This window comes from Sander vitreus, chromosome 11 (genome assembly GCF_031162955.1).
Source record: "Sander vitreus isolate 19-12246 chromosome 11, sanVit1, whole genome shotgun sequence".
NCBI lineage: Eukaryota > Metazoa > Chordata > Actinopteri > Perciformes > Percidae > Sander > Sander vitreus.
The window spans coordinates 6,096,632-6,369,410 of NC_135865.1; the positions used below are offsets into that span (position 1 = coordinate 6,096,632).

At 40.8% G+C, this 272,779-nt stretch overlaps 6 protein-coding genes and 2 non-coding genes across 10 annotated transcripts in view; all 8 read right to left on the reverse strand.

Annotated features, from left to right (window-relative positions):
• LOC144526049 (SPEG neighbor protein-like) overlaps positions 1 to 2,735 on the reverse strand; it is a 2,939-nt gene extending 204 nt beyond the window's left edge. Inside the window, exons 1-5 of the mRNA XM_078263222.1 lie at positions 2,452 to 2,735; positions 1,933 to 2,039; positions 1,533 to 1,840; positions 678 to 819; positions 1 to 48 (exon numbers count right to left, since the gene is read on the reverse strand). The exon at positions 1 to 48 is cut by the window's left edge and continues 204 nt beyond it. Coding sequence (XP_078119348.1) covers positions 1 to 48; positions 678 to 819; positions 1,533 to 1,840; positions 1,933 to 2,039 — 605 coding nt within the window. The 5' untranslated portion in view covers positions 2,452 to 2,735. The remainder of the gene's footprint in view (positions 49 to 677; positions 820 to 1,532; positions 1,841 to 1,932; positions 2,040 to 2,451) is intronic.
• A 60-nt stretch (positions 2,736 to 2,795) lies between these two features.
• Positions 2,796 to 47,564, reverse strand: spegb (striated muscle enriched protein kinase b). Its single transcript, XM_078262864.1, has 41 exons — positions 47,147 to 47,564; positions 33,809 to 33,892; positions 33,466 to 33,472; positions 31,479 to 33,022; positions 31,162 to 31,305; positions 30,815 to 30,997; positions 29,183 to 29,349; positions 28,808 to 28,896; positions 26,805 to 26,980; positions 26,274 to 26,534; positions 25,230 to 25,388; positions 24,605 to 24,794; positions 24,227 to 24,456; positions 23,292 to 23,411; positions 23,038 to 23,142; positions 22,689 to 22,895; positions 22,466 to 22,589; positions 21,749 to 21,921; positions 21,549 to 21,661; positions 21,171 to 21,339; positions 20,934 to 21,030; positions 20,519 to 20,719; positions 20,167 to 20,224; positions 19,952 to 20,029; positions 19,604 to 19,776; positions 19,495 to 19,521; positions 19,199 to 19,351; positions 18,060 to 18,102; positions 17,857 to 17,925; positions 14,988 to 17,733; positions 14,716 to 14,865; positions 14,032 to 14,148; positions 13,194 to 13,361; positions 12,912 to 13,034; positions 11,695 to 11,859; positions 10,514 to 11,360; positions 9,726 to 9,965; positions 9,336 to 9,559; positions 7,555 to 7,630; positions 6,685 to 6,834; positions 2,796 to 6,525 (listed from the first exon to the last, which is right to left on the reverse strand). Exons 1-41 carry the CDS (start codon positions 47,562 to 47,564, stop codon positions 6,270 to 6,272), a joined length of 10,824 nt encoding a protein of 3,607 aa, XP_078118990.1. The 3' UTR covers positions 2,796 to 6,269.
• A 2,617-nt stretch (positions 47,565 to 50,181) lies between these two features.
• Positions 50,182 to 52,709, reverse strand: LOC144526047 (C-X-C chemokine receptor type 2-like). Of its 2 annotated transcripts, none has more exons than XM_078263218.1 (2): positions 52,603 to 52,709; positions 50,182 to 52,231 (listed from the first exon to the last, which is right to left on the reverse strand). In XM_078263218.1, the coding sequence occupies exons 1-2, from the start codon at positions 52,607 to 52,609 to the stop codon at positions 51,156 to 51,158; spliced, it is 1,083 nt and encodes a 360-aa protein (XP_078119344.1). In that variant the 5' UTR covers positions 52,610 to 52,709; the 3' UTR covers positions 50,182 to 51,155. The 2 variants fall into 2 exon arrangements, with proteins under 2 accessions (XP_078119344.1, XP_078119345.1); XM_078263219.1 differs by having other exon boundaries at positions 50,182 to 52,204; positions 52,603 to 52,702.
• Positions 52,710 to 57,647: 4,938 nt separating this feature from the next.
• nabp1a (nucleic acid binding protein 1a) lies at positions 57,648 to 61,547 on the reverse strand. Its single transcript, XM_078263223.1, has 6 exons — positions 60,488 to 61,547; positions 60,126 to 60,264; positions 59,870 to 59,941; positions 59,139 to 59,223; positions 58,511 to 58,580; positions 57,648 to 58,010 (listed from the first exon to the last, which is right to left on the reverse strand). The coding sequence occupies exons 1-6, from the start codon at positions 60,579 to 60,581 to the stop codon at positions 57,808 to 57,810; spliced, it is 663 nt and encodes a 220-aa protein (XP_078119349.1). The 5' UTR covers positions 60,582 to 61,547; the 3' UTR covers positions 57,648 to 57,807.
• Positions 61,548 to 62,308: 761 nt separating this feature from the next.
• Positions 62,309 to 62,390, reverse strand: trnas-cga (transfer RNA serine (anticodon CGA)). The gene has a single exon. It is a non-coding gene; the product is annotated as a tRNA-Ser (tRNA).
• Positions 62,391 to 63,723: 1,333 nt separating this feature from the next.
• On the reverse strand, positions 63,724 to 81,863 carry cavin2a (caveolae associated protein 2a). Its single transcript, XM_078263224.1, has 2 exons — positions 81,108 to 81,863; positions 63,724 to 67,583 (listed from the first exon to the last, which is right to left on the reverse strand). The coding sequence occupies exons 1-2, from the start codon at positions 81,654 to 81,656 to the stop codon at positions 66,720 to 66,722; spliced, it is 1,413 nt and encodes a 470-aa protein (XP_078119350.1). The 5' UTR covers positions 81,657 to 81,863; the 3' UTR covers positions 63,724 to 66,719.
• Positions 81,864 to 92,137: 10,274 nt separating this feature from the next.
• On the reverse strand, positions 92,138 to 92,219 carry trnas-aga (transfer RNA serine (anticodon AGA)). The gene has a single exon. It is a non-coding gene; the product is annotated as a tRNA-Ser (tRNA).
• Positions 92,220 to 98,452: 6,233 nt separating this feature from the next.
• Positions 98,453 to 225,110, reverse strand: tmeff2a (transmembrane protein with EGF-like and two follistatin-like domains 2a). Of its 2 annotated transcripts, none has more exons than XM_078263226.1 (10): positions 224,355 to 225,110; positions 204,620 to 204,729; positions 169,956 to 170,085; positions 158,323 to 158,349; positions 123,167 to 123,263; positions 108,247 to 108,395; positions 106,182 to 106,229; positions 105,791 to 105,917; positions 101,411 to 101,569; positions 98,453 to 99,058 (listed from the first exon to the last, which is right to left on the reverse strand). In XM_078263226.1, exons 1-10 carry the CDS (start codon positions 224,542 to 224,544, stop codon positions 98,962 to 98,964), a joined length of 1,134 nt encoding a protein of 377 aa, XP_078119352.1. In that variant the 5' UTR covers positions 224,545 to 225,110; the 3' UTR covers positions 98,453 to 98,961. The 2 variants fall into 2 exon arrangements, with proteins under 2 accessions (XP_078119352.1, XP_078119351.1); XM_078263225.1 differs by having other exon boundaries at positions 105,791 to 105,920; positions 224,355 to 225,109.
• Positions 225,111 to 272,779: the final 47,669 nt, after the last annotated feature.

Consider the following 272,779-nt stretch of genomic DNA (forward strand, 5'->3'; position numbering starts at 1 on the left):
TTTTTGATGGTCAAGATCGTGTTGGTGTCTCCAATGTCAAAGAATACCCTGAAAGACAATTGTAGCATCTTTATTATCACTACTTGTTACATATGCTTTCCCTAGAATTCTAAATTACAATCACTTAATTTGCAATCTACAGTAACTGGATTGTGTGTGTGTGTGTGTGTGTGTGTGTGTGTGTGTGTGTGTGTGTGTGTGTGTGTGTGTGTGCGCGTGTTTGCTTGTTTAACTATATGTGTGGGGTCTAAAAACCAGGTGTCCAGTATACTTGTGGGGTCCCGACAGCTTTGTGGGGCCAAAATGCTGGACCCCACAAGTTTAAAGGGCTGTTTGAGGGTTAAGACTTGGATTTAGGATTAGGGATAGAATTAGGTTATGGTTAGGGTGAGGGTAAGGGTCTAGGGAATGCATTATGTCAATGACGGGTCCCCACAAGGATAGTGCCACAAACCTGTGTGTGTGTGTGTGTGTGTGTGTGTGTGTGTGTGTGTGTGTGTGTGTGTGTATGTGTGTCCTGATGGCATTAGCTCACACACAATGCCTTTTCTCTATGTACACACATCCTGAAAAAAACATTGTACACACACACACACACACACACACACACACACACACACACTATAGAAATACATTATTACAGCATTCCTCCTAATTTAATCTCTAAAACAGCCTACCTGTCATCTTCTTCAATGTCATCTCCATCTTTAAGCCATGCAACATCTGGAGGAGGCTCCCCACTTATTTCAGCCTTGAGCACCACTGTTGTCCCTCTTTTGGCCTGCTTGTTGTCTGGGCCTTTAGAAACCTTAGCAGGGACTGGGGATGCATGATGCAAATACTACGTCAGCCACATGATTAATTGACGATCACAAGTGCTAGAATTGCAATTGCCTCAAAGATAGAAGTCGTACAGGATGGCGAAGGAATGTCCTGCCCTACTCTGTCTCGGATTAGCTAGTACTCGTTGCCTTTGTTTTTTGGATTGGTTAGGTTTAGGCATGAGGAGTGAGATTAGTTAGGGTTAGGGTAAGAATACCAGGATAAGCCAATCAGAGGCAGAGTAGGGCGGGACATTCCTTTCGCCATCCTAGGAAACGCAAATTGGGACACAAGAGGCACTACTAATCACTAGAGGAATGAAGCCTTGGCTTCAGACAGGTCTCAGGACAGGAGCAAACATTAGCATTAAGTCATTTCTGTCCACAGGTACAACTCTTTCTTCAGTTAGTACTTTTCACTTCATCTAGGATGATTGTTTAGGAACGTTTTTATTCCATTGTTCAAGAAAATTAGGTGTTTAGAGCAACAATTTTATAGTAGACATTTTGGGAAATACTCTTATTCGCTTGCTTGCCAAAAGTTATATGAGATTATTGGCACCACTCTCATATCTTTCCTGTAAATAGTAATATAAGTCCACACCCAGCAGCTGGTTAGCTTAGCTTAGCATAAAGACCGGAAAAAGGAGGAAAGCGGTAGTTTCTATAAAGTATAGAAACAACAAATGCCAACAGATGATCTGTACCCACCTTCCACTAGAATACAGGCAGATCCGTACATCTGACCAAATGGATTTTTAATGGAAACTGTGTATTTTCCCAGATCAGCCAGAACCCCATCTCTAACCACGAGCGCCACAAAATCCGGGTCTTCAAAAACATAGCGGTACTTGGGACCATCCTTCAGCTCTTTGCCATCCTTGGACCAGATGATGAAAGGATCTGGAAAGGCGCTCACTCTGCACTCCAGCTTTGCAGCGCTGCCCTCAACAAGAACCACATCTTTGAGATCCTGCAGGATCTTGGGAGGGCCCTTCTCCCGCAACTCTTTACGCGACCTATGTGAGAAACACGGGAATATAAGAATTCCTTCATGCTCAAAAGGCACTGGAATGTCAATGATGCCGACAGACACTGGACAGTGTTGTACCTGTGGCCGCGATACGAGGCTTGGATTCGGACGGCAGCCTCCTGAACCTGAGGATCGCTGATGTTCAGAGTGCACCCAGGTGGGGGCGCAGGCTTCACTTTGGACATCTGCAGTGGTCAGAGCAGGTTAGCGTTAGGAGGAACCATTGAAATGAGTTAAAAACCTTATTTAAAATCCAATTTATCAGAGCAGACATTTTTGACTTGTCATAGCAGGACAAGCACAGATGGCTCTTTTCTATTCAAGTGTCCCAGTAAGCCATGACATTGTGACAGTGAGCCAGCATGAACAATACCAGGACCCTGAAACTGATGCAGCTAAATGGAATTCAGCCATCATTCATTTTATTCATTGCACTTCTGCTTTTTCTACTGTGACATGTTCAAATCTGTGAAAAGGGCCTGTATACTCTGACCACTGGAAAAGAAGAGTTAGGAGGATTTTTGTTTTTAAATGCATTAAAATGCATGACCTTAGCAAGCATTTCTTTCATTTATAACTTAATGTCACATCTCTTACCTTGCAGGTCCTCACGCAGCAGCTCTCTTCTCCAGATCCACTCCAGAGGCAGCAACCCAAAACACTTCATGCTTTATATCTAGAGGTCCTCAGGGAGAACAACTCATCACCTAGATGTTCCTTTTCCTTCTTTGGATATAAAAAAATACTCAGCATGACCAGACTGATTGAGGATGCGCAACAAATGTTGCAGCCATACTTGTCTGTCCTTATAAAGCCTTCATATGAAATACTCGTGAGAATTTGGAGCAGTTAATAGTTTTGTTTGTGGTTGAAATGTGAGTCGTCCCTGGTGAGAATACACACACAGACACGACTGTTGGTCGTCGGGGTCACGTGGAGGGAGTGGCCTCAGCCTGAACTGAGAACATTCTTTGATCATAAAGTATCATAAAATCTTGATTTTGATCTTTTATTAAAGTGCAAACACCTTTCAAGTCATCTCTTCAGCTACTAGCACCAGGGAGTACAATTTAAACCGTTTTAAAATATTGTTGTAAGTTTAAAAATGGTTTATAGTAAATTCAGAAAACTGCTTCCACTTTCACACACAGTTCCACTGTACAAACAAATAGCAAGAATACATATATTTGTCATATTCCCTTTATTGTTCATAGCCTTAACAGCTGTCATGCCTTTTCCATGCCAGATTGAGAAATGTCACAAAATAAACAGCAGCAGCTATAACAAATACAGTCACTCAATAAATAAACAAATTGCGAAACACACAAAGCAGTCACAGTCATATAATCAAAAATAATCATTCATTTAACAAACTGTTTTTTTTGTCTGTGGGTCTAATATCCATCACGAGGCACTGCAACACATTCAACAAAATACGGCATAGGATTTTAATACAAAATGTGGAGCGTTCAACATCTTTTTTTTTTTCAAAACTGTTGTCTGCTTACATAAATAGTTGTAGTTTCATTTTATATGATTATAGAACATAATATATTGCACAGACAGTTTAGAATTGCAGTCTCATGCTGATCTTGCATGTTTTCATTCAGGTTTAAAACAACTCCCTCTGCATAGGAAAATGACAGAGCTGCAGAAAAAAGGGCAGTATTTCTCTAGCAATAGCATTAGAATATATAGAGCTAGTAAAATCATTTCGTAGAATTACTAACAGTCAGTCAATACACAGATTAAAACTCTTGATTTTTTGCTGAATGTATGACGCAACTTTTTGTGATACTGCCGTAAAAGACTTATCAGTGTCTGATTGCAGTTCTCGATACTTTATGTATAATAAAATGAATCCAATCTGTCACAGAAATCTGTACTTGATATTAACACGCGTGACAACAAAGTGATTCACATGCTGGTCTTAAAACTGAATTTGCACTCACAAGGCAAAGCAATGTCAAAGAAACAATACAACATAGCCATTTCTTTACCAAGAAATAATGAGGAAAGATCAAATGATCAATGCATCACTGATAAATGATCAATGTATTGTTAAAGCAAAAGGTGCTGGTACTGACGCCTGAGGATAGACTTCCAAAACAAATATTTAGGATCAACCATATTTGAACAAAAAGGGATAATGTGTACTTTCTGTGAGGTGAGACGTACCAATATATTTGGAAACAGACATTAAAACACCAATATGCCACTGAGTCTTATTCTACTTTCAATCCAAGGGACAAAAGTTGGTACGTGCCCAATTGCAGGAAAAGTTAAGTGTTTTAAGGGACTAAAACCAGAGTGAAAACAGTTAGACACAATTTATGAATTATCCCATTCTGTAATGGTTTGCAAATCAACCAGGCATGCATCCTCTCATGTACATTCTCTTGACTCTTTTCTGTGGACTGCAGAAACAAAGAGCCATCGAGAACATCTTGGAAGCCGCTGAAAAGGCTTCCCTTTGGCTTTGGATTAAGAGGGCTGACTAGTGGGGCGAATTGAGCTACCTGGACACAAGCTGGGACCTGATCACCCCCGACACGGTCACCCGGGGAAGGGTGTCTGATGATAAGACCCGAAACAGCTGATGACCTCGGGTCTATCACTGATTGTGTTTTTGAATGTTATTTTACGTTTTTATTTAGAGGTACACACCTCAACATATCTCATATATAGAGCATGGAATAAGAAGTGTCTCTTACAAATTAATGAAATGTTTCCTAGAGCTGTAAGGATTGTCTAAGATTTTTTAACATTTCATGTTTTGTATAGTTTGCAGGGGCTGTAATATTGCATATTACTGTGTACAGTGTCTTACAAGCTTGTATGGGCTGGAAACCAAAAAAGGTGTATGCCACTTAATTAGGGGAATAAATAAATAATTTCTAATTTAATTCTAACCTGTTTAAATCTTACTTAACTTTATTTATTAAAGGTTCGGCATTTAAAAGCTATCATTTATAAAAACCTAATAAATCAAACTTTTTTTTTTCAAAACCGTAGCTTTTAGAAATGGAAAATTACAGCAAAAATAAGAATTAAGATTATCATCAATGTCCTTTCTCAATGGTTTGGAAAGGCTATTGTTTATGCTGACTAATGCTAACTGGTTAAGGGCACTTGGAGGCACCCCAGTATCACCAGTGGGTTTCTAAAGCGACTGAGTTTAGCACTAAAGCCCTGAATGATCTTACATTTAATAATGATCTCGTATCTCAGGCAAAGTGCTGTACGCACACTCCAAGAATACATTGACCGACTGACTGAGCAAACTTGTAAACGTCATTTTAGTAAACTCAGAGATGAGTGCAAATATCTCTGCGTGGCTAATCCCACTGGCTCCTTTACACTGGGCTGAGTGGAAGAGCTAAGCTGAACTGGAAGCCAATGCTCTGGTTGTTAGCTTACTTGTGGTGAAGGAACTAGTGACAGTTCTGCATGGAGCCACTTATGCTGTGCATAGCGTCACTTGGAGCAAAAATGATGATCTAATAACGAATTCCAAAGCAAAACTCAGATTTTGAGAATCATTACTATGTTCAGTAACATTAGGGAAGAAATGTGTGCTGATTATAAGAGTCCTTTTCTAAAAGCCCTTTAGACGTATACTAGAATCCTCCTTTGTATTCTCTGAACTCAATTTACACTTTAAAAACTCAGAACAACAAAGTAACTGGAACTGCTACAATCTTGACAATCAGTGAGATGCTACAGCATTGTAAAAACACAGGTACTGTAGCACGAATAACACTGCTTAAGTTAAAGTTGGATTAAGTTTATGGAGAGCAATACTTAGCCCAATTCCGGGCTGTCCTTTATCACGGACACAGAATTAGACATCATAGAATTGACTTCTGGTCAGGAAACATACTCCTTGTTTTGAAATTGTGCTAAGTATTTTTTATCATCATTTTTGGAATCTCGTCAATAACCTAAAGGAAACAATGTTTTTAACATCAAAACTCTAACTGCAGCAATTTTAGGCCTTCCGTGGTAGGTAACTGCAATGCGTTCCCTCTAATCATTGTAGAGTTGACAGTAAGAAAGGAAGTAATTTATCCAAAATGTATGCAAAGTTACAAACCTTGAGGTACTAACTTGAAGACAACATCCTGCCTTGCATGAACAAGGTCCACCATATAAAAAATTACAGTCAGGCTCTTGTAACTTTGAAAGAGTTCCGTTAAGTGTGAAAGCATTCTCTAGAGATTCTCTTTCAGAACCAGACAAGAAAAGTCTCTGTAGATCACAGCCACTGATTGTTTCTTGAGTTTTTTTTTTTTTTTTTCTTCCAACCAAGTTCAACAACTCAAACCTGAAGGGACCACCCCACCTCAGGGCCCAAAGTCTTGTCTGGCTCTGAGGATGTAAAATCATGACAACTGTTTTTTGGAAGCCTGTTTTCATTGGGTGAGAGGTGTGTGGGGTGAAATTGGCACATTTGGCGTGGCGGGGCTGGTGGGGGTTTGTGGCGAGCTCTGGTAGGACCGCAGGAGGACTTTGTGCTTGGTGGCCACCTCCTCTCGCCTGCGCTGCTGGTCGGCCAAGAATTCCTTGAGACGGGTAGTTGTAAAGGTGAGAGTCTGCCTGCGAAGGCGCATCAGGTAGGCATCCTGAAGCCAGGAGTTATTGAAGCAGTCCTTAATGGAGGGACGGGCCCTGTTGAAGATCAGACAGTGAGGATCCAAATGTTAAAAACAGAAAGGGCAGCATACAATGTATTGTAATAAAGTACTGTAAAGTTCTATAAAATTAGGTCTCAGCAAAAGGCAATGATAGAAATTCGGCAACTACAAAAAGGACTAATGTTCAGCTTACCAAGGGTAGCTACAGAGGATCTTTTTAAGAAACAGAGAGGCACTTTGGGACACATTCTGGTAGAGTTTAGAGAGGTCAAACTTTGCCGCCTGGATCCTGGCTTCAGTCTCCTGAGGATCATTTTCAATGAAAGGCGACTTGCCGCTTAGCCTGGAAAATCAGGGGGAAGTTTTTTTGACACCCTCAAAACATGTCAACAATGCACAATGAAATCTAAGATGGTTCCTTAGGTTAGTTGTGAATTAGTCTCGCATTGCCAGACCCTCCTCCACAGCGCTGTGCAGGAAGGTCTGGCTAGTCCACACAGCATTCTGGGATAGGAGAAAAATGTGCTCTGGTTTATCGGAATTTCTTTAAACCAATCACAATCGTCTTAGGCACCGCTGAGTGCCGAGCCGAGCCACGGTGCCACTGCAAAAAAGCCTCGGGAAGGAACTTGTTTTGGTGGAACGTGTACGTTCAAAGGTTGTTTTAGTCGTGCAACAGAAAACTCAGAATGGACAGATAGTCTAGCTAGCTGTCTGGATTTACCCTGCAGAGATCTGAGGAGCAGTTAACAATAGTTTAAAATTACAACACAAAGAAAGCGGAAGGAAACGAGACATCCGAAAACAGACATCCGAATGGAGTGACATCTGGCGGAATTCCCGGAAGAACGAGAGCAATCCCGGAAGTGGAACGTCGTGGATATAGACTAGTTGTGAATCAAATTAATATCACAAGAGCAACAAGATGTCCAGACCATGAAAATCACAGTATATAGAAAAGACCTGAGATCTGAAATCATAAGCCTCCTTTCACATAAAGAACACGATAACATGTCTATTTGAAGAGGGCCTGCTGGCTGGAGGCTATGAAAGCAGTACTCACATGATGAAAGTCAGTACACCCATGCTCCAGATGTCAGCTGGAGGACCCACAACATCCCCTTTCAACATCTCTGGAGCTGAAGAAAGGAAAAATGTTTAGCGTTCATTGTTTTACACAGAACTTTAATTACATCTGCAAATAGTCTTCATACTATGCAGTATGTATTTATTGATGTTGTCTGTGGTCTTTTTAAATGTCTGAACGCGTAGTTTTAGTTATTAGTTTATAATACTCCTGGGATTTTATAGCTAGTGCATGCCCACTGACAAAACAGTTAATGTAATTCTGAAGTTAATTCTACTCGTTTAATCCTCTAAGTGCCTTACCTTAATCGGCCTAACCACCATCAATCAGTCACTTAGTAAATCCATAGAACACATTTCTATTCAATGATTTCTCTCAATATGCACAGGGACATTCATTTCTCCTAGGGACTTATATTTCTGATTGTTTAAATGAGGGTCTGTGATAATTGCTTTGAGTCGACAAATCTTGTGTATGTACTTTGTCCTCATGTCCCGCTTGCAAAATAGATTATGATTTAAATTAGACTTACTGAGTAAATACAGTTTAAGTAAGTTACTATCAAACTAACTACATAATCAGTACAGGAATAATATTGACCTGAGCAATCCAATAAGAGCAATCATTGATTTTTGGCCACTTGAGGGCAGCGCAACAAGCTGTAAACACACTTTCATATTACCTTATAAGGTTGATTTTGCTGAAGTGTTAGCAAAGAGTTGCTTATTTACACATCCAGCAGACACAAAGTCCAATATTCACACTCCTTTAAAGGAACACGCCGACTTATTGGGACTTTAGCTTATTCACTGTAACCCCCAGAGTTAGATAAGTCCATACATACCCTTCTCATCTCCGTGCGTGTTGTAACTCTGTCTGACGCCCCCACCGCTAGCTTAGCCTAGCACAGATCCTGGAGGTGACCGGTTCCAACTAGCCGACTGCTCCGAATAAGTGACAAAATAATGCCAACATGTTCCTATTTACATGTTGTGATTTGTATAGTCACAGGGTGTACAAATAACAAGGTCATATGAGACACAGCCATCTTCTAACCGTATATAAACTGGGAACTATATTCTCAGAAAGGCGAAGCAGTGCTACTTCTGCTACTTGGGTGGAGTGATATGCTTTGCAGCACCTGAGAAGCTCCAAGCATATCAGCACTGCTTCGCCATTCTGAGAATATAGTTCCCAGTTTATATACGGTTAGAAGATGGCTGTGTCTCATGTGACCTTGTTATTTGTACACCCTGTGAATGTACAAATCACAACATGTAAACAGGAACATGTTGGCGTTATTTTGTCACTTATTCGGAGCAGTAGGCTAGTTGGAACCGGTCACCTCCAGGATCTGTGCTAGGCTAAGCTACCGGTGGTAGCAGTTGGACAGAGTTACAACACGCACGGAAAGGGAGAAGGGTATGTATCGACTTGTCTAACTCTGGGGGTTACAGTGAATAAGCTAAAGTCCCAATAAGTCGCCGTGTTCCTTTAAGCTCTGATTTGGTCTCTACCATCCTCTAAAGCAAATAGTGGTCGGTTTATTAGGGCTTTTTCTGTAAAAACAGCCACCTACTGCGTCTAGAAATGATGCTGATGAGAGCAGTGAGACTGAATCAAAACAGTAAAATGTTGTGGGCCACAAAACCAAAACAATGAGCAAGTAATGCTAATAAGTTTTCACACTAGCGATTAGCGAAGCTTTAATTTTACATTCCCTGTGGGAATGTAAAATGAACAAACAGGGCTCTTACACATATACTCAAGCGTTCCAATAGGAGGGTTGAACTGCTTGAGGAAAAGAGGGTTGTAAGTCTGAGCGCTGCCAAAGTCAATGATCTTGATGACGTTCATGTAGGTGATGATGATGTTCTCCGGCTTGATGTCCAGGTGGAGGATGCGTCGGGTATGGAGATAGTCCAGACCCTGGAGGATCTGCACAATATAGGTGACCACGTCATCCTCGGAGTAACGGAACCTGAAACGCACCAGAAATCAGCTTGGGAGAGGGAGACTATTTTGAGGCAGTTGCTCATTGATGCATTTCTAAAACAATTCTGTTCTTTCAGTTTAAATGGGAAACCAGGTAACGATTTCACATCAGACAAGCAACCAATTTAAAACACACAGCTGTTTGGCTTCACCTGTCTGTGAGGCTGAAGAGCAGCTCCTTCCCACTGCAGTACTCGGAGATCAGCACCAAGTAGCGCGGTGTGACGTACGCTTCGTGCAGGGCCATGATCCTGTCGTGATGAAGTGACTTGAGGATGTCGTATTCCTGCAGCACCGTCTGCTTGCTGTCTGCCTCATATGGAACAATCTTAGCCATAAAGAGGTTGCCTGTGGCGTTTTCCCGGCACTCACGGATCACACCAAACCGACCCCTTTGTGACAAAGAATAAGTCAATGGTCCCTCTTCCAGGTTATTTTTTTGTTGCTGAAAACAGCTGCCTGCTGTTGCTAAAAACAACAACAGATCAAACAGTAGGCCACAAAACCATGAGTTAGCGTTAAAGACGTTAAAGCAAGAGGTAGGGATTAGAGCAAGTGGATTATTTTTGAGTAACCCGGTCATGATTTCTGGAAAGACATTGCTGTTGAGGTTTTTTTTGCGCACCACAAGCCGAATGCCATCTAGTTAAATTATATTGGAGAAAAGGCAGACATCTCTATGGCCGTTATATCTCCAACACTGGGCAACTCACACCAAAATAATCTAGATTGATAAATAGCACTACAGATAAAAGAAAAAAATATGTATTTTGGGGTGAACTGTCTCTTTAATCTATTGTAAATATAATAATATTGATTATAGCAGCTTCAAAATCTCTTGTTTTCAAGGTACAGTTTAAAGTTGTCAGCCCACATTTGAGTTAGTTTTGCTTAAAATGGGTTGTTCACATTTAAGTCAGTTTCCATTAGTAGTGATTACCTTGCTTTTTCATCCATGAAGGTGTAAGGCTTCTGTGGAACTCCCTGGCGCAGAGATCCCTCTCCAGGCTTGCCCAAAGGCGTCCTGCGTCCCGAAGGTGTGGCCCTTCCAGATGGTGTGACCCGTCCAGATGGGGTACTCAGGCTGTCTCCTCCCTGCAGCAGTGGCGTCAAGCTCTGTACCATCACCACGGGCCGTGAGACAGCCACCGGTGGCGAGACAGTCATGGGTTGTGACACAGTCACAGGTGGTGACACAATCACTGGTGGTGACACAGTCACAGGAGTGACTGAATGGGTGTTAGTTGTCGGTGTGGAACTAGATTGCGAAGGTGGAGTAACCCGCGCAGCCGCAGCTGGCACATACATGGGAACAGATGAAATAGGTTTCCCGATGGCAGGTGCAGGTGGTGGTACAGGAGATGGAGATTTGTTTGGGGCTGCATTTACAGGACTCCGAGGTTTGGGTGGGACAAGAGGGGGAGGTGCCAATTTGGTTTGGGGTTTGCTCACACTAATGCTAATGGTGGTCTTGGCTTTGGCTGCCGTGGCTTGGACAGCTGTGGTGGTCTGAACAGGAGCTTGTTCAGAGGGAGCTGTACTTACGGGCGCAGTAACAGCAGGGCGGCTAGCTTCAACCTGCACAGTGGGTTTGATGGTTACTGGAGATTTAGCCACAGAGGGAGCAGGAGCAGGAGCTGAAGTTGAGGGAGGGACAGGTGTTACTATAGTGGATTTACTGGGAGCTGGTTTAATGGGAGGCACTTTCATTGATGACATCATCACCACAGGGGGAGTAGTTGCAGGGACAGTCTTGACCACCACAGTAGCACTGGATTTAGCTGGTTCTAATGAAAGACAAGGGGAGGGGCAATAAGAGGGAGGATACACCTCAAAGACTTGATTTGATATATGAACACATTGTCCAACAAGGTATGTAATGTACGCTGTCCCAGACAAATGATATTATCAACATACACATAAAAACCTAAAATGAGTTGAGAAAAACTAAAACTACACTTAAACACAAAAAAAGAATCTTGTATTGCAATCTGTTGCATCTGACTGTATTTGTTAAGCTAGGGACGTACGTAAAAGAGTGCATTGAAAGTGAATTAATGTTGGCCTTATCTAAAATAAATACAAAGGTCTCAAGGACTTTTTTTTGGAGATAATACATACCTGAAGCATCCAGGCTTACTACTTCTGAGAGGTTGCTATAAGGGCCCTGCCCAGCTTTATTGACACATGCCACCCTGAACCTGAAGGAGCCTCCTGCTGGCAAGTCAACCACATTGCAATAACAGTCTGCCACCCCTGTAGCCACGATCAACCAGTTGGTCTCACCTGGGGAGTAAAATTAAGATCAGTGTGCCCATTTTATTTCAAGAGACAATTTATAGTTATATTACATTACACTTGCAATATTTTAAATCAAATACACACAGACACCTTGTTTTGCAACGTATAAGTGAGTCTCATATCTCATGTGTGTTGACGCATTGATAAAGTACAAAAAACTTCCCTTTTGTTAAATAATGGTTCTTATGTTGCGAGGCTGCCACACTGTATTTACGTTTCAGGTTAGATTTCATCAGCCATAAACATATAGTTTGCTACTTCACCTTCACCATGATATGCCATATAGCACACAAGTTGCCATAACAACCTTAAAGGTATACATCACACGGGCACATACGGGTACTTCTCAAAATGTAAGGCTGTGTGACCCTTTTGGAGTGAATGAAGTAAATCAGAGGAATAAAACACTTTTTCTGATTGTTCTTATAGCGGTTATGTTCTAAAGCACAAATAAACACACCCAGACCTCTGCAGGAAGGTGCCACATTGCTGGATTATGAGTTAATGCAGAGATTCTGTTTCTGTGTCTGTGTCAGGTAAACTTGCGTGTCGGTATCACGCGCTGGAGTCAAGGCAGCGGTTGGGAAAGAGAATGGGCTGCACAACCTGCCCCAACCTGTTATTGGCTGGGGGTTACACACCTACATACACTTTGCTGATGCCCATAAAGATCCCACAAAAATAAGAAGAAAAGAGAAAATATAGGCAGAGGGCAGGGTCCCTGCAGATACAGACACCACCACACACTTACTAGGGGGTCATAAGTGATGATTGAGAGGGATTCATTTTGAATTAGTCTATATATTGTTTTTTAGGAAAATCCTACATATTATGCCTTTAACTTGTTTGATGAAAGTAGGTGTGTTACAAAAAACCTCAGTATTCTGGGCAACCCACAGTATATGGTTTGAAACTCCATTACTCTTGGATCTATGTAACCCTTTTAAAACCTACGGTAAAAAGAAAATATCAACCATCCATGGGGTTTAATCTAAAAAGGGGAATAAAACGTGAAATAATTGTCATTAAACACTGACCCTCTGCTTTCCTCTCCAGAGAGTATGTGCAGGGGGCTATTGTGTCTGAGGGCCTCCACAGTACCAGGGCTATGTTGTTGTACTTCTGAGGTATTTCAGGGGTCCCAGGACGATTGGGCAGACCTGTAAAAACAAATGTATCCTTATTATATACATATCACTTGGCCTCCAGTGTCTTTTCAGGCTCTCTGTTGTCTACCCAGTAGACTATAACAGCCTTTATTACTTTATTTATTTATTTATATAAAGTACTATAATAAAAATGTATCTCTCAGTTCTTACGAGCAAGAGATATTGTGCAAGAGCTGGACACTGTGGCCAGGGGGTTCGTAGCAACACATTCATAGATCCCTGCATCCTTTTTGGTGGTCTGCATGATCATCAGTAGCTGCCGGCCATCAGGGCAGGCGATCATGTTCATCCTGGCATCAATCTCCAGGGGCTTCTTATCTGAGGAAACATGCATAAAAATGAGCTTTTATAATGAGATATAATGATGAAGATTTAAGTTTAACATCATAAATTAAAATGACGAAGAGCGTTAACTAAGTTCATTTAAGATTAAAAAAAAATTTAAGAAATTATTAAAAACTTAAGGAATGTTACTTCTCATCTCCTGTACTATTTATTTGCATGTGTCTGCAACTTCTCTTATCATGGGACCATATGTTAGTATGTAGCGAGATGCAATGTAAAGTTTGGTTTATGGTTCTGTGTTAAATCTACCGGAGGTATGTACGTAGGTATGTACTGTACGGAGGTATGCGTAGATACAGACCCTACGCTGTACCCTATGCAGTAGCCTGACGTGCACCTCCTCTGAAATGTAATTACACGTTGCGGCGACAAATGTGATTGTCTGCTTGGCTGGGCTTGGTAGCATCGCATTTCCCTGTACTAATTTCCGGGTTCTCCTTCTCCGTAAACAACATGAAATCGAGGAGAGGGTTAACTTTTACTGCTACAGAATTCCCACCGTGGTCAGAAAGAACAGGGGAGACATTTTGGTTCTCCGTCTCTGCCGCACTCATACACCCAAGAATAATTGGGCAAGTGAAGTAATTCTGACCATCCATCTGTGAGACCATTACACTGCCTTGTTTGCATCAGAGATCCTTACCTTTCATCCAGGTGACGTGTGGGTGGGGGCTGCCTGCTGGCAGACAGCTGAGTGTGACTGGATCCCCCTCCAACAGGACGTGATCCCTCAGCTTGATGTGGAATACTGGATGGAAATCTGGGAGCAAAAGACATTGGACCACTTAAATAATGTCCAGATATTGATAAGTAAAATTAAAAGTTATGATTTGCTGTATCCAATGATGGTTAAGATCGACATCACTGGAACCACTGTACAACTTCTGACATAGGATCAGCTGGGAAGCTTTGTCTTTGTGTTCTTCCCCCAAAACCCTCTTCATTTTTGCTATTGCTATAAAGAGGTATATGTTTGAGCCATACAAAGGCATCACATGTACATTTATGAAGCAATCAAATTGTATTTGTTTACTGACGTTGACATAAATTTGTTTTTGGTTTGATTTTAAATTTGGTCGACCATTTAGCATGCAATGTTTAAGAAAGGAAACTTAAGTTCTTCTGCTAAGCTAAGCTGCTGCTACTGACTGACTAACTGCCCTATATTTAATGGAAAGATATGGGAGTGGTCTTCTTATCTAACTCTGGGGAAGAAAGCGATAAAGCTTATCTCCCCAAATGACAAATTATTGCTTTAAGCTCTTATTACCTTACCATTGACACAGTGCAATCAGAATCTCTTCATGCACATTCCTGTGTAACTTACCAGAAGCTAGTCTGGAATAATGGCGTGAACGCAAGGAACTATTTTCTCTGGAGATTGCTGTTGGTATGTCCGGCTGTGATACTGTCTTATCTCGCCTCCCTCTGGTCAGGCCCCATCTGTCCCAGCGGGATCTGCGCTCAGTCTCCACAACTGTACAAGAAAAAAAATATTGCCTCCATGAATCAACCATCATGCATTTAAGAAAGTACTTTCTTGATATGAGAACGTACAACTTTTCAAAGATATGACGTATGTGTATATACCATACATACCCTTAGGTGTTTCTGACTTTAGGCTGGACATGGAGTCTAGAGACTCTGATGAGGCACCATTACTGGCCTGAGATGCCAGCTGGTTCTGAGGAACACTGACATTCTTCATAGCACGGCTCTCTGACGTTGAACGACGAAGCAATGAAAGAATGGGTGTCCTCTTGGTTTCCTTGTCCTCTGATGCTTTCCTTTCCTCTGAGAAACTGCGAATTCTTGTGGAGATACCCGCCACTGTTGATTCAATCTTTCTGCGCATTGCCAAGACCGGCGATTCATTAGGTTTCTTTAGCTCCTTTTCATCTTGTTCCACCGACGCATTATCCCCACCATCCATGCGTGTCATCTCCACTTCCTTCTTCTCCTGTGACCCTCTTCGGCCGAGAGTCCAAGAAAGCCTACGTCTTGAAGCAATGGAATCCTCTTCTTTGGTCGTTTCGTCCTTGCGCTCAGTTGACGGAGTTCTCTTCAGGCGCATAGAGAGCCTTTTCATAAAGCCTTGGTCCTTTTGAGCTTCACGAAGGTCCAGGACTGACTTTGACTTCTCCTCAAGTCTTCTTGGTGCTAATTGCAATGGTGCACCGATTGGGCCCGGTCTGTATATCTCTTCACCTGACTCTGTGGAGTCTGGTGAAATCGCTTGTGATTTGTCCTCATTTTTTGACCGCGACAGAAATTTGAGACTTCTTGAGAGGGAAGATTCACGTTTTTTGAAGCGTGCCTCAAAGACCTCTTCAGAGGTAATGTCCTCGAAATCAACTCCTGCTGAGAGCTCTTGTTGGGATGAAGAATGTAAGGTAGTCTTCGGTGGACTGGGTTCTTTTGTCATCATTTCTGGTGATGCTACCCGGGAGTACACAGCAGCATGCTCAATGGTTGACATGATGGCTGGCTTTGGTGGACCAGGTAAAGCAGAGGACATGTTGGCAGGTGGAGATGTGGGTACCAATGTGTCAGTTGATACTGAGGATGATGAGGTGGCTGGAGCAACAATGGGTGTGGAAGGGCCTAAAGGTTGGTCATTGAGAGGCTGAACTGCAGGGACCATGATGGTCTGCATAATACTTGCATATGCTGACGTGCTTCCATCTGGAAGAACAACTCGAGCAGGAAGCGAGGGTGGTACATAAGTTGACACATTTGCTGATGGATGGGGATATTCCTGTGTTGGTCTCACCATAACTGAGCTTGTGGTTATGATCATATCCGAAGATTTTGCAGGCATAGTTACTTCGTTTACATTTTCTTCAGAGATGTCTACATTTCCTTTTGCATTCGATTCAGCAACACTGACAATTCTTTCCTCTTCCTCTTTCATAATCTCTCCTTTTTCTTCTTGCTCACTCTCTCCTTCTTCCTCCATTTTCTCTTCACGTTTCGAGCTTTGGGCCACAGGAGGTGGTGTAGGAATTCCCTGGCCCGTATACTCGGATTCAATCATTGGTTCTTCTGATATGCTCATGTCCTTCTCTGAGAAACCACTTGTGCTTGATCTCTCATCAAAATTACTATCTGTGGTCAGCCCATCCATCTTTTCGTTCATAGTGTCATCAGGCTTTATCTCTTTCTCCATTAATGACTCCTCGCTTTCTGTTTTGGTTGGACTTTCCTGCACAATAGACTCTGGTGTCTGCAGTTTTGGTGAAGGTTCCCTGGGAGTTACTGGACGGGAGTCTAGCTTGATTTGCTCAGTGAGCGATGACATAGATATAGCCTCCTTGAGTCTTCTCTCTTCTACCTGTGCCAAGGGTATCTCCAAAGGAGCTCCTAAACGGCGGTGTAAAGCTATGGGTTCTGAATCACCTTGACTGAAGGAAGCAGTTTTGCGCAAAACTTTGGGTTTGGGAACGTCCTCCGTTGCAGAGTCGCTGGATGCAGCTCTGATTAGTGGGGGTGGGCCCAAACGAGCAGTACGAGAGTAGCGATCTGAGGATATTGCACGTTTTTCATCTCCCATTCCTAATGTTTCCAACAGAGGTCCTCTTAGCCCACTCATCTTGTTGTCCACAGAGCCACCACGAAGCAGTCGCTGTCTCATCAGCTCCAGTTTAAGAGCATAGTCTTCTTGACTCATCTTGGCAGTTCCTGGGCTGGTGCTCCTCCTCGGTAGTTCCATAGAGACAGCTTTCTTGAGAACTCTCCTCCCATTCTCTTGGTTTCCTTCTCCAGCTCCTTCCTCCGGTGTAATCCGGAGCAGCAATGCACTGTCAGCTGAGCCTCCACGTCTTAGCTCTCCTCTTCGTGGTCCACCCTCTGGTTTGTCCGACTCCATGCTTGAACCCCTTCGCAGGGGTTTTCTAGTCAGCTGTGACTTTTGCGGCAATTCAGCGGGGGATTCTTCATCTGAGGAACCCTTGTCATTTTCTTGTGACGACCTTTTCCGCAGGCGGCCTTTACCTGATAATTCGACCCCTTCTTTATCTGTTTCTTTAGGGTCACACTCCATTGCCTTCTGGGCTTGAGCAGGAGACCCAGACAATATACTCGTTCCATCCTGCTTTCCTGTTTCCTGCTCATTGGTCTGGATGTCATTAAGTGATATCCTTGATCCAGAAAATTCCATATTAAGTGGCATTGGAATAAATGGCAGTTCACCAATGTCTTCATCAGAATCTGAAGATGATGATGGCAAAGGGGAACCTTCTTTAAGGTGCCTGGGAACGGCAATGGAGACATGGCTGGAGGAATCGTTTAGCAACTCAGGTATGGACCTCATGACCATTTTGGATTTATAACTGATTAGTGAACGCTGTGAAAGAGGAAATATGATACAGTTAAAAAAAATTTAAAAGATGTGACCATATAATTATGGATCGGCATTCTAATTGTAACCAATATAGAAAGCCAGAATAGGCAATAAAACATCCCCCACCTGCCATTTTCTGCGAGACACAAACTTCTTCAGGGCCTCTGTACTTATGGCCTTCCCCTTGCTCAGTATCTGTACAATAAGTAAACATTAAATGTAATAAAAAGAAATTAGAAGTAGCAAGGTATTGTCAAGGAGAAATGACTGCAGAAATTGGTTGTCGATGATTAACACTGTAGTGTGAAGTACCAATGGCCTAGTCTTACCTTGAACCAGGGGTGTCGGAGACATTCTTGAGTATTAGGTCTCCTAGAGGAAGATGATGGCATATTTCAGTCTTCCAGGTTTATGCATATTTGTTCCATTATCTAGCTTCTTTTTTTTTTTAAGAGTTTTTTTGGGCTTTATTCACTTTATTTCAGTGATAGTGGATAGACAGAAAGGTGGGAGAGAGATGGGAGATGACATGCAGCAAAGGGCCGCAGGTCGGACTCAAACCCAGGCCGCTGCAAGGGGCGCAAGCTCTTACTGGGTGAGCTAGAGGTCGCCCCTCCATTATCTAGCTTAATAAACTGGGTTGTCTTAGTTATCCTAAATCCCAAAAAGGTTAAAAGCACCAGAGGAATATGGTCATATAAGACCTGCAGACAAGGACTAGAGAAAAATGGAATATAAAAACCAAATGTGCATCTGATAAGCATATAACATTGAAACAAAAGCATTAACATGAGCAACTTCACTTATTATGGAACAATTTTCTCTATGCAGTAACAAATTGGCAGAGAGGAAACTGTGGTGACAGCTGTGACATATTCTAGAGTTATTTAAACAGCTTTGGAAAATTAATTATAATACTATTATTACTATTTACTATTAATTATTATATAAAAATGTAAGGAGATATCTATAACAGGTAACAAAGGAAATAAATATCAAATTAAATTCTAAAAATATCCATGAAAACCTTTCAATATTACATTAAAATGTAAAAGTATTTAATTAAATCTGAGAAGAGTGAATGAGACGGATATTGAATTTACAAACTGCACACTTTACATCATCATCTCATTGCAAAATCTGCTCTGTATTTGTGTGTTTTTACAAGTAATGCCAAATTTATTGATAGATGTTAAATAAGGACATTTTTATCAATCGGATTTCTCATTCTGATACAGTGTGTTTACCTAAAAGACTATACTGTATAGACTAAGATTGTATTTTGGATGGTTTCAGACATCAGGATTGACTGAAAATATGTCCTTATATATATATATCTCAATGCATTATTCAGTAGAACTCATCTGAACGGCTTGTTGCAATTATAAATGATATAAGTATAGATGTATTTTCACAATAATGTTACATAAAACAGATCTTGATAAAGAAATGCAGTAGAGTAACTCACAGCCTGTCTGCTACCAGCAGTTTTATGATGAACCCTTTAGCCTCTCGGCAAAGCTCAGCAAACATGCTCTCCTCAAAGGCCACATTGTAGTTCCGGATGTTCAGTGCGGAGCTGCGGTCATTTTCTCCAGCAAATGGAGAAACTCCCGTCACACTGATAAAAGAAGCAAATACTCACGTTTAATGACAGCCTACGGGTAGGCCTGAACAGGCAAACATGTCAAAAACTGACATTGACATTCAGAAATACATTTAATAATGAAGAAAATAAATACTTTTACTCAAAATTATACTTACCACAGGTATGCAATAACTCCAATTGACCTTGGAAAATAAAGAAGACAATTAGAAAAAGGCTGTGTGTTAACAGAAAACAAACAAACTCTAAGTTCAAGGGATAATTTACCAGATGTCTGTTGCTTTTGACACAGGGGTCTGATTGACAATTTCTGGTGCGACAAATTCTGGTGTGCCATATTTGCAGTATTGGGCCTCATCGGGTGTGAGCTGCACTGCGTTACCGAAGTCACAGATTCGGATCTGATCACCCAGGGAGTCTGCCATGAGGATGTTATCAGGCTGTAAAATAAAAGAATACTATTTTATCATGTTCTGCCATCAGTGTACATTTTGTATGATCATTTGCTAAATGTAAGAACAAAAACTCTTCCAGAATTCCATTTCTAATACACGTTTTTTATATCGAAAGGAAGACAATGAAAGAGTGGGAGAGCGAGGATCCATGAGTATCTACCTTAATGTCCAGATGTATGATGTTTAGATGGTGAAGGTAGTCCACGCCCTCAATCAGTTGTCTTATACACGAACGCACCTGATGGTTCCAAAACACAAACATACCAGTACAGTCGTAATTTATTTGATAAATAAATTACATACATTTGATCATGACGTTGAAATTGAAGTGTTTAGTGTAAGATTTGCTGTGCAGTCATAAAACACAGGACTTACATCAGACTCCATTACTGTAGATTTCCTTGTAAATCTGTCAAGCAGCTCCTCATGGCATCTTTAGAGATTCATTAAGGCTATTCCTTCTGGGACTTTAGACGCATTATACAAAAATTGCTAATTGTTTGTAATCATTTACAATATGTATGCATGTATACATGTTTATTTCACTCTTAACAAGCCAGACTTTTTCACAAAAAGCTTTTCAGAACAACACAATGCGTACAACTACATAAAGAAAAGTGAAAAAGCTCATTTCTTTTATTTATATCATATCATTTCACTTACTTTTCAAGGCTAAATGTGTACTCTGCATCAGTGTACTCGTGTTTTAACAGCATAATAAGGATACAATTCAGTGATGATGATGACTGCATTCTTTTTCTCAAAGGCATCCTGAAAGTAAAGGATTCTCTCGTGGTCCAGCTTGGAAAGCAGGTTCATCTCTCTCCGAGCAGACGCCTTCTTCTTGGCCCTTGTGGAGATAAACTTTGCAGCATACTCCATTTTGCCAACCTTCTGGGTTACACGTTTCACATAGGAAAATGCACCTCTGGAGGAAAAAATGTAGGAGGAAAACTCAGTTCATCACTACTCAAGTCCGGAATGATTCAAAATCTGTTCAAAATAGCAAGACGGAGGCATTGAGACATGAGGAAATACAGCATATGTTGGGGTATTTAATAAAAACTGGTTCTAATGCAGAAAACGGTTATTTTGCATTATATAAGTATGGGATTTCAAATGCTGCCTTTAAAATGCCTTACCTTCCAATTTCCTTGTGAATGTCATAGTTGTCAGTGAGTCTGCGCATTTTTCTTAGAATAGTCTCCTCATCGTCCATTGGATCCTCTTTACGTTTAGCTACAGTAATGAGCAAGTTTTTATTAATGAAGGGAACTCTGACTCCAAATAATGACAGTATTAGTTCCTTCACTTAGCTTGTTAGACATGCATTCAAGGAGTGTCAGATTTTTTATAGCTCTGATAAATTGACCTCTTACCTTCATGAATGGTGAGTTCAGCTTTACAGGACACAGATCCTGCCAAGTTCCTGGCAGTGCAGGTGTAAACCCCGGAGTCCTCTGGGCGAGCGTTTAGGACCACCAGGGAACATTCATTATCATCGTACACAAATGTGTAATGGCTGCTCTCCGACAGCAGGACATCATTCTGAAAGCAAATACTGTATGTTTTGGCAATGGTTCTTCGAAGATTTATAACAAAAAAATGATCGGTTTTGATAAATCTCCATTTACTGTAAACAAATAAAAATTCTAATTCAAATAAAAAACAGACCCTCCTGTATAGTTCAGTTTATCTTGGTATTCACTTACTGTATTACTGTAAATTAATGTTTGACTGCTAAAATGGATAAAAACCTTGAACCAGAGGATGTCAGGAATGGGTCTGCCCTCCACAACCACAGCAAAGCGAGGGGTCTCCCCAGCACAAACGTCCAGGTCCTCCATGATAGTTTCAAATGTTGGTGGAGCTGTGGACAGAGTTGCAAAGGTGAAATACCAAGTTACATTAACTAGACAGGCAGACAGACAGACAGATAGATCGATCGACTGCCTACCTGCCATCTCAACGTTGAAGGTACAGCTGTCGCTGCCATACTTGTTGGAGGCCACAAATTGCATCTCTCCGATGTCAGCACTCTTGACTTTAAGCAGCTTCAGCGTTTGCTGGTCATCATCTGGCATTGTCATTTCATACAGGCCTGGCTTGCTGGCGAGGACCGCTCCCCTCCTGTGGAGAAGTGTTTGTATTGTAACCCAGGATTAATAAGTTGTAGTTGGAGAGCAGAGCAGCGGACTCACTGGGCAGGTGTGGCGTGTTTTTTGGCTCATGCTTGAGGGCGATTCAGGGCACAATAAAAACAACTTTTTCACTGTTCTGTAATGTTTGATAATCACTTGGAAATCAACAGCTGCCTGTATGAATTGTCATACACCCTGACTATCCTGTAATACACTGGGGTCCAAAGGTGGCAACCTTTCCACCAGATACCACTTGACTTGGACTAGTGAACTAATCATGAACCAACAACAACACTACAAATACAACTGCAGTGTTGTTATAAACCTATGAATATGCCAGTTGGCACATTGTTTCTTTTCTTTGTTTGATGAGATTAAAATGAAATTAAAAATGAAAACAGTTAATGTATATAAGTATACTGTATATGTTGGAAAACGTATCACAGGAAAATACGAGTAAAGTGCATTCATTTAAAAAAAAAAATAAAGACAAAAGGTTATTAAAAGAAACTTGACAACAGAGACACAGATACCTCTTCCAGATGACTGCAGCGTTGACATGATTGAGGGTGACAGTGATGGTGACTGACTGGTTTTCCATCACATGGACAATATCTGGCTTATCAATAATCACTGGAGCCTCCTGAAGATAGGGACCTAGAAGTAAATCCCAAATGTACACACAGAGAATATTTAATAAACCGTTAGCACACAGTGACGGATGGATGGATGGATGCTCTGAAAGCCTGAATGTACCTCGGTCCAGAAGCTGCACTGGGTCGGTGGTAGGCGAGGGCTTGCTGAAGGCTTTGGAGGTGATGGTCAGGATCCTGAAAGCATAGCGCACACCTTTGGAGAGGGTGGTGATGGTGAAGGTGGTCTCCTTCAGGCCAGAAGCTATGATGATCCACTGGATGGAGCCCAGGGCTTGTTGTTGGATGGCATACATCAGGGAGCTGGCATCTGGAGCAAAAAAAGTGTTTCATGCAAAAATCTACACTACGATGTTGAAAGTACTTTTCCGGGGGTCGAAGTCGAAACCAGAACTCTACCGGTGAGCTAGAGGTCTCCCCACAAAACAATTTAAAATATCATTCTTACATACCAATGGAAGGGTCCAGCCTCCTTGGTTTCTTCCAGCTCAAGGTGATTGTTTTACCAGTGATGGATTCTATCACTGGAGTGCCATCGGGAGGGTCAGGGAGGATATCTGAAAGTGATGACAATGGAATTAGAAGTCCATAAATGTTTCTGATCTGCCTTTGCCCGAACAAATCTGCTAGTACGAGTGGTTCTTGTTTGAAGCCCATTGTGTTTTTGTTCATGGTTTATGCCAAAAGAAAAAGGAATGAAAATCACCCGTGACATAGAGATGAGAGTAGCAGGTGGCCTTGCCAACTTTGTTAGAGATGACACTCTTGTAGACACCACCATGGGCATGGCACACAGAGCGGATGACCAGGCTGTGGACGTCACGGACTACAGGAGAAAGCAGAGAAAAAAGGATATAAGGTATGCTGGTCTTATGCAACTCAGTGTTCTGTAACAATGTGAAATTAAACGCAATCCCTGCCTATTAAATGAGACTGTTTAGACCTGAAAAATCAATCAATGTTAAAATACTTTAAATCACTTCAAACGTCTGAAAAGCAAACTCTTGTAGTTGTGCGAGTATTAACTGTCCATTCTTGTCACCTACATCAACAGTTAACATAAGTTTTACCATGATCTTTCCCTAACCTTAACCAAGTAGTTGTAGATGCCTAAACCCAACCAGGCCTTAACTATACAGGTGGCAGATCGAGAAAAAAAAATGCTCATATGAATTGGTTATGTAACTGTCATATGGAAATCACTTACAAACAACATACTTTGTCATTTAGTCTCATATAACAAAATATATACATTATAAATTCAATAGAGTCCATACATATGTTTTACTAAATGATCATTTAGATCATCACAAAAGTGGCGTTTAATGAAACTCAGGGGATTCTTATTGTTCCTGAGATTATTTCTGTCTGAACATTACACATTACATACTGCAATAACTGGGGGTTCATTTAACGCAAAGGCAAACCCAAGTGATTTTAGAAAGTTTCCTTTTCTTTATGTAATTGCTAAGGTTTTTGTTCATTTTCATGTTGATAAAATATTCATTTTCATTTAACTTTCAATGAAAGAATTTTAAGAAGCTGAAATACATTGCCCAGAGTGTAACTGCTTTGTAAAGGCTTGAGTACTTTTATAGGCCTGAACATTGGCTGAATGTTAATCCTTTTTCAAACGCTTACACTGTGTCATCTTTCTGTCCTCGGTGCTCTCAATCCTTTTGCCGTTGTGGAACCAGACGATGGTGGGGTATGGCAAACCAGCAACTTTACATTTCAGCACAGCCTCTTTTCCCTCGATCACATCCAGGTCATAAAGGGGTTTGATGAAGTCAGGCATAGTGAAACGCTCCACCTCATTCTCTGGGACCTCTGGCTCCTCTGGGATCGATGGCATCTTCTCCAGTTTAGCCCTAAAAGGGAAGACATGGAACAGAAGGATGGAGAGAGTGGCACATAAGCAGAATATGTGAATTATAACATATTATAATTCATTATCTAGAAAGGTCCATGAAACGCACAAGAGCTCTATCCAACATCCAAAGAATAACTGGATCTTACATCTGTGAGGAGATGGCTGGCCGTGGCTCTTGTATGTAAAGTTCGGCGGAGCTCTCTGCCTCGCCGTGACTGTTACGGGCGGTGACAGTGTAAAATCCCTCATCCTCATTGGTCACATGAGAAATGAAAAGAGAGTGGCGGCCTCCTTCCTGAAGAATACGAATGTCTTCATTTTCTGTGAGCGGATGGTCTAAAAAGAAAAAAAAAAAGAGCAATACATCACTTTAGTTCTAAAGTGGGTTATAAATCACAAAATCAACAGCAAAACTCAGAGAGGGTAAGAAATAAAACGAAAAAGGTAAGAATCGATCATTTCACAGGCTTGGATGGACAGTTCACCCCAAAATCAAATATACATTTTTTTCCTCATACCTGTAGTGCTTTTTTTTTTATCAATCTAGATTATTTTTATTGTGAATTACCCAGTGTTGGAGATATCGGCTGTAGAGATGTCTGCCTTCTCTGGAATATAACAGAACTAGATGACGCTCGACTTGTGGAGCCATAAGATACATTTGAAAGGATTTGAGAAATATGTAGTTTGGATTTCGGGGTGAACTGTACCTTTAAGCTTAAGATGTTCTCTGAGACACCTGGGTGCAAGAACAATTAGGTACAATCCTACCAAAGTGGTTCCAGATGACCTTAGGAGATGGCGTCCCACTGACTTTGCAGTCAAATCGAGCGTTACGGCCCTCAATCACTTCTAGAACATCCAGCTTGCGAGTGAAGAGAGGCTCAATTGAAGGGATGACTTTGAGTTTGCCACATGAAGTCACTTCCTCTGAAGAGTAAACATTTCAGTTCAGAAGTAGCAGAAGAGACAAACAGGACAATAGATGAAGTCATTTTTAGGGGTGTAAATCACAACTTTTGTCACAGTACGATATTATATGATTCTTTGGACAACAATAAGATATTTGCTGATATCGTAAAGCCTGCCATGATACGATTCAATTCAATTCAGGGGCCTGTGATTGATACGATAATATGTCCATTTAACACTAGATATCAACTCACAAAAAGTTACGTAATATTTGACAATTTTATTCCTGAGCTCTTCCAGATGTTTAAATGAAAAACAAACTATTCCTTTTAATAAAAAGAAATATAAAGTTGGAAAAATCCACATCTTATAGAACAGTGGTTCCTAACCTTTTTTCCTTGGCGCCCCCCCTACTTATGTCTAAGAAAAGCTGAGCCCCCCTCCGAAACCGAAGTTGAGGTAACTCTCGAGATAGAGCCTTACTTAATTTAATTAGTTATGAGTTATCAGCGCTTTTACGTTTCTCCGCCATGTTTCATTCATAAAATAGCGATGCCGTGGCGGCAGGAAAAACGAGGATGATAGCAGCTAGCAGCTGACCTGATGACAGCAAGGGTCACAGGTTAAGAGGTCCCGGGGGTTTGGCCTACCAAGTAGCCTGCCTACAATTTTAAGCGAGAACAAAAATATATAGTTTTTATACAGACTTTTGTATACATTATATATGTCCCAGGTTGGGAACCACTGTTATAGAAGATATGTATCGATATTGTCACTTTGTATCAATAATATTGGCTCGTTGATGATGGAATCGATATATGGATCCAGATCGATGTTTCATTACACCCCTATTAATTTCCGTTTTATATCACACATATTGCGATTTGTATTCTTGAGACATGCCTTTAGCTGTGCTGAGCTTGCACATGTATGTGCCACTGTCATCCTCGTGTACGGAGTTGAGCAGCAGCCGGCACTTTCTCCCATCAAAGTGCATCTTACAGTTGAGCAACGCCGGCTGGATCAGTTTCCCATCTGCAAGCCAGTCCACATCAGTGTCCTTCGGTCCGATGACATGACACTCAAACAAAACGGTCTCTCCAGCCTTGGCTGTGATGTCCCTGACTGGGCGAATGACAGCCAGGCCTGGCTCCACTGGTGGCGCTGGGTGTAAATAAAGGAGATTTTCTGAAGAGTGCTGTTAAGTGATACCTGAACGTTGGTGTTGTGAACTAGTCACTGGTCACAGTGTATCAATATATATATGCTGATTAACAAGTACATTAGTGTGAGCAATGTAGTCACAATGTTGCAAGTAGTTAACCTGACAAAACTTTCAAAAACAGCTCCATTCATCAAACACAGAAAGGAAGTAAGATATGGATTTGTACATTCTTAAAGACAACAAACCTGTACATTAGAAAAGAAGCATACCTTTTACCTCCAGCTTTCCTTCACACTGCTTTGTCCCATACTCATTAATGATCTTACAGGTGTAAATCCCAGAGTCCGATCTCACTGCTGACTTGATGGTCATTTCAAAAGCGCCATCTTCTGTCTCACGTACAATGTGACGTGGGCCTGTTTTTACTGTAACTCTGTTCCTCAGCCTACATAAGAATAGAATTAAGAGAGATGAATCATGCATAAACCACACAGAGCTTTTTTAAACTTAATTTATGCAATGAGCGATGACCAAGCACACACTTTTCCCCAACTACAAGCTCTCTCCTGGCTGGTATAAAGGGGGAGGGGGGTGGGATACATTCTCCAGGACTGCCAATATTATGTTTATCACATTCTATTCTGCTATTGTCTCTCGAGAGTCATGACTAACTCCAGTGACAGAACTTGCCTGTATGATTCAGCCCATTCTTGTCTTCTATATTAAAGGATAAGGCTGGCTTTATTCTACATTACACTTATTGTCGACAAATCCAATGAAAAGACCAAAACCTACAATGTGTTAGTCCATCTGTCAATTCATTTTGTCTTACTTAGTAAGGCAGTTAGTTATAATATGAAATTCAAATTACCGTATTGAGTATTCGATCTGTAATGTTTCAAAATTCATAGTGTGGGATGCACGGTTCAGCTGACACAGTTCATGACATGGAATACATGCCCTGTTACAGATAAGGTAACTGGTGACAACAGTGGATGCTCTGTTGCCTTATCAGTAAAATACACTAGTGTTGTTCTCGTTCTTCTCTGCAAAACCGAGAAATTTAGCGAGCCATGCTGCATGGATAATTAGACTGACACCAGACCATCTGGGAAGTGTGAGAAATAATTCTTAATCTAACACCTAAGATGGTGCCCTTGTGAGTATTTACTGTAGAGCAAGAAGTAGGATTAACTCAAAATCCCTATGTTCCCATGCTTGTGGTAATAAAGGAACATCCTAGTTATTAAGATCACCCAGGTAACAGTGTAGCTCATTGATGTGTATTAAGTAGTTCCTTGACAACGGCCCTGTTCAGAGCTGGCATTAATATGTGTCTTGGATGATCCAATCACCAGTGAACAGCTCTAAGTACAGGTGTCAATGCACCGCAAGATGCATTGAGATCAGACCACATTCGGAGGTGGCCACATTCTTTTAGCAGCGTGTACGTAGATGTGTTCTGGGCCACATTGAAGGACCACCTACTTAACTGACGTCCTCTGCGTTAAGTACGTCCTCATTCGCGCACAAACAGCGTCATATTAAATATTGCACAACAACAAGGGAAGTGAGAAGATCCCATCACAAGTGGTCACTCAAGATGCATGTGGATTCACATTCTAATGCCAGGTGTGAATTTACGTACTAAGAGCTGTCCACTTGTGATCGGTTCACCCAAGACGCATGTTAATGCCAGGTCTGAGGGAGCCACCTACATAGCTTTATGGCACAGAGGAATCAGATATAGCAGGCTTTGGTTTTTTCATGGAACAAATATAGAATATTACCAGCTTCATATTGTGAAGCTGCTGTCCTAGCTAACAACGGCAATGAAGAACCACTGGCTCATAGAACGTATAAGGAAGTGTTCTACAAACACTAAAGGACCCTTTTAAGTGTAATCAGATGGGGGCTCTTTTTGGATGGCCTTAGCATCGCATGTGGATTGTAGATTGTTGTCTAAGAGCTCATTAGCTCAGCCAGACATTTGTGTTTCTGGGCACTGAGCAGCTCCATGGTAAACGGGGGAAGAACGCCATATTTCCCTTTACCCTATTAAGACTCATTCCGTCAGCCTGATGATTGTGAGGCAGTAAACATTCATCGTCCAGTCTTCCCCTTTAACTGATGCAATAAAGCAGCATGCCATAGAACAAACTATGCAGTCAAGCAAGCTTGCTCATGGTTTGTGTGATACAGAGACAGAGTATTTACCCTTACCCATGCAAGCAATGAATTTAAGTAGTTTGATGAAGTGGGGGGGACCTACCAATAGAGCATGGGTTTTGGTTGTCCACTTATTCGGACAGACATGGTAACTTCCTGTCCTTCAATGACAGCTTGATCACTCATTGTTACCTGTTTGAAATGTAATGTAAGTTAGAAGCTGAGAGATGCATTTTACCTGTAAGTTTCATTTGACAGATGTGTTGATGGGATGACCACACAGTCAGACAACACATTCATACGGTGAAATGAATATTGATAATATCAGGGACATCCAGTACATAAAACATTTTCATGCAATATTTTGCAACCAACCAGTCAGAAATGCAGTTGAGTAAGTTTCAATGCTAAACATACAAATGCCATAGTCTAAAAGTCAATTAAGTATCTACTCAGACCGAGCTCTGTGCAGTCTCACCAGGAATGCAGGGGGTTCCCTGAATCGTGTGTCAAAAGTTCGCTTGAGCTCTGGTCCTCCAAAATCCATGCCTTCCTCCAGGGGACTGAGATACTCCTCATCAGATGTAATAGGGCTGCTGATATCCCTACGCATGCCCAGGTTTCCCTTTGGCTCCTGTACAGACTCTGTAAAAGCAACAAGGTTATGTTATGTTTCATTTTGTAGTTTCAGACAATCCTGCTTACAAACAATTCCTATATATACCTCTGTAAACTTTATTTTTTGTTCCTGAGAGCACATCTCAATACGAGTTCAAGGAGTTTGTGTATTTAAAAAAAATCCCCCTCATCCCCCATGAGATAGAATCAGCGTCTGAGATGTCAAATGTTATATACAAACAATAGTGGATTCACAGTGGGTGGAGCCATTGAGCCTCAGTGGGCAATTTATAGGTTCAGTTTCGCCTCTGCGTTGCTATGGTAACTATAAGTGAGGTTGTTCAGCTGGAATATATGGCACAGGCATTTTGCTCAGTGAGATAATGACAAGGGAGGGAGAAAAATCAGCTGAAACACAATGCCCTGTTGGGAAGATGCTTTTATGCTTTTAAGCTGTAGAATAAGAGCTTTTTAAATTTTTGTTAGGTACAATGGCCTATTTTTTTTATATCTGGGGTATTCTTAAATTAATCTATTGGAATAAAACAAGTGTCCTTTTCCATTTTTGACTATAATAACAATTTTCAGTTTATAATAACAACTGACCTCCAAGTCAAATGGACATATATTTCAGTGTTGATGACAATAACAATAAACAACACGTCTGTCATGGTAGTCACAGCCGTAAGATGCTTTTCATGTTAATGTCCATAATCCTGTCTGGTTGAACTGCTCTAATTCAAAATAAACAACTGAGACATAGAACTTCCTTTGCATATTAATGCTAATCAAACTATTTCAGATTAGGTGTCACGTTTTGAAGAGTCAAGACTGAAGGCAAACCACCACAAAACAGCACTATACAGTCGCACTTATAAGTTTATGAACCCATGCTAAAGTTGACTAAAAAGAGGAATATAAAAAAATCTTTTGGAAATTGATCGTAATGCCTTAATCAAAAAAATGAGGAAAAATCCAATCTTTAAGGACACCAAGCCCTTCACCATACCTAGAGATTGGCATGGGGTACTTTACATAAAATCATCTCTCAATGCAAATCAAACCAGCTATTAGGCTAACTAAAATAAAACCATGCCATTCTCTAGGTATGGTGAAGGGGATGTGATGATGTGGGGCTATATTAATTCCAAAGACCAAGGGAACTTTATCAGGATGCATAGTATCCTGGATCCATGAAATAACTGGCCTTTAAAAATAAAAATCTGCCTGCCTCTATGGGAATTTAACATAGGGGTGTACTTACTTATGCCCCCTGTATTTTAAGGAAGGACATTTATTTATTTATGATACATTATTCATTCACAAAGAAAATTGGTGTCCTTAAAGATTGGATTTTTCCTCATTTTTTAATTAAGGCATTAAGATCAATTTCCAAAAGATGATTTTTTTATTCCTCTTTTTAGTCAACTTTAGCATGGATTCAGTGCCACTGTATATACTCATTTAAGTTTTATCTGAAGTCAAAACGTACCTGCTTTGACTGTAACGGTGGCACTGCTGGATGCTTTTCCCACCTGATTAACAGCAGTTACACAGTATTTTCCACCATCACTTATTCCAGCTGATTTGATGAGCAGGGTGTGTCGTTCACCCTCCACTTTGACTGAGTAACTTGCAATGCCGGTTATTTCCATATTTTCTTTTGTCCAGGTAACTTTAACAGAGGAGACAAAGAATGATTTGCTATTTGTATAATACTATATAGTATAGGTATTATATATTAATTATAATAGCTATTTGTGATTTGATTGCTTAAATATACAATTCAAAAATACCTGTGAGGTCTTTGATGTTAAAACACAAAGTACAACATGTTACCTTCAGGAAGGGGGGTGCCGGCAATGATGCATTTTAGTAGCACATCTGCGCCAGCAGATACTACAGTGTCCTGCAGGGGAAACTCAAATACAGGGGCCTCCATTGGGTCTTCTCCAGCAGACACATAAGAATCGTCTGAAGAATCTGCATAGTTTAACAAAAGACACGTCTGAAGTCATTTTTTCCCTGTGATCAAATTAGAGGAAACTCCCCTCTCGTAAGGAATGAGTAATTGGTTGATTAAACATGAAAAGCAAGCAGACTTGAACTTCACAATACTACAGAAAGCTAAATAAAAGAAGCACAACAAATCTAACCTAACTCTGGAGACATGGGTCGAGGGCGACGGTTCTTCCCTTTGGTCTTCAGCTGTCGTCCCTCTTTGGCACTAGCAGTATTCTGCTGAGGCTCACTTGACTTCACATGAACATCCTCTTCCATCTTTTCGTCTTCAACAATAATCGTGGGGATTCTCATGTTGAAGGCTGGTTTGGATGGATCCACTTCCATTCTCTCTTCCGTTGGAGTGACCGGTGACATCCTTGGGGGTTTTGGAGGAGGTTGAGGAGGAAGGTCTTGCACAATGGTGGCCCTTTTTTGTACCAATGGACTTTCAGGTCTGTTTTCAATTTTTCTTAATGCTACCTCTATTGGCGTCTTTCTCCCCGAAGTCTCATCCTTTTGTGATGTTTGCACAAGCGATTCTTGGATATGCGAGGATTCTTGCATTCGAGATACCCTCTGTACAAGCGGACTTGGTGGCCTTCTTTCAACCTTACGTAATGTCATCTCAGCAACATTTCTGCTTGGTGACTCTGCCCTTTGTTGATGATATAATGATGATGATGATGATCTCTGAATGATTTCCATTACTGGACTGACTCGACTTAATTCTCTCACTGATCGTTGTCCTGGTAAGTCAGATAACTGCATGGACTCTGGGGTGCCTGCAACTTCTCCAAATCTACTGATTGTTACAGTTGTTGCTGTCTTTTGGGGTTGGGACTTATTTTGTTCTTGCTGTGCTTGCTGTTGCTGTTGCATTGGTTGCTGACTATGTTCTTTTTCTCTCTGTTCCTTTGCCCACTGGGCACGTTCCCTTTCCTGGAGCTTTTGAAGGACTTGTGGTGGAATAGGTTCAATTTTCCTTAAAGGCTGACGCTGCCTGCTCTTTAGAGTGAGCTGTTCAGTTGAAAACGACTTTTTCAGGTGTGGTTTGCCAACAAGCTTCTTAATGCGCTGGAGCTCCTCAGTGAACTTGTTCTCAATGTCCTGCACTTTTTGGGAGTAGCGAGGTTTCTCCTCCAGCGAAGCAGCTCTCTGTTTAAACATAGATCTTCGTTCAGCAGCATCCTCTTTCAAAGCCTCCCTTAGATCTTCCCTTGAACTTTCTCTAGAGATGCCCAAGCGGCTTCCTCCATCATCTGAATCTACAGATCCAGCCCGATTGAACCCTGCCCAGGATCCTGCTGAGATGGAACCCTCTGGAATATCGAGGCTTCGTCTCCGCTCTTCTAAGCCACGAACCTTCTCAAAAACCTTTGAGCTTGCCCTGGTAAGCTTTGGGGATGGTCTGAGAGTAAATTCTTTCCGGGAGTAGTCGCTCAGTGGAGTCTGTGCTCGGTAGTCCTGGGTGTTACTTTGGGACACAGACTTAGGCTGCTTAACCTTTTCTTCAAACTCCGCAGGCACTGTGTCTTGGTAATCAGTTGGCACAACAATTTTCTTCCGCAAGCTGAGAGGTGTAGTTGAACCAGAGCGATTTGGCATTGGAGAGGTGGAGGGACGTTTGACGAGTCTCGGGGATGGGGGTGGGAGGGCTTGTGGGGGGGATTCTCTTGAAATATTCTCTGACTGGCTCCTGAAATAAAGGGTTTGAAGCAAAATCTGTTGGAATCAGTAGGTTGTTACTAATTCACATTGTGTTCTCATTGTATTTTAGTAGGGAATCTGAGTCCAATAATACAATCAGCAGCCTGAGTTGGTTTTTTTTAAACTGCTAGGGTTATTTGCATGTTTCTTTGCCTTGCCTGGTTGTGATAGAGTGATCCTCATATCCATGTGTTCTACTGTCATCTTCTGCACATGTGTCCATCACTGCATCTCATGTAAAGAGGAGATACGATATATGATACAGGTAAGCAATCAGGTTCTTGCATTGATCATCAAACAAGGTTTTCCAGCATGCAAACTCATCTCTCGTCAGCCTTGTTTTCAGCCAAAGCAGCCAGCTATTTTCACAGAAAAAGCTCTGTTTTACGAACTGTACATTACATATCCAGCACCAAACGGACACGGACTAACTTAGCGACTGGGTCACAACACAGTGGAGCAATAAGCAGCTAAAGAGCCAGTATTTCCAAAACAGGGCTAAAAGAGCAAATATTGAACTAACATTCATCATGTAGATGAATAAATGTGAAAGTTGCTGCTAAAACCTTCACCATAATAACGTTATCAAGTGACAATATGTCAATGTTGTGTTTTCAGCTCATTCCACTGCCCATTAGTGGCCAGTTTCAGATTTCTCATTAATGTCTATAAATGTTGCAATATTGTAGCATTGGTGGAAATCAGTAAAACAGAAATGTAACAAAATCCACATTTGTCTAAAGGAATAATTGCAAGCTGGAAACATGGTGGATACCTGTATGCACAGCCTGGTCCTCAACATCCCCACCATCTTCTTTGGTCTCAAATTGGTCACCTTCATCCTCTGTTGTTTCGGAATCTGAAAAGAAAAGACATAAAACAATGAGAAATGATTTCTCACTGAATTAGACTCAATAGAACTGGAGCAATATTTGAAGAACACCATTAGTTGAGACAAATAGTGTAAGATCTTTCAACACTAGTGGAAAACCATGTTTCCATAGTGAAGAATAAAATAGTGCACACTGTTACTATAGGAACCAATAGACTACATTATCTAATTTACTTTAATGGTGTTTGGTGAAAGGCAACTGAAAAATCCCAGGGCAAATTCATGTTGAAGGAGACATTTCAATTGTGCAATATATTTAGAACAGAATCCCAGCTGTGAAGAATAAACAGGTACACTAGTCTAATATATATATATATATATATATAGATCTATATATATATATAGATCTATATATATATAGATATAGATCTATATATATATAGATATAGATCTATATATATATAGATATAGATCTATATATCTATATATATATATATATATATATATATATATATATATATATATCTATATATATATATATATATATATATATGCATTTTAAAAAACAACATATCCAAGATTAAATTAATCTCCTTCAACTTCAGTTTTCCATTGCATTGGACCTCATCTCTATTAGATTATGACTGTCATTAGACTTGAAAAGTTTTCACCCTCGGGGTCTCATTAGCACAGCTAGGCTAAATGTACTACATTTGCTGCAGCTGAATAGTTGCTGAGTCCTTAACATTTCTCATTTTCTTATCAGCATCTTCAAGTTAATGTTAAGAAAGGGAATATAATACGTTGGATCAAAATAAATAGGTGTTTTAGTATTTTCAGGAAAAAAAACATTCTCTCCATTTTATCCATTTGAAGCTAAAAAGCTGTTCCAGCTGTACTATTTGAAAGATATGACTATTTTCCTCCGACTCAAAATAGAAAGCAGTATTGAGTCATTGGTATCCGAGCAGCTCTCATGAGGCGTTTGCTTCACAGTAGGTGGACTTACTTATAAAAAACAGAGGCTATCTGATGTTCCCTTGCAGTAAGAGAACACAATAGGGTTATGTTATTCATACTGAACGCGGTAGAGAAATACTGGGAATGTTGTATGAATTCAGTGGAAAGACAAAAACCGGTAAACTCTCAAAGTGTTTTGCATGTTGCGTGTGTGTCAAGCTCATGCTGTTACTTAAAACTATTAAATATACATAAGTTGCACATTCATGCAATATTTAAATCATATGACTACTTTGCAGATTTCTAAACAAAACTCCCTTGGACATTTTCAATGCAATCTTTTTCACAGAATAGCACCTAATGTTCTGATAAAGCAGTTACAAATGCAGATGTTTTATATATGAGCATGTCTTAAATGCCACCAGCAGAGTCTGTTGTACGCATTGTATATGAGAATTACATTGTATTTAGAAAATGTACAACGGTTTCGAAAAAGCACTCGTAAGCATCAGCAAACTTTGTCCAAATCTTAAATATCGAAGCAGTGTTCACAAACAAAAAGTACAATAATGCACATTACAGTAATCATTTCTATAGTCCGAAATAGTAATAGTAATAAAATGTCTATTGATTAAATAGCTGTTCTAATAGCTAGTCATGTGTCGAGTTGATAATCTAAACAATTCCATAAACCAAAAATGATAAGAGCTGTTAGCCATGATAAGCTTCTGTCGGTCTTTACGCTGACTTGATTAAAAATAAGAAAACAGACACATTGTACAAAGAGTGAGATGTTCCAGAACTACCAACAAAAAAAATGATGTTGCCGCAACATCTCCAAGAGGCCAGTCATTATATCTTATTTAGGCCATACTGCACATGCTGCATGAAAATGCCAAGTTTAGTAAGACTGGGGGCCAGATGTACTAACGCTTTTGTGCCCACTTCAGGCGTATTTGTTTCGCAATGTGCGCGAAAAGGATGGCGAGGTATGTACAAACAGGCCGCACTGAGGTAAAAGGGCAGACTGCCTGTCGCGGGAACTGAAAATGGCAAATTGCGCTTTTCCGTGTCATGCATATGCCGGTCCTTCCAGAAAAAGAGTTTTTTTGTGATTGTTGTGGGCATGTTTTCTTAAAAAATGCGATGGAATATGCGGGATATTGATGCAATATTGTGCGATGAAATTGCGGGTTCATCGTGGCTTCATCGCGGGGTTTGCAGCTTCTCGATGATGTTCACGTCGCGTAATTACGTCACTTCATAACGTTCCCATGGCAACAGGGGGAAATGTCTTGTGTGGGGGAAACGCAACATTTTTCAACTTTCTGCTAAGATATAGATGTGACAACGAAAATGCGGGGATTATGAAATCATGCAAGCCCCGCATATTTTGCGCGGAAATCTGCAATTTATGCGGCAAAAGTGCGGCGTATTTGAAAAAATGCATGCATAAATATGCAGACTTTGGCTGATTATGCATTGAATTATGCGATCGCATAATCGCGTTTTTCTGGAGGGACTGATATGCATTCATGGGGGGGTGAAGGGGAAAGTGGGAGTTTCCCATAAAGAGATGGGAGGGGAAGCGTAAAGTGCGCCTAATTATGTATTCCGCGGTATGTACAAAAACCGCCCGTGACAGCGCGCCCCTATTTTGTGGTGAAAATTCTCCGCCTCGTAAAAGCATGTGTAAACCTGGAAGCAGGTTTCCTTGCATCTGCCTCCTGGTAAAATGGTAGCAGTGCTCCGAGCAAGACGAAGACGTAGGCCAAGGAGACGAGCTGAAAACATTTTTGCCACAAGGATCACACTTTTTCCATTGAGTGAACACAAAATCATTAAGCGTTACAGATTAAGCAGCCATGCAATATTACAGTCACTGGAAGAAATCAAGGATGACATTGAATCTCCAACTCAGTGTTCACATTCCATTCCAGCAGTTGTTAAACTCCTCGCTACATTACAAATACTGGCATCAGGATCATTTCAAACAGTGATAGCATCAGCAGTGGGAATATGGCAGTCTGCACTCAGCCGTATCATAGCACCAGTACTTAACGCTTTGCTACAGTGCAATTTACGGTACAGTGGGCGGAGAAAGGCGCTGATTACCCGATGAACTGCAGGTTTGGTAAATACGACATTTTCTGCTTTCTGCGGGTTGGCCATGGCGCTGATAACGCCACATTTGCAAATGTACGTACATCTGGCCCTGAGTATACACAAGAGCATTTAATTAAAGGTGCATTCGTTTTTAATGCTGGTGGTGTGGCTCAAGGGATGGCCATGTCTGTCAGCCCACCACTTTGGTCCAGACTGAAATAGCTCATCAATAAACAAAAGTTTGAAAAAACAATTTGGTACAGACATTGATGGTTCCCAGCCCATCCATGTATTCTAACGACTATGGTACAGTTTGATTGACGTCTGATGGCGCAATTATTATAGCATTTCCAGTTAGTTTAAAACATATTCATGAAGTATTTTTTTTATTTTCAATATACTAACTGCAAAACAGTATACTTACTATATGTCGTAAACAGTGAAGTATGGAATTAGGCCACTGCATCAGAAAATTGACTGATCGACAACACTTTTCATCAGACAAACCCCAGGATTCGGGTATGGACATTGTTAGAGGAATAGTGAACAACATTTGATTATGATTAACTCCTTTGGATGAACTTTGGTTAAGAAAATTGCATTTGTAAATTACAGAGGTTTCATTGAATGATAGTGAAAACATCTATACATTACTTTAAAGAAAAACGGTTTAGATTCTTTCAACTCTGCCTTAAAGCACATCTTAAGTAGTAAGCAAGTTCCGACATAGGAGGCGTTTAGACATCACACAGCTTAATTAGTTTGGATTGACAGGGGTATGATGGCAGTGAGTGACTGCATGGGGTATTACTGTATAGATCCCACTATAATCCCAGGATAGTGTGGTTCATAAACCTGTCGCTGCAACCCTGCAGGAAACCACATAGCTCCAGTTGCATCCTCCAAAATGAGATTTATACATTAAGTACCACCTGAGTTTTGCCCTCTTTGTTGTTGTGACATTTGTAAGAGGAGAAAAAGAAAATAGGCTTTGTCTTTTAATCATCTTCTTGATTCTATTTTTATTTCTGCTATTTTAAGACTCACACTGTAACATTACCATATTTCAATAGTTTCACGATATCTATATCTAACGATAAAGAAACCTATGACCCCTTAAAAGAGGAATATCACAATATATCAGCGTTTTAGTGAAACTCACAATTCCTTGAAGTTAGTTCAAAGCTATGGCGGTGCCTTGAGCTTGGTGATTTCTAATCAGAGTTCTAATGCTAGTTTCTGTTGACCAACGTGATTATATTCCACAATAACACTGGTCTAATCTCTTTCCCTTTCGATTAAAAGTGCACAGAGTAGCTTCATATCCTTTAATCAGTGTCATTGCATCTGACACCGTCAGTTGAGAAAACATTGTGCGGCCAGTTGCTGAGCAGTAATGTTAATAAAAATGCTCCTGACAACATTCCACATGGAACGTTTTACAGTTTTGTGTGTTCTACATATAGTAAATGCTTGAATCAGTATATAATAAATAGAATAGAAGTATGATTGACAAAGATAACATGAAATAGCACTTGCCTGTTTTTTGTCTTTGGTCGGGATTTTTTTCATAGCCACTGCTGGTATGTCCTCGACAGGGATTTTTTGGCTTGGCTCACATTCAGCAGCAGGGTATTCCCCGAGATACGCTGGGGGTTCCGAGCCATTACTACACGCCTAAATCAGGACATTTTCTATAAAGACATCAGCTATTAATGTCTGACTTGGAGGTAAAAGATTCAACTTGACATATATTGTAAGTCTGCTAACATGCAGGTTAAAGCTTCTCAATCAAATGCAAAGAAAAATGGAAAGGACTTTGGTCCATTATATAACAAGTTGCACCTCAGAGTGTCAGCACTTCTTCTGAGAGAATCCGTTTCAGAGAAGCGTAGAGCGTAGACCGCTATCCGCAGGTGGAAATGTCTGTTGCATGCATATCATCCACTCTGAGGGAGCCCCCCTGTCCACACAATAGCCAGCGACAGTGTAAGCATCTTCCCCCGCTGTGTTCCACCTCACAGGCAGTGCACACTGATAGGCAGAAAAACCAGTGGGAGTGATCCAGCCCCCTTGAGATCACTGTTCCACAGCATTGGTAGACATTTTTCATTTTTTCCTTCCTCCCCATGTGTCTGTGGCTTATTCTGTGTCTGTGGCTTAACTGGTGTAACGAGCCGATGTTGTGTTGTCGGCAGAGACGGAGAGAATAACTGCAACAGCTAAAGGGACCTCCTCACTCCTCTGCATTACTGGAACACCGTTAGCTCTCACAGCAAACGTGTTACTGGCTGCTTAGACTCACTACACAAAGCAATCCTATTTCCAAAGGATGTGATGGGCTTAGTTGTCGTACTCACTGCTACACACAAAATATAATAGCTGATGTACGTAAACATTTTCAGCTGCTAATGTTTGATTTGTTTAGTGTAATAGTTCTTGGATATTCTCACATGCTTTATTTTGAAAGACTCAGTATCTAAGAATCCTTTACCCCGAGGGAAAGGAGTAGGCACTACTGCTTACACATTTCATTTCACCACCGAGTATAACTCAGTACACAGAAATAGCTACGCTTAGAAATGACATTTCAATTCATATAGCAGGGCACTGTGCTCAGGACAAAATAACACAGTGAGCATGCTCACACACCTAAGTAACATCACATTTTGAAATAAACCTACGCTTAAAAAGGCACTAACTTTACAGCGTTATACATGAAGGTACATCCATAATAACTCCTATTAAATATCTAATGGTTGCAGCCACAGAATATGGTTACCATGTTCATAACTGCAATTACCTACAGACTTAATTCCATAGTTTGTTTATTATGTAATATCAGTTTGCTAAGGAGCTGCACTTACTGTGTACCTTTTTCTGTTTCTTTTCATATATAAATTCATTTTACGAAGGGGAAATCTGACATCATCCTCTGTCTTGTGACAAAAATAACGCAATCATTTAGCGTTAGCTGCAGTACGATTTGGCGCTGGCCATGTACTGGAATAATACCCTGTAGCACAGTAATTGTGTTCTCAGTATAACTGTATACATATTAGTTAGTCTGAGTAATGTGTTATATTAAGGTGTTTTTTTTTTTTACAACATGCTATAAACTGCTGGTGTCACACAATGAATGCAGAGGCTGCCAGTCTATTCAGCTTTTGTTATGAGTTTTATGGTTACTATGACATACCCAGTGTTAGAATGACTTACTGATGCTAAAATGCTAATTATTGCACCCTCAATGTATTGGCATTTGTTTTTCTTAAAGCTTCACTAAAGAAATTGTTATATTATCATCAACAGATATAATTCCTACATGTCATGTGAGAGGAGTTGCTCATAGAGGTGAAATCAGAGAATTATTACCCAACTCTGCAGTCCCTGAAGCTTTTTAGCTCTTTGGTTTTAGTTTTGTTTTGACAGTCACATTTCTTTCTCTGCAAATTGTTTCTGATGAGCCATAGGAACTTTGCCAGGTGATTATGTGTTAGTGGGTTTTTTTAAGTACCAGTAGGCATGAAAATGTGTCATGCTACTACAGAGAAAATCAACTTGATTCAGGAATTTTCTTGAATAATTGAAAGTTAAAAGAGCTCATTTAAGAATCATAATTTTCCACCAATGGACTCCAGTAAAAACTAATCCGTTTTCCCAAAGCTGTAGTAGGCAATTTGTATTTGGAGTCGTCGAGCAAACTTTACATATTTCAGTAAAAAATTATTTCAGGTGGTCTGAGAGAAAACTAGAATTCTGCACCTCCCCTTGGCTCTCTTTTTAGGCTTCAGAAAATCCACACTGTGCATGATGGCTACTTATCTCAGAGGGGCTTAATAATTTCAGACCAGGGAGAGATTTCAGTAATTTGACCATGTTTACTCATTGCCATGCTGTTTTTGCATGAACCATATCGTCCCTCATATGCTCGAAAATTCAGATTGGAGTTACTGCGATTAAGACAAAACAGTCGTTACAGCTCTAATGAGCTCCATTAATTACCCTTCAGGATTTCTTGTCCATTAAAGTGCCCATATTATGTAAAAAAATACTTTTTCTGGGATTTGGGGTGTTCTCTGGTGCTTCCACACACATACAAACTTTGAAAAAAATCCATCTATGCTGTTTTGAGTGAGATACAGTTTCTGAATGTGTCTTGCCTTCAGTCTCCGGGTGAGCTGGTCAAAATCGGCACGGCTTCGGTGGTCACAAGCCGAAGAAGTGGCTGGCTAACCACAACTGTTAGCTCGTAGCATTAGCGTTAGTGTTAGCATGCTAACGCTAGCATGCTACCTCATTCTCAATAGCAAAGCACTGCTACAACACACACAAGTAATCTACAAAAAGAACTACTTCCATGTGCGCCCTCATTTAGAAGAAGTCTCCCAGCTAATCCTGCCTTGTAACTGACTGAAGTTGGAGAAACAGCCTTTCTTTTACTGTCTGGAGCTAGCTAGCTGACATGATCTACATCTGAGCTACTGCGCATGTGCAATCAAAGATAGTACAGAAGAAGAAGAAGAAGAAGAAGAAGAAGAAGAAGAAGAAGAAGAAGAAGAAGAAGAAGAAAAGAGGTCTCACTCTGTAGCTAAAACAGAGACCAGCTGAAAAGAGGCTCTGCAGCAGTGAGAGAGAGCGGTGCAGTACAACAACAATATGGTGTTTTCTGAAAATTAAACCATGTAAACCTATTCTGGTACAACCTTAAAATACAATTATGAACCTGAAAATGAGCATAATATGGGCACTTTAAACATTCATTTGTTGATCTACTAGTGTCTACTTATTAAAGCCACATGGTGATGTAGGGGATTTCCACAGTGTAACTGCAGCTCCACCTGTTCACTCACATTAAAGGCCCAGGTCAAAAGGAAGACAACATGGTGAGGAAACTACTGGAAAGAGGCCATGGTCATGCTCAGTGGTAACATCTAAAGTTCCCAGTAGTAGGTCTCTTCAAACCGTATATTACTCTGCAAGCTTTAAACAGGCAATATAGCTTTTTTTTCTTCTTTTTTTTCAAATATAATCACTATAATATTACATACATTACAGTTACTAAACTGATAGTAGTCACTCCCCTCTGCCATTCTCATCTGCTCTAAGCAGATTTTCACATCTTTCAGCTTAGTCTTTTGGTTTTACTGCCTGGAGCTTTCTGTTTGGTTCAGTCTCACCAATGCAAGGTAAGTTTATTTATATAGCACTTTTCTACAACGAGGCAATAAAAAGCTCTTTACATGAAACATTAAAGACCAATTTGCAGAGATAGAAATAAAAGCAAGCTAAAATAGAATGAGACAGGGTATAAAAATACAAGAATATATATAAAAAAAAAAACAAGAATAAAAGTTACAGTGCAGTGTGAGAAATAAACAATTACTTGATTTAATAGAAGGCAACGTCTAACAGAAAGGTCTTCAGCCTTGATTAAAAAGAACTTGAGAGTAGCAGTGGACCTGCAGTTTTCTGGAAGACATGTTTCAGATATGTAGTGCATATCAGAGAAGCTGTTGAGCTGTTGAAACGTACAACTTTTTCAATAATTTTATCTTGAAATAGAAGGTTTGATATGGGCCTATAATTGCTCATTAGTGACTGACGTGTTTAGATTGAGGAAGTTTTCAGGGCCTGTTGGAAGACACCTGATAGAAGAGACGAGGTAACAATCTGAGGCCAAACTATTTGAAACATTTTTGAAAAAGCCTGTTGGCAGAATATCAAGGCAGCAGGAAGGAGGATTTCAGATCAACTCAAAAGGTGCTAATATTTCAGTTTTGTGTTTACAGATATATTCCACTGGCCCAAGTGGTAAGTTGTTAATGCAGATTTAAAGCTGCACTAATCAATATTTTCTTATGAACAATGAGTCAAATGACTGTGTGTTATGATCAAGGTGTCACTTGGAGAGAGATCTACAGATAATGATCACCTAACTCTACAACCTCCTCTTTCATGTAATTGTTTCGGTTTTACGCCTGCCAACTTTACTGTTTTGGTTTCCTCTCACAGCTCTCATCATAGTTGTTTTCTGCTGCAGCAAGGACCTATTTTTCAACGAGAAACTCAAGATAAACCCACTGTACGCTATCCACAAATGACAGACAAAGTGAGCAACTAGCAGGTGAGCCTGGCGAAGCATTTCCCCTCTAAAGTGCCACGTGTTTTTCGGTGACCAAGACCAAGACAGAGGTGGCCAGGAAACAGATGCCCAATGCTAATATTTCTTGTTTCAGCAACTTGTTTTGCCAAGTAACCATATTAAATGCAGATTTATTTATCTGTTGCTTTACTGTTATTATTTGTACAGTTCAGGTACATTCAAACATATTTGACTGAATAATCCACTGACTGCACAATCAAATGCAAAAACTCCAAAAAGAGAGACATTGTTTAGTAAAAACAGTACGGATCATGAGAGATGCATGACATCACAACATATGGCAGACATTTATGCATCTGCATTTTCATTTAGTGGATTCAAAACTGTTCCTTTCCCAGATCGGTAGAGGGAGAAAAAAAAAGTCATACAGGGCCGGGCTACAATTAGCAGTGATGTCTTCCTGTGTAACAGGAGAGATGTTGGCCTGCTAACATCACAAAAATCTAAGGCCTGGCACATTCCAATGTATAAATAACTAGGGAGAGTTGGTAGACGAGGGGGGCGGTACAGAGAGACATTTTCAAAGAGGGAGAGAGAGAGAAAGGGTTCAGCCAGTATCATTGAGTGATGGGACAGCTGTAGACTACGCACATGGCAAAGCAGCAGAGAGTTGAATCAAACTGAAGGTTAAAATGGAGAGCCAAATAAAAACTTCTGAACCAAGAGCTGGTTTTCAAGCCTTGTTTGAAGAAAACTAATTGACTAATCATTACTGTGGAGCTACAACTGTTTCTGATATTCAGTATCTGCTTCACTTGTAATGCATAAAATCTCCCAATCTATCTAGATCATTTTGAGTGTACCACACACACAGAAGAGAGGATCCAGGAGCATATGGACGACTGCTTGCATAATCCTCATTGCCTGTCAATGCTAACAATGCTCTTGTCCAGCTGATAGATTGATCTCACTTAAAAACAGAACTATAAGAATCTGTGTGACTGTTGTGTTGCCTGCTTACATGAAAACACGTTTTTTGGTAATGCCCTCAAGTGAGCTGTTTGAGCACTAAGACTGCTATCATACAGTATTACAAGGGCGTGGGGAAACCCTCACCCTTTCATCTTGCTTCTCTATTTTTACTGTATTTCCACATAAAGTGGCTCGCCTGATGTGCCGCATGCAATACATTAGTGAGGTGACACAGTGAGAACGTGTGAACTGTGAAAATACATTCATTCTGCCATAGAATACATGAAGTTGTGATCAAATAAAGATTTGTCAAGCCCAAGCTTTATGCTGACCAATTAATGACTATGCACTGAAAAAAAAAAAAAAAAAGGTGTAATTACTGTAGTTAATATCGTAGGCTTGCTGTCTTCATTTTCTAATCTGGTGTTTTGCACCATTCAAAAGAAAGCCAGTCCTACTGATTTAAGTTGAAAACAAAAGAATTTTAGAAGAAAAGCTCAATGACTTTTCCAAGAATCACACCAAAATGGAGATGTTTTGTTATCAGCATCTCTTCCTGTTGTTAATTTTTCAAGTACTCACAGTTGATGGTGTTTCGTTTACGTGGACTATGTCCAAGCATCCCATATTTATACAGCTAAGGAAATGTAATACACTGTGGTTTATTGCTGCCCACACTAAAAAGAACCCTTGTCATCACGTTGCCCAGTCTGCAGACACCACCACTCTTTTAAGTACTCAATTTCAGTCCTGAGCTTGCACAAAGCATATTGTTGCTTGAACTCAGCGAGGATCGTTATGCAAGCACCCAGTCCTTTATTCTACATCATCAGAGAATGCTATCATTTGCCAAAACTTTACTCATATTGAACTGATTGAACTGTATTCAGCAGTGATGAGTCTTGACATATATTCTCAGCAAGAAAAGGCAGTTCTAAGTTGAAGAGTGAGTTTCCACTACACACTCATGCCGAGCACTGCGGAACAATGACAAAGTACTTGAGCTGATATATGAAAGGCATATTTGTGGAGCTGGTAATGCCATTTTTCAAAGCAGCTGAGGTGGCCAAAGCACTCAGATGAGCTGAATTTAGATCAGTGCTGGAGATCACAAGATGCATAATAAGAGGCTTCGCAATGGACAAACAGTGCTTTAACAGAGAAGAGCTACAGTGGCCTTCCAAGCATCCTTGGCTAGAAATTGAGGAATCTGACCGTAATACACTGTCACAAACTCGCTTTAGCCAAATTTTTTAAAAGCATGTTGTTTAAAGAACGAGTTATTTTCAGTGTCTCTGCATGCATGGTGGAAATCTAATCAACGTTCTCTTCAAATGCTAATCTCAAACAGCAATACAGACAATTCCTTGTTAAAACACTAAGATATATATTGCTTCAAATGTGGAACTCCAAGAGCATAACATAAAACTCTTTTTTTAACAACCTGAAAATAAATCAGACTTCACAGAGTACCTCTGTTTGCAAGATATCATCTGTGTCACCTACAGTGTAAAAGATAAACATTTTAGAAGGACATCTTTCAAAAATGCAGTGTCGCATCGAGTTACAACAACCCTCTCCCCCCCCTCTCTGCACAATAGAAGGACGAATGGGAATTTGTTTTGGATAAATATCTCTAACATACAGTACATACAATTTGAACTAATGCAACAATTCAATTTGTTCAGTATATGGTATCCATCTATCACACCTTATATGACACAAGTTAGTCAAAATAGTTCTTGTTGACACTGATGTCTTTGTACAGAACCAGTTTATTCCTATGCTTGTTGTGCCCCTTTCTAGATGCTTTGGGGAACTTTTTTTTGGAAAAATAACACAGCTCTTGCACAATCATTACACTTAATGTCCTCGTTATCAATCCGAACTTTAATACTGTTAAAGAAACCTGTGTTTGCCTATTAGACTTTCGTCTTCAAATTGTATCTAGAGGTGGGGGATACCACTAGTTGATGCTGTGATTTTGGCAAGTTGTCTACAATCACAAATTGTTGTAAACATAAATACTGCCGTGACCCCCGTGCGTAATGCTGCATGATGGCACTGCTGGCCCTGCAGGAGGACTACGCCAATGGAAGGATCAGGAGAGAAAGAGACTTCAGGGACCATGACGATGACTGGCTAATATGCCGAAAAGCTGAGCTCTTGGATCTATGTACTGAATTGGGTCCAGTAGAGAGGGCAACGCGCCGGAACCGTGCCATCCCGGTCCAAATACAGGTCCTCGCCACTCTGGGGGAAACCAATTCTTGTTCAATCTTATCATATATGGTATATCGAAGCTGTCCCCGAGTGCCGTAATGCCTGCCATTTTGGACGGTATTATTAATATACAGTAGGTAGTCTATAGATCAGGTTTCCCTACACTGTGAGAGAACAGGCCGAAATTATAATTCAATTTGCAGCAATTCCTGAGAAGTTTTTTGCTTTTCCCCCGCCAGTCATCATGATTTGGCGTAAAGAACAACTACCAGGGTCATTAACATACTGATCAGCATTCATGAGGTGCTTTGCATTGACTATTTATGGTAAGAAATGGCCGTGTACATGGCGGGATAAGAGGCTGATTCACGTACGCACATTTGGGTGTGGGTAATCTGTTTTATAAATCTGATTTTTTTTTTTGGCGTACGTCATTTTTGGCTTTTGGGCATACGTACATTTTTAGTAAAGATCCTACGCACAGTTTTATAAATGAGACCCCTCTGCCTTTTGGCATGCTGGGTAATCTTCATAATACTAGAATTAATTGGTTTGTAGTTAAAACCTCATTGTCAGCTTGATATGACATACTGATATTCTTAAACACGTAACGGTGCATTAGAAGACGGAATTATGTTGTGATATCAGATGGCTATCTAATTATTTTAAAAGGGGTTAAGAGGAACTATAGGTTTTGTAGTCAAATCCATTTCAGGCTACTTGCTAAGTGTTTTTATATAGTTTAGGTTCCTAAATACTTTAGGAGTATAATATTATGCTTTAGTAGTTCCTTGCACTATTTGATTTAGACACCACATAGAATGCTAACAAACCAATCTAGAAACATCTAAGTCTTCTCTACTTGAGGGCCAGTGTAGATAGTGTGAAGTTTTATATGTATTTAGGAGTATTACCTTCACCCAGATCCAAGACAGCCAGCACAGCGCTGCTCCGGGCCTCTCCCAGGTGATTATTGGCGATGCAGGTGTAGAGGCCAGCATCACTGGGTTTGCAATCCCTAATCCAGAGCCCGCCGTACTCCTGGTTCTCCATGTTGAGGAGGTCATCATTGTGGTACCAGTACAGGGAGGGCTGCGGGTCTCCAGCCACAGTCACCTTCAGACGGATGTCACAGCCTGTCCCCACAGCGGCGTTCCTCATTTTGCGTGTAAAAACAGGTGGCGTTGGGGTAGAATAGCCAGGTCCTCGAGGGTCCGGGACAGCTTGCTCTGGGCTTGCTTTGGACCGCTTTGGGGGGATGATGGGGCTCGGGGGTGCCGCTGCTTCATCTGCCCCTTTTTTCAGGGTCATTTGCACCTCAGCTTTTCTCATGGTTGAAACGATTTGGTGAATCCTACAATGGATTCTGTACCTGTGTATGAGGATTGTGTGGCTACAACACTGCCTGGGCCCTCTCTTAGTATTCTGAAGCAAAATCCAGCAAGGACATTAGAATCTATGAGCAGGCTTTACATATAAATTACTGTTAACAAAGTTCTCACATTGTTTTTATGTAAGATCGATAACTTTCTATAACTTGAAAAGCCAAACTATAATATTTCGATGCATATCTGCGGTGAATAAATTCCTCTCAAATCGCTGTTCTCTGACCTCAGCTTTTGTCCGAAGAAGAAAAATAAATGGTTGATTACCAAGTAATTAAGCAGATAGAGATAGCTGCCACTCTCCTGCCCAGAGGTATTTTTAGGGCAAGACACACTGGATCATGTTGCATTAACAGCTCCCTTGACTTGTCTCCTGGAAGTGGCGGCCTTGCTTTTCCTCTCCTTTTCCCGATGTCCTCTGACCTTTTAGTATTTTATAACAATTTCCCAGTGGTGTGTAACTTCTCTGCAGAGTAAGGCAAATCTTCAGCGTGTGTCCTCTTTATTCCCAGCAGCCTTGAGATATGCTCTTGCTTGGCTTCTGTTTGAATTCAAGCACCAAGTCCTGTCCAGCAAGTTGCACAGTGCCCCCCCCCTCCATATCCCATGAGCTAAACCACCCCACTCATGATCTCCCCCTGCCACTGCCAGCCTGTCTAAAGGGGGAAATGACAGTCAGAGCCCAGCAAGCCTTACAATGACAGCTGCATGGTGAGCTGTCTGCCCACTCACTGCGAGGCTCCCGCCCCCTTGTCATTTATAGCCAACCTGAGGTCAGTAGAACATGTGAAATAGTGAAACACTTGGCAAAAAGGAGGGGGTGGTCAGCATGGGACAGATATTTAATTTGTAGGTCAAATGTAGAGGCTGGCGTAAGTCTCCCAATTGTGTTGAGGTGGTCAGATATCATGAAACTGAAAACATCGCTGCATTAGCATTGCAAGATGGCAGCTGGGGCCCTATAATAGATATTTTAAGGACCTTCTACATGAACAACAAAGTTGAGGCAGTATCCTACCTATTCTGCAGAGTATCCGTTGGTGCTCAGTGAGTAAAACACCTGAAACACAAGAAACAAATAAAAAAAAAAGGTTAGCAGTAGTTCCTGTTCCTATTACTACTGTCTTAATAAATGGAAATATGTTATATATTTTAATCAAATTGAAGACAAGTGATTGTAATACTGCAGCTCACAAACATTTAAGTCAAATTGACTGCTGACTTAGCTCATTGCTATGCAACTCTACTGCTAGCATTATTGCTACAAATATAACACCACATTATCAATGACAAATCAAAACACGTGGTACCTCAACAGTAAAAGTTTAAATGCAACTGCAATTTATAACTTAACAGTACCTGTAGCTTAATAGCGTATTACTATGCATTTAGCTGATACTGCTAACTAGCATATTGCTAACGTTACATGCACCATGGAAGACCTGAATGAAGCAGTTTATGTTAAGGATATGCTTAACAATAGAACAGAACCCACTATGCAGACACTGGCAAGAGTTAACAATTTATTCACAAAAACAAAAACAAGGTAAATGTGCAAAAAGGTATAGCCTAACTGGTGAGCATGGCGCGGGCGGGAGAAGGGAGCCGGTGTCCAGGGGTAGTGAGCGGGGTTCCGAGTGAGGACAGAGTAAATTACGGGTCTGAGCGTGGCAGACGAGCAGGTGAGCCTGGCAGGGATTGAGGGAACAAAAAAATACAAAAAGGTGAGTCAAGCAGGCAAAACAGGCAATGAGCAAAAATTCTAACAAGCGGGATTCAAAAAGTGCTAGTCGGCCGGGTATTTACCACTGAGGCTGCAACAACGAACTGACGAGGAGTGAAGCAGGAGGAGATGGCAATCAGTGCTGAGGACTTGCAGGTGGTTGGTTGAACAGACAGCCAGGTGAGTGGAAGCAGATTGGCCACGCGCAGCCTCTCTCACCGGCAAGACAGAAAACAGAAGAGGGGCGATACATTGGTGGTGTGGGGGAATCCACAGGGAAGAGTCAAAGCTGCAGATCCTAACAGTTTCATGTTGTAAAACAAGACTTACCTTGTAAGAAAAGCAGGGGACTTGAAAATGTTCAAGGACATATGACAAGCAGGACATTAGTCAGGCACCATATAGCTTATTAATGTAAGTTTAGCAAGCAGTAGCCTACATTTTTGGCAGATTATGGCGAGCACAAAATGCTCTTAAACCCATATTATTGGACAGGATGTTTGGTAACTATATGTTAAAACGCTAAGTGATACATGTATTCCAGATCAAATTTACTATACATTACTTTAGTAGTAGTAGTAGTAGTAGTAGTATGCTTGTAGTATATGTTGTTGTAGAGTAGAAATTGTAGTACTTAGCCTATTAGTATAAAATATAATACTATTTTATTAATGTCAACTATTTTTCATTTGTAAATTTGTAAATTCTTTCTACCAGGAACAAGCTGTGGTTGTACACGTAAAAACATTACTAGTTTTATCTTCTATCAGCTGTTTATGTCAAACGTAAAAGCTTTTGTGACGTAATGCGGTGTTATATTAACCAGAAACAGATAGCAGTGTACATGTCTATAAAACTTTAATGATGATATACAACTATAGTTTACAAATTGTGTGGCATGTGAATGACCATCTGCTGTCTTTAGCTAAATATACATACAACTTTAAACAGACTTAATTACAAAAATGTAAATACATTACTATAAAAATGTATAAGAAGTCAACAAGTATTGTTTCTGCTTCACTTGCTGCAGTAGACATTGAGCTGGAAGTAAAATGCTCGTTAAAGTACATTGGTATTGATTTGGAAATTTGAATAATATAAAATCAATTGAATAATTCACATTCATATGCTATAGTTATAAAAGAAAAATGACCGGTCAGATGTTTCACTATTTAATGCTGAAGTGTCTTGATTCTACCTTTTTTTTTTCCCCAGAGATTTCAGCTGCATCTCAAGGTGTTCATCAGTGGATGTTTGTCTTAAAGTTGTGACGAAATACTATTGTTTTGAAAGATAGTCTCACATTGAGACTTGACAAACATGTTTGCAACAGTTTTCTCAGAACTAGACGTGACTGAGGTAACGGAGGGGATTTTTACTTGAAACAACATTGCAGACAGGGTTGAAACCAACGTTCAAATACCTCATTGTTGGAAGTAATTTTAGAATACCAAGTTGCAGAGAAGCAGTGGTGGGCAATCAAAAGTTTCGAACTTTGGCTCCCGCCAACAATGCTCATTTAAATAAGTAATAGAAAAATAAAAAACATGCAAGTAGAAATAGGTATCTAAGACATATAAATTGTAAACCAAGTTAAATATGATGAAAAAATAGAGAAAAGTATGAAAAAATATTTACAAATGTAGGTAAACTGTAGGCAAATGTCATTGTTTTGAAATGATTGAGTTTCCCACCAAATATGAGTTGCAATAAAAATGCAGTATCAAAAGTTATCCAGCATGTGAGATCCTTCAGTACATACGCTGATGTGGTTCATTTATGTGAGCAGTTCAAAGTGTCTCTTGGGTGTTCTCACAAGAATGTGGATGTGATTTCTGATGACAGTGAAGACCTGCTGCTTCTCGTCACAGATGTTCTCTCCACGACGCCGATCTTCCTCATGATCTGAAACAGATTCTTCCTGAACTTCTCTCCCACGAAAGCATACAGCACCGGGTTGATACAGCTGTGAAGCAGCCCCAGGCTCTGGGTGGCAAACATGGCCCGGTCCACTGCCATCCTTGCTGGGCACCGGTACGGCACTATCTTTGACCTGAAGAAAGTGTCTGCCATCACTGCGAGGTGGTACGGTGTCCAACAAAGCAGGAAGGCAACGACCACGAACACGATCACTCTCATGGCTCGCTGCCGCTGAAATCCCCCACGGATGTGAAGGAGGCGCTTGATGGTTACGCCGTAACAGGGCAGCATGATGGACAAGGGGATCAAAAACCCCAAAGTGTGGCGAAGAATTCTGGTGGCCAGCCGCCACCCGTCAGCACTGCTGGGATCGTACTGTTCAGAACACACTATCATATTGGAGCTTTGGGATTTAAAAGAATAATTGAAAAGCCCCGGCAGAGACAGGAGAACACCAACAGTCCAGACAGCAGCACAAACTCCCCAGCTGACTCGCTGTCTGTTAGCCCTGCGGGCCTCCATAGCTCTCACGATCACCATGTAACGGTCCATACTAATGCAGGTCAGGAAGAGAATGCTAGAGTAGAAGCTTAGCTCTTGGAGGATGGTCATGATTTTGCACATGGCACCTCCAAACACCCAACCCTTGGTAATAGAGGTGGCCCAGAATGGGAGCGTAATGGCCAGCAGGATGTCGGCAATGGCCAGGTGGAGGAGGTACAGGTCAGAGGGAGGCAGCGACTGCTTGCTCAGGCCAATCACCAGCCCCACTACCAGATTCCCAGGAATGGCCAGCAGAAAGATGAGGACGTAAAACACGCTGACAACAACGATCACTGCATATGGCATGTGGAATGTGTCGCAGGGCTGCGTCTCGGGGTTTAGGTTGAAGTCGGTGTCATTATAAGTAAAGTTGAGTTCGTCATAAATAGAGCCAAAGTCTAGAATAAAAGAAGACGTGTTTGGATCTGAGGACAGCAAACAATATGACATTTTAGTCATACAAAATGCATGTAATAAACACCTGTTAACATAAGCCTAAAGAAAATACTTAATGTACCTTTTAACAGATCAGACATTCAGCAGGCTATACTGTATGTACAAGGTCACTGTACAATAAAACACCATTGTTACAGTTGCCTACATCTCTTTAAGTCTTACACAGAATTTCCATCAGAATATTAAATTGTAAATGTCCCTTTGCCAAATTGCCCTTACTTATTTTAGTGAGGTATTTAATGGCTACACATTTAAAACTGCCTGTTTGCTATGAATACATGTATTTATTTAATATCAGTCAATATAAGTAAGTTGTTATTCTAAGGATGGAAATACTCACCAGTCATTGTGGCGTCTTCTTTGCAGGAGGCACAGAGTATGTCACAAAGAGACAGGGAACCAACACTGTATTTCTCTTCACCCCTCCCATTACACCCTAAGCATATCCCTATTCTCTCACACACACACACACACACACACACACACACACACACACACAGATTCTGATTCGCTCAAAAAAAACAAAAAGGAAGATATGACTTCACATCACATGAATTGTATCACGTTTAAAATATAGTTGGACGTTATTCTGTTTAAGGTCTTATATTTCTGTAGATGGCGTATACTTTTTAACACTTATTAGGATAGGAAAGACCTCTGTAATTTCTCTATTTTGTGTAGTTTATGTAGTTTGAAAACCTATTCTTGGACATTTTTCCTTATGCTTTTTTCATATCTATTTATTTTAATTCCCAGCTATTCTTTTCTACTTATGTGAAGTGTTTGTTGATACATCAGTCGTCAGACTATTTCCAATAGTCACTGTTTGGTTATCCCTTAACCAGGCATCCCCTAAACAAACCCATGCCGCATTATCTGAATCATCGGTGTCATGAGATGTGCTGTCACACTGTGTGCAAACTCGAAAGAGAAACCATTAGTTTATGAATTCAAAATAAACACTGGATGAACTATAAAGATATTCCAGAAATGTAGTATATCAACAAACAAACAAAAAATGTAATTTGCCTGGTTCTCTGCTTTTCCAACACACTCATATCCTTACTATTTGATGCCTTTGTTTATATAGAGAAAACATTTATATAGAAAGAAAAATATATAATAGGCTACTTTCCTGACAGCTGAGGAGGTCACAAGGTTGAAACCTCTATCAACATGTTGTGAAATTAAAAATACCATAGGCCACGTGATGTGACTACATTTTCGATTGACCACTGCTGTTGAGGAAGTTCCCTCCGCTCATGACATGCATCTGTGTTGACACATGAGCGCCGGGCATCACATTTCCTGCCACACTTCTCACATGTTTCAACTTCCAGTTGTCACAAGTGCTGCAATGTTGTCACAAGTGGAATTACATAAACATGTTTTGAACATAAGGGCAGGACAAACCATTGGGCTACTAAACATTAGGCAGTAATGGAAAGTTACTAAGTTCATTAACTCAAGTTCTGGTTGAGGAGTGCTGACCCCTGCCAATTCCCAAAATGTGGGACTCTCATCGGCATAATTTGTGGTAGTGGGGGACTGCGTCCGCGCTCTTTTCAATAGCATTCGTACAATCCATATTTTTCGCACTTTAGCTACTTTCTTACTCATATATACACACACACATAGTGTATATATGAGTAAGAAAGTAGCCAAAGTGCGAGAAATATGGATTGTACAAATGCTATTGAAAAGAGCGCGGATATATATATCTATATATACAGTACTGTGCAAAGGTTTTAGGCAGGTATGAAAAAATGCTGTAAACTGAGAATGCTTTCAAAAATGGAAGTGTAAATAGTTTATTTTCATCAATTAACAAAATGCAGTGAATGAACAGAAGAGAAATCTAAATCAAATCAATATTTGGTGTGACCACCCTTTGCCTTCAAGACAGCATCAATTCTTCTAGGTACACTTGCACAAAGGAACTCGGCTGGTAGGTTGTTCCAAACATCTTGGAGAACTAACCACAGATCTTCTGTGGATGGAGGCTTCCTCAAATCCTTCTGTCTCTTCATGTTATCCCAGACAGACTCGATGATGCTGAGATCAGGGCTCTGTGGGGGGCCATGCCATCACTTCCAGGACTTCTTGTTCTTCTTTACGCTGAAGGTAGTTCTTAATGGCCTTGGCTGTATGTTTGGGGTCGTCGTCCTGCTGCAGAATAAATGTGGGGCCAATCATACGCCTCCCTGATGGTATTGCATGATGGATAAGTATCTGCCTGTATTTCTCAGCATTGAGGACACCATTAATCCTGACCAAATCTACAACTCCATTTGCAGAAATGCAGCCCCAACCTTGCAAGGAACCTCCACCATGCTTCACTGTTGCCTGCAGACGCTCATTATTGTACCGTTCTCCAGCCCTTCGGTGAGCATCCTGCCTTCTGCTACAGCCAAATATTTCAGTTCCCCAGTCCCTATGTTTTCGTGCATAGTTGAGTCGCTTGGCCTTGCTTCTATGTCGGAGGTATGGCTTTTTGGCTGCAACTCTTCCATGAAGACCACTTCTGGCCAGACTCCTCCGGACAGTTATGGGCGTACCTGGGTCCCACTGGTTTCTGCCAGTTCTGAGCTGATGGCACTGCTGGATATCTTCCGATTTTGGGGGGAAATAAGCTTGATGTGTTTTTCATCTGCTGCACTAAGTTTCCTTGGCCGACCACTGCGTCTACGATCCTCAACGTTGCCCGTTTCTTTGTGCTTTTTCAAAAGAGTTTGAACAGCACATCTTGAAACACCAGTCTGCTTTGAGATATTTGTCTGGGAGAGACCTTGCTGATGCAGTATAACTACCTATATACTATAATTGGTTGATCATACGCCTGACTACAATCCTACAAAATCCCAGACTTTTTTGCAAGTACCTATAAGAATTGATGCTGGTTTGAAGGCAAAGGGTAGTAACACCAAATATTGATGTGATTTACATTTTTCTTTTGTTCGCTCACTTTGCATTTTGTAAATTGATAAAAATAAACAATCATTATTTATATTTTTGAAAGCATTCTTAGTTTACAGCATTTTTTCACACCTGCCTAGGACTTTTGCACAGTACTGTATATATATATATATATATATATATATATATATATATATATATATATATATATATCTTTTTTAACCTGCTGTGAGCAACTGTAATTTAACGGTTCTAAGCTTAAGTACAATTTTAAAGTGCTTCTACTTTGAGTATTTCCATTTCATGACACTTCATATTTCTACTCCACTACTTTTTTAAAGGCAAATATTGTACTTTTTAATCCACTACATGTATTTGACAACTTTAGATTTATTAGTACAAAATATCAACTGATAAATGACGTTATATTCCAGATTAAACTACCCAGCAGTATATAAAGTAATTCAAATTGGCTCTACCTTTACCAGCTGCAACTTTAAAGTGATGACATATGAATGAATCATAATTATTATCCAGTAATATAACATTAATATGAAATGGGCCATTTTCCATGAGTACTTTCACTTTTGGTACTTTAAATATAATTTGATGTTAATCCTTTGGCACTTTTACTTACTGTAGTACTTTTGTACAATTTTGAATGCAAAGCTTTTACTTGTAACAGTATTTCTACTTTGATGTAAGTAAATGGTCTGAGCACTTCATCCACCACTGACATTAGGACTGGGTTAGCTTGAGAAAGAAATTTCCCTACAGCCATATTTCAGTCTTGCAGTTTATGTAGATATAGTATAGTATTTTGTCCTACTTGGCCACTTTCATCTATTTGAAAAAATCAAGTTCCCCTTTTATGCTCAAAGATCAAATAGTGGTTTAAGCTTTTACTTGTAACAGTATTTCTACTTTGATGTAAGTAAATGGTCTGAGCACTTCATCCACCACTGACATTAGGACTGGGTTAGCTTTAGAAAGAAATTTCCCTACAGCCATATTTCAGTTTATGTAGATATAGTATTGTTTTTCATCCTACTTGGCCACTTTCATCTATTTGAAAAAATCAAGTTTCCCTTTTATGCTCAAAGATCAAACAGTGGCTTAGACCAAACAGACTCCATTGTGTCATTCGAAAGGTGTGTCACATGTGAACTAATCTCATTTAAATGGTATATGTACTGCTCTACCAGTTTGGACACACTAAACAAGAAGAAAGTGTGTCTAAAGTGAAATGGGGTAATAACAGCTGTAGGAAATATTTGTGCTTGGTGCAACAAAGGATACGAAGAAACAGGGGTTTGTTGTATGAAATCATTGCTTCAAAATGGAATACTTGATACAAAAGTTTGCCGTTAATAAAAGTATAAATGTGCTTGTGATTTTACCACAACCTGCTTAAAAACTCACTATAGTTGGCTATAGCACATAGTTTGAAACCTCTCCCAAACTAACAGTTTTGTAGTTACTAGATGGTGCGGTACAGAGCCATAGAGAGAGAGAAACCGCTCATGAAATTTGATGGGAGGCATATTTAAAATGTGTCAGTGACAGCATGGAGCGTTAAGGTGGCAGTGGCAGTTTAAACCATGGTATGTCTGTAGTGGACAGCTGGATACTGTTCTTGTGTAGGGGGGGGTTTGACTATGATCACTGTGTACATCTCCAGAAAAGGCTTGAACAAAGCCAAATAAAAATCTTTACTCAAGGTCCTTGCACGTCGACAGTCACAATTTGTTATAGCAATATTACTAAGACGTTTTATACCTTAAGTGCAGTAGAAGAAACTTGACATTAACAGTGACTTGTGTTTGACTGTCAAACAGACCACATGTGGCAGCAGAATTACTGTAAAATTTATTCTGTAATCGCTTTGCCAGTATTTAAGTGGTCCCACCTTGGTCAAGGTACAGTTGATGGCAAACAAAAATAACTTGTTCTATGAAAAAAAAAACTGTTCAGTATCAATCTACCTACCATTAAAAATTCTAAACTAACACCTTTCACAGAGTCACTTCGGATACAGTTCGGTTAAGAGAGAAAGAGATCTTCTGAAGAATTTTGCTTGTGCATTCAGTCCATTTTCACCAACTTAAGGCCTTTTCCACTAAAAAGCAGAAACAGATTTCCTGATTTAAATGGCAGCCAACTTTGCCCCCGACATAAATTAAGAGAAGAAAGTGCATCAAGTGTTCAAGTAGGGTGTATAGTTTGAAAGAACAACAGGGAAGGAAACACTGGCACAGAACTGGCAATTTGCAGTAAGATTTAGAAGACGGGGGTGTAGACAAGAGAAGGCTGACCACGACTCATCCACCGAGGCTCGACTATACAAGTCCCACTAGTGCATTAAGTGGTAGGTCACAATCACACTGCTTACTGAGAGTGCTACTTGCACTACACATGACAAAACGACAGACCATGTTAGCCTGTATATAAAAAAAAAAAAATAATGCAAGCAGTCCATAATTTAATTCAATATTTTGAAAGTCAATATAGGCTGTGATGGCAGGGGCAGAAATGTATTTATATAATATATATTTATAAAAAAGGGGAGGAGCAGGGGGAAATGGGGATGTCCATAGTATTCCCACATGATCCCCCCCAACTCCCAATTTCATCTTTTGGCCCGCCTTGGGTCCCTGCCGTTGCTAATGGTAACTGAAGACTTTGAGGCTGTTGGGGGTCCTGCAGCAGTAACTGGAGGTGCTCCATTGCCAGGTGACCGACCGTTGGGTCGCCCAATGCCCCCGAACGCAGCGTCACGGGGTGCCCCAGGTGGTGGGTTGTTGTTGGCAAACGGTGGCATGGAACCATTACCTTTGGGTTAACAAACACAGGTAAGTACTCAAGACATGTCAACACACACACACACACACACACACACACACACACACCATTTAGCCACTTTGGAATCAGGCTCGTAGCATTGTGCATGCTGAGTCACTGTCACAGCCTAGTGGGAGACTTGAAGAGAACAGCGCTATTATCCGTACTATTTGTGCTTATACTATGGCAAGTCAAAATGTCTGCTGTGAAAAAGGCCCATTGTCATAACAAATGCAAGAGATGAGATGTCTCATTTAGGTTTTATCAAACAAAAATAGAGCACCATATTACTTTTGTGATTTTTTTTTTCCACTTCAAATTTTTTTAGTCAAGAAATGTATGATCACAAAAGTTTACTTCTGTAGTACTGACACCCTACACCCACAGTCATTTTGAAATCACACCATCTAGAGGACATGCACAACTCTGCCGTTTCCTATGAGAGTAACTGGTAGAGCAATGATTATTTGCATGAAGAAAGAGATACTGACCTGGTGGGGCAGGTGTACCTGAATTCTGATTGGGCGGAGAGTTTCCCCTCTGATTCTGGTCTGGTTTACCCTGTTAGTGGAAGAGAACATCACCTTTATCAACCTACCACCACTGGTGTGAAGACTGGACTGAAGACTACACTATTTTACACACAAAGTTACCCAATTTAAATTCTGATAGGTCATCAAAAGAAAGATATGTTTAAAGGGGGGCTGGAATGGCCATTATTTGAACCGATTTTTTTTCTGTTTTGAAAATATCCCGATCTAGGGGTGAATATATTGACAGAGTACTCCCGTTATCGACCAGGGATTGATGCATAGACTGTATAAGTGAAGCCAAAACACCCCCCCATGGTTATTTGCTGCAGTATAGGGCATAAATCATAAAAAACGGGGGGGAAACGTCATGATTGACCTCTGATCGAAATGCGATCCGATACCACGGTCCGATCACTACTGTGCAGACACTGGCTCCATATTACAAGTTGGCTGTGCCCGTTTCCAGGATATTTTGGCTTCACTTTTGTACAGTGGGAGGAAGTGGAGACACACTGTCCATCTTTATATAGTCTGTTATGGGTAACTGAGCAATTTCAGGGGGAGGGGGGGTTGCATGGCTACTCACAGACTTGTTTTGCTGGTTGTTTTGGGTTTGCAGCTCTGGGTTTGGTTCACTAAAGTTGGGCACTTCTGAATACACCATGCAGAATCTGTGGAGACACATTTAAAGAGAACATTCAGAAATTGTGTTTGGCTGGAATGATAGTTTGAAATGGAAATTGTCTGACCGTTAGGCATACGTTTTCTTAAGATTTAGATATGAAGTCTTTTAAAAAAAGATTACAACTTATTCTCCAGGAGGCTACTCAATGGAAAATAAAAGCCAAAGTGAGACTAGTGTAAACGGGATATCTTGGGATTAAAAAGGTCATATACAGTATGTTAAGGTGTTTAGAGAAAATGCACAGCTGACAATGTGATTGCTCTTGAATTATACAACTCTGTCTAAAGGTTTATTATATAACTAGTGTGTATGTGGTGGTGGTGATGGCGCAGTGGATGTGACACATGCCTTTGGTGTGGGAGATCTGGGTTTGATTGAGAGCAAAGTGTCCCTGAGCAAGACACTTAAACCCTGGTTGCTCCGGAGGCGTGCAACCTCCGATATATAGCAACTGTAAGTCGCTTTGGATAAAAGCGTCAGCTAAATGACGTGTCATGTATTAATGTTTTAAAAGCAATTATTCAAAACCAACACGTTACCGACCAATTTCACAAAATGCCCCGGTCTTACACGAGAATTACAGGTCCAAGAACTTTACTGAAGTATGAATAGATTTGTGCCCAACTACTCACTCTCCAATCTTCTGTAGATCCCCTCCTCTTCCAGTGTACAGGGTCAGGCAGCCTTTCCATATGGATGCATAGCTAACACAGAAATCTCAAATTAAACTTCTGAATACAAAATAATTTCTCGCAGAATTTAAAACAAAAGTTGCTTAGGTATATAACCACCTGTCAAATGTAAGTATACATATGTGCATTGATGTGTCAACTGAGCAAGTAACGTAACTTGTCATCAGTTTGTTTCCATGCATGGGACCAAGCCTACCCTCTAGTCAACTTGATGATGTCCCCTGGCTGAATAAGGCTGCCGAGTTCGTCCCAAACAGAGATGGCAATGCTCCCGCTCTTGTCTGCCACCTTGCACGAGCGAACCTCATGACCGTCTTTCGTTTTGGTTACTCGTCCTAATAGAACAAAGCATTGTTAGGTTAGACAAAATGGCCAACCTACTCAAAACAACTCCAACCAGGGTTAAATTGCTAGCGTGTATGGATATAGTATGAGTTCATTAAACATCCCATTAACGGTAAATGTACAGTAATAGTTACCGCTGGCCCCTTTAATAAAAGAGACACGAGTTGATTGTATCGGGAGAGACGCTAAAGTGTCACGGTCCAACTAACTTACCTATTTCCAACACGATGAATACGATATTCAAATTTTTCGACCCAGGCTTCACATCCTTTAACAAAAACAGGGCCTCGCCTGTTGCGGTTGCCATTGTTGTCTTGAAGAAAAATAACTGTTCGTCCCCTTGCTGTCACTTAAACTCAGTGGTGGTGGCAGCAGCGGTGCTGCTGGCAGTCTGACGTTACCTTGTAATGGGTAACGTTAGCTACAGCTATACAGCGTTAGCTCAGCTAGCTAATTAGCCTGTTAGTCAATGCTAACTTATTCCTACTTCAAACACTAGCTAGCTAACGTTATCGTAACTGCTTATAGACACAAAAGGCATGTAAGGTAACTACTATACTCGACTATATTCAAGTCAAATACAATAAACACTGACACTGGAAGAAAGAACTGGAACGTTAACAGTTATCTGCCCTCTTCAAAACAGCAAATACAGTAGCTAGCACATTTGCTAGTGGAGTAGCTTTGCTAAGGAACACTTGACTAAACGTTAGCTAGCTAGCTTGTACTGCAGGCTAGTTTGCTAGCTGCCTTCTTTTAGTTTTAGGATAAAAGTCTATGTGCACTCTTTTTACGAGTAACGTTATTGCCATTACGGCAGCTCTTCACATAACGTCAGCCAACGCTCGCGAGTTAACGTTAGCTAGATGAAAGATGTGTCTGTGTTAGTTTTTAACAAAAGTATCTACTGCCTGCAGGTTACACCAGAGCTGGAGCTATAATGTTCTTATGTTACAAAGTAGTTGGAGATAAGTTATCTCCCTCGACCATTTAGTTTACGTTAATATTTTCAAATCGGCCGCATTTCCTTTGTGTGCCTCTTTCTGAGGAACAGTTAGCTTTGCTAGCGCGCAGTCTGGCCAAATTCTTTGTCACAAGACTGTGTCCACATCTAACTAAGGCGCCCTATAACGTTTAAGTTGTTCGAAAAGCCTTATGTAAAATGCCCTTGTTATATATGCCTTAACAGCACTTAGGCCCCAAAACGCTGTCTAAAATATGTACAAGCTGTTCACTAACAATTACACGCTTTCCCCTGCTTCAACAATGTCCCAAAAACTACGTCAGTGGGTGCCTGTCTAATTTATAAAACTCGGTTAGTTCCATTATCCTACGTAGGGAAGGGGTATACACATAGACATTTCCTTTTGTCTGCTCTTATACAATAAAGTTGACATATTTAGACAATTACTAGGCTTGTATTTCTAAATACACTGCTATCACAAATACAAGCAGACAATGTGCGGAGCTGTTTACAGAAAGGAAAGAAAGTAGTTGGATTGTACCAAATGAATTTGATTCACAAACAACGCGAGAATAAGAGAGCATATGTGAGAGTTCAATGTCAAGGCACGAAGCTACGTGCTACGTTATTCATTACGTTTGTTATTTGGGGTAATTGTTACCTTTATTATTAATTATCCAATTTAAGCTCGTTTTACACTCTTTATATACAGTCTAGGGTTGGACCAGACACACTCGGAGCGCAAAAAGCAAATAAACAACAGTTACACGTGTAAAACACGTTACACCCTTACCTTAGTTATAAATATAGGGTTTTATTTTGCCTTCTATTTTAAACGTTGTTTGGTCTTAACAGCCCCCAACGTCGTCTTCCAGGCAGCGCTGCCTGGAAGGCACTAGGATCTTAATACATCCTATGATTAGACAATGGTTAGGATTACAGTTAAGGTTAGGTTAGGTGCAGATTCCTTGAAGTCGACGGTCGCAGCGCTGCCTTAAAGTCGACGTTGGGGGCTTAAAACACCAACGAGTATCTTAAACACGTTTGAAAATAAAGCAAAAAAAAAGTAACGTCACGAACAGGATTCGAACCTGTGCGGGGAAACCCCATTGGATTTCGAGTCCAACGCCTTAACCTCTCGGCCACCGTGACTACAAAACGTGATTTCTGGTTTCAGAAAGATATTTGACAACAGAGACATCAATATAGGTGTATACATTGAGATACTTTAGAAAATGGCTCATGTGTTTAGGCTTGCTAATTGAAGTGTTGCCATCATGGCTGTATTAAAGCAATACTATGTAACTTGTCGGTCCCCCTACAGGTTGTCTCACTGGAACGACAGGACCGAAGAGGGAAAAGTTACATAGTGTTGTTTTAAGAGAATGCAATCGATAATAACGATAGAGACTGTTGTGGAGGAATCGCAGAGTGTTGGTTCGGACACAAGAGGGAGGCAAACACCACCAAAACACCTCGGCTTCCTCACAGTAGTTGTTGAAGGTAACTTTACTATAGATTGAAAAAGACAGCATATAGGTTACCAAAACACACATACGACACCTTATCACTGTTAATTTATATACTACACAAAGATTTAGGTTTTATTCTGTCGAAAGCAACACACACGGTCAGCCCAAAAAGCGTGTGCCCAAAAGTGCCCGGTATGCCAGATGGCCAGTCCGCCCTTGAGACAATTCCAATATTAAAGAGCCTGTTCGCCAAAATTACAAAATATATTTTCTTATTACGTGGTCTGTAAATCCAAATAATCTAATATTTCTGCAGCTGCCCAGTAATACAAAGGCGGTGGATGGAATTTAATGTATGGTGCTCATAGTAGGCTATTGAAAAATAAAAGTTAAATAATTCCACAGCAACATTCCCAGAACATGCTGTCAATAGAGTTTCATATGGACTATTTGTCTGGGGGGAAAAGTATACTTCAAATCAAAATAGTTTGCAGTGTGTTATTTAGAATATAGTAGTTATTGCTTTTTTTAAAATAGTATTTTTCAGAGTTTTGGCAACTGAAAGTAAGATTTCATCCTCACCTGGGGTGGAGGCAGTATAGCCTAATCTCAGACTAAACCTGTTCAAACAACACTGAAGCTGTTTGGATGGATAGGTAGGCCTAAAGGTTATTTTGTAATTTGGGTGAAGCGACCCTTGTGATTTGGACTCCATCACCCGTCTTGTCTTGATTTTTATATAGAGCACTCTAAATCCACAAACTGTGCTACAGTATGTAAATAGGGGTTGAGCAATTGAACCACTCCCATTCACTAAAATTAACCCTCCACTACCCTATTACCTACACTCAGGTTTACTAGATTAAAACGCTATGACCTAGTTATTATTTCCAAACTTGCAATGGCCTCAGCAACAGCGAGCTTAACTATACGTTTCCTTGGGCACTATAAGTCAAACATGCAAGTCAATAGGATCATGACATGGGCAACGTAAATAAAGACCACAAACAACATTTGGATGTTATAAAATCTTTATTGATGTATACAATACTAATTTCTGAAAGGAAATGCCTGCATGTTTACAAGATGCTTGAAACAGGAGGAGTTCATTTAAACACTCAAGTGGCAGGGAATCTTCTGCTGTGAAGGAAACGTCTTTGGTTTAAGTGGTTAACTAAAACGAACAGGCTATAAAAGGTAAGAACTCTGTATGAACAAATATGATGTTAAACATGATATCACTACCTGACAAATGCTGTAGATGGTGTTTGAACTTTCTAACAAAAACAGCTTTCGCATATGACCCAGATAAAACCGTCTGATTTTAGATCTAGATATTACATTTCCAACATTAACAGACAGAGCTATCACCAAAGTAACACACGTGCATGACTAAGCAGAAAATACCTCAAAGCCAGTCATATTTTAACCTCTACAGTACAAAGAATGTACACATAAGCCTAGTGTTTAATCCCTTTTCAGTAAGATGATTTATGCAAATTAGAGAGAAGAAATAAAATTATCTGTATGAGTAAGAACATTTAATAAACACAGGTAATAAGAGTTTTAAAATCATGTATATCTATTCATTTTCTCCTTACAGATCCCATTTTTGTAATGCATGATTTTTGCATAGTTAAATATCAATATATGTGAGACACCATATTTTGACTTTCAGAAGTTAGGAATCCATTGCTTATATAGAAGAAATATAATGGATGTAGTGGGGTCTAGGTAATGGAAACCTGCAGTGCCATAGATTGGTATGCATACCCCCTACAATGTACTTCAGTTCCAAAGGTCTTATGTATTTCAGACACATTTTTTACATACATATGCGTAACCCCAAGACAACTTTATCATCCTTTCCAACAACTGAAGTCCTTTCCCACACTTCCCAAGACAAACACATTTGTCCCTTTTCCACTTCCAAGCTCATGCCCAGGAGCCTTCACAGGGGCAGAACACCTGTGGCTCCAGAGAGCGTCTTCCTCTCTTTGCGCTGTCTCAACAAGGAGGCCAAGAGCATGAAAAATGGGCTGAACAGGAGTCATCCGTCAAAGCTAGGAATGCTGTCCTACACCTTTATCAACTCCTGTGACCTCTCTAGTATCTGGATCCTTGGCACCTGGTATCACTTGCTAAATTATTTTTAGGGAGTCATGGAATTAGACATCTGTAACTACAGCTGGCATAGCACTAGTGATGTGCAACAAGATGAAGGTCACATTTTGAAACTTTTTAGGCATAAATGACTTCCATACATGAAGTTGATTGTGAATGAACTTGTGCCTCCTTTAACTTTGAATTTTCTCAGCTTTTATGTAGTTGGTATCAACCCATGACTATGCCCCATAAAGTGATAGCTGCAAGGAATTCCTCAGAAGAAAACAAAAACAAACTTCAGGCGCATTTTACTATCACCCTTATCTACAAAAACATAGTAATGCATCCCTTCAGGACTGCAATTTCTCATACCAGCTTGTGGAAGGTAAAAGGCACTGTAGTGTGTGTGTGTGTGTGTGTGTGTGTGTGTGTGTGTGTGTAAAAGGAGGAGACTTAGTGATGGTGCCCTGGCAAAAGTACAATATAGTGTTTTTGTCTTCAACATATGAAAGATTTCACCATGCAATTTATGAATGCCTCAAAAGAAAGACAACTTACAAACACCCAAGTAGCATATAGTAACTCAAAACAAATTCACAGATACATTTACTGTATGAAGTACACACACTCAAGGGCAGTTATCATAGAGGTACTATTTCATGGTGTTTACGCTGTAAAATACCTAGGAGTAGTGTGCCTCACGTAGAAAGAAAAAAAAACAAATTAGAATTCCTGAACATGAACAAAGTTGCCCTGCAGAAACGACAAAGGGGCTGTAAAAGGGACATTTAGTATGTCAATATTGCAACCTGCAGGGTTCTTTGTGTCACTAATACATTTTTCTAGGCATTAGGAGTAGCTTCTATTCTGCATCAATGTCCTTCATTTGCATCAGTGTAATTTACCTGGCATTTGCAATAAAATGTATCTTTTACCTTTCTTAGACTATTGATTGGTGTTCGCAAGAACATTTAGGCTATTACAAATGCTATCTAATTTTCAACACCTGGGAGGTTACTTAATTGGCAATCATTAATTACTAAAATATTTTAAAAGTACCACACGCAACTCATGTGGTTTTCTAGGTAGGTCGGAGTCGGAAATGACGAATTGGATCTTCGAATTGGAAGAAACAAACAATTTGACGAGCGCAGGTGAAGGACAGGAAACAAGTACGCGCCACTTGGACTTCTTGAGTTTAGTCACCCGTTATTTAAGATCTGGCCTTTTTAAGCACAGGCCCAAAGAATTTAGTAAACTCCTCTAGTTCACCACAAAACACCCCAGGACCTTTTCACTGAAAACCCTGAAACTTCCCATTCCAACTCTTGAACAACCTGGCAACACCCTGCCTCAGGCTGTTGGCAGTACCACTGTTGCCAAAGATTTACTTTTTTTTTTTTCCACACACAAAAAAACAACACAAAGAATGAAGAGGCTATTTGTCAGTGAGGAAGAGAGCTCCAGTGGCAGACAAACACAGCAGGAGGGAGATAGTTGGCCCAGCGCCCTGGAGATGTGCTGCTGTTAAAAGAGGTGGGCACCAGCTGATGGGAGTGAGTTATGGTGTGTTGGTGCAATGGTACTTTCTTTGGACAACCTTGCTCCAGGGTTCAGGAAGCACTTGCACCAGATTCTGATCCACTTTGGGGTCTAGTTGTCAACCTAGTTGCTTATACAGTCTGTGTCAAGGTTTTTAGACCAAGATGGTAATAATCAAAGGTAGTGTTGCAGGAACAGTCCAAGGATGGACTACCTTAGGAAGCCGTGAGTATGTTTCTAGTCTATATGGAAGACTAGACAAGACATTTTACATTGGAGGGAAAATGTGTGCCTTATGGGTGCAGAAAAATTGAGCAAGAAAAGAAACTATAATTGATGCTTTCTAAATATTAAAATCATATTAAGACACTTGCTCTACAGCAATTGTTGCTGTGGGAATCTGGGCATCTGCTGCTGGCTCAACAGAGCTTTTGGGTTTCTCTTCTTCCTCCTCTTCTTCCTCCTCGTCAACATCTTCATCAAGCTCTGGAACTGCCAGGCCAGCAATACGATCGCCATTTATCTCGCCCTCGATGCTTGAGGCCTCTCCATTGATAGCCAGCTCTGCCTTCATGCTATCTGGGGTGGAGGGACTCAGCATCTCCCGAATCTGCTCCACAACGCCTTCTTGGGTATGCACCTCTGCCAAGGGAATCTCACCATCTAAGCTTTCCAGAGCAGGAATCTCCACATGGGCTTCTTCCCCAGGTGACCCCATGTCTTGCGTGGGGGTTTCCCCATCTCGGACTTTCTTGACATTGAAAGTCATGGGAGACACCTTGAAAGAGGAGGACTTGGCAGTCGGGCTCTTGGGGTGGTTAGGGGTGAGGCTCTTCCTGAGTTTCTCGCGCTTCTCCGGCGGCACAATCTTGGTGGTGATCTTGGTCATCTTCTTCTCGATGCTCTGACGCGAGAAGGCCTTCTTGAGGCTATCAACCTTCTTCAGGCTGTTGCGCTTGAACTTGTCAGCCCTTCTCTCAAATGTGTGGGAAGTGCCCGTTGCGGCCTCGCACTGAAACATCTCGTCCTCCTCAAGGTGTGCTGGAAGACCATCGTCGTCATCGGAGGACAGGCTAATGGTCTGAAGACCCTCAGGGGCATGGCTGTCATCAGCAGAGCAAGCAACAGACGGAGCAGGATGGATGGATTCTGCATCATACTGGCTTGGTTGTGGGGTCTTGAGGGAGTCCTTGACTAACACACTAGAGGGGATCTCATTGTCTTCCTATTGGGAAACAGAAGGACAAAAAACAGGAGGGTTAAGAGGGCGGCCTTTTGGATCAGTTACAAGTGAGCATACTTGCTTGAACCAGGCTTTAGTTTGATAAGGAATTACCTTGATGATATCTTTGTTGGAATTTATTCTAGTCAGGGTTAGCCTTTAGACAACTTTACAAGTTCCAATGACTTCAATGGAATTCTTGACCATGATGATCAAAGTCAAGATATTTCAGGTGTACTTCCAAACACACATCCCAAAAACATGTTTATATACATCTCTGGCCATGGTTCGGCCATTGTAAATGGCTGTCTGTGTTTAATAGCTTATACTCTAGACACTACACATATTGGTTGTCTGCATGCTGAGGACCGAGGAAATCAGTCTCTGCATGCCTCCCTGGTCTTCTCCTCAAGACATCTGAGGAATTCTACCTTTTCACTACAGGTTACACACTCCTTTTTTCTCTTTTATGTCTCTCTCTGCCTTTAACCTGCCATCCATCAACACATTGATGACTATAAACAGAGTGGAATGGAGAGCAGTAGGTTCAATATCCAGTTTCATTTTGTTTCTCCTCAGTCTCTTCTTCCTCCCCCTTACTATTGCCCATTCATCTGTGGACAATTACACAATCACACACATGCGGGCACACCCATACACATACTGTGTTACACTCCAATGGGGATTTATGAGCTAGAGTTCCACCTGCCCCCCCATCCTTTCACAATCAGGAGTGAGTGGAGAGTCAAGGTGCAGCTTCAGTGGTTCACATACTCGACTACACATTTGAAATGCTCATAGAGAAACCCTTCCAGTGACATCAGCTTTAAAGTACCACCGCTTGATACTTGGTTTTGAGTGCTAAACATGTTTCATAAAGTCTGATGGGGCTAAGGTTACAGTAGCACCACAATACGGGGAGTGCTTTGGGTGATTTAAGTAAGTGTTTAATTCTGAATATGACCTTTGTGGCTTTAACTTGGAATTTAAACTATATGCAGTCACAGGTCCAATAATGGAGTTACTCAATTATTTGAGAGGTTTAACCACAGAATAAGTCAATATCAAGCACCAGTGTTGGTGTCAGTCACTATTTTAACAATAGTTGTTTCTTTGCACCATGTGTGTAAGAAGGAGTCTGCATTATAGTATGAATGCATTTCCAAGAATGCATGGCAGCTCTTAAAACAATACAGGATTGCTTAAAGTTACAGCATGGCATGGGTTGCTGAAGGAGTGAGCAATGCATCTTGCTTGGGGTGTCATTAACACAAAGTTAAGGACTGGGCCAACAAGATAGTCTACAGGAGTCCTGCCTCCTGTCCATTCTTTATTCAACACTCAATGGTGTGTTCTTGCGGTATTGCACCGGCAATCTCTCCTATTCAAGCCAATTTTGACACGCTGCCATTTTCATGAAGTAGGTCAAATACAGTACGTGAGATAAGATGATAGAGAATCTGTGACAATTATATTCTAGTACAGGTGCTGGTCATATAATTAGAATATCATGAAAAAGTTGATTTATTTCAGTAATTCCATTCAAAAAGGGAAACTTGTATAATGTATACATTCATTCCACGCAGTTCGATATATTTCAAGTGTTTATTTCTTTTACTTTTGATGATTAGAACTGACAACTAATGAAAACCCCAAATTCAGTATCTCAGAAAATTAGAATATTGTGAAAAGGGTCAATATTGAAGACACCTGGTGCCACACTCTAATCAGCTAATTAACTCAAACGCCTGCGAAGGCCTTTAAATGGTCCCTCAGTCTAGTTCTGTAGGCTACACAATCATGGGGAAGACTGCTGACTTGACAGCTGTCCAAAAGACGACCATTGACACCTTGCACAAGGAGGGCAAGACACAAAAGGTCATTGCTAAAGAGGCTGGCTGTTCACAGAGCTCTGTGTCCAAGCACGTTAATAGAGAGGCGAAGGGAAGGAAAAGATGTGGTAGAAGAAAAGTGTACAAGCAATAGGGCTAACCACACCCTGGAGAGGATTGTGAAACAAAACCCATTCAAAAATGGGGAGTTTTCATTAGTTGTCAGTTATAATCATCAAAATTAAAAGAAATAAACACTTGAAATATATCAGTCTGTGTGGAATGAATGTATACATTATACAAGTATCACTTTTTGAATGGCATTACTGAAATAAATCAACTTTTTCATGATATTCTGATTATATGACCAGCACCTGTATATGAGACACATCACAACAGCGTATCAAATTGTGTTTAGTTCCTAAAACAACTTCTAGAACTTTTGCATGATATTATTTTCCTGATTGCATTAACTGTGGCGTGAGAGACCTGAGGCTATATTTGAGGCTTCAGGATTATGGCCTACCTTGATCTCATCCACGGCGTTTCACAGCGCTCCTTTTAGGTGCCTAAACAACTTCATAGTGTATGGAACGCTCCCAAGAGATGGAAAGCCATGTAGAAACTCTACTGTTTTTACCACTTTGCAGACACCTGACACCTCTTGCCTTGATCTCAAACATGCAGGCACACACCTGAACTGCAGTTCAGGTGTGTGCCTGCCAAGCATGTGTGGTATCTATCAGTTAATGTCAATAAATCTGTCAGCGTGTTCTTAAAGGCAACACGCAACAAGGCCACGTTTACAAGGGAAGAGAAAACAATAAAATATACAGTGCAATATATAGTACAGTACTAGTGATTACTTAGTTGAAAAATGACATCTTACTGGTATCAACTCTAAATGATCCTAAATATTTTTGTGATGCTCCTCCTTATAGGTAACACTTGTAAACCATCAAGGAACTGCTTCTCTGTATGTGTTCACAGTTTGTGAGTTTTTATTTACAACTACCAACCACTAGGGATATGTAATCATCCCCAAAAAGCTGGGAGTTGTGATGAACTGCTGGTTTGTAACTTGAATTCCAAGGTAGCACCTTGGCGAAAGATCTGGTTACCAATAACTATGGTAGACAGTATTTTACAGTGTTTTACACTTTTGTTCCCTGTGGCCACCCTCATAGCTGAACGAGCAGTATATTGATGCCCCATTGTGAAGCTATTATTGTAGCAGAACTGTTTGCAAATGTGTGTGGAGAGTATCTCAATCCGTGAGATCTATGTACGCGTTCACAGTCTACACATTTACAAATGGTAATACATATTCAGAGATATGTTTTTACGCATTTACAAATCTCATTATGCACACACATTTGAAGATTCCTGTAGACACTCACAAATGTCAGTTTGCATTTAGAGATTATTTTACACATTTAAAAATGTAATTACGCACACACAGATTGAGATACGACTCTACATACACAAATAGCTCCGCTACAATAATGGCTCCTTTACGCCATTTGACAGTTGGTCTGACACTGCACCACACCCACAGAGACTGTGTGGATCTCAACGTGTTCATGCAGAATCAAATCAGAAAGTCAGGAACTGTGTAGGTGACAGCTTTTGTACTGGACACATTAGATGTAACGGAGAACCAGAAAGCTTGCTTATTGGAAGATGATATTACTCCAGATTTTACGCTTATCTCCCTTTTCTGGTGTACATTTCAAGTCAGATGCAGTCAAATAGTTTTAATAAGCATGGCGTTTTTGAGAAAATCAGAGCCAATATGACCTTTCCTGACCCTCCTTGAAAAATTCCCTGATAAAAAAAAACACTAATCTTTTGTGATTGTTGAGTGGTGTTAAGATTTCTAAAAGATTCAATCGTGACTCCTCTGCTCCAGTTAGGGCATGCCGTAGACTTTCTGATTTGGCTCATACATGTTGTGATATAATCATTGTGGGTACTGGAGCGTGTGGGAGGCAGCAACTGAAACTCTTAACGCCCTCCAATGAAAACTGAGCTCTAATACTACATGCTGTACTAGACCTTCTGCAGTAATACGGTTGGTTTTATTGACTGATTCATGTGTCACTTTCCTCACTTATACATTTTAATTGATAAGTGCTTTTACTAATCACACAGCAAGAGTTTCCAGTGTTCATTGTCGCATCGTTTCCCCAGCATTGACTTCATCTTTTATTGGATTTGACTGATAAAATGCTGTTTCTGGGTTTAGCCGTCCAAGTAGTAAAATAGGGTGAAATTAGGGTGTCCTTAGTTTAACCCCCAACAGTCTTGGCAAGCAAGCTAGAACAAACAAAATCTTCCTAAATACCATTTGACCCAGGTCTGTCCTGTGTTTGCATGTGCATCTCACATTCTGGCACTTATCTCCTGGGAATTCCTTTAATTAATGCATCCTCTAAGCAAGCACTTACAGTATTAGCGACGGAGAATGTGCTATGTATATGTATGTATGTATGTGTGTGTGTGTGTGTGTGTGTGTGTGTGTGTGTGTGTGTGTGTGTGTGTGTGTGCACGCGCATGTTCTGAGTGTCTTTGTGCCAGTGTGTATTTGTGCAGCCATGTAGGAAATCAGCCATTGTTTAACAAAACTGTTAAGAGAGCAAAATGAAAGTAAGTTAAAATAAATTTGTAGCAAACCAAAAAACTAAATTAATTTTGTGTGACAGCAAGTTTACTGTGCGTTAATGGGGAGCACAGTTCAAAGATATTTTGAACGCTTGGATGTCATGTAATGGAGTTCAAGACCTCATTTAACAGTTGCATAGTAGAACTGCCATCCAATTGCAAGTCCTGCAAGGTGTTACTAAGCCAGAGCTTTTGTAAGTAAAGTCTCTGGAATTTTCTGCTCTATTCAAACAGAGAGAGAGAGAGATCAGGGCGGGGCGGGACGGAGTCGCCACTGATTCAGACAGCTCAGATGGGCTCATGTTACTCTCTGAGTGAGTGTCTCTGTTTATAACGATACCCTATACGATTTCTTTTGCATCTCTTCTCTTGCCTTTATTTATGTGTGTGCATCTGCAACTAATGACGATAATGTCCCACCATCTGCTGTACTCTGTGTTTGGTGCTAATTAACATACTTTAGCACACCATCACACTAAACTAAGATGGTGAACATGCTAAGCATTATACCGCCAAACAGCATGCTGCCTTTGTCAATGTGAGCATGTTAGCATGGTGATGTTAGCATTTAGCTTAAAGCACCACTGTGCTACATGCAGGAATTTCCTAAAAAACAATGTATAGAGTGACACTAAAGTAATCCCTCTCAATCATCACTTATGACCCACTACAAGTGTCTGTATCTGCAGGGAAGCCCTCCATGACCTCTGCCTTCATTTTCTCTTTTCTTCTTATTTTTCTGTGTGCGGGACGTTTAAGGGCGTCAGCAACAGGTGTGTATTCCTGGCCTTTCAGACGACGAACGGAGGTTTTCCAAATCCTAACAGGCGAGGTTAGTACAGGTGTGTTGGCAGAGTGAGTCAGGTGCCTCCGGGGGACTGCACCAATGAGAGGGTACACCAGCGCCACCGCACACACAGAAATGCGTGTGTGTGCACATTTGCTATTGCCAAGCCCCGGCCCTGCAATTATTTTGTTACAGAATGAGAAAGAAACGTTCTCTCTCTCTCTCTGAAATGAGCTGCGATTGGCCAAAGTCTCCCGGCACGAGCTCGGTTTTCTAAAGCTTGAAAAGTGAGCCAATAGGAGGTGCACAAGTCTAGTTGTCTCGCAGTCCACTTTAATTACAATATGCTGAAAAATTATTATGGACTTTTTGCCCAACAACTTAAAAAATAAATTGCAAACCACAGCTTTAATTTAGCCACACCCTCCCTTTATTCTCTAAATTTGTCAAACCTCCTTATCTTCATTCAAAATGTCCAAACAAAACACTATCCCTTAAACTGTAGTCCCTGCACTCTCTCACACACACATCCATTCAATGAACAACTGCAACACAGTGTCTGTCTGAAGCTCATGTGATTGTGCAGATGTGCGTTTATCTGCATGTTTTGATTACAACCTTCCCATTACAGTGCAGTCCGTTGTTTTAAAAAGGTCATCCCGACCCAGCTTGTTGCGCAACATCAAGCCCCTTCCATTCCCACCCCAATGTGCACGAGGAGCCATCTGTGGACGGAGGAAGGAAGGAGGAAAGGAAGGAAAGGAAATGGAATTCTGCCATTTGTCATGGGACTGGGTAACATGATGAACTCTCAATGTACTATGCACAGTGTATTGGACTCAATGCACTGCCTTGCACTAATGATTATATAAATATTATTTGCAACTCTACAGATCTTAGCACAACACCATACCACCCGACAAGTATGCTTAAATTGTGACAAACATTATGATTCCAAGCAACATCAATCAGCGACTTCATGCCAATTCTGAATTATGCCTCTTGGCCTCATACCCATGAAGCTTTGCATAAACAAGTTATGGCATTCTTTCCTATCTGCGCCGCTCCCACTTCTGCTTCACCAAAAGAAAACACGGCATGTTTACTCTCTTTGCAATCTTGCGTAATCACACAACACAATAACCAATTCAGGCGTGATGTCATGCTGACGTGCCGCCAGAATGGAGATCGTGGCAATCTAGAGAGGCGCCGATATTTCCTGATGACATAAATGATGATGTAGGGCGTCTGTTCACTCAGCCCATAATTTACAGGATGGCAATCCTTGCACTTCGGATGATCATTATGAATTTCATACATGGCATTCATTATATAAGAACCCCATAGTTTACTGGACCATTGCGCTCCTTGTCACTTACTGCACAGTCTCTACATCAGCCAGATCACACCGCTACACCCGCACTTTCCACTGCTTGTCTTGCACCATCCCCTCTGCATTTATGATAAATGAGGTAAAAATGTCTTCAGCAGTGTCACCGCAATACATTCCTGTACATTTACAGTTCTTGTTGCTGCAGTTTTCATCTTTAACCTCCTTCAGCTCTTTTGTTCAAATCTCCCAATATCCCCCTTCTACACATTGTTTCAGCACAATCACCAAACTGTGCGTATCACGACCATTGTTTGATAAGGGCTGTGTGGAGATACCATGAGCATTTTTGATAAGGCTATCCACCAATTGTCACAACGTTTCCCCCCCCGTAGAGAGGTCAAAGGGCACCAGTATCTGTAGAGAAGCCCGGAAGTCATCGTGTTATCTCGAGACGTGTTGCATTTTTATGTTTTATTTAAAAGCAGAGAAATAAGAACACTGTGAACCAGCATGGCTATTGTTTTCCCTTTTCCTGTCATGTATGTTGTGGACTGAATAGACATCAGGGTTTGAAAAGTCCAAAAAGAGCAGACAGAAGGAGCCAAAAGATAACTAGTTTGATTTTATTTTATTTTTTTTAATAAATAGGACCTAGAGTGTATTTGGCAGAATACCAGCTTAAAAAACTCCCAGCACTGTTCCTTTAACCATTTAGATAACTCGATCCCTTCAAGACGTCACCGCCTGCATCTAACAACGTCATATTGTGCGAGTGTGAAAGAGAAGAAAGTGTGCAAAAGAGCTTACTTACATTACCTTAACACCTGCGACATAATTATAAACCTGCTAAATATGTGCTCTTGGCCATTCTGAAGAAAAAGAAGTGCAGTGCATCATGGGATATGCTGGCAGGCTAAACTATCTTAGGAGCTGCCACCTTTATTTATCTTTGTATACACAGCTTTGTTGTATCGTCCCTATTACTTTGTATATTGTTTTATCAACTTTTAGTCCACAGCAAATGGAAATTACTTAAAAACAAACAACTTAGTAGCTAGCATACCTATCATAAATTCATCAGTCTGTGGTGGAGGCTCGCTCTGACTTTGAAACATTGTCAGCACGTTTCTGTGTCAGTCTGAAGCTGTTGCAACTAGTCTTTCACAGCAGGAATCTGCAGTTGCAAACTTGCCTTTGCCTCACAGACTCAAACTGTTGCGCAGACTTGTCAAACCTGTATGTCTTTCGCCCACACAGTTTGCAAACTTAAATATAATCTCTTATCCAAACTCACTCTTTTGGTATTCTCATTAGTGGACAAAAACAGACCTAATTTGTCATTTCCCCATTCTTTTTCCTCACGATATTGATCTCTCTTTCTGACTTCTCCGCTCTTTATTTTGTTTTTCTAAAACCCAGAGGATTATCTGAGGAATGATCCCCAAAGGGAAAACAAGAATGATGACAAAGCTAGAAACCACATTGTTCATTTAGAAAGCATGCCTTAAAGACTGCGCAGACATATTAGACTTATTACTGAGATCAGTTTTACTCCAATCCAACAGCACTCTTCCACAAAAACCTTATGCTTAAAATCTCTGTCACAACTTGTAGATTGTGAAGGACCCAATATATGAAAGTCACATACTGTACTCGTGGTCACTGGTAGGGCTAAAAATGATTTGTGGAAAAATATCTAATTGTGGTATTTTGCAATATTCTCTCTATTGAGAAAATGAGACATTAATTGAGTTTTAACAAGCAGCCAGATATGTTCAGGGAGGTACTGACTGACCATCAATAGCTTCAATAGCTAGCTGGGCCCCGTCCTCACAGTGAAACTGTAGAGGTCACACACCTTCCAGCTTTAAACAAAACCCACAATAGGCTTACCGAGTAAGCTAGTTGCTACTAGTGGCTCCCATTAGAGGGCACAACATGTAAATGAGACAGCTTTGGAGTGTCACTGGAATGCATTTCCCCCCCCCTCTTTTTGTGGAAGCTAGCCGCCTCCCAACACCTACCAACACCTCCAGCCCCTGCGCAAAGCTAACACTGTCTCTGCACTTATCACATAGACACAAAATTGACATCAACTGTCCCGTCTAACTCCTGGTCAGACAGCTAAAAAGCCAGTCCGTTGATTCAAAATGTCAAAGTAATGAAAGGTTACTGGGATTAGTTAGTGTAAAGGAATACATTAATCTGAAACTGTAATCCCTTACACTACTTTCTACTGAGAAAAACTAACCACATTGCTGTAATGCAGCCCTGCTTATTTATTGTTTCTAGACAGTGGCAATAGCTGTAAAGTTACAGTAACTAGCCTGCTACTTTGAGTCTACTACCCTATTAGTTTAAACTTCACCATGGGTAGAAGCTTGGTAGCATGTAGGCCCAGAATGTTTTAATGCAGTGACGCAGCCAGCACTGCTTTAGGCTATAAGTTGGTGCTATAGATCACCTGGTACACGTACACACACACACACACGTACACACACGTACACAGCTCTAGCCTACAGCCAGCGGCCTGCTCCAACCTGTGGAAATGGATAGGACTTTATGATGGAAGATTCTGCACTGAACACACAATATGTGCACTATGATTACACTCAAATGTCTAATCGCCCCGGAACATATTGTTTTTGGATGAGTTAAATAGGTGTTGAGTTTAACTCTCATCGTTGCTTCTTTAGGGGCCAGCTTAAAGGTTCTCTCTTGTAGGAAAGCTTGTATCACACATGATTTGTATGCACGAGATGGGACCAATATTGACCTGATAGCTGACGTATTTATTAAGCTACATTTCCCTTCAGAGTAATGAGCTTTGAGTCATTAAGCTAAAAAGGTAAGAGCATGGGGCGAGGCTGGGGGACGGAATTACAGTTTGACCTCCATGTGGAAAAACTGCTTTTACTTCCTGCTGCTTTAAGCTCACATGAAGTCCAACCTTTGGTCAAGTGTCGATGTACAAAAGCACTATGATGACAGGCAGCAAAGCAAACAAAATGACAATGACTGAAGTGTGGCCAATCACTCTTCACCTGTAAACCTCTTTAAACAGCTTCTGAGCTGAAGGATGAGTCAGGATGGGGTGATAGACGGACAGAGAAGTTTAACAATCGGAAGAGTTTACGATTCATTCATTTCAACTTCAATGAGTATCACTTAATACATGTACTGAATAATGAGAGACTAAAGAATCAGGAACCCACCATGACTCCTACAGCACGTGGTCTATCAACAAAAAGCACGTTGCAGTCATCGTGTTTAGTTTGGCTGGGGAGCATGTTTCTCTTTCCCTGCAATGTGATATGAATGTTATTTGATAATGTGTGTGAGAGCCCTGACTGCTGTCACTTCCTGGCTAGTCTGCGATTAGGGATCTCAAAAACGCACACAGACAGACGATCACCAAATATCCTCTTCCTCACCCCTCCGCCACTAGGGCCACACGACAACAACTCCTTTTCTCGCTGCTAAATAGCGAGCAAAACTCTCAACCAAGCCCATATGTGCAAAGCGGGAAGACAAATGCGATTCTCGCAGCGTTCAAATTCAGTTTGCCGTTGTGGTTGACTCGTTTGTTGTGATGAAATTCCACTGTGAAATAAAAACAGATGGGGAGATTAAGATATACTCAGAAACGAAGGTCTTCTTTTGCAGGAAAACGGAAATCCAAATATGCCGTACGTAACGTGCCATAGTGATGCAGTTAGCATAAGGTGTAAGATCTTTCCAGGGTGACTGTTAATAGAATATTTAAACACTCAGGCAATGGGCCTTTGAAATTAATCTGCGTGACAAATAATAGAAAATATCTGCAATCCAACGCAAAACATTTTACCTTTCCAAACAGTAATTACCAAAACAAATCTCTACACTGTACACACTGGAATCTCAGATGGCTGGGAATTGTGTGTGTGTGTGTGTGTGTGTGTGTGTGTGTGTGTGTGTGTGTGTGTGTGTGTAAGAAAAAAGACCCAGAGAGGGGAGGGCCATATGGGGACAGGAAAAAGCCCTGGTGCACAAAAAACAAACAAACAAGGATCAGGCATCGGTAATTAAGCCCTCATTACTCCCCGTTATGCACAGAGACGCAGCGGAGCGGGAGACAGCTCTGCCATTTCTGACTGACCGTGTCCACAGCCTGAGCGGCGATTAGACCCTTGCTCCCTGCAACAGTGGATGTTTACCCAGAAACCCTGTGTCTCTACCTCAGATGGCACGTACAGTGTGATGAGTGTTCTGGATCAATCTGAGGGGAGGAGGGCCTCTTGGTCAATAGCTACAGGGCTGGTATAGACAGTTTGGCTCTTTGGGTGTGCAGCAAATGTGCGTTATCAGAGAGAGTAGCGTGAGGCGTGCAGCATGTGCTTTCATGCAGTTTCAGGGAATCCGGACAGGTGGCTGGACCAAAGACAGAAAAAAAAAAAAGTGGTCACATCGTGCAAGTTGGAGTTTGTATAAAAGACAAAGAAACAGCCGGAGAGAGCAAAGTGAGAAGGGAAAAACAGTAGGACACTTACACATAAACCGAAAGATACAACAACAAGACAATTAAAACACAGCACCAGATGGAGAAAATCCAGAAAAAAAAGGACACAATACTGGAGGCAAAAATAAGAGATTAGGTGAGGCAGAAAGTGATGGACACAGAAAAGAGTCAACACAAGCTCAGGGAGGAGAAAACAAGGGCTGAACAGTTCTTTTATTTCCCTCTGCCCTCAGGCACGCCAAGTCTCATTTACCAGCTCTGTAACTGCATACACCTGACCCAACACATCAGCATAACATCCAATGGGCAAGTTGCACGCACACACATGCTGTACACGCATACCTGGCCCGCATCTACAAATGCTCCGCACTTAGTCTGACACGTATTTGGAGGGACAAAAAAAAAACAAAAAAAAAAAACCTCAACTCACAGAAGTCCAATCATCACTTTTAACTTTTAGCCTTTGAGCAACGCAACACTCCTGGTAGATAAAGAAAACTTTAAATTATACTATATCTATCTATCTATCTATCTATCTATCTATCTATCTATCTATCTATCTATACACACACACACTCCTACATGCTCTAATAATATTAACATAATAGATCAAGTACAAAACACTGGTTAGAAACATTAACACAATGCATAGAAGGGAGAAAAACAAAGAGATATATTTGCAGCCAGGAAAAGATAACATGAAAAATCCATAGGAAGTGTGGAATTTGACAATGAATTGAAAAGAAAGCAACCACTGTCCGCTCTCACTGTCTCTAAAGCAAAAGGACACTCCCCTGTAGCACATAAAAACTGACCGGGATTCAATCAAAATCGATCCACGGGACCTCGCCTACAGACACACAGAGCCACCTTGTACAGGGAAAGGTCTTGGCACCTGTTGCATTTGAACAACAGAGCCTCAGTAACTGGGAAACCAGATAACAACAGTGGTTAAGAGCTCTCTGTGGCTCTGGCTGTGTCAACAATGCCCCCCCCCTTTTGCTGCCTGGGCACACACTTGCACACACATGCTCAGACGCACACCCACACCCACACACACACACATACACATGCTTTCATCTTGCGTGGCAACCGCATGATAAATATGCATATCAACAATCCAGGTTGAAGTTGAGGCCTAGCCTCTCTTTTACATGTTGTGTTAGTAGTTTTGACCAAAAAGTTTCAACCATTTTTTTTTTTTTATGTGTCTTGAGATAACTGAGGGACGGGTTATGTAAGGATACTTTCCACTCCTAATTTCCTGGGGAAATTGGCAAGTTTAATCACTTTTTAGTGCCAGTTTAGAGTTTTACCCTCACAAGTGTGATATGGCAGTTGAAGCGATCTGTCTGTCTGAATTATGACTGTGGGGTGTAAACAGATCAGTCAGTGTCTGAGCCCTCCATTATCCTCAACAGCTCCATTCCCAGACACACCCTTCTTCTTCTCTCTCACACACACACACACACACACACACACACACACACACACACACGCACGCACAGAGGACATGAGAGGAAAGTGCTGTATATGCCCGTTTATAAAAATGGTTAAGATTTTAAGCAAATCATATTTCAGCATTTGTGTACAACGTACACTTCTATTAGTACTGGTGCGTTTGAAATATAACTATAATAATTTCAGAGTTGAAAACAGTAAACAGCCCACCGCATAATTGGTGAACTGAGCTCCACAGCCTTAGTCCTGTTCAACAAGTTTTAAAGTGTTGAAAATAAAATAGCGTTGTTCACCTACAGTGTATCACGTGTCCGTGCCAACCAGGCACACAAGAACACATCCTTACACACCCACTACTGCAGTCAAATGTGAATGCAAATCACACACACACACACACACACACACAGCAAATGTATCCTATGAAAAAAATACGCATAAAAAAAAAAAAAAGGTCAAAATTGAAATGGCAGAAGCCAAGATATTCTGACTCTAGTATGGATTAGGCTCCAAAAACACTGGATCATTTCCAAAATGCAACTTGAACACCTTTCATTAGGTGCTATCAAGTTGCCTCCTAAATGCTAACTTTGTTAAACCCCACACCTCACTTTAGCATGGACCGCAGGCTTCTATAGACCGAATATCTGTGACGTCACGCTAACAAACATGGCAGTTGATTTGATTTGTTCCGCGCCCCGTTTGCTCAGCGCCGTACTCGGCGGACGCAGGATTTTTCTACACCGGAAGTTATTGTAAACAAACATTGTGATTGGGTCCATTAGCTACAAACATTACCCCGCAAACACAACCCCGATGACATCACTATTACATCACCTGGGTTATTTTCCCTCCAGAGCCAGATAGGACAATATATTTTCATAGTTTCTGACACTAAAATGCAACGTTATTTTTTGGTCTGTTTGAAACACTGAGTGTTACTATGTTCCCTCACCTGGAATATAAGCACTTTAAAGTGGTTCCTCTTCAGCAGGTGGCTGTGGTTTGCCTCCAGCTTCTTCACCTGGACCGCCTGTTTATCCATGCGCTCCCTCACATCCTTCAGGTGCACACTGACTTTGCGGGAGCGCTCGAGCAGCTTGCTGACGCTGTTGGAGGTGCTGACGTGGGTTTTGGACAGGCGGGTCACGTCCCCCTGCACGACCCGCACAGCGCCCTCCAGGTCGGCCTGCCGCTGCTCCATCCGCTGCTGGTTCTCCTGCACCGACTCCAGCATGTTGACCAGCTTGTCCAGCAGCGCCACCACGGTAATTGCGCTCACCTGGCCGCGGTCGACCGGGCTGCCCGGCGCGACCGCGTTCGGGCTGCTCGGATTTTTCAAGCCCAGCCGGGAGAGGGTACCGGTCGGGGTCGGAGAGGACGGGGCAGACGACGGGCTGAAGCTCGGGATAAGGAGCTCCGTGTTTTCGGGCTGCTGCTGCGGGATGGTGTGGGTGCTGCCGGAGACGCTGTTGTGCTCGGCGTGGGACGCGTCTTCTTCCATGGTTCACAGGTGGTCAAATGTCCCGCTTTAATGGGGGTAATTCACCTAAAACGTAATGGCGTACGTAGTAACCTACCTAGTTTTACTCTCTCGTGTTGCTGCTGTCACTTGCTCCAGCTGAGAACTGAAGAGAGGGTGTTTTACTTCTCGGAGTTAATTCGGCATCCACGCCCCTTTCTATCCCCCTTACTTTTACACACACACACACACACACACACACACACACACTATAAACCTCTCCCGCAAGCCAAAGGGAGGGGCGTGGTTGCTATGGAAACCGTGCAGGCCTAGCCCTATTAACAGAATAGAGGTAGAGTTGATGTGTGTGTGTGTGTGTGTGTGTGTGTGTGTGTGTGTGTGTGTGTGTGTGTGTGTGTGTGTGTGTGTGTGTGTGTGTGTGTGTGTATTTCCTTGTATGCTAACTTGCTTGCTTTGTGTTTCCGTGTGACTGACAACCATTTCACTTTGTGCATGCCTGGCTGCATTTGCAAAATATGTGTGAAGGCTTTTGTTTACTGCACTCGCTGGTGTGTTTTTGGATCGTGGTCTACCAAATTGTAGGGTACTGGACTGCATTGTGATTGAGAAGCATGTGTGTGTGTGTGTGTGTGTGTGTTCTTTTGTATCCGACAAAATAGATAAAACTACAATCCAAATGAAAAGGCCGGTGTTTCTTGTGTTTCTAGAACCTAGTTTAATATGACATGCTGTAGATAAATCATGGGCCAAATTTTCTTGTCTGGTGTATGTAGGCCTATGTGTTTCATATGTTAGTGTATGACTGGGTGTGTGCCCTATAAGCGCCCCTTTCGCCCCCTCCCCCCTTTTGTTTTTGAGCTCTGTCTCGTGGCATTGGGGACACTGACATGGAAATGTGGAAATCCCTGTTTCAACAATGAGCTCATCTGTGCCCTGGCATGATGCCTGACCTTCCTCTCAGTCATTGTCTCTGTCACCATCACTGTAAATATTTCAGTCACAGTAACACAGTCACTCTTTCAATCAAAGTGTTGCAACAAAAGTGCCTGGGTGTCATAAATGGAAAGAAACGTGGGTGTTTACCTGTGTGATTAGTGCAGAAAAGCTACTGCACTAGCACTATGACAAGAATCTATTTAATCACTACAGATTATGGAAAGCATTCAAGCGCACACCTACGTTTTATTGGATTCTTCCTGATATGGTAAAGGCTTGGTCAGCCACCATCCCATCTAAGATCAATACATAAGTATTCACACCCTTAAACTGAGATTAGGCTTTCTGCAACAACTTGTATGCACACACAGAAAAGACACGCCTAACAGTATTACATATGTTGACAGAGTCCATAGTCTTCCTGAGTTTCAAATCACATAAAAAAAGCATCTATTTTCAAATGGTGTTGTTATTTCAGTGTTCACTGCTAACATGCGGTGTTGCAGCAACAATATATGTCTGCACATTTTAGGAAATACATTTATTTGTTCAGAGGTAGATGAGAAGATTTAATTTTAAATATTTTTTTTTATTTAGCCTTTATACAAGTAACCTCATTTAGACACAGGGTCCCATTCAAGATTGATGCCACTTTTATGTTTGTACCGTAAATATGAAGTTACATCCTGGACACAGTTAGCTTAGCTTAATTTAGCACAAAGACTAGGAACTGGGGGAAACAGCTAGCCTGGCCCTGACCCAAAGTGAAATAGATTTCTACCAGCATCTCTAACGATCGCTCATCAGCATGTTATATCTCGTTAATTTAATCTGTACAAAAACAACAGTTTGGGGTTTTATGGCGGGGGCTATGTGCCAAACTATTTCTTGGCCAGGTAATGTGACTCTTTTTTTTTTTTTTTTTTAAGATTTCTCCGGGGCATTTCAGACTTCAATGGAAAGAACATCAAGATATGAAAGGGGGGGGATGACCTGCAGGAAATCATCTCAGGTCAGACTCGAACCCTGGACCATGATATACACCTCCATATATGTGCGCCTGCTCTAACCACTGACCCAACCCAGCCACAGGTGACTCTTTTTTGTACAGATTAAACAAACATCTGGTGCCCCTACAGTTCAGAGTGCATTCCACTTGTACACCACGGTGGTAAATATGGACAGCTGTATACGTGCATTTGTTATGATTACATTACTTATGATCAAAAATTAGTGAGTCGACAACTTTGCTAACACAGCCAAACATCAAGCATGTGCAACAATACAAGACATAGCAATACACTCACCCAATACTTACTAGTCCAACAGCTATAGATTGCCCTGAAGCCTGTCATTTGACTACGCTCTTGTCAACGACTAAAAGCCAGTCCGAGATTTTCTCTTGCTCGGTTACCTTTTCTCTTGTTAGATTCCTCCATCAAGTCTCTTCACCTCTGCCATGATGTCCGTAGAGTCTGCTGAACCCGGTTCTGTTGCCCACTCGCCCTGCAACGTTGCTCTAGGTAGGGAGCTAAAATCTGTGCACGTTCACGTTGGCGGCAACCGCTTCATACTCTTACAGTCGTAGTCAAAACCGCGTCCCCTCTGCTGCCTTTCCCTCATTGAAATGACTGGAGGCAGCAATTTTCTGCGCGACAGTGTAAAAGCCCCTTAAGAGGCGCTGGAAGGTGGATATTCTTTGCTTCGGACAGCGCCAGGCTAGCTGTTTTCCCATTTTCAGTCTTTGTGCTAAGCTAAGCTAACATCATATTTGACTGACAGATATGAGAGTGACATCAATCTCTAACTCCTGCAAGAAAGCAAATAAGCGTATTTCCCAAAATGTCAAACTATTCCTTTGAAAAGACCTGGTACCTTGATTGACATGATAGCCATAGTTTGCCATTAAGGTGTCACAACTCAGTCTTTCCCCAGCTACACATGTGGTGCTCTTAACAGCTTCTCCCATGTCAACATCCAAGACTAGCGCCTCTTCTTGAGGATGCTCGCTCGACAAGCTTCAAAGCTGTCAGACTAGAGTGGAAGTGCGAGAAACACACTCGCCAAAACACATTTCCTTCTTCCTCTAACCCAAAACCCCAGTGTTTCTGACCCCTGTCTCTGTCGCTGCTTCTCCTTAGAGGCACACACTTTTGTCAACATAGAACCGTGACCTCCCATTCCTTCACCCCTTGGATAGAACGTAGGGAATGATGCTCACATCCTGTCATTCTTCCAACTCTCCCCCTCCTTTCCATTCCTTCCCCTTTTCTCCATCACTCCCTTTCCCCTTTATCCTCATCTCCCATATCTTCTGCTTTCCTGAATCCCTCCAGTGTTCCCAATGGTCTGGTATGTTTCACACGTTTCCACTCTTGTGTCAAGGAATGTCTTTCCCTAGCCTATTTTACAACAACACTTACTATTGATTTAAGGGTCCTTTTTGCTGTAAACCCTCATACAGTTACACATAATATAATGTACTACAAAACAATGATGTCATGCACACAAGCCTTTCGAGAATGGGTTAAATAAAAGATGGTGGATGGACATATTTACGTTAAATTAGCAAATGGATGTATTTGCCCTCTGGAGGATTAGAAATGCAAGTGCAGGATCTAATTCTGAAACTTCAGTGAGCATTAGACCTTAAAACAGGCAATATATAGCCAATAATACATATATTCTTACAACATTTTCAATCATAATTCATGCCTAAATATTCTTCTAGAGGTGACTATGATTGACTCGCAGCCTTACAGCCACAATTCAAGTGTGAGATTTTCTTATTTGGCCAAAGAACATTTCCATATAGTTAAATCTTCAACTGTAAAAATTCTCCCGAAACCAGTAATGGGTAAAGCTAGTACAGCAGTAACAGCAATCAGCATATTCCATCATTTCAACAAACATGCTGCTGCAGGTCGCATCGTCGAATAAATGAGCTTTGTATCCTGGGAAACCTTCCAGGAGTTGCTTCAAAGCCTTCAGCTGGGGGTGTGGCATTGCTGTAACCGTTGGCTGTTGGCAAACTACCAGGGCAGATGACTGGTTTCTTTAAATATGAAAGGCAATCTTATGCAGTGGAGGATTATTAGGAACCCCATTTCACAAAAATAAGATTTATTAGTTTATTTCGGGGCGGGAACAACTTCTCACGCCCTTAAACACACATACTAAATGCCCTGCACTGTAGTCGTTTTCTCAATCTTGTTTTCACCTTTACGTTCTACAGTCCTTGTCATTGATTTCTGCAACCATTGACTTAAGAAGATGGCGACATGGTCCCTGTCCTCCTCTGGGTTGCTACAGGCCACATGTTTGTGCCTGCTTTAAATACAAGAATGCAACTGAAACACCCTGAGGCAAACGTCATGGGGACTCTAATGATGGTTTCTCACACAGACGAAGACCTAATGCCATAATGTCGAGGAGGAAATATTCACATGGAAAGTGTACTGTCTGCATTTTGACTTACACTTGGTATGTGTGTTTACAGGTTACACATTGTAGGTCCTGAGGTAAAACACAAAACTAAAGAACAATACTAATAGGAAAAATAATAAACTTTATTTGCATAGACACTTTTAAAACAACTGTCACAGCTCATAAGAGATAAGGAGTTCACAAATGAAAGTTGGGGGCAGACCATTATAAAGGATTGACATTTTTTAAATTGATTTCTAAAAAACTAGCTCATGAGTGGAGGCTGACCATGAACCCCCACTGCAAAGTTATCATGCTCTTTCTATGGAACTCGCATAGACTGTAAAAAAATAATGGATAATAATGGAACTCTGTGTGTTTGTGTCTGGAGGGACTGGATGCAATTTGGTATTAGTCTTACCTTACTAAAATGAAGTGCTGCTTGGCAAAAAGTCACATAAGTTAAAAGTTTTTTTTCACACGTTTTCTAACGAGCAAGCTACTCCCAGAGGCATTGTCATGTGATTTGTTTGCATGCAGTGGTAACAGGTAACAGGAACTCCACCAATTTGACATCAAAGTCTGTTTTAGGTGTTGGGGAGTTCTGCTGCATATGTGAATAAAGGTGTATAAAGCCTTTTATTGGCTCAAGAAGGAGCTTTGTGAAATCTGTTAAATTGCCTCAAGTGATGTCACTTAAAGCAACACCAAAGCACTTTTCCTCTTCGGTCCCCCTACAGGTTGGAAGTGGAATTGTCCATTACCGCGGTCGAAAATAATTTAGCCTACCGCAGCCGCTACCCGACCTGGAAAACTTGCATAGTGCGGTTTTAGCCGATAGGAGGCCGCAAAGCGAATGCAGAAGTGTCGTTCACCCTGTTACGAGTTGATGAACCACTGAAACCATTTTGGAAACATTATTTTAAGGCACAACAGAATCTTTGGTGTTGCTTTAAGTCAGCCGTCTCTTAGGTCTGAAGGCTACAAGCTGGAAAATGACAACAACCTGTGTGGTGGAGTTAGCAGGGCGCTTACCAGACTTCTGGAGCCCGCTCCTCATCTCTGCTGCAGGCTAATGGCTTGAGGCCGCCACTAGCATAACACACCTGAATCTCTGGCCCAACTGTTGCACACAAATTGTTGCATTGTGGTTAGTGTAGGTTTTGACAAGGAAGAATAATGGCATGGAAAAAAGGGACGATATCTCTGGTTCTGCTGCATCGATTTTGATCTGATTCCAACAGTGGTATAGGATTACAATGCTAAATCGGGGGGAGTACTCTCCTCAGTGAGTACTCCCCCACTTTGAGTTGGTTGAGATCTTTGCTGCTGCATTTTGCATCAACTGCTGTCAAGAAAGAACTCAAACACGAATAAGTGAAATGACAGTAGTCCAATCAGGACAAGATAAAAGCATGAATAATTGTCTCCAGGTACGCAGAGGACAGAACATACCTAAAAATATAGTTTCTATATCACCAAGTGTGCAAACTGAGGCCAAGACAATGAAATACTGTGGGTGTATAAGTGTGAAGGATACAAAAACACAATACAGGAGAGTCTAATTTGTTTCTTCCTTTAAGGTTGTTCTTTTTAACTACTCATCCACCTGCTTCTTCATATTTCATAATCAGTTTTGCTCACTCACACACAGGTTATGTGATATGTGCAAGAGACACAACAAACAGGTGTTTAAATGGGATCCCTAATGCTTATGATTACCAATAACAGTGTCACACAGGTGGTCATAGTGTACCTATGATGATATGATGGATGGCCGGCAGTGTTTGATTTGTATGACCAGCTCAGAATGGATGTCTCTTTGCACAGTGGGAAAGGAAGGCAGCAATGGTACCCTTTTGTCGCTAAATCAAAGGCCCCCACAGAGGGGAAAATGGCATGCTGGGACCAAAACAGATGTCGATGGATCTTTAAATGACCCTTTTCCACAGACCAGCGTGTGTCTAACATACGGTCACTGTGTGTGTGTGTGTGTGTGTGTGTGTGTGTTTTCTGTGGTATGTGATTTCTGTGATGCTATCAATTCCGAAGCTAATGGACCAATTTCGAGGTGTAGAGCTTTACACACATAGAAAATACCTTGTGTAAGTGTGTTTGTGTGTGTGCTTGTTTGTTTGTTTGTTTGTTTGTGTGGGTGTAAATGTTTTTCGTGTGACCAACGCTATCAATTTTCAAACCAATGGGCCAATCCTTCTCTGCCAAAGGAGTTGAGGTGCAGTTTGTTGATTGTAAAATCAATGTGGAGGCTCTCCCCTGATGGTTCCCAAAGTGTGATTTCTAAAAAAACAGCCGCATGCCTCACGGCAAAACAGTTAGATTTTTTTGCTGTTATTCCTTTCATCACTGGTACTTCTCTCCACACCATCACACCGTCATTTCCCCAGATTAATCTATCAAGTAGAGGAAATTGTATTATTCAGGTATGTACATTATTCCCATTCGAATGCCTTGGAGAACAGGCCAGCATGTTCAAACATGCTGTGTGAAATGTTATGGAGCTAGTTGAGGAGTTATGCATTTCTAAGCTAGGTGTCAGATTCCAAAGCTGAGTAAGTAAGCCTATCTGTTAGGCTCTGTAGGCGTTGGGTAAGTATGGGGAATTATTTCCGAGTACACTGGTTGTTGTGCGTTGAAAACAGAACAAGAGTTTGGGTGTATTTGTCCTTTTAAAGGTGCTGTAGGTAGGATTGTGAAGATCCAGGACTTAGCCAAAGAATTTGAACATCGACAACTTCTCAGTCCCTCCCCCCTTTCTGCTAAAGCCCAAAACTGTCTCCTAAGCCCTTCCCCCCACGAGGGAAAACGAATGCATGTGCATGAGCAGTGATTGCCACGCAGTGATTAGATTTTTTTTTTTAAATTACCAGCTTCATGTAGTTCTACTGGAACATGGGGTCAGTTTCAGCAAATATGACAGAAAGTTAGGTTTATAAGTCTTACCTACTGCACATTTAAGGTTCTTTCCTGCAACAAATAAACCAAGGCTACCTGAGATTGATTGCATCAAGCCACACCTTTACGCCTCTTTATTTCACTTACAGTACAGTAAATCGCGACAGTACAGTAAATCGCGACACAGGCACGGTAAACACTCACAGCACACATAATCCTGTAAAAGGCACCTCTGTGCATACGTAATGGAGGACCTAAATGCAGTTTACCGGTCAGGCAGGTTGATGAAGAAGAAAGCAAGCTTTAAGAACAAAAGCTGAATCCGAAAAAGACAAGATACACTGGTAAAGTAAACACTGAAACAAGAGAACACACAAGGAAAGGAGGGTGGTAACGAGGGACAGGTGGAACACACCAGGGCGGGGCAAACAATCACAAAGGCGGGAAAACACACAAGGGAGGAAGTAAAACAAGACATGACATGTGAGAAGAGCCTACAAAATAAAACAGGAAACTGAACAAAACCCCGGACCATGACACCTTTGGCAGTAATATGGGGTTGGTGGCACCGCTACGACCTCACCTGAGTAAAAAGGGCCAGGGAGGACTTTACCATTGGACAAGGTGGGCGCCTCCCCCCCCCTCCCTCCCCCCTAACAGCTAAATATGTATTATGATGTTTAGATATAATACATATAACTCCCTACGATAACTTCTAACATGCTCTCAAATCACTTATTTTATAACCGTCAACGTGCCACCGCACGTGCACACTAGGGATGCCCCCCTGCCCCCGCTGGGTGCACCACACACTTGTTGCAAAGGAGGGGGTGAATCTCTGATGTTTAGTCCTCAGGGACAAAAGTGAAGGACAAATCACGTCAAACACTGAAACCGAGTTATCGTTCATATAATTGATATGACGACCTTTATCAAACTGTTGCTTATTTACATCATCGACGTGGAGTCAGTGAAATAGAAATCACGTCCCATGCTGTCTACATGTGACTGGAGTCTTCCTTCATGTCTGAAAACAAGGTGGGGTTTCCTATTTTTTTTGGCAGCTTGTGGCCTCAGCTCACTACGTATGAGTGTTTTTCATTTTTCATTTACCTGTGTTTCACATGTTGTTCAAACTTTTAACTAAGTAAGTAAAAGTGAGATCCACTGTGGGATGATCTTGCTGTCCACTAATGATAGCATTCACCACATTCCTCGCCCTCAGATGAGAGCAGATACTCAGACATCCACAGAAATGTCCTTCCTACTCCTCCCTGGCCTCGGGCCCACTGGATTTGAGCCGAAACAAGCAGGAGAAGACAGGAAACTGACAGGATCACACCGAGTGGGTCTGCGGGAACTGTGCAGACGCACAGATGTGTATACAGTTAGGGGTGTGCCCAGGGGTTGACCTGCAGGGTACGCAGCCAGGGAGGTGCCATTGGGGGTGGGAGGGTGGGGGGGGACAAACTAATGAAGCCTGCGCTCAGATGACTAATTTGTGCACAATAACTCCTGCTCTCGAAACTAGTAATTTTCTCAGAATTATTTGTGCGCACGTATTACTTAATTCATGCTCTTGATTCAATATGGTTTTTAGTGAAATTTTCAGATCATATGGCTTTTGATCTAGAAGCCGGCAGTGACGTTAACCTGAGGGGGAGAATAACAACACAGTGGAAACACACAGCTTTCCAGTGCTGCTGCTGGATAAATTGATCTCAAAGTTTAAGATGGACTTAAGTCACGGAACCGATTTTGGCCATACCACCATCGTCAGAAACGGGACACTTCCAAAAGTCCACGGCCAGCTGTGGCCTCTGAGGGACTTGAACACTGTAATAGTTTTTGCCCCACCCCTCAATTCCAAATAATAAAACTTAAGAGCTAAAAGATTTGATGGTATTGTCTGGGATTAGTTGTCTGACTTTCCATCTTATCGGGGAAATATCATGGAAAGGTCACTCTTTCAGTGCTTGTGTACATACATTTGGGTACCTGGAGTGCCTACCAACCCACAAACTGTGAAATGAGACAACCCAGTCCGTTTATTTGCGGGCTGCCTATTACAGAAACGCTGGGAACATTTTGAAGTCTGCCCGAATGACCGATGGGTGACCCTGAGCACAGGTCCACCTGAGAACCTCATATATTAACTATGATCTTTTCCCTAATTCGAATAATCTTGCAGTGTTTTGAATGGCAATATGACTTTGATGTTTTCAAAAGCAGGAAATCTTGAGGAATGCTGGTGGTATTTGTGCACTCATTCTGTGAATGAATTACTCTTAGGTGGCTTTATTAAAAGGTAAAAACATACATTAAAAAAATACTCATTATTGACATAATAAGTGTTATTGGTTTGCTTTTACTTTTGCAATATGTAAACAGCTCTGCAATGTTATAGCTGGTTAAAAACATATGGATGCATTTTAAACAATTTTATATAATGTTAAGTAGTTTATTACATTACAACACTTTTTTAAAGATTATTTTTCAGGCTTTTCCACCTTTATTTGACAGGACAGCTAGGTGAGAGAGAGGGGGAAGACATGCAGGAAATTGTCACAGGTCGGACTTGAACCCTCGATCTCTGAGCCGAGGCGCAAACCTCTCAGTACATGTGCGCCCTCTCCACCCACCGACCCGAACTGGCCACAAAACACAACACTTTTTGACTGTAAATGCAGAAGCTGCCAACTGGCTGTAAATCAAATAGTAGTGGAGTAAAAAGTACAATATTTCCATGTTGTGAAATAGAAGTATAAAGTAATATACAATGTAAATATCTATTTAAAGTAGTACTAAAGTACTAAAGTACAGTATTACTTACTTTCCACCACCACTAGACTGTTATTTTGAATATGTAATCTTAAATAGGATAGGAAGGAGGTATAGGAGGAAGTTAGGAAGAAATGTTGGATAGCCTAATAGTTTCCACGCTTACACAACACTGCTGTAGTTTGTCACTGATCAACTTTATTTATATCATAAGGTTTTTTCTATCCTCCTTTCTAATGGCTGACGGGTGTGCATTCAAGATCTTGAGTGAAGTATAAAAGCACATATCATAAAAAAACAACCAATGACAGCAAGACATTTCTGTTACAAGTACTTTTTGGGAGATATTTTTTATATTCTGTTGTTTATTCAGCTACTAAAACTACATATGCGGCCCTCCTTGTGAATGTTTCAAGTATTGCGTGACTCTCCGCCATGAAAACGAACGTTGTCGGCAGGATTCGAACCTGCGCGGGGAGACCCCAATGGATTTCTAGTCCATCGCCTTAACCACTCGGCCACGACAACCTCATGCCATATATATTGACACACATCCATCACAAAAGTAATAATTCTGGCAGCAATTCTCACTGAAGAACTTCCTCTAAAGTAGACACACTCATTCATAATCAATCCGCTCACTTTACCTCTGAAGCCGGAGGTAGGGAGGTGCCGCTTGGGTTCCATCCGTGTTGCGGTGAGCACAGCACCATCTAGTGGCGGTAGATACCTGTTGCTGAGTTAGGCCTACATTCATTGCCATTTCTCTTTGCACTTCAAAGTCACTGGAAAGTAAAAAATCGGCTAAAAACGGTACGACAGCGAGACATTAAAACAATATGTCAAAAGAAGGGCAATAGTAAATCACGACTGATTAAAAAAGTTCATGAATAAGATTTTTGATAAACATACGATCCTGTATGACCAGGAGCATATCGAACTAATAGACCTTTTTCACAGCAGACATGTTGACATGACATAGTAGGAAAAGCACAGATGTATTCAAAACCATTAATGATGGCTGCATTCCACTTAGGAGAGGCCCTGGTATTGTGCATGCTGACTCACTGAACTAGCTTACTGGGACACTTGATGGAATTGAGCCATCGTTAAAGCGTAACTCTCGCCAAAATGCAACCTAGGGTCTTTTTGTGAATGTACCCGAGTCAAACTTTTGTTTAAAAGCATATTTAGGACGGAAGCGCTACTTTTAAGATGTACCGTATTTTCATTTTTCGGTGAAATGGCCTTTTGAATGGGAGTAATAGGGGCACTTTTATGCTAACCTCAAAATAGCTATTTTTAAAACACTAAGAAGGCTCGACACAACATGAGACTTTGCTCCAAGTATCACCAGGGGCTCTACACATGAATTCCAGCGTTGAGACCATTGTTTGTGTACCCAGAGTTTACTAAAAAGAAAGGTTTTAACAACTCACCGTAGCTCTTGTTGTTTCCGGCTGCTACCACCTCGGCAGTCAAAACGGGTCGATATCAAAAAAAGTAGCCACAGATTTAGTATATCCCTTGTACACCGGTGTAGTTAAGGTATAGAGACCCCCGTGATACTTCGAGCAAAGTCTCATGTTGTGTCGAGCCTTCTTAGTGTTTTAAAAATAGCTATTTTGAGGCTAGCATAAAAGTGCCCCTATTACTCCCATTCAAAAGGCCATTTGACTGAAAAACGAAAATACGGTACATCTTAAAAGTGGCGCTTCCGCCCTAAATATGCTTTTAAACAAAAGTTTGACTCGGGTACATTCACAAAAAGACCCTAGGTTGCATTTTGGCGAGAGTTACGCTTTAAGTTTATCAATTTCAGCTGTGCTTTTCCTACTATGACAAGTCAAAATGTCTGCTGTGAAAAAGGTCCATATGTGTGGATTTAGAAACTGGGTTAAAAACATAATTTCAATGGATACAAAGTAAGTAAAAATACTCCATTAAAAGTAAAACTCCTGCATTAAACATGTTAAAGTTAAAGTACCTAAGGATTATTAGCTAAATGCAATTAATGTAGACCTATCGGAAGTAAAAGTACTCAATACAGAAATGGCTCATGTGAATGTCATTTCATTTTGAAATGAATTTTGCTGATGCATTAACGTGTGAGCATTCTACTGTTGTAGTTGGTCAAGGCGAAGACACATTTCTCTACTTATACTGTTGGCTAGTTTAATCTATACAAGCATCACATTCTGTGAGTTTTATCATCATATGTATTGTAATAAACAATGTTATTTTCAAAGCAACTAGTAACACAGCTGTCAAAGAAATGTAGTGGAGTAAAAGGATAAAGTGGCATGAAATGGAAATACTCCAGGCTGATGTCGGCGAGGATCTGCGGTCTGTCACCTCCATTATTGATCGCAGAGTTGCTAAAATGGAGCGTCATCTGGTGCCGTGTGTTGGTAAGAAGCATAACCAGGACATGTCGAGTGCAGTTGGAATCTCCAGCGCCAGTGTAGGCCTACTGGTTGGGGCTTCTTCTGTGGATTTCTCCGGCGGTGAGTTGTCTGCGGATGTAAGCACCCTTGGGTCTCCTGATATCGGATATTCCACTTTCGATGTCCCTGCTCCAGCATTGTCTACGGAGGCAGCTGGGGTAGGCAGCGCTGGGATGTGTGCGGAGGCTTACACTGCGAATGGAAGCTTTAAAGATACTGTTGCTTCTTCAAACTCGCCTAAATGGAGCCTTGTGGTGAAGCAAGCCCGACAACAGAGGGTCGAGAGCCTGTCTGCCCCGGTAAAGCAGCGCACTGACAAACCTGCGTGCAGGAGGCCAAAGCCTGTTATTGGCACCAGCGTGCAAACATAAAAGTGGTGCGAACAAAACAGGTTAGTGTCTTTGCTACAAAATTCTCACCAGATCTGCATGCAGAGGCACTGTGTACATATCTTAAAGGAAAACTCAGCCGGGATGTTCATTGTGATCGTATTGTAACTGTGAACACTCTGAAAGCTCTGTTGTGCGGCGATATTATGAGCCACGCACAGCGAGAGTTAAAGGGTCCAGCGAGACCATCTCTACACCTGTTGCAACAGTGCCCGTTGGAGCTGCGGGCCCACTATCTTAATCTTCAAACATGCGTGTTGCATCCTATAACTGTCGGGGGCTGCGCGTTGGCAATACTGCTGGAGATAGGGTTCGACGTATGGTTGTGGATAACCTGCTGCAAAAATGCGACATTGTATGTCTGCAAGAAACTTTTTTATCTAAGCAGAATCTAGGAAAATGTAACTTTTTTAATGACCTTACTATGGGTATAGTGAGAGGACGGATATAAAGGGGGTGTGGCTATCCTATGGCACAAGAAGCTGGACTCAGTGATAAATGTCATCAGGACTGGAGTTGACTGGTGCATTGCTGTACAATTGAAGTTTAAAAATAAAGAACTTATTATTCTCAATGTATATACACCTTATGAGTGAAGACATTTATTTAAATAGGCTTGCCTATATAAATTCCTTTATTCATGAGAATCATTACACAAGTGTTTGTGTTGTAGGGGATATGAACGCAGACCTTACAGACAGCCAGTCTCTGTTTGCCAGACATATATTACAGTTTTGTGAGGAGAATAACCTTATATTGTCCAGCCAATTGCTTCTACCAGCAGATAGCTATTCTTATATAAGTGAAGCCTGGCACACAACATCATGGCTTGACCACTGCATTAGTACTGCTGATGCCCATGCAATCTTGCAATCTATAGAAATTCTATATGGGACATCCGTGTGCCGTTTGCTATGAAGCTTGATGTGGAAAGTCTCCCTGAGTTGACCCAGGGGGTGAATGATAGCTGCAAGACTAAATTGGATTGGGCAAAACTCACAAATAACGATCTCTTGACATACTGTATGAAAACTGAGGTTCTTCTCGGGAATATCTGTATACCCAAAAATGCTATTATGTGCTTGGATGTGAACTATAATGATATCGCCCACTGTGAAACCCTCTGTGCCATGTATGACAGTATTGTGGGTGCAATGTGTGAGGCTAGTAGACCATACCTTATTCTACCTGTAAAAACAAACAACATTAAGCCTGGCTGGAACAAGCATGTTGAGGCACTTCATGCAGAAGCTAAGGTAGCATTTAAGGCATGGGCGCAGGCAGGCAGACCCAGAATTGGCCCTTTCCTTGAGTATAAAAAGCTTACCAGCACTAGACTCAAATATGCCATCCGTTACATTGGTAAACATGAACAGGCTATGAGAGCAAACTCTATGGCTGAGAAACTTCTGGGTAAGGATGTCATTGGCTTCTGGAAGGAGGTGAGAGATCTGAACAGGGGCAAAACATTGCTTCTGTGTGCCATAGAGGGGGTGTCTGGAGCTGAAAATATAGTTGAGCTGTGGAGGCAACATTACTCTGCCTTATTTAACTGTGTTAAAAGTGACTCCTACAAAGTGGCAAATATTGTCAACAGTAATCCAGAGATAATCACCTCCAGTGAAGTCTGCCAGGCAGTAGCACAGCTATCGGATAAGAAAAAGAGTGGGCCAGACCACATTACAGCAGAGCACCTTAAGTTTGCTAGCCCAAAGGTGGCAGTACTGCTTGCCATTTGCTTTTCTGGATTCATGACCCATGGCCTGCTACCTGAATCTATGTTGTCTGTTCCTCTTGTGCCTGTCATCAAGGGCAAAGCTGGCAAGGTTGGGAGTTTGGATAATTATAGGCTGATAGCCCTAGCCAGTGTGATATCTAGAGTACTGGAAGTACTGGAAAGAATTTTGCTTGATCATCTATGTCCTTATATTGGTACCACTGACAATCAATTTGGCTTCAAAGCTAAGCTTGGTACTGATTTGTGTATCTATGCCTTGAAGGAGGCAACACAGGGGTACATAAGGCAGAATTCATCTATGCTAGTTGATTTATTGATTCTTCCAAGGCCTTTGACAGAGTCAATCATCATAAGCTATTTGAAAAAATGAGCCAAAGGGGTGCCCCTGACAGCATTATAAGAATCCTGGTTTACTGGTATGCCAACCAGAGTATGCAGGTTAAATGGGGTAATACAGTCTCTGCCTCCTTTGGGGTAAGTAATGGGGTACGTCGGGGTGGGGTTTACTCTCACCAGCACTTTTCAACTTGTACATGGAGTTATCCAACCAACTGACAAGATGCAAAACTGGCTGTATGATTGTAACACCTTGGTTAACCATCTCATGTATGCTGATGATCTGGCCATTTTCTCTCCCAGCAGTGCTGGTTTTCAGCTGCTACTGAATATCTGCTCTGAATATGGGGTGAAATGTGATGTGTTGTATAATGGTAAAAAGAGAGCTGTCTTGATATGTAGGACAAAGATATTTGTTTTCCAGACTTTTTTCTATCAGGACAAGTGATGAGTGTCTGTAATAACATTAAATAACTGGGTCACTACATTACAGATCGGTTATCTGATGATGAGGATATATACAGGCAGCGTCGCATATTATATGCCCAAGCTAACAGGTTGGTAAGAAAATTCCACATGAGCACGGATGATGTCAAAATGAGTCTGTTTAAAGCATATTGCACTCCTTTGTATACTGGTCCCTTATGGACTAAGTTTAAAAAGGCAAGCATTCAGAAGCTCAAGGTTGCCTATAATGACTGTATGAGGATACTGCTCAACAAACCCAGGTGCTCTAGTGCAAGTGACCTGTTTTGTAATGCAGGGGTCAGCACCTTCCAGGCATTATTGAGGAATCTTATCACCAAATTCATTTGTCGCCTGAATGTCTCCCAGAACAGCATTGTTATGCTGTTAGTAAATCCTAAGTTTAGTGCCATACGATACCAATCATCAATACCAATCATCATTATCACCAAATTCATTTGTCGCCTGAATGTCTCCCAGAACAGCATTGTTATGCTGTTAGTAAATCCTAAGTTTAGTGCCATACAATACCAATCATCACTATGGAAACACTGGTATAAGTGTCTTCTATAGAAATGTAGTATTGGTGTTTCTTTTGTTTTTATTTCTTTGTATATGTTTCTCTTTCTGTTTTTAATGTATGTTGTATGTCATGTCTGTGTCTTCTGAATGGACTTTGAGTCTGGAATAAAAAGTTGATGATGATGACTCAAGTTACATACAATTACTTCAAAACTGTACTTTGGTAAGTGAAAGTACATTATTCAACCATAATGCAGGTGTTTTTCATTTAAGGAGTGACATTTACTGTGTATGATTGACATGACACAAATAAGACTAAAGCTACAGAATATCCCTTTTAAGACGATATATATATATATATATATATATATATATATATATATAGATATATATATCTATATATATATATATAGATATATATATATATATATATCTATATATATAGATATATATATATATATATATATATCTATATATATCATGGTATTTAGAACTTCTCTGTATGTTAGAGAACAACATGACTGTGCCAATAATTAATAGTAACTAGCCTCCATGTTATTTCTCAGTCATTGTAAAATAAGTTTGCTACACCACGAACAAAGAGCGACACGGCAAGTTACATTTCGTGATATAAATTATTTATTTACATTTACAGAAAAATGACCCCATCAAGACAATGTAGTAATAACTATTGGAAATAGAACCCAAGATACAGAAGCTGACGTCATCGTCACAACCGAACAGAGAGCTCTATAATAACATTGTGCCCTCTGTCAAAGGTCTCCTATAACACAAAGTGCAAGGCATCACGTGTAGCCCCGAACCCCCCCCCCCCCCACCCCCCCCCACCTCCCAGATCGAACAACACACACCTCATTTAAAGCCCGTTACCCTGCTTTGCACTACCCCGCTTTGCTTTAACCCCTCTAGAAACGACAGACGCCGGCTAGCCCGTCTCTACCAAAGCTCACACATCTAATACACATTCACACACACACACACACACACACACACACACACACACACACACACACACACACACACACACTCACATTCAGTGTCCTCAATGCCCCCCCCCCAACACCTCATGGTTAAGTTTTTCAGAAAAACTCCTGGGTAGAAGTGACAAGGTGCAGGGAGACACGTCTTCATCTGGCGGCAGTGGGGACTGATATCAACATTACCCCATGTGTGAGTCTCATCACTGCCGTACCACCATCCTCCCTGGGCATCCTTAAAGTTTATACTGGGAGAGAGGGGCGAGGAGTGAGGGGAAGCAGATCCTAATTTTTCGGGGTTGGCCAACAAGGGGGAACATCTGACGCCACAGCGCTCCGTAAAGTGGAAAGGGACACTGTCCGGGGTGTCTGGGCTCAGATAAGCCGAGTGGAGGCGCGCATGGTGTTCTCTGTACTGAAATGGACATTGTTCTGCTTCTGCCGGTTGATCCGGTTGGTCCGTGGGCACTTCCTGTGTGGGGAAGAAGAAGGTGAGGATTAATGTTGGGGTTAGCTCTGGCACACAGCTGTGAGAGCTCATTCTGATGCAATTCTGATATTTTAATGGACCTCGGTAAGGTTCTCCTGCAATTATTTCTCAAGGGATAAGGTTGTAAATATATTTATCGTCAACAAATCCTATGAAAATACCAAATCCAATAATAAATTGATTCTACTTTCACGTCTTGTCTGTATAGCCAAAGCCGGATAGATATTTTTTCTCTGTGCCATAAAGCTCCAGTGTCAATGAGCCACACCATTATCTCTGGGGGACATGTTGCTTCACTACAATGAGCACTGTTGTGTATTTTGGGTGCTGTAAATATTCACTAGTGCACCACATCTGTATTAGTCCACAGCTGAAAATAGTCCCCAAAAAACTGTCCAAAATGTACTCTTTTTCAAGCAGTGACATAGGTTTGTTTTCCGAAGTGGGGACAAACAATGAAGCCAGCTGTTCCCCAGCACACAAAAAAACCCATCAAATTATGAGGAAATTATTGGTTATTGTGCGTCCATAAAATAGAAATGATGTGTAATGTAAATCTTTGTATTGCTAATGCACTGGTCCTTTTTAATATCATGTTTAGTTTCCTTTGATAGTGACTTCATACTTTATAATAGATAATAGCATCTTGTATATATAAATATATAGATTAACTTTGTTTAAAAAAATAAAAAAATAGCACAGTTCCTAAGTCTGATGTATGCTTCTGCGGAGGCTCCACGCAGAGTTTTCGCTGTAGCCTACGATCTCTTTAAGAGAATAGCAGGGCCGGCGCGCGCGTGTGTGTGTGTGTGTGTGTGTGTGTGTGTGTGTGTGTGTGTGGGGAGTGTGTGGTAGAGCGAGTGACGGGGATTAGCTTCGGAGCGAGTACCGACTCTAGAGGTGAGAGAAACAAAGCGTCTCCCCTGTGCTTTCTGACCACGGTGGGAAAAGTTAACCCTCTCCTTGATTTCATGTTGTTTATGGAGAAGGAAAAATGAGTCGGGGGGGGGGGGAAATGGGACGCTACCAAGCCACGGCCGAGCGACGTGTGTCGCTGCAACATGTAGTTAAATATTTTGAGAGGTGCACGTCACGCTACGGCGTAGGGTCGGAATCTCCACCTACCTACGTTGATTTAACGCAGAAGCATACATCGGCCTTTATTTCTTGCAGTCTTCCTTTTACGCTCAACAACCTCCCCCAATAAGGAAGGTCAACCTGTATGTAGCCTGCGAGGCCGAACCCAGAACTCACTGCCACACTCACTCATGCAGCTAACTGCTTTGAAGACAAAGGAATCACTTAAGTTTTGAGAGACAAACTAAAGCACCGTTACTTTGGTCTACAGTAGGGAGAATACAGAATAGTGTGGTAACAACATGATATCTTGCATTGAGTTCCTTTGGAGCAGACCTTTTCCAACAGAATGACAATTATTATTATACACAGGTGGCAAAGCATAGAGATGACCTTTCCCATGCCTACCTGTTTGTCCTTTAAGTGACTGGCAAGTCTTTATAATACGTGGGAATTACAAAAAATATTCCAATAACATGAATTACACCTCAGTCTGCCCAACAGAGAAAGGACACTGAGGTGAGTGAGTCACCAGGCACTGAAATGTATTTGTGTATAAATTCAATCATTCATTTACACATTTGTTTATTCACTAGACTCCACGGTAACAAGTGGACTTTTACAAGGATGCGTATATTTATATTTTTTGCTTTAAATGCATGTTGCTGAGCAGCACGAAAAATTATTGGTAAGGTAACTGTATTTAGTGTTACAATTCTCTCTTTCCCTCTTTATCTTCTCCCCTCACCCTCTCATCCTGTCTCTTTACGACTGCTCCCTCTCTCATTTTGTCCTCCCTCCTTTTGCTCAGAGTAGAGTCTCGGTCAAAACTCTTTCAAAACCTTTTATTAAATGTCATAAATTGCTCAGGTCGGCCGAAGGCAGACAAGCCCCAGGCTATATGTGTGTGTGTGTGTGTGTGTGTGGGTATGAATACAAAATGTCTGTTCAAACACAAGTGTGTTTGCTTTCCTACACAGATATCTATGTGTATCTGTGCTAGTACGCATACGCTGAATATTTTCTGATGTGTGTGTGTGTCCACAGGGGATGCGACTGTACTTTCTCAAGGTGACATTTCAACTCACCTCCAGGTTCAGGAGCTCCACAGCCCCCATGTCTGACTCCCAAATACAGACAACATGGAAAATACTGCTGCCGGGTTCATTAGTAAGCTGTGTTTGAACGTATACGTGTGTGTGTGTGTGTGTGTGTGTGTGTGTGTGTGTGTGTGTGTGTGTGTAGGGCATGACTCACCTGGTAATGCAGAGCACCACCACGCAGATGATGACCACCTGGAGTGCTCCAATGATAGAGGCGATGAGGACATAGTGCAGTTTGCCAGAGCCTGGCACCACATAGAGCACGTTGTACTCTTTGATGTCACACTGGGGGCCTCTGAAACCCGAGTGACAGCTGAGAACGCACACACACACACACACACACACACACACACACACACACACACACACACACAAAGAGAGAAAGTCATTTCTTGGCACTGAGAGACAGGTTAATTACTCCTGTGTTTCTAATTGAGACGCCAGTACCTGTTTGGTAAAGACATTGTGGTGGAACAATGCATTTGTGTGACAGTGTAACGACTGTGCTTTTTCTTTGCTGTGACAGTTTAGTTGACATGACTGACTCGCAGTGAGCAGGGGAAGGAGGGAGAGAGAGTGCGAGTATGCTCACACTATGCATCTAAATTGTCTCTCTCTCACCTGCCTAGGGACTGCCCATGAAAAGTAGTTATTTTTTACTAATTCTGGCATATTTACATGGTGTTTTTTATACAACAATGTTCATAAATATGCATGGTCCCTATCAAATAAACCAATAAAATAAAAAATAAAAATTCATCATCATTTCTCTTTTTGGGCCTCTGTCTACACTAAAGCTGGAATTATAGTAGTGTGTTTGAATCAAGCGACACCCTCCGGAAGTGCCAAAACCTGCAGTTCATCGAACGGGGAGTCAATCCCCATTAGTATCCTTCGTGTTCCACTTCCGGGATTGCTCCGGTGCTGCAGGAAATTCTGCAGGATGCATGTACTGTCCGTTTCCTTCCGCTTTCTTTGTGTTGGAATTTTAAATTCGGTGGAGGACTATGGTTAACTGCTCCTCAGATCTCTGCAGGGTAAATCCAGACAGCTAGCTAGACTATCGGTCCAATCTGAGTTTTCTCTCAAACGACTATTTTGCAGCGGCTCTGTGCGGAGTTTCGCGCCGTCCATGATCATTCTGATTGGTTTAAAGAAATGCCATTAAACCAGAGCATGTTTTCCTCCCATCCCCGAATGCTGTGTGGAGTAGCGGGACTAATTCCCGTAGACCCCTATGTTAAGATCCAGCGAGCCAGCTGTCGCGGCCCGCGATCGTGCCCAGCACTTACTATTTCAACATGGTCAGCTAGGAGGACTGGCTGAGCAGGTTCGCCTGTACAGACATCTGTATGATTCTTCATGTACAGACCACACAGAGTCCAACAGCCTTACATTTGTGGTCAGCGAGAGCCAACACACTGGGCAAGGAGGAAGCATTTTGATGGAAGGTGTAAAAAAAACATGAGAGATTCTTTTGTCAAAGCTAAAAAAAAAAAACTGCCTCATGGAAAGAGTGTTCTTAACAGTGTTAGAGGCAGACAGTCATTTTGACTTGGAGATAAGCGACAGTCACATTAACAATTAGAGTAGATGAATGTAATGTTTGGCAGTACGTCGGTGTTTACCATGGATGCGTTTACTACTGTTGCCAGGTTGTGTGATTATTACTGTTCCAATCTCTACTTCTTCTCTACTACGTCTTGCTTATTCACAGATTATTTTGTTTGTAAGCCTTCTGGTGTTTCAGAGAACATGGCAACGAACAATGCGTTGAGCATAAATGTCTCCGTGCAGGGTCGTAGCTCACACGCCATCTACAGAGGCCTGCGCCACGGTGTCACGCGCGAGTATAAACAAAAGCTTTAAAATGGCCAACTTTAAAGCAGAAATGATCATGTTGACAGCATGGCACAAAGAGCAGTTTGCAGTAGCTAATTTCCCCCTTCATGACAAGGCTTAAAGTAATGCATTAGGGGTGTTCCGCTTTGAGTGACAGGTGGCTGCCGCCACAGGAGGCGACCATCGACTGTAGGCTTCATTCAGCCTGCCTCAGCTCCATCGACACTACACCTCTTTGCCCATATTTGAATTGATTCATTTTCATCTTCAAAATCCTATGGGTGACGTTCGGACACAGATTGTAACACCGGGGCTACAGAAGCTATGGAGATACCACATGGAAACTGAAAGAGCTGGGATTGGCCGTCCTGGGCTGCTTGTGTTTTCTCCTACAAGTTTCTGATGCCAGTGCAGGTTATTGATAGTGAAGACAAAAAGTATTGGCAGTAAAGCTGAAGAAGACAACTTTACGTCCCCTTTAAAATGCTGTCATCAATCATTTGAAATATACAGTACAGCCAATTGCACAATACAGCTGTTGTCTTGCTGTATTCATCAGATGACTTGGCAATCATTAAATAGTGATTTGATAGACATCTCAGCACAGCAGGGCTCACAGTTTGCCTGGTTAAGTCACAACTGTAACTGGGTTGTATTAACTGCGTAACAGATGTTGGCTATGACCAACACTGTTGTTGTTTGCTGACCAATAGAGGATAAAGAAGAAGAGATGTAGCTATTTTCATATTGTTTGGGTATTTTCGAAAAACACCTGTAAAAGCTAGTGTGGATGCACATCATCTTCACATGTAATCGGTGTTTTCAGACATAGCCCTTTTAGTGTGGACGTAGTCAGAAAGTGCCACACACACACACACACACACACACACACACACACACACACACACACACACACACACACACACACAGAAAGAGAATGAGAGAGACTAATGGAGATGATCTTTGTCCTCAAAGAGGAGCTAAAATGGTCCCTCTTTTAATCTCTCTTTCTCTCTCCATCTCTTCTTCTTTACCTGCTTTTCCTGTCTCTGGGGAGGTTGTTACCCACCAACACCTGCATATCCTTGTTTGTACCAACACACACACACACACACACACACACACACACACACACACACACACACACACACACACACACACACACACACACACACGGACCTCTCCCATAGTGACCACTGTGCTCCCCTACTCATTAGGAGACAACCTACGATTACTGCAACCAGTAGGGGGCAGCAGAGACCTTTCACACTACCTCTCTGCTAAGCACTGTTCTGTATGCATGAAGAATGTCTGGCTGGGGGAGCTGGGACGAGTGACGTTAGAGAGAAAGGAGAGAGATAGAGGGAACGAGAGATACCAAGACCCCCTGGCTGCCACACTATCAGGCCGTAAAAGATGGCAGACCTGAGCGGCACACACATGTACATTCACAGTGTGTGTGTGTGTGTGTGTGTGTGTGTGTGTGTGTGTGTGTGTGTGTGTGTGTGTGTGTGTGTGTGTGTGTGTGTGTGTGTGGGTGGTGGGGTTTAACATCATTCCTCATTATGCCTTTATTTAAATGCAGTCTGTGCTCCCTGTGTTCAAGTGTATTTTGTGTGCTTATGTGAATAGGTATATGCACTGTATGTATACTGTCAGTTGCAGCTGTGAGACTACTAGTGTGTGTGTGTGTGTGTGTGTGTGTGTGTGTGTGTGTGTGTGTTCCAAATTGTAATACAACTAAAATTATCTTTTAAGGGGGCGGTTTAGGATTAGGTCTAGAATTAGGACTAGGTCAAGGTTTTGAGTGGTCATATAAAACTATTTTTTGGCCACTTGGGAACAACGTAACAAACTGTAAACCACACTGACATATTATGTATAAATCTAATATTCTAATATACTCTCTTTTAGCTCCATTTTGGTCTCCACCAACTCCTGAGGCAAATATCTGTCTCTTTAGCTGCTGAACCCTCCACTGTGTTCATCAGCTAGTAGCTAACTTTGTCTGTCTGCTGTTTAGTGGTGGGTAGGCAGTGCACAGTGGGGTCTATCAGAGCTTTTTATCTGAAAGCCACGCTGATGAGATCAGCGGGGGTGAATGAAAACAAAAACAATGAGATGAAAGACGCTAAAATGTAGGATTTGTTTATAGCCATACTACAGTCAGAGTTACAATGTGAAAACATTGAGGCAATAATAACTAAGATGAATATAGTTTTATTGATTGTTAAATAAGAATCCATGCACTGTAGTCCATAATTAGTTACTACAGCTATTAAAAACCCATTCAACTCATGAATTAATAATCAATAGTCCCAACTCAATGCATTATGCTATTATTACACCATACCGTATTTAGATAATAGTGTTTGGTTACCTAACTTTTTAAAAGGAATTTTCTAAACGTGTCCTCTAACATTGTGGCTTTAACTATTAAATAGCGTCAGAAAATGTGTGTCCTAGTGGTTAAGATGCAAACAATGTACTATGAGTGCGATGTCTTTGGTTGATTGGGGACTCGCGTCATTCCCCTTCTCTCTCTCCTCATTTTTTGTCACCTCTTTACTGTCCACCTTTAAATGAAGGGCCAAGATGCCCGAACACATCATCCGCTGTGTCAGTATCACTTTCTGTTTGCCCTATCCCTACCCGTCTCTGGTCCTCACAAATATAGTATATGTGTGTATACCTGCAGGAGGGCTGGGCCAGGATACTGGGGAACTGACACTCTCCATGGACACAGTAGTTTTTGTAGTGGTCTGGACAGGGTATGTACAGGCCGCGGGCCAGCTCGTTCCTCGGATCCTCTTTTTCCTCTACTGCGTAAACACAAACACACAATCCATAAACAGTGAAAGCACATGGGCTCGTGGCTGCCGATGAACATGCATTACTGTACTGTACAGGAGAGACACAAGAGAGAGGAAGAGATCAATAATTAAAGGGACAGAAATGGTTGAAGTGAGAGAAAAGTCTCAGCGAAAGACTATAGAATTGAGCAGAACAAAGTCAGGACTAATGCAGCTTTAAGTGGCAGCGCATGTTATTTGGCAATCCGCCACAGTTACACATGCACTCACCTGTGAGGTCGGTCCGTGCAAAGTGTCCATCTCCACCTTTGATGTCGCCTGGAAAGGCCAAAAACACATTCAAACTGATCTCAGGTCACTGCAAGCTCTTCTATAGCTCCAGCCTGGTAGATGCTAGATGGGATCCGCTAGACGTGTCGACGTCAATGGACGTGCGCCGTGGCCCTCCTTATTCTGCCTCTGACTGGCTTACCCTGCTATTCTTACCCTAATCCTAACCAATCCCCACTCTTCACACCTAAACCTAACCCCATCGGCACCTCTAGCGGATCCGATCTAGCATTTAACCTCCAACCCCCTCCATTATGGGTTACACGTTCAAACTGCTGCCAGGGCAGGTAGAGAGACTTCAATGTGAATTATCATCTCAACAAAGGGTTCATTTGGTCTGTGCACCTGTCGACTTAATGCGTATTTATGTGAACTATTCTCTTCAAAAGTGAGAAGCCATCTCCCCTGAAGTATTAAACTGAACAAAGGGGAGAATGGAGTGGAGGCGGGGAGAAAAGATCACAGGGAATAATGCATTTCTGCTCACCTTATTGACGCTGCATTGGATTCCTCTTTTCACAATGGCTAGGCAAAATCTCCTTCCAATCATTATTTTATTACAATTGATTCTTTCAGTGGTCTGTGAATGTGTTCCCTCAAACTGTGAGTCTGTGAAAGTATTTCCCTGGTTCATGATGATTATTATTATTTCTCATTTCTGTTATTTATTTTTTCCTATTTATTGGCTTTTCAAAGAGATCAGAACCTTGAGTCCTGCACCTATAACATCCACTTAAGAAAAATCAAATGTAAGACTACTTCTTCTACTACTATTTTTCCTAGCTCCACACATCGATGACAACTCGAGGTCTTCATGATACAACACTTGCAACACAAATGTGCAAGAAAAAATGTTGGCTTATCAGTACTTTGTCTTGTTCTAGATGACTATGAGCTGCAGTAGAAAGCTATTTCCATAAAAAGAAAAATGAAATGTAAGACTGTTTTCCAATAACATGACAAGTGATACATAATATAAAATGTGGGAAATCGTAGAAACCAGGAATCTACATATCAAAGTGTCACTTTGAATCCTGGCTAACACGAGGGTTACTTTTCCACACGTCTAAGGTTCTTGACATTAGTTTCTCTCTCTCTCTCCACTTTCCGTGATTGAAACAGAATGTGTGGAGCCGTGATCAAATCGATCAGGGTGGTCCGGCCCAAAGGGTGTAACGTGGGGGAATACAGATTTCTATCTGTGCTCCAGAGCTGGTTAGCCCTGATTGCTTTACTCCCCATTACTTCTCAAAGCCCACATCTCGATCAATTGTCCTGTTGGTCCCAGGTGAATGCAGGGCCAATCAAATGCTTGCAAATGTAAAATAACAATAACAATAAAAGCCGTTAACAATTGAGATTTCAACACCTTCGCTGCCAAAGTCTCTGCCTCTCTTTCCACCCAATGACAGCTTCAGCCAGATCGTGCAGTTGCATTACATGAAATGACTCAAAGTAAGGAAAAAATTAAGATGCTGGTAGATTATACCTAAAATAAAATTTAAATAAAACATATTCTAAAGAATTCTTATGTGCCTTTGTCTTCTCCCACATGGATTAGCAATATGACTCGGTTAAGGGGTTTAACCACAGAGATTAATAAAATAACTTTATCCCTGGGACCTTTACAAACAAATACTGCATGCAAATAAAATATACTACACTAAAAAGGGGGGGATTACCATTCAGTGAAATTATCAATATACATAGCAGAGAAGGCTATGTGGGATTTGGGGATTATCTTTGCACACTATTGCAAGATATGACCGTATATGAAAAATACCGTATGTGTCATTCTGAAATGTGGTTGGAACTGCAGCTGGAGGGAGATATAGAGTCACGCTGTCTACATTTAGCTGCCTCATTTGCCTCCATGGCCTCACTTCAACCTGAAGTGAACACCTGCCCGGACAGTCAGATTGACGGCTTCCGCTGAGCGTCTGAAGGTGTTGTTGTGTCTTTTAGAGGGAACGCATGCACGCCTGTGTGTGTTTGTGGGTCTGACCTTGGCAGTGGCCCAGGTACTTGACCTCGATGCGTTCCTGCTTCTGACAGGACGCCTCCTTCACCTGGCAGGGGTTGTCATAGGAACGGCCGTCTGAGGCACACACCGGGTTGAAGCTGATGTGGGAACAGTCGATGTTGCAAACACACCTGCAGAGCAAGCAGTCATATTAGAGTCGGAAACGTCCTTGCATTTGATTTATTATCTATGTCAAGATCTAAAATAAATGACATGAATGAAGTATTAATGAAAGTGAGAGCATCTTGATTCTGAGAGACTTTTGTGTGTGTTTGAATGCGAGGCACACAGACTGACAATTCCATTGGGGATTAAAAATGGAAACAGAGAAGAAAAAAAAAAGACAGTACAGCTTGCACTCATTCAGGACGTTGGACCATGCATAGTAATCCTGTTCAAACCGGGGTTTGGCACATTCAATATGACACAAGAGAAAATGGATTTTTACTTTGCAAAAAGAGGCAAGCTGCACAGAGGGCTTGATTGACAAATAGTGTATTCTTACAGACAGGAAGCAATTATTTATGAAAGAATTGTAGATAATAAAAATGTACATGTTGGTGTTGCAGAGCAAATGGTAGCACAAAACACAGCCACCATTGTAAAGCTTTCAGATACGTCATTTATTTTAGATAACATTGAAAATAGCCTAAAATGGAAAATAATAACTTCAAAGCTAATACTATCATAGTGCACACTGACACGGTTTGGTGGAAGAAGAAAAAGTCACTGACGATTGCAGAACAGCTTGTTTCTGGTGTTACACCACGGCTTTTTAATATCCTTTAACAAAAGCTACTCGGCTGTAGAAATTCTAAAAAGTGATCTCCATGAAAATGAGGACGACTGCAGAACATTGACTTCGAGCCAACAGGCATGTCTGGTGTTTTATTGTCAGAGCTGAGCACTAAAGTGTGGCTGAACTGTACATTACCTTCAAATGGAAATGTTCTGTTATTTCCACAAGCAAGATATACTCACTGATAGCTTAAACATGTATGCATTTACTGCTTGCAACTGATGATCACTTTAAGTGCAAGTCGTTCCATTTAAAGCTTTTGTACATTATTGACTAAAAGTTCAATTAAAAGTGTTAGTTTTGTCTTTGGCAAATAACTGCTGCTCACACCCTTATTTCTTTTCCTTCTCTGTATATTGAATCAGTTACTTCCGTTCACGAAGCTGATATTTCTGATGTTTTGGATTTTTGTCGCAGACTGTAATGCATTAATTTCTCAGCGACTTGATGCTTTTGGCTCTTGCAAATTAACTGGGCAATTTGCTGTCGCACCACTATTTTCGGGGAAATTTAAGTGTGAGACATTCTGTGTGTGGGCTCCTCTGCGTGTGCGACATCTGCACAAATGACAGCAGGAGAGAGTCAGCACGTAGACCGGCGTGCATGTGCATATACATGTGTTTGTGTCTGTCTGTGTGTGTGTGTGTGTGGGTGGGTGTGTGTGTGTGTAATTTGGCATATGTGTAGTGTGACCCTTAAGTGTGTGGCAGGCCTGATCAGCAGAAATTACACCCAGATTGCCTTCCCCAGACAATTGCTGCTGAGTAGCGCTGAATGCCAGATTCTGTAATTATAAATCTGTCATTATTCTCCCGGTCTTTTCATTTTTCCCTGGTGCCAAGCTCACAGTAAAGCACAGGCATTCAGCTGTCTTACAGCTGCATTTGCATATGTGCCCCCCCCACACACACACACACACACACACACACACACACACACACACACACACACACACACACACACTTCTCAATCAGCCATGATGATTCGTACCGCTGACATTGATGTTGATTGAAACGCCGTGCAGCAAAGCGTGGCAGTGCTCAGCTACTGTTGTAATGATGGATCAGCAAAGTAAGAATGATGTGAAGAAAGGCTTCGTTATGCATCAGAGGAGACACAGTTCAGTATCAAAAATCCCACATGACACTGAAGGTGAGCCGCTGCAGCTCTGAATGACCTGCCACTGCAGAGGGTATCACAATGAGACTGTAACACCATGACATAAAGGGTCATTTCACCCACATTACAAAAACACACATATTCTGTCTTTCCCCTGGACAATCTCTAGCCAAGCAGATAGTTTTGCTTTATTTTGCAGAAGTTTTTTTTGTTTTTTTTTGTATTATTATTTCTGCCTCAAGACCTCGCTGTCAACAGTTTTCATTGGAAATGGAAAACTAGACCCTGAAAATAACTGTTGACAGCATGTTCTGTGTATTTTCCAGAGAAGCGAGGATACTGTCTGTGGAAAGATATTTTGCTGTTGAAAGTTTTTTAATGTGTATTTTTTTTCCTACCACAAATTAATATCCATTTGCTTTTCAATTAGTGGTGTGATGACAATAATCTTATAGAGATATTGCTACATTGATACACAACCACAGATAAAACACAAACTCTTGTGACAAAATAATAATCTTTTCAACATTCTCTCACTCTATGCTCCTCTGCCTTTGATGTGCGCGCCACCTCTCTCGCTAGCTAGCTATGTATTCACATATGCTGAGCTTTTCACAGAAAAAAAAAATCCTAAACTAAAAGAAATGTCAGACTGTACAGTGGTGTGAAAAAGTGTTTGCCCCCTTCCTCATTTCCTGTTCCTTTGCATGTTTGTCACACTTAAGTGTTTCGAACATCAAACCAATTTAAACAATAGTCAAGGACAACACAAGTAAACACAAAATGCAATTTGTAAATGAAGGTGTTAATTATTAAAAGGTGAAAAAAAAATCCAAACCATCATGGCCCTGTGTGAAAAAAGTGATTGCCCCCCTAAACCTAATAACTGGTTGGGCCACCCTTAGCAGCAACAACTGCAACCAAGCGTTTGCGATAACGTGCAATGAGGCTTTTACAGCGTCCTGGAGGAATTTTGGCCCACTCATCTTTGCAGAATTGTCCTAATTCAGTTACATTAGAGGGTTTTCGAGCATGAACGGCCTTTTTTAAGGTCATACCACAACATCTCAATAGGATTCAGGTCAGGACTTTGGCTAGGCCACTCCAAAGTCTTCATTTAGTTTTTCTTCAGCCATTCGGTGGTGGACTTGCTGGTGTGTTTAGGATCATTGTCCTGCTGCAGAACCCAAGTTCGTTTCAGCTTGAGTACACGAACAGATGGTCGGACATTCTCCTTCAGGATCTCTTGGTAGACAGCAGAATTCATAGTTCCTTTTATCACGGCAAGTCTTCCAGGTCCTGAAGCAGCAAAACAGCCCCAGACCATCACACTACCACCACCATATTTTACAGTTGGTATAATGTTCTTTTTATGAAATGCAGTGTTCCTTCTACGCCAGATATACTTGGACACACACCTTCCAAAGAGTTCCACTTTTGTCTCATCGGTCCACAGAATGTTGTCCCAAAAGTCTTGGGGATCATCAAGATGTGTTCTGGAGAAGTGAGACAAGCTTTGATGTTCTTTTTGCTCAGCAGTGGTTTTCTCCTTGGAACTCTGCCATGCAGGCCATTTTTGCCCAGTCTTTTTCCTGATGGTGGAGGCATGAGCGCTGACCTTAACTGAGGCAAGTGAGGCCTGCAGTTCTTTGGGACGTTGTTGTGGGGTCTTTTGTGACCTCTTGGATGAGTCGTCGCTGCGCTCTTGGGGGTAATTTTGGGCGGCCGGCCACTCCTGGGAAGGTTCACCACTGTTCCATGTCTTCGCCATTTGTGGATAATGGCTCTCACTGTGGTTCGCTGGATTCCCAAAGCTTTGGAAATGGCTTTATAACCCTTTCCAGACTGATAGATCTCAATTACTTTCTTTCTCAATTGTTCCTGAATTTCTTTGGGTCTCGGCATGATGTGTAGCTTTTAAGGATCTTCTGGTGGACCTTACTGTGTCAAGCAGCTCCTATTTAAGTGATGCCTTGATTGTGAACAGGTGTGGCAATAATCAGGCCTGGGTGTGGCTAGAGAAATTGAACTCAGGTGTGGACAACCACAGTTATAGTATGTTTTAACAAGGGGGGCAATCACTTTTTTCACACAGGGCCATGATGGTTTGGATTTTTTTTCTCCTTTAATAATAAACACCTTCATTTACAAATTGCATTTTGTGTTTACTTGTGTTGTCCTTGACTTTTGTTTAAATTGGTTTGATGTTCGAAACACTTAAGTGTGACAAACATGCAAAGGAACAGGAAATGAGGAAGGGGGCAAACACTTTTTCACACCACTGTACTGTACCTACTATCATTTTATTTTTTTATTTTTTTAATCATTGGATCATGGGCAGTGTCAAAACTTCTAAGAGGGATAGATACACCTACATCCATTGTATTAAGGTGGATGCAGATACCATACAGTTAAAGCCACATTTATCTGCAGAGCTAGATAACACGAGTAAACCTTTAAAAATTATAAAACAGAGATTCTAATTTGGCAATAGCCACCCTCAAGACAAGATTAGGCTTACAATTAAAGTGTCTAAATTAGAATAGTTTGAGCATGAAAGGAGGCAGCGAGAAGAATTGTGAGGAGCTAAGAATCAAAGAAAAAAAAAATCTTCAGAGCTTTTGAGCTAAAAGGAAATTTCCACACATAGTGTGTATACGCTTAACACTGCACACATGTACACATGCACACCCCCCACCCACCCCCCCACCCCTCGCAACCTCCCATCCTATCAGAGTCTTGTCCCCATCCCGAGAGGCCGTCGTTGGTCGCTGGCTGATGTCTGGGCTTCATACATTTTTAATGAGGCCTCTCACTTTCTCCACAATAGGCACTATACCACTAGACTGCAGTGCGTCAACACATCCTAATGCTACCCGCACATACACTCAAACACCTGCAAACAGGCGTGCATCACACATGCACGAGACAGCAATCGCTTTGTGATAAAACTCCCCCCCCCCCCATTTCTTTCACACACACCAACTCATTCCTTCACACAATCTGCTGAGAGGCACAAAGGGGGTAGAGAATTGTTAGTGGTATGTCACGTATGTGTGAGGATACTTTCTTAGCAGGATGTGTCGTATTGATTAGTTCCCTGCGATTATTTCCCTCCCATCAAAGCCCCCCCGCCCCCAGACTGTCTGCTAGCTCCCAACTGAAAAAGCCACTTTAAAACACACACACACACACACACACACACACACACACACACACACACACACACACACACACACACACACGCACACACACACACACACACAGCAGCTTCAGGCCAACATATCCACTGACTGCCTCATGCTGTGTACAAATCCTGAGCAGCAAACCTTATTGCAACTGAACATAGCATTGATTTTCATAAGCCTCAAATTTCACTGTAATCCTTTGAAAAAATAAGTAAAAGAGAGGCACATGGGCAGACAGGGAGAGAGAGAGTGGGAGAGAGAGAGAGAGAGAGAGAGAGAGAGAGAGAGAGAGAAAAGCAATGTTTAAACACAATGAAAAGGGAGAAAAAGAGAAGAGGGGATACAGTATATGTACGGTATGTATACAAATGATCAGAGGCAGAGAAGGTCTCAAGTATTACACACAAACACACACACACTAATATTGCAGTGCTATGTGGCAATAAACATTGTGAGTTCAGTAATCATGGATGGATAACTGATCGGGCCTCCTGATCCAAGGGCCCAAGGGGTCAGGAGGCCAGATCTGTAATCCGACTCTTTCAGACATGAAAGGGGAGATAGAGAGGGAATGACATGCAGCAAAGGGACACAGGTCAGAGTCAAACCCGGGTCTGCTGCGTTGAAGAGTAAACCTCTATATACGGGCGCCCGCTCTACCAACTGAGCTATCCGGGCGGCTGGGATAACAGTGTTAATTAGTAATAAACTGTATGCCTCACTGTGTGGAAGTGACTTGGGGCATTATTTTATGTGTAAGGCAAAACCTCATTATGAGGTGCACTTAAATGCACCATAAGTTTACAAGGTGCACCTGAACTGCACAATGAAGTCCTGTCGGAGCCCACAGGCTTTACCGTTCGTTGTTTCTTTACATAACTCAGGGCAACATGTTGCCACACTGCTGATTTCAAGGAAGCAGGAGGAATTTCCTGTTCTGTTGTTTCTCCGTCATCTCCGACTCTGGCAATGGCCATGGTGTGTGGAAAAGTGCAGCTGCAGGCTACCAGTAAGCTAACGTTACCCTGTGTCTTTAGCTGCATGCTACCTACCAGTAAGCTATGCTGTATTGTCTGTGTGTTGTTGTTTTTTTCTTCGGACGTGTGCAAGTAGGCGGGGATTGACAGAACAAAAATTACATAAAAACAGGACTGAATTGAATAGATAAGCCCTATTGTCACTGTCACCCGATCCTGCTATTTAGGTCAGTAACGGCCCGATATCGGATATAAGTATCAAATTACTACAAAGAGACACAAACCTACTTCAAAGAGATGTAAAAAGATTACAAAGAGGCACAAAACAACTACAAAGAGATGCAAAACCTCCACAGGAGGTAGGATGGGTGAGGTTGGGGGTCTCGTACATGTCTGTACCCAGTGGCCCATTGTCTCATAACCTGGATGTCAGTTATGTGTGGAGGGCTTCCAGTGGATGTTGTGTGTGTGTGTGTGTGTGCATGCACCCAACTCAAGCAAAATAAAGGCAGTCTTCAACCTTGCCCATTTGCCTGTGACTTGTCGTCTGTCTGGCTTTTCATTGAAATTCCCTTTTGCTCTTCATAGAATGGGCATTAATAAGGACACAAGTGCCGGCTTTGAATAGCCCCTCACTCCTTTCTCAGGAGGTCTAAACCCAGCATTCACACAGCAAGTGTCCCTCCAGCCCCTCTCTATGACTAACTCGCTATTTGCTCCTACTCTACCTTAATTCTATGAACACTAATGGGTGATATTGATGGGTTCAAAAGCATGGGTTTTGGGAGGTAATTACAGTTTTACACCACAAATGGATCTAAATGGGTTTTTGCGACATTCTATTGATCCTTCAGGGGTAAATTGTTCTTTTTTGCCTCCCGCCATAGTACAGAGAGCTACAAAAGGATGGTGTAAGGATGGCAAGGCTCTTTGCCAGAGCAGGGTCAAATGCAGTATAGTAACAGCCAAAAATAGATTTCCTATAGAACATACGGTATTCCAGTCCCATCACGGAGCACATTTTCTGTTCCTTATTTGAATCCAGGTGGTGATTTATAAATGATGACAAATACATTTAAATGCATGTTGAATGTGTGTGTGTGTGTGTGTGTGTGTGTGTGTGTGTGTGTGGGGGGGTGTTATGGGGCTAGGATGAAATAGCAATTTTCTCCTGACCAGATTTCTCAGTGAAAGCATAATTTCTAACCACATTATGACAATAACCATTCATCATAATTGTCATGCATTCTTTTATGCTGTCAAATTATAATATGTATAAATTAGGGCTGTCAGCGTTAACACGTTAATCGTGCTGCGACGCGATACATTTTTTTTTTATCGCATTAATCGCATGCCGGCATTTATTAATTTATTTTACACTTCACTCGGCTTTGTGTCATGCCTATTTTGACCCTTTGCAGCCCCGTTACTTATCATCAAGCTGCCACTTCCTCCTAACACATCCTGCTGTTGCAGGCTGCAGGCATGATGGAGAAACACAGCAGCAATAACTCTGAATGGAGCTTTTTATTTTCCAAAACTCCCAGACGGCTACCCGCTAGCGGGCTAAACGGGTGGCAACTAACTGCAGACCTGTCAGCATCGTAGAGGACTCGGGTCTTAAAGACACACTAAGGTTGACCTGTCTCGTTGCCGTCGAGGGAGACAGTAGTTTCACCACACACATACCACACGGAGAAAGCTGCCACACTGGAACTGCTGCAAGGTGCTGCAAACGCTGTCTCATTAACCGGTGATCACTGGACGTCAGTGAGTAATCAACATTATTTAGGAGTTACTAAATACTATATTGACTCTAGTAAGGATAGGGATTTTTAGTTTTTTAGTTAGGTACTTGGAGGAATTGTGCAATAATGACAGATTCACACATTTTTCTTTTGTTTACAGTAAATAAATAATTACAAATCTTAAAATCAAGTTCATAAAGTAACTTTCTTTGCATTCATTTGATTCCCAATCAAGATAGACTGGTAAAACATGCTTTCAATTGTTAATATGTACTTAAAAACTGTTTGAAATGCAAAATAATAGAATTTTAATCATGTGATAAAATATGCGATTAACTATAGACATTCAGCGATTAATCGCAATTAAAAAATGTAATCGTTTGACAGCCCTAGTATAAATATAATAATCAGGTATAGAAAATAATAAAAAATAAAATTGTATTATTACACTGAAGACACTTTATTTCTCTGAAGGAAACATACAGTAGAATGTTTTTGATGCCACCAGCAGTTACAAGTGTCTCGATATTTGTTTACATTTTGAAAAGTAATGCATTCATTGCATCGTGGTTTTAACAGTCCTTCGAGTCTAGCCTGGTGCCAGACCTCTGAATTGCTGCCCACATTTTGACAGCAATTCAAAGAGGTTAATGTTTTTCTCAATCAGCCAATCAGAGCTTTTGAGGTGGGATTAAGAATGTGGAGGTCATCTTCGTGTGCCAAAGCCAGATTGGTGGTGGTGATGGGATCGACACAGAGCTAAGGTTGTTTCAAGTAGATTTTTGCCAAGTTTAGAGCTCATGATATAATCCTAGTAATGGCCCGAGCCCACAGCCATGAGGTGACAGGAATAACAAATGTGGATTGGGCATGACAATTGCTTGTTTTATCCTTGTGTCATAGGGAAACACAACCAACAATAAGAATATTTTTGCCTTTTCTCCCCAGGGTTGACAACTTCTTTGATGTCTTTCATGATGTTGACCCATAGAAGCACAGATCACTCGAAAGAAAAATGAGAATTATATTGTTGGTGCTGTATGGGGAACAGGATTGTCTCTGGCACTACGTCATGCAATTCATGAAAGACAGCAAGCTACGATTGGTCAGGATCTAACGTGTAGCCATGTCTGTTGGCCAAGGTACAGCAAAAATGTATTATTGCCTGATCTGACACAGTGGCCATATAGTCTGATCCCAAAAGAAACAACAACCTTTAAAGGAAGAGTTAGACATTTTGGGAAATACACCTATTCTTGTCAAGCGTTAAATAAGAATATTGACACCACTCTCATATCTGTCTGTTAAATATGAAGCTACAGTGAGCAGGCGGTTAAGTTAAATTAGCATGAAGACTGGAAGCAGCAGAAAGCAGCTAGCCTGGCTCTGTCCAAAAGTAACAAAATCCACCTACTACCAATCAAAGCAAACTAATTAACATGCTTTTTTAAAATTCGTACAATAACTGTTGTACGAAGTGTAAAACATTGTTGATTCAAAAGGACTGTTTCTAGTCTTTGTGCTAAGCTAATGGCGCTATCTTTAAACTTCCTGAAACTTAATGGCAATAAGACAGAAGTCCTGCTCATCGGCTCCAAATCCACTCTTTCAAAACAGCACTACTTCAACATTACCATAGATGAGATCTTGGTCCGTCTGTAAACCTCAAGTCAAAAGTCTTGGTGTCATTCTGGACAGTTCCCTTTCGTTCGAATCCCAGATTAAAGCAATTACCCGCACTTCGTTCTTTCACCTCCGCAACATCTCCAGGCTCAGACCCTCACTGTCACAATCCAGCACTGAAACCCTAATTCATGCCCTCGTCACAGAGGGACTACTGCAACTCCCCTCTCAACGGTATCCCTTCTAAGCTTACAAACAGACTCCAACTTGTTCAGGACTCTGCTGCTGAATCCTCACTGGTACTAGATCATCTGAACACATCACACCTATCCTTATCAATCTACACTGGCTCCTGTGCACTACCGTATTGAATTTAAAGGCAGCTACACACCAACCAGACGGCCGACCGTTGGCAGAAAAGGCAGTTGGACTGATCAGTCCCCCCGAGTTGGTCAAAAATGTGCCTCAAAACACACTGAAGAGACGAGACGTAATACGTCTCCATAACAGCAGGCGGCGCTAATCTGTATTGTCGCCCAAAAAGTGAAAACTGGCAGCTGATTGGACGGACGCGTCACATGGATCTGGCTGCTGCTTCCGGATTTGGGATTTTTCGAACGGCCATTACTGGCGACTCATTCAGAATACGATCTCATATTGTACTAAAGTAGTTCACCGAAACGTGTTTCTGAAAACATTTTCAGCGAGAAATAGGCCATGCAGTTGCTGAATCTGCCTTCATTCCAGATCGACAAAGGTCAGTTTAAAAGATTTTCGTCAGATTTTGAGAGGCTTAGTCACGCTCATCCCGCTCGCCATTTCCGGGTGAGTCCTGACTGCCCTGTCTCAGACTGAGCATGTCAGGTCGGCCCAAACACCGAACAGACTCAAGTCACTGACCTCGCCGGACTGTCCAACGGACGATTATCGGCCCGGTGTGTAACTGCTTTAACCCTTGTATTATGTTAAGGGTCAATTTGACCCATTTCCGTTTTTGTGTTGACCAAAATACTGGTTAACCTATCTTTTTCTTCATGAAATTTTATGACATTTCCTCATTTAGGGTCATGAAGAGACTTTGATGTGGGTAGGTAGTTGTCAAGACCCAAAATGAATATCTCTCTTTGATGCCCTTTATTTTGATTGCATTTATTTACAATTTGACTGGCTTTCAACACCCATTTAGAACCAGGTGAGTATGTAAAGTAGGAGGAGCTTTCTCACGCTTGTCCTCTTCACTGTTGTAATGTCATCTCTTTGACACGCACACTACAAAATGAGCTCCAGAAGATTTGCAACTGAAGAAGTTTTAGCACAGATTTTTGATGGTAATAGTGATGTAGAGGTAGAGGTTTCAGAGTCAGAGGATCTTTCAGAGACCGAAGACAATGCTATTGACGATCCGGATCTTTCGAGCAACAATGTCTCTGGAGTCATTTCATGTGATATCTCGGCTGTTCCACAACACCAGAGCTGGTTAACGTGAAAGAGACAAACTAGCTGCAATCAGAGATATATGGGATAAAGATCATTTTACCTGTCTTGTACAATCCCGGTCCCCATGTCACTATAGACCACATGTGTCAAACTCAAGGCCCGCGGGTCAAATCCGGCCCCTTGCAGATTTAGAACCGGCCCGTATATCAATTTGGGTTCACAATAAATTTTGGCCCGCCAAAACACAGGAAAGTGTTTTTTACACTGCAATTACCTGACATTCAAAGCAGACATATGGCAGATTTACCGACTCTGAGACTCCCCCAGAAGCAGAGAGTTTTCATATTCAGGCTGCGAAACACATGAAAAAAATGATCATTGTTTTGCTTGATTTGCTAAATTCTATGGCTAAGGAACTCTTTTGATGACTTTTGTCATTTTGTTTTCATGTCAACAAAAATTCGACAAAAAGCGCAAAATTTTTTCGGAAGAAGTAACAAATTCAGGAAAAGGTGACAAATGTCTGAGAAAGCCACAAAAAAGTCGGAAAGAAAACAACAAAAATGAGGAAAAAAGCTACCAAAATGTAAAAAAAAGAAGAAGTGACATGCAGTAACAAAAGCACGTCATAAACTCTCCATGTCTGGCCCTTGGTGTGATTCTCTTTTTCCAGTGTGGCCCTTAGTGAAAATGAGTTTGACACCCCTGCTGTAGACGAAAGCCTTGTTCAATTCAGGGGGCGCTGTCCCTTCCGACAGTACATGCCCAACAAGCCTGCCAAGTATGGCATCAAAATATGGAAATCTTATGATGCCAAATCTAGCTATGCATGGAATATGCAAGTGTAAAACAAGCACCTTGTGTGAAATGCAAGAGTTACAGCTGCAGAAAGCACACAGTTACATTCTGCACATCGTGTGGAGAGTAATGGAAATGTGAAGAGAATATTTTGAGAAAATGGGACAAGTTCCATGAAAAAAAATGTTTTGATGAGGAAAAAACGTTCACTAAATAATTGATAAATATAGTATTGGAATTAAAAATGATTTGCATTTCTCCTTTCTAAATGTTCATATAATGTAAAATAAACTTCTTATTGGTTTTACCTGATTCTTTGACTGTTTTGAGTGTATTTACACCGTACGGGTCATTTTGACCCGTAACATCATCAATGTAAATTTTTTTCAACATAATACGAGGGTTAAGACCCTCCTCATCACCTACAAAGCACTCTATAATCTCGCACCCAGTTACATTTCTGACCTCCTACCAGGTTATGTCCCTTCTCGCTCCCTCCGCTCTTCCTCAACTGGCCTCCTTGTCACCCCCACATTCCGCCTCTCCACCATGGGGGCCAGGGCCTTCAGCTGTTCTGCACCAAGAATCTGGAATGCCCTCCCCTCCCACATTCGACAGGCAGACACAGTCAATTCATTTAAAAAAATGTTAAAGACCTATCTTTTTAAGAAAGCTTTTACTCTTTAACTCTTCATAGTACTGCATCGCCATAGAAACTTTTTTTTTTTTTTTTACTGCTTTTCTGACATTTCTTAGCACTTTTCAGATGCTGTCTATTTTGTAGTATGATGTATTTCTATGAAGCTAAAAGTATTTTACTGTATTTTCTCCTTTTCTGCCCTCTTGAACATGTAAGATGTCCTTGTGTATCTAGAAAGGCGTCCACCAAATAAAATGTATTATTATTATTATTATTATTATTATTATTTACATTGCCATACGTTTGGCAACGTCTACCGCTGCTGGAAAAAAACATTGTCAGGACGGATTCATCAGTTACTACTGATGGGTTAGGGGAAAAATTAAAAAAGGCTCCCACACAGAACACGACTAACATGAATAAAAGTCAGACTGAATAATAAAGTGAAAACAGAATGGCACTTCAGTCTGATTATCAGGCTATTTTGAGTCCCACATACACTAAAACACTTTATACAGTGGCTAACAGTATTTATTTATCACTTTGTATTGTTTGTATGAAAATAAGAAAAATGCATTATAATAAACACATCACTTTACCGTCACCTGCCTTTTGATTACAGTCATCTCTCTCCACTCATTGTTTGATTAACTGACGGCTTGTTTGATTAAAAGCCGCTGCCGCCTGACTGGAATGATTTTAATCAAAATGATCCAACGCTACGCCAGTGGTTGGCTGCTGTTTGATGGAAATTACCTGCTGTTGGGTTGCAATCACCTGTCTGAGTATGCGCCAGAAACATTATTGTCATACTACCTTGGGGCTTTTGAAAGATTAAAGAGCACTTGTAGTTTCCGTTTTACAAGAAGGAACAATGAAATATTCATATGTCTGTTTGTGTCAACTACTTTTTTTAACAAGATACATTATTGACTTAGGCAGCCTCTCTTGTCTTATATATTGCCTTCTTATTGTGGGGGCAAACATCCCACGGTATATATTGTGTAACTGCCTTTGTTGCAGGTATGCTGCACATGCTTGAGGCTGCATTTTCTTTTATGTTTTCAGTTTTGTGTGCACACATCATCGACAGTACATTGTGCTGTTGTGACCTTATGAATTCTACCTTTGGGGATTAAGAAATTGCCAATAAATCCATTTCTGTGTGCTAGTAGAATATTAAGGAGCATTTGTGAAAGTGAGTGGCATCAGTAGGAGTGGACTCCAGCTGTTTGGTATTTGCAACAAGGCTCAGAATGCATCATGAAACCATTCGTTGGCATTACGGTTATTGCACACCAGGGTACATTATCTTTCCATTACATCAGGCAGTTTGATAGCGTAATACTCTCAGGGCACTTCTAATTTCTAGCGGTACGTCTGCGATTTCTTATAAGCACTGCCTTCCTTTTGCTGATACCAGCTGATCCTTGTTCCACACCAACTCAGCAATGTTGTTTCATTTAAGCTGTAGAAAGCAAATACACTGATGCTACTGTCTGGTGCTGGAAACAGTTCACCAGTTGAGCCTTCATCTAATTGGGCTCTGCACCCGCATGTGTATTATGTAGGGTTGGGTATTGTTTGGGTTTTTTCCGATACCGGTGCTAAAGAGATACTTTTAAAACGGTGCCGGTGCCTAAACAATGCCTGAACCGATACTTTTTAATAGAGTAAAAAAAAAGAAGGGTACTAAACAGCAGTCGGCGACATTAAAGAACGGCTTGTTAATTGCTAAGGCCATATGGTCAAAATTAAAGATTCAATAATAATGTAATAACTATAACTTATACCAATAACTTATTTCACCAGTAAATTGCTGTTGAACGACAAAAACAACCCCTGGGTGGGAAAAGGGTATTTTACAATAACTTTGAATGCACCACGAGGCTACCTGTTTCAAGTAAACGCACTGTGTTGTTTTTTCAGTGTTTAATCCAGCTGCTAGCTAAAGGTAGGCTAACGTTACCTGCTGTCGAGTGTAGTGTAAAGTCAGGCACCGAAATGAGGCACCGAAACTTTTGTTCTTATTCGGTCTCGTTACTACCATTTATTTCGGCACAGGTGCCCTATTGGCACTGCGGTTTGGTACCCAACCCTAGTATTATGTATGAGGATGTTTCTATTGCTGCCGTCTCATCTGCAATAAATGGTTAAATTCATGACAAACGTTTCTTCACTGAACTAGTTTTCCTTGTGCGAGTCAAAGTCATTTTTGGCCTGACATTGGCAAGTCCTGTAAGGATAGTAATTGGATTTCCAGAATAAGCGAAAATTTCCTTTCTCTCTGTGCCCTGCTCAAGTAATTGAGGTTAAATGAAGTGGTCAACCATGCACTAAACCTCAGTGGGTGTTCATAGGCAGATGTGAGCAGCATAAAGAAGAGTTCTAATGTAAATTCTTTAGTGTTCAAACTCAGTAAAATGCTGCAACTAACAAATGTCAGGGGCATTCTTTTGATAGAAAATGTTAAAAGTTGTCAAGATCACTCAAGTGTAGCTGTGTAGGTCAACTGGTGTTGCATGGCTTTGACAACAAAAAAGCATTTTGTGCATTTGTGTGCGCAAACTTACCACACATCCTCTGCGTCCACATCGCATTCAGCACCAAACTGGCAAATATCACAGGTGGACGTTTCCTTCTGCCCTGCCTCGGCGGAGCCCTCTCCTCCTAAAAGTGCCAGAAAGAGATGGGGGAAAAGGTTTAACACCTGTTTTATCCGAGACAGATTTGTAACAACGTGGCTGTGACTATATTTGTCTAACACTCAACTGGTTCATTCAATGGGAGTATAAACCTGTAACAACGGCCCATAACAATGCCCCTCTCACAAGGCAATGTGACCGTGAGAAATCAGCCTTGGACGGCTCAAGTGCATTTATATTCTGCCATCCAGCCATAATCCCACCGAAGCCATCCCCTTCATCCTTTCCCCGATTCTCCACGTTCTTCTGCTCCCTCCTGACTCTCATCTATCACTCCCAATATCCCCCACTGATCTGTTTGGAGTCCCTCTTTTATTTCATCGTGCTGATTTTCTCGCGCGGTGAGTGCGACGACTCCTTGGTGGCGGGGTGGGTACTGGCGTCAGGCTTATGGTGGCTTAGGGACTCCGCCGGTGCATCTCATGCCTCATGAGCGGCCGAGGGGGAGAAGAAAGGAGAGGAAAAAAAAGCAATCTGGCCAATCTCAAATTGCATTCTCCCACCACAGAGGACTCATCCAGTATCTGCAAGCTTTTGCTCTTCTTCCTTTTCCCCTCGGCCCTCTTCTCCATTAGAAAAGATCTATTTTTAAACTTACAAGGGCCCGTGAGGACAACTTTGCAAAAGACGACAAAGAGGTGGAACTTGGCATCATTTCCACATGTCATATCTTTAATCTCCCCAAGACAAGCGCATGCATAGACACCCGCGCTGCTGCCACCATGCATTGCTCCCATGTGTCGCCGCTTTCATTTTCCCTTCTGAAACTTTTGTTATTTCTTGTGATCCCTGGGCTGGATGAATTGAAAATATCTCTGGTAGAGAGGTTTAACCTGACTTTCTGCTGTCGAGCTTAAGTTGGGTTTGACTCTCTTATTCTAAGGTCAAAGTGAGTTGAAGCTAGTTAGCATGTGACTTTCCTCCTCCATAATTCTTAGCTTGGATTTTGTGGCTGGTGCGTCAGATTATCCCAATAACTTCACTCGCCTCTTTTGCCTGTGTCCAAACACACTGTGCAGCCTACAAGATTGAAAAGTTCCTTTGCTGAGGATGTTAAGCTCCTCTCAAACGTCCTGCCTTTGCTTTCAATGTTTCCTTGTTCCCTTTGAAGCTGTGTCTGAAGCTGCAGGTGTTGGAAGACAGCCATGGCGGCGAGGCAGCGTGTCCTCTGAGTGCTGGACATTTGCAGTCATGTGGCAAGATGTACATTCTGTATTCAGCGCTTTGGTTCGCTTTACCTTCAGGTCACAAGACATGCATGGACTACAAGGTGTGAAGTTGTGTTAGCACGTAGCCCACCAATGCAGCTTAATTGCAAATACTGTCATATATAATTCTAGGATTTAATCTATTGAAAGTTCCACTGGAGCCTTATTTGTTTCCAAAATATTCCTGAATTCATTTCTCTATTTGATGATATGATAATTAAGCCGCTATAAATAAAGTGAAGGCATCTCAAAATAATGGCAGTGAAGTTGTGAAAGAAACATTTTGGCTTATAGTTACCAGGAGCTGTAAATGCATGCAAAGCTACAGCAAAGACTCAGCCTTTGCACACTCTACCAGCTGAGCTACCGGGGTACCCCATGAACCTCATCGGAGTTTAACAAAACTTTATCTGTAAAATGTCAGTTTACTACTGAGATCCATCACCCTCCAGACAAACAAGTTTTTTTTTTGGGGCATTTTTAGGCCTTTATTTTTCAGAGGACAGCTGAAGACATGAAAGGGGAGAGAGATGGGGAATGACATGCAGCAAAGGGCTGCAGGTCGGAGTCGAACCCGCGGCCGCTGCGTCGAGGAGTAAATATTTATATATATAACATATATATGTGCGCCTGCGCTACCAACTGAGCTAACCCTGCCACCAGACAAACAAGTTTGAACTATTGTTCTACAGCTCCTGACAGAAATCTTCAGGTAAACACTGGGCTTTTCGATGACAGGGAGGGTCAAATTAAAATCGGATCTAGTGTTTTGGAGCTTGACCCATACTAAGGACAAAAAGATCAGGAGATCTCGTTCTCTGCAACAAAAATTTAGATCACTGTTTTTATAATCGGTGTCTTGCGACTTCCACAACGTTCCTGAAGTGCAATATTAAATTGCTTCAAGTGGCTGATTTAACAAATTCCAAATCCATATGCATACAAATAACAAGTCTGAATGTGACAATTGTTGTTTGTCATGTAACAAAAAAAAAGTCGATAAAATAAAACTGTTGAAAAATGCTATCAAAAAGTACTGACACATTAAAAAACATTTATCATGTAGTAAAATATGTGCTGTTACTAGCTACTCAATAGTGAGTTTATTATCAGTTTAGAGCATTTTTTGCCCCTAGTATGGTTCACGCTCCCAAAACTCTATAGCATATTTTCATCAGACGCTCTGTGCCCCGTTAAATGCCCGGCGGTTTGTAGGGCAGGCCCGGTATATATTTGTTGCCTCAATCCCCAGGGTTATTTCCTCCTGAGCCACAGAAGTTAGAATTATAGAAGTTATAGAATTATACAACTCACAGTACTACTCTTCCTGACTTAACTGATCTTGATGTGTAAAATCTTTAAAGTTCCCCTTTTAAACTCACTAATGCAAGCGATACCTCCAAACCCACGTTTCTTAATTCATATACATTCAAGGTGTGTTGTCTGTGTTGTTCTCAAGCAGGGCTTTAGTACTTGGCAGACGCTTTTCTGTTGACTCGGACTCGTCTTGGCCTCGTTGGTATTTGGACTCGGACTTGTCTCGGACTCTGCCATTGGACTCGCAACATATTCTAGTTGGTCTCGACCGAGTCCAGCACTATGTGCTTTTGTTCTAAAGTAACTTCCTCCTTCAAAACAAAACCATTGACGAAGTGTGCTCGTTCAGAAAACAGGTATTAGTTTAATTCTAAATCCATCTAGAACAGACATCGAGATAGGTCTCCTGGTATACACCTGGCTGCATCACATACCTCAATCATCAGCTATCAATCATTTTCATTTTGGCCACAGACACAATGTCAGCGAGCACTTTGTTCTATGAATTCTTCAGCACGAGTAATACGTTCAAGAATGGGAACATTTATATTTTAAGTAAATAATGTGGCCTAATTTGACCCTTTCTACGATCTTGACTGTCTCTCATTTGGACTTGGTCTTGACTCGGCCTTGACTAGTCCTGGTCTTGGACTTGTCTTGGACTCGACAAAGGTGGACTTGACTAAAGCCCTGTTCTCAAGTGTTCAACTGTGCATGACTGTGCAATTATATCGGCATGTCTTTTGTCTAACATCAGAGTTTAAGGTACTGTAGACGCTGGGACTGTAGCTGATTGAATTAGCCAGTTGTGACTCTTTGACCACTGTTGAAATGTAATTTCCCTCATTTCCACCCGTTGTGTACTGCATGTAGTGTTGTGTGAAATCTTCACAGGGCTCTCGCGTGCACCAGAGCTAGCCAGTCTCTCTAGCTGCTCTGTACTCTGTCAAATGATCAGCTCCACATAAAGGCTTTTGGGCAGGCAAGCATGTAAGCTCTCCAACAACTCTCCTCTCCTACGAGAGAGAGAGAGAGAGAGAGAGAGAGAGGGGAGGGGGGGGGACAGTGGACTGTGCACATTTTTGTAATGCCTGCTCAGATTTCTTACCCTTGTGCACGTACATGCACGACGCAAATGCCAACATTGTCTCCTGTCCTTCTTTCTGTCCTTTGCTTCCTTACAGAGTGCACACATCTTGTATGCACTCTCACACACACTCTTCCCCAGATCCCCATACACGGTACTGCAGGCACAATTACCAAAGGCGGCTGGGGATAGGCAGTGTTTTCCACTTCTCAAATCCCTGATAGAGTCTCCTGTAGCACTAACACAACATCTCCCCTGTTTCTGCGTCTGCTAATCCCTTGAATCAGGAGACACAGCTGGGTAATGACTGAAATGATTAGCCCATCTACTGCCCCCGCGATCCCCCCCCACCAGCTCCTACATCACCTAGTATCGATCCACGCTTGGGCCGGACCGGTCGACGAGCCTCCTCCGTGACTACTGTAGCCTCACCTTCCTCTCCCCCAAATCCTTTCTTTGCTTTGTTCCTTTAGTGTCGAGGAGTTCACTTTAATAAACACAATACTTTCTCTATGTACATAAAGCTTTTGCGTGACTTTAGCGCAACAGGGAGGGGAAAGAGGACTACGAGGCAAAGGCAAGGGAAATTGAGATGAAGTTACTAAGAAGAGAAGAAGAAATTAGAGTGAAATGATGAGTTAAAGGGGAGATAAGCAGGATAAGAAATCACAAAGGAGGATCTTTAATCCCCTTACTGGTGTCTGGAGCTTGGCCTTGCTGTAAATACCATATGCATACAAATTCACATTAAAACTAAACTAAAACTAAATTCATCTACCCTTTCCCACAGAAGATGGGAAAAGTTTGTTTTCTGTTACTGTAAGTTGTAAAATAGAAGCAGGGACAGGCACTGTGCACGGCAAACTAGAAGAAAAAAAAAGTGACGATATTTGCACATTGACTTATAGAATAAACAATCCATAGTTAATTAAACAAAAGAAAAAGAAAACTGTGCAGTTTAGCTAAACTTGATATGAACGCAGCGGCAACCGTGGCTCTATCCGGCGCTTAGCGCCGCCCATGACTATTGTGATTGGTTTAAATAAATGCCCGTTTTTCTCCCATCCCAGTATACTGTGTGGACTAGCCAGACCCTCTTCCGTGGTGCTGTGGTGGAGGGTCTGGCAAAGCGAGACTAGGACAAATATAAAACACAAAATAATTCATCGCACAAGTATTTTTTACTATCTTTATAATTTACTATAAATATTAAGAAGATGCATAATAAGTTTGGAAGGTCTAACAGCTGATCAGTCAGTCATTTTCTGGCACAAAAATTACAATGGGACTTTATGACTACATTATGACTAAAGAAACATTCCAAACAAATCAGATGGAGTGCTGAGATTGAATGTGAAGCTGATTTTTTACTTGGATTATTCATGCAAATTTGATCATTTTGTGTTTTTACCATTTGTTTATTCACCCCAAACGAAAACAAAAGCCAGAGTACAGACTGTACACATGTTAGCTGGAGTGCTTAGCTCGCTTACTGATTTACAAATTTCCAGGAACTCAACATTTTTTTGTATTACTTTCATCCACACTACTGCATTTCTTTTTGACTCCAAACATTCATGAATTTGAGCCATAAAGCCTTGGCACTTAAACATTTTCATCTCCATTAAATTTGATTCACGACGCCCACTACAAATGTACGTGTGTTTATGTCCACCCATGATGTTTGCATTGACTTTATCTGCAATCACAGATTAGATTCAGTCCAAACACACTTTGAGACAAGTTTATGAAAAGTACCAACCAGAGAGCAAGCATTTGTCACATCCACACTGCATTCAGAGGGATGATGCCGTAATAGAGCAACCCAACAGTCGTTCTTTTGATATAAAGCCTTGCTTTGAAATGAAGAAAATTACAAAAGCACTGAAAGTTCTTCAGAGTACAATGAGCTAAATAAAAAATAGAAATGGCATGACATGGCAGTAAATGGGCCTGAAGTAGTGCAAGAAGGGCATTGGTAAGAAAGACCATCAAGAGTAAAGAGTTACAAGGTTTCATGGCTAAGATGACACTGAGACACTGTTGCTAGGGTGATTCAACTGTCGCTGATTTAAATTAAAAAATAAATAAATAAATGGTCTCAACGGCTCAAGCTATTTCACAGTCCTAATGCAACCTGACAGCACCTGCGTCCTTTTGCAAAGAAGAATGGGGGACGAACTGCAGTGTCCAATTTGTCCCCAAGCTGATCGACCTATTGACATAGATAGACTCAAGGCTGTAACCGCTGCCAAAGGTGCCTCTGCTACATAGTGACATGAGGGGTGAATGTTCCTGTGTGTTGCTTTTGTATTCTTTCCTGTTCTTGGTCTGCCTTCCTTTCTTCCTCACGCTATCCCATCTTGCGCTGGATATTACCGTATATAGCACGCATATTTTTTCTACATGAACACATACTGTACTATATGTACAATGGCATGGTGTGTTGGTGCCTTTCTCCATGTGATTACATCAGTGAAACAAAAAGGGAATTTTAGGGAAGGAGACAAGAAGAGCACGCACACACACGTGCACACACGCACACACACACACACACACACACACACACACACACACACACACACGCACACACGCTCTCTAGTGTGCGGCTATCATACAGATGATGAATGAAGCCTGCACATCTATGGAAAACAGAGCAAGACCACTCAGACCTTGGTTGCGAACACACTGGGGAGAGGAGGAGAGGAAGAGAGGGCTGGGAGGAAGACACGCGCTGTTAGGTCCAACATATGGCTGTGTGTGGTCGCTGAAACAGATTCAGTGTAAACCCCACATGGCTCTCTATTGCTCTCTAACGTGAACTGAACCTTCAAAAGGTTTAGGCTGCGTTCAGACTAAACATTTTTACAGCCATTTATTTAAACTCCCTGGAGCATTTCCCTGATTTGTTTGGTTCATATTTACTTACTATTACTTTGTATGGCAGCTGGATTCCCGTGGATCCATCTAGTCAGTCTTCAAGTAATGCGCTTGCGTCCGAACAGCAGCGGACCGAACCAATCAGCGTCCGGTGAGGAGCTACTGGCAGCTACGGGTGTGGTTTTAGGTGTGTGACGACCGCGACTGTTCGTTCAAACAACAATGGCGGACGTGTTAGACAGATGGTTGTCACCTGCCAGGTATTTCCAAACAGTTTCCGATGACGGCTTCTCAGATGGTTCTGTGCGGTCAATGTGTTGTAATATCGCAATCTGGCATTCAACATCCATGAAATCTGTTGTAAACAGATATGGATATTGGACATCGAGAATCGGTTAGGGACAATCCAACTGATAAATTATGTAATGACACAGGATTCATCAATGTAGATTTACTCATTCAAACTTCCTATGCAGTACAATAGAACAGTGAAACACCCTGTAGACAGTTTTCTATAGCTTACCCTAATTGATATAAATGAGGTAGACAAAATATTAGAATCACATCTCAGTATAACACAATATAATTAAACAGCAGTACAAACAGCCTCCAAGTTGAATCAAAACTCTCTGAAACAACAAAAACTAAACAGAACCTTAATTAGGGTGCAGAGCTGTTGTATTAGACTGCAAACGTTTTTAGCTATGTGCACCTAATACATTTCTCCTAATTACATATACCCAATTGCATTGAATGTCCCGAAAGTGTGGTATACAGGCTACAGATTAATTGTCCAATGCCAGTGAAACAAAATGATGCCTATTGGCAGCTGTGATACATCTTATCGTTTTCTTCCCGCAAACGGACATGTGATCCATGTAAGGTGATACAGGAAGCAATAAACATAAGCCACATAGCTGATAATGGCCCGGGATGATGATACTGAATCTATGGTACCATCATATTGTATCTGCATCACATTGCCAGCTGCACACGCAGTTTGAACTCCGACTCATCTAAGATGTGGTCTTTCAGTTGCGTGGGGAGCTCCATTAAAAGAAGACTGCTGACAATTAAACTATGAAACCCATCAATCAAAATGGCATTATCAGCAGGCCGCTGCCCCAAGTGGCCAATCTGACAGGGCGAGCTGGGCCAGAGAACAGAAGACAGTCAAATAATCCATAAACATAATGGACATCAATATTGAAAAGATGACAGATGAGACTGCCGACAGAAGACAGGATTAAATTTCTGTTCTTTTTTTCTTTCTTGCAGGGGACCATATCGTTTTCCAAAAAGTAATTTGTCAGCCATAAGGTCGATGAGGAGAAGACGAGCTTCTCCAAAAAGTGAGCCAAGGGCGGTTGTTCCAGTGACGTGGACGACAAAATGAATCAGGCACGGGGCAATAATGACTGTGATATAAATAATGATGCTATCAAAATGCTTGGTGGGCATTGGCAAGGAAACACAAAACACAGTCCATGTAGTAGTACTTCTGTGACCAACATAAAACCCACCAAGCCATATTTTAAAAAGGCTGGAAAGGACACAAAGCACTATTTATTCACATTCAACTGACAAAAAGGCATCACATTTCGACAGTTGGAGTTTGTATACATGACTGAAGGCGCGGTCAGACCAAAATTTGCTTTCCGTTCATTTAAATGAGGGAGCAGGCCAGACCTCTTTGCTTCCAGTCAAGAATTGATCCCACCTAATTCGCCCTTGTGCATAGTTCAATCTAATTGAACTTTGAAAAATAGCAAGGCTTTCCAATGTCCAGCCAATTCATGTAGGTGGGATTGACCTCTCATTCAGAAAATATTGATTGTAAATATCCTTGTTTAGTACTGCACAGTGAAATAATACAAGCAGCAGAAAAGAAGGCATGCTGTTGAGCTGCCGAGATTGCATTTCACCATTGGCCAAGTTTGGCCTGAACGCACCATTACTCTGATTAATTCCTCACCAGGGTGGATTTATCACTGGCTTGCTCTCATGTTTTAGCAAGACCCAATCAGAAATGACAGCGATCATTTGTAAAAAAAAACATGCTAGTGAATGGGGTAGAGATGATTCACGTGTGACCCTGCAGCTTTACTGTCACAACATATTGTTGGTAATCTTCCTTTCGCAGGTAGTTTGTAATGCAATGGCAGAGCCCCGTCAAAGTCACATTCCCATCACCTTGCTATGGACAGTAAAGTTTTTCTGATTCAGATTATTGTTTACTTACTTACTACTACCCCTTGACCTGCTTGTTGTCAAATCAATTGCCTACCACATCTCACAGGCTCCATGGATCACACCCTTTGGCAAGAAGATGGATTTGTACACTTTCTTACTATTCATAATTTGAGATGTATCATTATTTTGATGACCCAGGTGAAGGCTACCACTCAAAACATTTAAGTCAGTCAACACAGTAAATAAATGAATAAGGTGTTAGCTGATGTTTTGAGTGCTTGCATATAACTTGCAAGTAGCAAATGTGCCAGGAAATTCTACTGTACTTTTGATGTGACATACCAAAATATTTCAGCAAATAATCTCCTGTCAACATGTTACTGTAACTGGTTAGGTAGCAATTAGCCCTTACACATGACATTTTGGGAATCATTAATTAGCCGTTCCTTGTTGTGGTTGTTTTAGTTGCCACTCAAACATTTTTTTATTCTCTCAACTTTTTAGTGTTCACAATGAGACACTGGGCTTCTAAAACAAACTCAGTGGGACCTTTAGAGTAAATTCAGCAGAGAACAGGCTAAATCAAATAGGGTTGGGCATCGTTTGGGTTTTTTACGATACCGGTGCTAAAACGTCACTTTTAAAAGGGGGCCAGTGCCTAAACTGTTAAAAAAAAAAAAGAAGAGCATAAAACAACAGTTGGCGACATTAAAGAACGGCAGATTTCGTCACCCAACCCTAAAAAGTTATTTGACTGAGTGGCAGAATGACAAACTTCGCAGTATAGCTTTCTCTACCTTTTACAGTAGATCTAACTTTGGACAAGTTTGGCCTTTTAAAACTGCAGCCACTTAATTAAAATAATGATAACATTTAAAAAAAAAAAGAAAAAAAAAGAAAAGAAAAGATGTCAGTTCAGATGGTGAGCAGTCAAAGCACAAATAAAAAGGGCTGCAATAACAAGAAACACTGGCAACCCTTCATTTTGAAAGGACAATAGCGGACAGAAATGTATTGCATTTCTCTGTGCGATGGATCTGGTGAATGCAAATCAGAATACGCAGCTCCCAGGCGCCCGGATAGCTCAGTTGGTAGAGCGGGCGCCCATACATAGAGGTTTACTCCTCGATGCAGCGAGCCCGGGTTCGACTCCGACCTGCGGCCCTTTGCTGCATGTCATTCCCCCTCTCTCTCCCCTTTCATGTCTTCAGTTGTCCTGTCAATAAAGGCCTAAAAATGCCCAAACAATAATATATAAAAAAAAAAAAGTATACATGGCTACCAAGCAAAGTTCAGCTGTGTCCTTGAATGTTTGTCTAAAATCCTGTCCCCTGAATAAGCCACAGTAGCTAGGCGCAGCTGCAGCCAGGTACAACTACCATTGGTGGTGACGGTGGAGCTGTTACCGAATCCACGAACAAGGTCCCCAACTGGGTCAGAGCCTTTATGAATGGATTAAAAGGAGGAATTATGGCTTTAAACATTCATCTTTCCCAGCTTTAAGAGGATTAGACCCTGCATTCTGTTCTCCGCTCACTTGGATGGCCCAGTGACTGTTGTTCAATCCTGTCAACTACCTGCAGTCAGTAAGAGCTCTGGAAAAGTGAATTCAGGTTTCTCCATAAACTGGGAGAAGTAGCCTGTCTACACCTCCTATTTTCTTCATTCTAAACTAACTAATGACAGAGACAGAGCATGACCTGTGTTTAGTTCTTGACCATTGGATAGATATTCAAGTGAACCATATTTTGAGGAGCATTGACATTTAGAGAAACTTACTGTTCCTGAGCATGATGCATAAATGATGCATTCCTTTAAGTTATGGTACCAATGCCAACATGTTACTGTACACTTTGTGACAGCTCACATTGAGGAATAATTGTTTTCTTCTTCTATAAATCATTGTTTTCTGTTTAGTCTGAACACAAATAAGCCATAAAAACTAGGGGTGCATGATATATCGACTCAATATTGTTATTGTGATATCACGTTTAGGGCTGCAGCTATCGATTATTTTAGTAATCGAGTAGTCTACCGATTATTCCATTGATTAATTGAGTAATCGGATAAGAAATACTTAGTAAACAGCAATGTAAATATTTATTATTGCTGTGTACTAAAAAAAAAAAGGAAACAATAGTAGATATCATTTATTTTGACCGCTATTATATTTGTTAATTTAGTTCCAGTAGTAGTCCATCAGATGTCACACAAGTCAGCCATGATTTCTTCCTGTTTTGGGCTATCAGTTCTTATGAGAGAGGTATCTTGTTTTGTGTCTTTATACAGTGTAGAACCCCCCCCCCCCCCACTAAAAACTGTGTTTATGTTGATTTATAACATCAAAACTACAATTTATGAACTAAGTATTTTACATCTATAATTTGAACAGCTTAGTATTATGCAAAAAGCATTCCACAGTGCACTGCTTTGGCAACAACAGGGTGTGGAATCAGCTTTTGTGCCTTTCTTTCTCTGTATTTGCTACAGCCATTTTTTTTTAACAGTCCCTTTCTGTGTTGTGTCCCAGACAAGATTCCTGTTTTAATCCGGAAATAGGCTGAATTAGCCTAAAGCAAGTCACATTGGACTTCAAATAACACAGGGAGAAAGCAATGCATGTTATTCTTCCCTAAAGAGGACACCCATCTATTTTAAGTTACGTTTAAGTACTAATGCATTTTGACACAGCCTTAGCCCACAGCACTCACTGTCTATTAAACTGGAAAACTGATTTGTAGAATTTTTGTGTTTAATAAACCACACTAAATAATTCATGCCTTTGTTTCTACTTAATTTCAAGTCTATTTAGTTTTATTTGAAAGTGGAAGATGGCACCACCAAGGCATCAAAATGCAACAGATCACCATTATTTGGCCAATGTTTTTTTTCTTTTTGTCCATCTCTCCTTCCTTCCATTACTCCATTATTTTGCTTCACAGCTCACAAGGATTTTGAATTTCCTATCCATATCTCACATCAGCATGCTCGTTGGAAATTCAATTAAATTCCCTCTCAGTTCGCACTAGCAGCTAGGCCTCTCTAACCTTGGCATATTTACTCTCCAAGCCCCAGCACAATGTGGAGAATATACAGGAATGAGCTGGCAGGGAGTAACAAACATCCTCTCTTTCACTGGCTCTGTCGTTATCTACAGTATTCACTAGGTGTGGGAATCACCAGAGGCCTCACGATACCATATCATCACGATACTTATGTCACGATACGATACTATTGCGATTTTTAAACATATTGCAATATTCTGGAATATACTGCAATTCATGACCTTTTTTCCAACTTCAAATTTTTCCCAATTTCACGTTATGTCCCCAAAAGAAAACTTTGTCAACATCTGTTTTATCTAAAAAGATACATTTCTGTTTGTTCATCTCACTTCAATTTTGTTGCTGCAAAATGGGATTGTCAAGCAAACTGACCAACACATATATAATAAAAGATTGATACTTGGCGTCTGTGTATCGATACAGTATTGCCACGGAAAATATTGCGATACTATGCTGTATCGATATTTTCCCCCACCCCTAGTATTCACCCTTATGGAAAATTGTGATGCACTCTTGTTGAATGGTGGTTCTGCAAAAAAATACGCTGTCCAATGTGGCTTGTATGGGCCATGAGTAGCACACCATAACCAGTGTTGAGCTTTAGTGGATAGGTACTGAGACACGTTATATGTTGAAAATGATACACCCAAAACTGTCTGAGCAAATATGTTACTGTCAACTTATTCAAGGAACACTTAGAATTGTCTATGTGCTTTTTTCACCAGAATGTTTGTCCACTTGTCAAAAACCAGCTCTCGAATGTAACTTAAAGCAACATTGCGTAACTATTTTACCTTACAATATCAGCTTTCAAATCATTTTGATGCTACACCGACTTGTAATAGATCTAATCACAATGTTTGTTCACAATAACTCTGAGTTACTCTGTGTCCCGTACATACAATTGAAATGCACTGAGCAAACGGGCGAGAAACAACTGGATATACTCTCATCTCCTTCATCTAAACTGCATGCTTGATGCGCTCATATGTCAACATTTTCACTAACATTAGGTTGCACACCTAATTTACCTGTTGGGCCACAGACTAAAGAAAATGACACCACACCCAAACCGAATCAGTCAGTCCGACCGGCAGTGAGATGTCACAGTTTGTAACATTAGAATATATAACACAGGAGCCCAGTATCATGTTTCAGCTTATGAAAAAGACCAATGAAAGAAGGCCTTCATGCCCAAACACATTGTGGAATGAAGGCCAAGTGGAGCACAAGCTAATCTTGACATTTATTTTTCTTTTTTGTCGTTTTTGTCATTATAACTAGTGTTGTTGCTATCTTTGTGGCTGGTCATGGTGATTATTTTTGACAAGCTGGTGCTGATTTATAGATTAGCTGATTTATATTTATAGGTGCTGATGCTGTAGATTTATGGGTCAAGGTAAACTAAAAGAGACACCATGCCCCAACAGGCAAACCCATCCATATTTTGCCGTCTTTTTCCCTCCCTAGCATTCAGCTGGCAGCACACCACACCCAGATTCCTCTCCTTGCAGATGGCGAGCCCACATGGCAAACGAACAGGACAGCAGCTGACTAATAACTGTAAGCTAAAATGCTACATTTGACCAGCAATGTAATTATATACTGTGTCATTTCATGTTGTTATTACTGCTAAACAAGGCTAGCGTGGCTGCTTGTAGTATCTAGTTCTCAGAGCAGACAATGTTTTGGGTGCTTTCCAACTGCTGTTGCTGTTGTTGAGTAGCTCATCATCAGAACATCATTTGGACTGTATAATCTTCTAGCAACGATGACCGCTGTCAGACGATTTTCTAGAGCCACGTTTTATTATTACTTTCCCAAAAGCATGACCTGATTAATCCTAAAAAGAAACAAAGTGGCCCTTTAAACCTGTCTGTGTATATCCCTCAGGCATAAAGAAGAGACAACAAAACGACGGAGAGTGAAACCATACAAGATAGAGAGCGAATAAATGTTTGGGTGCATGATACCGCAGGGATTTTGACTGAGCTTTACTGGTAAAGTTGGCATGGGGTTAGCAGAGACTAAGGGTGCTTTCACACCTGAGTAGTTTGGTCCGTTTTAACCAAACCCTAGAGCTTTTCATCGGATAGTCAAGTTCCTTTGGGGTGGTGTGAAAATTCATTCAAACTCTGGTGTGGACCAAACAACCGAACTCTGGTCCGCTTGAAAACAGGGGTCTCAGTTCGCTTCCAAGTGCTCTAGACTTTGGTTTACTTAAGGTGAAAATTCCATCCGACCCAGATATAGGAAGTGAATAAAAACAACAGTGCATTTACTAGCCTGCAATTTCAACCTTGCACACAATTAACAGACCTATATATCATTTTGACCATACATGGCTCGTCATGTGTGTGACATCACATCATCATGTCCCTCTCTTCAGGACTGCCCTCTCCTTCACTCGCTGTCTTGTGAGCTGCTCAAATCGCCTTCTTCTAAAATAATACAAGCACAAAGGCAAAAATTTGAAAACCCAAAACGTTGGAAATTTCAACGCCTTTACTGACCCTTGATGACAGTAAAAAAAAAACGTTTCCAACATCTGCTCATAAACAAATTAAAACTGAGTATTCCACCCTCACAAGACCTGCATTTACTTGTTGGCATATAAATGCAGTTAAGACAAAAAGTTTGCTATGGCTTTGAACTGGCATCGGTCCATGCTTGAATCTTATGTTGAGGCTCATCTTTCAAGCAGACAGGTTGATTTGTTAAAACATTGATTTCATACTGAAGCAGATATCAGGAACAACTAGCCAGAAATGAAGTAGCTCTCCTGTAGGACACAACGATTAAGAAGCTTTTGTGTTCACACTGACTTTCATTATCTTATTATTATTTAGCTATATGTCTCAGAGCCATTTAGGAGCACTTTAATCAACATATGCATTTGACCAGGGCTTTCAGAGTGCAGAGGAAGATATCGGTTGTGTTACTTTAGAGCTACATTTTACTTGAAAATTTCCGAGATGTGAAAATGAGAAACTTAAATATACTTTTAGGGAACAGTGCTTGACAGCACACAGCCAATTCAAGAAACGATGCTAAACAGTGATTTAGGAAGGGATAGCATACCTCCTAAAGGAATGATTTGCTGAACAAACCACGTGCTATTATTTTGGTATCAAAAGTCAAATAGACATTGATTGAGGATGAGTGCTCCTTCAGAGGAAATCTCTGGCAAAGAAAGCAACAGCTCAACAGCTATAACAATCATAAACGTAAAGAATCATTGTGACAAAACGAGGCAACAAGACGGCCGTGGTGTGGTCCGACACAAAAACGTAAGTTTTCAAGATTTCAACTCTGTTGAAAATCTATTCTGCCGTCGACAATGTGAAAGGTGTTGATAGTGTTAATGAACCTACAGAGAATTATCACCTGAATCTGCAGCTCCCTTCAGCTTTACTAAGCTTTATGGTGAGTTTTCATCTCATTATCCAGTTGTCTGGAACACACACTTGACTGTTTTGGTTCACAGTCATTGCTCTTAAAGCAGCTGTTTTCAGTGGGAAAAGCTCTAATAACCCACTGTACACTGCCTGCTCAGCAACAGACGGCAAATATACAGAGCTTGTGACTAGCTGGTGACAAGACATTTTTAGCATTACTTCATGTCAGACCATTCACGCTTAATTTCTGTTAGCAGTGCGGCACTGCTCTGATGACACCTCTTTGACAGGTGTAGCTCATATTTTCTAATTGTTTCAGGTCCTTTAGTACGACTACTGAAACTACTAATTTCCCACAGCAGGACTTGAGGATGCGCCGTGTGAAATTCTACTTTTTTGTGAATGAAATTTGCCCACAAACAGAGCGTAACAGGTAGCCTTAAATGGCCATTTTAGGGATTAAGGTTATGCTAATGATCAAATCTCAGGAACATCTCCTCATGAGCAGTATTCATCAGGCTAAAATAAGCAATTTACGACAATTTACGCTTGTCCAGTTGGGAGAGTTTGGTGAATCTGACACAAAGACCTTTTACGAACAAACGTCACGGAACTAAATGAAAGTTTTAGGATAAGAACATGAAAATGTTCTTGCATGAGGCTTATTGTGATTTGGTGAGCAACACTGAATGTAACACTGAAACTTTTGCACAGAACCAGGACTGTGGCTTTTGTTCCCATCTCATAGTGTAGTGTACTCACGTCATAAGGACAGAAGGAATAATTACAGTTACCAATAATTCTTTCAACTTACAAATGGCATTTAAGTTTTGTGTTAAGATAAACTTTAAGGGAATCAATAAGCTCAACAAAAATATAGACTTGATGTATATTGTGATGCATATTGACATCAAGTCATATAAAAAAAATGATATGATGGAATGTATAGTCATAGAACAATGTATGCACCTGTAGGGCTGGGCAATATATCGATATTATATCGATATCGTTATATGAGACTTGATATTGTCTTAAATTTTGGATATCGTAATATCGTGACTTGAACAAGTGATGTCTTTTCCTGGTTTTAAAGGCTACATTACAGTAAAGTGAGGTCATTTGCTGAACTTACTAGACTGTTCTAGCTGTTCTGTTATTTGCCTTTACCCACTTAGTCATTATATCCATCCATTATTTATCAAAACTCTCATTGTGGAAATATTTTGTGAAAGCACCAATAGTCAACCCTACAATATTGCCAACATCGATATCAATGTATCTGGTCAAAAATGTTGTGATATTTAATTTTCTCCATATCGCCCAGCTCTATGAACCTGCATGCACACCTTCTCTGAGCAGATACTCCCCTGACATCCTCATCTAGTAACCCTTCTGTCCTTGGGCAAACACACACTTTAGCGGTCTTGGCACAGCAATGCCCCTTCTGTCCCCATCACCTGCTTGCTCCATTATGCATCGGTGACAGAAAATCTCAGGAAATGTCAGCCTCCAGCCTGCAATTGCTCTGTACCAACTCCACCGGCGTCGGCTGGCAGCACACTGAGCCCCACCATGCCACGTCTAATCTCGCCACTAGCCTGCAGGGGCCAATCTCACACCACTGAGTGTTGGAGAGGAGCCTTGGACAGCCGGATGGCGGGGGGAGTGGTGGCAGGGTTTGGTCTCAAGGGAGGGAGAGGAAGAGAAAACTACGAGCTAATGGCTAATCCTGTGTGCACAAGACCACCAGAGAGGATTGGCCAGGGCTAAAGAGAGAGCTACAGGGGATAGAGGATTGGGGATTGGTGAGAGGAAAGCAGCTGGGGAAAAGGAAGGATGAGTAAAGCCATACCAAGGTGTGGAGAGTATGAGCGGTTGGTGGAGGATGAGCAGAGGCAAGAGCTGGTGGTCAGTGGTCCAGATATTTGACAGCACAGATATCTGCACTATAACAATCATATAATAAAGGAAATGTAAGCAGTTTGTACATCACGGCGACGTGCAACATGATATGTAGTCCACATTTTACTATGAAAACAGTTTAAACCAAAAGCATGACCATGATTGTTCTCTAACCTTACCTACGTTTTTAGCTCCCTAGTCTCGCATTGCCAGCTCTATCTCCACAGTGCTGAGGAGTAAGGTCTGGCTACAGCACAGTTACATTCTGGGATAGGAGAAGAAAAAAAAACCGCTCTGGGCTGTTTGCATTTCTTTAAACCAATCGCAGTCCGGACGGTGACTCTGCAAAATAGTCTCAGGAAGGAACTGGCAACAAAACACGCCAAATACATATACATATTAAATGAAGTTAACTGTTCACACAATAGAGTAACGTGAGCTATTTAAATTAGCTGGATACATGGTTAAACATAATCTGCTCTCACCAGTGTATCGCAGTGTGTACTTCAATCAACTGTACACAGCAATCCCACCAATCGGTCTCAAAGCGTCCCAGTTAGAGTAAATGTTGTAAACATATTCGTTGTAAATCTTTACAATCATTCCCTGAAAGAACCAAGCAGGCCTTCCTTGTTGTACCATTCAAATTTGTGGCTTGCTAGCTCAAAGTTTGCTGCTGTTTTCCATAGTGAAGTGATTTTGAGAAGGACAACACACAGAGAGCGGAAGGGGCCACGCGCCAGATATCAGGCTTAATCCTGGAAATGTACTTTCATTAATCCAAAACTTAACAAAGTAGTTATTTTAACCCAAAAATGATCTTTTCCTTAACTTGACCAAGTCGTTTGTGTGCCTGAACCTAACCAAACCTTAACATAGTGTTTTTCCACATAATACAACAATGATTTTAACAGTTATGGGTGTCAGATCAGAAAATGTTATGCATCGTTCTGGAGGGCAGTTACAAGCAATGCATTTTGTCATTCAATTTAAAGGACTTGTTGCTCTCAAGATAAATATCTGTCTCTTTAGCTGCGAAATGCTCCACTTTATTCACCAGCTAGTTGTTATCTTTGTCTGTTTGCTGTTTGGTGCCAAATAGGTATATTACAGTGTCTTTATCAGAGATGAAAACAGCTGCCTGCTGTGTCTGGAATTGAGAGCAATGAGACTGAAAAAAACCGTAAAATTGCAAGCAGAAAACCAAAACAGTAACCTAATAGACTGTAAAAGTTCTGTACAGCAGAGAAGAACTGCAGAGTTGAGTCATCATTTTCTGTGGATTAATCACTACGACGACACCTTTCACATACATGTAGTCATTAGATCCATTCATAATAGAAACATTTAAATACTAAATCAGTAATGAAATTAAGGTCAGATTTAGACGCAATCTGATATACTGAGGAGCAGTCCATAGAGAGTTAATCACAGTACATTACATTCATTTAGCTGACACTTTCATCTGAAGCGACTTACAATAACTGCATTCAACCATGAAGATACCGTCCAAAAATAGCAGGAATCATGTGAATACATATAATTAATCCAATAATCAAAAACTGCCTTAAGTGCTACATTTAGACCCCCTGACCTACAGGAAAGGCCTTCAACAGCCATGAAAAGAGCTCATCTTTATCATAAGTAAAAAAGAATGTGGCAGCAGCAGACTTTATAAACACTTTTAACTTTTATTTTTACTCTACCTTCTCACAGGTTTCCACATGTAATGCAGTTATTGTTGAGAATGACAGAAACAGTCCAATAAAGATGAAGTAACTTATTTAAAATATTTATTAAGACATGACTCGTCTATGAAGCACTTTGTTGATTTGCTTCAAAAGGTGTTATAGAAGTTTATCGATTGCACTGCAAATGCATTGTTTGCAAAAACATGAAAACAGCGTCCTACCAAAGAATTCTGTCCAAAGTGTGTTCGTGGTTCGACTGACTTTTCTATGGTAGTGAAAAGCATCAGAAGGTTAATTGTGGCAGGGCAATATTCCAACAGAGAAAAGAAGCTCGGACACAAAAGTGAATTCTTGCGTGCTTTTTTATGACCATTTTTATCTCCTATGAGCCACGCTGATGCGTTTAGCTGCAACATAAATCAATCACGGTTCAAGACATTGGTGGAAGCATATCTTCAAAAGATGAAAAGATCTTTAGAAAATGTGTTAATTGTCTTGGTGGCCTTACAATCAACACCTACATTAAACGTCATTAACAGCTATCTAACACGTCCTTGCTGGTGAAAACATGAAAGGCTTGTTAACTAATGTATTTTACCGTATTTATTTATGCGATTCAAATGTAATAACCTTTTACAAAATGTAGAAATATAATGATTACGAGTGAAGAAGCTGAAATTGAAGAAAGACAGAGATTACATTTCACGCTTCATGAATATGCATTCAAACATAACCAGAATTTATTCAAATATAGACTAACCTTCTCTATACAGCAGATGTGAAGCATGATTGACAAATTTATTAATTATCTACCGTACTTGGATGTGTTACAAAGGCAACTTTCTGACGGAACTGTAGAGCAGACCAACATGTCAAGGCCAGCGGGGGAAAGACAAATGTAGGGCTGAAACGATTCCTCGAATAACTCGAATAATTCGATTACAAAAAATCCTAGTAGCAAAATTCTTTGCCTCGAAGCTTCGTTAAATCAACGTAATTAAGGTTGTACGGATCACTGTGCTTCCGCAGTGAGCCGTACAACCGTACAACAGTAGGTAATTACTAGCGCACACAACAGGTTGACGCGTCTGTGGACACAAGACCGTTTATATACGGTCTATGCACGAGACTGACGGCCCAGGTTACAAATGAACGAAGACGAAAATAGCGAGGGTCTAAGAGAAGAGACAGGCGAGAGAAAACGACAGAAAGTTTGGGATCATTTTAAGCTGCAAACATGCTGCTACATCATCTCTGTAGAAAACATCCAGTCTACTCATCCATTCCACGGAGCGAACCCGACACCAGGTAGCTAACTAACGTCTGCTGCTCTCGTCCACCGCGCCGTTTTACACAACTAGCCTACAGCATGCTACTCTGCAAATAGCCATGTTTTACCAACAAGCTAAAACGAGAGCTGTCGGTTTGTAGTCTGACTGTTTATTAGTTTGCTACTAATCTTTGGAAACTTAGCTGCTGCCGGAGACAAACCGGCTCCTCCCCCCAGCATGGCTACTTAATATGCACGTGAATGACATCATCATGCCGGTGATGTCTGCATTCTTTATTCTTTCTCCTCACTCAGTATTAGTCTTATTAAAATGTGTCCCCCAGAACAGTGTAGTTGAATAGCCCTGCTGTAAGCTTTGTACAGTCACATTTACCCTCTGGTTAGTGAACAGCTTTTTTGCATATCCAGTGCAAAGAGCCAGAGGCAAGAAGGGGAAGGGGGTGAAAAATATTAACACCAAAAATGTACGTGGAATTTGGCAATAAAAATTGTTGCTTTTTCAAAAAAAACCTCTCTTTTGTATATATACAAAAGAAAGGTTTCCTTTTTTTTTTTTAGTACACAGCAATAATAAATATTTACTATTGCTGTTTACTAAGTATTTCTTATCCGATTACTCGATTAATCGATGGAATAATCGGTAAAATACTCGATTATTAAAATAATCGATAGCTGCAGCCCTAGACAAACGTAATTAATAACTTACCTTGAAAAATTCTAAACATCAGTAACAGTATGTGGGTTTTAATGTGAGCACAAAGAAACTTTCCATCTTCAGCAGATGAACGTGAGAACAGCCTTTCAGTGTCCAATGTGCTTTTACCCTGTAGCACTTTGAGATTTGTTTTAAATGTAAAGTACGTTAGAAATAAAATGTATTATTATTATTATTATTATTATTATTATTATTATTATTATTATTATTATAAGTCTGCACATACACATCATTCTGCACAGGCATATTCAAACATTACAGTGAAGGAATAATATGTTATTTTGCATCTACATTTACATCATACCAGAGAGAACCCTAAACAGATGTCCTTTGAGGACAGAATGAGGCTCCCTATTATCACCATTATAGTACTTATCGCCACCACTCTGTATGCACTACATTACAGGTGAATAAACATACTTAAGAGATTTTTTTTTTTTTAAACTAACTGAAGTTGAAGGAGATGAGGCGGATTGACTAAGTGTGTACACTGTGTAGCCTCTGCTGAACAAATGCATATGGTCTTTATTAGTCTTCACTTCACTTCATCTTGCAGAACTTTCCCACTGCACCGCACTGTAATGTAAGTAAATAAACATGTTGATTGTACCTTTACAGCCAATGCACCATCCCAAATCCCAAACCTCAATATGATGAACTGCTTCTCTAATGTAAACAAACCACCAGTCATGCTGGGCATTCCCAAAGCACAACCTATAAGTTCTGCACTCAAAACACAGAGCCATTAGCACGCAGAGTTTCCCCCCTTTACGCGGCCCGAGGGATTCACCCACTCCCCCCAGGGAGGAGCGTTGAAGTCCAAAAATAAACAGCCTTCAGATGTTTACATATGGAGCACAACGCTGTCGAAGGCCTGCAGAGACTGAGTGGAAATCTCATTTGCACTGTTGAAGAGAAGAATCAGAAAATATCTGCCTTTGGTTTATGGCAATCCAAACTGTACTTGTACTTGTGGCAGAGGGAAATATTACAGGCGCAGAGCAAAAAGAATAGATCGTATATTTAGGCAAAACTGGAATGCACATTTTCCTATCAAATACCCCATTGTAGATTAAATCAACCTTTGATATTTAAAGTGACAGTATGTTGGATATCTGTGTTTCTATAATGCCATGTTTTTTAATTTAAATTTTAGAATAATGCAGTAATGGAGACCACTGTTGGAACACTTGGTATATAATCATCTTCTTACTATATTAATGGCTTCTGTAAACAATGAAGATGAGAAAAAAACAACTATAAAACACATATCTACAAGGTTTCCAGCAGATATTACACCTTAGCTGTGAATAAAAGTCCCATATAAAATGACCTGTTCTGGGTTACTGCTCAACTGGCCATCAGCAGAATAATAACTGCTGCAATTATCTTCGAGCAAATGAAAAAATGTTCTCCTCGGTAGAATGACCGAGAAACCTCACTGTCTCCTCTCTCTCTTACTTTCCTTCTTTCTTTCTTCATATCTGGAATTGAGGCCAACATCTCTCTGTGAGCCCATAACTCAAATTGCTTTTCTAGCATTATCCAGCCGCACACAGCATCTAATGAGCTAGCTCGCTGGTGACAATGACAATGAAAGCTGGGCGTGATTACAGAATTCTGGGACTTGAACAAACTGGAACTTGTGGAAAATGATCTGGGGAAGGAGAAACTCTAACAGAGGAACATCAATTAAACTTAGAATCCAATACCTAGAAAAGGAAAGAGGGGGGAAGAAATCTCACAAGCATATCACCATAATGACTGAAAACCTATGGTGTTATGAATAAATTGGGCATGTTACAAATAATAGTAATAGTGGTTATAATACTAGTATTTTTAAATCCAGAAATACACTGAAAAAACTAGGCTGATGTTCCATTCCAAGTGCTTTTATCAGGCTTACACAAGAAGGCATGACCCGACCTAAAATCCCCAGGGGAGGGCCAAAAGGCCGTGTGATGTCTCCACTGCTGCTGTATGAAGGATTATGAGCCTTCATCTATCTGGGACATCCTGTCTGTTTCCCTGAGTCCAGTCTTTACAGCCATGACAGTTACAATGTAAGACTGTGTGTATACAGCAGATGGTTATGGCACAATATAACTGAATATCACTGAGCTGATATATAGTTTGCCAGGTTTCCACCGGAAAATAAAGATACAATCTGTCATTTGTTTTATTTATCCACTGTATGTTTTGACATTATGAGGAACTGCTGCTATACAGTATGTGCAGTTTTACAATCTACTTTTCTCCAGTTAAATATGATGCTTCACGACTGCTGACTGTCAGTTTACACTGAAACTGGAACACACACACACACACACACACACACACACACACACACACACACACACACACACACACACACACACAGACAGATCAAATTCTTTCCTAAAGTGCTCACCTGATTCCCCTGTTCCCTCTTAATCCCATTCAAATATTGCAATTACAGAAAAAAAATCCATTCCATCCCTCTCTTCAATATCTGTCCATCCCTCCCTTTCCCTGGCCCCAGATTTGGTGCAATCTTGCTCCAGTCCCCGAGCCATTCTCCGTCTCAGCCCTGTTCCATTACTTTCAGCGTGACAAAAAAATAAAAAATATGACAATAAAATCCCTGATGCTGGTGAGAGCAAGGGCTGGCCCAGAGGTGACCCTGCTATTCTCATCAGCCTGCCGTCCCACTTTTCACCCACCTCCACTGATAGAGCTGACACACGGCAGCTTATATTTGCCCTTCTCACACTAGATACTGTCTGAACCTAACCACCACCACCACCACCACCTCAACTCATCTCATTCAGAGACCCTGCCACACACACACACACACACACACACACACACACACACACACACACACACACACACACACTAATGTGCAATTTTCAATAATAATGTCAGGATTGGATATGTCCCCATGGAGAGACAAAGGAAAAGCAAAAAGCAGCAGAGGGGAGTGATTGGTAAAGGAAAGTGTGTGAGAGAGAGTGAACGTGTGCGGATGAAGGGATCTAACGACTTTGCTTCTATCTCATTTGCAGATCCCATCCCTCTCTGTCTATATTACAAAGTTATCCCCGTGCCAAAATAAAGGCTTATCGGCCAAGCTTCTCTCTTGTGCACTGCCTGAACGCATGCTCAGTGAGACCATGAGATAGAGCGGTTCTAACGTAGCGACTATCATGGTGTACATTTCAATGAACCTCATATGCCCTTCCTTTTCATGTGCTGTACTCTGTGAGGAATGGGACTGTTTGTGTGTACAACATGTACCAGAACAAGGTCCCTAACCTTTTATCTTTAGTTTCACAATTGTCTGAATATAAATTGAGTATGTAATGCTGCTATTTGGTAGATGTTTATCCAAAGAGACTTGTGTACAAATGAAAACATTAGGTTTCAGCATAGGAATGACAAACTGTAGCTTAGCACTGGTTGTGTGTATCATGCACAAAGCTTCTGGATTTAAAATGTTTTAAATGACATATTTTAAGCAAAAAATAAATAAATTGAAGATCTTACAGCGGTTAAACCACAGCCTCGTTTGTTAATGCTGCTGCTTGTTACACTAACTAGCTTTCATTAGCACCTATGTTTTAGCAACTATTGACATTTTTCTATGACATGGTACCTGCTCGACTTGCCTCGACTCTACTCGCCTTTTTCTAGTCCCTGGTACCTCTAACAGGTACTTTTTTTAGTATCACCTCCGTTGAGGTTCCAAGCTAGCTGAGGCGATACCAAAAGGTGACGTGAAAACCTGCAGGCTACTGATTGGTCGGAGAGACCAGCCACGCTTGCCTCAGGCATGAGGCGGTACTAAATCTGCAATGGAAAAAGGAGGACGGGGCACCGAGTCGAGTCGACTGGTACTAGCAGTGGGTAAGCGCCATAAAACTACAGCTAATCATGTCTTTGCAGGTAGAGGTGAAGCCCATTTAAGCTTATTTATACATTCTGCATCATCAGTGAAACTGCAAAATAAAGAAAGCACAGTCCTATACACTATATTAGCATTTCCTGAAATATCTAAGTAGAGCACAAAGTTACAGTTCTACCTTTGAATTCATGAATTATAAACCCGGTTGCATGGTTTTATATTTGTTTTCTCATTTCAGTCTTGCTATGCTTGTAATTTATCTAATGTTTGAAGCTTTTCTCTGATAGACGTTTGTAGTCCTGGAAACCACTTACATGGTCAGCGTTCACAATTTAGTGTCTCTGTAAAGCTGTTCTCATAGGCTTGGTCAACGGAAATTCCACCGGATGTCCGTCACCTTCCTCTTTCTTTGTGTTGGCATTCTAAACTCCGGTGGATTTCTGAGGACTATGGTTAACTGCTCCTCAGATCTCTGCAGGGTAAATCCAGACAGCTAGCTAGACTATCTGTCCAATCTGAGTTTTCTGTTGCACGACTTAAACAACTTTTGAACGTACACATGTTCCACCAAAACAAGTTCCTTTCGAGACTATTTTGCAGAGGCACCGTTGCTCCGTCTGGTGCTTAGCACCGCCCAAGACGACTGTGATTGGTTTAAAGAAATGCCAATAAACCAGAGCACGTTTTTCTCCCATCCCGGATTGCTGTGTGGAGGAAGGTCTGGCAAAGGGAGACTAACAGAGGTATAACCAGACAGTCAGCCGTTGATAATCAACTCACCATCACCGCACAGAAAAAAACAACAGCCCATTAAGCAAACACCATTATTCCATTGTATTGTCGTGTAAGTGTAAAAACGTATACAGCGCATTAACGTAGGTGAACATGTACACGTCTGCTTGCTGTGTGCATGTAGCTCGACGGATTCATAGTGTTTGGGATATGATCTAAAATGTGGCACTGAATAATTGATATTGCAGAAATTGTTGAAACAAGTCAAATATCTCCTACATTAACCTGTGCAATAAAATGTAAGAATGTCAAAATCAGTAAGGTTCAGACTTTTCAACAGGGCTGGAAGCCTATCTGCCCTTGTGCTTTCACCTGCCTATTAGGGTGGAACATATTGGCTAGATAGGTTTTGTGTGTGTGTGTGTGTGTGTGTGTGTGTGTGTGTGTGTGTGTGTGTGTAAGTAAGACATACATTATAGAATGACCAAATAGGACACACACACACACACACACACACACACACACACACACACACACACACACAGGTGGGCTGGCTGTGGTGAGCCTTATCGCTATGCCACAAAGTGGGAAGATTAGATTACTCACTTCCCTAAACCTCTAAGTTGGTTACCATAGCAATAGCAATGTGACTGGGGCAGCAGCTGGTCATTGTGGAGGCTGCTGAAGCCGGAATGGATGGTGGAACAATCACCAGGGGAAGCGCAGGTCAGCCATCTATTTTACCTCAGTAACTCACCATCCTGTTCTATTCTAGTCTAACTTCCAATTGTTTCCAAAGTCAGAGCAGGCAAACAGGCACCATGACACCCAACACTGAGACTGTGTCAGCAGAGCAGAGATTATTCTTGATTATTCTGAATGTCAGCTAATATTAGGCCTAATACCGGAGTTGCTTCACAATATTTGGAAAGTCCATAACATAATGGTGTGAAGGGCTACCTCATCAAATCATTTTTGTGCATTGCTGCATATCGACCAAGGGAGATCAATTGAAATTGAATTCATAATTGCACCAGGGGTGGAGCCTCGCCCCTTAATTCAAATTAATGAAGTGCTTGCAAATCCATAGTGTTGTGGGTTTGATCATTAGATTAATTACCCCAATCAGGCCATTGTATTTCATTTAAGCCAAGTACTGTGCTTATTCTTTCATTAGTCAACACTCAGGAAAGTAGATGTAAAACAAAGGGTAGAGGCAGGGTGTATTGCATGTGCATGTGAATATACAAACCCAAATCTAATATCACTATCTATCCAGAGATACCGTTCATTGTCATCAATAGGGCTGCAAGTAACGATTACTTTCATTGTCAATTATTTTCTCGATTAATCGATTAGTTGGTTGGTCTATAAAATGTCAGAAAATGATGACAAATGTCGATCAGTGTATTCCAAAGCCCAAGATGTCTTGTTTTTGTCCACAACCTCTTTAGTTTACTGTCATAGAGGAGTAAAGAAACTACAAATTAATCACGTTTAAGAAACTGGAATCAGAGAATTTTTACATAAAAATAACCGATTAATGGATTATCAAAGTAGTTGGCGATTCATTTGATAGTTAACAACTAATCGATAAATCGATTCACTTTTGCAGCTGTAGTCATCAACAATGATAGAATGACAGTACAGTGATTTTAATAGTCTTGAGAGTACTGAAGGACTTGTGCTGAAAAAGTCTCAGCCTGAACAAAGCTCAGCAATTAATTAGAGAGACAGACAAAGGAAACCAGGTAGCTGAAAAGACTGAGAGAGACTCTTCCAAGAATGCCTCGTAAATACTAGAATTAAGACTGCAGACAGACTGATTCTCTCGGGCTGCCGCTAAGGACTCGTAATGAAGTCGTTTTTTACCATTTAAACAGAAAAGTGGCTCTGATAAGTTACGGGACGCTGTTCTGACCTTGACAAAGCACTTCATTTAGATAAGAGTTACCCTTTGAAATACGCAGTGAAATGAGGTCACTTTAATGCCGGGGCTTGTGGCGAGATTGTCCTGCAGCTCCTAACCAGTGTTCTGGTTGGTTTTATTTGGGACTAATTTAGGTTTACTGGAGGATTTTTTTTTTACAAAAAGTACATATTTAATATTGAATTGAAAAAGCCACAAACCTAAAGTACATTTAGGCCTTTTAAAAATATAGTAAATAATTAAAGTTACTGGTTGAAAACTAGCATTTTAACAGGCTGGATTCTCTATAGAAAGATATTTTAGAGATTCAGTGGTTAACTTCATGTACATGTTTGTTGGCCATGCTAGCTGCATGTCTTTAGGGATGGCAATGTTGGTCTGTCAGGATGTCAGTCCACCACTTTTAGTCTTAATCTCGGATTGCCAGACCTATCTCCACAGCACTGTGTCAGGCTGGAGTATGGCCTGGCTACACCGTTTATCTATTCTGCGATAAGAGAAAACCCGCTCTGGCTTATTAGCATTTCTTCATACCAATCATAACCGTCCTGGGGGGGGGGAGGGGGGGTATTTATCTCAATAAATAACTTGCCATTTTTGACTCTCATTTTATAAAGACATTCTTAGTAATCAGTTTGAGGATCCCCTGACTTTTCCTCTTGCACCACCATGTGGTTGACATGTGTATAATGTATATTGTTATCACTGATAATCTCTGTGGGCCCTATTTTAACGATCTGAAACACAAGTATCAAACGCCAAACGCAAGTAGCTTTGTGGGTGGATCTCCGCAAATCTAAAATGGGTTGGTCTGAAGTAGCTACACTACTCATACGCGTGGTTTGGGCGTAATGTGCAATAAACCAATCAGAGCGTTATCTCACATTCCCTTTAAAAGCAGGCGACATAAAGAAATGTCACAAAAACATACTTTCCAATGTTTTGGGCTCACTCTCACTGAATGCATGGTGATAGTTTTGCAATGTAGTCTAACGTTAGACCGAGATTACCTCACTATAGACGATGCAGCTCTTCTGTCTCTCCTCTCCCGTGCTGCTGCTGGGGCATTTGGGTTAAGTGGCATCGGCACATGCAGTTCAACATCACATCTCCTTAAGTCCTCTAATATTTCCTCATTTATGTCATCAACACATCCATGATTCATGGAAATGTTGTGTAAAACAAGGTCATATTTTTCCTTGTATTTATGTATGGTTTGCAAAAATGGGAACTGCTGGGTCCGTGAGATGAGAGAAGCAAAGTGTACGCGCGGTGTGCACACTCTACATTACGGCCAAGCATGCGCCCTTAAAATAGCATCTGAATAATGCGCCACTGACTTTGGACTAGGTTTTTCCTGGTCTGTGGCGGAATTGTTTTCTGAAACTGCAAAATAGCACAAGGGAACGTTTGCGCCGGAACACGCCTCCTCTTTTTGTTGAACCAGCCCCCCGGGAGTGCAAATTCATTCCCTAATTTAACGACGTGAGTCTGTGGAGGGAAAAGTCCGCTGTGCGTCTGGTCCAAAATAGGAATGGTACATGCGTCGGTGTACAAAGTTAATTGCGCTGGGTGCAAGATAGGGCCCTGTGTCTCTGTGTGTTAACTTATCAGACAAGAACATGCATCTCCTACCCCCTCTCAACTCCTGCCAATGAAAACCTTACATGTCTTCCCAACCACACACCTCTGGCCAGCCACAGAAAACTATTTCAGAAGAGACACCCTCCGCTAGCAATTATACCATGGAGAATTCTCAGTAAATGGTGATTTATATTCGTTACATTTGGTATAGGGCAGTAACAGCCATTCTCTCCCCTCCTGAAGCTGACCATGGTTCTTACACATTTTACGACCGCTCCCACCTGAATAAAATTTCATGGCAAATATGAATCTCTCTTACAGTTTGGTTTTCTTCACAGGGGGCATAGCAGCTTCACAGAGCTGCCACTGTCTCTGTAGCCTTGCTCAAAAAACACACTGTACAGGACTTTGTTGAGACCCACAGACATCTTTTAGGTTTAAGGCTTTGGTTGTCCTTTGTTCCTCCGTGATCATGTGAGTAGAAACTCAATTTCCCCACTGTACAATTTGATTTGGACAAATGTCTGATTTCATGTGACCAGACTCACGTCCTTAGGGCATCTCCCTGCACAGTTGACTTGTGGTCTCATTTATTAGATCACGTAAACAAGAGAAGACACTCTTAACAGGGGTAAATGCACACATGCATCGCAGCTAGCCTGCACACACACATTCACACATATAAAGCCAATGAAACTGGCAACTACCCAGCTGAGCGGCGCTTTATGTGTGTAGATTTATCATTGGCCATTAAAATACGTTTGATTTTTTTTTACCAGGATGGCTCTCCACTGCCGGTTTCCTCTACAGGAGTCCAACCCACTTTTTACAACCACTTTCTTTAACCTTCTCCCCTGCTCGTAAAACACCAGCAGCTCTCCTCTTCCTCCACCCCTGCCAGCTCCACTCCTCCTTCCCGTTTCCTTCCCTTCTGTCTCCTTCTACTGTATCTCTCCATCTATTCTGACCTCCGCTATGATTCTATCTTTATAGGGTGTGTTTGTTTTTCTCCTCTTCCTGTCCTTGCCCTCTTCTTTAGCCTCTCACTCCCCTACTGCACAACTACCCTCTCTGGCCCTGAGCTATTTTGTCTTAATTGTCTCTTTTCTTCCTGCATGATCGATTTGTCACGTTTATCAGACAGTTGGAGAATAAGGACAGTCCTCCAGCTTCTACTTCAAACCACCCAGAGGTCTCAAAAAGGTGAGCGTTGATGAAGAGCTTCCGTTGGGATATTCAGGAAAAAAAAAGAAAAATCTATCTACTTGATTTTAGAGGATGACGGCTTATTTTAATGTAAAAAAAGACACTAAACTTTTCACCCTTTCCCTGCCTGATGCTTTACTGTTCATCTCTGCTGTTTTCTGTCATGACGGCACAGTCAAGTGCTGTAATACAATTCTACACCCTAATGCACTCTGTTTACACTCTATGTTTTGCAGAGCTTAAGTACTTGAGTCCGGACTCCAGACGCTTTTCTGTTGACTCGGACTCGTCTTGGCCTCGTTGGTATTTGGACTCGGACTTGTCTCGGACTCTGCCATTGGACTCTATGAATTCTATGAATTCTTCAGCACGAGTAATACGTTCAAGAATGGGAACATTTATATTTTAAGTAAATAATAAGGCCTAATTTGATGCTATAGTGTGTTACTCTACACTTGCTTTTTGATCATTAAAAGTAATAATGCAAAATGATCATCTTAAAATAGTTGATATACTGTCTCTCACATCACATAAATTATGAACAGGTAAGTAGGTGGTCTTGAAGAGGAATCTTTTTTTTTTTTCTTTCTCGGTATTGACTTGACTTGTCTTTCATTTGGACTCGGTCTTGACTTGGACTTGATCCTCTTTGGACTCGGCCTTGACTAGTCCTGGTCTTGGACATGTCTAGGACTCGACAAAGGTGGACTTGACTACAGCCCTGATGTTTTGCATATGCGACGATGTTTGTCTATATAAGTGTATGGCAGGGCTGGCCTATAGCTTGCAGCGGCCGAGTTTTCTTTTCAGACCTAGTTGGCTAGTATTGAGCATTTTGTGAATCTATTACACAGACAGCATTCATGCAAGAGAGACCCAACTCTGCAGCCTCCAAAATGACCATAAAGCTGAATCAACACCTCTCTTAAACAGAGGTTGGATTATTGATTGTATTTTCAAATGGTATGTTTCACATTTAGCTTTACAAAGGAATATAATAGAATATATCTTTATTGTCCATGTAAATATGTCTTTGGTTCACCAAACCCAACAAAACAACAACGTGAAAAGCAGACAAGAAAGGCTTTCAGGATGAGGTCGAACTTATACACTATCTCCGGTAACATTGCTGGGGCTACTGGAGTGTGAACAACCCAAATGGAATAAAGAGCAGGACAGAGCCAACAATGTTAGCCTAAACTCTGAAAGCATCAAGGACTGGCTCCCACACAGTGGGCTAATACTACACCGGGATGTGCTATTGTGAACAGGGCTTTTGTAATGTAACCCCACATGGCTCCATTGCAATAAAATTCGGTCTCTACTATAGGTAGTAAGCTATTTAGCTGGGCATGCTAACATTTGCAGCATATGTTAGAGCAGACAAACACACTGTTTAATCAACTTTTTACACTTTCGCAAACACTCAAATGCTGTGTGCTATAATATTTTTTAGAATACATCATGCTCTCTTTCCTACTCTTTTTATTGTAGACGTTTCCCTGGGAGGCCCGGCATTTTAATGCAAGTGAGACCCTGTGAATGCTTTATTTCTCTACAATTGCAGGAAGTTATGATGGCGCCTCGCAATAAAATGCTTTAGAAAACTCTCCTGGGAAGTGTGATCCTTGTCACAATCTACAACACAGCACAGAGTTAGACTTAAATGGCATTGGTAGATGGAATAACAAGAAAAGAGACAAATGCTCATGTCAGCTTTTACAGCCCACATGTGAATACATAATGCAGGTTTAGGTTATGCTTTTTACCCTGCTGCATCACAAGGGTCCTTGCCAAGCATTATCAGATGCAAATGTTCTGAAGATTGTGTTAAGACGTATGAAAATGTCTTTTCTCCTCATGTTTCCTATCGCTGCCTCCCCTCCTTCTCTGCATCACTCGCCTTCTGTTTCTTCAGTTCTGTTATCTATTTTGCAACTTTCCTCAGGCCATTTCTTTGTCCATCAACCCCCCCCCCACCCCCCCCTCCCCCCCCACCTTCGCGCTCTCTCTCAGTCTCTGTCTGTCTGTCTCACTCACTCTCTCTCGCTCTGGTTGACCTAGCACCAGTTTCATTTCCGCTCGTTCATCCGTCTGTCCACCCGCTTTTTTTTTGTGTGAACTAATCTCTTTTCCAATCTTTCTCTCATATATGCTTGGTGAGGCTCCATGCGTGAGAGTTAATGAAGGAACTGCATGGGTAAACACACAGGACGACAGATAGAAACGGACAGGAGCAAATATATGCACGCGTCTAAAACATGCTCTGACAGATGAGCTTGACTACCGAACGGGTACTGACGTTAGAGCCGAGTCTTGTTAGTCAATTAGGCAACAAATTGGAGTCTTATTTGAAAGACAGATTATTAATCAGATGGAGGTTTTATATGATTAGACACTCACACAAAAGTTATTCAGAAAACGTCACTCACAGCCCTAAGCTCTTCTCCATCTTATTACAATAAACTCTCACACACTTATCAACCCCTTCCAACGCGCATTCTCGTTCAGCGTTTATTAATTGCAATGTTGGTCACACACTATTCTGAGAAAACAGCCACGGTACTTCCTTTCATTCAGCAGTGTGAGGAGAAAATCTAACACTCCCTTAATAACACAACCCTAAATAAGTAATTTGAAGAGAACAAGGTTCCTGTACCACACATATTGTGTACTGTCTTTGCAAGTCCTTCTGAAACTAGCCCTGAATTGTTGTGTATGTATAAGTGGATTTGTATTTTGGGCCTCCCAGCTGTACAAAAAAACGACCTTAGTCAAATAATTCAGTTTGAGATTAGGATTCCCAAAGGACTGTGCCAATACTGTTTTTGTGAACCGTGTACAGGAGCGTTGTGTAATTGCTGAACATTTTCCAAAGCATACTTTCAGTGTTTCAAAATATTTCCTCTCTTTCAGGCCATAAATCTCCGGATGATCTGAGAAGTGTCTTGCTGAGACTTGCAAATTGCTTGAGACAGAAAATCCATCACAAGCCTTTATTTTTATTTTTTATAATTTTTCTGTCACAGTTTCATTATCATTTACTGCAGCAGTTGTGAGTAAAGACTGTTTAAAAACAAAAAAAACTCTCCTTTGTGATGCAACCAAGGCCACATTAATATGATTTTTTTCTTTGTAAGCACTCCCTACTACCCTGTCTAGTTAGAAATAAACAACCAATTATAAAAGCACTATGATGTATATTGATATAGATATAGCAAAACAGAGTATGCGGGCAGGCAGAGGTAGCTCTTTTGTTGCTTGAAAATCTGCTTTAAAATTAGAATGTGGAAATAATATTCATAAAAACTGATGTTGACTGTTTCTTGTGTTCATATAGGTAAGTAGACCTGCTGACTCAGCTGCTATTAATCACACTACAGTCAGTTTACCTTACCTTGCAATTACTGTTTCTGTATTATCCATAGTTTTCCTATTATACCTCCTATTATTATCAACAAAGGTTTATCTTATTTTAAAGGTCCTATGACATGCTGCTTTTTGGCACCGCAAGGTGGAGGGTGGGAGTGTGGCCTTGACCAACTGCCACTTAGCTTGTTTTCAAGCCATGATGTCTCTCTCTTTCTCATGGGTGGGCCAAATTCTCTGGGCGGGTAAAGTAGAGAAAGGGGAGGTAACCTTCCTCCTTATGACCTCATAAAAGTAAGATTCCAGATTGGCCCATCTGAGCTTTCATTTTCTCAAAGGCAGAGCAGGATACCCAGGGCTCGGTTTACACCTAGCGCCATTTCTAGCCACTGGGGCAGGCTGGGGGAACTCATATTAATGTTAAAAAACCTCATAAAGTGAAATTTTCATGCCATGGGACCTTTAAAGTAAATGGCTTATGTGGGGACAGTGGTATGAAGCTGTAAACACAAAATAAATTCACATATCACATTATAAAGCTGCTATGGAGAACGTGTGTTTAATGCTGGGTAGGTAGTGTACGGTGGGTTTTTGATTTTTTTTTTTTTTTCTGAAGACAGCTGCCTGTTTCATCTGAAACCACATTATGAGAGTGGTGACACTGAACCAAATCACTAACATTGCGGCCCATCAAACCAAAACAATGAGCTCAGAGATGCTACAACACTGTAGATCTGAAGGGAACTGCAGAGTTGGCTGGAAATCATTTCTGGATTCACCACCACAGGTTTCCCCTTTCACATGGAAGTAGTCATGTGATCCATTGACAATGTAAAGACCTTGGGGAAGCTAAATTGCCAAGCTCTTTAGCACACGCCAAACATTGTGGGCAGGGCATGGCGTTGCTTATGTTTATGTTGATTTTAATTATCTAATTTCCAATGCTATGCACTATATAGAGGGAAGTCTAAATCTTGCGTGCAGTGTTCGACAGTCATAATAATGCACGGCCCCGTTCATCGTTGCTTGCACCTTTTATTATTATTATTATTATTATTATTATTATTATTATAGCAACTTTAAATAAAACAATAAGGTGTATAAATGCAATTACACTAAACAGTAGCAACCAAACATTATAAGTTACGAAAACACTGATTTTGAAGGTAAAACTGCTTTATTCCGTGTTTTTATCAGTTGAACACTGAAGGAATCCAAACCGGGAGAAGTTGAATGACAGCAGTCATCCCACGCCACTTCACGACGTCATCAAACTAAGTCTTTTGTTATTGTTTTAAATGAAAGACTCCTAGTGGCAGAAAATGACGTATTGTACGCTTAAGTACATTCAAGTCAAACCTGTTTGTTTGTTCAAGAATGCATAACCATATTGTTTAAGGCCATGAATTTCCTTGAAATAAACTGAACTTGTCTGGGCTTACAGTTTACACGTCTTTCCATAATCAGCATATTATGCTGCTGTCAGTGGCGGAAGACCATAGGCCCAGAGAAATACATTAAAAAGCAGCGCATGTGGAGCTAGAGCAGAGGAAGAGGGGAGTAATCTTACCGTCGTCTCCTGATCCTGAGCCTGCATCTGCGGAGGAGAATAAACAGTTATTAACCAGAGGCTCACACAGCCAAAGACATTAGCTGAATAAGCGTGTGTGTCTGCATATGTAAGAGTGTGTCTAGGCCAATGTGAATATCTGCTTGTGAGTGTATGAGTGTGACGAGTGAGACACTTTGTGTGCTTGTGGGTGCATTTGAGTGAGAGGAGATTTCTCTGAAGATGGAGCAGAAAGTGATACTGAGAGTCCGATTTTCAAAACATACAAAGTGCAGGGTGCCCTGGGGCTTTGAGCATCATGCATCTTCTCCATTCTACAGCAGTGCATTGATGATAACTAGGGCTGGGACGAAATGCTTTTGTCCCGATTCGATTCTTTCACGATACATTGTTGCCGACACGATATGTATTGGGAAGTACTGCGATTCGATAGTATTGAGATTTTCTTGTCCTTCTTTAACAAAAACAAAAGCTGAATAATACACTTCTAGAGACAATATATCACGAGACATTTCTAAAAACTAATTGTTTATATATATAAAAAAAAAAAAAATTATGAAAAAAAGAATGCCACATGTCATTTAATTTATGAAGAAGTACATAACATGGATTTCCTGCTTTCGGTTAGAAAACAGATATGAGGTAGTCGGTGGCGGCGGTACCGTATAAACATTAAATATTGAGGTCAATCATTGGTACAAATAAAAAATGAAAAATATTGATTCTAGGGAAAAAAATCTATGTAAAAAAAAATGGTTCAAAAGAAATCACAACGATTTTCCCCCACCCTTACTGATAACACCTCCAACTGTGGACCTTTCCGTGGTAGGACTGACAGAAGACACTCTGTTTCCAGTTGTCAATGTGTTCTCCATGGCTATCACACTGAATCTGAGTAAAGCTCCCTCAAACACATTGAGCTAACTGAACTGTTTAATAATACGGCTGTGAAAGGGATACTGATGAGCACTTCGGAGAAGAGGCAGCGTGTAACTTGAGCCCAGCATAACGCAATCTGCTAAAATGCCCAGGGCCAGAGACCAGACGCAGGGCCTGTAGGGGGATAATAGCTTTGCTCCATATGAATACTCATGTGAGAAGGGTTTAGAAGAGGTGCACACACTAAACATGTATAGAGTCTGACCAGCAAGCTGTCCTGATACTTTAATGACATAAGCGTTGGGTCGATAAAATGCATTTCTGACGTGTCTCCAGTGGGATGATTCTTTGAGGTCAGTGCAGCAGACGGTCAGTTGTGCCAAGGGAAAGTGACTCTCAAAGCTACCAGTCAAAGTCTCCGAATTGAAGGTAGATATGAACAATTTGACAAGCAAATTTGATTTGTTTTTTGAAATTTTGAAATTCAAATGTTTTGGAAAAATACTTTTTTTTCTCCTCGCTCCCTTTATTAGTGCAGTTGTGGGAGTAGACGTTTTAGTATAACAAAATAAACTGTGGCAGACAGCAATGCACGCCGCCACTGCTTTCCCCCTCAACCCATGAAAGGACACTGATCTATGGACTGAAAGCAACACAGACCGTTTTCACCAGGATTGTCAATTTTCTTTACAAAAAAAAACAAAAAAACACCATCAGAATACAATCAGAACAATGCATACCACATAAAGATTACACACATAGTGGCTTAAAAATAAATCCAATAATCTATAATTACAAAATGTACAGTACTGTACATTTCTAAAGGTCGATGCTAGATTATGGGACTCAATCAGCATTAGACGCCCTGACGACCGTCACTCTGCTTCAAAGTCTTGATGCAAAAGGTGGTATCTGTGTGTCAGTGCGAGCAACAGGGGCTGAAAGCAGAGTATCACAGTGCTGGACTGAGAAAAGGGGGATTGTGATTAGGGTTGGGTACTAGGGGTGGTACGGTTGATGAAAAAACATCCGAACCGCTCGGTTCGCCTGTCTCGGTTCGGAGCGTGTGTGCGTCGCACGGTTCGTCAGTCCACTGTTAATGTGCACTAACCACTTCCTGCCGTAGTGCCCACTTTCGACACCTATGTTAAAACACTTACTGGAAACGACCACAGACAGTATATAAACGACGAGGGGGATGAGCGTGAGGAACGCAACACATGGCAGCTGATTGGACGAACGCGTCTCCTGGTTCTTGCTGCTCCCGAATTTCAAAACAGACTCTAATGGCGTCTCGTTCTGAATACGATCTCCTATTTTACGAAAATAGTTCACCGGAAGGTGTTTCTGAAAACATTTTAAGCGAGAAATAGGCCATACAGTTGCTGAATCTGTCTGTTTTTTTTTTTTGATCGACAGGTCGAAGGTCAGTTTATAAGATTTTCTTCAGATTTTGAGAGGCGGCGAGCCGACCGCTCCTCAGGTAGAGTGTGGAGTGCTGCTGCTGCAGGTCACGTCACATGCAGAAATGTGAATGGGAGAGATGAGGAAGGCTGCCCGGAGTGGGAGGATGCGCCAGCGTCGTATATAGATTTCATGTTACCTATGATGACAGCGGAAATAAAACAATAGATAGAACTGCCACTGTGTGCATGTATTGTGCAACATGCATTCGATATGCTAATTTTAGCTATATATCATATGCTGAAGTATATTTCTGGAGTGTTAAAGATTAAAAGAAAAAATAACAACAACCGTACAGAACCGAAAACCGTGACCCTAAAACCGTGATACCAACCGAACCGTGGGTTTTGTGAACCGTACCACCCCTATTGGAGATTGTTCCACTATGAAACAATCTCTGCAATAATCTCAAAAAAAGGCGCAAAATCCTGGAGGGACTGGTTACTTTATTGGATGCTGAGGGAGTAAGGAGTTGCCCATAAAGATTTCAAACTGATACACTAACTCAAACAAGAGGGGTTGGTTTAATAGTCAGACCAGAACCGATAAAAAAAATGGAAAAAATGTACACTGTGAAGAAAAAGGGTTGACGAGCAGGCTGACGATCGCACTAGTTGTAAATGATACACTTATTTGTATCAAGTACTTTTACTGTCATTACCATCTATTCCATTCCTTTGCACTCACTGCCAGATATGCAGCACAGTCACATAAATAATAACGCTGCAAAACGGGAAGAGGAGTATCTATTATAAAAAGATGCTCCCTGTGTTTTACTCCAAGTTGAATATTTCAGGTTATACTAGCAACAACTATATTACAGAAATATGGATTTAAACAATGCACAAGTGCACTTTTCTGCCCGCTTGTCTGCCAAATGAAGGGTTACAATGAGGAGATACCACAAAATTTTATTTTGTGAGAGGCACTGAAGAGTGAGTAAGAGAGCAGAGGAGGGGTGCCAAGAGAAAAGAAATGGTTACCTCCGTAGTCAATACATGACTGAAGGGGTTTTTTTTTCCTTCAGTTTTGCAGCAATTGATTAAAAGAGGGGGAAAGCAGATGGAAGGAGAGAGAAACCTACAAGGGAACCGTTGTTAACCTTACTGTGCTGCTTACATCAAAGGCTTTACAGCATTACGTGCGCGCGCGCACACACACACACACACACACACACACACACACACACACACACACACACACACACACACACACACATATTACCAACAGTGGACTAGTGGACTACAGCTACACCTTCCAAGTGTAGACTTCTCTTTCTTGGTCATTTAAAACTACTGGGTAGCTCACCTGGTAGAGCAGGCGCCCATATGCAGAGGCTTAGTCCTCGATGCAGTGGCTCAGGGTTCAAGTCTGATCAGGCTTTTTTTGTCTACCAGGCTATTGAATGTTAAAGTTAAAGTTTTACCGGCCACTCTAAGATTTACCATTGTTTTTTTGGCAGGTAAGTGAAGCAAATCTACCAGCCCCTTATTTTACCAGCATTTGGCTAGTAAATGGTGCTAATTTTGAACCCTGCACACGCATGCTGACCACAGGGGTTGGCGGATCCCAGGGTTTGACAAGAATCTTTATCATCTTATTGACGAAATAGCTTTCTAGATACAGCACATATCCCAAGTTAGAATCTCAATAGTGGTGGACCCTCCAGCCATCACTATATCGGACTATAATTTGCCAGAATTGCTGACATTTCCTCCCTTTAGGATTTATGTGCACATTGGAGGATTCTGCCATTTATGTAGCGAGGCAGAAAGTATGAGTGTGGAGGTGGTGCAATTAACTATTTCTATTCCTCATCTCAACTACCATAGTTGCCATGCAAAGATATTGCAGAAAGAACAGATTTGGCATTTGGATTTAACCCAGGATTTTGTAAAATCATCCAACACTGACGTTCTCTCCCAACCTAAAATGTCCTTTAAAAAGGCCTTGAATCCACTGTGGGGTGCTGCTCTGTACTTCATCTTGACTTCTGATCTCTCCTGAGAGATCAATAACTTATTACATTACCATTACTTAGAATCCAGGTAGAATTTGCAACTAATTAGCCTTGTCAAGACCTGGGCTTTTTGTGTATTGATGACTTCCCCTATACTGTATGTGTGATCACACTGACGCTATTACACTGATTCTCATTTAGCTCCGGGTCTACTGATAACCCAGTGTGCTTCTTAAATCATTATAAACATATGGCTCCTGTCATCTGCTGGTGCTCGGGGATCGCAGAGCAACACAAGGGTGATTAACCATGTCATGAACATTTTAACAATGTGTCAATTAAACCTTCTCCCACCTCCCAATTTAATGACTTCCTGGAAGTTATACGGTTTGCACGTGTAAACTGAGTTGGAAAATGCGATGTTAGCGCTTGCCTTAGCCAAACTCTCTCCTTTGGGGAAAATAGACTGCTTGGTTTGTTGCACTTGGCTAAGCTAATGCTCCTCACTGTGCTGGTCTAGCACTTGATGTGATAGGAAAGTGGTACCATCCTGTGGTAATCAGCTTTCTTTCACTGGCTTTGTACTGCTGAGAGCTCTTCCTGTTATCGGTCTTTTAAATCAGAACTTCCTTATCTGTTGCTGACATGAAGGTAATGAAGATTGGAATGAATTGGAATAAAAGAAGTGTAAATTTGCTTCTTCATCTGACAGATGTTACACTTAAAAAGTCAATAATGGGCTAAAATACCCCACTTTGTATGATGGCACAAAACTAAACCTATGTGATATTATATGGTGCATGATGTGCACACTTTTCTACAGTAGCCAATACAAGATGCTTTTCCTTGTTTGTCTATGCCTCAGTGTCGTCACATCGTATGAAACCGACACCTCAGCATGCCTCCTGGCCTCAGCAGCATCCAAGAGGGTTAATGAGAGCACATGAAATTGTGTTGTCAGGTGGCTGTTTGGTTTGGTAAACAGCGAGAAGGATCCTGCAGGTCTGTCATGTACAGTAAACACAAGAAAAGACCTGGTAATGTGGCAAGATGGGTCACAAGAAGAAGTAGATGGCATACATTATTGATCCCCGAGAGCAAATTCAATTTTTTTCACTCTATTGCACAGACAGGACAGCACACAAACAGGACAGGACAGGACAGGACTTCTCAAAGCCTAGACCAAGATCCGCATCCAGAGCGAATGGCGTGTCAATCCGGACCCAGCCCATACCCCGTACCATGCATGGCATGGTGGAGACGGAACGAGACCAGGCAGCTTGTTTAAGTGAGTCAGGGCAATGCTGATAAAGCTGTCGCAAGTGTGGTTACACTTTTCAAAACTCTATGCTGACAGTGTTCGCTGAAAAGTGTCCGCATTGTGGTTACACTTGCTCTGAGACCGCAGAATCGAATCAAAAAACAAATCAGATGCGGAACTTTGAGTAATACATCTAAGAACCCCTGACCTATACACATGTATTAGTGGAGAGATGTCAGAGCTTAAAATCAAATAGGGAATGTGAATAACTAGCACTCTTCTTTATCGACTACAGCTGAGTCTATTAAACCCATTTTGATTCCAGGTCAGTACTCAGTGGCTGACAATAGCGGCTGTAACATGGCTATGTGGACACAACTGAAAAAAGCCACAAAAAAAACCCACAGGAGACAAGGGAGACAGCAGGGAAATGGGTCAAGACTTCTAGCTACTATATATAGCATCTGATTTAATATGAAGTATATAAATTAGCTGTTTTCAGCTAAAAAGCTGTAAAAGTGTACTCTCCCTCCCTAGTATCAAACGGCAGACAGACGCAGCTAGCAACCAAACTGGTGAATTTAGTAGCGCATTTAGCAACTAAAGAGTCAGATATTTCCTTGAGGTGTTGGTGGAGACCAAAAGAAAGCAAAAAGGAGAGTGAATATTACATTCATTACATTCATCAGGTAACAAGAAATCGCCAAATTAATGCTAATGCTGCTCTGCGTCTGCTGGAGGTGCTAATAGGTCAAGTTTGCGAACATGTTAAGGATAACTACATCATGAGGTAATGATTTAAGTCTTAAAAGTCCACTTTACGTAATATCAATTTTATTGCTACAAAAAAAGAAAATGTAAATTTTAACATCTAAAATTTCATGACACCGATGTAAACTCCATATGCTGATGAAGATCATGTGAAATGATCAAAAACTACTAAATGTGGTAAGATTATTTTCTCAACATTAACAACGCAGGACTCCCTGTTTGTTTGTTTTTACAGTGATCCACTAATATGACGAGTGTGTACTTTAGAGATTTCTGTTTCCTTATGTTTCTCACCCCAGCAAGGAAAACAAGTATTGGCACTGGCAAGCTGACATATATCCATTACACTGTGTACTGTAAGCGCTAATGGGATTCTGGAAGATGGAAATGGAAAGGAGGACATGGAGCGATGGAGAGAGAGGGAATAAGGGAGAGAAAGAGGGTTTTGTGGCAGTACATGTGCAGCTTGGGTAGTTTTGGCGCTTGCAATCCTTACAATTAGATACTCGTATTGCTGGTATTCGTGATATCTTAACGTTTTCCCCTGCTGCACTCATTTTCAGTTAGCTTAGCTGAGAGTATCAACCAAACGGCTAAGTGGGGAAGGAGCAGAGAGGAAACACTTCAGAAGTAGCTGCCTGCCCTACTTTTCCACATGAAAGGTTTGTGGAAGCACTTGCTTGTAAGAAAGTTCCCACACAGCAATATTGTGTGTTTTTTCAAATGAAAAGCAAGCATTTGTAATCTCCATGTTATTATTAAGACTTCATTATTTTACATTGACTGTATTTAGTATGGTATGGTTTTTTAAATTACCAAGTGTCCAAGTATCTATTCTTGATATACACATATATATATATATATATATATATATATATATATATATATATATATATATATATATATATATATATATATATATATATAAGAGCAAAAATGAAGTGATTGCCCTAACATTGATTTGCTGTAGTGGCCTTTAAAATGAATTTCACTTAAAAACATATCTTTGTTATGTCATTATAGCTTGCCGGTATGACAAATACCTCAATGAAAACTGTATTTTAAGGAGGACATTTTAAATGTATTTTGTTATTTTACAGTTCCTTTTTCCTTGCTCCTTTTTTCAGACTTATGTATGTATTTGGTTGTCTCAAGGGTACATCTTATTTAACATGTGTCACACCCACTGTTCCCCAGTAACAACACAACCACATTAAAATTACTTGTCACAAAGTTACCCAAAAACGTGGTGTTCACAATTTAAACCACTGTGCTATACTTAGAAAAAAAGAGTGAGAGTCAGACTCCACAGGAATGAACATAGATTGGCCCGAGAGACGGAAGTATAGTTGTTCACTGTGGCCTCGTTCTGGATAAATGCCAGAATAAAGTGTAGATCTGAGGGTAATGTGATGCTGAATAGAGCATATACTGTTGAACAACTGTCATGGTCTGTTTGTCGGAAGACTGCAACACAAAAACATCCTTGTTTCAAACCTGCATTAACTTCTCAAAAGCGCTGCTTGTTGCATGAAAGAAAGGGGGTCTCTATCCCTTTCTCTTTGAAAAGATACACAAATCCATGTCACACACACTGGCTTACACTATCACATGTCTTGAAAAGGACCTCACACACACACACACACACACACACACACACACACACACACACACACACACACACACACACACACACACCACAAACAAGCAATTTAGAGAAAGGCAAGACATTTCATGTGACTGTGCACAGTCCTGCCTCCTGGCACAAAGACACCACTACTGTCACTGCAGTCACATTTCCAACTCTTCATATCTCATCTATGTCTCCACATATTCCCTCTGCTGAGCTGTGCCCATTCAAGGGCCTTTCAATGGACTTCTGCCTGTCGCCTGTAACTCACGGTAACTGAGTCAGCGACCGCTCAACTCGAGCCAGAAATTCTATCTTTCCCTAAGCAGTGATTCACATATGCCTCAGAAACAGCCAACATCACTGTGCCAGTGGATTAATTCATTCACAACTAAGCATATTAGTCAGACCATGACTCATTAATTGGTCGATTCAGAAAGAATTCCTCTGTGGGCGCGAGGGAATGCTTTTTTTCTGAAGTGTACGCTTATCCATTTGGATATGCCATCGCAGAATTAAACACTTTACATTGGCCAAACCTAATTACACATGTTCTAATGAAATAAAAACGAGACGGGGAAAAAATTACTGCCTGATTTTCTGTATGAAAATGTCATGGTCTGTTAGTACAATGAAAAGTTACATTAATTAATAGGAACTTCATATATGGATTATTAGATTGGACAAGTCGTTTCAGTCACTGTGGTCATTTTCAAAAATAATGCCCCAGGTATATGGCAGCATATACGCAAGAAACTGGGTGTCTTAATTAAAACAGTCCCGCCTTTTGGGAAATTGGGAAGTAAAATGTAGTAATTTTATGAGGATCTTATTTCTACTCATACCTAAAGAGTGAATTCATATAAGCGTTCCCAAACCCTTTATGGCCGAGGACCTTTAACTTTATGGCACTGCATACTCCAAACAGCACTACTGGTCTCCACAACACGGCTAATGAAGTGGTTGACCTTTTCCGACTGAAGACGCCCACTCAGCAGCTTAAACACCAAACTATTATCAGCTAACAGTAATCCCAATTATGTTAGATAATTACAAACACAGTGCTTTTTCTTCCAAGCCAAATGAAAAGATGATAACAATAGGCGATGCCATCACAGGAAAGGGTATAGAAAGGGAAACTATAGTCTTAGAAAAAGGTTGTTCCTCAAGGAGATGGGTATTCCCTACATATTAGGGATAATCTACACCCAAGCAGTTGTTGAAGAATATAAAAAAGACAAAAGCAAGACGGAACATAATCACTCATTGATGAATGAGTGAAGGAGTGGGGGTTTGTCTCTGTGGGAAATGTGGCTGTGACGACATATTTCGTCAACACAATATCAAAATTATATATTTCTTTCTTAATCATTTGGATGACACTTTACGTTCTGATCTTTGCGTGTTATGTTGATTTTGCACTTAGTTCTCAAAAAATATTATTGTTATTATTATTAATAAAAAGTATTTAATTTACACAGAATTAAAAAATAAAAATAGGCTTTGCCATGTGGTTATTTCATATAGACTATTCATTTTTTTAATTATTAAAAAACTGTATGCTATATCGTTGTGGAGATATGAAATAGAGCTGTATTCAATCAAAACATATCTCGGTCGACTGAAATACTACCTACTCTTCAACCAATCAATTGGTCATTGGGGAAAAAACATTTGCATGTTATCTCTATATAAACTAAATTGTCCACAGTGTACTCTACCTGGTAGCATTGTGTGTCCATCAAACTATACATTGTTAATGCTTTGCAATGGGAGCACCGCATATTCACACAATCCTACAAACACCAGCAGCCTGACGAGGCACTGAGCTCTGCACGTTTGGAGTGCTTTTTGGGTAGCGGAGAGTTGAAGAATGTCATTTGTAAAAAGCTGCACTGATCACTGAGAAATGAATACTGCTATATATATATATATATACACATATATCTTTACTCTCTAACTACGTGCTTCAGCCTTCCCTTCATCCAGGGCAAGTACTCTTGTCCCGACCTTGGATGTATAATAAGATTGGTGCTGACCCATATGGTGTAGACCGCCGACATCTGTACTTCTGCGGATATTCCGTATCATAGCAACCAGACTCAACAATGGTCCATCCATCCATCCATCCATCCATCTTCGTCTACTTATCCGGGGTCGGGTCACGGGGGCAGCAGCTTGAGCAGGGGACCCCAAGCTTACCTTTCCTGAGCCACATTAACCAGCTCCGACTGGGGGATCCCGAGGCGTTCCCAGGCCAGGTTGGAGATATAATCCCTCCACCTAGTCCTGGGTCTTCCCCGAGGCCTCGTCCCAGCTGGACGTGCCTGGAACACCTTCCTAGGGAGGCGTCCAGGGGGCATCCTTACCAGATGCCCAAACCACCTCAACTGGCTCCTTTCGACGCTCCTCACGGACGACAACAATGGTATCTCAGCTAAAAAAAATGGTGTGCCTCTAAAGCGTGCTAGCTCTCTAGCTCTCCCAGCTGGGTGTATTTCAGAAGAGCGCCTGGCATTTTCAGGTGGGAAAAAAAATGCTTTGTTCGACCTTATGAAAGTAACACCAGCGATTGTCCGACCAATGAGAATTTGGTCGTACAAGAGCATATCGTCCAACCAATCGATCAATCGACCTGGAGACGTCAGCCCGGATATGAAATGATCTATATCGGGATAAAAGATTTTGGTCATCTTGCCCAGCCCTATTCCAACAAATACAGTACACATTCTTAATTGTACTCTATTAGTCAGACAGTGTGTATTTATTTCAAAAAAATACAATAGCTTTCTCTGGGTCCCTAACAGTATTATTCAATTACTCTTTGAAAAAGATGATAAAAAAAGAAATGTCCACATATTCCAGAAAAGAATGAAGTGGCTATCAAGATGATGCGTGATTCAGCCATTCAATTTTCTGCTTTGTTGAGCATGCCTCTTGGCAACTGTGTTACAGTAACTACCTATGACAATTTGGCAAGTATTTCAATTTTATGCCTTTTGACATTTATTTAAAACACTATGTAATGAAAGGTCACAGCTGTCAAGCTTTCTTGTACTTTCCGTTTAACACACCAGATTTAAATAAACTGTTTAATTAACTTTTTTTTTTAACACCCAGCATTTGGCCAAGAGGCTTACTGAGCAATGCAGTGTTCAGTTTCTTTAGAGAACTTTGTGTAGCTATGGTGAAATCTTCATCCGGTCAATGAGAACACTTGTCACTGTCATTGTCGTCGTGCTTGTTACATTTAACTCCGGAACATTACATCAGTCTGTCACCTCTAGTAACTTTTTCATCATGCGTTTTTGTTATTCCTTTGAAGTGATCATATATATACCTTTGTAATTACTGAACCCCATCCACTGGAAGCATTTGCATGTATTGATGATTATACTATTAAAGCCTCAACATGTAACTACTGTATATACAATGTTCAAATTAGGTTTACAATTTCTAGCATCCTAGCTTCATCATCTCATCTGCATGCTTACAGACAACTCTGCACGAAATGTTCAGTGAGTGTTACCGTCTTACTAGAGTGTTTTCTGTTGGCGTAAATGTTATGTGTGTGTGTGTGTGTGTGTGTGTGTGTGTGTGTGTGTGCTTGTGATGTGTTTTTGCTTGTTTATAAATCTGTGTAGGCGTCTTAATGTAACTGTACATACCAGCAGGACAGGCACCTTCTGACATTATGAGTACTTCAGACTGCTGCTTGCAGGCATCCCTGCGCAGGAAACACTCGTTCTGGTAGTTCTGATTGTTGGATCCGCACACTGGGGTATAGTCATTGTTGCACTGCAGAGAGGAGAGGAGAAAACAGTTAAGAAGATATAAGCTGGATAATAAGCTGAGATGCTCATATTAGGGTCATCTAAAAAAAAAAAGAAAACGAGGTTGTGTCCTAAAATAAAGCTGAATATTCATTCAATATGTCGATTTTCAGGATAGACGCCATTGTCTTGACAGGGTAAGTACTTACTGGAGTAAAGGAAGTGAAGTGAGTGAAGGACAGATTTTATCACTGTACAGTATTTGCATTTTGCAAGCCAATTTCTCCGAAAAAATGAAAGAGTAGGCTATCGTCAACTACAAGTATAATCCACAAATTGATAAAGAATAAATAGATATAGATTGCATTTAAAAAAGAAAAAATCAAGATGAAAATGCTTTAACTTAAAACACAAACCTCTTGTTTCGCCCCTCAAAGACTAATAATAATAATAATAATAATGTGGGAGTTAAGTTTTAAGGGTTGATGTGTGTTTTTTTTTTTTTGGTCTGATGTGCATAAAGTAAGCCGTTTTGTCAGTGTGAAATGTATTGTGTATATTTTCGGCCCACCTTGGTGAAAAAGACGCAAAAGGTTTTTGATTTAACTTGGCCAGTTTACTAAGTTGGTTGAATTATGACTAGATAATAATGATGAAGCATGGTCAAATAAAATGAAAATACCAATCCCCAAGGAGTCACTGCAATAGGACTATTGTATACGCATTCACCAACAATTTGCAGAGAATTCCAGATGAAAGTACATGATACTTCCATCATATTGAAACAGACAGCACACTTTGACAGATCTATAAATTAGTTTGAAGATTTGAGGGTGTGCATTTGTTTATCACTGGCGATCTGATTTCAGTTATGAAGAACAGTTGGGCGCACGCCTTGTCAGCATTGTATCCAATTTTGAAACTGACATATCATCACAATCACATCACAATTTTAAAGGCCCTGGAAATATATTCTCTCAACTAGCTTCTTATTATGAGTGATCCTACATGAACACAGTGTTTCCTCTATGTTGATTTGAAAATGGCGGCCCGCCATGGCAACATTTCTGCCGCCATTGGTATCAGAAATAGGGCAAGACGCACGATGTACAGTAGTCGCGGTTGCCTTTTAAATGATCCTGCCTGTTGGAAAGCCTGTCCACGCCCCACACAGGTTGAGTGAGCGGCACTGCTGTTTAGAGAGGCAGCGGACTTTTTATTTATTCCTTTTCTTCATTCTGTCTGGTTTGTGCGTTCGTGAGGAAAACGTGAGTATTGTGGGCTACATGTGGAGTTTAGTGTGTGACACCATGCAGGACAAATAAATCTGTGTAGTTTAACTATTTAGATCAAAGTTAAGGCAGGAGTTGTCAAGAAAGCCTTATTTTCCTTTCTCCACGGCACACTCGTTAGAGTCTACTTAGCTAATCAGCGCCGTTAATGTGTGATATCGCCGGTTTATATCACACTCTGTGTGTGCTCTGAGTGTTTATATGTTAAAGTTAACTTTTATAATATAGCATAGGAGGTTATTGTGAAGTGAATCTCAGTTTCTGTGTTCTGTATTTAACCACCTCGTGATTATGTCTGTAGCCTACTCTCCATGTCTGTAGCCTACTTGTAACATTGGTAACAGCTACAGCTAATATCATTGTGCACTGTAAGTTTATAGCTGCTGCTTTTAGTTCACTTAGTAACTATATTAACCACTGTTGATTCCTATAACATTCATAATTATTAATATAGCTCCCTTTATTCTCCTTTAATTAGCTTCAGAAAACCATCCAGCATCTACAGCTGCTCACCTCTGGTGTTGCAGGTTAAGTGACTTGCTCAAGGGCACTGAGCAAAATAGCTGCTAAGGTACAAGAGAACATTACTCATTCATTTTGCCACACGGTTTGTTGGCTTCGGAGCAACTCTAGATTTTTCAGATGACTGATGGCACAAGAGCACCGAGTCTTAGTTTTCTCTTTTTTTTTTTGGGCAATGGAGGAGAGATATTCATTTGATTTGATATTGATTCCCCTGTGCTACACCACAGGAATAACAAACGTGATTACTCAATTGAGAAACATTCCCTTCCATTCCCTTGGAAGAAAGAATGGTTATCAGAGGGTCCAGAGAAATTGTTCCACCGCAGTCACGGCCTATAACCCGATTAAATGTAAATGTGCTGAACAATGGGAAATGTGTGAAAATGTGTTCCTGCTGGGTGTAGCGAGGACGAGGGGACTTGGTAGAGGGGACTCTCTACAACAGGGACAAGGCTAGGGAGCTCATGGCTCTTTGTCTCCACTTCAGTTCCCCTTTAAGTCTCTAAAGGTCTTCAACGCTTTTTTTAAGCCAAGGACCCCTTAACTGGAAGAGATACGGCTCAGGGACCCCCTACTAAATATATTGTTTTAAATTAGTTGCATATAAAACTGGACCTACAATAACATGTAGGGTGGCCTAAAGCCTTCATAGGCTACATACCTTTTTAGTGCATAGAATACTATGCTATTAAAATAATAATTGTTGGCATGATTTTATAAATCATGTGTTAATGTTACACATAGTTGTGGCACAGTGAATCCTTTGGGATAAACTGTATCTGTGGATGGCTACCTTACCTATAGGCCAGTAAGCCTATCATTAATGTTTTTTTCACGAAGCGGCTGATTAATATTGTCTAATAATTAGAGATGCACCGATTGACCAGCCGGTGACCGGAATTGGCCGATTTTCACGTCATCGGCCATGACCGGCGACCTGCCGGTCAGACTGACATATGCCGATTTTATGCCTGTCAAATTCACTCGGGCGCCGCATGACTTACATCGCGCAACATCAGCACCACACGTGCACATGCAGGGTTTCCGCTGTATGCATGTAGCAGCGGCGCACTGCCGCTCAATCAGCTGTTTAAGAAATGTCATCAAGTCGTAATTATACACGGCTCGACCAGTCAGCCGCTCTCTCTCTCTCGCTCTCCTCTGAGGCCGAAAAACTGGAACATGAAAACGGTCCCGTGAAATATGACAGCTACAGTTTATCGGAAAATAGCGTCAGCACACTGACTTTGATGAATTTACTGTTTATCAGACCCCAGATGAGACAAGAAGCTAACGTTAGCTAACGTTAGCAAACGCTGTGGTCCCTCTGCCTCTGTCGCCACGCTGGCCGCTGTAGGAGACGCTGTAAACAAAAAAAAAAAAAAAGAGACGCTGTATTCCTCCGACACGCTGTATTAACGTTACTTTTTACGCTTTCCAGGTTAGGGGGGGTGCATACCACTCAAAACCAACATTAAAAACATAGTAATCTTTAAAGAGTTTAGTTTTGTTGTTAAACTGTGTGTAAAATGAACGGTGACGTTAAATCATCTGTTTCAGGTAACGGCACTCTAGGGTACCGTCTATTTGCTGGATTGTTCCGAGGTAACCGCCGGTAGCTAACGTCAGCAGATCAGCCTGTTGACAGCAATGGTATTGTTCATATTTATGGACAATGACACATAAAGCAAACTTGCTAAAAAAGGAACTACACGCTGTTTTCAGGTAACGTTACTGTTGACGTTCAAACAGGCCTGTGTGTGTGTGTTTTGAGAAATATCTTTATACTGCATTAAGGCTATATTTATTTTATTTTTATTTGTTATTTATATATTATTTTATTGCCATTACCTGTTTTCCTGTTTTCATACATACAGAAGTTTAGTTTGCTAAATTTATCACATTTTTGTAGTTGGATATTGGATGTGAAAAGAAGGAAATGGTTCTTCCATAACATTGCACTTTAGATTTCCCACACCAGGAGTAATTTATATAGTTGTATTTTATAGCGATCAATTATCTATTTAAAAAATGTTCTATGTTCTATGCAAAATGTAATATGTTCTATTAAAGAAAAGATAGAAAATAAATATTTGTGTGTGCTGTAAAGTGGTTAGAAAATATGAAATCGGAATCGGCTAAAATCGGTATCGGCTGGCCTAACACAAAGAAAATCGGAAATCGGAATCGGCCTAGAAAGTTGGAATTGGTGCATCTCTACTAATAATATGTTGGATTCATGTTAAGACATTTTAAATTTCGAAAAAGAAAAAAACAAAATTCTGCTCTAATGGATATGGATATGGAACCTGTTCTCTCTGGGCCAAATCATCTAGCTGTGACCTCGCACAACTCTACATGGCTCTCACAAAAGCACATGACAATCGAGAAGCATTAACACATGCAAGTCTCACTTCAACTACAGCAAAGTAGATTCAGGCTGATTCTATCATTACACTAAGCCAAGAAAATGCATCCATGTCTTTCCATTTTGGCCCTCGACTCACACAAAGCTCGAAATCTGAGCTGTTTAAAAACATTTGCCAAAGTTAACACATTTGAAAATGCCTGCCTCAAGTTTTAGGGGGAAAAAAAGGGAACTTTGTTAAAAAGATGGTGTAAGCCTGCTCTGACACAGGTCAGGTGCTATGAAGCTGTAAAGAGGTAAACTTTGCAACCTTTTTTAGTTATTGTGCGACTTTGGACTTTGGTTATGTCTTTGATAACAGTGAAACATTTCTGTAACATCATTTTAACCAATGAACTCAATTTTAACGTCTCAAAACATTTTGACTTACCAATCCAAAGCATGCATATAAACTTAAAACTGTGTCAGACAGAATGCTCACCTTCCTCTGGGAAGTTTCTCTCTAAACAAAAAGGCCAAAGGCCAAAATGAACCAAAAATGTTTAGAGAAGCCTATGGTTTAAACAATTAAAACTTAGTAATGCTAAATCACAGTATACAGTAGGTGATTACAGAAAGCAGGAGGTTAACGGAGGTTAAGGCTGCGTTCACACTGCCTGCGTCGGCCGTCTGACGGTCTGGCAAAAACGCAGGTATTTCCATTCATTTTGATTGGGGGTAGTGTGTTTAGGCTGCGGACGGGGTTGCCGCAGAGGGGACACTCAAAAAAATATACACACGTTCCACCAAAACAAGTTCCTTCCCGAGGCTATTTTGCAGAGGCACCGTCATTGAGTCAGGCGCTTAGCGCCGCCCAAGATGATTGTGATTGGTTTAAAGAAATGCCAATAAACCAGAGCACGTTGTTCTCCCATCCCAGAATGCTGTGTAGACTAGCCAGACCCTACTCTGCAGCGCTGTGGAGATAGATACAGCTGAGACTCAGCACAGTGGCGACTGTCTGTCCAACCCATTCTCATTACCACCATACGTCACATACGTAAGTTATACAAAAACATACCTATTTTAACCTAAACCACAATCCTTTCCTAAATGTGACCAAGCAGTTTTGTTGCCTAAACCTAACCATACTCTGCCCATTAAAAATTATACCAAAGGGGTACCCACTGCGTTTCAAATGACCAAGTGGCCGTATGTGACAAGTTAAGAGTGAGAATGTGTCGGTCTGTCACACTTCTTGCCAGGTGTTGGCTAAGAGTTTCGTTGTTTGACCCCCAAAAGAGGACAAAGAAGAAGAGATTTAGCAACTTTCCAACCGTTTAGGTGTTTTGAGTGTGGACAGAGATCCTTATGCAAAGGACCAACAAAAACAGTAGTGTGAACACACATAGTTTTCACACATAAACTGCTTTTTCAAATTTAGCTGGCCTAGTGAGAATGTAATCTGAGACACACAGCCACACAGAAGGTCTAATGGCCGCAGGGAGAAGTGCAAAAATAACCACGCCATCGATTCTGGAGCCCAGGAGCATCAGAACGATCAAGTGTGAACACTGTTTTTATTCAGCTTAGGGGGAAAAGACGGCACAATACACACAAAGAGAGTAAAAGGAGGAGGAGTATAGAAGCGAAAGAGACACTGCACACTGGCTCTTTATCAAAGGGATTGAGATGCAGGAAGGAAAGAGGCTGTGGAGAAGACGAGAGGCAAACACGATGAGTGAAATTGGGCTTTGGGGGCAGAAGACGCCAGTGGAAATGGATGAGAGCGAGACAGAAGGAGACTGAGGGGTAATGAAAGTCAAGAAAAAAACAGACGTGAGATGCAGACGGCTAGAGACAGAGAGAATGAGAGAGGGAGAGAGAAAGAGAGATGGAGCACGAAAAACTTGGCATGATAAAAAAGAACCACAGTGCCTGAAGAAACCAAGGCAAAAAAAGGACATCATGAAATAAAATAAAAAAAGAATGAGGAGAAGAAGAAATGGGGACACAGACCGAGAGAGGGAGAGGAATAGAAAATCCCTTCAAAGGAGAGTGGGAGAGAATTAAAAAATGGCAAGCCCACAAAGGCGCTTGGAATAGCTTACTGCAGGCCCGTGCTTTTCTGCCATACTCTATCCTTCCCCTCTGTCTCTCACCCCCCCCACCCCCTTTCCCTTCCCCTCACTCTCACACTCTCTCCCATCTGGCTCAGGCTGTTCTTAACCTGGGGACTCCCACTTTATGCCAGGCATGATGCAACGGAAGGGAAAGCTGCCCGGCAGAACCCTGCGGGTGTCTTTTAAGAGCGCCTTCTTCTCTATGAAAAACTCCCCCACCCCATCGCTTGATCTTCCCCAGTATTTGGCGCTCATCCCTGCGGAAGGGAGAGGAGTGATGAGAGGATGGGTGATTTAAAACCTCCGTCTCCCGAAGAAGAGGCACAACACGGAGGCTGCAGCTGTGTGCAAATTACAGTTAACACCCAGACATTCTTGTGGGTATAAGAGAGGATGCTGTCATATGGGCCTGCTAAAGCATGTTGGGTGTGTCCCTTTTATATTTTAGGTGAGGACCACAAGTGAGTGTCTTAGACAAAAAAAAGCAGAAATAGACTGCCAAACATGATATAAGACAAGACATTAAACATTGCACGTCATCATTTTGACTGAATCTTACTTCAACCTGTCTAGCTGAAAAAAACCTTTGACACTTATCTGCCAAGTTCTTCTTTATTCATCTGGGATTTCTCTTGATGTGACGGTGAGGGAGTGAGCAAGGAGAGGTTCCAGATTTCAAACTTTCAAACTGACGCGCATTTCTTCATACAGCACTCCTTTACACAGCACATGACCATATTAGATACAAAGGCGTTCTTGTTATAGCCTTTGTCAGGGCGCTGAAGCTTTGATCCTTGAATTCCTTGATAACTAGCAGCGTGTGATGTTGGCGGTCTGCTAATATAAGCTTCGTCACCTGTTGCACTTTACTGCAAGTCGGCCCATACGACTGCCAGCTGAATGTAAATGAAAATAGACAAAGGGGGCAAAACAAATCTGGGATGTGTGTTTGAAAGATAGGGTCATTTGAAGGAAGATTTGGGAGGAGGAAAAATGAATCGACTATGTTGATGAGAGGGGGTGTCTCAGACAGAAGGTGAGAAAAATTTGATCCTCCACAATTCTCTGCAGACAGGGTAGCGGGGGCCATTGGCCGGGCCATATGGCACGGCCTTATGTGCCCGCTGGCTGAGGCTTTTCAGAAGTCGCAGACATTACCCCACACCTCCGCTGTGACAAAACCTGGACAGTCGCGTGGTGTCTCGCCCATGAACACAGCAACAGCAGAGGTGTCGATGGTCCTGTGTGAGTGTGAGTGTGTGTGTGTGTGTGTGTGTGTGTGTGTGTGTGTGTGTGTGTGTGTGTGTGCTTATGTTCTTTTGTGTGCCTGGAGTGGCGTAGTGAGAGGAACTAATGAAGACAATGTATGTGTATTCATGCAGGTAAACTTCAGTGCACTTCAAATACATTTCTGTTCTCTGGAGTTACATTTGCAGCATCTTGTGCGCATTGAAGTTTGTTTCTATTCTTTGATCTGTTTTATATCCCTTTCCACCCATTCTGTTTGTTTTTTTTTGTCACTAGAAATTTTCCACAAACCTCCTGCAGGGGCTGCTGTGGTTCTGCCTACCCTTAATTCTCTTCATCCAAGTTCCAAAAGCTAAGCTTTGGAACTGCAGCCAGGACCTGTTGTCTTTTTACCTGGCTGAGATCGGTGCATCACACACACACACACACACACACACACACACACACACACACACACACACACACACACACACACACACACACACACACACACACACACACACATGCACAGACACACACACAAACACAAAGCAACTGGCGCATTCCACCATCTGAGCACACAAAAAAGGCATCCGCGCCTTACCAGGTCACAACACACTTTGCAAACACAACTTTGCAAAACAAGCGGAACCATAATCATTCATTCTGTGCTTCCCTTGCAGCTCCCAACGCTGACTTTTACAGAGCGTCCGACATAACTGCCGGCTGACAGGGGTGGAACAAAGACAGGTGGTGGGAGGAGGAGGGGAGGCAGAGGAGTAGGGGTAATGCAGAGTGAAAAAAAGAGAGGAGGACGTGAGAAAAAGGAGGGAGGTGTAAGAGATAGAGGAAAGGAGATGCATGGAGGCCAGCAGGGTGAGGGAGTAGAGGAGGTAAGAAGGATGAGATTGAAAGGTGAAAAAGTGATGGAGGCGGAAGGACGACAGGACGATAGCAACGACAGGAACGAACGAGCAGAACAATGTGGGGGAGTAGCGAGGGACACGCACAACAGAAACCGCTCGAGAGGGAGACAAAGGAGACGAGAGATGCAAAGTGAAGGCGAGTGCACGCATCAGTGCGTGACTATGTAGCGAAGGGAAGGAGCATGCCAATTTGGGTGGTAGAGCTCTGCAACATGCAGCGAGAGCAAACATGACAGGATAATAATAGCAATATCAATAAAATCAAACTAAAATCAAAAGGCGAGAAAACAAATGACTCATCCGTTCCACGGAGTACCACTCCACCCAAACCCTGCAACCGCCACATATGCAAAACATGATCATCATTCCAAGCAACAATTAGTCAGATATTTGCATATCCTACAGATAGAAGTCACACTGAGGTACAGTATGTGTGGACTGCAGCACAGCTGGGGCGCTGTCATTCTGAAGTGTGATATCCATTGTACAAAACTGCACGATTATTGGATTTGAAATTAAACACAGAATGGAATACTACAGATTTTAAGACTTGTCACCATAGATATAAAACAGTTTTATATCTATTCTTGTCACTGTTATCTCAAACAATGCTCTTTTTCATATTGAAAAATGCATCTTACATGATTCATTTGCATGAAATTGTTAGTTACAAAATAAAAATCGGAACTGCGAGTTAAGACGCTAACAAACGAAGCTTGATATATTGAAAAGCAATCACCAATGTGAAACCGTTTGTAATAAATATGCAGCTCCCTGACAGCAACATTTTAATTTGAGGCAGCATGATGACCGAGTCGAACTTAGCTCATTTTGTCAGCCTTATACTTAACTGCCTTGGATTCATTGTGACAACTGTGTGGCTTGCACTAAAATAATAATAAATAATAAAACACAGGGCTTTCATCCAGGAGAGCTGGAATTGCGTCCCGCATGTGGCATTTATTAATCGTAACCCATTATTAAAATTAACCCAATGTTCTTTTCCTAAACCCAACCATTTTCCTAAGCGTGTAACGTTGGTCAATGTTGTGTTTTTGTCGGGGTTTTTTTGTTACTACAGCCTTTCCCAATGTTCTTTTCCTAAACCCAACCTTTTTATTTATTTATTTTTTTTACACGCGTGTGACCTTGTTCTCGCGATAGCAAGGCACGTTCTCGTGATAACACGCCACGTGGCGACGCCACGTGTTGTGTATGTTTACATCCGCTGTATACAGCGTAGACATACACGTGGATAGCTCAAAATGTGTACAGATAACACGCCATTTGGCTTCAGGAAAGTGGCATGTATGTTTACACAAAGTCATGATGCCATGTTGGTAATAATGTGTTAAAACATACACACATACATTGTGTATTAGGTGTAATAAATGCCCAAAAACTACTTCACATATTCACTATCAATAGATAACTGCAATAGATACAACATAACAGGCTAATTTGCCATCCATCTGATAGGACGAAGATGGCAACAAGGTGGGTATTTGCAGCTATACCTTTCTAAGCCCCTCCTGAGAGATTATAAAAGTGCCTCCTTCTCAGCTGGGAGTCCCTGCAGGCTGATGCTCCCTGCAGTGTGGCCTAGGTCTGCCCCATGGGTCTGATGCCAGGTTACTAGAACTTTAAATACCTTAAAAGGGAGGCACCCAGGGGTACAACTTTACCAAGTGCCTGAACTGCCTGAAGCAATGTTTGTCAATGTAGAGGCGCAGGAAACCATATTTCAGACGAGGTAACTTTGGGTGTCAAGTGTTTGTTTAAGCATCCTGTATGACAAGACTGTAGTCATTGGATCTAGCTGTCATTTAATCCCAGGATCAAATTTACCCTCACTTGTTGTGAATATAACAACAGTATACCAGACAACCTTCACAACACCGGCAGAAAACTCTACTCTTTCTGCCTCTTGATCACTCTTGATCACCACAGTGGACCCTCACTGCATTGTGGACCCAGCACCAAAGCTGGCCTGGTTCAAGTTAGCATGAATTGGGCCTACATTCAAATTAGTAAACCCAGAGTAGCAATGCTGCTTCTACTTTCTTTTCCTATAGGCATATTTGTGTGTAGAACTGGTCAGAAAATGACCAAACAGCTGCCCCTTATGGAGAATCTACATCTTTTCCTGAGCTATATGCTAACTGCAGGGAAAGTCAGCAGCAACACCCAGGCAGAAGAACCAGGCATTCTGCTGTACGTTTTCTTCTCTACATACAGGCTCTTGACTGATCAAGTGAATCATTATGTCACTGTACATATGCTTCAGTTATGACAAACTGTCTTAATTTGTTGAAAATATTTTTTTTAATTGTCATCAACAAGAGATTACAGGCAATTCCCATTCTTGAAAAGATACCCTAACACTGTCCTCAAACACAAGGTCTACAGATTTCCCTGTCACATTGCATTTAGACAGCAGCTGCACAAGTGTCAACAGAGACCATATCACAAGCTAATGATATGACTGGCTCAGTTGGGCAAATTTAGAGTGCTGCTATGCTAGCACAGCAAGTGACTGTTGCACATGTAGGCAATGTGGCAGATGCTATTCCGCGAGAAGGCCTTAACTCAAATGGGATCACTGTGGCAGCCTTTCTGTCAGCGACTCTTAGTCCCGGGACAGCCTACTGGTATGGACTTGCATCTAGGCTGAATGCCTCCACTCGCAGTGCCTCACGCCCAAGACTAATGTCTAAATAGGACCTGCTTTCTAAATGACAGGCCCGCAACTTAAAACCTGTACAAAGTCCTTGCTGAATCCCCATCTAAAGTATTCCCTGTCACCCCCACTGCTGACTCGAACAAATCAAAGACTAAGCTTTAACATCTTTCTACAAGCGCCATGTTAGAGAGCACAGTGTGCTCCACCTCCCCACTATAGTCACCTCACTACAGAGTGTTAGTTCACACGAGGTCACACTCATAGTCGGTAGGCAATCCGCAGCTGCCAACCTGCAACATAATCAGGAGCCAAACATCAACATGGATATGGATTGGATTAGGTTCATTTATCAATTTTTATTTACCACCATGGAAAATGTTTGTTGTTGTATAGTTATTGATACAAATTTAATTTTCAGTGAAGTTTACAAAATAAAACTAGGGTCCATTAGTTCATTATACTGTTTTACGTAGGCTACATGTTTGTTTTTAGCATGTTTTTGACAATTTCTCTCTACAATTTCCTCTTGGTCATAACTCTTTAACAAAACAACCAAATTAAATGGGCTTTATCAATAAATTGTTATTAGATGACATTGTTGTTATTGTTACATATCATTATAGGCTTAAAAAATTCAGTGTTGGTCAGGTGCTAGTTTTCTAGTCACATCCACTCCCCGTAACTTGTTTGATGAATTTAACAGTGGGAGACAACAAAAAGAAGGATGCATAAAGTCAACAAAGAAAGGAACCAACAGTTGAACAATGTAGTACGAGGCAAACTCAACAACCTTTACTTTTACAGAATGATTGTGCATGTGGGGCTGTTGAGTATCCTCCAACACAGTGGAGTCAGTGGCTCAGAACTGCTGAAAAGGGATTTCATTTAGCTGAAGGACACTCTTGGGAACCTTTCTGTGCAACGACTCAGGCACCACCCCAACATAAAACAGGGGCATGAAATGCTTCACTACACTGCTATCCCTTCATCAGCATGTGTGGCATATACAATGGATTTCAATGACAACTTTGACATTTTCTGAGGGGCACAGAAAATTGTTTCAAGAGGATAGAATCCACTGATCCCAGCTGAGAGCTAAGGTGGTATGCAAGAATTTATTACATGGCCTCAAAATATTCCTTTGAAACGTCTGAGAGTATCTAAAGCCACAGAGACGTATGGAGCTGAGAGCAAATCTGACACTTTGTGCATCTATGACGTTAACATTAAAAAAGTAAATAAGAAACCGGTGCCCTCCTTCTCCATCTGCATCTGCCACAAACTCCTTTAGTCTATCAGAGATTATAAAGCATAAGTTAACAGGGCTTTTAGAGTTCAACTCCAACTGGGATTTCGCTGCCCAAGACGACTGTAACTGGTTTAAAGAAATACAAGCAAGCCTATACCTATACCATTATGATAATGGCTGCAGCCAGACCTTTCTCCAGCGGTGACACAGCGCTGTGGAGATACACCTGGCCTAGCCATTTTGTTTCACCTCAAATACACAATTTTTTTAATTCAATTTGACACAACATTTGAGATTTGGGTTTGATTCGGAAGTCTAGAACCAGACTGATATCAGTCTTCCCCCATCTTCCCAGTTAAAAAGGCTGCCTAGAAATTTCACTGCTACATTATGAGAAAGCAGTTTCTAACCGTGACATCATTTTTACATGTAACACAATTATACCTTCAAGGGACAAAACCCTTTAGTGGCCATAGGAAGCAGGCTTCTGCACAATTCAGAATTGAATTCCAATTCCAATTTAATTCTTGAATTTGAATTGATGTAAAAAACAGGATCTAGAATTACAATTCAAATTTGAATCAAAGGAAGCAGAATTGCAATTCAATAAAAATTCAAAGAAATTCATATACATAATGTAAGTGTTTAATCAATGAAGCTTTACAATATATGTCAGATATGATTGCATTGCATATTCTATAAATGATATTAGTTTGAACTACTTGTACTGATTACATTAACAGGAAGTGTTTTCCCCCAGCCATGAATGTTAAAAGATCAAAAAAACAAATAATTAAGTTAGATTCATTGTAATTTGTGGAACATGATGGAATATGACTCCATTTCCCAGAATGCTTTAGTTTAACCAAGTATTTAAAATTGTTGCCAAACAATTTGAGGTGGACATTTGTTTGAAAGCTTCTTTTCGACACAATTTGATGGTCAACACTGGACTTTTTAAGTTCCAGAAGTCCCTTACAACTTCAGATTACAAACATTTATAAATTTGACACCTGTAATAACAGTGACATGTAAAATAATAGCAGAATCCCGGAATGCTGTGTGGACTAGCCAGACCCTCTTCCGCAGCGCTGTGGAGGAAGGTCTGGCAATGCGAGACTAACCCTAACCAAACCTTAACTATAAAGCCTACTGTGTCAGATGAGTAACGATTTCGGAAGGCATTGACAAATGATGTTGTTCTGCTGATAATGGCATCACATCAGAAAACGCGTACGTGTTATTCTGGAGGGCAATGTATTTTGCTTTTTAATTGGACATGTTGATTGTTTTACTCGTACAGTTGCTATATAACACACCGTTTTTCAATTGCATTATTTTCCTGTGGAGAAAAGTAAGTAATTACTCGCAGTCTAGAGGAAGAAGAGGCTGAGCCTCCACAGCCATCAGGCTCAGATTCTTGCATTTGCAGTAATCTTCTCATACAGCACTTCATAATTTTAAATGTTATGTAAGGTTTGTCTCATTTTTGTCTTGTTTTGGTATTTTCTTTATGAACTACTCCAAATATAAAGTGCATGGTGAGTCACACACACTGTATTTTGCTGTATGGTAATGATGAGGAGGCCATACACAATCTAAGAGGTAGAGACACTAGCAATTTGTTAGAAATCGAGGTAGAAAAGGTGCAATTACAAAGAGTAAAAGCAATAGAAAACACCATATTTTTGTTGTACTGCACATTGCTGCAGCTCCTTTTTTCACCCTGTGTGTTGAGCTCTCTGTTTTAGCTACAGAGTGAGGCATTCTGTAGCTAGGTAAGGACTACTAGCCAGTCAGAAGCAGAGTATGAGGGCATGCCATGCTAGCAGCTAGGCGAGCATTATAACGTGTGTTACAAAGTGACGCACGTTCGTCACGGAAGTAAAGGCTGGACTACAATAGAGCTGTTTGGAGCAGTTTGTGAACAGTGTTTTCTGTTGGAGATGGTAAGTCCCTTTGGGGTGGACTTTGGGCTTTTTCACTTTGTAAACCTATAACGTGCACAAAAAAGATATATAACACAATAAAGGAAAGGGAAAAAGCCAAAAAGCATAATATTAGCACTTTAAAGCTTAAGGCTTTCAATCTCTCTAAAAGGTGGAAAATCAGTCATATCAAAATAAGCCTGAAACACACTGTTTACAATCAGTGTTGGCAATCTCTGATTTACCGAGACAAGAGCGTACACAGATGATTGAATCAGCAACAGAGGGTCAGGCTGGAGACAGACAACACGTTTCGACCAAAACAAAATATATATAGGCTAGGCTAGGTAAAGCAAGAACGGAGAATAATATTACTTAGCTGCACTAGAGATGTGACAAAAGAGAGTATGTTATGTACAACACTGCATGAGTGTTTCATTAGTCTGGATCAACAGAAGTACATTTCCAGAATTGTTCCTTTTGCTTTATGTGTTGCCATTCTCAAAATCCCTTTGCTATGGGAAACATCAACAACCTTCGAGCTAGTAAGCCACACGCTGAAAATGGCAAGTTTTGAAGAAAATTTGGATCGTGCAACAAGGCAGGCCTGCTTAGTTCTTTCGGGGAATGGTTGTAAATATTTACAAACTAGTGCAGTGCAGTGTGAATATGGGCCTGTTTGGAACGGGCCGATTGCTTGGCCTGTGGTATTGCTGCTTGTAGAATTCTTCAAAACCAAATTGTATCCCAAAATGACTTACAGAAGGACCCCAGACCACTTCATATGCAAATCCACTGTTTTGCCTACTACTGACTTTACAGTGTAGGCTACTTCTACATCAGAGGAAGACATTGTATAGGCCTACTGTATTTACCTGACAGAGAACGGGGCAGATTCAGAATGTAATCACAAAATATCACATGAAATGAAATATCATGAAAATGTGGCATAATCAGACATTAGCGTCATGAACTCATGGCAGTGCGCTACCCATCTGGCCCGTTATGAGAGCTAATCAGCACATATCTGCGTTCATCAACCACCAGAACCGGACCGTGTGTGTGTGTGTGTGCACGCAGAGAGAGCGAGAGAGAGAGAGAGGGACAGACGTTGCCTCGTGTCGGATCGTTAACGAATTTAACACTTCAGCAGAGGTGTTCATTTCCATACAGGTTTAGTGGTTTGACGGTTAACGGTGAAGTAGGGGATTTGATTTGCGACGGTAATGTTATTAGTGTTGTAAGTTAGCAGTAGACTTAATTAACCCGACCCAGGGTGAGTCTGATGAAAACTGATGTGTCTGCCCGGTTCAACTCTGAGATTTTCTCGCATTGCACAGCGCTGTGAAGGAATAATCTCAGAGATTACGTTATGTTCTGCCAGCTCACAACAACTTAATACAATAGCAGGAAAAGAGTCCCTCCGCTGTTGTAAAGCGTTCTGCATGTGGCGTCTGCGTGTGATGTGCAGGTTACCTTCCCCCCAAACACGGCCCCAAACACGGACACACATATATACAGATATGTCTCGCTGCCACTTGTCTGGTTGTGCTTTGCATGTGTGGGATTCTGAAACGTCCTTAAATTCGGGAATTGTCGTTTGTTTATTCAAAGTCAAAGACAGTCCAAAGTAGTGCAACTTTGCACATTTTTGTGGGTCTGAGGTGTATGTCACATTTTAGCTGCCAAAGCTCCGCTGCTCTCTGTCTCTGGTCCTCAGGGTGAGAGGGGGAGTGGCCGGCGGCTAGAGCGGCAAAAGTCAATGTGTGCTTCTTTTACCTATATATTTAACGATATCTTTTGCATTTCTAATCCAAACGTCAAACTTAGCACTGGACTTACTCGTGCCCGTAGCAAAACACCTGTCAAGTTTGAAATCCATCCGACTAATGGTTTGAGAGATATGCGCATAACAGATGGACAGACAGACAGACAAACAGACAGACAGACATTCCTGCAATTTATAGATAGATAATATGTTTACAGCATTTACTCTCTAACTGGGACGTTTTGGGACCGACTGGTGGGGATTGCTATGGACTAAATACATACGCTGATACACTGGTAAGAGCAAATGACATTTAACCATGTATCCAGCTAATTTAAATAGCTCCTGTTACTGTATTGTGTGAACAGTTAACAGTTCACTTGATATTTAATGTGACGATTTCTTTTGCGGTGCAAATGTTCCACCAAAACAAGATCCTTCCCGAGACTATTCCGCAGAGCTAGCGTTAACATTGGCTACAACCGAGTCCAGACAGTTTGTGTCTATCACAACCGATCCTGCCCCTACACAACAGGTGCGAGATGGCTCAATCCATTACTACCATTGCTAGAGGTGATGTGGAATAGCCCAAGTCACTGCAAAAACAAGGGGGGTCATACATTTTTATTATGTCAATCACTCTCTTATTTTTTTTACTTAACTTGATTGCTAATTGCTGACTCAATCAACTGTAAATGTAACTGTGATGCCTTCTTTGTAGTGTGGTGTCTATAGTTTAAGTTTGATGTTAAATGGTGATAATTGTGGCAATTATTGTACCTGATGGATACACTGATGTCTGTTCGGGGTAGAAAAACTGATCAAACATCAGATAAGATATATATATATATATATATATACAATGAAAGTAAAATAACAAAATACAGAGTAATGCTAAGAAATAGTTAATGTCAAACATCATTAGTGGTTCTAGTTTTAGGTTTTGTGAATATCAACGGCTTAGCCCAGAAACCTGTGGATTTCTAGGCCAAGGAGTCTGGAAAGATCATTGACAGATTAATACTGCAAATGACATTTGGCACATATACCATCATATACATATACTATATATGTTATATACTTTAATAATTGTATATATAAATATATATATATAAATAAATATGTGATATATACACAATTATTCAACTCATCGAGTGTGCCATATTTCATTTGCAGTATTAATCTGTCAGATGATCTTTCCAGACTCCTCGGCCTAGAAATCCACAGGTTTCTGGGCTAAGCCGTTGATATTCACTAAACCTAAAACTAGAACCACTAATTGTGTTTGAAATTAACTATTTCTTAGCATTACTCTGTACTTTGTTATTTTACTTTCATTTTATCCAAACACACACAGGCGTCTGCAGTTGAAAAACACTACTCTAATATGAACTCTGTGCTCATAGCACCACTTATTGTACTTACTTGGGAAAATCTGTACACCAAATGATCAATACTTGCAAGAGTACCCTTGCAAGCACACTTGAAAATATTGCTCCACTCAGGACAAAACAGACATTGTGTGGTAAGACATCACCGTTATCAGGCAGGTTTGTGAAAAAGTTTTTTTTAAAAGAGCAACAGAGCAGCCAAAAGAAAATGGAAGCATTATGGCAACTATGATAAATCAATAGTTACATTGATTACAACAATGCTGTTCATTCAGCAAGTGGAGCTAATATCCGCAGGGTTGTTGCACAGGCTGGATCCAACTCTACATTATTTTACTCTAGTGCTTTATGCAATCTAACCCACAATTAGCCACACTTTAGAAAAAGTCACCACCGGTGCAATAAAATGTAACTGATGGCGGATTAGCTGTCTAACACCTAACATATAATCACTTCTCCAATTTACGGTAAAGTTCTAATCAAATCAACAACTTCCTATACTTATAGGCTAATTTCTGTCACTTCACAGAGTTAAATACGGCACACGTTGCTCCAACCAAAATAATTAGTGGTCTGACATTTAACACAGAAAACATCTCTGTTGACTCTTTTAGACCTCAGTGAAACCTTCAACATAAATGTTTGATGTGTGTTTCAGACACATATCACTAAAAGAAAAGTCTAGTATATGTTTCTACAAGGTAGTTTCATCAGACCGCTTGATGTACAATGCTAAGCAGTTCAGTACATGCAGATAGTCAGAGCTTTTGATTTGTTACATGTCCATCATCAAAGAGTGGATTAGCGTTATCTTTTCCAAAGGCCCTGCACACCCACAGTGCACCACCAAAGGTGTTCTCACTTATCGTGCATGCCTGATTACACTTCTGAGGCCTGTGTGGGTGTGTGCAGACCGCGCTTGATTGACATCTCTCTGACCCTGCTGCTAATTTTGTCACACCTGTTGGGGTGAACAAAATGATACCTTTTTCATTCTTATACGTTCATGTAGTTCGGTGACCTCTTGTAAATGTTTTTGTTGTATCTACAGTAATAACTGTCTTTTATGACCCTGGTGTTGTGCTGCATTTAAAGTGGCCATATTAAGCTCATTTTCAGGTTCATAATTGTATTTAGAGGTTATATCAGAATAGGTTTACATGGTTTAATTTTCAAAAAACACCATATTTTTGTTGTACTGTACATTGCTGCAGCTCCTCTTTTCACCCTGTGTGTTCAGGTCTCTGTTTTAGCTACAGAGTGAGACCTCTCACTGCTGTAACATCTTTGTTGGCAGTCGCACATTCGCAGTAGCTAGGTAAGGATTACATGAGCTAGCTAGCTGTTTGTTTCTCTAACTTCAGTAGTACAAGGCAGGATTAGCTGGGAGACTTCTTCTAAATGAGGGCACACTTCCAACTTTGAATGGAATACCTGCACAGGGACATGGAAGTAGTTCTTTTGTAGATTATGGTGAACTAGTGTGTGTTGTAGCAGTGTTTTGCCATTCAGAACGAGCTAGCATGCTACGGTTAGCCAGCTCGTCTCGGCTAGTGACGTAGAAAGCCCTGCTGATTTTGACCAGCTCACCTGGAGACTGAAGGCAGGTTACATTCAGAAACCGTATCTCACACAAAGCAGCATGGAAGTTGTTTTTTTTCTCCAAGTTTGTATGCGTGTGGAAGCACGAGAGACACAAAATAACACCCCAAATCCCAGAAAAAGTGTTTTTATCATAATATGGGCACTTTAAAGCTTAAAAAGTGCATTAAAAATATGTGATTCAGTATTCTGTTGTTTTTTGTATTATTATTATTATCATTATTATTATCAGTATTATCAGTGAGAAAGATAGCATTAGAATACTACATCCAGTGTGTGTGTTTGGACAAATACAATGTCAATACTCTACACTCATTAGAGTAACTCCTTAATTCATCTTTTTGTAAAATGGCATCTGTGGTGCATATATTTAAATATGGAAGAAAATGCAGAAACAACAATTGTGTTCAAGCTCATTTCAAATGCATTTAGAGCTTGGCTCATGATGAGCCTATACACACACCTGACATTTCTCAGGCCATTCCTCTGAGACTGCTGGGTTTTTTCTGCATGCGAGTGTGTGTGTGTGTGTGTGTGTGTGTGTCTTTTCTCTCTAAGGACAGTGACGAGTTATACCCTTTAAAATGTAAAACTTGCCCTTCTTGCGAATTTAAAAGATGCATTTGAGTTTAAGTAATCACATCTACACATTACACATTATTAGGGATTTGCTATATGAGCTGATGTTTAGTTGACAGGACTATAGTATTGTCCAGCCTAAGTGCACACACACACACACACACACACACACACACACACACACACACACACACATTCAAGCATGCATCTATGCACAAAGATAAAGAGAGACGCATACAAACAAGACAAGACACATCCTTCATCCACAGAGACCTGACTGATAGCCTGATCCATTTCCTGTATCCATTAGAGGCGGCTCTAGATTATGCAATTCATCCCAAGGCTATCATCCACCTCTATCAATAATAAACATATCCACGAAACTAGGGCTAGCCTCAGAGGACGGAGACGGCACCGCCCAGCACGTTCTACTTCTGATGAAACCCTCTGTCTGCTCGGCCCGTACCGAGCACCGCATTCGCTTCCACGCGACTTGTCTTCAGTTGCTGAGACCCCCCCAGCCTCCAGGCACAATCTTTACTTATGCCTTCCCGCACTTATCAAAGCGGTGGCTTTATCAACTCTGACAGAGACGTCTCAGTGCTTATGGTGTTGGCAGAGAGCACCTGTGGCTCATGACAAGAGCCAGACGCTCTCGTACGAGATTCCTCTGTATCTCTGATGCACCCTCTGTCTTTCAAACAGCTGACCCTGTCGTCATGTGATTGATGTCTGGTGCAGCATTTGTGACATGACCTGGTGCTGGGGTCGGGTAGTCAGGGAGCTCGGTATAGGAGGCAGTGTTGCTTTTTTGACAAAAATTTTGTGTTTGATGTCAAGGGAGGCATTCTGTTTGAGCCATTCATATGATGCTACACAGGTTAATCCCCGGTGGTACTTCTCGAGGCCAGGCTTCCATCCAAATGTAGCGTGAATCTTTACAGAATGTACAGTAAGTCGGCAAAAGAAACTACTGCCGTGCGAATAGGAGTTGGGCTCATCAAGATAAACAGTCGGTAACAATAAAGCATTGGAGAGAAAGAGGCTGCAACGAGATGACGTAATTAAAAGAGCACCAGCCACACCTCAAACAGTGGAAAACTGTGGAAAAAAATGTGATCTAAATATGGCATTTAAAGCTTTCAAGTTGTTAGGGATAGCGCCCAATTTTGAGTGACACCATTCATTATTTAAATGTATGATTCAAATACCTGCTGACGAAAACATATATTTTAGAAATAGAACAGGATTGGTTGTGTTGCTAGAGTATTTCCATTGCCAAAGCCACATGCATTTTCTTTTTTTAGAAATTTATAATGATGAATCCATTATGACCGCAGATTGATCTAGTATATTGTTTACAGTTTGCTTACCTAAGCTATTTAATCCCACTCAGCCTTCAAGTAATGTTCTTGTTTATAATTCTACCTGTCCCCAGTGCAATTACCCTTCATTCAGGAGTTATCTATCTTGAAACAAGACTAGGTAAGGCACATCACTGCTGTTTTAAACAAGATGTAGTGTAGTCAAGTGGCTTGTAATGAAGCTTAAAACAAATCATCTTCACTGATAGAAACATTTATCCTTTCAAATCAAAAAATGACGCCTGCATCGGTATGGAGATGGCTCACATAAAGCCAGAACTGGATAACATGTGTAAAGCCCATTTAGGTCAGCCTGGTTTATCCTGTGTCACTGTTGGAAAAGTAATTTGTCAGATTATTAGCCTCATACTGGGGGACGGACCTTTTATTATGTGGGATACCGGGACAACCAAAACCCTAATGATGGTTCAGTATGGAAGAAAAGAAGCACCGTAGGTGGTGTGTCTGAGATAATGGCCACCGACAGAGTTGGGTCAATTATATGAATGCAATGATATCAAACTTGGTTTCCTGAAGAAATTGGTCTTGATTTACACTGGAGTTAGTACCAACTGAAACAGAGTTGCAGTCGAATGCTGTGTTCCACAGGCCCAGCGAAGTTTTATTTTGCTTTGGGAAAAAAAACTTGAGCAAAGCAGTACTCCGGACACTTAGAACCAGTCAGTGTCAGAAAAGGTGAACGGGAAAAAAACAAACAGATCCCTGAGGAGTGCCGTCAGAGTGACAAATCTGTTCTGTGCCTGACACTGTGTTGTATTCCACAGACCTTCTAGACAGAGGGTTTGTCAAACGTTGTCTGGGTAAGTGACAAACTCTTCTCCCATGATGCCTTGCCGTGTTTGCGAACACTGGTCAAGTCCTTACAATAAAAAGGACAGACAAAGCGAGAGAGAGAGTAGCAGGAGACAGAAACAAGGGATGGTGAGCTATTTGGACAAGCGAGGGAGAGAAAGAGACAGACAGAGTAATGGACGAGACGGGAGTTTCTGTGACAACGGGAAGATGGAGAGAGATAGAGGGAGACTGGGAGGTGGCTGGCTTGTGCTTCTGCTCTTTAACCGCTTGGCAGTCTTCTCTTGATTAGGGCCCAGCCCGCCAGTCCCTGCAGAGTCTCCCTGGCCGTGTCACTGGAGACAGGCTCCTCTGTAATAGTGTCTGACAGGCCAGCCAGAGCCACAGAGGAGCTGACACAGATGCTCCGTTTTTCAGGATAGATGCCCGACACACTTCCTCCCCAAGTTCCCATGAGCACATTTAAGAACAACTTTAGGGCCCTATCTTGCACCCGGCGCAGCACGGCGCAAAGCCCGACGCAAGTGTCTTTGCTAGTTTAAGACCGACGCAGTTGTCAGTTTCCCGTCCAGCGCCCGCGTCGTTTAAATAGCAAATGCACCTGCGCCCATCTGTGCGCCCATGGGCGTGCTGGTCTTACAGGGAGGTGTGTTCACGTGAATTCCGGGCGTATTGCTATCTTGAGGCAGCGGGAAGTGATCGCGCCATTGACCAACAAAAACCTGGTCTGAAGTCAATAACGCAGCATTTCATTGTTATTTTAACAGCGCATTAGTGAGATGCACCTAGGCTTATGCACAGCGCGCGCACACTATGCTTGTTACACACACACACAGGGAAGCGCAGCAGCACACAAACATGCAAAAGATTACAAATGAAAAATATTACGGTGCAAATCCGCCATCCTAATAGCAATGCGCCAAGGTACAAACACGCCTGGCTTTTAAAGGGAATGGGAGATGACACTGATTGGTTTATTGCATGTTACACCCAAAACACAACTATGAATTAATGAAGACACTAAGTACAACCCTTTAGAACCATGTGCCCGGCGCACGGACCCTTTTTTCGGTAAATCGTTGAAATAGGGCCCTTTGTGTTTTAATCTAATTCTAACTGAGAAAAAGACAAGTTATGATTAGAATCCCCTATTCAAAACCGAATGTGATAATGTACAGTGCACTTATACGGCCACAATTGATAAATCTCAAAACAGATCAACCAATCAGAAAACACCACAGAAAATATTATTCACAATCCCGAAATGCCACCAATGTGAGATAATTAGGGTGGCCTCCTGTCTTTTACAAAATAAAAATATTTTAAACTTTAGATAAGTTGATTAGTCAGTTAGTTGATTGACAGAAAATTACTTGTTTACTATTTAGATTTTTCACTTTTCAAGCTAATATGACAAACATGCTGGTTACAGCTTCTTAATTGTAAGGATTTGCTGTTCCTTAAAGAGATAATGTGTCCCCGTCAGAGAGAAAATTAACGATATCGTAAATAGTACGTAATAGCACACGTTACACAAACATAATTATGTCAACAGCTCACTCCATGAAGCAGACCAGCATGTGTCAAACACTCAATTCTTCCCTCATCACCTGCTTTGTTTGAGCTGAATGCTCTCACATACTTGAGACCAAAAATATGTGGCTTAGAAACCTGCCTCCTGTGCTAACTCGTCTTGCTGATTTTAATTGGTAGGCCTATATTTATCGCGCACAGACAAGAGGTGGTGGTGCCTCACCACAGACACCTCTAACAGGAGAGATGTGAGAAACTGAACAATTAATTGGCCCAAATTACATTAAAAAAAACCACATTTTCTCACAGTTAGTGTTTGGCCCTGCGGATCATTTTCGCCGCCGTGTTGAGAAATCCAACTCCGATACTTCTGCTGCCACTCTTACTGTATACATGGAGGAGAATGGACTTTTACTTGTCCTCGTCAAAGCAGTGAACAAAAGACACCTAAACAACTCAGGAACCTTTACAGAATCTACTCAGGATAATCCAAAGATCCTCGTGGAGAATATGAGGTAGTTTCAATCATTTTGAAGTAGAATAAAATGCTTAGAACTACAAAATTCCATCCACCCCCATTATATTGCAGTTGCAGCAGAAATCTCAGCCGAATATCTCAAAGCCTCAGCAGATAAAAACAAATCTATCTGCATGGAGCGAAGCCAGTGGGAGTAAATGGTAAAATATGTATTTTTGTAATTTGGATGAACTGAATCCTTCACACTTTAACACTCCTACAAACACAGAGAAACTAGGCAGGAGAGGTGACAGGAAAAAGACAGATGAGAGGATGGAAGAAATGGCACGGCAGTGTAGAGACGGTAGGAGAGTCAGGGTTGAACAGACTGGAGGAAAGAGGATTAGGCGTTATGCAAAATACGGATGAAACAATCCAGTGCTTATCTCATTGTAAAGGAGGACTACTCTCATTTGCCTCGATAGAACAACCGAGCATTGAATTGACTTTTTCACCCGCCACACACCATCACCAATTCAACAAAACGTTGCCTTTTTTTGAGGTCATCTTTCTCGAAATCTTTCCATTACAGTTTAAAAGTATGTAGCAGTGTGAGAAAACGCCATCCCTAAGGAGGGACGACATGCTTTAAAAGTTAAGCTGGATGTATGTGAAAAGCTTATTCATAAACTGAAATATACACATACATATAAATGCCTTTATATAAACGCACTTTTATTATTTTGAATTTTTAACACCAAAAGCTCCAGCTAAGGTCAGGTAAGAGTTAGGCATTTTATGCTACTTAATAGGTAATGGGCTTAGCTTCGTTTTACAGAAATGATGCTATAGAGAAACTTGCTGTTTCATAATGCAATATCATAGGGATCAAGCTACCTTGGGGTAAAGGTTGCTGTCAACAAACCAAACACCAACAATCTTACTTCAAAGGGTGTTCACAAATGACTTATTTTAGTCTTTAGCTCTGACGTCAAAATAAAGTGAAGGGCCCTCTTCCGCGATCTCATCACCGCTCACTATCAGCTGCTGTAACTGATTTGTGAGAAAACAAGGGTGCATTCAGTTTCATAAAAAAAAGTCTGATAAGCAACCCTGAGATGAGCCTGGCACTTTACGTTGTGTCACCTTAGTCACTTACAGATGAATGCTTATCATCATCTTTGTCGGGGTCCCTGTTGCTGTTATAGCTCCCAAGTGCAGCTGTTTATATGGGCCTGCATCAGGAAATACATTCACCATTCCTCAGGATCTCAGTCCCAGTCCGTTCACATGGCCTGGGTAAAAAGGATGATAAACAAATGCAAATATATGGAATGGGGTCTGCATCAGAAGCTGGAATCAGTGCCACCTGGGCCTGTGTGTATCTGTGTAATTGTAGGTATCTCATATTCTATTTGCGTGGATGTGAAGGTGCGTGTGTGTGTGTGTGTGTGTGTGTGTATTCATAGGTATGTCATTACTTTACATTCTATAATGAAAGACTATTTGTGTGAATGTAAAGATGTTTGTGTGTTTGTGTGTGTGTGTGTGTGTGTGTGTGTGTGTGTGTGTGTGTGCGCGCACGTGTGTGTGTATTCATAGGTATGTCATTACTTTACATTCTATAATGAAAGACTATTTGTGTGAATGTAAAGATGTTTGTGTGTTTGTGTGTGTGTGTGTGTGTGTGTGTGTGTGTGTGTGTGTGTGTGTGTGTGTGTGCGCGCGCGTGTGTGTGTATTCATAGGTATGTCATTACTTTACATTCTATAATGAAAGACTATTTGTGTGAATGTGGAGATGTTTGTGTGTGTGTGTGTGTGCGCATGTGTCTGTGTGTGTGTAAAGAATTAGAGAGAGGAAGGTGGAGGGCGTAGGCGGGTCAGTTGTGTTCCTGCACTTTGAGGACCATACTAGCGTTTGTGGCCTGTGTGTGTTTTTGAAAGGTGTGCACTAAAGCATTTTCACAGGTCCTTGTTTAGTGCAATATGAAGGACGCGCTGCCCTTCCACACCCTCCCATTAACATCATACAGCATGAACCCACATTAGCTCTCATCCCTCTTTGAAGTGCTGCGAGCTTCAGCAGTCCAGCCATCACAACCCAAACATTAGACGGCTTCCGGCAGTAAGAGGCGGGAGAGCAATTTGAGGCCGGGGATTACAGAGAACAGTAGCTACATCAAACAACCAGCAGGGAGCATAGTGAAAACCAAATGTGCTGCCAATCCTAAATTCTTTTTTTAATCAAATTAATAACTATACTCTGGTGACTATAAGTACATGATGATGTTGAATACATCTTAGGATATCAGAGGATAATGTCTGCATGCAGAGGAATGACTACAGTATAAGCCACTAACGTGTGAACTAATGTTACATAAACTGAAATTTCACTTTCCCAGTCTGCGTAGCCCTTAAGGGTTTATCAGTCCTTCCAGAAAAATGCGGAGTGTTTTTGTGATTGTTGCGGGCAAAAGTCCTTGATTATGCGGCACGTTTTCTTAAAAAATGCGATGGAATATGCGGGATATTTATGCAATATTGTGCGATGAAATTGCGGGTTCATCGTGGCTTCATCGCGGGGTTTGCAGCTTTTCGATGATGTTCACGTCGCGTAATTACGTCACTTCATAACGTTCCCATGGCAACAGGGGAAAATGGCTGCTCTTGTGTGAAGTAAATGCAACATTTTTCAACTTTCTGCTAAGATAGATGTGACTTTTTTGCGACGAAAATGCGGGGATTATGAAATCATGCAAGCCCCGCATATTTTGCGCGGAAATCGGCAATTTATGCGGCAAAAGTGCGGCGTATTTGAAAAAATGCGGCCCCCCCGCATAAATATGACGGACTTTGGCTGATTACGCATTGAATTATGCGATCGCATAATCACGTTTTTACTCATCTGCCCATTAAGTTCTGGTTCGGGCCGCATGCACCAAAAGAACACGCAGACTATAAATCGATGTATACTGGATTTTGAAGACACTGACATTGACATTTGGGAGTTAAAAAAACCCAATCATATATCGGCCGATAGTCATTTTTTTTTAAACACAAAAATTGAACACAAAGATGCCAATATTGATAAGGATCCCTTACGGGGTTTTTTCTAAAGAATTGTGACCATGATGCATACTGATAAGGATGTTTTACATTACATTCAATTATTAACTTGACAATATCCTCTGCATTGTTTTTTTCAATGACCTCCAAACCTAGTTTTGCATATAGGTACTGTAGTTTCTTGTTACTTATGGGCTGACATATACACAGATACGGTTAAATCTGCAATTTATGGCACAAAATGAAACACCAGATTTAGCTGTTAAATCCAGTGAGATTAGTTGTAAGCAGGAGCTAACATATCTGACATTTTGAAAAGGCAAGCTTTATGTGAATGCCTTCCAAACTAAATGACAACACATGTTACGTTAACATAACCAACACAGGACATATGGTTTGGTGTGGGCAACTTAAACTACTCGGTTAAAGGGAGACATCATGGTCATGGTTAAAATAAACCAGCGTTGAGTCGCTAGGAGACAGAATGTGAACAGCCCACCCAAACCATCCTCCATTAGAACCTTTGCAAGAGGACAGTTGTCAGATAAAGGTTGTTTTGAATATTTGAATGAACAACCAATGATGTTGTTTTTCTGGTGAGGACTGCCTCACATAAAAATGATTTGGGCCCAACTAAATAAGCTTTTCATTTTTTTTAATATGCCATCATGAGCACTAAGACTGCCACTGCACCTATGTTAAGTTCCAGCAATATTGGTGAATTAAACGTACAATTATTTTTTGTGACTGCAATGTCAATTATGTCAATGATGTTTTAAGACACTATTTGAAGCAACGTTAAATGAAAACTTTAGAGCCGCTGTTGCGTTTAAAAAAAAAAAATAGCCCCAAGGAAGAGACATCAAAATCTCTAAGTTATGTTGATTTTATTGCCTTTTCATTTAAATTTAACTACCATTCAAACACTTTCCTGCGTCCTCACATTGTGGTAGATATTTTGTTTAAGGCATTTTGAATGCAGGTGAAACCTCCTTCTTGCAGCCTGCTGTCAGAACAATTATTGCTTTTTGCATTTTTGTTATGGGTGGAATGATGGAATTACACCTGAGCAATTGTGAATTATTTGTATGAGTTAATTGAAGTTTGGCATGCAGGAATATGTTCCTGCACAAATACAGTAATTCAGCTTGACTCAATCATTCATATGCACTTGGATTAATGTGCCTGACTTCATATCACAAACATGTTAACAACCACAAATCTTCTACATAATTATAATTCTTATAATAAAAACAGACATTTCTTGGTCATTTGGCCTAAGGTTGTCATGATAGCAGAATTCTATACAATACTAGTATTGAAAAAAAATGATGCTCAATATCTCTACCATGGCAAAAACAAATGTAATCCTGTTTCTTTCGTTTTTACGAACAACCTGCACACACTGCTAATACAGAATGAGTCACTGAAAACAAACTAATACATTTGCAATGTGATGGTTTAATTAAAAATCTGATTGTAGATCTGTTTTTTTTTTTTTTTTTTTAAAGCTTTGGTACTTTTGATTATATCGAATGTATAATTAATGGAGATCGCATTGTTTTAAACACATGGTATCGAAAAAGTATCACAGTGACAACCTTAATTTGGCCCAAATGACAGTCCCTAACCCTTACCATCTTCATTTAATTTGTTGTTATGAACTCAACTGTCCCATTATAATCCTTAACAAGCTGGATGTCCTCTACCACGCTGCAGTGACCCCCCCTCCCTACAAGCCTGTAGCCAGAAACAGAGCTGGGTAATCAAGCAACAGCACCACGGGCCAGTGAGTCACTGCATACAACTGAGGTTTATTTGTCTTGTTAAATAATTCTGCAACAAAGTCAAAACAAGACAGCACCATTCTGGGGTCAAACTCAAAGATATTCAACCAGGCTGCAGACTATGTCTGTGGTGCCCCAATTCCATGTCCTGACTGTGAACCAAGCCTCATGCGGACATTATTCAGACGTACTATATCCCATACATTACAGGAGTCTCCTTAAACCCTGGACGCTTTTACAAATATTCCACTCACAATCTGCTGCAATGTAGCATGTCATTTGTAAACAAACCTGCTGCATCTATCTCAGAACTACACACAGACTCTCCCTGCCCTTTAGGACTCAAACGCCTTTCAAAAAAATGATCCTCATCAAGACTGCCAATTGAACTTTCAAAGGATGTGCTGGCACACATTTTACTGGATGCGTTGGTTGTGTCTTTTGCCAAAAAATCTTTCCTCCATGCCAAATTCATGCAATGCATTTTCATGTATTTTTTCCCCCCCCCATTGACCATTTTGAATTACTGCTGGCAGATTGTCAGAATAATTCACTGGCATGTATAAACAAAGTTTAATAAACTATGATTGATATCTTTGGGATAACTGTTGTCACAGTGTCACAGATGTTTTGAAATGGTATTTTAGCATTATGAATTAAAAGTTAAAATACTCGGTTTAAAATTATAATGTGGAAGACAGACGATGGACGAATGAACTAGTTACTGTTTTATTGTAAAGTCCTATTCCAGACCTGCATGCATCTATGGATTTGTATGCTACTGATTGGTAAATAGTACCTTAGACCACTCTCCTCTCCATAAATTGAATAAACTCCCAGTAATAAGTCACAGTAATAAGCAGCATTCACATTTTAGTAATGTTATATCTTCACCAGTAATACAAGGTAACTAACTTAACGGTAATTCAAACTGAATTATCGACTAAAATGCATCCACAATCCAAAACAAGAAGCAACAAGAAAACTACCAGGACAAGCATTTGATTCCTGTGTTTAAACTGCATTTATCCAGAACTCTGAGCAGAAACAGATCTTTTGTACCAAAAACTGTACTAAACACAGCAGAAAATCAGAGCAGCAGGGTGTCATTTTCACTGACTCCCAGACATATTACAAAGCACCATTACAGAAGGCAATGAAATGTGCCATTTACCCTTTGGTGGACACTTTTAGTTGAAGTGTTTCACAGCGCCATGAGCGCACATATTTTTAGAATGGACGACGCTTTGGGGAATCAGTGCTGTGACCTAACATTAACAAAACCACAACTGCCAACAATGGCTTTTTTCCCGGCAGCTATTGTGAGATGAATTGCAAATAAATGTTATGTGATTAGTCAAGGTATGGTGTTAGTTGACAAAAAAAACAACTCATTTTCAGGTGCTTTGTAGCAGTTTGACTCCGGTTAGTGAGTGAAAGTCTTGGCTCTTTCAAGAGCCAGTGTGAGACGAATCTAATGCATCTTGGCAATGAATAGTGTCCATTGATTCCACCACATCAAACTCACTTCCTCTTCACAGAGCCCCTCGCATGTCTCTTCCTTAGGGTTTTTTTTGTGAGTGAGAGAGTGTGCGAGCACGCATCCATAGATTCTGTTCGAACAAAGAAAATCCATCCAAGATGAGAATTTATGCAGCTTTCATGTCTCCTCTGACAGTCACCAATGAACTGCCAACTGGAGAGAAATCTTGGACCTATTTATTTTCACGCTTGAGAGTGACTGATTCTTTCAGGGCACAGCAACAGTTTCTTTAGGCTAGGAAGGTCATGTTTACGTTGACTGATGAAACGACGCTAGCATCAGGAACCTTCCACACAAACACACAGAAGATGCATAGATGAGTTGACCTCAGACCCGTGGTATTACGCCAGAAATTGTGATATGACCTGCTCCTTTCTGAGAGCACCGAGTGCGCCTCAGCGCACAGCGACGGTAGTATCAGTGTGAGATCTCCTGAAGAGGAATGGAGCTGTAATGTCATTTATCTACAGGCCTCTGTTAACGTTTGCTCCCAGGGAAGTACGAAATTGAGATAAAAGCTGGTGACCAATCGAGTGTCAGCCTGCCTAGTGCCTGGCTGCGCTGATGACGTGCTGATAAAAGCGACAGATGAGACGTCTTCAGATCTCAGTGGCTTCATTTATCCAGGGCTCTGCATGGCATATTAGTCGGCAAAGCTTGCAAACGTTATACCAAAATCAATACTGGGATGACTGGTTTACTCCTTTTTTTTATTATAGGTCTGGTCGTAAAGTTAAGTTATGAGTCATTATCAAGAACAGCATAACTTCCCAGATTTAACATTAACGAGGGCCTTTGAGTCTTACGTTTCATTAGTGGCAGTCTTGTTTATGAATGTGTATTGGTGGTCCAGAATAGTGAGTGACATGGGGTTTCACTGGGAGCCATAAACCACCTCTCCTCTGGGCTAATGTTGTCCAATCAAGACAATGGACTTCGATCCAGTTGGTTATAAATATAATTCTTTAAAATATTGTTTCACTTTAATAATATATTACATTTCAACTCAACATATGTTTCCAGTCACATGTGTTTTTATTAACATATGGTTGGCTGGCGAAGTCTTCTAGCGCTACGGCCAGTTTTTTTCTTCTTCAATAGCACTTCTAAGTTCTGTGAATCACACTATGTGAGCGCTGGACATCTGAATCGTTTAAAGTAGACCCAGCAGAATCTTCCTATTAAGAATTCTAGGACATGCTTATCTAAGCTTCCGTTCTTTTATGCCTCTTCTCTGCTGTTGGTGTACTGTACTATGCAACCATTTATTCATTTCTACTATTGGTCTTTTTTAGACTACAAAAAAGGTGAATGAACGTCTTGACCAAATTCTTGACTAAATACTTGTCGCCCGCAGTTACAATTTTTTGAACCCAACAAAGCAGGCTTTGCATTTTAAGCCAGCAATCGTCAATTTTGTCGGCTGAAATTGCTCATTTGAAACTGTCACTGGCAGATTTGACCAGCCGTAGCTGGCTGCCTAATTAGGCTAACGTTAGCTCCATGGATAGGTTAAAATCGCTGTCTTCTGTTCACTTGTTCACTTCTGAAGGTTTTTACATTCAACACAAGAGATACGTTTTTTTTAGGTTACGGCTAACCACTGTGTTTGACAAATCTAACACTAAATCTGGTGACGTTGGCTATGTTTGCTAATCTATCTATAAATTGCAGGAACGTCTGTCTGTCAGTGTGTGTGTGTGTGTGTGCGTGTGTGTGTGTGTGTGTGTGTGTGTGTGTGTGTGTGTGTGTGTGTGTGGGTGTTATGCGCATATCTCTCAAACCATTAGTCCAATGGATTTCAACCTTGACAGGTGTCTTCCTACGGGCACGAGTAAGTCCAGTGCTAAGTTTGACGTTTGGATTAGAAATGCAAAATATATCGTTAAATATATAGGTAAAAGAAGCACACATTGACTTTTGCCGCTCTAGCCGCCGGCCACTCCCCCTCTCACCCTGAGGACCAGAGACAGAGAGCAGCGGAGCTTTGGCAGCTAAAATGTGACATACACCTCAGACCCACAAAAATGTGCAAAGTTGCACTACTTTGGACTGTCTTTGACTTTGAATAAACAAACGACAATTCCCGAATTTAAGGACGTTTCAGAATCCCACACATGCAAAGCACAACCAGACAAGTGGCAGCTAGACGTATCTGTATATATGTGTGTCCATGTTTGGGGCCGTGTTTGGGGGGGAAGGTAACCGGCACATCACACGCAGACACCACATGCAGAACGCTTTACAACAGCGGAGGGACTCTTTTCCTGCTATAACGTAATCTCAGAGATTATTCCTTCACAGCGCTGTGCAATGCGAGAAAATCTCAGAGTTGAACCGGGCAGACACATCAGTTTTCACCAGACTCACCCTGGGTCGGGTTAATTAAGTCTACTGCTAACTTACAACACTAATAACATTACCGTCGCCAAAATATCCCGCAAATCAAATCCCCTACTTCACCGTTAACAGTCAAGCCACTAAACCTGTATGGAAATGAGCACCTCTGCTGAAATGTTACAACACAAGACGTCTTTCTCTCTCTCTCTCTCTCTCTCTCTCTCTCTGTGCGCACACACACACACACACACAGGTTCTGGTGGTTGATTAACGCAGATATGTGCTGATTAGCTCTCATAATGGGCAGGGTGGGTAGCGCACTGCCATGAGTCCATGAGGTTAATGTCTGATTACTCCACATTGTCATTGTGATATTTTGTGATTACATTGTGAATCTGCAGCGTTCTCTGTCAGGTAAATACAGAATGTCTTCCTCTGATGTAGACGTAGCCTACACTGCATATTAAGTGGTTTGGGGTCCTTCTGTAAGTTATTTTGGGGTACAATTTGGTTTTGAAGAATTCTACAAGCAGCAATACCACAGGCCAAGCAATCGGCCCGTTCCAAACAGGCCCATTTTCAACAGGCACTGCACTAGTCCAATAAAGCATAATACAAAGTTGCTAACATTAGCCTATGCTCTGATAGCACCCAGGGGTGGATTCCACACAGTGCAGTAGAGCTGCATGATTATGGCCAAAATGATAATCACGATTATTTTGGTTAATATATTGATCACGATTAATTATCACGATTATTTGTTGATTTTAACCAAAACTAATTTTATTGTCACATAGGCTATTTATAACTTTTCCAAACATGCGCGTTTGCCTTGAAAAGATACAGGCGCATGTTAAAATCCGGTGCCAATAGGGCACCAGTGCCCGGTATCTACCGGACGAAACAGCAACGCGGATTACGGTGCCACTTAAATGTCTGCGTTGCGCTCTGATGCTCCAAAACAGACGTTAGAGGCAACAGAAACATCGCTGCATGCCACGCTAGTTAACACTAATAACACGTTACACAGCAGCTAACGTTAGCCTACCGTTAGCTACAGTAGTAACTGGTTTAAACACGGCTAAAATGCTGACAGCTAAACGGTGTAGTGTGACTGTATTTCACTGTAGAGGATTCCAACAGCGGGATGTACAACAGTCTGCCGCTAAAGCTATGAGCTAAAAGACTCAAACTAGCACTGGTCACTGCTGTTGTCTGAAAAACAACACAGACGGGACAAAATGTTGCGTTTACTGGTAAACTGGTAAACCTCGTGACGACTTATGACTGCTGCCATCTGTTGTGGAATTTTCCTCACGTTACTCTGTCCTCTGTGACTGTCTACATCGGAACTAAGCTGCGCGGTGCAGGGAACAACTCTGATTGGCTCATGGAGGCACGTGATCAGAGAGTGGTTTACGGAGCTTTGGAAAAAAAAAAAACAGAATGAAGCATTTTAAATATCGCTCGATCACGTGAATTTGATCGTGGGAAGCCAAAATCGTGATCGTGATTAAAATTTGATTAATTGTGCAGCCCTACAGTGGAGAATTACTACTGAGTGGATGTGCTAGTCATAAACAGGGCTTTTGTTTTATGAAATGTAACCCCATAAACAAAGCTATTTATGAAATGGCCTTGAAAGTCACATTTGGTTACTACTGTAGGTAGTAAGCTAATCATGCTAACAATTGCATCTCATGTTGGAGTAGATAAAAACCCTGTTCAACCCATTCCTTGCACTTTTGCTTGTGTTTTTGGTATTACAGTGGCTTTAAAAAAGACACCCTTCAAACTCTCACATAAAAGCAAAGTATTGTTCTTACTACAGCTCCATACACGCTACTTCAACAGAGAAATCCAAAGTGTGACAGGCCTGCCCTAACTAGTTAGTTAGTTGCTAAGCTATGATTGGACAATCTCTGTTCGTCGAAGGCTTTCACGAACAATTGACACCAAATACACCTTAAAAGATTTTTTTTTTTTTAAACAGTAAAACAGAAACAGGTCTTACCTTAAAGTCACAAATGCACTTCACCATGTTCCCAATTCTTAGACACTCCCCATCGAACTTGCAGGCGTTGGTATCGCACAAGAACAGGTCTGTGTCCCGGTCATCAAAACCTGGAGGACCAAAGCCAACAAGAGACATCGGTGAGTAAATGTTTCTCTGTTCAGCCCTCAAGCAACCCTAACCTGAGCCCCGTCCAGGGTCGTCCATAATGAGTGGGTACCATTAGTCATGGCTCCCACAGCACAATGCACTCTTAGATCATACTGTGCACTTTAAAAAAGACAATACTAGTACACATGCTTGTCCTTAGCTGCCAGAATGATGAAATACATTTAAAAAACACATGTCTCTGGAGGGATGGACAAAAGTTATTTCTTCATTTTCATTCATCATGTTTTGGTGATTGTGGTAGACAGCGCTGTTTAATATGTCGGTCCACAGTCTCCCAAAGGTGTTTAATAGAGGTGACATCTGGTGACTGTAGAGGCCACACCATATGTTTCAAATCATGTCGTGCCCTGTATGGGAGCATCTGCATTCACCATGTTTATCTACTAATTTGTTGTCTGCTATTTGTTTGTGTACAAGGAGGCTGACTCTGGGGCGTTGTCCTGGAGAAGCAAACCTGGGATATGATCCGATTCAGGCTGCGTTAGGGATCTCAAATGACTCCAACAAAGCATCCTGAATCAAATCAAAGAGTCACATGGGCATGAGACTAGACTGAGCTCGGGGCTATTATTCTACCTGAACTGATTGCTTACAAAAAGCAACCCTATGTACAATGCAGGGCTTTTGCATTTCAAAGTATGTATGTCTACAGTAAATTTCGACAGAATTCCAGCTGACATAGAGCTGGACATTTTATAGTTATTAAAGCATTATCAGTGATCCATGTAGGGGCCTATTTCCCCTACAGTATAATCTCATTAACGTCAAGGTAAAAGAAGCAAAGGTGATGTTTTATTCCATGTTTGCCGTAGCTGTAAATTCAAATGACTGGTGAAACAGTTAAACTCATTATGATATGATACTAAAGATACTGACACAGGCCACAGTGATCCTAATTAATGAGGACCAAAACATCTTTTATAGTCCATTGGTCAAGCTCTAGTCTTTACACGCAGGGCAAATAAACAGACAGATTAAACTACATGTCTTACACTGACACAATTTAACTAAAGCCCATGGCACATTCAAGGCACAACGTTGCTGGCAAAAATACACAAATCCTTCTTTGAATCTCAGATTCTGAAGAAATTACAAAGCTGTTTTCTAACCATGCCCGCAAATAAAGAATGACAGGGCCACTGCAGAAAAAAACTGTAGAAACTGATATGATAACTGGATGCGGCACCTTATTTGTTATTGTGTCTGCTGGTTTAAGGTAGAATTCTACTTAAATTGTGGCTTTCCGGCTGCGTTACAGCTTGGCAGTTTTAAACATTTATATCATGTTTCATTAAGCATTAAATATGACAAATATTGTAATTCAAGAAGAGCCTGAAGTCCAGAATGCGTGGTATATTTGGAATTTAGAGTGAGGAAAGATACTTATCGTTGATGTTCAAAGATGAACAATGTGCGTTTTATTCCTTTATTTGTCTCAGTTCATGCTTTGTAGCCTTGTGGAAAATTGCTTAAAGCTAGGCATGCAAAGTATCAGTGGTGGAATGTAACTTAATACATTTACTTAAGAACAAATTTGAGGTACTTGTACTTTACTTGAGTCTTTTCTTTCCATGCCACTTTCTACTTCTACTTCGCTACATTTCAGAGAGAAATATTGTACTTTTTACTCCACTACATTCATTTCACAGATTTAGTTACTTTACAAATTAAGATTTTTGCACAAAAAACACATGTAGTTTATAAAATATGATGTTTGATTATAAATTAAACTACCCGACAATATAACGGCCTACAAGTCCAGCTGAAATGATTAGACCATTAAACACTTAGTTGATTAACAGAACTGTTTGGATCGTTTCCAGTTCATAAATTTTTTCTGCAATGAGTACTTTTACTTTTAATACTTTAAGTACATTTTCCTGATGATACTTACATACTTTTTACTTAAGTAACATTTTCAATGCAGGACTTTTACATGTAAGAGAGTATGTTTACAGTGTGGTGTTAGTACTTTTACTTAAGTAAAGGATCTGAATACTTCTTCCACCACTGCAAAGTATTTTACCTATGTGACTCGGATCAAGTGAATATGAATTAAACATGTTGAGGCACAGACATCTCGTAAAAGTAATAGAATTAAATGTCAGATTATTTTCATTAACTTTATTTAACCAGTATAAACAAAAAACTCCTAATTGAGTGCTAAACTGATCAACAGGTATTCTCTGTTGGCATGCAGTCCTCTATAAGGAGCACAAATGTCCCACTAGCCCAGCATTAGGGTTGCACGATATAAGGAACATATCTAATTGTGATTATTTTGACTGATACTGCGGTTGCGAAATGATTCACGATATTTGAGGGAATGATCATTTTTGTATCATTATTCTTATTTTCTAAAATTCAAAAAAATTCTATTTTCTTTTAATTAAAGAAAAAAATAAAATGATATATTGGCATGGAACAACCTATCAGACAATAAAACCCCATGGACGAGAGGCCCAATGTCAAAACGAACCTGCTATTTGCCAGAGTCCTGAATGACCATAAAGTGCGAGCTCTCTGTGCAAATATACAATCATCGAGCCAAGAACAGTGACATGAGAGGTCTCGATGCTTGGAGTGCATGGATGGAACAAAGCCCTCAGCCCAAAGAGGGCCATATGAGGCAATCTGGATAGCCACAAAATAAATTGGCACCCAGGCAACTGGCATGGTGATACACACAGGAGAGAGGCATTGTTATGATGACAATCATACTACTGGCCAGGTGTATATAAATGATTGGAAAATATCAGATCCTTTTCACACCATCTGGTGAACTCTTTGTAAGATGGGAAATGTGTTTTTTTGTGTGTGTGAAATCACTCCAAGCTACTAATCTGCTAGTTTGATAGCCTTTGTTTTCAAGGTTTTCTGGACAGCAAATTATGGAAAACCAAAACAACAAGCAATTGTATCTAAATGAGACAGGAAAAAAGGAGAATGTGGCTCCTCCTCATAAGCCTGGTCCTACCAGACTCTCGTACATTTAATTTGTACAGAGAGTCTGGCCACTCTCCATTGACAAGTGTTAACTTCCTTGAAGGCGGGTACTCTGTTGAAGTTTAACACTATTGGATCTGCCCAGAGCCACTCTGGATCTGCCATAACCAATCGCTGACGTTTGGTCGTGACGTCGGCTTAGCATCACTAGCGTTAGCCTTAGCCAACTCCTTCACCACTAACGAAGCGAGCTGGAAAATCTAACTTTTCCTGAACCCTGAGGGGAGGAGGGCCACAACATCATGGCCACCAACACAACTCAGCAAAGATTGTTCTTGCTTGGGCTTTAACTTCTGGATATTTGGCAGCGTTGCCACAAAGGACCGAATGGCTTCACTCGCATCTTTCTCCACCGCCATTACGGAACTACAACTCAAACTAGCGCACAACCTCAACGTCATCGTTCTCAGCCACTCCCTCTGTTCGCTGATTGGACCGCCAAATATTTGGCCGGAGAAAACCCAAGAATATACCGCAAACCCAGACGGAGTACTGAAGGAAAATGAAAATTGAGCGGAAGTACGTAGGACGGCGGAGCCAGGCTACCTCCTCATGCCATTAAACTGTCATCTTTACCAAGAAAGAGATGTGAAGCTTGGACATATTCAGGAGTAAGCAAGTAGAACACATGTATAAAAGAAAATAATTAAAAAAATAAAAAATATATATATACAGTGGGGAGAACAAGTATTTGATACACTGCCGATTTTGCAGCTTTTCCTACTTACAAAGCATGTAGAGGTCTGTAATTTTTATCATAGGTACACTTCAACTGTGAAAGACGGAATCTAAAACAAAAATCCAGAAAATCACATTTTATGATTTTTAAATAATTAATTTGCATTTTATTGCATGACATAAGTATTTGATCACCTACCAACCAGTAAGAATTCCGGCTCTCACAGACCTGTTAGTTTTTCTTTAAGAAGTCCTCCTGTTCTCCACTCATTACCTGTATTAACTGCACCTGTTTGAACTCGTTACCTGTATAAAAGACACCTGTCCACACACTCAATCAAACAAACTCCAACCTCTCCACAATGGCCAAGACCAGAGAGCTATGTAAGGACATCAGGGATAAAATTGTAGACCTGCACAAGGCTGGGATGAGCTACAGGACAATAGGCAAGCAGCTTGGTGAGAAGGCAACAACTGTTGGCGCAATTATTATTAAAATGGAAGAAGTTCAAGATGACGGTCAATCTCCCTCAGTCTGGGGCTCCATGCAAGATCTCACGTCGTGGGGCATCAATGATCATGAGGAAGGTGAGGGATCAGTCGTGGCTGGGTCTTCCAGCGTGACAACGACCCGAAACACACAGCCAGGGCAACTAAGGAGTGGCTCTGTAAGAAGCATCTCAAGGTCCTGGAGTCCTGGAGTATTGCCCAGCGACAGCCCCGAAACCTGAAGGATCTGGAGAAGGTCTGTAAGGAGGAGTAGGCCAAAATCCCTTCTGCACTGTGTGCAAACCTGGTCAAGAACTACAGGAAACGTATGATCTCTGTAATTGCAAACAAAGGTTTCTGTACCAAATATTAAGTTCTGCTTTTCTGATGTATCAAATACTTATGTCATGCAATAAAATGCAAATTAATTACTTAAAAATCATGCAATGTTATTCTCTGGATTATTGTTTTAGATTCCGTCACTCACAGTTGAAGAGTACCTGTGATACAAATTACAGACTTCTACATGCTTTGTAAGTGGGAAAACCTGCAAAATCGGCAATGTATCAAATACTTGTTCTCCCCACTGTATATAAAATAAATAAAAAACAACTCAGAGGGATTCATTCCCGATAGAGTGATCCTTATGAGTAACAGTACAATCAAGGCGTATAGATAAAATAAAAAAAACTTTGTCTGCTGTACACTAGAATAACAAAAACGACTGTTTCTTTGAACTGTTTACAGGTACGCAAGTGATGTATCACCTTTTGTTACGGATGTCAAGCTTCTGAATGAAACAAATATAACAAATAATAGAATAAATGTCCCAGATGAGCACCTCTCAGAAACATCAGGGCCAACAGGGTTTCAGCTTCTAAGAAAACTCAGTACAAATCTCAATTAGTTATATGACAATGATTGCCTTAAAGCGAGCACAAATATAGATTTACAGTACTGGTACAACCTGAGAGGCAATTTCTCATATTTGTCAGTTAATGTTCTTAAAAATGTTGTTACTGTCACTGTAATAAATGACACGCAATCACCCTGCCATGCAAGTTAGTTTTCATCATCCAAGTGACGTCTTTTACCCAGAAAACTAATTTGGCCGTTGCTACAATCCCTTTTCTGATTCTCTCACGTGGCAGCTGTTTTAAATTTCGCAATCTGAGTGCATGCATTTGGAAAAACATCAACATCACTTTTAACATGATTTGTTGTAAAAAAGCAATTTCTTTAGCCTGACAGCTCTGAGCACCCATTGAGTTTTTAGAGAGTGTAACATCCACATGTGCACCATTTAACAAAGTAAAGCATTTACTGTTGTTCTGTCTGGAATCCATTTCTGAGCTGGAAGTCAGTTCTGACAACTATAGAGTGCCTGTCTAAAGACACTGAAATAATAGAGGATCATGTAGTAAAAGAAAAAGAAATCACAAAAGTGACAGTAAACGTTGCAAAACACTTTCGTCTTTCCTTCAAACATTTGGGCTTAGATCTCCTAAACTTTAAATCATGACTAAACATCGGTATGATAAGAATGATCTTTAAAAATGAGAATTTGCAATGTACAGACATATAATCACCCACTGACATAAATCAACCATAACTGCCATTATCCTGGAGCTAAGACGTTTTGCTGGAAACAAGTTTTGGAAGTACTGAATATCAAAGAAGTCTTGATAAGTAAGCCTTAATAATGAATCTGTATTCAATCATTTAATTTGATGTGAAATACTGGAGCACTGTCATAATTGTTAAATACTAAACAATGATTCAAAATCAGGGGGCTGAAAGAGCAGTTTTTTGGTTGGCATCCCGACTACATTAGTCGGGATAAAATATCGATATATTGCCCAGCCCTACCATACGCACATGACGGACCAGAGTGTTATGAGTCTTCTAGGTTATAAAAGGACAGGGGACGAAAGAAACGCGGGATGAAAGTAACGCGGGACGAAATTAACGTGGGACGAACGTAACACCGGACAAAAGTAACGCCGGACGAAAAAGTAACACCGGACGAAACTAACACCGGACGAAAGTAACACCGGACGAAACTAACACCGGACGAAAGTAATGCAGCCATTTTCTTTAAGCCCCTTCGAGTCTGATATTCCTATGTCAGCACACACAGTGCGCAACACCTACCAGAACCTCGAAAGATCTCGTGGATAGGCCTACGTTAAAACTTTTGTGGCGTTTTACCCAGAAAGCTGTTTTGAATCATGTTAAGTAGAGCCAGGCCGATATATATATATATATATATATATATATATATATATATATATATATATATATATATATATATACAAATAATGTTGGCAACATTCTTTGATTTTTGTTGTTGTTTTTGGGTTTTTGTTCAAAGGACTTAAAGTTTCATATCTTAAGCTTGTATTTTTATACATTTTATTTATGAGAACTTTAATATATTTCAATGTTCCTCTGTTCTGTTGTGAAACAAACAAGTTTATTTTTAAACTGCATTATCATATTATTTTAGTGAGTACTCATAAATAACTACAAATAACTCATGTCAGGGAAATCCGTTTATGTTTTGTTACGCGTTTCTGGATATATATTTTTTTAAATATATATCGGAATATCTGATTTTTAAATCACCAAATATTTGTATCGATATCGGCCTTAAAAATCCTTTATCGGTCGGGTTCTAATGTTAAGTAAATTCAGACAAACTGTCATTTTTTTTAATGACAAGTTGTGTTTACTGTTTTCATAGTTATATAGTCTATATAGTTTCATAGTTAATTGTTTCATTCGGCAGATCATGACTGATTATTTAGTACTTTAACCCATCCTGAAGTTTGCCATGTCAGAGTTTTTCAGCAATTCAGGTTTAGCTGTCGGGTCGAAAGATGTTTAACAGATGTTTCTTTCGTGCCTCCACAGTAAGTGTTTCTTTTTCCCCAACACTAATGCAGTGACACTGTACGTGTCACAGCATTCATTAAGCCATGTGTATGTGATATTTCGTATTCATATTTTGCCTGGATAAGTGTGGGTGCAGTTTCTCTTCTGCCTGCACTGGTCCCATGAGGCGTGCACTGAGGGAGCAGAGCACTACACCTGTCACAACTGTGACAATGAATAAACAGATAAATTAATGTTAGGAATAGAGCAAATGAAATGTGTTATTGTCAATAAGTTGTCTTGAATCCCTGTAATGCTGTTACATTTTCTTAAGCAATTATACTGTTCATACTGTAGTTGTAAAACGTTTGATGAAATTGAAAATTTAAATTGAAAATGAAATTTAATATTTTGCATGAAATATGTTGGCAATTACCAATTAACAATGACATTGTCAGACAACAATAATAATAATAAGAATAATATCAACAAATCAAGTTTATACTATTGTGTTACTTTTGACCCAACCGTGTGTTACTTTCGTCCTAGTCTATATCCATGACCTTTCATTTCTGGGATTGTTCAGGTGCCGGATGTACGTTTCCTTCCTCTTTCTTTGTGTTGGCGTTCTAAACTCCGGTGGATTTCTGAGGACTATGGTTAACTGCTCCTCAGATCTCTGCAGGGTAAATCCAGACAGCTAGCTAGACTATCTGTCCAATCTGAGTTTTCTGTTGCACAACTAAAACGTACACAAGTTCCTTCCCGAGGCTATTTTGCAGACACACCGTGGCTCTGTCGGGCCATGCGTCGGGCACTTAGCGCCGCTCAAGACGATTGTGATTGGTTTAAAGAAATGCCAATAAACCAGAGCACGTTTTTCTCCCATCCCGGAATGTTGTGTGGACTAGCCAGATCCTCCTCCGCAGCACTGTAGAGGAAGGTCTGGCATTGCGAGACTACTTTCGTTCAGACCGACATGGTAGATAGAATTTGTGCAGCGTGATAAGAAACTGTGAAATGCTAACTATAACTAGCAAAAAAGACCAACTTAATATATGACAACTGACATGTCACACTGCCACCTGTAGGGAAACCGACTCCAAAAACCCTCAAAAGAAAAAGCTTTTTTCTCTGAGTTCCTGCTATTATAACTTGTAAACTTCTATACCCTGTCCTATCCTATTCTAAAGTAAAAAATCTGTAATCAGCAGAATAATCAATAATTATACCTAGAAGCAGCTTTTTACTAGACTTTAGAAATGGAACAGACTCTAATTCCTACATCGTTCACATTACAAAGAACAGTTGTAGAGAGGGTGATGGTTAGAGATATAACATCTAAACAGTGGGAGGAGCAAATATTCCTGCTGCAACAGCAATCACATATGATAAATAATTATGCGGTATTAATAATAGGATATTCATCAGCCGTCATTGTTTACATGTGTATCTTGGTGGTACGAGGCGTGGTGTTATTGTTATCTGTACTTTTTGACATTGTATGATCCCTTTTAATTAGTGCTGTCAGTTAAATGTGTTATTAACAGCGTTAATGCAAACTTATTTTAACGCCGTACATTTTGTTAATCGCAAGATTAACGTTCTTTTTGGCCTAGAAAACTTTGTAGTTTTTTTCACATGCTGTTGCAACAAGTAGTAACGTTAGAAAAACTACAACACCACACCGGATCTAGCTAGACCGGAAACAAAACAACAGGCACGTTGTTTGGGCTTGCGAGCCGGCCAAAGAGTAGTAGGCTAACGTAACGTTTGAGTGGATGGCGAGCGCGAGACGCCGAAATGGATGCCAATAAGATTCTGAATGGAAAGTTTACTTTTAAAAAGTTGCCAAATGACATTGACAAGACCAAAGTGATCTGTGTGTTTTGTCGTTGTGAACTGAGCTATCATCGCAGCACGTCCAGTCTGAAATACCACTTGATGGCCAAGCACACAGCTGATGGCAATTCTCCCCCCCCCTCGTCAAAGCCAGGCGACAAAAGCACAAATCAAGCCGATCCACTTTTCCGTGTTGATAAGAGCGTTACAATGAGAAAAAATAATTGGACAAAAAGAAATCTAGGAACCTTTAGAATAGATAAAAATGTGTGATTAATTGCGAGTTAACTATGACATTAATGCAATTAATCGCATTGAAATATTTTAATTGTTTGACAGCACTACTTTTAATATATTATTATTATTATTATTATTATTATATACGTTCTACATATGTTATTTTATAACGTACACAGATTAGAATGAAATCTCCCTCTTTCTTTTTCTTTCTTCTATAAACTGTTAATGGGTGCTGGTTGATGTGTTAGAGGCCTGGAAAATATACACTTCCTGCTCCTGGCCTGCCGTTCCAGGAGGACATTATAGTGAGCTGAATAATTAACGAAAACAAGCTGGCAAACATCAAATATTGAAAAGGTAATGTTTATATGCTAACGATTAAGATGGCAAGCGGAGCACTTACTTGTCTAAAAGAGAGAGCTTGTCAGCCAAATGCATCTCCTCCTACCTACCTACCTACCTGGAATTTCAGAACACTAAGAAGAAGCAGGAGTCCTCCTCCCCCCCCCCCCTGTTTTAAGCATTGTTCTGATCAATAATTAAGTAGACTAAATTATTAATGAAGACTGAACAACCACAGCGGTGAGTCATCCTTTCTTGACCTCTCTCAGGTCTTTTTTTTCTATACCTTTGCAACAGGTTTTCAAATGGTTGTCATGGAGAGAGTTATAGTTCAGCCTTCATTATGTTATTAAAAGGCACAATAACCCAAAGCACTAAAATCATAATCAGAACAGGTACTTTAATTACAGCAAGTTTGAAAATAAAGCCTTTTCAGTTAAACAAATCCCTCAAACTTGCTCAATGATGCAGCCAGTCGCCAATTAGACACTTTAGGACCCCCCCTCTCAAGTGCCATGTCTTATTCAGTTCCCTGGCACTGTTTCCTTTCAGAGGTGTGGACCTGCATGCAAGAGGAATACTTTTGACCTCCATGTTGAAAAATCTTGGAAGCAGATGGCAATTCTCTCCAGACTACTGGTAATTCACCCCACTTGATGGGATTTACAGGGGGCTTTGCATATTCTGCACTCATCCCTGTCACTTTCAACTATCAAAGAATCAGAGTAAACAAGAGCTGGGGGGGGTTCAGTGAAGGAGGGATTGTGGTCACTGCACAGACATTCTCCCACAGGAGATGTAAGGTATAGCATAGGGTAAATACATCGGGAGTTGACATTCATACACTACCATCATTACAATACTGTAATCTGTGAACAACTATAATTCTGATGAAAATGAAACTGAATTGCAAGGATTAAAACTGGTATTTTGGGAGGCATTCAGCAAGAGATGAATATTAATATTCTCAGCTTCAACTTGTTTTTGATATGGATGAATAAAATGGCAAAAAGACATGAGCAGATTTTTGGCCAAAGTCTGCAAGTGCACCTATTAAAGATAACACAGACTTTGCTCATTTATCTAAAGAGATACAAGCCAAAAATGACAGGCACAATGCCACCAATGGTTTGACTGTGATAATTACACAACGTTTTGAATACACGGTCAACTGTGCTGGATGGATATACAAAAAGAAACGGTCCAATTTGTTTGAAAAGCGTTGACTTTCCATGGTCATATACATGTATAGAAACTAGTTAATAAAATGAATGGAGCACCAGCTTTTCCATGTAGATAAATTATTATCGTTACCAAGGGTGTAAATCCCAGGGGGGTCGGGGGGTCAGGACCCCCCCCATCTAATGGTTGTCCCCCCCTAGAAATATCATTAAAACAATGCTGTGTATTGTAAATAACATAATGATGTATACTTAAAATATCTGTGTAAGCAGTAAAACAATACAAACCCCCAAAAATGCTTTTTAAGTTTAGAAACATTTTGAGTCCCCCCTCCCTTGCCTCACAGTGGTTTGGTCCACTGCATGCTGTAGGATCTGCACTAGACTCAGTCACATCGGGTAGTGACAGGAATGTAGTAAGTAGGCGGTTCAAGGCTATTTTATTCACATTAAACATCGGATGAAGTTGTTCTTTTCTCAAATAGAAATGATGCTGAGTAATTAATAAATTAGTCATGACAAACAGTTTTCTATGGTAGTGTAATATAATGTAACGTTACCTAGCTTATTTAATAGCCTGTTGGATAGAAATGCACCCACTACAACTAACGTTACCACAGCGATAAGCCTAACGTTATGTGTGTGAACTGATATTAGGGTTAATATTGAAGATCTACAGTTGGGTTTTGCTGAATATGAAGTTAAGTGGCTGATCAGATAAATATATATCCTCTGTCCCAGAAGAAACCTAATATTTATGTGGAGGACGCAAGATCATTTTATAATTATAATATGACCGCGTGGTGAGCCTATGAACCTAACTCATATTTAGACATCTGACGTTAAAGATTTGTGCTGTTGTTGCCCAGATAAAATGACAGAGAAATGAAAAACAGGCATAAGATCCTTTTTCAGTAGGCTTACACCAAAATGCCAAGTAAGTACAATAAGTCCTCATATCAAGACAATTTGGTAACATCTTTATAAGAATGGGTGCTTATGGAAATACTAACATCCCTATGTCACAGGCAAAGGAGACAGAAAGACCTGAGGAACAGGGAGACCAGGGACAGTCAGGTGTAGAGTCTCAGGGAGACCAGGGACAGTCAGGTGTAGAGTCTCAGGGAGACCAGGGACAGTCAGGTGTAGAGTCTCAGGGAGACCAGGGACAGTCAGGTGTAGAGTCTCAGGGAGACCAGGGACAGTCAGGTGTAGAGTCTCAGGGAGACCAGGGACAGTCAGGTGTAGAGTCTCAGGGAGACCAGGGACAGTCAGGTGTAGAGTCTCAGGGAGACCAGGGACAGTCAGGTGTAGAGTCTCTCAGGGAGACCAGGGACAGTCAGGTGTAGAGTCTCAGGTAAGTGTGTTGAGCTCAGTTCATATTTTTGGAGGTGTGTGTCTGTCAGTGTGAGCAGATGAGCTTTACCAGTGGCTCACTAATTTACATTATGATCAGCTAATTTAACAAGTGTACAAAAGTATTGTATTTCTTTTATATGGGGACACTTTTTCAAAATAAGTCATTATGTTTTAAGGTATTTTTGTGGCTTGATTGTAAACAACATAAATAAATGGTTTTAAAGAAGAATATTTTGGTCAATTTAGTCAGCTTTTTTATTGAATCAAGAGAAATGCTGAAAAGAAGGATAATGGTACAGTCTCCATACTACACTAATGATAGTATTAAGGCTTCCTCTGCGTACACATGTCCTCTACGAGTATAATTGTGGCTGAATTATTTCTGTCCCCTTCAAAAATTGCTCTTTAGAAATTTTATGTTTATTGTCCCCCCCCCCTACTGTTAGATCAGATTTACGCCCATGATCGTTACAAGACCTCAGCCACCGCATTGCTTATTTATTAAGATTTGGCTGTTTGGTTTAAAAATGCCCTAAAGCTACACTAATTAATATGTTTTATAAGAAAAATATGAAATGGCTATGTGTATGTAAAAGGTTAGTTTGTATTATCGTGTGACTTTAGTGTTTTAAAAGGACAAACAAACAAACTAACCGATAGGCCTTGTAACAATTCCAAATGTTGCTGTACAATTGTCTCAGAAATAATTGACAATATTATTGTCTCTGTCAGTCAAATTTAAAAAAAAAAAAGTTTATTTATTTATTACTTTTCCAAACAAAATAAAGTTTTGGATGAATTCAAGGATACGTCTTTTGGTTCTATCACTGTTATGTCACCCAGATAATGTAGCAACACGGGTACATGCCTCACATAACCATGCCTCGTTATTATCACAAAAACATTGAATTATTTTCTTAAATAAACATAAAATTGACAATAGTACAGTATTATATAGTTTTCCCGACCTTAGATTATGTAAGCAAGTAATTGTGGTTAACTGCAATTATGTAAAAAATTTGCGATTGCAATTAGACAATTAATAATATTATATAATAATTGTTACAGGCCTACTAACCGATCGAAGCAGCGGTAGATTAGCAACTCCTGTGTTCTGTGAGATGAACTTACTTTGGCTGTTAAAGGTCCAATGTGTGGAAATTTTTCCCATCTAGCGTTGAGATTATATATCGCAATCAACTATCTCGCGCCATGCAGTTCAAAGTATGTATTATAGCTACGGTAGCCATCGCGCTTCAAAAAAACGGTCTCTTGCTCTTTTCAGTATATTTCACATATTTAATTATTTTCTTTTTCTGGGCGAAGAAGAAGACTCCTGTTCCTGAAATTTGGATTTTGAATATGTGTGGTCCTCCATGTTTCCTTCCTCAAATTTGCCGGGGCCGGGAAGCTACGATACCCATTAGCAGCATTAGCAGCACCTGTGAGTTTATCATGTGACAGCGAAAACGCGAAAGGCGGAGCAGCATGTCCTGTATGTCCCTTGCCGGCTAATGTATTTCAAGATGGCGCATGAATATGGAGCGTCTACCCCAGTTCATGGGAATGCAAATGTAAAATTTCAAGCCAAAAGGAATACTTGGAATTGATTTTTTAGGTAAATATTCATGAAAAAGAACAAGTTTGTGAACGGGCAACACAGATTTTGATAATGAACAACTAAACACGTTACACACTGGACCTTTAAAATGTCCAAAATTTTTTTTAACTCAAATTCACTATATTATCAAATTTGATCCCAACTTTTTTCCATAATAATAGCGCATATTTTTACCTGCATGAATTACTGAAAGGGTGTAGCAAACAAAGCCACAATGACTGACCATAATGCTGAATGGAAAACATTCATTTTGAAAAGCTTCCAGATGGAAGTTTAGATAAAACCAAAGTTGTGTGCACATATTGCGCAGTGACGAATTATCTTTCCACCAGAGCACAATAATCCTGAAGTAACGTCTTCAGACAAAGCAAAACTTTGCTGATATTAGCAAAGATGCTAGCAATGACACAGGATCCAGCTACACTGGCAGTGTGCAGCAAGGACAAGTCTGTCAACCAAATGGCATCAAGTAAGCTAACCAATGCAATCGCTAATAAATAGCCGTTGACTGCAGGCCCATCAACATTGTTGAAGACATTATCCAGATAGCCTAAAGCGACACATTATACAAGACATCTTCGAGGGGAACTATTGTCACTAGAATTCATGAATTGTATGGCATTGAAAAGGCAAAAAAGGCAGATGACACAAGCTACATGTATGTTACTGACTGGAGACCACTAGACATCAGTAATTTATTGCCTGGCAATATACAGAAAAGATTTTCTGAAGAGAGGGGGGGCTACAAATTAAGGGGAAAGTCAAATTTTAAGACTCCCAGTTTTCGAACTACAAGGAAAAGTTTCTGTGTATCTGTCAGTGGCACTAAATTGTGGAATAAACTAAATAATGAATTAAAGCAATGTCTAAACATATTCGAATTAATAACCTGAGCTTATATTGAACAATTTGTGGTATGTGTATAAATATGGTCGTGTATGGGTAAATATATGAATGTGAATAGAACTTCTGAAAATATACTTTCATTGATTACAGATTTATTATCTCTATAGACTTATTATTTTGCAGCTAACTCATTTATTACGATAGAAAGGGTACAAAGGGGTAGGCATACAAAAGTTTTACTTCTTCACACTTCTTTTTGCATGTGTAAATAGAGGTCTTTAAGTACTGGAAATTATGTTATAATTATGTTTTATTTTTTAACTTTTTTTTATTACTATTGTTTCCTGATGTTTTGTATGTTCAGTATGCAACCATAACTACCTCGGTGTAACGGCACACATAATCAATGACAAATGGCAACTGCATTTGTTAACTTTAGGTGTGTTAAAAACATAGGAAAGGCATTTTGCTGAAGCATGCGCTAAAGTTGCAAAGGAGTGGGAGATAACGGACATAGTCACGACCATTGGCAGCGCCAGACGTTGTAAACATTCGGGGCTCAGTGCAAACCTGGAGTGGGGAGTGAGGGGATTCGAAGGCATGCTCTATTTAACGGCTATGCACTATTTTTCAAGATATTTGATAAAAGAATGCCAGTAAATCTGCAAAAATCTGTACATCATTTGAGAATGATAGTTACCAAGGAAAATAATCATCCTGTAGAGCCTGCATCCTATTTTGTATCTAAATGTTCTCGAACTGTCTTCAACATTCTGAACCTACAACACAACTATGTTGAGGATGACTAATTTTCACTCCTGCTACCTAAAGAGAGGCAAAATTTGTCTGATGTTACTATTTTTACATTACATAACAAGAGTAGGGTAGGAATTTGGCATAAACAGCATTACTGATCTTGAAACCTAGAGTTCACAGAATGAATGGAGATATTTCCCCAGTAATAGAACTTTTGCTCCACTCATTTGCTGTTCCAGTCAGGGAGTGAGGGAAAATGACACAAAGTTGAAGTTATTTTAAAACTCTCATTTTAGAGATTATTTTTCGGGCTTTTTCGCCTTTAATTGATAGGACAGCTAGGTGAGAAAGGGGAGGAAGACATGCAGGAAATCATCACAGGTCAGACTCGAACCCTCGACCTCTGCGTCGAGGAATAAGCCTCTCAGTATATGTGCGCCTGCTCTACCCACTGAGCCAACCCAGACACAGTTTCAGAGCTGTTGAGAAAACACATGGTGCTGGAGTCCCAGAAGCCACCTCCCCCTGCTCCGCCCGCTGCAGCAAGGAGTCCACCATTCAAACTAGAGATGTTCCGATACCGGTATCGGCTCCGATACTGCCTAAAACGCTGGTTTCGGTATCCGGAAGTACTGGAGTTTATGCACCGATCCGATACCACGTAATAAAGCCCTAAAGAAAAAATACGTTAAAGTAGTTTATTTATGTTCTTTTTCCGTTATTACTGACTGTCAAACTGGATAACAAAAGAAAGTTCTGTGGCATTCATGTTTCACAAAGAGTTTAACCTGAGCCAGACTGACAACAAAGATAGAAATAATATCACATCCATACAGGGATAGTATACAGTTCTTAAAACATAATAAAATATATGACACGCTGGTATCGGATCGGTACTCGGTATCGGCCGATACGCAAGTTCAGGTATCGGAATCGGTATCGGGAAGCAAAAAATGGTATCGGACCATCTCTAATTCAAACATACGCCCACTAAAGTGGCTCTCTCTGACAGTGGGTTTGTCGATACTTGTGCCGGAAAGCTGTTGGACATTTTAAACACAGTCCTGCCAACACAGCAGAGAAGAAAGTTGAGCATACCTCTCATGGGCAAGCAGAAGGACCCCTAGTCCGGGATGAACCAGTGCGTTGGAATTCAACTCTTGACATGATCAAGCAGGTACAACACAACAAAGACCTACTGGAAGCAAAGCTGGCACAGCAGAAGCACAACTTAGCCATGCTTAGCTCAGCTGATTGTGACAGACTGTCAAAGAAAAGCAGTGGAAACACTGCTGGAGCCATGCAGGTAGGTTGATTTCCCTATCCTCTCCCATTTTATTTTCGTAGAAATCGGATTAATATAATAGTCCCTTTGTTATTGTATTTTACAAATAATGTTAGGCCTTTCCGCTAAATGGGTGTTATCTGAATGCAATGTGTTCATTCTGTTGGTCTTGTGAGTTTGTAGGTATGTGAGCTTCTGGGTGGTGATGTGTCTGCCCTCTCTTGTGTACGATGGAGGTCTCAGATGTTGGCCCTGCCTATATAGTGCACTTCAAGGGTGCATTCCCCGAGGACCTCAACAGACGAAAGGAGAACACAAAGCTGACATAGTTAAACAAGGGATATACAGTATGTCAGAATTAATGCCACGTTCCCCCCCCCATGCATTAAGTATTTCTTGTATCAAATTTTGACTTCTAAATCCTGAAAATTAGCATAATTTACTGGTCAATTCATGAATTTCCAACCATTTCCAGTCTACAGATAATTTGAACAACTCACCCTGTATGATCAAAAAGGCCTTTTTCACACTCGTTTTCACACTGTGAAGTCTTACTTTGGCACTTCTTATGTGTAGATTACAGCTTCCCATACACATACATCATTAATATACTAAAGATACGTCATGTAAAGAAATGGAAACACATGGCCTTTTCTGTTACACTTTCACTGATGCATGACTCATATATTTAAGAGTTTTCACAAGTCATGCCTAGTGCAGCTTCACACATTGCATGTATCAATGTGTGAACGACACACTGGGTTAACCACAGGCATCTCGAGACCACATCTATCTCTGCACACACAATAGAACAAAGATTAACTTAGTGTCAAGATCATTTTGGGATCCTCTGTTCTGCCTCAGTTGAAGCCTTCAATGGCAGTTGTTCATGGCCATCCACAATTTGCAAACCAAAAAGAATGGCAATCTTTGTCAAACCAAGTTTCTTTTCCAATCTCTCTGTTTAAAATCCATGGAACAGAATCTCATTCAGCACTGGTTTAAAGGTAGCATTGCTGGAACTGGTACCCCATTCCCATTTTCATGACACTACTGCCTATAATTATTTGTGTCTTAGCACTGAGGTGACACTAAGCTCATCACCAAATGTTTTTTTAGCCTGCCTTATTTTCCCTGGGCTGAAAACTGTCACACATTAGTGTTGTTGTTAAAGGGCATGATATGCAGGAAGGAGTGGATAATTAAGCCCTGTGCAATTACAGTCTGTTTTTTTATTATTATTGAAAGGGGTTTATCTTTTTCACGATGGACCACGTGTCACTTGTTCTGTCCTATTAATTCTAATTGATGCTGGGTGTGTGTGTGTGTGTGTGTGTGTGTGTGTGTGTGTGTGTGTGTGTGTGTGTGTGTGTGTGCTTTGTTGTTAGTATTGTATATGCACTTAAGCCTCCTCAAGGCTTGTTGGATAAAAGCCTCGAAATGCATATAAGAGCGTGTCAGGAAATGAGGTGTAGGGCAAGTGTGTATTTGGACAGGATGTGTGCCATTAACGACCAAATCATTACCCAACAGCAACACAAAATCATCCTCCAATATAATACAACGCATATGAGCACAGTTTATTCATGGAGAATCTTAATAAACATATGCTCAGCTCAAGCTTTTTTTTTTTTTAAGAATTGAAATACCAAGGATGTCAACAATCTTCCAAATACCATAAATCATGATAATAATTAAAAGAAAAATCCCATTTGGTCTGGTTTGTGTTTTTATAAAGCATATCCTAATGAGCCTATTATCATAATCAAATTCATTTGAACAACTTTGATATCCAAATGAGATCCCTATCTTCTGACAGGGGATTTTGTATGTGGCAAGTAGTTTTTTGATCTCTTGCCTGCTACCTGTCACATAGAATCTTTCTATGTTTGTAATATATATCATGGAAATGTTTGCCCCTCTCTTATTTTATGTTAACGTCCAAGTATAGCCTACTGGTATTTAGGCTGCAAACGGCAATCATGAATCCATATTGATATGTGGCTGGTCATGAGCTATAATATCAAAAGCCTACCGCTACTGCCCATGAGTGTGTGGAATCGGCTTGGAGCTATTTTAAGGGTTCAGACTTGGACAGGCGACAGGGGAAATATATGGCGGTACAGTCGGCTGATTTACACAGGGAGGCGAGGCGCTGCAGCCCGCTCCGCTCCTTTTATCGCTTTGGGCACCGTGGAGCGAAAACAAGTTTACAGCACAGTGGCCTATACAATAAGCGACTAAATGTAAGCTACATTTAAAGTAATACATGCTGAAACGCTTGGGATGCCAAAATAAACCAATTTAACGAAATTTATAATTTCTCACTGTGATTTATTCCTGAATTTGGGGAATTCAAATCAGCCTGTATATGCTCAAACTGAGCTGTAAGCTGGGTTGAATAGAACCATGTATGTTCAAGTTACACAGTGACCACATAAAGACTTAATGCGACTATCTGTATACACTAACAGTGTTTGTAGCCTTTTTTTTTTTTTTTAATTGTGGCGTACATCGTGTTATTCTGGCGACAACCTTCCCCAATCATTCTCTGCCCCCCCACCCCCCGTTAAATGGACCCTCACTGCTGCTGCTGCTTTTCACTTTGTCTCGGATCGACATCATTGATCCCTTGCCTGCCAGGTGAGTATTCTGACATGGTCTGTGGTGAATGACTGGCTCGCTGTCATGCTCCGAGACAAACTCAACAAGGCTAAATGTACATCAAGGAACCCAGCAACTCTGCATCTTCTCATCACCGCGGGCTTTGCTGTGTTCACTGCAGCCTATATGCTCCACAGCACCAACACCGAACCAAGCCATGGTGTCTGGATACACACGTAAAAGACACAATAAAAAGAATGAGTCGTTTTAAGAGCTCTTCTAAACTTTGATTCGGTCCTCTGAAATGCTACTTAGTCTTGCTGGTTTAGCTACTATAGTGGGCTATGTGTTTCACTTGGACAATGGTTGCACATCTAGATAAAGCACAAACAAGAGCCTGGAGCGAGACTGCAACTCTGACTCCATGCTAGGACTCACCGGAGCAGTTCCAGCCGGTCGGCGTCTGGCAGTCGCTGAGGGAGGAAGGGAAGGCGCGCAGCTGCTCCACAGGTAAAGTGGCGAGAAACGAGACGAGCGTGATCCGGAGCCAGCCTCCCGCCGTCCCGCTCCACTGGCGCAGCCGTCGGGGCTCCTCGAGCGGTGCCTGCGCCGCCGCGGAGAGACCCATATCTCACTGGCCCCGTGGGAAAGAGACGCAGACACTCCGTTCCGACAACTCCAGTCCCTGCAGGTTCAGCGGGGCGCCTAGATACCGACTGCAGACCATTTTCCGTGCGAGACCGTGCGCCCCATGTAGCAGTGCCCCGCGGTGTAGACTGACTGAATGGGTTCCGCCCGATCCAGGGGAGGGAGGCTGCTGCAATAAGAGGAGGACTGGAGGGTGGAAACTGCCGAGGGTTGGTGAGCGATGGAGGAGGTTGTTGTGTGGGATGGAGTCAGGGTGGAAAAGTTAGCCAGGCAGGCAAGACGACTTGCGAGAAGGGGATGATGCTCAAAGATGAGGAGAGGAGAGGAAAGATGAGAAGAGGAAAAAGGGGGGTGATTAATAAAAAGGAGGTAATAAAACTGTAAAACTAAGAGGATGTAGCCAGATTAAGTAGGTATCCCACGGACAGGGTTTGGAGACGACGGCAGTTGTGTGATAGTATCCACGGGTGAGACGAGCAGCAGCGGTCCCTCCCGTTTACTTTGTAGCTTTGCTATGTGCGGAGCGTTCAGAGTCGCAGCGAGTTGGTCTCTCTCTCTCTCTCTCTCTCTCTCTCTCTCTCTCTCTCTCTCTCTCTTGCTTTTTCTCTCTCTCTCTCTCTCTCTCTCTTGCTTTTGCTCTCTCTCACACACACACACACACACACACACACACACACACACACACACACACACACACACACACAATACCACAGTTATGATCACGTGGAGTATGATGCTAAGAGGGAGGGGGTCCTCCATTATAATTTGAATAGCTTACTGGTGGAGTAGGCAAAAGATAGGAAAACAGAATGAGAGAAATATTAAAAAAAAAATTGAAAAAGGGAGAGAAAGAGAGAAAGTGGAAAAGTGCCTGTTGTCCTATATCATGGTGGTGCCTACATCATGGATAGGTAATACAAGGGGGGATACACTGCCTTTATAATTGGTGGGGAGCATTTAAAAAGTCTGCAGGAATCGATTTGTCGAGCCTGGCCTTGGATAATTGCTCCGCTTTGAAACGACACTGATGCTATTCCTGGGACTCTGCCTCCAGGCCTTCTAAAGAGACCTCAATATTATTCATATAGGCTAGATGTTTTGGACATATAACTTACTGCTGTAATGAGGGGCGGGATGCGGCTAGTAATTGACATGCTTTTGGCATTACAGTTTTTTTTTACAGTCGCTAGGATACATTTCTCAATACTTAGGTCACTTTTTCAAAACTCTTAACACAGTTCTCTTAACCAACTTTCAGCTCGGCACAGCAGTTCATTTCACATTCAAAATGCACTAAAACTACCAAATCACTTCATACATGTCTCAAAGCAACTCCTTCTCCCATAACACTAGCAAAGGTTGACAGCCAACAAACACACTTTGTCACCCACAAAACAATGACCTGAAAAACACTAACAACAGGTATCATTATACAATGTTTTCTTATGTAAAACAAGGACACCTCTCTACTGTTTAGAATTCACTGCAATATATGTTACTGGAATGAATCAGACATGATGCAGTACGCTTCAATATATTGTATGTCTTTTATTTGCACTGAGTAATTCCAAAATACAAGAATTTGTATACACACCATCCACTGATACAGATACAATAGGAATGCTAATCTACTCGGTCTTCTGCATTTGGCCACAGGTTCACATCCAGCATTCATTTCTTCCAGGAGGGACATTTGATTATGTGGATGGTGGTCATAAACCTGAGGACATGAGGAAAAACATTCCTCTATGGGGTTGAGGAATGGAGAGGTCCAATTGTCCAATTGTTTTCATAGCATTTCATTTTTCGATTCGAAACAACATTACTGTAGAAATGTAGCAAATTGCTGTTTTATTCAGTTTTTTATTATGTTATTGTTTTGAACTTACGTTTAACAGTTTTGAAAACAGTATGTTAGCATGTGCTACATTGGCCTGTAGGTACATAGAGTTTTGGCGGTTGTTGTGTTGAAGTGAGAAAAGAATGAATGTCATGTGAAAGATGTAGTCATTGAATGCATTTTGTGCCAAAGCAATGATAAATGAGCCACAGTTTAGCCCACATATACTTCTGTTGTGCTCACTGTGTGAAGAGTTTTGAAAAAGTGACCCAAGTATTGAGAAATGCGTCCTAGCAACTGTAAAAAAAAACTGTAAAAACACTAGAAGGTGTACAGCATCTGAGCGAGTTAAAGAGACCAAGTCCAACATCAGGTTGAGACAAAGCTGTCATTTACACTGGGGACACTGTCCCTACCACTTTTTGAAATTTTCGCATTTTGTCCCCATCACTTTGAACAATTATACACTGTACTCTTTGAGAGAAACAGGTAAAAGAGCAAAGATACCACCATGTCCGGGTAAGATGTCTGAGGTTACATACACAGTTATAAAAAAAGTGTTATAAAAACATATCTTTACAATAGTAAAACTGCATTCTTACTGTTTTTCAGAAAGTAATGGAGGTGAAAGCAATGGAAACACCACATTCATTAGTATTTAGAGATGATGCAGACAGCCAATGTGATGAAGAAAACATGACGCATGATGCTGGAGAGAGGCAGGATTATTCACACTATTCTTTGTTACTGTTATGCACCTTTAGTTTTTTTTCCCAGTAATTCCATGACTCCATTCCTGACTAGAGACAAAATACTATATTGAAGCAAACTGCTGATTTTCATTCCTTCTTGTTTACCTTACGTAACAATTGGTATATTATAAAATCTATATCTTTTCCTTAAAGAAACTATTGAATGGTGTGAAGTCATTAAAATTGTTCAAACTGTGAAGATGAAAAGTTTGTATTTTCTGTATTGGTGTTTGACGCTAGTGTTTTTACTCTCAGTGAGGATTGTTCGTAGTGTTTGGCTGCACTGAGCCTGTTCTGAGACGTGTGTTAAGAGTTGTGCTGCTTGGAATGAGTTTTGCAGGAGATGTGAACTGTAGCTCAGGTGACTCTTGGTAGTGCAGACTGTAGTTTGAGTTTTGCACACGTGGCTTCAGTTGTGCCCACTGTCGTTTAGCAATCGAAAAAAAAACTGTAAATGAGATAAGTTGATCTACAGCAGAATAAATATATATTTTTGAAATTACTTTTTTTTTTTCATTTTGAATTGTCACCTGCTGCATGAATTCACCATAAAGTTTAGTATATAAATTCACCAAAATGCAGGAAATCAAGTGTTTAATGCATAAAATCTCCCCCAAATCTGCACTCTTGAATGGATGACTGTTACTTGTGCAGTCAACATTGTTGTGCATTCTATGCTGAGTATGCCCATTTTCATATTTTGTATTGCCCTTTGATGGGCGTTATGCAATTTCTTTCCCGGCCAGCTGTAGTTATCTACTCTCATCTCACATCAATTCCCCCATTACATACACAACGCTTTTTCATCTAAGCCCTCATGTCCCAACCACTTTTCAACACAAAGTGACGCCCTTGGGTTGAGAACATTCATCCTCTTTGAACCGAGGAAATTAAAAGCCATGCGCATGGAAAAACCCATACGACACAAAGGGGTTGCTGTTAAGACCTGTCGCGACTACAAAGACACTTGACCTCCTGATATTAAGGAAGCAAAGCTGCAGCTGCCTGTAAACAAATAAACCTGTTGTATTGCTTTTCGCTTAGTTAAAGTCATGACAGGAGTGTTTTATCAGCAACTAGTCGCATATAGACACACACACACAAGATGTTGGTGATAATTTAAACATGGCTGTCACATAGTTGAACACTCATGTCTATTTTCATGGCAGTACAAACCACCACAGGAATATCTCACTGCATTTCCACATTAGGATATTCATACATTGAGGGTGAACATCTTGGGACACTTATTGGGTTACACCTCTATTGTTATTCTCGATATAGTCACTGATTGAAATGACTAATGTGGAAGGGACTACGTGAAGTGCCAAAGTTAGTGAGACTTATCACTCAAACCTACAGTGCTACAGAGGTTTTAAGCCTCCTTTACGATTATTGTTTCGGTTTTACATACAGTCAATTTATTGTATAAGTGAGCCCTGATAAACCCATTGTACTCTACCTGCCAATCACCAAACAGCAGACAGACAGTGTTGCCGCTAAATAGAGTCAAGCACCTCACAGCCAAACATATTTCTTCTCACCCGTATCCCTCAACAGCACACCTGGAGGGAACGACAGGCAAGCAGAAACAACACACAACGCGGCACATAGCAGGTGTTGATGGACACCAACACAGGGCTTACAGGAGAGTGAAACTTCAGGTGGCTAGAAAAAAAACAGATGAATGCTAACGTTGCTTTGTTTCTGCTGGATTTTTAAACCTACATTAATCTGCATCTGGATGGCATTGCCCTGGCCTCCAGCACCACTGTCAGAAATCTCGTAGTTATTTTTGATCAGGATATATCCTTTAACGCCCACGGCTGCCTTTGTACGGGTGCTAATTTGTAATTCAAAGCAAGGCTTCTCTCTTTGCTTCCAGCAGACTTCATTTGTCCACTGAAGCATTTGGGCATACTGTACAGTTGCTGCGTTCCAGACAACCTTGTGTTTAATCTGGTGTGTGAAATAGGAGTACAATAGGAGCAAGAGGAGTTAAATATGAGGTTTAGTGTCATGGCATTTGAGAAGTTGGTTAAACCACTTATCTGTTGGCAATAGAGTCCTTCATAATGAAGTGTGTGCTTTTTTTTTCAGTAGCACAGCTGCAGAGAGGAAGCGGTAGTCCTTGCTTACATCAGTGACACCTGTAACACAGTTGCCAAACTTACTTCCACTATTAGTCTTCTTAATTTCTGGCAGAAGGAGGGGAAACAAGCTACCTGCTAACCTTCTGTTTTATGATTAATCATCAACAGGACCAGACTGGCCATTTTGAACCAGTTTCCCTGGTGGGCACGGTTAGGCTGATGCAACACACTGCAAAAGAAAGAAAGACAAATCTCAACACCTGGGGGCTGTGACACTGAAGATGAGCCCAGTTGAGTGGACTGGTTGGGAGATGGAGAAAGCACATGGCTATGGGTCATGATTTAGTCTTGCTTTGCCAGACCTATCTCCACACACTGCAGAGGAAGGTCTGGCTAGTCCACACAACATTCCGGAATAGGAGAAAAACATGCTCTGGTTTATTGGCATTTCTTTAAACCAATCACAATCGTCTTGGGTGGCGCACGTATAGGGAAGTAAGCTCTGGAATTATAATGGCTATTGAGTGTGTGATGAGAATTTTACAAAAAAAAAAAAAGATAAATATAATTTGATTGTCGGTTCTAGCTCAGAGGATGTTTCCCGAATCGACAGGCGTTTAGAATGCCGACACAAAGAAAGTGGAAGATGAGGGACATCCAGCCGAAAATGAGGGACATCCGGCTGCACCACCGGCGGCACCGGAACAATCCCGTAAAATAAATATTGTTGATTTAAACTTGTCATGATTAGACCCTTTAGCATATGGGGACAACTCAGCTGCTGTCAACACAGTGTATTTAAAGTGCTCATATTATGCTTTTTGGCTTTTCCCCTTTCCTTTATTGTGTTATATATCTTTTTGTGCACGTTAACACTGTTCACAAACTGCTCCAAACAGCTCTATTGTAGTCCAGCCTTTACTTCCGTGACGAACGTGCATCACTTTGTAACACACGTTATAATGCTCGCCTAGCTGCTAGCATGGCACACCCTCATGCTCTGCAACTGACAAGCTAGCAGTACTTCCTCCGCATGTGCGACTCCCAACAAAGATGGTACAGAAGTGAGATGTGTCACTCTGCAGCTAAAACAGAGAGCTCAACACACAGGGTGAAAAGAGGAGCTGCAGCAATGTGCTGTACAACTAAAATGTGGTGTTTTCTGAAAATTAAACCATGTAAACATATTCTGGTACAACCTCTAAATACAATTATGAACCTGAAAATGAGCATAATATGAGCACTTTAACACAAGACCATGACAGTGAACGTCGGCTGGTCTGAGTCAAAGGCCCAAGAGTATTTTTCAGTCCATCCTGTTTTACTTGCGTTGGCGCACAGGTCAGTCGAAGGCTGACTTTAGAATAAAGAGGGGTCATGTTTTAGAGTTTTATTTTACTGGCAGGGAATTAACAAAACAGCAGTTTAGTGCTTAGATGCTAGGCTTCACAGGAGAGTCAAAAAGCCAAGAGGAATCTTTGAAGAGTCTGAAAAGATTTGGAGCACTGTGACAGTGTATGGTCCCACTGCTTTGTAGGACAGACATCACTGAGCTGATGTCACACACAAAAGCACACATTTCTAGGCTTAGAGAAAGCTTTACAAATATAAAATCTCAGTGAATAAAAAAAATCTAAATACCCTGAATAATAACTGATTATCCACGGTTCCCTGTCAATAGTTTTAAAGATATGTCTTTCTTAATGGTGAAATGCTTTCTGGGTCTTTTTTTTTTTGCAGTACTATGGTTGGCCACTGGGACGAAGGCAGCCATTTGCCATATTTTGGAGTGCGGCATGAATTAAACACTTAAACGACATCCAGTATAGCATCACAACTGTAATGGAGAGTGTTGAGTAAGGACGAACGGAATGAATCAAATAATGTAATCAAATTATAAATTAAGTAATTGTAGACACCAAACACGGTTTCTAGCAGTTAGGAACACATTGGGGTTTTTTTCTCCCTAGGACGGACAGACAGACAGACAGACAGACAGACAGGGTTAGGGTCATCTCTTCTATTCCCCAGTGTCAACATACCTCAACACTCAACACACCTCATACTGTTTTTTATCATTTAATAATTAATTCTATTTGTATGACATGTACAGTGTGTGCATCAAATGACATGCGTCCAATGCCACAATGCTCTGGTATGGGGCAAATGTGTTTCACTTTAGTAATTTCAATACTTACAATATAACAATGATATGATGAACAGTAAACGCATTTATTTATGCCCACGTAGACACAAGCAGTAGTTGGGTCTCAGCGTCGCTAGGCTTCTATAATTATAGTAATCATGATTAATTATTGTTGACCAAACAAAGCCAGTTTCAAGTTTGCTTTTATTAATTCAAATGATAAATGGACAGCATTTATATAGCAGTTTAAATTGATAATTTGCCTCTCATTCACACACACACACACACACACACACACACACACACACACACACACACACACACACACACACACACACACTTTGTTACAGAGCTGTCATGCAAGTGGCCTGCCCATCCGGAGGTCAAGGACACTTCAACATGCGGACATTATGAGTCGGAGTTCAAACCGCCAACCCTGTGATTAATAGATGACCTGCTCTACCTCCTGAGCCTAAGCTGATGTAACAACCTAGCTAAGGTGATGATAAATGGTTTAATAATGACATTGTTGGCAGCAATGGCATTAGCCTCTGGCTAACGTAGTAGTTTTGTCCCATCAGCATTGTGTTGCGTCTTGACTAGAGTATAGCTCTGAAAGTGCTTTTTAGACCAGTTGATGGTTGACCAACAACCAATTTATCACACACACTGTACCTTCCTGGCTCAAGGTTAGTGGTGCCCTACTTGCTGGAAGCTAAACCATCAATCTTCCTTAGGTTAACTCTGCAGACACTTGTCTCTCTTTTCCTGATATTGGAGCAAAGCACGCCTTGAGTGGTGAACACCTTTGTTGCAAGCATGCCTGTACTGAAAAGTCTAGTGCACCATGCTAACTTAACCAGGGTAGCTTATGATGAACGCATTAGAACAGACGATTACTGAAAAGTTATTGGTATCATGGAGTTTTGCACTGTGATTAATCCATCATTGCATTATATTTTTTCAGACAGATCGCTAAAGGAATTGAGGTTTTCTCATATCACATTTTCTACTTTAGTTGACAAAGCTATTTGTATCTATGTGAACCTGTCTGGTAAGACTAGACTCCCGGATGGGTGAACTGGGACTCCGTTGCCTGATTCCTAAAGTTAGTTAGGATTTGCTTCTGTACCAAATTGGGAAAAATCCTATCTTAGACTCATTTTATCCTAACTTAAGACTTAAGATGGGAAGTTCCTGTAATACATCATCCTCACTTTAAAATGTAAAGCAGGAAAGCAGTTAAGAGAACTTGGTCTGGTCTGTGTAGGTGGACCTTTACAAAGCAATACCAGCCATGTTCCAGTCAATCTTTGCTCAAAATCTTTACCCACATGGTATTACAGGGTGTTAAAAAACATCTTGATTTTGGATAAGCTTTACCTCAAGGCCACGCAGGCTGTTATCTGCTATCCCACACAACTCCAGCAACAAAAGTAGATAAAGGTCAGCACCTAACAGATTGGAATAATTGAGCCTCCTTTTCATTCATCCTAAAGAAAACTGTTGAGCGCTGGCTGCAGAATTAGTATCTCAAGCTTTACCAACAGAATACACTTTGCACTGCAGCTAAACAGTCATTTCTACAACATTCCCACTCTGTCTGTGACTCATGTATCTGTGAATTAGTCTGACTGAATACCTAGTCCAGTATTGTTGTGGAATTTAACTGAAAGCACTCAAACGGGCAGAACATGATGCACAACAACACTGATGAATTGATAGTTAAAGTAAATATTATTGCGCAACCATAACAGAAAGACAAACCTTGTCACAAAACCCAGAAGTCAGAAAGAGAAAATAATGTATATCTGACCAGGGAGAAATCATCAAATAAAGTTTCCTCGGAACAAGACCATAATTGTCTTATGTGAGCATAGTTTGAAAGTTGTGTGAGCATCATCAGACTGATCAACATAGAACAGTGATTCCCACCCAGAGGCACATGTACTTCAGGGGGGTACTTCTGCAGTTGCAAGGGATAACATGGAAAGACTGGAATTACTACTGGAATTTGAAAAATTTTAAATTATGATTTCATAAAAAGAATATATCCACATATTAGCCTCCCTAGGGATAGAAGAAAAACGTGCTCTGGTTTATTGGCATTTCTTGAAACCATTCACAATCGTCTTGGGCGGCGCTAAGCTCCGCACGGAGCCACTGCAAAATAGCTTCGGGAGGAACTTGTTTTGGTGGAACGTGTGTACGTTCAAAAGTTGTTTTAGTTATGCAACAGAAAACTCAGATTGGACAGATAGTCTAGCTAGCTGTCTGGATTTACCCTGCAGAGATCTGAGGAGCAGTTAACCATAGTCCTCACAAATCCACCGGAGTTTAGAACGCCAACACAAACAAAGAGGAAGGTGACGGACATCGGCAAAAAGACATGCATCCAGCGGAATTTCCTGCTGCACCGGAGCAATCCCGGACGGGGAACGTCGTGGATATAGACTAAGTCAACTGTAACACCTGAACACTACATGTTGCAGTTATGTAAGAGAAAAATCGTCAGCAAGTGAGCACAGAAGTTTAAACCGGTAATTAATGAATAAATGGTAGCAATAAATAGCTAAAAGTAATGGCTAAACAGTACACATGATTGAGCCACACAGAATCTACAGAATTCCACAGAATTTAAATTTTATTTAATTTAACAGATAAAAAAATGTATTAATTAAACTCAGAATGTTGACACATCACCACAAGCAGAGAAACAGTCTGCTAATTCCGTAGATTTTCATTCTTAATGGTCGCTGAAAACTGTAAAATAACCCGCAGATTCAGTTTGGGCCTTATAAGTACTGGATAAATGGTTGAAATAGTTAGCTAAAAGTTACGTTAGTGGATAAATGGTCAAATATTCAGCTTCATTCTTAGTAGTAGTAGCCTAGTAGGATAGTAGTAGTGCTGTATATTGCTGACCAAACCAACTTTAAAATTGACAGTTCAATTGTATGAAATAATTAACAATATCTACTTTTATATAATGAATAACGTTATACATTTGGAACATACATTGGGAATCGATGAAGGGTTACATGAGTTCATGTGACAGGGCTGTTGGGGTACCTCAGACCAAAAAGGTTGGGATCTACTGATATAGAATACAGGTCATGTAGAAAGAACACATGACATCCATCCGACCTATTTTTAAGTCTTTACCAAACACAATGTAATTCCATACAACAGTAGTCTTCTGTTTACAGAGGAGCCGAGTGAGCAGAGTAGCAGTAATCCAAACCTGAATAAACGATAAAAGAATGTTTCATGCAAGTTCACAGTATCAGTGACGCCCATGAAGGCGTTGTGAGGAGGAACTTGGACTAAACGCAGCCTAGCCCCAGGCTAAAGGCTAATTACATTTCTGGCTTGCTGAAATGTACACCATCTCCTAAGAGAGCATTCTGGAATAACACTCAACCCTGTATCAGATGTCTGATGATTGATTTTTACCTCAAAATTACTCTAATGTATTAATAAATCATCCATTTCTTTAGTAAATCTAGGGAAAGACAATGTCATGGGAATTATTTGCTGGTGTGTATTACCCATGGCTAAAGTTGAAAGGTTAGAGTGCACATAGAGGCGTATGGTATACAGTAGAAGTGTGTCAGCATGTTATGGTGATTGCTAAGACGCATTATCACAGTGTGATACAGGGCTCTTGGAAGCATGGGTAGGCTTCTTGTGTGTGTGTGTGTGTGTGTGTGTGTGTGTGTGTGTGTGTGTGTGTGTGTGTGTGTGTGGTGTGAGCCAAGGGCTTTTCAAAATAAACTTTTGTCATAGCACACACTGATTAGAGTCATGACTCTGATATGTGAGTTTCTCGGCTCATGCAGATGACTATGATTAAGTGCAAGTTCTTGAGAAGAGAGCAGGCTTCCGTGTGCAGACCTGCTGTTCCAGGAATTGTCATCATCCTCATCATCTTCCCCTCAAGCATCATTATTCATCATGATCGTCATGTTTATTGTAATTTGCTTTCCATCTTCTCAATAATTATTCTTCTTCATGCCCTCGCTGGCCATCATATCTGTTTCTGTCGATGTATTCATTCAAAAAGGCTTATTGCTGCCTGATGACAATAACAATAACACAACACATTTGCAAAACCCGCTCTCATTTCAGCCATAGGCAATTGCAATTGTACACCAAGAACAGCATCGAAATGGAATAAGATTATTGTCGTTATTTTCATTTATATCATTTGTATTGTAATTGAAACTATTCTGTACATTATGCAAGCATACAATACATGTGTGCATGTGTGTGTGTGTGTGTTTTTTCGAGGACTCCAGAACAAAACTGGCTCCCTTGTGCTGGTGCTATTAACATGACAGAAACTCATGGTTACGGTGACACCATTTCCTAGAAATTACGTGTATATACTACTGATTTGTTTTCATCATTGTGTTTCAAAGGGAATGTGATTGCTGCCTGGATCATGTTCCCTGGCAACATTTTTTCTTGTGTTGGAAGCGCTTTTAAGTACCGCATGCGAGTCGTAGGGAGCTGGTCTGGGTGGATGGTGGGCATTCAAAAGGCAGCACTCTGATACCCGAGACTGACTGGGGATCTTTCAGGTTAAGAAAAGCTTGGAGTTTCTGTTAAATGTCAATAAATTAACCATAATAAATAATGCTTTGGTTGCCACAAGTGGATATTGTAGGGTGAAAAAAATGAAATCTATTGTCAGATTGTTTTCTCGTGCACACCAGAAAGTGTCTTGTGCGCATAAGGAAAAAAATGCCCCATGTCTCTTCAGGGGCTCCGTATTTTGCTAATATTTTCAATATCAACATTTTACAACTTGACATACACATAAATTAAAAATGTTTCCTGTGAATTATTCTTCAAATAAATTACAGAATGTATGGAAACTGTAATCCTGGTGGCATTATGTCTCTTTTTAAAACGTATTTGCTGTTGCAAATTTGGGTTATATAAATGTATTTTTAGCAGACAAGGTTGGTTACAGACCTCAGCGCAGAAAGTATCTGGAGGGACATTTCTATTCTTGAATAAGTAGACCTTTGCCTTTAAATTAATAACTAGTCCCCACATATGACTTAATTAATTCTCTCACCTCCATACTTTGTGCTATGCTTCTCACTTTCATTACCCACTGCACTGTCAATACTCAATATACTGGAGTGGCTAAAATCTATATTTCTTTATAATAACAATGTATCAAATGACAACATGAAAACAATGTGAAAATGTGAAAGTGGTCGCTATGATCATCTAAATGTATTTTTAATGATATAGTCTTAACATGAATATATCTTCTGTCACTGATCTGGCTCTGTCTGACCACCACTGTGTGTTTGCATCATTCTCTGTCAAGTACTACATAATGTGTAATCAAAAAACGCTGCATTACCCCCTGAAGTAGCAACTCTCACATCATGTATTTCAACCTGCAAAAATAACATCTTACCGTCATCCTGTGAAGACTTAGTTAATCATTTTAACCATAATTCAAGGCTATTTGAACATCACGGCAAGCATCTCCAATTTGATAAACACCAATATTCACAATCCCAGACTGCTTTTTAAGTAGATTCTCTGGTAAATCCTACAGGTGATCATAGTATCAAGCTTCTTCTTGGAATTTTGCTGCCTACTTCAGGGAGAACATAATTAACATGGAACTGGTATCTGTCAGCAGAACAAGCATACAGAACTTTTACCTTTTATATTTGTCTCTACAGAGTTTTACCCGGTTGATGCTGAAACTCTCAGGAAAGTAGTAACAGAAGTGAAACCTTACACATGTTCCCCTAACCCAATTCCTACCTTCCTTTTTAAAACTATTTTTAATTCTGTATCTGAAGACATCCTTGCCATAGTAAAATCACTCCTGACGGTGTCTTCCCCACTGATTTGAAAACCACTCTAGTAAAACCTCTTTTAAAGAAAGAGAACCTGGACACACCTTTTGACACCCAGCTATTTGAGACCAATTTCAAATCGCCCCTTTTTAAGCAAACGGTTTAGAGAATGTAGTTTGTAATCAGCTAAGTACCTTCTTCAAACTTAAACGGTTGAAAGCAGAGGTCACATGACCTGGAAGTATGACTAGGGTAAGTACAGGTGCTGGTCATATAACTAGAATATCATGAAAAAGTTGATTTATTTCAGTAATTCCATTCCAAAAGTGAAACTTGTATAATGTATACATTCATTCCACACAGACTGATATATTTCAAGTGTTTATTTCTTTTAATGATTATAACTGACAACTAATGAAAATCCCAAATTCAGTATCTCCGAAAATTAGATTACTTAGACCAATCCAAAAAATGATTTTTAGAAATGTTGGCCAACTGAAAAGTATGAACATGAAAAATATGAGCATGTACAGCACTCAATACGTAGTTGGGGCTCCTTTTGCCTGAATTACTGCAGCAATGCGGCGTGGCATGGAGTCGATCAGTCTGTGGTGTTACGAGAGCCCAGGTTGCTCCGATAGTGGCCTTCAGCTCTTCTGCATTGTTGGGTCTGTCGTATCGCATCTTCCTCTTCACAATACCCCATAGATTTTCTATAGGGTTAAGGTCAGGTGAGTTTGCTGGCCAATTAACAGGGATACCATGGTCCTTAAACCAGGTACTGGTAGCTTTGGCACTGTGTGCAGGTGCCAAGTCCTGTTGGAAAATGAAATCTGCATCTGCATAAAGTTGGTCAGCAGCAGGAAGCATGAAGTGCTCTAAAACTTCCTGGTAGACAGCTGCGTTGACCCTGGACCTCAGAAAACACAGTGGACCAACACCAGCAGATGACATGGCACCCCAAACCATCACTGACTGTGGAAACTTTACACTGGACTTCAAGCAACGTGGATTCTGTGCCTCTCCTCTCTTCCTCCAGACTCTGGGACCTTGATTTCCAAAGGAAATGCAAAATGTACTTTCATCAGAGAACATAACTTTGGACCACTCAGCAGCAGTCCAGTCCTTTTTGTCTTTAGTCCAGGGGAGACGCTTCTGACGCTGTGTCTTGTTCAGGAGTGGCTCGACACAAGGAATGCGACAGCTGAAACCCATGTCTTGCATACGTCTGTGCGTGGTGGTTCTTGAAGCACTGACTCCAGCTGCAGTCCACTCTTTGTGAATCTCCTCCACATTTTTGAATGGGTTTTGTTTCACAATCCTCTCCACGGTGTGGTTAGCCCTATTGCTTGTACACTTTTTTCTACCACATCTTTTCCTTCCCTTCGCCTCTCTATTAATGTGCTTGGACACGGAGCTCTGTGAACAGCCAGCCTCTTTTGTGTTTTGCCCTCCTTGTGCAAGGTGTCAATGGTCGTCAGCAGTCTTCCCCATGATTGTGTAGCCTACAGAACTAGACTGAGGGACCATTTAAAGGCCTTTGCAGACGTTTGAGTTAATTAGCTGATTAGAGTGTGGCACCAGGTGTCTTCAATATTGAACCTTGTCACAATATTCAAATTTTCTGAGATACTGAATTTGGGGTTTTCATTAGTTGTCAGTTCTAATCATCAAAAGTAAAAGAAATAAACACTTGAAATATATCAGTCTGTGTGGAATGAATTATACATACATTATACAAGTTTCACTTTTTCAATGGAATTACTGAAATAAATCAACTTTTTCATGATATTCTAATTATATGACTAGCACCTGTACATACATACAAATACATACACATTTGAGGTATTTTACTTGAGTCTTTAATTTCCATGCCACTTACTACTTCTACTCCATTTCATTTCAGAGATAAATATTGTACTTTTTACTCCACTACATCTTTAGTTACTAGTTACTTTACAAATTAAGATTTTTGCACAGAAAACACATGTAGTTTATAAAATACGATGTTTTATTATAAATTAAACTACCCAACAATATAAGTTGGGTAGTTTACAAGTCCAGCTGAAATGATTAGCCGATTAAACACTTAGTTGATTAACAGAACAGTTTGGATCGTTTCCAGTTTCTAAAATGTGAGGGTTTTTCTGCATTGAGTACTTTTACTTTTGATACTTTAAGTACATTTTCTTGATTATACTTGCATACTTTTACTTAAGTAACATTTTCAATGCAGCACTTTTACTTGTAACAGAGTATTTTTGTGGCACTTCCTTATCTACGGAGGACTACAATAAATCAGCTACATTTAATGAAAGAGTCCGTTGGACGAGTGCTGACTAACCTTGAGAAGAGCACACGTTACGAACCAAATCCAAAACATTTGGAGATGCTGCTTACGGCTATTCCACTCCAAGCTGCTGGAACAGCCTTTCAGAGGATCTGAGAGGAGCTGAAGATATGAATGTTTTCATTTCAAAACAACATAAAATGATATCCGGCCTCACAAGTGTTTTAGCACCGTTTATATATACTATACTAGTGCAGTGCATTCACAATGCACCGTGCATATATATATATATATGTATATATGATAGTTTGCCTCCTGCGCACGTAGGTAGTAGTAGCCTCAAGAAATGCTGCAAAACAGTTGCTAGCATAGACAACAAGGTCAGCAGGCTATCTCATGAACCATATAGCTGCGTTTTCGTATGTATTCCACATATTATTACTGTAATCCACACATTGACGGCTGCTGTAAGGCAGCAACCACTAGTGGCCGTAGTAGTTGTGACCGGAGCACCTAGCATATGAATGTTTTGAATCCCAAAACACAGGGCTTTCAAGCGGGGGAACAGACTTGTGTCCTGGGGAAAACACAAGACTTTCACCCAAGAAATGGGTGTTTGTGTCCTGGAAGTACTACTTAAGGGTACCAGTGTTTTAACCCAAACCATAAACTTTTCTAACCTTAACTAATTAATAAATAAAATAATAAATACTATTTTGGTGACACAACCGCTGTCATGACCGTCACCTCACGGTAGTATATATCCTTGACGTTCCACTTCCGCTTTCTTTGTGTTGGAATTCTAAACTCTGGTGGATTATGGACTATGGTTACATTTTTTTTCCAATTGCTAAAACACAATTTTGCAAACAAGGCTGGTTTTATCAAAATACTTAACACAATTCACAAAACCACACACCCAAACTGCAAAATACCTCATATATCCTGCAAAATGAAGCACTGCAACCAAAACTATATATAACATTATCAAAATCAAACTTTTGCACCACATGGCACACACTTCATTCATATTACCAGATTTTTGTCTAACCAACTACACACTGTTGGGCGTAATGAAAAGCACGCTCATCTTTAGTATGCTTTGCCATAATGCTAAAATAGTTCAAATTGTAGAAAATTCTTCAGATTGTTTACATGCACAGACATATTTGCAGATACACACACATGCTGTATCAAACAAGTCAGTGCAACATATGCACAGCAGATATGTTTACATCGGACTGAACAAAAACATGCTCACAAAAAAACAGTAAACTGAAAAAGAAAATTGCAGAAAAACTATATAGAAAAAAAAAGGTGCTCACCTGTGGTCTTTTTATAGTGCTTACTTCCTGATTGAAGTGGTAACAATTAACCATTGAGGCGTTTGGCCATGTGGCACATACAGTATGTATCAGTATGTTACAGTACGACGCGTCAACACACCAGAAGTCGCCATGTTGGAGGTACTCCGCATCACAACAAAGCACAGGCACTGAAGTAGATCCCGAAAGGCGTTAAGGAAAATGGTTAATTATTGCCGTGTTTTAGGTTGTACCAATAGGTCAGACTCCCCCTGGTTTATTAAAAACCAGGGAGAGGAATGTAAGAAGTTATCAGAGGAAAGGAGGTGCTTGTGGTTGGCAAAGCTCAACCAGGATCTACGAGGGAAAATTCTGTCTTGTTTGGTCTTTGAAATGAAAAAAAGAACTATTGAGAGTCACTTGGCTACACCTTGAGTATCACAATGATATCATACAGTTAAGGTTAGGTTGATTAAAGACGTTATTGCATTACTTACTTTGGCCTTCACAACACAACGGTCGTTAATGACTTGGTACTGCGTCTCCCTCACCCATGCACACACCTGCATCACAGCCACCTTTCTGTGGCTGACCTCAACTGTCACGTGACTGGCCACCGTAACTGTCACGTGTCCAGTTGGCGTAATTTCGTACGATATCATACGAACCCGCTCAGAAGAATGCAATAAGGTCATCAACGCCTGTAACTTGTTATCCATGTTAAATTAACCCTTGGTAGTCAAGGCTAATGTCATTTGTTTTCTTCCGGAAAAGGTTCGCGTGATATGACAAATCAGGCAAGGACACGTCGGGAAGCGAACGTGGGTGTCTGCGTCATCGTTTTCAAATGTCTCTGTTTCCACCTGCCCAGACTTAAAGGCAATCCCGGAGTTTTCAAACTAAAAACTTTCAAAAGTCTCTGTTTTAGGGGTTCCTAAAGGTAGCAAAAGTAATGTGTTTTAAAACAACAACAAATTAGTGTGGATGTAGCCTTAGTCTGGTTTTCTTCTAGTGTTTTCTAATTATTTATACTTTATTATTATCATGTTTTATTGTTCCCCATTTTGTCTTATCAGCAATTTACTGTTGATCATTATGATTTGTTTTATTAACATCTGACTATTTTTACCTGTGGAGGTGTGCATGGTTTGCTGCATGGTTTTCATTCAGCAGGCAGGGCAGAGAGGTGTGGGGATGGCTCATGAGAGCGGTGCCAGGGTCCAGGTGTGTTGATTGACACAGCTGGTGCTCATTGACTAATTATACTCTCCCTTTAAATGCAGCAGTGTGCTGGAACCTCGGTTGACTGCCACACACCAGAGACGGGCTTGTCTTGGGCCAGCCCAATAAAAGAGAAGCATAGACGTCTTCCTGAATAAACGTTTGCTAAACTTCATTTGTTTGAAAGGTGCTCAAGTGTGTGTTTAATTGAGTGTGCTATGTGAGATGCAAAGCAGGCTGTGCAATCCCATGCTGAGGATTGGATGGACAAGGGAAGTCCCGCCCAGTTCCTGGAGGAGGAAGCTGATTGTTGCGGCATGCCACCACTGACCGGCCAATGGAGGAAGGCTGCCTCCATCTTAAAAAGCCTGATTGATTGCAGCTGAGGACAGCTGTCAAACCAGGTTTGTTTGTAAAATGTTAGAGAGTGAGGAAGTGGGTTTGAGCTTTAAAAACTGATTCCACCTTTGCTGCTGCAACACCGTTATTTCCCCTTTTTTTGGGATCGATAATTATCTATCATTAACAGGTTTGTCTTGTATAGTCACATTAGGTTCAGGGGTGCTGTGAGTATTGTGTTTGTGTTTTACCAAGTATTTAAGTTTTGTTTGCATAAATAGTCTTCCTTTTGAGGATCTCGTTTTGTTATATTCTGTTTTTGATTTCCACAGCACCCATCGGCCAATTTTTCCTGTTCGTAAGCTCTTAAGTTTTGCCTGATTCTGAAATAAATATCCCTTCAAATACCAATTACACCTGGTTTTATGTTTGTCCTGATACCCCTAGCTGCGGGACGTAACAGTGCTATAAAAATAAAGTGACTAAAAAAAAGGCGGGGGGAAGCAACTGTTCACTAACACGTTTGTCATATCATCCTAAAAGGAGATATGTCAATGTTCAGCTGTCTCCAAGTGGCCCTAAAAAAGTTATTGCTGGTTTAATTTTGGATTTTGACTGAGAAATGTGAGAACGTGGGTGCTATTGCACAATAGTAGAATGAAGAAATTCAGGATAACTGAAAAATCGCAGCTTGACTTAGTGTGATCCGCTCATCGCGGCTTAATCAGTTGCACGTTTGCCGAGCCAGGATGAAAAGGTGAAGCTACGTCAAGCCAGGTGTACATAGTTGGGATAAGTGCACGTTCACAGCTTTCTTAACCCTTGTGTTTTCCTCCTGTCGATCATGCACTTGTTGTCAAAATTGACCCGGTCTGTTTTGCCAGTTTATAAAGCATGAAGTATAAATTATCACCCAATTCTGTTACATCTTCTTTCCAACCTATTACCACTAGTTTTACACTTAATTTTTTAATAGTTGGTCAAAAAAACACATGAAATTATACCGAATGTCTGAGTTAAAAAAAGCTGAAATTATGAATTATGTTAACAGTAACAGTTGATCAACAGGGACATATGTTGATGAGTTATCACAGACTGGTATAAGTCAAAGTTTAGTCAGTTTTGAAACCGTTTCAATTTTTTTTTTAATGGCAGCCAATAATCGCAGTAGTTGTCCTCCTGGGTCAAAATTGACCCGGTCTGTTTTGGCTATTAATAAAGCATAAAGTATAAATGATCACCCAATTCTATTTTACACCTCAACAACTTAATTCCAACTCATTACCACTAGTTTTACACGTAATCTTGGAATGTATGGTGAATAAAATTCATTTACATGAAACAATACCTATTTATTGTTTTTTGGGGTAAAATAAGCATGAATTATTTTCATTATAGTTGAGATCAGATGAACCTATGTTTGTGGATAATCACTGACTGGTATATGTTAGTGATAAGTCAGGATATGGTTTTGAAACCATTTTATTATTCTTAATGGCAGCCAATAATCCCACCTGGTGTCTTCCCAGGTTAAAAAGTGACCTGGTCTGCTTTGCGTGTTTATAAAGCATAGACAATTACAATTAATCACTCCATTCTGTGTAACCACTTTTATTCAACTTCATTCCAATTCATCTCAACTAGTTATTCTTTTCTATTTATGGTCAACAGACCTCATTTACATGAAATTGTATCTACTTTCTGAGTAAAATGAGTTAAGACCATTAGTTGTGTTTGGATTGCTGGCTGGTATGTGACAATTATTATATTCCCAGGTTAAAATGAACTGATGCAGTTGTATTCACAAACAAAGGAGAGCTACCAAAACGGAAAAAACTAATTTACGGAAAATTGTCTTGTCTCCATTTAGGAAAAGACCCATCAAAGGTGTTATAACAACAAGATTACAAAGCTGTAGTTTGAAGTGTGTGCGCGCATTTTTATGTCAGGACAGCTCAATAGTGTGATATATTGCAGGTCTCAGCTGTGTGTGTGTGTGTGTGGGCATGTGCACGTCTGCATGTACATGTGTGTCAATGTGTGTGCGTGTTCATCTGCTGAAAAGAACAGTAGTGTGATCCACTATGCAACGTGTGTGTGCATGATCATGTGCTCAAAAAAAGCACAATAGTGTGATCTTTTGCAGGTCTTAGCTACTGTGTGTGTGTGCATGCGAGCATGTGCGCGCATGTGGGTTCCTCTCCTGGAAATCATAATGATCCATTGCCCAATTTCAGTATGTTTGTTTGTGTGTGTGAATGCATGTGCATGCACACACGTTTGTTGTCCGTGTGTGTTTGGGTGCATTTCCATGTGCTGGAAAGCACAATAATGTGATCAATTACATGAGGTAGTTCTCAGCTGCTGTTTGTATGAATGTTTGTGGGGGTGGGGGGTGCATGTGTGTGGGGGTGTTTGTGTGTCTCCGCATGTGCATTCATGTACGTGTGTGTGTGTGTGTGTGTGTTCGTTCATCTGCTGTTGAGCGCAAAAGTGCCCCATGCACCACCGGATCAAATTAATAATGCTATAAAATTAAATAAAACACCCAAAATTCAATGAAAGTAGTGATCATTAATACTACTTGCGAAGAACGTCACTGGGAACCATCCATGTTATTTTTGGTTAATTTGGTTTAAAGAAACCCATATTTCTGATAAAGAAACTTTGAAAACGGGTGAAATTTGACCGGAAGACAACACGAGGATTAAATAGACCACGGTGTCGATCACAGATTTCCAGATGCAGAAATGGAGACTACACATTGTGTATTCTTTACACAGAGTGAGCAGCAGCTTCATATGGAATTATGGCAACGTGAAACACATTATTTGTAAAAAAAGAAACCCGACCGTTGTAACAAAACAGCGAGAGAAAGCGAGGCAGACGATCGCGGACCGACTGAATGCGTAAGTCTAAAAATATACATTAACTGACCACTGCTCTGGATTGAAACTGCCATACCATTCAAGAAGTTAGGCTAATTATCTGCACAAATGAGCTGTTGTACTCTTTGCCTTACAAGTGAGCAGAAGACTAATGGTAAACAGCAAATTTCAAGCAATTACAACCACTAATCTACAATGCTAGAATGTGATGCGTACATATCCCTCTCTCTCACACTCTGTCCCTCTCTCTCGTATGGGCTAAAATATATAAATTACCTAACTCCCACTGCTCGCTTTTCAGTGTAGTGTACAACAGTCCGTTAGTGGAAATAATGAGCCTATAATTATAATATTCGGAAATGTATATTTTTAGAAATATCAGTCAGTCCGCTATTATCTGCCACACTTCTTCTCACGTGTTTTCTTCTTTTTACAGAGGCAGATTTTCCTTCTCTAAATATTTTATGCTTTGCTTCCTCGAAGCCTATATGGACATGGAAAAGAGACACTGAAGAAATTGGACTTTGAAATCTAGAAACCATAAAGATAATTAAGTGATAAATTCCATGCACACTGTAAACATGAATGTATGTATGTAACTGATGGATGAGTATATCCATCAGTTATTTCCCCCCAGCAAAATATAAGGTCAAAAACCATTGGGGTGTCCTCTCCCTGTTGTTTCATGGATGTACAGTAGCCTACCACACTATATAGTTACTGGTCCAGTAAACATGACTATAACTAAGGATTGTACAATTAGGATATAGGTATTTATAATTGTACAATCCTTCCAAATTGCAGTTCACTGGAGAGAACACACATGTGTTAAGAATACCAAATGAAATGCACATGGAAGAGGAACAAACATGATCCTTTGTTAAAGAATACAAAAAGAAATAAATCAACTAAAATAGTTAAAGGTGTATTGGTCCCTGACCAGTCTGCCATTGTTAGAACCACTAACGCGTGTATAGGACTAGGATATATTATTCTTCATCGCTGACTTCATTTCAAACACATTTGCAACTTGATCAGCCTTTTCTAATTATCTCAACAATTGCCATAATACATTCATCAAACTTGTAACAACAATATGAACAGCAGTCTCCATACAGCAATATAACAGTAACAATGTCACATGAATAATATATAATAATTATATATATATATATATATAATAAACTTTAAATAACAGAGCTTAACTGAACAGCAATATGCACCTGTTGTTTTTTATTGCAGGCTAATAAACCTAAGGTAAAAACCACTGCTGAGTGGTCGGGACCAGGCTAGCTGCACAGAATAATCTCCATGGTAATTTAGGTGCCTCTAATAATTTGTATTAATAAACATCCGTTACAGTCAAACCATTTCCAAATGAATTGATACAAAGCTAATTAAAATTAACAGCTCCACAGAACTCTCTTCATTTCTTAGTCGCTATGTTCAGAAGATTGTGTTGTCCGGTAGCCTGAGAAGCCAGACCCACATCAAGATGTTGGGTCTGGGAACACACCATTGGAAGGGCTCAATCCGAGGGGCGGGATAAACGGTTGTCTTTCAAATTCCCTCTGCACGCAATAGGATAGCACTACAACCAAGCAGAGCAACGAAGAAGGTAGCGGAGCTAGTTGATAGATTCAATTTTTGCTGTATCTGGTCGGAAAACTCCGAACACATCTTCCTTTTTAAGAATGACTTCAGTGCCATTCTTTGTTCTCTTCTCAAAAGCTTAACTCCAAGTCTTCCAGAGTCGCGGCCAAAGCCGATTCAAAAGACCGCTGTTCACCAGCAGCAGCAGCCATCTTCTTTGTTTTCAAGTAGCAGGGAATTCACGAGGAACCGTCGCAATTCTGCCGTCCTTATGTTAAGCCCGCCCACTGACTCTATACACGATGTGATTGGCCTGACTAGAGTTTGGTTTTCGCAGGTCGCAAACCAACGGAGAGCTAGACCCCCCCTGGCTGCAAATTACATTTGCTGCCGCTAGAGTGCGTCTAGATTTCTAGGCTAGTCGTCCGGCGACTTTCGCACGCAGAAAATTGAGTGAAGATAATTACCTCTTCTGAAGAGTCAATGGTTTTTTTAAATCATCCGTGTCCTCCTTGCACCTAGCAACTATATCATGTGGACGCGTTGACAGTTTTGTTGTCATTACTTGGAATTCCTCACGGGGGCGACTGAAACTACGCACTATAGCTTTAACTTTGATAACCTTTTGGTGAAGGCATACGCTGACACCCTCGACAGAAATGGAAGATGGCCAGTAGAGTAACCGAAAGCACACCTGAGTAAGGTAATTAGTTATTGAAAATAATGTGAATGATAACAGAATTTGAACTTTGTTGGTCCTTCAAGCAGAAAAGAAGTGTACCATAGTTTATTTATTTTTTTTACAAGTAGGTATGCTCTGAACATGAATAAAAACAGGAAATTCAACCATCCCTGACAAAGCCATTCAGTCCATATAATAGCCATCATAAATATCCCAGTGCTTTCAGTCTGGTGTATGCTTGAAGGAATGAATGAGGAAGTAGCTTTTTCCCCTTTCCCACTCATGGGAACTAATAGAGTTAGCCTGAGGGTAATAGCCTGCGGTAGAGGAGAAAGGCAGCTGCAGCACAATAGTTACAGTCAAACTATTCCACTTGAAGGCTACGTACTGTACACGTAAAGCACCACAACGAAAGATGATCCCTTACTATTTTAGTATGAATGGTACCAGTGGGAGTAAAGCCACGGTTCCTGGCACTACCTATAGAGATGCACAGGCCCACACAGTTAGGATTTTTTTTTTCTCCTGAAAAAAAATAATAAAAAATTGGCACTTTCCATAGCGCAGTTGACATCCATGTGATGTGCCTCCTCAGTTTTGTACTGCACCCACAACTTTTCCTTACGAAAATCCATCCCATCTTCTTACTTCCATTTCTTTTTTCCAACTATCTGAGATTTAGTTTTTTAGTTGGTGGACAGCTTGGTTTAACTCACTCATAGGCACAAGTTGTCTAAATGGAAAAGACTTTGAGTTTTCCCTGAGCTTCAAAATGTAAAACGTGTACATAGAGCCTAAACCTCGAAGACGAAGGCCCTATTGAAATTCTAATGATTATTAGGGGCCGAGCAGCGAAGCTGCCGGACGCTCTTGTTTTTGTCAGTATTATTATTTCTAAAAAATCCATGTTCCCATGCATGAAAAATCACCAATCTTTGCACACAAGTCCAATCCTGTGCCACACTTAATCAGTCCGATTTGTGTAGTGATGGTACTGATGGTGGCGCTACAGCAGCCATCAAAAATTCTTTATACATTGAAAAACAAATCAACCGTACATGCTACGTCGCAACGTACGGCAAACTATAGACACTGGCCCCAATAGTGCAGAAATGTTGCCCTGCTCTTACCCAGTAGCAATTTTGAAGTTCATCACTCTACTTTCTTCATTGTTTTATTTGATGGCCTTGCTGCCCTGGCAGAGGCCAAAAAAGCCTTGCCCCTAAAATGGTGAAATTCCAGGCCTGATATGCACAATACCTGGGAGGGAGATGCCAATGTATCTCAGTATGTTTATGTATGTGCATACAGAGTAATTACAGTACATTGGAACAGATGTCGTACGTGCATTTGTGTGTGACCCAGTGTAGATCATCAGCAACTTGCATACAGAGTAGCCACCCATACCTGCAAGCCGACCACCGCTCTCTTTGAACCTTTGGTTTTAATGAGCAGGTGTTGGGCAGAGGAACAAAAGGCATTAAGGAGCTCGTCTCTCCAGGCTCGTCTTTACAGGCAGCCGTGCACACAAGCGGATTTTTTGAGAAAATAAATGTATCTTTAGTTTTGCAAAATACACAAATTACTTAATTGTGTGATATTTACATTTTTGTGCACTACAGTTTTTTTTTTTTCACTAATTAAATAGTCGTGGTTCAGCAGCTGATAGTAGGGGCAGAGATGTGGCCTGCCAGCCTATTTCTCATTGCTGCACCACTGACCTCCAAGGCAAGAGGGGCGTGGTCGACATTGTCCCTCCATGCTTTCTGCACAGGCTCCTCAATGTCCCCAATTCCCAAGCAGATGTTGTGGAGTGCAGCACAGCAGGTGATAATGGCAGGGACAAATGTAGGGTCGACCTCCAGGGGCCTTGGAGTAGATGCTGTGCTGCCTTGTTTTCCTCATTCCAAAGGCCATCTCAATGATGGAGTGGGCATCGGCATGATGGACATTGTCGCGCTCCTGAACCTGGCACCTGTGGTGGCTCCCTGTAGGGCACAACTCAAGGCCCGCGGGCCCAATCTGGCCCCTCGCAAATTTGGCCCACCTATTTGTGCACCAAAATAAAAAAGACAAATGTTTTCAAAGTGCAATTACACTCAAAGCAGATTTGCTGACTCAGAAATTCCCACAGAACCAATGAGTTTGCATATTCAGGCCTGAAAAACAGGTTGTTGTAAGTTGGCTGTGTGGTAGCCTACTAAATTCTATGATGGCTAAGGAACTTTTTTACTGACTTTTCTAGGGCTTTATGTGGACCAATCTGCATATGAGAAGGCAATATGAGACAGTCAATAATACAATCAAAACATTTTTACTTTTTCGATTTAATAAAAGCATGTCAGGCACTTGATGTGATTCTCATTTTCCAGTGTTGCCCTCAGTGAAATTGAGTTTGACACCCCTGCTGTGGGGTGTCAAGGTGGAGACAGGTTGCTCAAGGCAGAGATACCCACCTACAATGAAATAACCCACAGGAGGGTACAGGTGATATATGAATAGAGGATTGTTTCTGGTGTCATGCACTGACCCTGGGTTAGCCAGTAAAGGTGTCCAAGAACTTTACTCCACTGTCACAAACAGCTTGGAGATGGATGGACTGAAATAGCTTTCTGTTTACGTAGTCACTGGAGGCAGGACCTGCACGTGCCTTTTTTCTGGCACCCGTCAATTATTAACAGGTGCCAGAATAAAGGCACCCACACATTTTCTGAATGCATCATTCTGAGCCAGTGCAGCGAAACCTTCTTCATCTGCATTCAGGTGATGAGGCTTTGGAAAAAGGATGCAATGTGTGCTCATGTCCACTATTTTCCAAGCTAAATTATGAACAGCACAGAAGATAATGCACGGGGCACCACATTACAGCACACCCCATGAGCCAGCCAAAACACATCAAAACTTCCAGTTGAGGTTCCTAGCCATGGGTCTTTTCTGTGCCAAGTAATGCCATCAAATAGTTATCATTTCAATTGTTGTCATCACGGGACAGCCTGAAATCTGTCTCCATATCCTCCTCGCCATCAAGATAAATCTTCAGTAATGGAACTGAAGTGTTCAGCGCAGCATAACAAATAGATGGTGTCTGGAAGATTAAAATCAAAATGAGAATCGCATACAAAACGCTAACAAGCTCAGACCTGTTTTCCTCTCGTTTGAAAGTGAAGCAACCAATATATAGCCTCAGCCTACTCCAGTGCAAAAAAACTTCACTAACTGAAACACTGAACCAGTGAAACAGTTTTTCTTATATATCCAAAAGCCTGTACCCGGCTCGCAGTCACCTATTGGCGGCTAAACAACTGCCGCTGGTAGCCGGCGTCCCGGAGCTCTGTAGCGGCTAAATACACCCAGCAACTGCTGCTCAGATTTTATCATTCTATGGCACGACTGTTTGAGTTACAGCTTTATTTAGTTTAAAATACTTCTATTTTAGGTCTATTGGAAGGGGGGATACATTTTATAATTCAGCAGAGGCAGGGATGTGTGGACCAGAAAGGGGGGAAATCCCACCAAGCAAATCGCACCCTGTGTGTAAATGTAAAAGCATTCATGGGCTGGATTGAATCACTACATTATTGTATCGAACAACAAAGAAGTGACAAAGGAAAATGTCACGCATTATTACTCCGAATGGTTCCATGTGATAGTAAAATATCACGGGTAATGTCAGTGAGGGCATTCATAGCATCAGAACCAAGAAGCGGAAAATGCTTCTGATAGAGTTCATGATCTATTCCTTTTAGATGTTTGCTTGAGATTTTATATTTGTATTTCATTCGCACACATATTAAAAACACTAGAGAGCGAAGCAAGCAAACAAAAACTGTCTGCAGGCAAAATAACTTCAGAGGGCATCACAACAGACAAAATGTCAAAATGACACAAGTGAAGGAATTAACAGGGTGAGAGAGAGAAGAGAGATTCTTCAGAGACAGATTGGAGAGACGTGTCATGTTTCTGAAAAACATGTTTTCTGTAATAGGTAGATTCATTAACAAAGTACATGTGCAGTAACTCTTCCCCCAGTCAAAATCCAGCCAAGTGTGAACTCCATTCAAATGTATTCAACTAACGGTAAAAGAGTGTATTTCTTTCAGATAAAACTATAGGGATGCTGATGCATGTGTTGACTCAGATAGGCATTAATCCATCTAACCAGTCTGCTGATCATATTCCAAGACATTTTGAGTGTGTAAGACATTTTTTAGGTTGGTTTTTAGAGGTTGAAAATCCGTCCATCCATCCATTATCTGTAACCGCTAATCCTTAGAGGATCACGGGTGGCTGGAGCTGATCCCAGCTGACATTAAGCAAGAGGACAGGTCGCCAGTCAATCACAGCGCTGACAGCCAGCCACTCACTTTCACATTAACACCTACGGGCAGTTTAGGTCACCTTTAACCTAACATGTCTTTGGACTGTGGGAGGAAGCCAGAGGACAGTGGGTTTAAAGCCAGAATTATGCTGTGAGGTGTTTGTTGGGCTACATGCTCTACAGTGCAAAGTGAGTGCTACAGTATAATGCTGCAATGATGATTACACATCCCAGGCTAAAAATTAGCATCCTCCATCCATCCAGTTGATGAACCATGTAGAAGAAATTGTAGGTTATGGCTAGTTAGCTTTAGTATTATACTGCAGTACTACAAAGAAAATGTGGATAAGAATAGACTGTTAGTTATTTCCAAAGTAACCCTTTTCATTTGTTTACAATGGCAAAAAAATACTATAGACAGCTGAAATTAATGCTTTATTGTATTTTATAACAGTAAGTTACACTTTTACAAGAGAATATCGTCGTGATGAACTGATAAGTTAAGCCGATCTCCAGTAAACTTCCACAGTAAAGATTAGGACAAATTGACTAACCTAAACTCAGATAAGCATCAGTGCCATATATCTGGATCATATCTGGAACAAACTCCCAGAAAACTGCAGGTCCACCGCAACTCTGTTCTCTTAAATCAAGGCTGAAGACTTTTCTTTTTGATGGTGCCTTACTTTAATAATTGTTCATTTTCTTACACTGCACTGTAACTTTCATTCTTGTATTTCACATCGGTATTATTGTATTTTAGCTGTTTTTATTTTTGTAACTGTTTTAAACTGCTCTTTAATGTTTTATGTAAAGCAGTTTGCATTGCCTTGTTGCTGAAATGTGCTATAGAAATAAAGCTGCCTTGCCTTGCCTTGCAAAAAAGTTTGACTTTTATGTTGCCTTGGTATTCCCGGGTCTGGATCTCTGTATTTCGAGTTTTTGTGTCTTGGGTGTTACGTACTTTTCAGCACACTAACATAATACAGTATGGGGCTATCGAGTGGAAGTAAAGCAATATGTTACGTTATCCTTTCAAAATATGAAGCTGCAGGCTGCATGAAGCTGATAACATATGGAATGAAGTGCTTTACTTTATTTACTGTGATAGTTGGTTTGATGCTGTGTGTATTTTTTTTTTAAATTGATCTTTTTACAGTAAATAAGCACAATTCTACAAACTCATATTTGGTGTATAAGGACAGTAGCAGAAATAAGAAATGACCTGCGAGGGCATCCAGCTACAGTAAGAATGTGGGGAAAACATGTCAGTCACAGTAACGGTACACACAGTACTAAGTGAGTATTGTAACACAATTATAGTTGTATAATGCTTCCACTTATATCGCTGGCAATTAGTTTGATAACACATAAAAGTAGAGAAGGCGTAAGCTTAGTCAGTGTCAGATGTTAGAGGGTTAATTCCTGGAGGCGTGCAGTAAGTACCAGTGATCAAATCAAACTTATAAAACTACTGCTAGAAAAGAATTGTAAATGTTTTAGTCCTGAATGGGAAACGTTCTAACATAACCTGTAACCCCACAGTATGATGTAGTTAGTAAATGCTCTGCTGCTCCTTGGCCTTCATAGTAAACTAGGCATTGCAGGTAGTGAGCTCGTGAGAATGCATGCTAATAGAGAGCATGCTAATAGCAGCTGTCAGCCGCATACCTGAGAGCAGACACTGTTTATCCATCCATCTTAGGGCCCCATACAGTCTAGAAAAAGCGATCCGGCGATTCGCTGCAGGGTTGTGCGGCGGTGGGAGTGCCACTTAAATGGCTCATTTGTGTGACATCCTGTTGCGTTATTTACCCATCAATGTAGCACAAGTAGACTATATATTTCACACTTATTATTTTCAATCATTTAGAGGCCTTGTTACAGTATGAACGGACAATCAGTGTTCAGAGAGAGTCAATAGAGCTGTATACTGGAGAAAAAATATCAAGCTCTTGAAATTGCACATAGTTACTACTGTTGAGATTTTGATCTCTTTGAGTGCACTTTCCCATAAGGGAATAGGTGTCACTAGCTTGAAAAGTCTCAAGACCTTAAGAGGGGATGAGAATACTGGATTTCTTGCTGATTTCATAACGGTGAGCTATTTGTGCTTTCATCAACAAATTGTAAGGAACGGGAACTCAGTGGCCTTTACTTTTGTTAAAAGGTTAGCTTATGACTTTCTTTGATATTTCTGGAGGATTTCAGCTCAGGAATGAAATGTTTCTCTTTTGCTATCCTCTAGTCACTGCTGCTTTTAACTTTTTGTAATTTGCTTTTTGCCAAGATAACCTTGTCAGTGCTCAACACAGCCATGAAACCAAATCCTGAAAGGTCAGTGAGGACAGGAGTGAACAAAAATCAATACTACTGGCTGTGATCACAGAGGACATTCTGAGTTACAGCGGTTTTGTCACTTAGAAAATCTCTTTTTGTGGCACATTGTGGGTATGAGATAATGTCATGTGATACCACAATTTAAAAAAAGACGAATACAAAGAAAAAAATAACTATTTTTAAATTGTATTGTAGGCTAATACTGAGACTAGAATTTGTAGATGGCATAAATTAACGACAGATAAGCTTTTGCAGTATCACCTTCACTGCGGCATACTCTCTAATAAGGTTTGTAGGGCACTCATGTTTTGAGTGACAGCAGGCAGTTATGAGAAATTAGTGCAATAGCCAATGGCAAAGGGGAAAAAAAAAACTATATTGAGAGTTTGTTATCTAGGCTACATTGCAGACAGAGGGAGAAGGAATCTGTTGTTTTCAAGCCTGTATCTTCATTTTCTGGGTTGACCTGGTTGATTTGCTTTTGGCACAGCTGATCCACAGACAGACACTGGTCCCCTCGAGGCTTAAAGAGAATTCAGGGTAGGTGTGTTTTGCTCTCTTTGACTTTGCATGGCAAAAGATGCCAGAGTTTTCCCCATAAAGGTTGTTAAGCCCGGTGGCAAACGTCTTTTTTGTCAAGGGCCTGTCCACAGAAGGCATAAATGTAGAGCCATATTGTTTCTGTGATAATCAGAATCATGAATAAAAATTGAGAATTTAAAAAAGCTATAAGACAGATTCCAGAGGGCCCTACATTAAGTCAGTGCTAAAAGTTAACTGGAGATTTGAAAATGTCACTGTCTAATTTTCCAACCGAGCCGACCCACACACACAAAAAAGTCTTAAAAATATGTTAAAAAAATAACTCACAGTGGCTTAGGCCCGGTCACCAGGCTTGCAATACACTGGTGGAAACCCTGGATCCCTTGTGTACAGCATAATCACAATAGGTCATTGTCACTTAGTCAAGTCCTTTTGGAGGACTGAACTGACTTTTAGCTTCTGTCCTGTTGCTCTGTTTTTCTAGGCTCATTGTTCTGTCTGTCAAAAGTCACAAAGTCCGATTCCTTGCACTTTGATAGGTAAGAAATCATTGTGAGATCTTAACAAAATGTTATTTCAATCAGGAGGGACTTCGTTGCAGATATGCAAGATTTATTTGTAAGTTACATATGCAAAATATGAAATGTACATAGTCTTTGGAGATTAGACTCCATCGTATAAAATGTAGATATTTTAAAGGGTTAGAAAAAACCCAGACATATCCCCGATGGAGTCTAGACACTGGTGGTGGTGGTGAAAGGGGCACGAAGACCGGAACGAAGGAGTCGAAGGGAGCGGTCAGCCGGAAGAAAACCGAGAGTGCCGTGGGTGAAGATGCCTGGAGGTGGAAGGGGAGGAGGGAGGGTCGCACTCTTGTCTGAAATGACAACTGACAGCCGCAGAGGAGAGGACATACTTAAAACATGGATGTAATGCTGTGATTGGCTTGTGAAAGACGAGGCAGAATCTGATTGGTTTAACTGAAAATCTACTCTCTCGAAAACAGCTGATCAGTTTAGAAGAAAAGTGATAAAGTTATTGAAGTCTCCCTGAAAGAATTTACGCTGAGCTACATTAGAAACGATTAAAGGGACTGTTGGGATTTTTTTGAAGTGGGGTTGTATGAGGTACATATCCACAATCAGTGTTTTACCTACAGTAGATGGCGGTCGGTACCCCCCCTAGTTTGGAGAAGGAGGCTGCTGTGGACGGAGATAGCAGCAAAACAAATTTTACCTACAAAAATACGTTTAGCTGTTGCAGTACATTGCTTAGCTTCCGTGTCGGTGCTCCTGTCTGCTTCTGCCTCCATATACACTGACTATGGAGTACCTCATACAACCCCACTTCAAAAGATCCAAACTATCCCTTTAAGGCATTACACAGAAAGCCCCGACAGTCACTTCAAGACAAAACAAAAATGTCTCTGAACTTAATAAAACAGGAGTCACGAGAAATGTATTTGGATTTTGTCAAGTCGAGTAAGAAGAACAAAACACACACACACACACACACACACACACACACACACACACACACACACACACACACACACACAAGGTGAGGTTCCCGTGTTTGGAGCAAATTATTCAGGACAACACATTCAGTGTACGGAGGTTTGCTCAAAGGTCAGGGACATACTGAGCATACTAATTCCTTGAACAACCCCCCCCCCCACAGGGATCCTTAAAGCTATTCTCCACTCAAATACTTTAAAAGTGATATTTCACCGCTGGAAAGCTGAATATATATATATATAAATTGGGTCACTTATGTAGTATAAATGTGAAATTTGTTTTGAAATTGGTGCCTTCTAGGCCGAGAAAAGCCAGGAAATTTGTTTTTGGCTAATGTTGATGAAAGACATCAAATCCCAGAATGCACTTGCTTCGCTGCTCTGAGTCCACCCCCAAGCCACGCCTACCATTTACAGACAGACAGTGAGACGATCAACTACTCAACTGTGTTTTACTGTCATTTCAACCATATACACGAAACAACGTTTCACCGTGGCTCAATTGGTTACACAATTAAAATATATAAAAACGATATACGAAACAGGCTACATTTAGTGCACACACATGATATGCTCCGTAAAGTTCAGCTGACACATAGCTACTAGCATTAGCGCTTGGTAGGCTGTAAACAGAGCTGTAAATTTGCGTGGAATGTAGAATGGTCGGCATCTAACAGTCACAAACTCCACCAGAAGTTGGCAGTTAGTTGGATACAAATTTCGGGATGAATAAATCTCTTTCTGCTGAGAAGCTAAGCGATGATTCAAGATGGCTGACGCTTGTTTTTACCTCAGCAATTTCCGTAAAAAAAATGAGGCTATGAGGAAATGCTGGCTGTAGTCCTTTGCCTCTGGAAAAATGTATACCGATGACGTAAAATGACGATTTTTGCGTCATCGGTATACATTTTTCCAGACCCACAATACAGAGATCTCTCCTCTCAGGGGGACATGAGGGAGGGAAGCACGGTCATTCAAAAATACTACCGTATTTCTACTGATACAAAGCTTAATGCTAAATCGGTGAAGTATCCCTTTTAAATGCAGCTCCAAAACAGTTTGTCATAGGCTCCTTCATCAAAGCAGAGCCAGCTGCTGGCATAGACAGCACACTAAAAAAACTAATTTGACTGATTCTTACCAATACTGTTAAAACAAATGTTTGTAGAATTTGTGATGTTTATTTTCAGTTGCCAATCTGTAGCCACCAGTCTGCAGTCTCCAGTTTGTGGGTGCACAGTGCGTCATTTTGGGCATGGCTCTCGCAGTGGGCACAGTCTTCAGACACAACAGGATCTAAAGGTTACCTGACCTTCTGTGTTTTATGAACTGTTCCATACAGATTCTTAGTTTATACAGTGAGACCATTACTACAGCGGCCAACATTTTGTTTTTACTTTGAGCATCAAACCCCACTGATGTTGCCTAGCTGTGGGTGGTAACAATGGTCTCCACTGTTGAACTATTTTCACGATTAAAACTTTAATCAACACATCAATAGAGACTTCTCAAGCGCAAACCTCTGAAGCATTGTCCAATTCTTCGTTCTCCAATCACGTATAGTTTTTTGCCAAAATATGGCTTAATACTTACATGTACACGGCCATTTGCAAACAGCAGATTTGCTTCATTCTTGGTCACACACTACATTCCACCTTTTGTCTTGTTGTTCTCTTGTCTGTAGGTTTCGTGAACTTTGACAGCATGTTGTACACGTGGGTAATTTGGTTATCTGATTTAAAAAAAACGTTAATATGCAAACACAATTTGTTAAATGATGGTGCATTTTTTGGATTTAGAAAAAAACCAAGTCACTTAATTGGTTTGGTTTAAATGGTTTGTATATAAATGTGGGTGAGGAAACCAGAATGTTAGTATGGAATGTAGTATACAGGTGCTGATGCTGACCCATTTTTTTTTTTTGCTTTAAAACTATTGAGACAATGCAAGCCAAAGGTGTATGCTGACTTCTGAGAATGACAACAATTCAGTTTTTATAGCAACCGATCCATTTACAAAGATCTTCACACAATTATGTGGATCCTTCTGGAGACCACTTATTCCTGCACTTGAGGCCAATGCAAGACCGTAGCAAGAGGAAACAATTGCATAATAACATAAAATAAGCCTATCTACTTGGTGCTTAAGCAGAGGTCTGAATTGCAGCTATTATAGGTCTGAATTGCATCATTATATAGTAATAAGTAAAAGCTTCACAATCTTTCTCCGATCCTCTCGGCCATTTTAAACTCTGCAGGTAGTGCTCTTGTTAAAGTCAGCTGTTCTTGTACAGGTCAACTGAAGAAATGCAATTGTGGCCCCAGAGGGCAGAGAGGCTACATCATATTTCCAGGCCCCTTAAAGTAATTAATGTGCGGTTGGCTCACTAACTGAATTCCTTCTTAAATCTTCTCATCTGTGAGGGAGGAATCCTGCAGACCTTAGGGCCTCCTGCAGCAATGAAGCAGCCACAGACTGTTCATGCTCATGTCATTAGCTTGAGCAGCCCACTCAGCTAATTGGTAAGGCAGAGTTCATTTTGGCTTCCTTGCTGATTTGGCTAGCCACTGGGGATAGGAGTGAGTAATTAGAAACTGTAATTAAAGTTAGTTTTCACGAATGGCTCGGAGGAGACCGATGACACACAATGTGACTGTAGTTTGGCTTGATGTGTGGTAAAGCTGTCCTTAAACCAAATGGAAACAAGTTGCACAAAGAAGTCAATAAACCGAAAATGTGGTTAAGTGTTACATGGTGTGGTTTACGTGTATTGACTGTGGGAAAAGGTGGAAAGTTCAAAAGTAGAAAAAGTATCTTATTATAAGATGTTTTTCCTGCAGCAGTCAGTCAGCCTGTTCTCTTTAACGTTTTTTTTTTTTTTTACTACTTACAATGAGCGACAAAGTTGCACCATAGAGCTCTTCTCTGATGTACCTATAACATAACAAGGAACGGTCTGACATTTTGGGAAATACGCTTTTGTACAGAGAGTTAGATGAGAAGATCAACACCACTCTAACGTCTGTACACGGAATATGGGGCTAGAGCCAGCAGGTGTTTAGCTTAGCATAAAGAGTTGAAACAGCTAGCCAATCAATAAATAAATCCTCCTACCAGCACCTCCTAAAGCCTGGATTCCACCAGGCACAGATGTGCCGCGTTCCGGCTGCGCACATATTTTTAGCAGAGCAGAGCAGAAAGCGTCTCGGGCGATCTCTGTTGACATTACGGTCTTGAAGACCCTCCGTTTTAAAGCTAGGGTGGAGATGTTTGTATCATATGAAACTAATGGAAAGGGGGCTAAATAATGCTCTAAAGTTGGGCTAAATTTTGGAGAGGGGAAAAACTGGCATGGGCATTTTCAGGGTGTATGGTTTCAGGTACACCCTCTGCACTAATGAAAGCCCTTGTACAATCTTCTCTGGTCTCTCAAAACTCAGTGACTGTAGAGATGCGCTCTGGGTTGACTGCTGTAGTCATGTTAAATAAATAGTGCATTAATGGCTTCCAGTGCCTCAAATAATTGATTTCAGAATACTTTTGCTAGTTTATAAATCACTAAACGGTTTAGGGCCAAAATACATTTCTGATCTGCTACTGCACTATGAACCACCCAGACCTCTCAGGTCGTCTGGGACACGTCTGCTTGTTGTCCCCAGAGTCAGAACTAAACAGGGGGAAGCAGCGTTTAGTTTTTATGCTCCACATATCTGGAACAAACTCCTGGAACAAACTCCCAGAAAACTGTAGGTCTGCTGCAACTCTCAGTTCTTTTAAATCAAGGCTGAAGACCTATCTTTTTGATGTTGCCTTTCTTTAAATAACTCTTCATTTCTTATACTGAAGTTGCATTGTTGACACTGTACGACAATCTATATAAGCATATAAAGAGAAATTCCTATTTTATCTGCTTTTATATATTTAACTGTTTTAACTGCTCTTCAATGGTTAACTTCTTATACTGCACTGTAACTTTTATTCTCGTATTTTATCTGTTTTAAATTTTTTATCCTGTTTTCATGTAAAGCACTTTGAATTGCCCTGTTGCTGAAATGTTCTATACAAATAAATCTGCCTTGCCTTGCCTAATGTAACTGCTTTGGGGTCAATTTTATAACGTCAACATTCATATTTTTAATAATTCACCAGCTTAGAGAGTCCCTTGTATAATTTACAGCATTCGTTCTCTGACAATCTCATTCATATCCAAGAAATATTGGTATTGTAACTGAAATATCCCAAATCAAATCAATATTAAATTGCATCAGGACCTTGTGATTCGGAATCAAATTGATTCGGTTAATCAGTGGTGATACCCAGCCCTAGTATTCATCCTCTCATCTAACTCTTGGCAATAAAGGGAATAAGCGTATTTCCCAACACATTGAGCTATTTCTTTAACCAAATGGCGATCTTTCTCTTTGGCTGATAAGTACAAGAAATTATTGTAGGAAGTTATTCTGAGTAACTTGAATGAGATACCTGCGAGAAGGGTGAGTAAATGTGTGGCTGCTGAATTGAACTTCAGCTTAATTGCATCCCATAAGTGGGAATTTGTTAATTCAAAGCAGTGCACTTCACAGTAGTTAAGTAGTTAATATGACATATGAGGTGAGGCAATAATTAAGTATTATTGTATTCAAGGCTTCAACCCGGTGCGGCTGTTATTTGTCTTTACAAGTCCCATGCAAAATGTTGGTGTGGATGTAATAGGTGCATAAAAAATCAGTTGAACGGCGTTCCAAACTCATCAAGCTTTCATTCAATAGAGATTAAAAAGGTACAAAGCAATTGTCCAGCTCCTGAAATTGAGCTCGCCCTTCTCATATTACTCCATCAACAGCCTCAGCAGTAAAATATTTACAACACTGTGGAGACAGGGGATTTTCACTTCATTTTGTATTTTCCTCCAGCAGACAACCAAGGGCTGACATACTTTATTCTCTGTTGAATGTGAGAAATTGACACTCTCTGTGCTCAAACTGCACTTTTGTGTGTATCTGAAGAGGCTCTGCATTCCCTGCTTGCCTATGCACACTATGTCCTGTCAAGGTAGGTTTTAAAACTCTATTTGCACGTTTCGGATCCATGCCACTGCAGGTCTTTTGACCAAACTGCATACTGTCAGTCGCTCCTAATAAAAAAGATGCTAATCAGTGGACAGGAATTTGACACCAGATGATCGCTCAGAGGAAGCTGAACACTTTGAGGCTGGCTCTGTGGGAGAGTGGAGCTGGTTATGCCCCTGCAGCCCTTCCACAGTAATCTGACATATGCAGCGCTTTGCACTATTTCAAGCTTTGAGGAACTGATCAAAGGAGGAAGCTTTATCAGGGCCAGGAAACAAGAGAAACGAAACAAACGAACAAATGATTTTGTTCCGGCCCCAGTTTGATGTTTACCTCTTGCTCATCACAGCCTCGCCGCCTACTGCCTTCACAGACCCATCTCCTTTTCTTGTTTTCCTTACAACTTCGTCCCCCCGACCCACCCACCCTCTATCACCCTTTCTCTCGTGTGTTGGACAAAGCAAATTATTTCCTTTTTAAAGGAATGCCATCCAAAACTGCTGGACTCCAGTCTGTGGGCTTTAGAGACTCACCGATACAACGGCATGGCTGCTATTATCGGACTGTTTCAGCTTCAGTGCTTATCTTGTTCTTTAATAATCATATTTGCATGCATGTTTTAAATTATGAATGCCAACTTTTGCCTTCTAACAGGCAATTTGGAGTCCCTTCGTTTAGATACAACAGGCTTAAGAACTCTTTTATACATCAGTCTATCCTGTTGCTAAACCAAAATCAGTTTGCTGCCAATTAAGATCTGGATCTGAGGATATAGGTAATTGTTGTCCAGCTCTGTGTATTTTTCTTTTTTTCTCTTTTTTGACCGGAGCTGCTTGGGAATGATATTTCAATTCAGGCAGAAAAAAACTTTTTTCCAGTTTGAAAGTAACATGAATAAAGTAAATATATTAGCTATATCAGCTGTCAGCTAATGTTTCATTAACTCTGGCAGATACCTCTGCCCCCCCCCTCCCATTCAAACAGATTTCGAGCCAAAGAGAGGCTCGACGGGCCAATCAGAAGAGTTTATCTCACATGAGGGCGGGTTTATGACGATGACTGAAAGGAGCGTCATGCTTTAACGTTGTTACTGGACGTATCTAGCATTCTGCGTCCAGCGCAACACACCAGGCCCCCGAAACTAAGATCAAACTGTCAAACTCTGCGGTTCTGAGAGATGAATCAATATTATGTTACTGTACTGCCTGTCCCTCGCCTAAAATGTTTTCAGAAACACATTTTAGTATGCTGTTTAGCTGTAGTTTGTGAAAGTTTGTGACCTGGCAGCCATTTTTCTGGTTTCTTTCTCTGATTGGTTGTAGGTCTGTTCAATTAGGTCCAGAGGCATTTTGGTCTGCACCGCTGATAAAACCCGCTGGAAATCGAAAATGAACTGAGAGTTTCCAGGCTAATTCGAATTTGCTAATTAGTCTGGCCATGCCAGTCTAAAAAGTAGCAATACTGCAATATAAAAATACATAAGTGACTAGTAACTACAAAACGAAAATACTCAAATTGGTACAAAAGTGCAGTACTTGAGTACGTTAACTTCGTTTTCAATTGAAACTTTATTTCAGACTCAAGAGAGTCCAAAGCAAAATGAAAAGAAAATAAGACATACACAATAAAACCACAATTCATCAGTTACATTCCACCACTGGCATTTATGGAGAGAGTCCTAAGAACCAGGGTTGCATTTAAAAATCCTCTTACCATCAATTTCAGAATCATATTTTTGAGAAATATCATTTACATTAATACAACTTTCAGAATTTCATTTTTCAGATTTCCACTCTTACAGAACTTCCTTTAGTTTCTCTGCCAATTTAACGTTTGTGTGCTGCTCCTTACGGGGAACACTTTTGCAGAACAGGACATTTGATTTCTCAGGACTGATGTAATGGGCTGTCACTGTGAAGGAGCTCTCTGTACTGTACCTCTGGAGGTTCATCCATTGGAGGGGCAGTGGATAATTCCTAAACAGCTTGTGCTCTCTATACATTACAGGCGCAATGGGCTGACTGAAGTGCACACTTGAAGGAACATTCTGTACGCTCTCAAGGACTTTGAAGATATTAAACTCTGTGTTCTCTATAGCGGTGACATTTCTGTGCCATTCATTCTTGCATTGAATCCGCCTGAATATGAGTGCTGTGGTATTTTTCACCAAGTGCTGTGAAGAGGACTAATGTGTTCTTTCAGTCAGGGCTGGCTTGTGGGACAGAATCTTTAGGAATATTAATACTATGTCACAAGATGTGAGGGTGCGCCTCATTCAGTTCAAGATTATTACTTTTGGACTCCCTCCAGATTGGTTTGAAAGGCACACCAAATTGTTGGAAATGTAAGACAGAGGAGGGCCACTTACTTTACGTCCTATGGTCCTGTGATAAGGTCCAGGGATTTTGGACCAGGATACATGATAACCTATTTTGGATTGCAGGGACCCAGTTTCCATTCAGCCTAAGATTATTTGTTCTTAATCCTAAACGGAATAGATAAGCACATAAGAAGCTGGATCCAGACTAGTTTAATGATAGCCAGACAGATTCTTTTAAAAGATGGAGAAATTAAGGGGTGCCACCAATCCAGGAGTGGGCTTGTGAGATGACTAGGCTGGCGGCGTTTCAAAAGATGTCGTACAAACAGTTTGTAACATTGGATTTCTACACGGTAAAATAGATAATGCACTTTCTGGGGGGCTCCTAAGAAGCTTTGTGCTGCGAAACACGGAGAAGTAGCACATTTGATGAGTGTGCATAGTGTGCATAAGTTCTGCCACTGTCCACTTACTGACACAGGAAAAGTGGACAGCATGACAGTCTATCAGGGCCTGGGTGTAGGTAAGAGCTGATGCCCAAGGAGGTAACACAGAGCTGAAATGTAATGACCATAGCAAATAGGTGTAAGAAGAGAGTGGAGTCTGCTTAGCAGGGCAACAGGGGACCTGGAGAAACAGCTATACCTTGTTAAGGTGACCCAGAGACTAGAGAGAATCAGGCAGGATTGCTCAGGAGCAAAGCTTGAGGGAGACAGAGAGAACCACTGAAGGGACAGAAAAGCAAACAACACAGCCCCATAAAAACCAAGCCGTCTACAGTAGGAATAGCAGATATCAGCCTATGTTCCCTCAGCCCTATGTTCCCTTATTTCTATGGCAAAATTAGGCCCAATGTTCAGAATCAGTTATTCTGATTACCATAAATATATGTAAGCATGCCAGTATGAATTCGGTGTAAGTAAGAAATGATGCAATTTTTTCATTTTTTCATGTCGCTTTTCATCAGTATTTTGTCTCTTTTCCTCCATCACTCTTAAACACACTAACACTGTCAAACTCGTGTCCATGTCTCTGTCTGCCAAATCCAGAAGTGTAACATATCTGCATTGCACAGACCCGCTTGTAATTAAACACCTCAATGAGCAGATTACGACTTTCCCCATTTGGAAATTTCATTACCATTTCCATAATTGGATTCCAAATTTAATTAGTGCTCCTGGGCTAAACAGCATGTGATCTGAGGGTGAATGTCGATGCTGTCAGAGGTCTTGAACACTGGTTCAACCCTGCTTGCTCTTCTGACACCTTGCCAAGAAACAAACTGACCAGTATAGGACATTTCATTTCTCATATTTCTTTTAGCACCCATTTTATTGGCAAAAATATTATTGACGCTTGGTCTAAAATGTAATAAAAACTTTCCTGCTATTGCTATGTTTCTATCCTGTTTATTATCCTGTAATCATGTACTTAACTGTAACTTACTTTTATCTAATTAACTCCATTGAACTGAGCTGTGTTTGTAATGTGTTTACCCAACCTGTTCTCACTCCGAACTCGTAGAACACCGACGCTTGGTCAGTGGCTCTCAGCGTCAGATACCGACACAGAAATCACCCTTCAGCGTCTGTATGGAACGCACCAGGCAGAGCAGCAGCTCGACCGCGGCTCTGTAAGATTACGTAGTATTAAGATAGACAACGGTAGCGAGTAGTTTGAAAGACCCAAAATATGCTTAAGGAGGTTGGTTGGGGGGGTGGATGGGTCAAACAACACAGGACTTTCACCCAAGTGACCGGGGTTTGTGTCCCGTTGGTGTCCTGTGTGTCACTGAAACGTACATTTTGTAACCCCACCCACGATCTTTTCCTAAACCTAACTGTCCCGTTCTTGTGCCGCAGTTAAACGTACGTCCCAACCCAAAGAGTCAAAAAGTGATGCCAATAGTCACTCACTCACTCACTCAGTGACAGACCTTCGTGTTTTTGTGTTTTTATAAACGAGTGACTCTGAACATAACACAAAGAAAATGATACCTACATCAGAAATGGTTGAAAGCTATTGTAAGCTAACAATGACAATGCTAAAATGCAGGTGTTTAGCAAGTATAATGTTTACCGTGTTCACGTCTTAGTTTCGTGTGTTAGCATGCTAACATTTGCTAATTAGCACTAAACACAAAGTACAGCTGAGGCTGATGAAAATGTCATTATTGTGCAGGTATTTGGTCACAAATCAAAGTGTTGGACAATTACAATGTTTGGCATTATGATTGCACTATGAAAAGTAAGGGGATCACCAACGTGAATACCTCCTGTAAACCTTGAACCATGAATGTCTGTACTTAATTTCATGGCAATCCATCCAATAGTTGTCAACCTTTATGGTGGTACTAGAGGAAAAATCCGAGGATTACCAAAGTCAGTAGTGTTCATCCTCTGGAAACCATGGATATTGTTACCAAATATTATGGCAATTCATCTCAAATGTAATGAGATATTTCAGTCTAGGCCAAGTGGTGGACTGACTGATCGACATACCCACATTGCCATTCTTAGTGCATCTAATGTGGCGAAAAATAAATTTACAAATTATATATTATATAACTTAACTTTTTAGATGCTTTGATATTAGACTTAAAACCCAATAATTAGTTTTCTTGTAGTGCTCTTTGTAAAATAATGTTCAGCATCTTGAAAAGGAAAAGGAAAAAGAAATTAAATTTAAAGTTTAGTGGACTTTCCTTTTCAATGGGTTTAAATATGATTATCCCAAATGGCCTTTGTAGGTTTGTGTATGTATATAAACATAATGTGTTGTTACAACCCTGGCTCGGAGATCAAACCAAAGTTGGATGAACCAAATGTAACTTCATTATTCATGAAATAAAACAAAGAGCAAACAAAGTGGTGTAGGGTTACTCTGTTCCTGCAGAGGCTGCTGAGAGGGTAGTAAGGGAGGTGGAGAAAGGTCCTTCTTAACAGCTAGCCTGGCTCTGTCCAAAAGGTAAAAGAAAATCCACCTACTACCTCTAAAGCTCACCAATTAGCATGGTATAGGTTTTTGGTTTAATCTGTACAAAACCCAAAGTGTAAAAGGACAAGATGCGGTTTAACTAGAGGATATGTGTGGGACTATGTATTGGACGGGTGCTGTAAGGAAAGGAAAGTCACTACTTTTAGCCAAGAAATAGTCCAGCACATAACCCTTCGTAAAACCGCAACATGACGTTTTACCCTTCTGTATTTGTACACCCAAATCTGTTCTGGTTTAATTTCCCTATTTAAACAGCATATTGTGTTTATTTCAAGAGGTGTTGTCTGCATTAGCTGTATAGTAGTTGAGCTGTATAAGAGTTATTGTCAAATAGTTACTGACAAACCTAACTTTTTTTGTGATTTAGGTATGAGGATTTGTTGACAGATTAAAATAAGTAATAAAAAAGAAGATCTATGAGTTTACATGACAGAAGAAATGCATGGATGGTTAATAAAAGTCTTACATGTGTTTGGTCACTTTGGGCACAACAATGAATGTACACACGGACAATTAGAGGTGATTACTTTGATTGTTCTTCCATTATTATAAATGTATCCAACAATCCACAAAGACACACAGTTCCCTTTTTTATTTCCCTTTGAGCGTCTTTATACACAAGCAGAGCTCTACATTCTTACCAGGTTTTCAGAAAGACACCATTCAATTTGAAAATTCTTGGCCAGTAATCAAATAATTTATTAAGACACATTTTTTCACAGTGCAAAGGTTTCATTTCCAGTCAAACATAAGAAAAGTGGGCATAATCTAAGCATTCTTTTCATTCCCATAGGGGCTGAGAGTAATTGTAGAGCCTCCTCTCTTTGAAAAGTGAGCATCACAGTTGATGCCTTGGAATGATTATGATCATACATTAAATAAAAAGCTTGAAGACAGGAAATCAACTCCCCACTCAAGTTAGCCTCTTTAAATGAAACCACAATGTCTGTCTCAAGTGATCGAAAATACTCTGCAATTACCTGAAAAACACCCATGAAATTTGTTTAGGGAATGAGAGGAAGAAGTTTTTTTTTGACTTGTGCAAGAAAAAATAAACCATTTTCGATTCTTGGCATATGACTGAGACTTTAAGGAGGCTTTGGAGCCTGAGAACTGCAGGCCCAGACCTGACCTCCACAGGAACCAAGCCTGAGGCAACACAACAGAGGATGTTTATCTGAAGCATGGGACAGGTTGGGTTGCACATCAGAAGTACATTCCAACATGGAGACGTAACCTGTCCACCAAACAGTTAATCAGCCTATATGTCAGGTGGGTAGTAATCTTAACTGAAGTGTTGACATGTGCTTTCATTGCTCTTTCATTGCTCTTTTGAGAAAGTTCTACAGAGGATGTTTTTTAAAACTGGGGGACATGGATGGTAGGTAGGTGGATAGGTAGGTAGATAGATATTTTCTGTTCTAGATAGATAGATAGATAGAGAGATGTTTTCTGTTCTATTAGGTGGCTATTTGCAATTGGCATCAGACCTGTTAAGAGGACCATTATTAAAACTTGCAAGCCTGAGGTTCCATGGGACCAGCAATAACTATTCCACAGCACGCTGATGCCAAACACACACACAACACAGCATGGGAGTGATCTCATAAAGCATAAAAAGTGCTGATAAAATGTCCTGATTAAGCCAGAGAATTATGGATGCTTCAATTGCTCGCTCAAACGCTGCTAAACTTACAAAGGTTTTGATTTAGCGATATTTTTCTTTTTTATTTTGACCCTGGAGAGAAACTTTATATCTCTTCTCCTTTGCAGCACATCTCTTTCACAGAGCAGAGTTGTCAGACAGTCTCGTTGCCTACGGCCAAGTTTGAATTACTTTCAAGTGACTTTGTTCCATCCCTGATATCACCTTAGCCTAAACTTGTCTTGAAATCTACACAGAGCAGTTGGGAATAGAAGCAGATATTGATTAGCGGGCTTCTCATGAAAGGCTCTGAAGTGAGGAGTAAATACTTGTGGAAAGACGCAATAGAAAATCATTGTAAGGTGATAAAAAAGTCTCTTCATAGAGCTTTTCCATTATATCTAATGAATAAAACAACACTGTAAGTAGGTGGTTAAAGGGAAACAGCTACTTAAGGCTTTATGGTATCAGTTAATTAGGTGGTTTCTGTAGCTATCTAGAGACAGCAAATCAGTGTCTATAGGGATAGACGAGGTTAGGAAGCTTAAGTCCATCCATATTGAAACATACCTTGACTAACTGATTTTAACTTGCAAAAAGAATAATGTTTGCTGCCTCAAATATCTCTATAATAAAGAAAATAAAGTATAACTGATGTTCAGGGGACTACAAGTACACTCAGACCTTTGAGGAACCCTGAGCTATCTGTGAAGTGTAGATATGAGCGGGGCTCGTATTTCTGTTCTCCATCCCATATGGCACATCTGGTAAGCATTTAGAGGCCTAGATAACCTGTGACCCAGGCTGCCAGTTCAACTAGATGACCTTTGGTTGGTTGTGTCAACGGTTCCTGATGCTGATCCATGTTCCCATCAGTAAGACGTATGTCAGTATTATCTGCATGTAACTGCTTCTAGGCAAAACAGAAAGTTCTCAGAAATCCCCAAAAATAATTGGGCTGGTGCTCTTGGCAGGTTATTTCATAATTTCAATGATGTGGTAGAAAGAGAACTCAACGTGTTACTTTATTGTTGAAGTCAAAATTAAATTAAGAAAATGATTAGAGCTGCAAACTTCCCCTGTGAGAGCAGTAATTATTTCTGCTCAATTATGGATTCCAGTAAGGTAACAAAAAGGTTCATTCCTTTGCGCAAATGCACATCAATAACAGATGTAGAAACTAGTGATCTTCCTTTTTCTTTCTTGATCACATCTCCAGCTTTAAATCTGATTCCATATCACGCACGCACGCACGCATGCACGCACACTTTACTGTAAATTACAGCCATCATAACCCAAATTATGCAGGCAGCCGTATGTCACTGTCAACAGTGCTACCCCATCCTAATGGTTAAGCTGTCATGATACCTGGGATTCAAACAGAAAGCTGTCAGTCACTTGAGGCCTCTCTGACTTGGAGTCATTCTCTCCATTAGGCTATAACAGCACATTCATAGTTTTGTTAATACCACAACTTTTCTTTTTGTGCAAACACCCTCACTCAACACTTTAATATATTCCCCCGGTAGCCCTGGAATCTATTTAAATCCACCATTACATTATCCATTTCTGCTCCCACTTTGAAACATAATTAATATGCAACAACAAAGCTAAAGATAATTACATTTTCTTTCCATTTTCATGTTGCAGCGAGTGCCATCCTGCGTGACACTTGATGAAAGGAGTGCCCCTGCTGTCCGCATATGCTGACAGATGTGTTTCAGAGAATTGCTCAATATATACATTAGCATAGGATGGAGTGTCTTTTCAGCTATGCAGAGTTTGTCCTCTGTGAGGCAAAAATTAGGGTAGAAAATACAGAAATAATATAAATCAAGGTTTATATAGCTTGCTTTCACATTAATAAACAATGTAATGTGTCACATGTCGACTGGAAGGCAGTGGAAAAGGGGTAGGTCAAGGAATTCAATCAAGGAACACATAAGTTACAGTATGTGTGCAAACTAAAATTATATTATATATTATAATTATATCAAATAAAATATAATAGATGGCAAGGGAAAGTTGCATGTGATGCTTAGAAAGTTTTAAATTTGTTATAACTGTATGAGTCAAATTTGGCTTTCTGGTTGATTAGAAAATGGCTGGTCTGTGTCAACAGCTGTTGTTTTTCCAACACAATACCAACCTTTTGCTACCTATTAAGCATTCCCTTTTCATGCCCACGTTTCATGCTGAGTGGGCATGCCACAAGAAAAAACAGCAGTTTATGGCTAAATGTATGTATTTATGTGATGCAGCATGACAGCAGGGTTATATTGTACATATAATGTGTCTGCCGTTTAGAAAGTCTCACAGAGCAGCTAGCATAACTGTGGACTCTTACGCCTGGGCCACACTTTAAATTGATATGTTAGTTATGGAAACTACCCAGCATAATCACTCTTCTACTGACCACTGACTTGGACGTTGAAAAGGTTCATTCCTTTGTGCAAATGCACATCAACAATAGATGTTGAAACTAGTGCTCTACACTTTACATTATCCTACATCCTGGACTACACTCCTGCCCATATATATCTTGATCTTTTGCACATCCCTCAACATTTTTGCACATCCTGCACTAAACCATTCAGCTGTTTTTTTCTCTTATTCTCTTACAGTCATATTGTACATATTTGTTTTTTATATTTGTTTATTTCCTTTTAATATGTTAATGTTTATGTATGTGTGACAGCCCAGAGCCTGTTGTCTTGTGCATGTACACTGTTGTCTGTCTCGTGCACTTGAAGGTCTGTGACTGGGAGCACCTGGCAAGTCATCCCAGTCTATATTACCCCGCCTGCCCCAGTCTAGTGTGCAGCATTCCCTTCACCCAGCACCATCAGGATTTTATTCTATGTTTAGTTACTTCCTTTGTTAGCTACTGACAACATGCACCACACATTGTGCACTGCATCCATACACCCTCATACATCACTGATCATGACAACCACACCACATCGTCTTTTTTGTTTGCACTAGTATTTAATAAATGTCAGTTTGTTATTACTAAGTTGGTTGTGCATCTCCCTCTTTCCTTGTGGCCTGTGAGCTGATCGTAACATGTTGGGGGCTCGTCCACAAGCCACAAAGCAATTTTTCTTGTGTTACTTGGCAATAAATCTTTTTTCTGATTCTGATCCGTTTCAAATTAAAAGCCCTCTAGCGTTCCTGTGGACAGAATCTCTTCTTTTATTAACAATTGGCTTATATAATTTTAGGACAAACTCAATGTAGAAAGATAGGGCTGGCAGTAGCAGCAACGCTGTCTCTCTAGACTCTGATATTAAAAGACACACACAGAAGAGCCATAACAACGTGTGTAGAAGTTAATTTACAGTATGTACTGTACTTATTATAGCAATAGAGATGAAAAAGATGATTCATAGTCAGGTTGGTTTGGTGCACAGCAAGACACCCTGAGGCTGATGAGTAAAATAATTTAGTAGCAGAGCATTTGAGCAATCAAGGACTGAACCAACTTCTAATTTGAAAAGGGAAAAAAATTATAGGGAATATATCTACTGTTATAACACTTGATTTAATGATAACTGGAAAAGTTAATTGCTACTAAAGTTTAGAGATGCTACTACCTTAAAATGTGAGAATGATATTATTCATACTAAGAAGACCTTGGGCCACCCCTTTGACATAATATGATGCATGGGAAGCACATTATAAATTTAGTCCACCCCATTCATATCAATAAGGGTAGGCTAAATAACAGAATCACCTCTCTGTATAATCCGATACACAACATAAACTACAGCCTCCAATATGATCTCTTTGAAACAACTAAAACGTAACATTATAACATTCATGATGGCATAATTTATTGCAGGACTGTTGTATTATGGTACATGTCCACTGGTGAGCGTCATTTCAACGCTTCCCATTCATTACATTCATAAAATGTTTTCAGACACACATTTCGGTGAACTATTTCCACATAATTAGAGAAAGTTTCCAAACGAGCCGCCATGTTGGTCTGTTTTGGCAACCCGGGAGCAGACAGCCTTTTATTGAATTTTATGGCTACAACCCGCCATAAAACGTAATCACAATTCATTATTTATTCGGCAAATAACGTTTCCATCAGCGTTTATCGCATAAGCCGTTTACCAATTACGAGAAAATCCAATGAGCTCGAACGTACAAACTTTGTGTCAACATTCATGAAATTCAATAAAAGTTTACTGTTTCCATAAAAAATAAATATAAAAATAAAATAATTTACATAAAAAACGTGTGGATGGAAACATGGCTATGGATAACTACTAGTGGCAAGCCCACCAAATGTGACGGGAAGCGGGGCGATCCCTTCCGTCACAAAACGCCTATGTGGACATGCACTATTAGACTGCGTTAGTTTTAGCTAGGTGTATTGAGTGTATTTTGGAGGGAGTGGGTTTTTAAAAGATGGCTTGTTACATTATAGTCATCATTTACATCACAAATATAAAACATACATATTATATA

Coding starts and splice junctions, on each gene's coding strand:
- tmeff2a (XM_078263225.1), bottom strand. CDS start 224,544: ATGGGTCTCTCCGCGGCGGCGCAGGCACCGCTCGAGGAGCCCCGACGG. Junction 170,086..204,619: donor AGTGCATTTGTGACTTTAAG/GTAAGACCTGTT, acceptor TCCTCTCTGCAG/TGCAACAATGACTATACCCC. Junction 106,230..108,246: donor GTACCTGGGCCACTGCCAAG/GTCAGACCCACA, acceptor TGGCCTTTCCAG/GCGACATCAAAGGTGGAGAT.
- nabp1a (XM_078263223.1), bottom strand. CDS start 60,581: ATGGCAACCGCAACAGGCGAGGCCCTGTTTTTGTTAAAGGATGTGAAG. Junction 60,265..60,487: donor ATTCATCGTGTTGGAAATAG/GTAAGTTAGTTG, acceptor TTGTTCTATTAG/GACGAGTAACCAAAACGAAA. Junction 59,224..59,869: donor GATCTACAGAAGATTGGAGA/GTGAGTAGTTGG, acceptor GTGTCTCCACAG/ATTCTGCATGGTGTATTCAG.
- spegb (XM_078262864.1), bottom strand. CDS start 47,564: ATGAGAAAAGCTGAGGTGCAAATGACCCTGAAAAAAGGGGCAGATGAA. Junction 20,720..20,933: donor ATTCACAAGGAAATTGGAAG/GTAAGGCATTTT, acceptor TTTTTCCTCCAG/AGGTGCATTTTCCTATGTGA. Junction 14,866..14,987: donor AAAGTCAGAAACACCTAAGG/GTATGTATGGTA, acceptor TTTCTTGTACAG/TTGTGGAGACTGAGCGCAGA.
- cavin2a (XM_078263224.1), bottom strand. CDS start 81,656: ATGGAAGAAGACGCGTCCCACGCCGAGCACAACAGCGTCTCCGGCAGC. Junction 67,584..81,107: donor TTAAAGTGCTTATATTCCAG/GTGAGGGAACAT, acceptor GTTTCCCAATAG/GAAGACAATGAGATCCCCTC.